This window comes from Chiloscyllium punctatum, chromosome 44 (genome assembly GCF_047496795.1).
Source record: "Chiloscyllium punctatum isolate Juve2018m chromosome 44, sChiPun1.3, whole genome shotgun sequence".
Taxonomy (NCBI): domain Eukaryota; kingdom Metazoa; phylum Chordata; class Chondrichthyes; order Orectolobiformes; family Hemiscylliidae; genus Chiloscyllium; species Chiloscyllium punctatum.
The window spans coordinates 57,275,952-57,564,309 of record NC_092782.1 but is presented as its reverse complement, the minus strand read 5'-3'; the positions used below and the strand labels follow the sequence as shown (position 1 = coordinate 57,564,309).

General features: G+C 40.0%; 1 protein-coding gene across 2 annotated transcripts; it reads right to left on the bottom strand.

Annotated features, from left to right (window-relative positions):
- Window positions 1-61,513: 61,513 nt before the first annotated feature.
- On the bottom strand, window positions 61,514-281,005 carry sfmbt2 (Scm like with four mbt domains 2). Of its 2 annotated transcripts, XM_072563003.1 has the most exons (23): window positions 280,822-281,005; window positions 278,625-278,716; window positions 266,357-266,537; window positions 259,909-260,003; window positions 256,384-256,624; window positions 179,947-180,035; window positions 179,407-179,653; window positions 164,309-164,406; window positions 157,585-157,671; window positions 134,416-134,517; window positions 133,823-133,970; window positions 130,937-131,019; window positions 126,639-126,765; window positions 113,606-113,719; window positions 111,549-111,591; window positions 107,123-107,184; window positions 101,222-101,361; window positions 99,188-99,297; window positions 93,989-94,164; window positions 87,041-87,201; window positions 85,043-85,309; window positions 80,289-80,417; window positions 61,514-66,031 (listed from the first exon to the last, which is right to left on the bottom strand). In XM_072563003.1, the coding sequence occupies exons 3-23, from the start codon at window positions 266,430-266,432 to the stop codon at window positions 65,891-65,893; spliced, it is 2,736 nt and encodes a 911-aa protein (XP_072419104.1). In that variant the 5' UTR covers window positions 266,433-266,537; window positions 278,625-278,716; window positions 280,822-281,005; the 3' UTR covers window positions 61,514-65,890. The 2 variants fall into 2 exon arrangements, with proteins under 2 accessions (XP_072419104.1, XP_072419105.1); XM_072563004.1 differs by lacking the exon at window positions 157,585-157,671 and having other exon boundaries at window positions 280,822-281,002.
- Window positions 281,006-288,358: the final 7,353 nt, after the last annotated feature.

Sequence of the window (288,358 nt, the reverse complement as noted above, 5' to 3'; positions counted from 1 at the left end):
TATTGATTGAATGGTCCTTTCTCATTCCTAAATTTATTTTCCAAATCTTTCAGTAGTAATCTCGTCATCAGAATAAATCTTGGTGATAGGAGCAGAAGTACGCCTCACCTTCCCACCCCACCAACCTCCGTATACATCGCATCATCTTCCGCCATTTCTGCCACCTATAAACAGACCCCATCACCAGAGATATATTTCCCTCCCCTCCCCTATCTGCTTTCCTATCTATTCCCTCTGCAACTCTCTTGTCAGGCCCACGTGCCCCCATCGACCCGCCCTCCCTCCAGGCACCTTCTCCTCTCACCGCAGGAATTATAAAACCTGCGCCCACACCTCCCCCCTCTCCTCCTTCCAAGGCCCCAAAGGAGCCTTCTACACCCATCAAAGTTTCACCTGCACTTCCACACATGTCAGTTACTGTATCCATTGCTCCTGATGCGGTCTCCTCTACATTGGGGAGATAGGACGCCAAATCGCAGAGCGCTTCAGAGAACATCTCTGGGACACCGCACCAACCAACCCCAATGCCCCATAGCCGAACACTTCAACTCCCCCTCCCCCTCCGCCGAGGACATGCAGGTCCTGGGCCTCCTCGATCGCCACTCCCTTGCCACCCGACGCCTGGAGGAAGTAAGCCTCATCTTCCGCCTCGGGACCCTCCAACTCCATGGCATCAATGTGGATTGCACCAGTTTCCTCATTTCCCCTCCCACCACCTTATCCCAGTTCCAACCTTCCAATTTGGCACTGCCCTCATGACCTGCCCCACCTGTCCATCTTCCTTCCCATCTATCCACTCCACCCTCCTCTCCGACCTATCACCTTTGCTCACACCTCCATCCACCATCACACTCTCAGCTATCTTCCCCCCAGCCCCACCCCCCTCCCATTCATCTCTCCACCTCTCGGCTCACAAGTCCCTTCCTGATGAAGGGTTTATGCCTGAAACGTCGATTCTCCTGCTTCTCGGATGCTGCCTGACCTGCTGTGCTTTTCCAGCACCACAAAGTTACGACCTACATTCAGCCCACTGAGTCTGCACTGCCATTCAACGAGAACTTGGATGATCTGATCATCCTCAATCCACTTTCCTGCCTTTACCCCATAAGTCTTGATTCCTTTACTGACGAAGGATCTATCTCCATCTTGATTATATTTATTACCCAGCCTCGACAGCCCTTTGTGGTAAAGGATTCCACAGATTCATTACACTCTGAGAGAAGAATTTCCTCCTCAGCTCTTTTTTAAATGTGTCACCCCTCACACAGCAATTATGCCATCTGGTTCTAGACTGTCCCATGACAGGAAACAGTTGCCTGCATCCACCCTGTCAAGACTCCCTAAAAAAACCTTCAATGTTTCATTCAACTTGCCCCTGATTACTCACCCCCTCTCCTTCCATTGGATCCCTCAACAAGCCTGCTCCTGCTTATGGGGCGTCAAGAAAATCAGCCATTTCCCACAGTCCTGATTACTTTGATACAGCAAGGTAGATAACCAAGGTAGATAACTTAGCGTTCATTAGCAGAGGGATTGAATTCAAGAGTCATAAAGTGATGTTGCAGCTGTACAGGATCTTGGTTAGGCCACATTTGGAGTACTGTGTGCAGTTCTGTGGAAGCTTTGGAGAGGGTGCAGAGAAGATTTACCAGGATGTTGCCTGGAATGGAGAGTAGGTCGTACGAGGATAGGTTGAGAGTTCTCGGCCTTTTCTCATTGGAACGGCGAAGGATGAGGGGTGACTTGATAGAGGTTTATAAGATGATCAGGGGAATAGATAGAGCAGACAGTCAGAGACTTTTTCCCCGGGTACAACAGAGTGTTACAAGGGGACATAAATTTAAGGTGAAGGGTGGAAGGTATTGGGGGGATGTCAGGGGTAGTTTTTTACCCAGAGTGTGGTGGGGGCATGGAATGCGCTGTCTGTGGGAGTGGCAGAGTCAGAATCATTGGCGACCTTTAAGCGGCAATTGGATAGGTACATGGATGGGTGCTTAAGCTAGGACAAATGTTCGGCACAACATCTTGGGCCGAAGGGCCTGTTCTGTGCTGTATTGTTCTATGTTCTATGTTCTATGTTCTATGTTCTAACCATGACTAATGTTGGCTTGAGACGGAAAGGCGGTAGGTTTAGGGAGACAAAAGTCATCACCATATATCTCCATAGCTGGGCCAAGACCCTGAGGTAGGGATACTATCTGCATCCTAATAGGCACAGGCCAGTTTTTGAATGAAAAGCCGATTAATGGCCAGAGGGTAAAAGCAGTTACTGAGAATTACAGCGGTAGACAAGAACATACAATGATTTGATTCGACATTATAATCAGATTTGAATACAATTGAATAATTTAATCATGTGTATTCGCTTGGAGTCAGCACAGAATGAACGCTGTTGGTTTGAAATAAGAGAATGGGTGATCTTTTTATTGGAAAGCTGCCAGCTGTGAAAAAAACACACCTAGAAGGTGTATCTGAGGAAGGAGGAAGTAAATGGGCAGATGTTACACCTTCCATAAAGGCATGGAAAGGTGCCATGCAGCTGTGAGGAGGTATTGGGAGTGAGGGAAGAGTGGACCAAGGTGTACCAGAGTGATGTGCGATGACCTGGCCTTTAAACACAGCCCCAGAGACCTGAACAGCAAAGGTTCTGGGCAGTGCTGGGTGTTGTCAGCTCCCCACCCCACAATTAAAACATAGAACATAGAAAGGTGCAGCACAGAACAGGCCCTTGGGCCCACGATGTTGTGCTGAGTATTATTCCTAATCGAAAACAAAATAACCTAACCTACACACCCCTCAATTCACGACAATCCATGTGCATGTCCAGCAGGCGCTTAAATGCCCCTAATGACTCTGCTTCCACCATCACCGCTGGCAACGCATTCCATGCATTCACAACTCTCTGCGTAAAGAACCTGCCTCTGATGTGTCCTCTATACCTTCCTCCTAATACCTAAAAACTATGACCTCTCATGGGAGTCAATCCTACCCTGGAGAAAAGTCTCCAGCTATTGACTCTATCCATGCCTCTCATTACCTTGTACGCCTCTTTTCCTCCTCCTCTCCAGAGAGGAAAGTCAACTCTCTTCATAAGACAAGCCCTTCAGTCCAGGCAGCATCCTGGTAAACCTTCTTTGCACCCTCTCCAAAGCCCTCTCCTTTCCTATAGTAGGGCAACCAGAACTGGACACAATATTCCAAGTGTGGTCTCACCAAGGTTTTGTAGAGCTGCAGCAAAACCTCATGGCTCTTAAACTCGATCCCCCTTTATGAAAGCCAAAACACCATAATCTTTCTTAACAACCCTATCCACTTGGGTGGCAACTTTGAGGGATCAATGCACTTGAACACCAAGATCCTGCTGTTCCTCCACACTGCCAAGAATCCTGTCTTTAATTCTATATTCAGCATTCAAGTTCAACCTTTAAAAATGTATCACTTTGCATTTATCCAGGTTGAGCTCCACCTGCCATTTCTCAGCCCAGCTCTGCATCCTGTCTGTCGCACTGCATGCTGCAATAGCCCTCGATACTACCAACAGAATCTCCAACCTTTGTGTCATCGGCAAATTTACTACCCCACCCCTCAACCTCCTCATCTAAGTCATTTATAAAAACTACAAACAGCCGATGCCCAAGAACAGAGCCCTGTGGGACACCACTCACCACTGACCTCCAGACAGAATACTTTCCATCTTCAACCACTCTCTACCTCTGTCAGCCAGCCAATTTCCTATCCAGATAGCCAAATCTCCCTGTATTCAATACCTGCTGACTTTATGAATGAGCCTACCAAGGGGAACTTTATCAAATGCCTTGCTGAAATCCATGTACACCGCATCCACTGCTCGACCTTCATCGACCTGTCTCATCACCTCCTCAAAGAACTCAATAAGATTTGTGAGGCATGACCTGCCCCTCACAAAGCCATGCTGACTGCCTTTAATCATGCTATGCTTTTCCAAATAGTCATAAATCCTATCCCTCAGAATTCTTTCCAAAATCTTGCTGACCACAGACGTAAGACAGACTGTTCTGTAAATGCCAGGGATTTCCCTATTATCCTTCTTGAAAAAAGGAACAACATTCACCTCCCTCCAATCCTCCAGTATGACTTCCGTGGAGAGTGAGGAAGCAAAGATCTTCGCCAGCGGCTTAGCAACCTCCATTCTCCCTTCCTGGAACAACCTAGGATAAATCTGGTCTAGCCCTGGGGACTTATCAATCTTAATGTTTGCCAAAATTTTCATCACATTAACTTAATCAATCTTGATTTGTTCAAGCCTATTTCCCAGCTCCTCAAATGTCTCATTCACAGGATTTTCCAAGAAAAGTATTGATGAGCCCATTAACATCACTATTGAGGGAAGAATAAAGGTTTGTGTGAGAAAGATCACTCCGTGAAATCACTTGCACAAAACACTTCAGATGTAAATCATAAAATTATAGGTAGGTCCAGCATAGAATTATAAAGATGCACATCACAGAAACAGACCCTTCAGTCCAACTTGTCTGCACTGAACAGATATCCTAAATTAATCTAGTCCCATTTGCCAGCATTTGGCCCATGTCCCTATAAACCCTTCCTATTCATATAACCATTCCTTTAAGTGTTGTAATTGTACCAGCCCCCACCACTTCCGCTGGCAGCTCAGTTCATACACACAACATCCTTTGCTTGAAAAATTTGCCCCTTAGGTCATTTTTAATTTTTTCCTCTCATCCTAAATCTGTGCCCCAAAGTTCTGGACTCCACCCCAAAGACCTTATCTATTTACCCCATACTTGCCCCTCGTGATTTTATAAACCTCTACAAGGTCATCCCTCAGCCTCTGACACTCCAGGGAAAACAGTCCCAGCCTATTCAGCTCAAACAAACAAAAAAATTCCCAGAGGCAGAATTCAAAGAATGCACAGACAATTTACTTTTTGTGATGTTGATTGAGTGATAGATTTTGACTAATTCACCTGCATTATCTTCCCTGCTTTTCTCTGATGTAGTTCCCTGCTTGCCAGGCAGTGCCTCCACACTGTCATCGCTGAAAGACAGTGTCTTCACTAGACCTTCATTCCTGATGAAGGGTTTTTGCCCGAAACATCGATTTTCCTGCTCCTTGGATACTGCCTGACCGGCTGTGTTTTTCCAGCACCACTCTAATCGCGACTCTGATTTCCAGCATCTGCGGTCCTCACATTTGCCTGGTATCTCCACTAGTGCAGCTCTCCCTCAGTAATACATTCAAGTGTCAGGCTAGACTGTTGTGTTCAAATCTTGGAAGCACATGCTGCAGTCAACCTAGAGATCCAGAGGTAGGGTGGCAAAAGGAGGGTAAAAGAGTTTCTGAGAATCACTGTAGTAGATATGAACATGCAATGATTTGATATGACATTATAATCAGATTTGAATGCAAGTGAATAATTTAATCACGTGTACTCACTTGGAATTAACACGGAGTGAACACCATTGGTTAGAAATGAGTATGTAAATGTGAGCTTTTTGTTGGAAAGTTGTTACCTGTGAAAAAACAATATAACAATCCACCTTAAAGGTGTATCTGGGGTCTTAGATAGTGAAGAGGGAGGAAGTTAATGTGTAGGTGTTACATTTCCCACAATGCCATGGAAAGGTGCCAAGGGGCTGAGGAGAGGTTTTGGGAGTGAAGGAATAGTGAACCAAGGTGTCCTGGAGGGAACGGTCCCTGTGGAAGTCTGATAAGGGAGGGGAAGGGAACATGTGTCTAGTGGTGGCACCCCATCCGAGGTCACAGAAATGGCAGCTGACAATCCTCTGGATGTGGACGCTGATGGGGTGCTGAGGGAAGGTCAGGGGCCCCTAACAGTGTTGTGGAAGGGTGGGAAGCGTTGAGGGCAGAAATGTGGGAGATGGGTTAGACACAGCTGAGGGCCCTGTCAACCACAGTGAGAAGGAGGCGGCTGGAGCCCATGAACTGGAAATCCTGAAACTAACAGAAAGCATCTGAAGAACCACAATGTAAAGTGGGAAGGGACTGGAGAAGGGGAGAAAGAAAATGAAGTCCCGGTAGGAAGAGATGAGTTTTGTGGAGCAGGAGCAGGCAGAAACAATGGGTCTACCCGGGCAGTCCTGTTTGTGGATTTTGAGAACGAGGTGGAAGTGGCCTGTGTGGGGCTAGGGTTTGGAGATGCTGGGGTTGGGGTGGCGGGGGGGGGAGGGGAAGTGGGGGGGGTGAGGGGAAGTGGGGGGGGGGGTGGGGGGAGAGTTGTGCAGTGCAGATCACCAGACAAAATGACATTAGTGAGTGCTGTGGATACAATGAGCTGGTATTCAATAGTAGGATGGGAGATTGAAGGAGGGAGACAGAAGGAGGTGTCTGAGAGCTGGCATTTAGCTTCCACAATGTAGAGGTCAGTCCACCCGACAATGACAGCACCACCCTCGTCAGCAGGCTTCATTACAATGGCAGTGTTGGATCTGAGAGCAGGGAGTGCAATCAGTTCAGGGGGAGATATGCTCAAATGGAAGATGACGGTACAGGAATTGAGGTAAACATCACGGTGACAATTCTTGATGAACAAGGTCAATGGTCAGAGAGAGGGGTCTAGATGGAGTAAGAGTCTTGGAACTGGGAGAAGGGGACTGTGGGACAGCAAGAGGACTCTTGTCCAAAGAAATGGGCATGAAGGTGAAGGCGACAGAAGAAGAGTTCAACGTCACGTCATTCCCAAATTTCACTGAGGTGGGGATGCAGACCTTGGCTGAGTACAGAACATTCAGCATCAGAGAGTGGAAAGTCATAAGGGATAATAAATATATGACAGGTGGTAGGGTTAGGAAGGGATAGGCTCAGAGGGAAGGGGAGGGATGGAATGTTCCAGAGAGGCATGTTTATCTCTGAGTTGTAACATCTTGCTTTTCTTAACGACTGAAAGGGGCAAAAAACGTTTCTTGGTAGAACATCGACTAAGCTGGTGCACGGCAGCTCTGAGCCAGCAGATGCCGGAAGTCTGAAACAAACAGAAAAAGAAATTGCTGAAGAGAGTCAGTGGAACTAACAGTTCTGACAATTGGTCTGTCTGTTCTGAAGGGTCATTGGGCTCAAAATATTAACTGTTTCTTTCCACAGATGATGCCAGACCAACTGAGTTTCTTCAGCAACTTTTGTTTTTGAGTTGGATTAAATGAGTTGGCTTTTCAAAGATCTGATCCAGCCATAATGAGCCAAATAACATGGGTGGCACAGTGGTTAGCACTGCTGCCTCACAGTGCCAGAGACCTCAGGCGACTGACTGTATGGAGTTTGCATGTTCTCCCTGTGTCTGCGTGGGTTTCCTTCGGGTGCTCCGGTTTCTTCCCACAGTCCAAAGATGTGCAGGTCAGGTGAATTGGCCATGCTAAATTGCCTGTAGTGTTAGGTAAGGGGTAAATGTAGGGGTATGGGTGGGTTGCGCTTCAGCGGGGCGGTGTGGACTTGTTGGGCCGAAGGGCCTGTTTCCACACTGTAAAGAATCTAAAAAGATTTGCTTGTCTGGGTTAACCATCCTACCATTCTTTGGCACTAATACTTATAATTATAAACATGATGCAATAAATTGGCACAAAGCTACACACCACTAAGTTACACGACAAACTCATAAATACATTTCTAACAAAATGACTTTGAATTGCACTGTAAATATTTTTCACTAAATTATATTATACATACACACGAAACTGTAATGAAAATGCAGTACATAAAATTTCAATACTGATGCACTTCAACAAATGTAAAATACATTAAATTAATTTAAAATAACACTTATTTGCATAAGCATAATAGTATAAATTATAATACCTAGAACATTAGAAATAATACAAATAAGACATAGCAAATGATATTGCAGATTCAGTATATTAAATGAAACTGCCAATACATCACCATAGTGGAATATAAATATACTGCATTGAATTATAATACAAATCTAAATTAAAATGCAAATACAGCACCATAAATTACATGTGGAGTTTCAATTGTAAATCAAAATTCAGCAAATTTGATGCAGGATGATAAATTATACACAAACACAATGCAATAATGTCTAGAACAATAAATTATGTTACAAATACAGTAGACTAAATAGCTAAGGCATAAATTGTCATTTACTCAGAAGTTGTTATGCCAACTCTATATTCATGCCATCCCATTCTCTCATGTGTAGGCTAGGTGTATTAGCCATGGAAAATACAGGGTTACAGGGATAGGGCAAGGGAGTGAGTCTGATGAGATGCTCTTTGGGAGGTCAGTGTGGACTTGTTGCGCTGAATGGCCGGTTTCCACACTGTATGGATCCTATGATTCAATGATCTCATCTTCTGCTCTCTCTCCATCTAAGCCCTTTAACATCCACCTGAATCCTTCGTGCTGCTTTACGTTTTCCTTATAGATCCAGTATTCTTATCTCATCAATAGTTTGATAGAAAGTGGGAAAAGAAAGCGAGAGAGAGAGGTAGAAAGAGATGTAAGGCTGATAGGGTTGTGGGAAATGGCATCAGCCATGAACATATTGAATAACGAGTCAATGGTCTGAATGATCTACTCCTGACCTACTTGCCTAAAGAAAACGTAGAAAATGAATAGAAAAACTGAGGCTGCAAAAAAGGGAGTTTAGAAAGTAAATGAGTTCTTACTATTTGCAACAGCAGTAAGACTGGCCTGTATCCACTGTTGTAACATTGTCCAATTTCACCCATCTTGGCTTAGCACCTGCTGAAACCCTCACAGAGTCATTTGCTACCTATAGATGTGAGCATTTGGGGTGGTGTGATGGCTCAGTGGTTAGCACTACTGCCTCATAGCACCAGGGACCTGGGTTTGATTCCAGCCTTGGGTGACTGTCTGGGTGGGTTTCCTCCCACAGTCCAAAGATGTGCAGGTTAGTGTGGTTTGGCCATGTTAAATTGCCCATAGTGTTCAGGGATGTGTAGGACAGGCACATTAGACAGGGGTGAATGGACTTGGATGGGATACTCTTTCGAGGGTTGGTGTGGACTTGTTGGGCCAAAGGGCCTGTTTCCACATTGTAAGGATTCTACAATTCTATTTTAATGCTGTCCTGCTTAGCCTTCTGAGGTTGTTTGGTCATTAAACTTGAAGTAAACCAAAACTCTGCTGCCTCGGTCTTAACTCACATCTAATTCCATTCACTTATCACCCCTGTGCTCATTGACCTACATTGGTTCGAAGTGATTTAAAAATCCCATCCTTACTTATGCCAATCCCTTCAGATCATCACAAACCACACCACCACAAACCCCCCCCCTCAACTACCACTATAATCTTCTTCAGTCCCGGGACACTATCCACACCCTCCACTTCCTCCATGACTTTCATTTCCCCTGCTCCCAACACCTCATCTTCCCCATGGACATCCAGTCTCGGTGCATGTCTGTCCACCATGACAAAGCCCTCCAACCCCTCAATTTCTTATGCAGAGTTACCATTCCACCAACACACTCATTCGATTAACAGAAAGTGGGAAAAGAAAGCGAGAGAGAGAGAGGTAGAAAGAGATGTAGGGGTGATAGGGTCGATAGTCCCCACCATCAACAATTTCTCCTTTGAATCCTTCCACTTCCTTCAGACAAAAGGTGTAGCCATGGGCACCTGCATGGGCCCCAGCTATGCCTATCTCTTTGTAAGCTACATGGAACTATCCATCTTCTGTAGCTACACTGGCACCATTCCACACCTTTTCCTCCGCTACATTGATGACTGTATCAACCCTACTTCATCCTCCCACAAGGAGGTTGAACTATTCATTAATTTCACAAATACTTTCCACCCTGACCACAAGTTCACCTGGACCAGCTCAGACACCTCCCTCCCCTTCCTGGACCTCTCCTGGCCAACTCAACATGGAAATCTACTTCAAGCCCACCGACTCCCATACGAACCTAGACAGCACTTCCTCCTAACCACTCCTCCTGTAAAAACGCTACCCTTTATTCTCAATTCCTCCGCCTCCGTCATATCTGCTCCCAGGAGGACCAATTCCACCACAGAACATCCCAGATGGCCACCTACTTCAAGACTGCACTTTCCACTCCCACGTGGTCGATGGTGCCCTCCAGCATACCTCCTCCACTTCTTGCACCTCCGCCCTTAAACCCCACCCCTCCAACCGCAACAAGGATAGAACACTGTGGTCCTCACCTTCGACCCCTCTAATCTCCGGATATAGTGTATTATCCTCTACCATTTCCGCCACTTACAGTCAGATCCCACGACCAGGGATATATTTCCCTCCCCACCCCTATCAGCATTCCGCAGAGACCAGTGACTTGCTTGTCAGGTCCACGCCCCCCCACCAACCCACCTTCCACTTCCAGTACCATCCCCTGCCACCACAAGAAGTGTAAAACCTTCACCCACACTTCCCTCCTCACCTCTGTCCAAGGCCCCAAAGGATCCTTTCACATCCAGCAGAGATTTTCCTGCACATCCAAACATGTCTACCGTGTCTGTTGTTCTCAATGTAATCTCCTCTACATTGGGGAGACAGGACGTCAACTTGCAGAACGTTTCAGAGAACATCTCTGGGACACATGCATTAAACAACCCCACCACCCCGTGACCTACCACATCAACTGTCCCTCTCACTCCGCCAAGGACATGCAAATCCTGGGCCTCCTCCAGCGCTAAATCCAAGCCACTCGACGCGTGGTGGAAGAATGCCTCATCTTCTGCCTTGGGACCCTCCAGCCACACGGGATCAGTGTCAATTTCACCAGTTTCCTCATCTCCCCTCCCCCCACCTCATCCCAGATTCAACCCTACAACTCAGCACTACCCTCTTTAACTGTCCTACCTGTCCATCTTCCTTCCCACCTCTCCATTCCACCCTCCTCTCCGACTTTTCACCATCAGCCCCCAACTGCATCTACCTATCACCTTCCCAGCTTCCTCACCCCCACCCTCTTAATTATGTCTCAGCCTCCTTCCCCCCACAACTCCCACATTCCTGATGAACGGCTTATGCCCGAAACATCACCTCTCCTGCTCCTTGGATGTTGCCTAACCTGCTGTGCTTTTCCAGCACCACAAACCTCCAAGGTATCTGCACTCCTCTAGCTCCAGCCTCTTGAGTTTCCTTGATTTTGGTGACTGCGGCTTCAGCTGCTCAGGACCAAAGCTTTGCAATTCCCTCTCTGCCCTTCTCGATCCCTTCTATTTTATGGTCCTTAGAACCCATCTCTTTGACAAAGCGTTGGGTCATCTGACCTAATATTCCTTTAGTCCATCATTAGTTTTGTATTGATGCATCTTACAATCTTAATCTTAAACAAAAACAGAGAATAGTAGAGACATGGTACGCACTGCCTGCAACTTTAAGGGCACTTAAATGATCTTTGGATAAACAAATGGATGAAAATGGAATGGTCTAGGATAGATAGACTTCAGATTGGTTCCACAAGGTCAAAAGGCCTGCACTGCACTGAAATGTTCTATGTTCTACGTTCTAGAGGAAAAATCACTGGACTTTAAATGAAAACAATGGTTTCCCTCCACAGATACTGCCAGACCTGCTGAGTTTCCCCAACAATTTCAGTTTCATTTATGTTAAATAAACATAAATTATTATTTTATGCACCTACTTCTCCCTTTGGTTAATAAATGGGAATATAATTTCTCAAAATCACTTATCTCTGGTGGCATATTTTCATGGATTTGATTTTTCTGTGATGTTATTGAGGTGGCATTTCTTATTAAAGGAGAGTAATTAGTCAGAAGCACTAATGAGCTGTTATCACAGAATAAAGATAAATGTTGTTTGTGTCATATTCGTCTCTCAGATTAATTGCTGTTCAAAACAGCTTCAACATTGACACCTAGTAACTGGCCATATGATAACCAGCAGACTTAGGATCATTGGTAAGCAATTAGCATTGGCTAATATCCAAACATTGAGTAATTAACTTCTTCGCAAAAGCACCAAAAGAATTTTATGATGTAGTGGTAGTGTCCCTACCTCTGAGTCATGATGCCTGGATTCAAGCCCAGAGGTGTCTCATAACAGATTGTATATACAAACATAGCGAGCAAGCTTTTGTGAGTGTAGATTACGCTGGAGAAATAAAGAGAATCTTGGGAACCCATTGTAGCATAGAGGTAATGTAAGGGATAGTGAGGATTGTAGATGCCGGAGAAGTCAGTGTCGATAAAGTGTGGCACTGGAAAAAGCACAGCAGGTCAGGCTGCATCCGAGGAGCAAGAGAGTCGACATTTCGGGCATAATGATGTAGGGTTATGCCCGAAACGTCAACTCTCTTGCTCCTCAGATGCTGTGCTTTTTCCAGCATTGAGGTTTATAATCCGGAACTCCAGGTTAATATTCTGGGGACATGTGTTTGAATCCCACCATGGTAGACCATGAAAAGTGAATTAGTTAAAAAGCTAGTCTAATGGTGACCATATAACCCATTGTCAACTGTCATAAAAAAAAACATCTGATGACCATCGCTTAGTCGGTAACATAATTGACTCTTAACAGCCCTCTGGGCGAATAGGAATGGACAATAAATGTTGGTCCAGCCAGTCACACCCACATAGCATAAATGAATAAAAGAAAGAATGATTATATTGACATCATTTAGCTCAGTAGCAGCTCAAAAACCTGGTGAAATCACCAAGCAATAAGATTTTATTGACATCACTCACTCATAGTAACCTACACCATTGTATTGGTGACAGATGAAATTGCTCCAATGATGGGATATCTGGTCGACATGGATGGTTTGGACCGAAGGATCTGTTTCCATGCTGTACATCTCGATGACTCTATGACTCTATGATTACTGACTGCAAATCCACTGCAGGTCATTTCCAAATGCATGTGCAATATCAAACCAATCGTTACAAATTAAAATGTGATATATTTGCTAAAATAAGCAGTCCCATAATAAAAATAAAGCGTAAAACAAGGTGGTAGAATTAGTATTTGAAAGAGGAACATGAGCACTATTAGTGACAGCCCCAAAAATATACTTATTCAAAAGTGGCAAATGCAGCATAAAGAAAAAATATCTGGTGAGAGAAATCAAGTGATAAACAACGCAGAATTTTTATTTTCATTTTTAAAAATCGGTTTAACATTGTGTACATGCAGTCAGCAATCATTATCGGATTGTTGATGTCAGCAAACATATTGTTTTTATCCATGGTCATGGTTGTCAACCATTGTGGTTGACAAAGACCTCAACTGCATCCAACCTATTACCTGTGCTTCTGCCCTTGCCCCTTCCTATCACTCACAACAGCATGATTGTGTCCCCCTTGTCCTCACTTTCCATCCCACCAGCCTCTGTATTCAAAGGAACATTCTCCAACATTTCAGACAACTCCAGCAGAATGCCACCACCAAACATATCTTCCCCTCACTCCCCTGTTTGCATTTCACAGGGATCGTTCTCTCCAGGACACCTTAGTCCACTCCACAACCACCAACACCAAACCCCCCTCCCCCCAATATTTTCCCATGTACCTACAGAAGGTGCAACACCTGCCCCTTCCCCTCCTCCCTGCTCACCATCCAAGGGCCTGAACAGTTATTCCAGTGAAGCAGTATTTCACCTGTACCTCCTCCAATCTTGTGTATTGCATTCGCTCCAGCCAATGTGGCCTACTCTACATCAGATACACCAAACACAGACTGGGTGACCACTGTGCAGAACATCTCCGATCTGTGTGCAGGCGTTACCCTGACCTTCCTGTAGCTGGTCATTTGAACACAGCGTCCTGCTCACATGCCCACGTGTCTGACCTCAGCATGCTGCAGTGTTCCAGTGAATCCCAGGGCAAACTGGAGGAACAACATCCCGTCTTCAGGCTGGGCACTTTAAAGCCCTTTGGACTTAACACTGAGTTCACCACCTTCAAACTGTGAACACACTCCCATTCCTTCCCTTTCTTTTATCTTGTTACATTCTGTTATCATGTCGTCTCTCCCCTCCGCCCCCCCCCCACCCCCCCCCCCCACCCCAATGGGACTGTCTGTCCTTTCAAATGAGGAAACTGGTAAAATTCACACTGATGCCAAGGGGTTGGAGGGTCCCGAAGTAGCTGCCTGATGGTGGAGCAGTGCTCTGAAAGCTAGTGCATCCAAATAAACCTGTTGGACTATAACCTGGTGTTGTGTGATTTTTTTACTTAGACTCGAAACATTAGCTTGCTCTCTCTCCATGGATGCTGCCTGACTCTCTGTGATCTCTAGCATTTGTTGTTTTCAGTACAGATTGCAGCACCTGCAGTAATTTTCATTAACTGATATACTCATCCATAATTTTTTTTCATTATTATGTATCTGTTAGGGATATGCCACCCTTCTTTAATTACATTTATAGAAATCCCTGCTAATGTGCATGCTTGGAGGAGATACTAGCCTTTTGCACAACACAACAATTGTGGCAAATTATGAATTCTATCTTTTTTCAAGATAAACACGAATGATTAACGTTCTTCATTTCCTCTTACTTCATTCCTTTTCTGAAGGTCGTAGTATTTAGATTCAGTTTTGCATCAAGTAATAACTATCTTCTCGTACCTCATTTAAGTGGCTAGAATACATCAGCAAACCAAGAAAACAAAAAAAATTAAGAGACAAGCAACAATCAACCAAATGTTTACATCAATCAAAAGCAAGTTGACATGGAAAAGACCTCACCTATCATTAATATCCAGGGAGCCATACCTTTCCTGACAGTCACCCATCTGTCTGACAGATCCTGCAGTGTAAACACTTCCCTAAATCTACTAGCCATCATACTCAGTGTCTCTTGAATGCCCACTGTGACATTAAGCCTAAAAAGAAGAAGCTCTCAATAGCACTTTATATATAAAATTAATCTACCTTTCCTTCCCCACAGATTGAATATTAAGCATGCAAAAAAGGAAAAAAATTAAAAAGAAATCAAACAGCTGAACAAATGAAAAAAAAACAAATAATCCAATATTCAGCGTTCAATCTCCAGATTTAAAAAGAACTGTCTCCAGAACCATCCACATGTAGGCCTTTCTGCTTGCTCCGTATATAAACAATCTCTCCTTCTCTGCGTTTTTATTAACCTAAATTTTTTTGTAAAAAAGAAATTCCTCTGCAGATCAAAACTTGACAAACACAAATCCGTTAATAAAAAATCTGTTCAAAAAAGTCCCTCCTTTGCATTGTAAAAGAAACTCTCCTTCACATTTTATGTTTTTTTTAAATGCTTTTTTAAGACATTAATTTTAGAAATATAAAATTTTAAAACAGAGAAAGAGAAAAAAACCTGTCTAAAGATTGATACTTGACAAACATGTGGAGGCCCTGCTCAGATAAATGCTGTTTAAAAAATAAATCTCTACTTCTTCACTTTTTTTTGTAATTATTTGGACTACAAGCAGTATTACCTTATAACTCAGAAATAAAAATACCATAAGAATCATATTAAGAAAGCCTGCAACTCAGAAGTAGATGCAATATCCATGTTTCTCTCCGTCCACCATTTTTACAACCACTCATTCACAAAATATATCTTCAACCCAAACATCTTCAGCTGCCTCCATCGTAAGGACAGTAGTGTGAATGGTCACCTATTGTTCTGGGCCATTCACAACTCCTGAAGCAGTCCATGTTCAAATGCAGCAAGGTCTGGACAATAAAGGAAAACGCAGCGTAGTCCCAGAGGACCACTCTCTTATTGTCAAGAGAGAGAGAGAGAGAGACAGTGGTGGTTTAACCTGAGGGTCACCACGCCTCAGAGAAGGGGCAAGGTGAAGAAGGTGGGACTGAAATCAGACAAGACCCTTGCAGCATGTAAAGAAGGCAGGGAAGAACTTAAACAAGGAATTAGGATGGCTAAAACAGGTCATGAAACATCCTTTGCAAATAGGAATAAGAAGAATCCAAGGCATTTTATATGTATTAGCAATTCTTGAGAAGATTTGTAGCTCAGGTTGAGGTTCTGGATGTAGGCTTGCTTGCTGAGCTGGAAGGTTCATTTTCAGACGTTTCGTCACCATGCTAGGTAACATCAGTGAGCCTCCAGTGAAGAGTTGGTGTTATGTCCTGTTTTCTATTTATGTATCCTGGTTTCTTAAAGCGGGTAATATCATTTCTGGTTCTTTTTCTCAGAGAATGATAGATGGGGTTCAATTTGATGTGTTTATGATGGAGTTCCAGTTTGAATGCCAGGCCTCTCGGAATTCCCATGTGTGTCTCTGTTTAGCCTGTCCCAGGATGGATGTGTTGTCCCAGTCGAAGTGATGTTCTTTTCATCTGTATGTAAGGATACTAGTGATAGTGGGTCATGTCTTTTGGTGGCTAGTTGGTGTTCGTGTATATTGGTGGCAAGTTTCTATTGGATCCTTTTGGTTCATTACTTCAATTAAATTACTTAGGTTCAAATACTTAACTACAGAAGCAATCATCCCAACACCTACAAACAGAGCTGCATCAGGACATTGTTTCAACAAGCCACAACACACTGCAGCATCCAAGAACTACAAACAGTAGAAGAAAGATACCTGTACAGCGTATTCAATAAGAACGGCCACCCAATAAACACAGTCCGCTGATTTCTCAACAACAAACCCAAACAAACAGCTCACCCCCACCTTCTCACAGGCGGGCCGGGATGTGTGATAAATGCGGGTGCAGCCAGTAATGCCGTCATCCTGCAAATGAAATTTAAGGAAGCACAGAAACAAATCCACATACACATGTACACAAACGGAGACAGATAAAGTTGCTGTCTCATTAGAGGAAGAGGGAGACTGAGAGAGAGAGAGAGAGAGAGAGAGAGAGAGAGAGAGAGAAGGAGAGATGGTTGGTGGTGGGTTTGACACAAGGGTCAACACAACTCAGACAAAGGGCAGGATTGAGAAGGCAGGATCTTTATGGTGACCGCAGCTGGCTTGGGAATCAAACCCACACTGCTGAAGTTATTGTGCATCACAAAGCAGCTATCCAGCCAAATGAGCTGGCCAACTTCCTACACAGGTGCAAATATGCACACATACTTAGAAAACACACAAATGCAGATATAAAAGGTTGTATTTAATGCCTTACCTCATGACAAACTTGAAAATCAGGAGAGGATTTAATGGAAAAATATGTTGAGAGGTGAAGCCTCCACCTCCTTCCCACTTCCATCTCAATCAGACACATGTTCAGAAGGTCCATAAGGCTGGATTTCCCACCCTGCACCTGCATCAACTGAGGTCCTTCAGTTGACAATTAATGCCCAATTACATACCATTCACTATAGAAACACACACATTCAAGCCTTAAAACCTCAGGACTTACTAAAGTTGACACCAAGAAGAGCTGAATTATTATTGGGATGAACAGTTTCAGCACCAGCAGCTGCCCAGAGTCTGTGCTACATGTACTTTGTAACTTGTTTGTAATAATTTGTAACTTGATACACTTATTATAAAGTCGACTCTTCAGTCTGGTGATCACTCATGTCACTACCAATAGAATACATTTCTGAATTCAATTACATTTGTACTTCTATGTAAATATGACATGGACCATGTTTGCTTGTACTTGTTGATCAATATATGGAGGCCTGAACTCTGAAAACACACCATATCAATTTTTCATCTCTCATAATAGTTTGCCTTTTTGTCTTTCAAGGATTAAATATTCAACAAAGAATCATTTTCTGAAATCAAATAGTAATGAGTTGCACTGTGGTTGCTAGGTAACCTGCCTTAAGTCCTTCCTTGTATTTCAGTCAAGGACATCTTGTTTTTCATATTACACTTCCCTTTTCTATTTCTATTGATTTCTATAGACAATGATGTTTATTTTGTTGAGTTAATCTGTCTTAACTAAAAGTTCTTTTGTTGTTTTATATTCCACACTTCCTCCCTTAACTAACAATCCCCAATAAATGCATCATACATTTTGTATTAAACTGCCTGATTTCTCCTTCAAACTGTGTAACAGCATCCAAATTCCACTTCTTTCTTCGGTCAGCCTGGTCAATCAGTGTCTTGTAGCAACTGTAATTCAATGGATAACATGTTTGCCTTTACATCTGGGGTTAATGAGTTCATGTCCAATTGCAGAGACTTGAAGGCAAAAATATTTAGGCTGCCACTCTCCCAGAGGTTAAAATAAAACAATGACATTTAGAAATAAACAAATAGCAGCTCCATTCTAAAGTGTACAAGATGCGTCTGATCATTGCTTGTCTTTTGCCAATTTGACTTCTTCTTCTTTCTGGGCCAGTGCAGCACCGAGGGAGTGCTTCACTGTTCACGGTGCTGTCTTTTAGATGGGAAAGCAAGCTCCTCCCCTCTCAGGAGATCGAAAAGATCCCATCCCCTAGTTTGGTGAACACCAGAGGAGTTTTCACTGATTATGAGACCCTAATCCATTCCTGCTTGTGAGTCCCTGATGTGCTTGCATTACAACACTTCAAAAAAAAGAACTAATTAGCTGTTCGGAGGTTTGTGTTGTCCAATGGATGTGAAGGGTGCTGAATAAATGTAAGGTGTTCTTTTCTCTATTTGATGATGGAAGCTGCCTCAGCTGAACACATCCTAATCTCGCCATGCAGAATGTCTCATTAAGGAATATCACGGTCCGGATTTAAAATTAACATCAGCTTTCTTGCCCTCTAGTTCTCACAAACTGGAGCTGTGTCTCGCTTCAGTGGAGGAGGCTCGATCGAGTTAAGGCCAGATTCAGGTCTTCCTGTGGATTTTGGCCTCAGGTGGTGGAAATCAGTCTTCCAAGAGGTACCAATCAATCAGATGTCAGCAATCCTCCATTGCTAGCAGCACCACTGGGAGTTGTGGCTGTGATTGGTAATGCTCCAGTTAATTAACTAGAGATGGGATCACTGGCCTGGTAAGATCAGGCCACATTTGGAACATTGCAAACAATTCTGGTTGCCATAATATAGAAAGGATGATATTAAACTAGAAAGAGTGCAGAAAAGATTGACTAGGATGCTACCTGACTGGAAGGTTTGAGATATGAGGAGAGACTGGATACAGCTGGGACTTTTTCCCTGGAGACTGAGGGGTGACCTTATAGAGGTTCATAAAATCGTGAGATAACATTGATAAGCTGGATAGCCAACAGCTTTTCCCCATGGTAGGGGAGTCTAAAACTAGAGGGCATAGGTTTAAGGTGAGACGGGAGAGATACAAAAGGGTCCAGAGGGGCAATCGGTTCAGACAAGAGGTGGAAAATATCTGGAACAGGTTGCCAGAAGTAGTGGTGGAGGAGAGTACAATTTAGAAAGGGATATGGACCAAATGTAAGCAAATGGGACTAGATTAACTGTGAAAACAGGGCGGCATTGTCCTCTTCCTACCTTCAACTATTACAGTTGGTTATCCCATTGCCAGTATACTGACATAATAATGTAGACCTGGGGATGATGTTCCTCACCACAATGGTCTGGATTAAATTCTATCCCAGGGTGTGCACTTTTATTATCTTGAATTAATTAAGGCTCTAAAACATATTGTACATCTCCCCCAGCTGCAGTTAAACCAGCACAAATACAGAGTTAGTCCTTTTGAAATGTTTGGGTTTGCCAATGACTGCAAGTTCACAGCTGAGGACTGGGGGAGTTCCTTAGAGTCATGATCTATCAAATGGGAGGTTTGTTCTGATTTCTACCTCAAAGGCAGGAACTTTATTGTCATTGATAAATCACAAATGTGATCGATGTAGGAGATCTGTCAGATCCAGTACGACATATCCCTGATAATAATGAATATCTCATTATACTGCATGAAATACACATGATTCTTGGAGCCTAACATATTATTATAATTTGAAACATTAACAGCATAATCATCAGTACATTAAATTATTTAATGCATTCCTTTCCTGCTATTGAAAATTCCAGGGAATAGCTGATCACTCTTTGTGCCAGGATCCCAAGTTTATAAAATTATCCTGATTTGGAGATGCCGGTGTTGGACTGGGGTGGACAAAGTTAAAAATCACACAACACCAGGTTATAGTCCAACAGGTTTAATTGGAAGCACACTAGCTTTTGGAGCATCGCTCCTTCATCACGTGATAGTGGAGTACACAATTGTAAGGCACAGAATTTATAGCAAAAAATTTACAGTGTGATATAACTGAAATTATGCACTGAAAAATACCTTGATTGTCTGTTGAGTCTGTTAGAATACCATGATAGTTTCACTTCTTTCATGTGTAAATCACAAAACTTTTTTTTTAAAGTTGCATTCTCAGGTTAACTGTAACAATGGGTGTTAGCCAGACAATATGTTGAAGGTGTTAGCCTCCTGTGCTCTCTGTCTATGCCATGATGTTTAGATTGATTCTAATCTAAAGAGTAAGATAACCAAATTTTACATAAAATTTTCCCTTTACTTCATCACATCACACTCACTTTAGCTACTGCAAACCTTTTAAAAACAATAGTTGCCAGCCTAGCTAGTGACACCCACATCCCATGAATGAATAAAGAAAGAAAAATCATAACCATGACACTGTTGGATTGTAATAAAAATTAATTTGGTCCACCAATGGTCTTAAGAAATAGGTTATCTCAGTGTAAGCAGCTTAGTTTAAAGGTTCCAGACCTGAAGTGATTGATTTCAAACCTGAATGGAGTTCTTTGAAGCTGAGAAAGTCTAAGCATAATTGTAGGAGGCTATCAGATTGTCAAGACTGGGAATTGAAGACACAGTTAAATTATGCCCAATGGATGTGAAAGAGAAGGGAATTCTCTCTGGTGTGTGTAATACAAACGTGTGTTGTTGAGCTTAATGGGATAATGTTTCACTACGTGTTTCAAATTAGGTAAATTTATGCTGTATGTAAATAATTTGATTTGTTCTACTTTATCGTCATTCCTTTTGCATAATAAAATTGTTTCGCAATTAAAAACAAATCTGCAGCACTGCTTGCACCTGTTTCAGTGAAAGCCCACCTCGTTAAGACCAAACCAAAGCAAACTATGATCTATCAAATCAGATTTCAGTCTGGGATCAGACTCATCCTGCAATAACATCAGCAGGGATCATGACAGAATACTTTTTAAGAGACATGTCCATTATACCATCACTATATCATAGCATCTGACCTGATGATATGAAGATTGCAGACTCCATCTTAACTGAGGTCACTTGAAGCATGACAAGCTATTGGAAGCATCCTACTATTTGTAACTAAATTGCTTAATGTTAGACACAGAGTGCCAGTGGAATTTACAGGCAACATCCTAGTAAATCTCCTCTGCACCCTTTCCAAAGCTTCCACATCCTTCTTATAATGTGGTAACCAGAACTGTACACAATACTCCAAGTGTGGCCAGAGCAGAGCCAATCATTTCTACAATGATGGAGAAAAGACCACTTGTGGTGGAGTGATAGTGTCCCTAACTCAGAGCCAGGAGACCTTGGTTCAAATCCCACCTGCTCCACATGCGTGTAATAATACCTGTGAAAATGTCTACAATTTAGGTCTCGATCAATCAGGCCACATTTAGTGAAAGTAGCTCTTCTGGCACAATGATAGTATCCCAACCTCTGGGCCAGAAGACTGGGTTCAAATCCCAACTAATTATAGCCTGTAATACATCTGAACAGGGTGTTTAAAAATATCTACATTAAGCAGGAGCTGTGCACAGTGAGAAAGTTCTGTAGAAATTGATTGTCACAGCAACAAAGATTCATGATGGACTCTTGTAGCACAGTTGGCAGAATCCTATCTCTGAGCTATAAAAGGCTGAGTCCTCCAAGTGCCACCTGTGCCAGATATGTGCCTGAACATGTCTGAACAAATTGATTAACATATCTACAAAGCGAGAAAAAAATGACTTTTGTAATACAGTGGTAGTGTCCCTACCTCTGAGCTAGGAGGTCTAGCTTCAACACTGCCCGCTCCAGAGGTCAGTCAACGACATCTGAACGGGTTAGTTCAAAATATCTGTATTGGTGGAGAATAAACCATGAGATGTTATCAAGTCAACTCTTCAAACAGTTTGTCACATGGTAGGAATCAGGTACTATTGGCATGATAAACATTGTTACTCAGGTGAGGCACACTCCCCAAAATTGCAAGATGTTCTGTATGGAGATTATCAGATTGGGTGGAGCTTCATGCATTTTCCAACATTAACCCTTTCAGAACTATCCCCTTATTCCGCACCAACCTGCCAGCCCTTTGCAAATAGCAAAACAAAATGAAAGATCCTGAGACAATTTCCAAATCCTGCCCACACCCAGTCCTTTGAAACAGATCCTCGGATTCAGATTAAAGATGCTCTTAGATTTTGAGCATGAATTCATGGATGAGTTATATTCACTTGTTTCAGGTTAATCTGTTTTTATTCTCAGTTCTGTTGTTGTGTTGTGTAACTTCAATCAAAAGCAATCAACTCAATATCAGTTTATGTCGGATTCCATAAGGAACAGATATATAACAGAGATTACATTGATAATACAGACAGTGGTTTTATAGCATTCCATGGAACGGAATGATTCCTGTATTTCCAGGATTGTCTGCACAGGGCAATGCCCAGTATTGTCAGAATTGACATTGTTACCTGGTTATTGTATGAGCTGTGTTGACGGCGTCATTAATGGGGGTTAGTGTGAGCTGGCTGGTTGTGAAGGTGAGATGGGTTAGTGAGGAAGAGACTTTGAAAACCATCATGAAGCAGAAGTCTTCAAATGAATTCAACTCAATCCTCTTCTGAGACAGTACATCCCTGACCCAAACAGCTCACTGTGTTTTTGTATTGCTTCTTTTTATATCTGGGGCTGTGAGTTTGTGATCCATGTGTGAGGTGGATTTGTGATAAGGGTTTGTGTGCCTGTGTGTGAGTTTGTGTTTGTGTGCATGTTTGTGACAGTGACTGTATTTACATATGTGCGTGTGAGTACTTTTGTGTGTGAGTTTGTGTGCGTGTGAGGAATGTGAATTTTTGTGCATTAGCGTGAAGAGTGTTTGCGTGTCTGAGTCTGTTTGCATAGGTGGCAGTGAATGTGAAGGAAGTGTGTGTGTGTGTGTGTGTTTGTGTGTGTATTGCTGGTTTTGACTCAGTTCTGTTGACCACTGCCATAGGAAAAAAATAATTATTAAGGGTAGCATGTTGGCTCAGTGTTTAGCACTGCCGCCTCACAGCATCAGGGACCCAGGTTCAATTCCAGCCTCAGGCGACTGTCTGTGTGGAGTTTGCATGTTCTCCCTGTGTCTGCGTGGGTTTCCTCTGGGTGCTCCAGTTTCCTCTCACAGTCCAAATATGTGCAAGTTAGGTGGATTGGTCATGCTAAATTGCCCATAGTGTTCAGGGATGTGCAGGCTAGGTGGATTAGCCATGGGAATTGTGGAGTTTTCCGGATAGGGTGGGGCTGGGTGGAATACCCTTTGGAGGTCTGTGTGGACCTGATGGGATGAATAACCTGCTTCTACACTGTAGGGATCCTACTAGAATATCTACCATAATCCTTCCTGCAAGGTCAAAACAGAACTATCGAGAACAAATTGCATGCATGAACACAAGCCATCATTTTTTTTGTCCTCCAGGACAGTGACTGGCACACACAGTGTAAAGAAAAAAATGAAAGAATTGCAGATGCTGTAAATCTAAACAAAAACAGAAATGGCTGGAAAAAGTACTCAGTAAATCTGGCAACATCTGGGGAGCGAAAACAGATTTTACGTCTTAGGCCTCATGACCCTTCTTCAGAACAACAGATACAGTGCCCTGCAGTATGGTGGCAGCACTGAGTCAAGTAGCGACTGCATTCTTCAGAGTTAAGAGCAATGTCTTCCTGAATTTGCTCCAAGCCTTTTGCACAGTAACCCCTATTTTTTAAAATGTTCTGTTCAAATTTCCAGCCTTTCCAGTGATGAAGCTTTGGACACTTCTTTGTCACTGACAGTGAAGCAATTAAAATGATGCAACATGAGAGTTAGCCTTACTGGCATCAGGCCAATCTGACTAGCTCATTTCCCAACCACAGACCAACCGTAAAGGTGGAGGAAATAAATGCCATTCAGATTAAACCCTGACAAAGGCAGATCAAATAAAACCTGCTTTTAGTTTTATATCAGACCCTCCGCATTCTGTACATATTCTTATCACTATGTGCAAAAAAAATTGATCTGAAGTTTCAGAAACCTGTAATTCTGTATAATGATGTTCCTTTAAGCATTTGATAAAAAGAGTGATTACTATTGAGAAACAACATTGCTCCCTACCCCTCTATTTTCATGGGTACAGATTAATGTGGAACTGAAGAAAAGGCATCAATATTTCGACAGTATTTTATGTGTAGCAGGAAAGAAATGAAGGAGTGTCATTGCAAACCAATAGCGTTTCAATGGAATACAAGGAAAGCTACACTTGCTTTGGGGTCAGTATTAAGATTTTTCCACCACTCATCCTCCTCCTTGAATAATGGTCTCTCACTCTCTTTAGTTGTGTAGCAGAAACTATTTACACGCATAGACACATTTATGTTACCAAATACAGATCTCTCATGTAGAGTCTCACTCTTGTTCCACAGCGGGCCTCTTTCTGGCCTGTTCTGCTCTGCCAATGTCAGGTTAACATCATCAGTTACACTATGATATGTACACAATCATATCCCATTATAGAATAGAACATTCAGTCTGCTCATTGTGGTTTTGAAGAATAAACAGTGATCTTATTCTGAAGGGATTTGATGATGTAAATGCTGACAGATTGTTTTTGAGGAGGCTTCTCAAACAAGAGGCACAATTTCAAAATAAGGGAGGTCTCCTTTTAAGAAGGAGATGAGGAAGAATTTCTTCTCTCCTGGGCTGAATTCTCTGCCACAGAGAACTGTGAAGACTGGGCCATTGAAAATATTCAAGATTGCATTTAAATCAATAGAGCACCAAGGGTTAAGGGAGACAGGCAGCAAAGGAGAGTTACACCACAATCATAAAATGTAGAGCATACAACAGTACAGCACAGTACAAGCCCTTCAGCACCTGATGTTATACCAACCTTTTCTCCTACACTAAAACCAAATAAACCTACATACCCTTCATTTCACTATCAACCATGTGCCTATCCAAGTGTCGCTTAAATGTCCCTAATGTATCTGATTCTACTACCATTACTGGCAGTGCATTCCACGCACCCACCACTCTCTGTGTAAAGACATGACCTCTGACATCTCCCCTAAACCTTCTCCAATCATCTTAAAATGATGCCCCCTTGTGATAGCCATTTCCACCCTGGGAAAAACTCTTTTGCTTTTCACTCTATCTCTGCCTCTCATAATCATGTACACCTCTATCAAGTCACCTCTCATCTTTCTTTGCTCCAATGAGAAAAGCCTTATCTCCCTCAACCTTTCTTCATAAGACATGCTCTCTAGTCCAGGCAGCATCCTGGTATTTCTCCTCTGCACTCTCCGTAATGCTTCCACATCCTTCCTACAATGACACAACCAGAACTGAACACAATATTCCAAGTATGGTCTAGCCAGGACTCTATAGAGCTGCAGCATAACCTCACGGCTCTTTCCAGTTACATCATCTTCTAGACCTCTCTGAAAAGTCAGTACGAGAGTGGTTTAAAAAAATGAGATGAGGAGAGAATTTTTTTTCTTTCATTCACAGAATGAGGGCATCAATGGCTGGGCCAGCATTTATTATCCATCCCTAATTGCCCAGAAGGCAGTTAAGAGTCAACCACATTGCTGTGGGTCTGGAGGCATAGGTAGACCAGACCAGGTAAGGATGATGAATTCCTTCCCTAAAGGACATGAGTGAACCAGATGGATTTTCCCAAAATTGGCAATGGATTCATGGTCATCTTTAAGAATCTTAATTCTAGATTGTCTTTTTCTTGAATTTAAATTCCACCATCAGCCATGGCAGGATTCGAACCCAGCTCCTCAGAACATTATTGGGGTCGCTAAATTAACAGTCCAGAGATAATACCACTCGGCTATAACACCCGCACCCCCTCTAAGGATGTGACCATTTTTACATTCCTTAATTACAATAGGCAACTACACTTCAAAAGTATGTCTTTGGCTGTTTTGGATCATTCTGTGTTTGGGAAAGGTATTTGACAAATATGAATCTTTCTCTTTTCCTTTATGGACAAGCCCAGATAATGTTTGTGAGAATGTTATTAGGCGTCGATGTCAATAGAAATGGCCTAGGTTACTTTCTCTTTCTCTCACACCCACTCTCTGTCCCTCTCTCTTTCCCAAAGCAGCAGAAGTCAACTAACTCACAAAGACTGGAGATAACATCTGCAGACTGCTATCTTCTGTCTGAGTTCCACACTGTGCAATGTACTGGCAAACCATTCTGACATGTTGTTAGCATTTGTTTATGGACTGTACAATTGACATTCCCCAATCAGCAGGGTAGTGAATTGTACATTCACTCAAGAACAGTACACAGAGAGTAGCAGATTAAGTACAAGATGAGCCCAAGACTAAATGTGCAACAGAAAATGGAGAGTACATTAACAAATGCAATTTAACCTCTGTTGTATCTGATTGTTAACTTGAAAAGATTTTGCAGATTTTAGTGTCTAATGTGAAAAATTACTAAATAACTAAGGTTACAGAAAACAACTTTTGTAACTGCTACATTTGATTGTTTTCAAATTACAGACACACCCTTTGGGGGAAGCCCATCCCCTCCTCAGCGGTCAACCAGTGGAACAACTAATTGCTTCCTTTTCAATCTGCTCGTCTCCTCTTTGACATCAGGAGATCTGACAGTTCATGATGGGATTATTGGAGCTCTGCTATCTAATCAATTGACTCTTCAATCACACGGGTAGAGAGAAGCCTTTGCAGCTCCTGTGAGCTATTTGTGCTTGCCAGTTGGTTTAAATTCATAGCAAGGCTTTTGCCTGTAAACCATGCAGTAATGAGATAAAAATCTGACCTTATTGTGGAAGGCGAGCTCTCCCACTGGAAAAAGGTAGTTTGAGTATTCAGCCAAGGATCCATTACATAGGCGGATGGCTGTTGTGGTACAGAGATCATGTCCCTATCTCTAAACCAACAGGTTCAAGTCTCAGCTGCTCCAGTGGCATCTAATAACAAATCTGAACATGTTAATGAAGAGAACATTGCTCCAGTATGTCAGACATGCAACTGTGTCAGAGGCAAATCAGTAGAGGAGTCAAGGAATATGGGGAAAGGACAGGACAGCGGACGTGAGGAGTGTTGGATCACCCTTGATTCTATTCAATGGCAGCATCGGTTCAAAGCCCCAAATATCATTTTCCTGTTTCAAAGTTAGAGGTACTGTCTTTAGAGACAAAATTAACTTGATGCCCTATCTTTCCTCTCAATTTTAAAAATAATTATTCACTCATGGGATGTTGGCATTGTGGACTGGGCCAGCATTTGGTGCACATCTCTCGTTGTCCTTGAGAAGGGGTGTAAGCTGCCTCTTATAAGAACTGTTGCAGTTGTTGGGATGTAGGGACACTCTGCTGATAGGAAGGAGCTGTAAATTTTAACACAGTGACAGTGATACATTTCCAAGTCAGGATGATGCGTGACTTGGAGAGGAACTTACAGCCAGTGGCATTCCCAGCTACTGGCTGCTTAATCCTTGCAGATGGAAAAGCGCGCAGATTTGGAAGGAACTGCCAAGAAGTTGTTGTGAGTTAGTGTGGTGCACCTTATAGATGATACACACTGTTTCTTGAAGGTTGTTGGAACTGCACCCATCCAGGCAAATCCAGAATGTTCCATCACACTCCTGACTTGTGCCTTGTGGATAGTAGAAAGGTTTTAGGGAGTCAGGAGATGAGTTAATTCCTGCAGAATCCCAGCTTCTGCCCTACTCTTGTAGCCACTATAATTATATAGTGAGTCCAGTTCTGTTTCTGATCAATGCTAGCACCTAGGATGTTGATAGTGGGGGATTCAATGATGATAATGCCATTGAATGTCAAGGGAATATAGTTAGATTAGATTAGATTAGATTACTTACAGTGTGGAAACAGGCCCTTCGGCCCAACAAGTCCACACCGCCCCGCCGAAGCGCAACCCACCATACATCTACCCCTTACCTACACTATGGGCAATTTAGGATGGCCAATTCACCTGACCTGCACATCTTTGGACTGTGGGAGGAAACCGGAGCACCCGGAGGAAACCCATGCAGACACGGGGAGAACGTGCAAACTCCACACAGTCAGTCACCTGAGGCTGGAATTGAACCTGGGTCTCTGGCGCTGTGAGGCAGCAGTGCTAACCACTGTGCCACCATGCCGCCTTTTGTCTCCTTTTGGATATGGTCTTTGCGTAGCACTTATGGAAATGGTTCTATGGAATTACTTGGAACAGCCATATCTATTGATCGATTTTTTTTGTTGCCTGGCATCCTGGTCAATACTTATAACCACATCTGCTCAGTTACTTTATTGTTGATTGTGTTAGCTTGTTGTGTGCAAATCAACTACTGTGTCTCTTTATTACAACAACAATTTCACTTCAAAGTAGTTCTGTAGTTTTGCAGCTATTCTGGGATATCCTGAGGTCTTAAAAGATGCTACATAAATGCAAAAGAAGGCATTTGACATGCTTTCCTTTACTGGTCAGAGCATCGAATACAGGAGTTGGGAGGTCATGCTGAGACTGTGCAGGAGATTAGTTAGGCCATTTTCAGAATATTGTGTGCAGTTCTGGTCTCCCTCCGATCGGAAGGATGTTGTGAATCTTGAAAAGGTTCAGAAAAGATTCACAAGGATGTTGCCAGGGTTGGAGGATTTGAGCTAGAGGGAGAGGGTGAATAGGCTGGAGCTATTTTCCCTGGAGCATTAGAGGCTGAGGGGTGACCTTATAGAGGTTTATAAAATCATGAGGAGCATGGATAGGATAAATAGACAAGGTTTTTTTCCCTGGGCTGGAGTAGTCCAGAACTAGAGGGCATAGGCTTATGGTGAGAGGGGGAAGATATACAGAGGAACTGCGATTATCCTCATGACATGGGTGGGAAGTATTTTGTTTGGATAATCGAAATTTGGATAATTGAATGCCGGGTAACACAGTTTAGCCAAACACCAGGACCTTGCAATCTTGCAGGATAATCTGAAGTTTGTTTAATCCAATGCTGGATAATCGAAGTTCCTCTGTAAAAGAGACCTAAGGGGCAAATTTTTCACACAGAGGGTGGTATGTGTATGGAATGAGCTGCCAGAGGAAGTGATGGAGGCTGGTACAATTACAGCATTTAAAAGGCATCTGGATGGGTATATGAATAGGAAGGGTTTCAAAGAATATGGGCCAAATGCTGGCCAATGGGACTAGGTTAGGTTAGGATATTTGGTCAACCTTGACAAATTGGACCGAAGGGTCTGCTTCCATGGTGCACATCTCTATGTCTCGCTGACTCTATAAACTGAACTTGCTGGGATCTGCTTCACAATCTCCTTGTCACTGATGCTTTTCCAGATCACAAACTACTCAAGTATCTTGACCTTTTTCTACTTAATTGATCTTCAAACTTTTTTGGGATTGAGGAATTGGGAATGAAGGAATGTTATTTTCTAGCCTTCCCCCAGCCCCTAAAGATGATTACTTTCCGATAATGTGACTCAGGAATTCAGGCAAACGTTCTTCAAGATTTTCCATTGAAGGTAATCGAAGGTGATGTTTTCTAATGGTTTCACCAATCAGAGGGGTAATGAAAGTTCATCAACAATTGCAATGTTTTGTGATGTGAGTGTTGGAATAAAATTCTGTCTGGAAACGTATATCCCTGGACTCGGTCTAACCAATGTTTAAATTCTGGTAATAGAGAACTGAATCAGTTAGGTTGAGTAGTGTAGTGTTTGGAATCACTGTAATCTTATCCCTGAAACACATAATTTCAAGCATGACTGCAAAAAACTAACTGTAAGGAAATAGCAATAGAAATTAAAGACAATTTAGAAATAAAATAAAAATAGAAATTGCTGGAGAGACTCAGCAAATCTGGCAACATCTGTGGAGAGAGAGCTCCCCTCACACCCACCCCCACCTACCCCCGTCCTGAAGAAAGGTTACATCCAAAATGTTGACTTCTCCACCTCCTGATGCTGCCTGGCTTGCTGTGTTCTTCCAGCCTCCTGCCTGTCTACTTTGGATTCCAGCATCTGCAGTTTTCTTGTCTCTAACCAGACTTGCCTGTGTATCAAGAAACAATTTGCAGGGAGCTGCTGTGGGTGGTGGTGGTGGGGACAGTAAGAGGGCTTACATCTTCAACTATTCTCTCAAGCCACAGCAAATTGTCTTTGTCTGTCACCAGTCTCATCTTACGCAGGATTCAGATTTCTCTCTTGCACTGAAGTGAAAGTAAATGAGCCATTGTCATTTGGAGCACATTTTTGTCGACTGTTTTTTTCTTGATAGATATGCTTTAACATGTAAACGTAAGAATAAACTGAATAATACAACCTCTATATCAATAGAACATTAAGAACAAAATACAACAAATGCCTACAATACAACAGAGCTTGTATTGTGTGGCTTGATAAATCCCCTCTTCATTTCAAATCTCATTGATGTACACAAAAGCTACCTAGTCATTTATTTGAATCATAACAAGGAATATTTCAGAATATGTAAGATTCTCAGCAGTCAACTGGCAAATCATTAATCGACTGACCGAAAACAAGAAAATGAAATGTAAGCAACAGCTTGGATTCAGATGTAAGGACTTCTGAATGTAATTGGTTGGTTCTATAAACACTTTTGAATTGGATTTCAACTTTGGCAGAATTCCATCATTTTATCATCTGCTGAACACTGCAAGAAGAAATGACTTCTTTTTTATTCTATCTGCCGCAGTTATTTCATCGTGAAACATTGCAGTTCTTGGCTTGGATATTCATTCTCAGGCATCTGTTTCTATCTAAGACATGAACTGTATTCCCACTGATGTTGGATGAACAACATGTTTAAAGGTGGAAGTTTCATAACTGCACTGTCACATTTGAAAGATTACAGCTTGGAGTGACAGCTTTCTGTCTTGCAAAACCATGGTTTGCATTATGGTCTCAACAGTGTATTAAACATCTCCTTGTTTGACTCAGGAGACCCAGTCTCTTGTCCAATGTCTGCTCCATTTGGTGCAGAGGAAGACAACAGGTGGGCACCCTTGTTTCTCTGGCCTCGGTTCACACTGGACCCCTCTTTTTAGTCAGCCGAACCTTTCCATTCCTAATCACCCTTTTCAATCCCAGCCAAACTGCAGTGGAGATGATGATGTAGACGAAGCATCATTTGTAATTCAGAGGTCTGGGCTATTTCTCTGCAGTCCTGGGTTCAAATCTCACCAAGGCAGCTAATGGAATTTCACAAAATCATAGAGTTGCTGCTGTGCAGAAGATGGCCATCCACCATGATGACTCGAAGCAGCAGAAAGCTAAAAGAGGAATGTGTATATAAACTACACTGTAACTGCAAGCTAGCAAGTGATCTGATAACAAAACCTGTCGGAGATTTTCAAACAAGTTAAATCTACATGATTTACCTATCTGGTAATACAACAGCAATTCGATGTTATGGAACACCATATAAAAATACAACATTCTCAAACTCTCTTTTCTTCTTGAACACTGACATCGCTCCTGATGAAGGGCTTTTGCCCAAAATGTTGATTCTCCTGCTCCTCGAATGCTGCCTGACCTGCTGTGCTTTTCCAGCACCACTCTCTCCTTACTGACATCTGTCCTAATATCGTTTTAAGCGGCTCATTGTTAATTCTCACTTACAACTCTCCTTAAAGACAGTTTACTATACTACAAGTTGCCATAACTCCACTCTCATTAGAAGGAGGAACACTGGTGGCTTAATCTGAAGTCAACCAACCCTCAGATGAGGGTAGACATTAGGAAGGAGAGATGCTCATAGTAACCGCAACCAATGTGGGAAATGAACTCGAGCTGTTGCTGTCACTCCATGTGGAGTAAGCCAGCCATCGAAGTTAGGCAACTCCATTATAATAAAGGGAAGCAAGCTAACGTTTCGAGGCTAGATGATTCTTCATCAGAGCTTGAGACTAGACTCGAAATGTTAGCTTGCTTTCTCTCCATAGCTGCTGCCTGACCTGTTGTGATCTCCAGCATTTGTTGTTTTCAGTACAGATTCCAGCATCTGCAGTAATATGTTCCTCCGCCATAATAAACACAGGTTACTGTTGCTGTGTAATGTTTTTAATGGTCAGGATGATAACAGTAAACCAATGAATACCCAATGAAAAATACCACTTTAACTGTAAAATACTTTGAGAATGTGTTAAGGTAGTATATGAATGTAAGTTCTTTGTAAAACATTTTTAAATGCAGTGAGTAACTGTTTACTCTGCAAATTACAAAAAGAAACATTTTAGATTTCACTGTTTCTTCCTGATCAGCAACACATCAATTTGATTCCAGTTGAATAGCACAATACATTCAGACTCTACAATAGCCCCAGTGTATATTTGTGATAATTTGAAGCACCAATTTAGACAAGTTACCAACATCAGAACTTTGATAATGCTAGTCAAACAATAAAGCTACATTAAATTCAATCGTGCTCCAACAATATAAGTCTGTAAGTATGACTGAGTGCAGAAAAGGGAAACCAGACTTTTACTCACTCAGCTCCATCTGTGCAGGACATTGCAAAATAGGAACAGGAGTAAGGCCACTCGGCCCTTTGAGCCTGCTCTGCCATTCAATGTGATCATGGCTAATCATCCAACTTAGTCTCCTGTTCCAATTTTCACCCCATGTCCTTTGATTCCTCTAGTTCTAAGAAATATATCTGATTTCTTCTTGAAAACATTCAATGTTTTGGCCTCATCAGCTTTTTCTGCGGCAGATAATCCCACTCACTGGAGGAACAAATTTGTCTTCATCCCTGTCTTAAATGGCCTAGTCCAATACATCAGACTGTAACCACTGTGTCTGGACTCCCTGGTCATCAGGAACACACTTCCTGCATTTACCCTGTCTAGTCCCGTTAGAATTTCATAGGTTTCTACGAGGTGCCCTATCTAAACACCAGTGAATATATTCCTAATCGCTGTAGTCTCTCCTCATGGCATGGTGGCTCAGTGGTTAGGACTGTTTTTTCACAACGTCAAAGACCCAGGTTCAATCCCACCCTTGGGTGACTGTGTGTAGTTTGCACATTCTCCCTATGTCTGCTTGGGTTTCTCTAGGTGCTCTGGTATCGTCGCCAGTGTTCAATGATATGCAAATTAGGTGGATTGGCCATGCTAAATTGCTCCATAGTCTGCAGACTAGGTGGATTAACCATGGGAAATATGGGGTTAGGATGTGAGGCCCTTTGGAGGGCCAGTGTGGACTCAATGGATTGGATGCTTTCTATCTTAGGTATGGGGATTCCATGATTCCATGATTCATACATCTGTCTTATTATCCCAGGAATCAGTCTGACCTGTACAGCTGTTCTGGAAGTGTGAGTGCTAGAGTTTATAGACCATCACCGGCAATAAAACTGCTTTAAGATATGCAAGGTTTGAGGATCCAACGCACAAATATTCCACTTTGAGGTCTTTCTTTTCAAACAGGCATTATAGCATCCTCGTTTAAGTCATCTGCATTAATTAATGACACTCCGATCTGAGAGCTGTACCTGAAACTGGCGTAATCTAGGTCTTGACTGATTTTGGAGCTGACTACTGTTTAATTAACACGACTGAACATTATTGTTTCAAGTGGCTGAGGGATCAATAACAAGGGCAGAGGTTTAACTCGATTGACAAATGGAACCCAGCCAGCGGCATATGAGGAAAAGCCTTTTACACAAGCAGCTGTTAGGATTTGGAATGCGCTGCTTGATGACATGGTGAATATTGATTCAATTGTAGCCTTCAACAGGGAATTGGATAAATACTGAAAGGAGAATAAATTTGAGGGAACATGTGGAAATGACAAGGGTGTTGGTGTCTGAAAAAAATCAATGCAGAATTAATGGATTTGATTTTGGTTTTACTGACATTCCCAGTAAAACATTTTGGCAAGTTTACATTCCTGTTACAGTTGAAAGTTAACCCCATTCCTGTGTTATAACGGTAGCATTTCAGAAGATACTTAATCAGTTGCAAAGCACTTTGAAAGGTCCCGAGGTCACAAAAGGCAAAGGACATCGTCTGATTTTTAAGAACCTGTAGGGAGCATAACTCTTTATTTATATAAATGTTAAAATGAACCTAAAGGGTATATAATGGCCCCTAACTATCTCCAGCTGTTTTCTGAATCCTTGCTACAATTTTATATTGCCTCTCATGACGTGATAGACAAGAACTGAATGTGGCTGTTTTACTATCTCTCAGCTAATTTCTGCAAAGAAGTAGAAATTTCTGCCGATACCTCTGTAAAGTGTCTCTGGCCAAATGTCCACGGGGTGAGTTGTGAAAGCTGTTCCTTAGGCATGAAAAGAAACTATGCCAAGCTTCCTGGCTTTGTGTCTGCGCCTTAATGGAAAGGCAAAACAGCAGTAACATGGGCCCGGTATCTCTGGCTTAGGGGCAAAGCTCAAAGAAGCAATGCAAGGTGATGCTATGAGTATCTAGGTAGGCTCAGAGTGAGTGTGTTGTATAGGAATAAGTGAAGATCCTGGAGATACCTCTTGAGGGAGAAAGCATAGCAGTCTTGGTCAAAGTCCTTGAAGAAGGGATGGTTCCTGAATTAGAATCTATATGAGGTTAGAAGCAGGAAGTGAGCAGTAACCCCTTATTGGATATTTATTGGAGACCTCTAATTAGTGGGGAGGCAGTAGAAGAGAGCATTTGTAGGCAGATAGTGGGAATCTGCAGGGCAAGTGATTACAATTACCCTAGGGTGGAGTGGGATAAAGGTAGAGTGTGGAGCATGGAAGTGAAGAAATTCTTGCAACATGTCAGGAGAACTTTCTAGAACAGTACATTTCTAGTCCTACTCCCAGCGAGGGAGCTGTGCTGGAACTGGATCTGGAATGTGAGACAGGCCAAGTAGGGAATTCCAGAGTGGGGCTATAAGGTTCATAGACTCATACAGCATGGAAACAGACCCTTTGGTCCAACCATAATCCCAAACCAAACCAATCCCACCTGCCTGCTCCTGGCCCATATCTGTCCAATCCCTTTCCTATTCACATATTTATCCAAATGTCTTTGTAACTGTACCCACATTCACCACTTCCTCTGGAAGTTCATTCCACACACAATCCACCCTCTGTGCCCCTCATGTCTTTTAAAAAAAATCTTTCTTCTCTTACCTTAAAAATATGCCCCCTTCTCTTGAAATCCCTCACTTTAGGGAAACAACACCCACTATTTACCTTATCTATACCCCTCACGATTTTATAAATCTCTATGAGGTCACCCTTCAACCTCCTACGCTCCGGTAAAAAATGTCCCAGTCTATCCAGCCTCGCCTAATAACTGGAACTCTCTAATCCTGACAACATCCTGGTAAATCTCTTCTGAACCCTCTCCAGCTTGCCAAAGGATAACTCAATGACTAAGATCCCAGGCTGGAAAAGGGAAGATTTCAGGGATCCAAAAGTTGAACTGGAGCAGGTTGTTTGGAAATGCATTTTGATGAATAAAACAATGGATGAGAAATGGGATACTTTCAAAAGAGAGATGAATAGAGTGTAAGCTGGGTACATATCCATGGGAAATAAATATGGGGTATCCAAAGCTAGAGTACCCTGATGATTAAGAATAAGGATAAGAAAATAAGGAAGAGAAAGGAAGTGAATGATGCATAACAATCAGAATCAAGAAGAATCTTTTCAATGCAGGAGAGAGACCAAGGCTGAATAAAGGGAGACTAAGAGGAAAGATGGCAGGCTGTACCAAATCAAATCATAAAATGTGCATCAAACATATTAATAGATTAATAAGGGATAGAGTGAGACCTGTTAGGAATAAACAGGGCAATCTGCTCTTTGAAGTAAAGTGTGTGACAGAGTCACTAAATGAGTACTTTGCTGCTGTTTTTACCAAATTAGAAAGTGATGACATTGGTTCAATGGCAGTTGTGAGTGTTGAGCAACTGAGCAGTATAGTGATAGATAAAGAAGAGGAACTAAAAAGGCTGGCAGCACTCCAGGTAAAGAGGTTGCCAGGCCTGGTTGGGCTTCTGCCCGAAACGTCGATTCTCCTTCTCCTTTGATGCTGCCTGACCTGCTGCGCTTTTCCAGCAACACATTTTTAAGCTCATGCACCCTAGATTGCTGAGCGAGGTAAGGGAGCAAACTGTGGAGCCGTTGACAGAAATTTTCCAAGCCTCTCTGAATACAGGATTAGTCCCAGGGCAACTAGAGGATGGCAAATCTGACACCATTGTTTAAGAAAGAGGCAAATAATAACCCAGGAAACTGCAGAACTCTCAGCTTGACATCAATAGGGGAAAAACTGATGGAGCCAATACAGGCTAAGATAAATATTAATACTAGACAGTCAACATGGCTTTGTCAAGAGCAGGTCATGTCTGACAAATTTAATTGAGTTCTTTGATGAGTTGGCACAGGCAGTGAATGAGGGTAATGCTGTGGATGTTATATATTTGGATGTTCAGAAAGCATTTGATAAAGTGTCATGAGGTAGGTTGGTTAGCAAATTAGAAATATTTTGGATTAATGGGTCTTTGGCACCACAGATAAGTACTTGGCTAAACGATAGGAAACAGAGGGTAGGTATGGATGGGCATTTCTCAGATTGGAGACGAGTTGGTGTTCCCTTGGGATCTGTGTTGGGATCCTTGCTTTGTCTGATTTATATAAATAATTTGGAAATGAGGGCTGAGGGCAAATTTTGCAGCTGACATAAAGACAGGGAGAATAGTGAATGTCAGGAATACACTGAGCAACTTTGGACGGACATTGACAAGTTTGCCAAATGGATCAATTTCAATGCAGAAAAATGTGAGGCAATGCATTTTGGTTGAAGTAACACGGAGAAACAATACAGACTTCAATGGGACAACCTTGAGAAGATTACAGGAGCAGAGGTACCTTGAGGTTCATGGGTATAGTTATCTGAAGGTGGCCAGGCAAGTTGAAATAGTTGTTATGAAGCCTTACAGAATCCTTGGGATTATAAGCAGAGGCATAGAGTATAGAAACAAGGAAGTAATACTACACCTCTACAAATCGTTGGTCAGACCACATTTGCAGTATTGTGTTCATTTCTGGTGGACCTTATTTAAGGAAGGATGTTAGTGCAAAGGAGATTTACTCAAAGGTTACCAGAAATGAGGGGGATTTTAGATACAAAGTAAGAGTAGAGAAATTGGACTTATTCTACTTGGAGCAGAGAAGATAAGAGGTGACTTTATTGAGATATACAAAATCATGAGCGATTTTGACAGGGTAAAGCAAGTTATTTTGTTTCCACTGATTGCTTTGTCAGTAACTAGACATCACAATTTCAAGATTGTCATCAAGAGAGCTAGGAGAGAGATGAGGAGAAACCTCTTAGAGTTGTTAGGATTTGGATTGCATTGCCCGGGAGACTGGTGGAGATGGATTCCATAAGAGGTTTCAAAACAGAGCTGGATATATATTTGAAAATGACGATGTTAGAGGGCTAAGGAGAGAGGGCTGGAGAGTGGGACTAGATCAGTTGCTCTTTCAGGAGCTGGTACAGATATGAAGGGTCAAATAGCCTCCTTGTGTACTGTAAATTCTGTGGTCTAGTCCATGTGCTGAGTGTATGTCCCTGAGCACACATTTTGTCTGCAGCATTACAATGAGAGTTCCCCCAGCAGCCCTAGATGCAACATTGAAGTGCAGAAGTGTCCTGTAAATGGACAGAAATGTTCCAGGAGGGTTTTTTAAGATACTGGCACATGTCAGATGCCGTGTCCATGGGGTGCATGGGGACAATGCCCATGTAGCATGCCCTGAGATGTCAGTGTCAATGGATGTTGTTTGGAGCAAGCAGGGTGTTGCATCCCTCAGGTGTTTAGCCTGGTTTCCTTGTCACATGTCTCTGACATCGGGCTTGTTTGGTGAATTTGGTAAGGTGGCAGGCTGAACATTAATGAGGGAAGGTGTACCACCAGTAGGGCATATGACAATCAATGATGACTGTCAACTAGCATCTCACTGCAGTCTAGTGAGAATCTCACCAAACTGCTCATGAAAAGCAGAAAAGATGGAACAGAACATCGTGTTGGATCTCGTCATACTTGTCACTGGATTCTGCCACACATCCCACCACAACACGTTACTCAGAGCCCTTTACAATTCAGACCAATCATTGTAATAAATTGACAAAATATAGCACGAGAATCATGGAACCTCTACAGTGTGGAAGCAGGCCATTGGGCCCATCAGGCTCACACTGACCCTCGAAAGAACATCCCACCCAGACCAACATCAACCCATGATCTGAGGCTCTTTTATTTAGCCTGTGCATCTCTGAAGACACCTTGTACTTCAATCACCAAGGTGCAAAACAACTTGAACAGATGCATTGTCCTTTTAACTAGAATCCAATTTATCAAATAATATTCAGAAATTAGTGAGCCATTACATTTGGGGTTACGTTAAATTATTTCTGCATTTGCAATGCTTAAAGATATTTGATCTCCTTCCAAGCTGATTATCCATTTGATATTATTGTTCATTAAATATTACTGGTCTTGATAATAAGGTATAAAATCCATATTTCAATTATCAACTTTTAATTAAATGTGGATTTAAAAACCTTTCTGTATCTGTAATTTTAACCAGATGTTCAATATTAAATATTTAGTTATATAGTTTAACAAAATTTTGCAGAAGTTTGGAACAACCTCAACATACTAAAATAATATGAATTTGTGATCCTACTTAAGATATCTGCAAATGTAAAATTTGAATATTAATAATTCATGTCAGTGGACCAGAGACTGGTCTCGTGCAAACCATTCCAGGAGTTGAAAGGGCACTTATTTCTCAATTGTCTTCTCTGTCACAAAAGCTTCAGACATAATCACTTTTTGTGGGATTGAGTTTGAATGATTGTGGATCCCTGGATTGTTCTTTTGCAAATAAGTCAATGAAAGAACATTGAATATTTTTTTCAACAAGGCATCTTGTGGTAGTCGCATGCTTTTCGATAATTGTGTGTTGACTGGAGACCGCCTGCTTGTGTTTCAGTTTCTGTTTTGGAATCTGTTCAGGGGGTAGTTAGTGATTAGCCTGCTGAAGAACAGGGGTTGGCCAGCTCAGCTTTCCTGTTTTGGGAAAATCCTTGTTGTAAATCCAGTTATTATCCCTTTGAGGACGAACGCATGACACTGCGTGTCCTAAGGAAATGGTGTTTGCAAAGATCCTGCAGACAATTGCCTGTATTTGGTGATCGATGGTAGGTGAAAGTGAGGACTGAAGATGTCGGTGATCAGAGTGGAGAGCGTGGTGCTGGAAAAGCACAGCAGGTCAGCCAGCATCCGAGGAGCAGGAAAATCAACATTTCAGACAATAAGCCCTTCATCGGGAATGAGGCTCTTATTCCTGATGAATGGCTTATGCCCAACGTCGATTCTCCTGCTCCTTGGATGCTGGCTGACCCGCTGTGCTTTTCCAGCACCATGCTCTCCACTCTGATATAGGGTAGGTGACACTCTAATGGCATTATAACAGGGCTTTAAGTCTACAGACCCAGGTAACATTCTGGGGACCTGGGATAAAATCCTACCCTGGCAGTTGATGAAGTTTGAGTTCAATTAAAAAAGAAATCTGGAATTAAGAGTCTGATTTTGACCATGAATCCATTGTCGTTTGTTGGAGAAACCCATCTGGCTCGCTGATATCCTTTTGGGAAGGAAACTGCCAAGCTTACCTGGGCCAGCCTACATGTGACTCCAGAGCCATAGCAATAAGGCCATAAGACATAAGAGCAGAAACTAGGCCATTCAGCCCATTGAATCTGCTCTGCCATTTAATAATGACTGTTAAGTTTCTCAACTGCTTTCTGCCCGTAACCTTTGATTCCCTTGACAATCAACAACCTATCTATCTCAATCTTAAATACACTCAATGACCTGGCCTTCACAACCTTCTGTGGCAGTGAATTCCGTAGATTCCCCACTCTCTGGGTGAAGACGTTTCTGCTAATCTCCGTTCTGAAAGGACTTCCCTTTGCTCTAAGACTGCGCCCTCAGGTCCTAGTCTCTCCTACTAAAGGAAACACCTTCCCAACATCCACTCTGTCCAGGCCATTCAGGCTTCTGTAAATTTCTATTAGATCCCTCCCGTCCCCCCCCCCCATCCTTCTAAACTCCATCGAGTATAGGCTCAGAGTCCTCTAATGTTCTAATGTGGTTGACTCTTAACTTCCCTCTGGGATATTAGGAATGGGCAATGATACTGGCCAAGTCAGTGATGCCCACATCCCATGAATGAAGTAAAACAAAAACACTACACAAGCCAGACCAATGACCATCTGAACAGTCCACAATTCATTCTTTATGTCATCAATAGTTAATAATCAGTGGCTAAAAGAGTATTTTTTTTTCACGAAGTGAATCTCTCCAGAGAGAGGAATCCTTTCTCCCCCTTTTCCTGGTGTGAATGGTTTGTGTGTGCCTATGTGTTTTGGAGTATTGAAGGGTAGATGATTTTTTTTTTCACATTTCAAACTGTAGTGATTGTAATGAGGTCAGCCAAATGGATTTCATAGCATATGAGTTCCCTGATTGGGGCTGTTAATCTGGTTCAATCAGGGAGCCCTAGCTGACAGATATAAACAGGAATCTCGGGGGTTCTGTTCACTCTGAGAGCCGGCTCTAAGGGAGCTGGATCAGTGTCAAGGATTGTCCACGTGTAAATAAAGGATGACTTGGGGATGGGTTACCAACCTCTGTGGAAATATTTCAAACTATAGCTGCCAACTTGTACACAGCAAGCTCCTACAATGTTCTAAGAGCAGACAATCATACTGGCCTCTGTGGAGTTATTTCAGAAATTGCCTTACATCCTCATCAAATAAGTTTCAATTTTTACAATAAATCAATAATGTTGCTTACTTGATGGACCGTTTGATTCGAAACCTACTACAGAGATATCTAACGAGTCAGATTGGTAACTGCATAATTCTGAACTGTGATGGGTGGAGGCGGGACTAAAGTGAAATATAGTATACTCCTCCAGACTCACTCATGTCATTTCCAAAGTAGTCACAAGAGATAGGACTCACCAATGCATGGCTTGTAATAAAACCATCTATAACAACTTGAGGAGTCCACATGTCACTATGTATCAGAAAGTGCTGGAGAAATTCCATAGGTTTGGCAGTACCTATGGAGAGAGAAACAGAGTAACAGAGTAAACATTTCAAGTCCAGTATGACTTAAGAAGTCTTTTTTATAGTCACTCATGGATCATGGGCATGCTTGGCTGGACCCATCCCTAGTTGCCCCTTGAGAAGGTGGGGGTGAGCTTCCTTCTTGAACTGCTGCATTCCACCCCCTGTGGGTTGACCCACAATGCCATGAGGGAGGGAGTTCCAGGATTTTGACCCAGTGGCACAGTAAGTCTCAAAACATTAATTCTGTTTCTCTCTGTTTTTATTTCAGACTTCCAGCGTCCACAGTATTATAGCTGGGTTCAGTATGTCTCTCAGGTCAACTTCCCAAAGTAGCCCATCAACCCAGTTCAGTATTGAAAGAATTGTCATTTTTCAGATGATGAATGAAATGCAGCCCTGTCTACCTGTATGGGAAGCTCAGCTAGACATTGATGGCGATGTAGAGGGAAGAGAGTGGAGAGATAGCCCTGCATCCTGGCTGTCCTTCCTCCCTCAACCAACCACGACAAAGGAAAAAAAAATCATTCAGGTCACTGCAATCTGTAGTTTCTTGCAACCCACTTCATTTTATGTGGGAAGTTTGCAGTAATGGCACGGAGCTATGTAAATTCACACCTTGCTGAATATTAAAATGTTATGAGCCTCTCCTCGTAAAAAAAGATTAAAACAAATTGAAGTTTTTTAAGGCAGGGGTGGATGGATTATTGGTGACCAAAGAGACAAAAGGCTAACAGAAGGATCCAGGAATGTAGAGTTGAGGCTCAAATCAGATCAGTCATGATCTTACTTAATGGCAGAACAGGCTGGAAGGGCAGAGTGGCCTTCTCTTACGGCTTGTTCATGTGTCGGGAAATGTGCTGAGTCAAAAAGAAAGAGCAGGCCCATGGAAGGATTAGGAAACTAAAACAGACAGGGCTCCTGAAGAACACAAAGACAGCAGGAATTAACTCAAACAAGGAATTAGGAGGGCTAAAAGGGCCCAGGAAATATCCATGGAAAGCTGGATTCAAGAAAATCCTAAGGTGTTTGAAATGTACATGAGGAGCAAGAGGGTAGCTAGGGAAAGGGTAGATCCAGTTAAGGATAAAGGCGGGAATTTATGCGTGGAGCTGGAGGAAGCGGGTGAAATCATTAACAAATACTCAGCATTGGTATTCACACAGAGGAGGACATGGTGGATGGTGAATCTAGAGAGGTATGTTGATATTCTGGGGCATATTGACATAAAAAAAGGAGGTGCTGGGTGTTTTGAAAAGAGATGTCCCCAGGACCAGTTGGGATCCATCCAGAATGCCAAGGGAAGCAGGTGAAGAAATTGCTGTGGTCTTGTACGACATCTTTTTATCTTCCTTAGTCTCAGGAGAGAGTCCAAAGGACTGGAGAGGAGCCAATACTGTTCCTTTTTTTTAAGAAGGGTAATAATAATCTGGGAAATTAAAGGCCACTGAGTCTTAAATCAGTGATTGGGAAATAATTAGAGGAGATTGTTAGGAATAGGAGTTACTCCCATTTGTGGGGGGAACGGTTGTGTCTCACAAACTTGCTTGTGGTTTTTGAGGAAGTGGCAAAGATGACTGAGGGCAGGGTAGTGGATGTTGTCTGTATGGACTTTAAGGAGGTTAAAAATGTGTTGCTGGAAAAGCGCAGCAGGTCAGGCAGTATGAAAGGAGCAGGAGAATCGACGTTTCGGACATAAACCCTTCTTCAGGAATGAGGAGGGTGTGTCAAGCAGGCTAAGATAAAAGGTAGGGAGGAGGGACTTGGGGGAGGGGCGTTGGGAATATGATAGGTGGAAGGAGGTTAAGGTGAGGGTGATAGGCCAAAGAGGGGGTGGGGGCGGAGAGGTCGGGAAGAAGATTTCAGGTCAAGAAGGCGGTGCTGAGTCTGAGGGTTGGGACTGAGAAAAGGTGGGGGAAGGGGAAATGAGAAAGCTGGAGAAATCTGCATTCATCCCTTGTGGTTAGTGGGTTCCTAGGAGGAAGATGAGGCGCTCTTCCTCCAGGCGTCATGTTGCCATGGTCTTTAACAAGGCTTTGACAATGTCCCGCATGACAGGCTGATACAATGGGTGAAGTCACATGGGATCTGCGGTGAGTTGGTAAGTTAGATATTGAACTAGCTTAGTCATAGAAGACAGAGAGTAGCAGTGGAAGGGTGTTTTTCAAATTGGAGATCTATAACCAGGGGGCTGGGATGGGGGTGGGGTTCACCCTGTATATAAAAAAAATCAGAGGAAAATGTGGGTGACCTGGTTAGTAACTTTGCGGATGACACAAAGAGTGGTGGAACTGCAGATAGAGAGGAGAATTGTCAGAGGATACAGCAGGACATATATAGACTGGGCACTTGGGTGGAGAAATGGCAAATGGAGTTTAATCTGGACAAATGTGAGGTGATGCATTTTGGAAGATCTAATGCAGGAGTGAAGTGTACAGTAAATGGCAGAACCCTTTGTAGCATCAACATTCTCTAAAAGTGACAACACAAGTGGATAAGGTGGTCAAGAAGGTATCTAGCATGCATGCCTTCATCAGACAGGGCACAGAGTATAAAAATTGGCAAATTGTGTTGCAGCTGTATCGAACTTTAGTGAGGCCACATTTGGAATATTTTGTACAGTTCTGGTCGCCACTCTACCAGAAGAATGTGGAGACTTTGGAGAGAGTACAGAAACAGTGGTTTGGAGGGTATTAGCTGTGAGGAGAGATTGAACAAACTTGGTTTGTTTTCATTTGAATGTCAATGGATGAAGGGTGACCTGATAGAAGTTTACTAAATTATGAGAGGCGTGGCTAGAATGAATAGTCAGACTCTCTGTTCCAGGTTAGAAATCTCAATTACGAAGGTGCATAAGTTTAAGGTAAAAGTGGGTAGGTATAAAGGAGATTTGAGAGGCAGTTCTTTTTACACAGAGGGTGGTAGTGTCTGGAATGCGCAGCCAGAGGAAGTGGTGGTGGAGGTGGCTATAAAAGCAAAGTTTAAGAGGCATCTTGACAGATACGTGAATGGACAGGGAATGTAGGGATATGGGCAGTTTAGAGGCAAAAGGTATTTAGAAAGGCATTCTGTGTCAGCATGGTCTTGGTGGGCTGGAGAGCCTGTTGCTTTCCCGTTTTATTATTTGTTCTTAGTAATGGCTCTCTCAGATGGTTGTGGGTTCACACCCCAGTCTAGAAACCTGATCACAGCAATCCAGGCAGACACTGAAGTGCAGTGTTGACTGCTACACTGTCAGCGTTGCCGCCTTTCATAAAAACATGCAGAGCAGGAGTAGGCCCTTCAGCCCTTCAAGCCTGTTCTGTCATTCAATATGACCATGGCTGGCCAGTTCCCTATTCCCACTTTCTCCCCATACCCTTTAATCCCTTTATGCTTATGAACTGCGTCTAACTCGGGTGAGACATGGCTGTTTGTGAGATCTTGCTGTGCATAAATTGGCTACTGATTTTCCTACATGGCAACAGTAACCCTTCACCATGGCTCCATTCAAAACGTCCTCAGTTGGTTGGAAAGCGCTTTGCGGTGTCCTGAGATGACAAAAGACGTGATATAAACATGAGCATCCTTTTCTCCTGCTTTCAATGGAAAAGGGCAGCACAGTGGCTCAATGGTTAGCCCTGTTGCTTCACAGCACCAGGGACCCAGGTTCAGCCTCGGCTGACTGTCTGTGTGGAGTTTGCACATTCTCCCTGCGTCTCTGTAGGTTTCCTCCCACTGTCCAAAGATGTGCAGGTCAGGGAGATGGGCCAGGATAATTTGCCACATACTATTAGAACATAGAACATAGAACAATACAGCACAGAACAGGCCCTTCGGCCCACAATGTTGTGCCGAACTTCTATCCTAGATTAAGCACCCATCCATGTACCTATCCAAATGCCGCTTAAAGGTCGCCAATGATTCTGACTCTACCACTCCCACAGGCAGCGCATTCCATGCCCCCACCACTCTCTGGGTAAAGAACCCACCCCTGACATCTCCCCTATACCTTCCACCCTTCACCTTAAATTTATGTCCCCTTGTAACACTCTGTTGTACCCGGGGGAAAAGTTTCTGACTGTCTACTCTATCTATTCCTCTGATCATCTTATAAACCTCTATCAAGTCACCCCTCATCCTTCGCCGTTCCAATGAGAAAAGGCCTAGCACTCTCAACCTATCCTCATACGACCTACTCTCCATTCCAGGCAACATCCTGGTAAATCTTCTCTGCACCCTCTCCAAAGCTTCCACATCTTTCCTAAAGTGAGGCGACCAGAACTGCACACAGTACTCCAAATGTGGCCTAACCAAAGTCCTGTACAGCTGCAACATCACCTCACGACTCTTGAATTCAATCCCTCTGCTAATGAACGATAATACTCCATAGGCCTTCTTACAAACTCTATCCACCTGAGTGGCAACCTTCAAAGATCTATGTACATAGACCCCAAGATCCCTCTGTTCCTCCACCTGACCAAGAACCCTACCATTCACCCTGTATTCCGCATTCTTATTTGTTCTTCCAAAATGGACAACCTCACACTTGGCAGGGTTGAACTCCATCTGCCACTCCTCAGCCCAGCTCTGCATCATATCTAAGTCCCTCTGCAGCCGACAACAGCCCTCCTCACTGTCCACAACTCCACCTATCTTTGTATCATCTGCAAATTTACTGACCCACCCTTCGACTCCCTTATCTAAGTCATTAATAAAAATTACAAACAGCAGAGGACCCAGAACTGATCCCTGCGGAACTCCACTTGTAACTGGGCTCCATGCTGAATATTTACCATCAACCACCACTCTCTGACTTCGACCGGTTAGCCAGTTTTCTATCCAATTGGCCAAATTTCCCACTATCCCATGCCTCCTGACTTTCCGCATAAGCCTACCATGGGGAACCTTATCAAATGCCTTACTAAAATCCATGTACACTACATCCACTGCTCTACCCTCATCCACATGCTTGGTCACCTCCTCGAAGAATTCAATAAGACTTGTAAGGCAAGACCTACCCTTCACAAATCCGTGCTGGCTGTCCCTAATCAAGCAGTGTCTTTCCAGATACTCGTAAATCCTATCCCTCAGTACCCTTTCCATTACTTTGCCTACCACAGAAGTAAGACTAACTGGCCTGTAATTCCCGGGGTTATCCCTATTCCCTTTTTTGAACAGGGGCACAACATTCGCTACTCTCCAGGAATGTGTAGCTAGATTAGCCATGGGGAGTACAGGAATGCTCTTCGGACGGTCAGCATGGATTCAATGGGCTAAATTGCCTGCCCTCACATTGTAGGGACTCTAAGGTAGTCAATGTTCGGGAACTCTTTGTCCTTTGCCCACAAATACATGTAACTGTATTGTGGAACACAAATAGCAGAGTGTCAAGCAAAATTAATTCCTACAGATGACGTAGTCGATGTTCATTGTACTGATCTTATTTTCTCTACAGTGATAAAGAGCCTATGGGCCAGTTTAAGAAAGGTATCCATATGGAACTATCCATGATAAATATATACGTATACAAACCTATCACTTGTGTTTTCACACTCTGCCTTCCTGATTGCAAAGGGTTACAAAATATCAAAACGTAACACAACTGTGGAGAATGGAGCATGTTCCTGAAAAATGAAAGAAAAATCAATTCAAGACATTATAGAGCAAGTCAAGCTCATGAATATGTACCACAAGGAATAAAGATCATTACAGTATGCCTCATCATGACAGTATTCAAACCATCATATCAATATTACACAAACGTGTGCTATTTATATTGCTCATGTTTTACAGCTTTTAAAGTTCAATGGATAGATTTTTAATAGGACCTTGATACAAATTCACTTTATTAGCCATACACTATTCTATCAGCCTTTGATGTCAACTTATACAAGGAACTGAATTATTAATAGTTGAGAGGATTGTTTATCTTGGAAGTATCATTTTTGACATGTATCCAAAATATTAAAAATATGATTAGGAGTGAGTATATCACGCATTATGGCAACATGATTAAAATGATTAGAGTGGCAGAACAGAAAGGAAAGGCACTATTCTTACGAAGATAATTTAGGAATAAAATCAGCCTTCCGAAACTGGCCTCAGCCTACAGGAGGATAAAAGAAATATTGTAGTTTTTAATTCATTCAGGAGATGTGGGGATCATTTGCCAGGCCAATCTTTATTGCCCATCCCTAATTGTTAAGAGTCAACCATGTTATTAGTGAGACTGGAGTTATAATTAGACCAGACCAGGTAAGGATGACAGATTTCTTTCCCTAAAAGGCATTAATGAACTTAATGGTTTTTTTCAACAATCAGTGTCTTCATTAGACTCTTAATTCCAGACTTTTTTTAAAATTGAGTTTAAATTCCACAATCTGCCATTATAAGATTCAATCCCAGGTTCCACAATATTACCTGGGTCTTGGAATTAATAGTCTAGCGATAATACCACTTGGCCATTGACTCCCCATTCCCTTTGCATTTACAATTTGATGTTATTAAACATCGTGCAATCATCATTAAAATTTAGAAATATCATTTGCTTAAAGATGAAATGTTTTATAAAACATCATTTTTCTCCTAAGTGCTTTGTTTCTAGTCTCTTTTATCTGAAGAAGGATCCCTGGACCTGGAAAATGTTGTCTTTGTTTCTTTCCCCATGGATGTAGTTAGACCTGCTGAGCTTTTCCAGCAGTCTCTGTGTTTGTTTCAGTGCCACCCTTTATCACCTCTGACTCTCCAACTTCTGCAGTCCTCACTTTCTCTGACAGTCAGTTCTGCTATAACACAGTACTTCCATTTTCATGCAACCCCGTGTTATAAGAAAATAGCATAATAGCAGCACCATTTAAACTAATGGGGCCAGAATCACATTATAAGCAATACACATTTAAAACTTTATGCTATAGAAACAGTGTCCCCAATTCGTCAATCATGTTCTAGTGAATTTGCATTAATGAGTCGTGCATTATAGCAGAATGACTTGAATTTAGTTTAAAACCGTGTTTATCTTGTTATTCAAGAACAAACCAACAGTTTTCCAAGTCCACCAAGCTGTATGTCACTAGTGTTACAGTGCTTCAATTCCACCATCTATCTGAACTAATTATCTTTCGAACCAACCTCTGATTTGCCTCCAGTATGTCGATCCTGAGCGACAGACACAGGATGTGATTCCCTAGGTACGTCGTATTTGAAACCAAAATATTTCCTGATTTCAAGTCCACATGGACACTTCACTTGGTCACAGAGAGCATCTGATATGTATAATTGTGCCACCTGAGTTTACTGCCATCGTATGTTTGGCTAAAGGCTCAAAGTAGAGTAAAAAGGAAAAGACGTAGAAATGTAATCTACAAAATGGCAAAGGCATGTTGGAAAGATATCCTAAAATTGAAAGATACCTTAAAAGTCTTCCTGAATATTGAGCAAGAGAAGATGATTGTGCAAGCACTTAAATGAATGAAATAAAATCAAACGGTTCCAAAAACAAGCACTGACTGAAATAAAAAAAAGTTACAAGTTTAAAGGCTTACTGCTTTGGGGGACAATGACATAGGGGTGGGTTAATGGACTATCAATCCAAATACCTAATTCAAATTTCAGCACAGCAACTGGGCCATTTAAATCCAATCAATTAAATTAGAAGCTCACTTCAGCAATTGGAATGAGTAGAGTATTTATAAGATGAATGAACTGGATGAGTTGAACTGTCTTCCTCTTCATTTATAATTGTTGATCTCATGTACCCAAATTTCTGATGATAATACTGTTGGATTACCTTTACTTCCTTTCTTCAAATTTTCTGACAGAGCATTTATGAATCATTGATCATTCAAGCTTTTAAGCTCTGGTTTATTAATGTGCCTTTGGGAAGGAAGTCTATCATCCTTTCCATTTCTAGGATTTGAGGTGATTCCAGTTCCACAGCAGAATGGTTGCCTTGCCTTCCTGCTGAAGGGCTCAAAACATCGATCTTCCTGCTCCTCAGATGCTACCTGACCAGTTGTGCTTTTCCAGTACCACACTCTTCATCTACCTTGCTGAGCTGAATGACCAATGAGCCATTCAATTGCATTTGAAGAGATTGTTCACCAGCACATCCTCAGGGGCAATTAGAGATGAGCAATACATTTTGGCCAAGCTACAGGTGTCCACATTCCTGAGAATGAATCATAAAGAAATATAATCTCTTTTCACTCCCTGCTAGGAAGAGAGACAGAACAGTTCAGTAAATGTCTCCCTTTTTGTGTAAAGCTCCTATTGGCTGATTGTCTGACAGAATAAGGTCCTCATCCTGTGCACTTAGCAGGGGCTCAGTTGGCTGGACGGCCAGTGTATGATACAGAGTGATGCCAACAGCCTGGGTTCAATTTCTGCACCAGCTGAGGTTATCACAACCTTGTCAACCTCTTCCCCTTCTACCTGAGATGTGGTGACCCTCATGTTAAACCCCCACCAGCTATCTCACTTTCACCAATGAGAGATCTTGGTAGGAGTATGGTGACATTACCATGACACTATTTTGAGATTGTGTCCTGTATCCTTGCTCGTCCTAAGTCCCATTCACTTATCACCTCAATCCTAGCTCCCCTACATTAGCTGCCTGCCAAGAATACCCTTGATGCGAGATTCTCATTCTTGCTTTCCAGTCCTTCTATGGTCTAGTCCTTCCCTACCTCAGTAAAGCAGTTTAAGAGGATCATGCAGGGGTTTGGAGAGAGAGCGGGAGACAGAGTCAGCAAGAGAGTAAGTTTTCCATTCATGGTAACAGAAACGAACCTTCAAAGTTTTCTCTAATCAATTGAGGGGGATACAACTTCCATCCCTGTAGGAAAATGCCAAGCCCCCAGTCAACTCTCGTACAAGTGAAAGAATCCACAGACATTTCCCCCAAAACCTTGCACTGAAATAGAATGAATTGAAAGTTTGAATAAACAAAAAGAAAATGTTTGAGTTAATTTTATTATATATTTAAGAATACATATACTTAAACATTTGGTTATTGGTTTATCATGCATTAAAAGTGCAATATATGGTATAGTTGTGTTACAATCACCGTTGACAGCAATAACTTTTAACAAGAGAAATGAATTTCCCTGCAGCAAGTGATGGAAATCATTGAACAATGAAATTTCACATTTAATCAAATTCGAAGCCAGCTTAAATGATCAATGATTTATAAATGCTCTGTCAGAAAATTTGAAGAAAGGAAGTAAAGTTAATCCAACAGTATTATCATCAGAAAACTGGGTACTCAAGATCAACAATTGTAAACGAATAGGAAGACAATTCAACTCATTCAGTTCATTCATCCTATTAATCCCCCAAGCATTTAAATTACTTTTTTTAGACTCCCTACAGTGTGGAAACAGGCCCTTCAGCCCAACCAGTCCACACCGACCCTCCGAAGAGTAACACACCCAGACCCATTTCCCTCTGACTAATGCACCTAACACAATGGACAATTCAGGAATCCTGAAGAAGGGCTAATGCCCGAAATGTTGATTCTCCTGTTCCTTGGATGCTGCCTGACCTGCTGCGCTTTTCCAGCAACACATTTTCAGCTCTGATCTCCAGCATCTGCAGTCCTCACTTTCTCCTAGAAATCACTATGGCCACAGAAATACCTACAAGTTTTACACCAAACCCCTCAGATAGATAGGAAATGTATATGTCACTAGATCAAAATCTAGAAGTCCAAAATAAATTATATTAATTCACACACTTTACATCACAGGGTGTATTTTTGATCTTGTTCGATCAGGTGAACATGGCTTGGTAGTCTAGAACTTTATTTCTATTAGATTTGTTGAAATTATTGCCGGCAAAACCAAGTTAAGAAGGCTGATAAAAAGGGGCAGGGGAATATTAGACTGAGGAGCAACAGGAGGTAGTTGCTCTTCACCAGGAACCTACTTCACCTGGTCTGGTTGTCATTTCAGCTTCACTTTCTTGTCTGCCTACCATGATCCTTGACTCCCTCGTTTATCAAAAATCCATCTATCTCAGCCTTGAATAAACCCATTGACCCAGCTTCCAGTATTTACTGACAAAGGGAATTGTACAGATGAACAAGCCTCAGAAAACAAAATCGTTTCATCCCCACCCAAGCAAAGGGTTGACATCGACTTGATAAGCAAATGGGCTCCTTCTGTGTCACATCATCCTGTCGAACTTGAGTAAGACATATTTAGGATAAATATCAATAACCTGTTTTTGGCAGTGAATAACCAAGTAGAGGAATAATCTAAGGGACAATTAAGTGTTACGATAATGGAACTATTGGTTTTCCTCAGCAGCTCACTTAAGATAGACCAAATACGGGAGCTCATGTTTTGTGACCTTGTGGAAGTAATTGTTGTGAAAGTTATTGCAAATCAATAGCTTTTTATAAATAAGCAAATACATCAGATCAATTTGTCCGTCAATGATGCGATGCAGTGTTTAGTTTTTTTTATAGCAACACCAACTGGCATGAGCAAAATATAAACCACAATCTCGATTCTCTCTAGTTGATCTGTAATTTTCCCGCTGAAAACTTTTCATTAATTCTTGAGCACATCCCTGATACCAATTTGAGGTAAACTGCCACAATAAGTAAATATTCCCTGCAATGCTTTTTTGTTAATGTTTAGTTTTGATATTAAGTGGCTGAATGACTCACAAAGACTGCACATGACATCAACATAAAGGAGACTTCAGAGATTGAAATGTTGTTATTATCAGAAAAATATAAAAACGGACACAGTCATCCTACTGCAGTGTAGATGCATTTAGCCTTTGAATGTCTCTTTAGGGACATTAAGTCCAGGATGTAAACGGTGTTTGCTTTTGACGATTTGAAGGGATTCCATTCTTTTGCTGTAAGTTACAGCACTGGTATTTCCTAACTGATTTTGTACAATTTCCAATATAAACACTTACCAACACGTTTTTGAGAGCTACTGGATTTTACTCAAAGTAAATTACGGATACCCGGTCTACTTTGTCAGAAGTAAAGCACAGTTTTCTTTCCTATCCCACCATCAATGTTGGATCTACCATGCATCAGCTTTTCTAGATTGCCTTTTCTTTGGGCCAAGGCAGCCAAGTACAAATACAATCAAGATGTCTAAAATCAAGAAGAGTTTAGCTCGAGAAAACACTGTAAAGAGAAATTCTCTCCAATGGCTGAAACAAACAAATTTGAAGTGATTGAGAAAAGAATCGGGTGACAAGGAGTTAGAATTTGGAATGCGCTGTTAAAGTGCTGGATCCAGTCTCGATAGTGGATGCCAGACAGTTTAAAAAAAACCCCCGAATATTCCCTTGAAGGAGAACAAACATCACAGGAATATGGGGAAATGAGTAGAGGAATGGGAATATTTGGATTTCGCTTCAAACCAGCTACAAGGAATAGATTGTGATATTTGGGATCGCTGTCAGCAAACCTCTATTTTGTAAACAATATTACTAATTTTACCTTATTGTCTTTGATTCAGGCCTCATTGGTTTATACTAGTAGACAAACAACCACAAGTCAGTCTTCATTAGAAGCTCTTGCAATAACAAGATGTCATTTCAATGCAGCTATATAGAACACATTTGGAATATTGCACACAGTTCTGGTTGCTACATTACCAGAAGGATGTGGAGGCTTTGGACAGGGTACAGAAATAGAGGAATGACTTAGTCCTGATGAAGGGCTCTTGTCCGAAACATCGATTTTCCTGCTCCTGACCTGCTGTGCTTTTCCAGCACCACTCTAATCTTGTCTCTAATCTCCATCATCTGCAGTACACACTTCCACCTAGGATACAGAAATAGTTTACCAGGATGTTGCCTTGTTTGCAAAATCTTAGCTATGTGGAGAGGTTGGACAAATGTGGTTTGTTTTCACTTGAACATTGAAGAATGAGGGTCAATCTGATAGAAATTTACAAGATTATGAGAGGTATGGATAGAATTGATAGTTGGAGTCTTTTTTTCCCAGGTTATAAATGTCAGTTACTAGAGGCCATAGGTTTAATGTAAAAGGGGGTAAGTTTAAAGGAGATGTGAGAGGCAAGTATTTTGTACAGAGGGTGGGAAGTGCCTGGAATGTGCTGTCAGAGGAGATGGTGGAGACAGATACAATAGGAACATTTAAAAGGCAACTTGACAGAATAGGATTCTGGGTAATCCAAGATGGAGAACAGGAAAAATTTCTGGCTGTAACAGGTTGCTTCTTTTTTGAGGTATTTTAAGTGTCGGAGGTGATTTCCTCAAATTCCAGGAGTAGCAATTACTGTTTTATATGCTGTTGCATTGTTTTGGAATTTTGGAGAGAAAAAAAGTCAAAACAACAGCACTTTTAAATGGGAGAGGAACAGACAAAGGCCGCACATGCTCTGTGCAGGAGAGAGAGAAAGAAACCCACACTGCGAACTGACACATAGTGAACCTGCAGTTACTGCCTCTGCTGTTTGCACCCAGAAGAGGATTAATATACTGGCAGAGAGATTTGCTCAGGAGGATTTAAACTAGTAAGGAGGGGAGGTGGGACCAAGGGAGATTGTGAGGAAAGAGATCAATCTGAGACTGGTACAGTTGGGAAAGTGAGCAAGTCAAACAGTCAGGGCAGGAAGGGACAAGATAGGACTGATAAATTAAACTGCATTTATTTCAATGCAAGGGGCCTAACAGGGAAAGCAGATGAACTCAGGGCATGGTTTGGAACATGGAACTGGGATATCACAGCAATTACTGATACATGGCTCAGGGATGGACAGGACTTGCGGCTTAATGTTTCTGGATACAAATACTACAGGAAGGATAGAAAGGGGGCAAGATAGGAGGGGGAGTGGCAATTTTGATAAGGGATAGCGTTACAGCTATGCTGAGGGAGGTTATTCCTGGAAATACATCCAGGGAAGTTATTTGAGTGGAAATGAGAAATAAGAAAGGGATGATCACTTAATTGGGATTTTATTATAGACCCCCTAATAGTCAGAAGGAAATTGAGAAACAAATTTGGAAGGAGATCTCAGTTATCTAGAAGAATAATAGTGTGGTTATGGTGGGGGATTTAAACTTTCCTAAAATAAACTGGGACTGCCATAGTGTTAAGGATTTAGATGGAGAGGAATTTGTTCAGTGTATATAAGACAATGCTTTGATTCAATATGTGGATGTCCCTGTTAGAGAAAGTGCAAAACGTGACCTCCTCTTGGGAAATAAGGCAGGGCAGGTGACTGAGGTGTCAGTGGGGGAGCATTTTGGGGCCAGCGACCATAATTCTATTAGTTTTAAAATAGTGATGGAAAAGGATAGACCAGATCTAACAGTTGGAGTTCCAAATTGGAGGAAGGCTAATCTTGACGGTATTAGGCAAGAACTTTCAAAAGCTGACTGGGGGCAAATGTTCGCAGGTAAAGGGACGGCTGGAAAATCAGAAGCCTTCAGAAAGGAGACAACGCGGGTCCATAGACAGTATATTCCAGTTAGGGTGAAAGGAAAGGCTGGTTGGTGTAGGGAATACTGGATGACTAAAGAAATTGAGAAAAAGAAGGAAGCATGTGTCAGGTATAGACAAACTAAATCGAATGAATCCTTAGAAGAGTATAAAGGCAGTAGGAGTATACTTAAGGGGGAAATCGGGAGGGCAAAAAGGGGACCTGAGATAGCTTTGGCAAATAGAGTTAAGGAGAATCCAAAGGGTTTTTATAAATTCATTAAGAACAAAAGGGTAACTAGGGAGAGAATAGGGCCCCTCAAAGATCAGCAAGACTGCCTTTGTGTGGAGCTGCAGGAGATGGGGGAGATACTAAAATGAGTATTTTGCATCAGTATTTACTGTGGAAAAGGACACGGAAGATATAGACTGTAGGGAAATAGATGGTGACATCTTGCAAAATGTCCAGATTACAGAGGAGGAAGTGCTGGATGTCTTGAAACACATAAAAGTGGATAAATCCCTAGGTCCTGATCAGGTGTACCCTAGAACTCTGTGGGAAGCTGGGGAAGTGATTGCTGGGCCTCTTGCTGAGATATTTGTATCATCGATAGTCACAGATGAGATGCCAGAAGACTAGAGGTTGGCTAACGTGGTGCCACTGTTTAAGAAGGGTGGTAAGGATAAGCCAGAGAACTATAGACCAGTGAGCCTGACGTCGGTGGTGGGCAAATCTTTGGAGGGAATCCTGAGGGACAGAATGTACATGTATTTGGAAAGGCAAGGACTGATAAGGGATAGTCAACATGGCTTCGTATGTGGGAAATCATGTCTCACAAACTTGATTGAGTTTTTTGAAATAGTAACAAAGAGGATTGATGAAGCCAGAGCGATAGACATAATCTATATGGACTTCAGTAAGATGTTTGACAAGGTTCCCCATGTGAGGCTGGTAAGCAAGGTTAGATCTCAGGGAATACAGGGAGAATGAGCCATTTGGATACAGAACTGGCTCAAAGGTGGAAGACAGAGGGTGGTGGTGAAGGGTTGATTTTCACACTGGAGGCCTGTGACCAGTGGAGTGCCTAAAGAATCGGTGCTGGGTCCACTGACTTTTCATCATTTATATAAATGATTTGGATATGAACATAAGAGGTATAGTTAGTAAGTTTGCAGATGACACCCAAACCGGAGGTGTAGTGGACAGCAAATAAGGTTACCTCAGATTACAACGAGATCTTAATCAGATGGGCTAACGGGCTGAGAAGTGGCAGATGGAGTTTAATTTAGATAAATGAGAGGTGTTGTATTTTGGGAAAGCAAATCTTAGCAGGACTTATACACTTAATGCTAAGGTCCTAGGGAGTGCTGAACAAAGAGACCTTGTACTGCAGGTTCATTGTTCCTTGAAAGTGGAGTTGCAGGTAGATAGGATAGTGGAGGCAGCGTTTGGTATGCTTTCCTTTATTGTTCATAGTATTGAGTACAGGAGTTGGGAGGGAGGTCATGTTGTGGCTGTACAGGACATTGGTTAGGCCACTTTTGGAATATTGCATGCAATTCTGGTCTCCTTCCTAGCAGAAGGATGTTGTGAAACTTGAAAAGGTTCAGAAAAGATTTACAAGGATGTTGCCAGGGTTGGAGAATTTGAGCTAGGAGAGGTTGAATAGGCTCGGGCTGTTTTACCTGTAGCATTGGAGGCTGATGATGACCTAATAGAGGTTTACAAAATCATGAAGGGCATGGATAGGATAAATAGACAAAGTCTCTTCCCTTGGGTGGGGGAATCCAGAACTAGAGGGCAAAGGTTTAGGGTGAGAGGGGAAAGATATAAAAGGGACCTAAGGGGCAACTTTTTCACATAGAGGGTGGTATGTGTATAGAATGAGCTAGAAGGAGAGGTTGAACAAGCTCGGGCGGTTTTACCTGTAGCATTGGAGGCTGATGGTGACCTAATATTTCTCAACTGAAACAAATTTTTATACCAAGATCATAAGCCTTGCCCTGGAGAGCTGTTTCTCGCGGGTGTGCTCTGTATGCATGCGTTTATGCAAGACATCCATTTTGTTGTAGCTATGCCTGTTGCTAGACATTTCAACGCTGCCCATTCCTCAGCAGAATCATGTGTCCGGATCTCAATCGATTCCTGTTTCAGTGGGTGTATGCAGAACTTACACAGAAACCCACACTATCAGCCAAATGATTCATACACATGGAAACTGTTGCTTTTCACACAAAGCAAATTATGTCATTCATGGTTAAATTTAAGATCAAATATCTTTTGGAATCAGTCAAAAGAGGGTCAAGCCAATGAAAATCCACAAAGTGAATGAGTTAAGTTAAATTTGTTTGTGAATGGCACTATGAATATAAACTATGAAGGGTGATTCCATGGTTCAGGTCTGTAAGTTTTAACGTAATAAGCAGAGAACTAAATGTAGTGAACGGAGAGAGGCATTGAATTCAAAGAAGGTCATTTGGCCAATTTTGTCTGTCTTAGCCCTTTGCTGGATCAATGAACATATTCATTCTAATTCTCCAGTCTCCCCAAAGCCTTGTATCCAATTTTCCTTACAAATAAAAACCAATCCATCAACACAGAGAAAAATGACATTGAGTTAGATCAACTATTAGATTACTTACAGTGTGGAAACAGGCCCTTCGGCCGAACAAGTCCACACCGCCCCGCCGAAGCGCAACCCACCCATACCCCTACATCTACCCCTTACCTAACACTACAGGCAATTTAGCATGGCCAATTCACCTGACCTGCACATATTGGGACTGTGGGAGGAAACCGGAGCACCCGGAGGAAACCCACGCAGACACAGGGAGAATGTGCAAACTCCACACAGTCAGTCACCTGAGGCGGGAATTGAACCCAGGTCTCTGGCGCTGTGAGGCAGCAGTGCTAACCACTGTGCCACCATGCCACCCACGGCACGGTCCATGTTCCAGTTGTGTCAGTTCAACAGGCTGATCAGCCTACTTATGCTTCTATTTCCTATATACCTACATCATTGCTTGAAACATTAGCTGTGGCAACAATACTTTATAATGTGCTGTGTGAAAAGAGTTTTCTTGATGCCTGTCCTCATTATTTTAGTGAAGTAGCCAAATTGGTACGATCCAAATTCGTACATGCTTTTTCATACTTTCAAATCACATGGTTCATTTAACTAGGGATCTTTAGTGCCGATTAAGGAGAAAGCAAATATAAAATTAACAAATAGAGAAAATTAATTGGGAAATCTTTTCTACCAGATTTGTGGAATTCACTCAGTTAAAATGGTTAATGCTACATAGATGAATGACTTTGTAAAAGGAGCTATATGAATCACTTGTTAGATACAGAATGAGGACGATAAATAAAAAGATAAGTTAACAAGGTTACATGCAGTGTTACATCACAGCCTGTTGGCCATTTGTTTATCCAATGTGCTTTCTTTGGACATTACCATCAAAATGTGTTTGACTTAATACATTGAAAAATTCTGTTGTACTTTACAATAGCCCAACTTCTGACTTATCTATGGCCCTCCCATTCCAAAGTTGCATGCTCTGGCAGGAACTGTGCTATAACGAGAGAGAGAGAGAGAGAGAGACTCTGGACAAACCAGTAGCATTCTAACTAAATTTTTCAAATTGAAAAGTGTGGCACTGAAAAAGCACAGCAGGTCAGGCAGCATCCAAGGAGCAGGGCTTACACCTGAAATGTTGATTCTCCTGTTCCTCTGATGTTGCCTGACCAGCTGTGTTTTTCCAGGGCCATACTTTTCGACTCTAACTCTCCAGCATCTGCAGTCCTCACTTTCTCCTAATGTTCGCAAATGCACACCCACAACTGTATTCAGATAAAGAAGTGCTACCTTTGACGGAGAGAGTGGTGGGCTATTACTTGGGCTGGCTGCAGGCCAACGTTGAACACTTGGTACAAGGAGGGCATGTGGTGCTTTTTCAGCCTGAGACTGTAATAAACATGAGAAGCAGGAGTAGTCTACCTGAGCCTGCTCCATCATTCAATAAGAGCATAGCTGGCCTAATTACTCCACATCCCCAATCTTCCTGGAAAACATACAGTTACTAAGAAAACAGGACAATATAGAAATCAGTTTACAGACAACTAACTATAGCATTGATGAAGACAACATTGCACTACTAATGTGGTGGTGTGGAGTCTGTGTTAAAAAAGCTATGCAGGGGGCTGGATTGGACTGTTCAAGGAGCTACCTACATAACAATGACCATACTTAGCAGTTTAGAGAATTGTACTGAGATATTCTTTAATTTTAATATTAACTCAAATATAGTTATGTTTCAAAATCAAAATGTGAACTGAATAAATGTTTTGCATGATCATTCTGAGACACTCTCAGATATCCCATTACAGGTGCTCCCCAATTTAAAACTTCTGAACACTCATATGTACGAACAAAATCTCATTAATATTAATTTTAAAGGTCCAACAAGCAAACACTTCTTGTACTTATGAGCAGCTATTTTATATCCTATTGTACTCTGACATGCTCACAAATCAAACACATTTAAGAACGGAACCCATTCATAAGCCAGAAACTGCCTGTATTATAGGATGGGTTTGTTAGAAAAATTGTTTCATTAGAAACAACCACAAAAATTATTTTACTAAGATGAACACAACTGAGAGTGCATTGGAAGACTGAAGTCACGGCTCCCACACTGCTTAGGGAGATGGCTCAGTCACCCATGACTAAGTTCATTAGCTCATTGATGTCATAGATCGGAGAACAATGTACATGATCCTAAGGACAGAAAAAAATTAATCACTAAATTATAGGTTTTGTGACGGCATGATAGGGCTCCTACCTTGAAGTCAGGGTTCACCACCAATCTACCCTGGAGGTAGGTCATAAAATCACTTAACAGATTGATTAAAAATAACTAGATCCCTGTCCTCGACTTTGGTAGGAAAGAATTACAAATGATATGATTAAATTTCAATTCAGTCCATTTATAGTTTTGGATGTAATACCCAATTAAACTTGCAGTCTTAACTTGTAATGAGATAACAATCATAGCACATACAATTGCTCAAATTCATTGAAAATGCATATTTGCATCTCAGTTTTAAAGTTATAAAATATTAATTTCAATGAGGGATTGGAGGAAAAAATGAAAGCTTAACACTATCTCATTTGTTTCAATTTTTATTAACACATCTTGCAACATAAAAAGGGTGATGTTAAAAACAAAATATAGCTCTGAATAGAGGTTTTATTTATTTACATGAAAACGTATATACAGAATACGCTCTTCAACTTGTTGGGCCAGTCACTTCATTGTGCAGACAAGCAGAAAACAAATCAAGGAACATAGAGAAACAGCATTTCAAACAAGAAAATTCAAATTAGTTTGCACGCTAAAAGAATATCTGCTTTGAGCTCAGTACCAATTGTAAGGAAGCAAGATATGCAAATTCAGGACTCTAAATTTTCTATTCCAACTTATTTCAATACTTACGTTAATAAGCTCAGCATTGCAACAACGTTGGTTAGAAAATTCAGACTTCCATCCCAGAAGCAACAACAGAATAGTATGCAAGGATTTTACTAATTAGTTCCTTCCCTCAAGATGCATTCACTTCAGTTAAAAAAAATCTTTAGATTTGTAGGTGATACATAAATAAGACAGTTGTTCAAAACAAACACCGTTTCTCAGTGATGCACAGTATCACTTTCAGTTACAATCTCCAAGCGATAAATATTTTGATGACCCAATAGCATTGTTCAAGCCAAAACCAATTTTTTGGCATAAAAAAACATTGAACAACCCAGTACTTCCTGGTGAATTTCTGAGGTATGAAAAAGTAAAAGGGGCTGCAACTGATCATATAGCCTGTAATCTACCCAAGATAATTTAACAGTAAGTTGTCAGCAACATGTGTCCTAATACACAGAATACATGCATCGAAAGGGGTGGGAGGAGGGCTGTCTGTAACTAATAAGGTCAAAAATCAAACACCCAGTCCAACTCTGGCATTTCCACATCATTGTGACTACTAATTTGAAGACCCTAGCACACGGCACTAACTGCACAAATAATCAAGATAAAATGTATTAGTTTTAATCTAAGCTTAAAAAGTGATTGGACAATTTAAACATGAATTTGCATCTTTATATTAAAACAGTTCCCTCATACAAATGCTGCATATTTTGTTTTGCACACCTCGATTGCCTTTGAGACCTTTATTATTCAGTGCCAAAAAATCATAGCTAACCTGACATAAAACCACATGTTACTAACAATTGGCATTGTTTCAGAAAAGACTCTATCACACCACAACTGCATGTTGCAGTTCGAGTAATGACTTACATCTCAGTTTAATAAGTTTCTTGTTTTTACATCTATGCATTGATAATTTTTGTAATCATCAAATTGCAAAAATAGCCAGTGTTTGTGCTTACTTGTGAATAGTTAAATTTTTGTGCCCTTGGTTCTGTCAGTTGGTTTCGTTAGAAAGAGAACACTAATACTTCCCATTTACAAATAATCTTAAATTCCAACCAGCTGAATATACACATTAGTAATAAAAGGTGTCTTAGAAAACACAAATGAGCCCATTCATAGCTTAGAAACCGGGCCTGAAAGAGTAACTGTAGTAATTCTTTGGTGTTTTATTTGTTTTTTTTAGAAAAAGATAGTATCCACCGTACTGGTATACAAGGAATCACTACTGAAAATTACACAACATTTTCTATAATATATCACAATCTTTTGACAAGTTTTTGAAACAGGTTTACTGAAAGTACAATCAACTAAATGTAATAGCATCAAAATAGGTCAGTTTTTTTTTCTGGGTTTCTTAGCTGTACAAGATTCTGGCAAAGAAACTAATGTATTTTAATGAACTAAACAATCTTCAGAAAACATAATACATGATACTTAAAGGCTGTAACGTCAATAGCGCAGGGTTCTTCAAAATATATACAAAATTTATAAACAATGAATTGGTTAACAAAGCAATATATTGTCCTTCAGAAATTAAGCAGCAACAGCAATATTTATTACAGTTTTATTAAGCATAACATGCAAGATAACCAATTACAATGCACAGCTCCACATATTACCTCAGTGTCATCTGCACATCATTCTACTGATCTGGGAAAAAACACTGATATATGTACTCTGTTTAAAAAATACAACAACAGAACACCATATACACATTAAAATGGAATGTGCAATTCTCCTACCCCATATACAGAAGTAAGATAAACAAAATGCAATAATTGCTCTGCAGCAACATGTACATCAAAACCTTTAATAGCAATGGGATGAAATTCAACTTTGGTAGGGCATAAATTGGGTAGTATTTGATTGGACAGCCATTATACACTTGCCTACTTATTCTTTCCATTTGATGTAATGGAAAACTGGTGATCCACTGCCACCCATTTCATGTTCTTGCTGAAGTTGAATTTAATCAAATCTTCCGAGTCTTCCAAGTGTTCCAAATATTCCTGAATATAGCTTGCATAGTGGTGTTGACTTTAACCTCGTGAAACTCCAGCTAATTAATTTGCTGATAGTAATTGACAATGATTTCGGATATTTTCCTATTCTGATATAGGAAAACATTGTGGCAGAATGCTATCACTGAGCTGAATGACAACAGAGGAAAGTCAGACATTACACTTTATATTAGTAAGGAATAAAGTCATTTGATTTTTATCCTGTTTCAATTTACAGTAACAATACTCTTTCTTAGTATCTGTTTTGTTAAATACAGATAAAAAATTACTTTGCCAGCTTTTTAACCGTGTTTACATGTTCAATATAGTGAATAGGGCCCATTTCACATAATCCCCGAGGAATCCAACATCACATCTACAGACAATCTTACTAATGTCATTCTAATACAGGCACAAGGTTTGCTGAGGCACTTCTATAGGCAAATAGCAGTCCCAATAGATGTGATACCAGCAGGCAACAGAGAGCTTTACAGCTATGAAATTGCTTATGTTCTTAATAAAATTAATAAATTCCTTGTCTCGGTGTGTACAATAAAGTACAAAGTTCCATTGCTACTGACTCCTTAATAATAGCTCCCTTCTGTACAGCTGTTTCATGTATTTTCAATGTGAATTCTTCCGTAAGAAAATGTACATTTTAAAAATTAAATGTTGCAAAGACTCAATCTGCAGTTTGATAGCTATAGAGATCATTGCTAAAGTTTGTTTCAATGTTATTAAGAATCAAGCTGAATAGTTTAAAACCTTTTCTCCATATTTTGCCTCGAATCTTTTTAAAATAAAGCAAACTTAAAAAGCATGTTCACTTCCAAACATTTTTGTTTCTGTACATTCAGACAAAGTACTCGGGGTAAGGATCATCTGTACTCAAAGCCATATCTAGGCGTGACTGGCATACTGAACACTAAAGACACCAATTTTTTATTAGTGTAGGATAACAAAATTTGTTAGAGATTGCAAAAATGAGTTCATTATAAAAGTAAAGTACTGTTTAGTAAACGTAAATTTGTATATGTGGGAAACAACAAAGAACTGATCTCACGCTATTTTTATTATAATAGTATGCTTTAGAAATAGAAAACATATTTGTCACTCAAAGCTCCTCACAAAAGATTTTAATATATCACAAGTGAATAAAATGACTGGTTACTAGTACTCCCCACATATGCTTTTATTTTTACATTTTAATATCCAGCAAGACAGTAATAAGGAAATTTAACACTAGATTTTCAAAATTGTACTTCTAAAGAATTCACACAGAAAATGCATGTGTAATGTGATTTTACTACATAAAGAGTGTCTGGTACAACGAAACAGAATTTAAATGTTTAAAGATTCGTTTTTGCATTCTTTTGTTCCCCACTTTGTTGTCCTCCTGAATCCAAAGATTTGTTTCCATGTCACGGAAAGGGAAGCAATAGATCCCACTGAATTTCTGCAATTTATGGTAAGTCTGCATGTGACACACTAGAACATGGGGCCGCCTCTCTCCAGTCTGCCAATTAATACCTTCAAATCAACCATATAGTTGCTCACTTCAAAATGAACTAGTAAGGTTACTGCATTGACTCTACGCAGAAACACCAATGCATCTTTGAATGCACACAATTATGTGTACATTGTAAATGGCATACATAGAGGATTGGATGAGCAGATTACTTAAAATATCTATTAACATTGACTCTTAATTAACTTTTATGACAGCAAATATCTTTGATTAGAAAGAATTATGGTTCAACATTGCACACTTCAATAATCTGCCACTGCTGCACTTACCTAAGAGATGTCAAGTGCCTGTAACATCTTCAATATTAAATGGTGGAGAAATTTGAAGTCTAGAATTTCTTTTTAAAATGGAGTTCTTATGGGACTGCAAAAGTGTAGTTTGCACAATAGCTGTCATTGTTAAAAAAAAATCCTTTTTAATTTTTTTTGTATGAGAAAAAGAATTGGAAAACAGATTGCTGGAAGAAAAATAATGTCTGAACATTTGATGCATAAAATGCATCACAATTTAATTATAATAAATTATGAATTTTGTCTACAGAGTAAATACGTTCCAAACATTTCAGATTCGCTGCATTCTAAATGGCAACTCACAGTGTGAAGCATAGATATATTGTGACAATATCTTCAGGAGCTTAATAATATTTAATGTACAGATGAAATGATCAAATCTAGATACTCTGGAAAGCAAATTTTTAAATTGGGGTTTTTAGTCCATTAAAGGATGATGTAAAATTGTAGCTGTCTTGCATTAATTTTGATATTCTACTGTGCTATGTTGACTCACTAGATTATGATGCACGTTGATACGAAATAGTTAGGTGTAAGAAAATATGACAATGCTCTTCACAAAGCTTGTTTCAGTTCCCAAAACAGTTCCATCATTAGCAAGTATGACCTCTCTAGTAAGTAGCTTTAAATAAACATTGCTGTAAGTTGTCCAGAACCTGTGGTGTTCCACCAAAATATAATTCAAATATTCAATCAAACGATTTAATTCATCCCAAACGTCTACCACAAAACAGATTTTCTCTTTTAGATGTAGAAGTGGAAAGTAATTTTGTGAAATTGGTTTGAGAGCATATATTTTTTAAAAATCACTACTGTGTCATTTGAAAACAACTCAACACCTGTACATTACAGTGTAGTCACTTAAAAAGTTGTCAGTATTCAACTTTGAAACAGTTGAAATGAGAATGGTATATCACAACGTCCTCCTCAAACCCTGCTTTCCTTCCTTTATGTAAAATCATGTACAACTTTTCAATTTTCTTTGGGATAATTTATATTGTGCCAGTATTGGAACCTCATCATTTTAAGACAATATTCATTCAAAGCATTCCTGCAGGGAAGTGTTACACTCAATTCTGGTTTATAATATTCTGTTTCAGCTAATTAAAGATAGTGCTGATCGCTTTAAACTTCAGGGAGCCTGAACTGAAGTTATTTTTGGGCTGCAAATGGCCACAGGTTTAAAGAAATCTGCACAATAATGGGCAACACAATTACTTCGTCATGCTGTCTTGTTCCCAATTCTAAATTAAACAGCACAGTGTCACGGTAGTTAAACATTCTCCTTATAATTCATGTTGATAACATTCAAAAATCAACTGGCAAAATATAAAACACAACCAAATCAAAATGAACTGGAGTATTGTATGGAAAGATTGTTCAACTGACAAGTACAGCACATTGATGGACTGTTGTCAGAAGTATATTCAGTACCTCCAGGCCCAGGCTTGTTTATTCTCTGTTGATTCCAATGTGAACGTGCTATCATTCTTAAGATAATCAGGGCTTCAAGCATGAAGATTCAGCAAATCTCAAAAGCCTTTTAAATGAAGAATCTTCAAATTTATAGCTGCTGTTATCACTTTGTAATCCTTATTTACATTTCTCTTTTCCATCCAAATCTGAAATAGTCCACATGTGATTGTGTTTTCATGACTTGCCCATCAGTGTTCGATTCTGTTCAAATATGCATAGCATCCATCTTGGCGTAAAAGGGGCCCTTTTGCAGCTATATTAACAACTTACTTCATTTTGATCATATCACTCAATGTGAGCAGCAAATAAAGACTCACTAAGTTTATTTCACAGCATTTCTCTGGCTGGCAAGTTATCAGATGAATATCTGTCCATTGCATCAAAGCTGAACACCTTGGTCCAGTGCTCATTTTGGAACAATTCTGGGCAAAATATGTTAAAATGAATCATGACAAATTAAGTCAGTTAGCATACTGTGCATAGAAAGCAATTTTCACTCTTTCAATGTGATGACATAATTTGATAGCAGGGCCAAGTTTAAGCTCCATACATTCCTGGACTGTTGGCAGTGTCAACAGTAGTAGTGCTTGGCCATCAATGTCCTGTGGGATAGATAAAAATAAATAAATACTACAATAATCCACTGAAGGAAGAATATTGAAGCTGGAAAACAGCAAAACAATTCACCAGCCAAGCCTTTTGCTGTAAACTCACAATAAATTTTATTCTTAATCCATTTTATTTACACTTGGAAATATTGGCCAACATCTCTAACCAACCAGGAAATATATTCTGCATCATGAACAGAACCCCCACACTGTCTGAAAAATAACATATTGAACTTCCCTCCTGGATTCTATCCAGCGAATAAGAATTTCAGTTCTGAAAAAGACATAGTAATCCCTATTTGATTGTATTTGCATTGGTTAATGTGATATTTTAGTAATCATGCTGCTGAATCTCTGTCATATAAAATAACTAGATTAACTTACCTTGCTTTATCTGATAATACAGCACATATGATTACAGCCAGAGAATCAATCTATATTTATTTTGGCTCGCTCTTACATTTTTGAAAGTAAGTTTATGCTGGTTCTGTGAACACCGCATTGTCATACTTGAAAAACAGAACATGATGTGCTACTAAACAAACATAGACTTCCCAAAATCACCTCTCTGCCAGAAACAGAGGATGGGGTGAAGCAAGCTTAGGTTTCTGGTTACTATAACAAGAACAGAAGGAAAATTATTGATGTACGACACTTCTGGAACTAGATTTTATTGATTTACACATATTGTAAAGATGTTTCAGATCAAGAGTTAGTTAAACATGATCAACATTTAAATCAAGTGAATGCACCGAAAAAATGTGGTAAGTGCTTTATTAGCGCTATTCAGCTTGCTGTCCAATGTTAAAAGAAAACATTGTTAATGTTCTGTCATTAACAGGAATAGAAAACCTCTCAATGTTAGAATGTTAAAGCCTATTAAACCTTGTTAATGACCCATTGTTAACTGATGCCATTTTACATTGTAAGACAGGTAAACCACCATTGAATGCATCTTATAAATGAAAAAAAACGGGGTTTTAAGTATCAGCGTCACAGAATGATAACAATTTAGCACTCTGGGGAGGCTATTCTGCCCATTGAGTCTATGCCAATGATTCAGGCTAATCCCACTTTCCAGTTCTTGGTCCATAGCTGGGTTACATCATTTCAAGACCATATTTGAATACTTTGAATGCAATAAAAATGACTGCCACTAACATGTTTTCAGCTAGTGAATTCCAGACTCACCATAGCTTGGGTGACCCCAAAAAATCTCTTAACTCCCCTCATATCATTATTCTAAACCTATGCCCCCTGGTTACTGACTGTCGTGTTAGGGGATGGAGATACTTTCTTCACTTATCATAATATTGTTCACATCAATAAAATGTTCCCTCAGCCTTCACTACTCCAAATATCTCCAGCTTATCTAATGTTTCCTTGTCTCCAGACTGAATTCCATTTGCTATTTTCTTCCAATTTGATCAGTCCATTAATATAGTACTGCAATCAAATCTTTCTTTCTCATTATCAACCCAAAAGATCATTTTTGTATCTTTTCCAAATTTCTTAATCACATATTTAAATTTATTGATACACGACAATAAAAAGCAAGGGACCTCATACTGACTCTCACTGAAATCAACCTCCAGTAAAACACTTATTGACCATTGCCCTTTACTTCCTGTCACAGAGTTTTGGATTTAGACATGTACTCTTCCTTGGATCCCATGAATCTTTACTTTTTTGACCAGGTAGATATTTGGGTACATGTCAAAATACTTGCTAAAACTCATGGAGGTGACAAATATGCTAATCTTCATCAACCCTCCATGTTACCTCACAAAATTCAGTGAAGTGAATTAAACATGGCCTGCCTAGTAAATCCATGCTGGCTTTCCTTGATTAATCCATGCGATAGGATTAGGTTTAGAGTTCTGAAATGGTGATTGATGCAATCCCTCAGATTGTTTTTTCAATATTTTCACCATTGCCTAAAAATGGATATAGAGTCATAGAGATGTACAGCATGAAACAGACCCTTTGGTCCAACTCGTCCATTTCAACAGATATCCTAAACTAATCTAGTCCCATTTGCCAGCACTTGGCCCATATCCCTCTAAACCCTTCCTATTCATATACCCACCCTGATGCCTTTTAAATGTTGTAATTGTACTAGCCTCCACCACTTCCTCTGGCAGCTCATTCCATGAAAACATCTCGTTGTGCATGAAAAAGTTGTCCCTTAGGTTCCTTTTACAACAGTTGTTGCAGTTACAGTATACAACTCCAATTATACATACATTTATGACATTCGTTGGATATCTGAAAATTAACTGTGGCACTTCCTCATGGTTGCAGTTTCTCCCCAGAATTTATTGCAATTTACTTCTCAAAGTACTCAATGACAGTACCAATATTCAGGAGAGATGCTTCTACTATGCCAAAATACCACTGAAGATGCAATAACTGAGAGTTTTCACCCTGTCAGAATGCACAGTAGACAATTATGGATGTGTGGTATAACTCACGTGCTGGGCTCCTTTAAACTATCAACATCACCTGCCAATGTCATGTGTCAAGTTCATCAACAGCAACTAAAACTTGCCCTTCTCTACTGTCCTTAAAGTTTCAGGTTTTCTCTCAGCAATTCTCACTCAGCATTACAAGTGCTGCATAGTGAGAATACAATTTTTTATTTCTCTTTTCAAAAATGGGAGATTAAATCTGCTTTCATCAGAAGTACAAAGGATGCTACTTAGTGGAATAATGAGTGCCACTGACTATAAAAGTATATTCCTGTTCCTCTTTAGATACTCATGAAAATTTTGACCAACGTTTGCTGGGTTCCATTTGATCTGTGCCACTCATCACAAAACAATTTTAAATACAGGTAAACTCTTAGATGGAGACTTATTCATAGTCCTAACAACTTGTACTAATCACATTATATTGATAAGAGCTAAAATCATTTGATATTGTAGAAGTTCAGTGTTTTAATATAGAGTTAATAAAGCTCTGTATTAAAGCTCTCCCCCATGAACATTGTGAAGGTCTCCTTGTAATGACCATTAGAACTTTAATTTATTTTTATCTGGTCTGTCCAAACAGCATAAATGTTGATAAAACCCACTTTGTTTCTAACAATGGTGAACAGAGCAGGAATATATTTTTAAAAATTTATTCATGACATGTGGGCATCGCTGGTTAGACCAGCATTTATTGTCCATCGCTAATTGCCTGGAGGGCAGTTAAGAGTGAACCACATTGCAGTGGAGCTGGAGTCACAGGTAGGTAAGACCACATAAGGATGGCAGATTTTATTGCCTAAAATACACTAGTGAGCCAGATGGGTCTTTAATAACAATTGACAATGGGCACATGGTTTCCATTAGACGAGCTCTCTCATTATTACAGATTCCACAACTTTCCACGGTCGGTTTCAAACCCACATCCTCAGAATGTTACCTTGGGCCTTTGGATTATTAGTCCAATGACAGTGCCAGTAAGCCACTGGCTCTTTCTGACCCGTTATTTAATTCTGAATTTTGAGCAATTTTGAGTGAGTAATGGTTTGATCAACAAATCTGACAGCAATAATTATATTTATACTTTAACTGTCATTTGCAGAAACAGATTTTGCCTGTTATTTTACTAAATAGCTTTAATGATGTTGGAACACTGCAAATGTAAATAGACTCTTTACACCTAATGATCACATTTCAGAATGAAGTTTTCAGTGGATTAAATGATCATCCAGGCTATATTAACTTTCACAGTTACAACATGTTTATGACAGATTTACTCAGAGAAATCAAGAACCTGTGGTAAACAACAGCGTTCTGAAAACATCACACCTGGCACATCCTTGGAAAACAAATCTTTAGATGGACTCTTTCAGGTTGATTTTAATTTCAGAAGACGCAGGTGTAACAGATTGAAGGCAGATGATGGAGATATAGGAATTGTTAGACAAACAAGCCAAGGTCTGTCTAGTTCACTCTCTGCCTTTCTGGTAATTGTACAATACAGAGATATTAAAATTATTGGCTAATGATAACAATCAATCAGAAGTCTAAAATGGATCCAGAAAGGCAGTGAATAACTGTTGGAACTGTAATTACCATTTTCTCTTACACATGCTACTCATTTACCAAATCATGACTCAAATTACAGACATCCTAAAATGTTATCTTATGACAGAATCATTCAAATTAGAATTAGATAACATTTCCATCGAACTGTTTCCACCATCTCCCAACAAGACGTGTACCATATATTGACCATTTGGCCACTGAAATACTGGGCTGACATTTCCTGGTATTGGTCAGGAAAATAGGATAAAGCCACATCTTCTTGACACATTCCCAATGGGATGTTTTCCCAGGGTAGCTGGGAAGTGGATCCAATTACTATTAGGAAGACCCCAACTAGATCCAATTTTACAGAATTTCTGGGATGTGGAGTGACTCTTCCTCATGTTGCTGATGCTACAGGCTGAGAGAAAGCCACATAAGCTGGAGGCTGTATGCTCCGAATGGGGCTATGGGTAGGTACTAGCAATTGCGCTAAAGATTTGTGTTCTAGAACTTGCAGCTCCCAAACCAAGCTATACCAGCACAGCCACAACACTGGCATCTACAAACAATGTAGAAAATTGCCTAGGTTGTCCTGTACACAAAAAGCAGCTCAAATCCAATCCAGTCAGTTACCATCCCATCAGTCTACTCTTCATCATCAGTAAAGTGATGGACAGTATCATCAACAGGGCTATCAAGCAGCACCTGCTCAGCAATAACCTGTTCAGTGATGCCCAGTTTGATTTTGCCAAGGCCTCTTTGCTCCTGGTCTCATTACAGCATTGATCTATACGGGATCAAATAGAACTGAATTCCCAAGGTGAGGTGCGAATGACAGTCCTTGATATCAAGGCTGTACTTGACTCAGCGTGGCATCAAGGAGTCCTAGCAAAACTCAAATCAAATGGAATAGAAGGCCAAATGCTCTGCTGGTTGGAAGCATTCCTGGTGCAGAGGAAAATAGTTGTGGTTGTTGAAGGTCAGTCATTGCAGCTCCAGGCCATCCCTGAAAGAGTCCCTTAGAATAGCGTTGATGGTGCATCCATGTTCAGCTGCTTCATCAATGACCTTCCTTCTGTAGTAGGTCAGAAGTGGGGATGTTTGCCAATGGTTGCTCAATGTTCAGCTCCATTCGTGACTCCTCAGAAACCAAATTAGTCCATGTTCAAATGTTACATGATCTGGAAAATATCCAGGCTAGGGCTCACAAGTGGCAAGTAGCATTTGTGTCACACAAATGCCAGGCAGTGACCATTTCAAGTAAAAGACAATCTAATCACTGTCTCTTGACATTCAATGGTATTACTATCACAATATCCAGCTAACAACATCCATTGACCAGAAGCTCAGCTGTTCTCACCATATGAATACAGTGGCTACAAGAGTACGTTATTGGCCAGGAATTCTGCAGTGAGTAATTTACCTTCTGACTCCTCAAATCCTGAACACGATCCCCAAAGCACAAGTCAGGAGTGTGATGGAATACACCCATCCACACAAGTTGGGTGTACCTCCCATGACACTCAGGAGCTTGACATCATTCAAAGACAAAGAAGCCTAAATGATTGGTACCACATCATAAGCATCCATTCCCTCCACTACCAATGCTCAGTAGCAGCAGTCTGTATTACCTACAAAAGGCATTGCAAAAATTCACCAAGAATCCTCAGATAGCACCTTCCAAACCTTTGCCCGGTTCCATCTAGAAGGAGTCGAAAAGTGTGGCACTGGAAAAGCACAGCAGGTCAGGCAGCAGGAGAGTCGATGTTTTGAGCTTAAGCCCTTCATCAGGCCCAACCCTAACCCATCATTCCTGATGAAGGATTTATGTCTGAAATGTCGATTCTCCTGCTCCTCAGATACTGCCTGACCTGCTATGCTTTTCCAGCACCACACATTTTGACTGACTCTCCAGCATTTGCATTCTTCACTTTCTCCATCTAGAAGGACAAGGGCAGCAGATATATAGAGACACCATCAACTACAGGTTCACCTCCAAGTCACCCACCACTTGACTTGGAAATATATCACCATTCCTTCAGTGTTGCTGGGTCAAAATTCTGGACTCTCCTCCCTAAGAACATAGTGGGTCTAGCTACAGCACAATGGACTCCACCAGTTCAAGAAGGCAACTCACCACTACCTTCTCAACAACAACTAGGGATGGCCAATAAATGCTGGCCTAGCCAGCAATACCCGTGCCCCATGAACAAATTTTACAAAGGTGGCAAATTAACAGGGTGCCTGCTGGAAGCTTGTACCATTGGTACTACTGCTGATAAGTTCGGGGCCAGGACTCTAATTTAGGCCCAAGGCTCATGGGAAAATCCAGCCTATTACTTCTGCAGGTTAGGTATGAACTTATTTCACTTAAAGTGCAGGCTGTACAATTAGTCGGGAGGAGACTGGTCAATAATTTTCAAAGCTTAAAAAAAACTGACTAGCTGACTATCTTCTTTCTTTATTGAAGCCTTCCAACAGCACTCTCCTGCTGACTAATTTGACTAATGCCCCCTATCTTGGCCTTCATTGTTCTGGCTTATTATCTCAATCCATAACTAATAGGATCAAAGAATAAATTGTTGGTCTCATTGCACAGTATCATCCCAAATGCCCTGTTAACCTTGTCCTCTTCAAAATCAGCTCTCACAGCCAACAGTTTGTGGTGCAAAGATTATGAGTTGAAGAGCAAGGAAATAAATCTAACAAGAAAAAAGTATGTTGCAAGACTTCCCATGCCAGGACATTCTCTGTCACTATAATATTGGCTTATCTCTTTAAAGCAAGCAATTCTACCTACATCACTACCCAACAGCATAGAACAAGACAAAAAAAAACACAATGTTTCGCTAAAATGCAGTTAATTAATTCTAAAAGTAATTCCAGAGTAAAGGGTACATTACACACTATTTTCAACTTGGTACAGTTACCAACTGTAGAACATATTAGTAGCTGTTTGACTATGTTTTCATTACACTATTGCCCTTTACAGATGCTTGTTCTTGCTTCATGTTTTTTTAAATACAAATTATAACAAAAATGTACATCTTTTTTCTACACTTGCACTGATTTCATTAAAGTTTAGATTAAAAGTTGTCACTAACTAAATAACTAAAAACATTTCTACAAAAGCATAGAGCAACAAATGCTGACTGAAGAAACAGTGCTTATCAAATATACAAAGTATTTCATTTTATTTTTGAAAGAAAATTTATAGTAACTTCATTCTTGCCAAACAAAAAGTCCTCAAATAGTACACCCAAAAATCAAAATTCAAGAGAATGTACGACTAAGTGAAAACTGTAATGAATCTAAAAAAATATCACATGCACAGGGGATTACCAAATAGACAGAGAAATTGCTTTATTTACTTTGAGTGTGTAATTTAAATTAGTAACTGTTTAATGAAGCATAACTACACATAGCTCATTTCCCCAAATCAGTCGAGAAAATGTCATACATGAAAAGTGTACTCTACTGGTTAGGAGGAAACCTCAGAGTGGAATAAAACACAGTGATGTGCTGTGCCTTAACCATGACAATGACATACTTGGAAATGATAACCACCTGAAAAGTCCTCTACATTTATTAGAGCCACAACACAAAACCAGAGTAACAAAGTGATTAGCCTTTATATTGTACAGCATGGGAATATCACTAATCTACAAGTCTTAGCAGGATCTTTAAAAAAATATATTAAGTCCTATTGAGACTCTCTCTCAATGAATTCAAGTACGAATGATGCAGTTCATGCTAAACCCAAAAAATATATGCCAGCTTCTAGAAGAAATGTGAAAATTGTCTGAGAAGGGTGTGTAATTGGTGAGAAAATATTTATTATTTACAAAAAACATTCTTGCGTGGTAAAAATAATTCACAGAAGTTTACATGTTAAGTGAATATAAAATGATTAAACACAATTATCCACTGATTATAATCTCTTAATTTTCAAGGAGGAAAAATGTTCTTTCCATTATTAAGAGAAATCATTTTGGTCTGTGAAATTATTATGTACAGGTTATTGTGTGTGATTTGTACTGTAAGTTTAAAGCCAAGCAAAGCATTCTTGGTGATTTAAATCATTTTCCCCAGCAGTTTCAAGGGAGTAAATGCATATTTTATATTCTGGTTTAAAAAAAAATCCATATCTCAAAGATATCATGACATTGCACATCACCAACCATGAATTTCCAACATAAAATATCAGTGTGTGATTTCATGATGTAGCTTTCTCTTGCACAGTGTGAGCACAAGTGAGAATACAGTTTCCACTTTGGGTGTAGTTATCAATCCAGACTCAAATTGTTTAATTTTGATAAGGTTTTTCTCCCCCAGGTATCAGGTGTAACTGATTTACAAATTGCTAAACCACCATTAACCGACACAATCAGGTATCAGTTTGAAATGTAACTATCAAAAAATTAATTTTTGAGAGTGGAAACTTGATGTGATTTGATTTTTCACAACTGAAAATGGGTTTTACAACAAAAATTAAGTAATTTAACCAAAACAGAAATTGCTGGAGAAGCTCAGCAGGACTGGCAGCATCAACAAAAGGTAAAGCACAGCTAATGTTTCGAGTCCAATGACCCTGGAGGAGTTTGAAGGAGGGTAACTGGACTCAAAATGTTAACTCTGCCTCTTGCCACAGCTGCCAGAACTGCTGAGTTTTTCCAGCAATTTCTCTTTGTTTCAGATCTTCAGCATCCACACAGTTCTTTGCTTTAAGCATCTTCACAAGGCTGTATAGTCTACTACACGAGTAACTTGACTTTAAGTAACTATAAAGTTACTTTTAAAAACCTGCTTACTACTTATACTAGCCGGTTTGCTACCTAAAGTAGCAAGATTTCTTTCGTAAATTAAGAAAATGAACTTTGAAAACATACTTAATAAGTATCCTTGCACTGAAAAGAACTGGTTTAAGTTTTAGAGTCTCCTTGAGTGCTTTCAATGGAGTGTACTGCTATGGCTTAAAGGGAAAAGTTGTGAAATTGCCCTAATGTTTTAGCTGTATGGTAATATCTGACATTCAGTCGACTTAAAAGCTCAGAGACTAAAATTACGTAGTCCATTACATGCCTCCCTCCTTAATGAGGCACCATTTTAAATGTGTTTTATCGCTGCATGTGTATACCACACATGAAAATTTAAAGAAAACTAGAATCATTTACCCTCCCCTATTCCTTATGTAAGAATTAAACAAATTATTGTAAATTTCCTCTCAAATTCTTAAACTATTTCAGCAAGATCAATAATGTTCTTGATAATGTGTCAGGTAGTGCACTTCTTTCCAATAAAGTGAACAATGTCACATTAAATGTTTGAATTAATAAGCTCCATTGAATTAAACTCATATTTTGAGTCTTAAATGTCTTTACAAAAGCTAAAGGATTATGGTCAATGTATTTTAGTTCTTCCTTGTAACCATGATGAACACAGACTTCAAAATGTTAAACAGCATTTATTAGTGGTGGCCAATGTCTGCACATGTATTAGGATTGCCTTCAGCTTTTCAATGCTGATTAGTATTCTGCTGACCAGACTACCTTTGTCTGTTTTCACAGCAAATCCGTTGAGGATACAGATATTGTGCTGAAGTTAGGCACAAATTTCCAATAAAACTCTCACACTCCCAGAAATCTCATGATTTTCCATTTAGTTTTAGACACAGAGCTTCCAATCAGAGCCATCACAGAGTCATACAGCATGGAAACAGACTCTTCAGTCCAAATCATCCATGCCTACCAGATTTGTCAGCACTTGGCCCATATCACACTAATCCCTTCCTATTCATATACCCATCTAGATGCCTGTTAAGTGTTTTAAATTGTACCAGCCTCCACCATGTCCTCTGGCAGTTTGTTCCATATCACCCTCTGCCCCTCAGGTCCCTTTTAAATCCTTCCCCTCTCACCTTAAACCTGTGCGGTCTAATTTTGGACTCCCCTAACATGGATAAAAAAAGACCTTGGCTATTGATCCTATCTATGTCCCTCAATTTTATAAACCTCTATAAGGTCACCCCTCAGCCTCCAATGCTCCAGGGAAAACAGCTCCAGCCTTTTCAGCCGCTCCCTATAGCTCAACCCTCCAATCCTGGCAACATCCTTGTAAATCTTTTCTGAACCCTTTCAAGTTTCACAACATCTCTTCTAAAGCAAGGAGGTCAGAATTGAATGCAGTATTCTAAAAGTGGCCTAACCAATGTCCTGTACAGCCACAACATGACATCCTAACTCCTATACTTAATGCACTGACCAATGAAGGCAAGTGTGCCAAATGCCGCCTTCACCACCCTGTTGACGTACCACTCCACTTTCAAAAGGAACTATGCATCTGCTTCCCTAGGTCTCTCTGTTTGGTAAGACTCCCAGGGCCTTACCATTAACTATGCATGTCCTGCCCTGATTTGCCTTACCAAGATGCAATCTCACATTTATCTAAATTAAACTCCATCTGCCACTCCTTTGCCCATTGGCCCTACTAATCAAGATCTCTATGTAATCTTTCTTCACTATCCATTACACCACCAATTTTGGAGACAGCTGCAAACTTACTAACCACACCTCCTATATTCACATCCAAATTATTTATGTAAATGATGAAAAACAGCAGATCCAGCACCAGTCCTTCATTTGCTGTTCTTGGCAAGACTTATCTAGGACACCAAGGGAGTGGGCAAGTTATGATAAATTATTTGAATTGACTCTTAGCAAGATTTTTAAGTAAGCCAGCTAATGTTTGAATAGGTCTTACATTACACGTTCTTCCCAGATGTTAAAATACTTATATAATAATATCATCAGAATAATACAGTTAGGTATTTTAGCTACAACTTGATTCATAAGTCTTTGGATTGTGGCTGGATATTTACTTCAACCTGATCGGCATTTCTTGATGATGAATACAAGTGGATACTTCTGATTATTTTATCTTCCATCTTATATAAGGATAAGCGATGGTTGTCATTAACATAGCAGTCAGAAAGGGAATAGGGAAATCCTTGGGATTACATCTGTGGTAAGCAAGGTACTGGAAAGGATTCTGAGAGATCGGATTTATGACTATTTTGGAAAAACATAGGTTGATTAAAGATAGTCAGCATGGCTTTGTGAGGGGTAGGTCATGCCTCACAAGCCTTATTGAGTTCTTTGAGGATGTGACAAGACAAGTTGACGAAGGTCAAGCAATGGATGTGGTGTATATGGATTTCAGTAAGGCATTTCCCCACAGTTGACTCATTCAGAAAGTTAGGAGGTATGCAATACAGGGAAATTTGGCTATTTGGATACAGATTTGGCAGGCCGAAAGAAGACATTGAGTAATAATGGATGGAAGGTATTCCACCTGAAGGTTGGTGACCAGTGGTGTCCCGCAGGGATCTGTTTTTGGGTCTCTGCTCTTTGTAGATTTTATAAATGATTTTGATGAAGAAGTGGAAGGGTGGGTTAGTAAGTTTCCAATGATACAAAAGGTTGGTGGTGTTATAGATAGTGTTGGGGGCTGTTGCAGGCTACAACAGGATATTAACAGGATGCAGAGCTGGGCTGAGAAGTGGCAGATGGAGTTCAACCAGAATAAATGTGAAGTGATTTGTTTTGAAGGTCAAATTTGACTGCTGAATATAGGGTTAGAATTTTTGGCAGTGTGGAGGAACAGTGGAATCTTGGGGTCCATGTACATAGATCCCTCAAAGTTGCCACCCCAAGTTGATAGGTCTGTTAAGAAGGATTATGGTGTTTTGGCTTTCATTAACAGGGGGATTGAGTTTAAGAACCATGAATTTTCGCTGCAACTCTATAAAACTCTGGTTAGACAACACTTGGAATATTATGTCCAGAATGGTTGCCTCATTCTAGGAAGGATGTAGATGCTTTAGAAAGGAGTGCAGAGGAGATTTACCAGGACGCTGCCTGGATTGGATGGATGGCTTGTCTTATGAAGATTGAGTGAGCTAGGGCTTTTCACACTGGAGAGAAGGAACAGAGAGAGGTGACTTGATAGAGATGTACAAGGTAATGAGAGCTGGAGATAACCAGATATATTTCCCCAGGGCACAAATGGTTGTTATTGGGGGGGGGGGGGGGGGGGGTCACAATTTTAAGGTGATTGGAGGAAGGTATAGGGGAGATGTCAGAGGTAGTGAATGGTGGGTGCGTGGAATGCATTGCCAGCGTTGGTAGTAAAGTCAGAGACATTAAGGACATTTAAGCGACTGCTGGACAAGCATATGGATGGCAGTAAATTGAGGGGTGTGTAGGTTAGGGTGATCTTAGACTAAGATAAATGCTCAGCACAACATCGTGGGCCGAAGGGCCTATACTGTGCTGTACTATTCTATGTTCTACAAGTTTTTTTACCATTACAAGAGAAACTGCTCAAGAATCTGGAACGGGTTAAGTGACAAAAGATCCATTTCTGCTGATTCTATCCTTCAATTTAAAACACGGATGCTCTGATCTCAGAGATAGTTCATGCATGGATTATAAACAACAGCTCTAATGCAGAATTATCTATTTGGCAATATTGGCAAATATTAATCAAAGTATTTTCTTTTTTAAGAGGTATGCTAAAATATGTAAGGGTGGAATCTTACAGGCTTCTGAACCTGCCATATAGCGTGAAATCCTGGAGAGTCATATGAGAAGTGAACAAAAACCTCTCAACATTGGAAAATGCAGCTAGCTGTTCCCAACACAGATTGCCTTGCAGTTTAGTGCAATGCCAGGCAGTTTACCATGTTGGTCAGTGATTATTATTCTGTTGTACACAGCACATTTCTGCTCAATCCCACACCTATACCATGGACCGGCTTACTCAGGAAACACATTGCATACGCTGCAAGCAAGTGGCTATGTCACAGAGTCTAAGAGAAGTCAAGAGAGACACCCGTCAGAGGTCAGAGGGACCTGGCTGTCAGCCTTCGATACCAGTGAGGGGTTTGGACACAGTCATGCAGCTGTTCTGATGGTCAGGGTCAGGAGCATTGCCTCATGGGTGAGATGAAGAGAATGTTGGGCACCCCCATCACCCTCTTGTCAGTTCTTTTCCTTTGGATGATGAGAAAGGGAGGAATATAGTGAAGTGAAAGTGTGTCGCACAGCCATTCATGCTGGAGCAGGTAAAGGAAAAGAGGTAAGGTGTCTTGAGCCATTAAATAAGCAGGCTTTGTAATGTGAGGGATAAAGTGGGTGAGAGGGACTGAGGCAAGATGTTGTAGGCATTAGTATGAATGGTAGAGCAAGAGCCTTGGTGGGAGGTAGTAGGAGAAGTGAAGTAAGTTTGAATTAGTAGATTGAAGATGGTGACACTTAACCTGGTGGAGCAGAGACGTTCACTGACTTTCTTCATACCTTGCTGGGCTTTCTTCCAGATGGCTGAGATTGTAATGAGCTTCAGCCAGACTGACCTCTTCTGGTGGTGTGGCCTCCTCTGGCAGTCCTGGGGCAAGAGGACGTCTCTCCTCTACAACCCCCAAACCCCTCGTCCCAATTTCTCTTTGGTTGCCATATCTGGGGCAAACGGCATAAACCATGCAGGGTGACTCTGGACTGATAGTGCTTGACTGGATGGATAATGACCTTTTAAAAAAGAGGCATCCGTGCCAGGGCTCCTCAGATGTCTCAGACGTGGCTAATAGTTCTGGCTATGGATCGTGGGCTAACAAGGGCATCACAGGGGCTTGGTAGGTTGTCAATTAGATGAGTTGGGAAAATATAGTGTTAGAAAATGCACGAGACCTGACAGAAAATATCCCTCTATATGACAATTGATGATACTGATGTTGAGCCAGCATACAATAAAATTGAGCTCTAGGTATCAAAATGTTGAACAACATAGTCTTTTAGTTATGTTGAATGCTGAAAGTAAAATTGCTTTTAATACACATTTTAGAAACGAGTTTGCATGGGCACTAAATATCACACAAACATACTTCATTTGTTTTGGAACAGGTAGAAAGATGGAACATATTATTCCTGTAAAATATTACCATGAAAATCAGAAAAAATGCAGCACAAATCGGAAAGTAAGGCAATATCATCCAGAATGTCAAAATTGCAGGCATCACAAACAAAAAAAACTAACTACTGTTTCTTGATTTGCATTCATAAAAGTTTTCATTTCCTCATGTTATTTTCTGTGACAAATTATTTAATAAATACAATAATTTTGCACTAATTTCCTTAGTGTCTTGAATTGTAAAAAGTATTCATTTGTAAAATTACCTGGTCCTGAAATATTTTTGCAAGAGGTGCACAGTCTGTGGACTTAATAAATCTGACAACTTCAGCCACTGACCATTCCAATGGATTACTTTCTAGCACAAGTTTATCTTCTTCGTTTTGTCTAATTTCCTACAGTGGATACAAAACAAATTAATTAATTATCACACTAAAATTTAAAAAAATAAGCTAATGGGAGGCTGACAGCATCCGCAGGACTATACATCTTTGGAATGTTTGAGTCATTCATCTCAAGAGGGGGGAGACATTTTAAATAATGCTGTGTTGTATATACCCTTTTCAATGATCATATTTGTATGCAATCTGTTACAGTAAGGAGGTAAGTGACAAAGAATAGTTTGAAGTATTGATACAATGGAAGTAATGAGCAGTTTCATTTGTAGTAAGTTAACTAGATAATCAAATGAAATATTTCCTTTTCTCAGGCTTTCCTAAAATAATGTGAATTCAACGATTTTTATATTTGATCATCTAAGAAACAATTTGTTCCTGTCTTTTAAATTACTAAATTTTTACCTCACATCTTTATCTGAGCTTTACACTATCACCATCTTTCTCAACCTCTCCACTGTCTTTTAAAGTGTCAGATTGCTTGACGTTTTCTTAATTCATGGGACATGGGTGTCATTGGCAAGGCTGGCATTTATTAGCCATTGCTAATTGCCGTCAAAAAGATAATGGAGAACTGGCTTATGGAGTCATACAACATGGAAACATATCCTTCAGCCCACTCCCAGGGCCCCACCGTTAAACTGTGTAATTCCTGTCCTAGTTTCCCTTATCAATTCTTGAATTGTTATAATCCATTTACTAACAAAGGAGGAGTTCCAGGATTTGTACCCAGCAACATTGAAGGAACAGCAAAGTCTTTGCAAGTTAGGATGTTGAGTGCCTTGGAGAGGATTTTGCAGGTAGTTCGGTCTTGTTGTTTTATCTCATATGGCCTGGGTTTGGTAAGTGTGATCTAAGGAGCCCAGGTGAAATTTTGCAGTATATCCTGTAGATATTACATTACTGCTACTGAGTGCCAGTGGTGAAGGGACTTACTGTTTGTGGGTGCGGTGTCAAATAAGCATGCTGCTTTGACCTAGATGGTGTCAAGCTTCTTGCACTGTCACAAAGCTAGCCCCTTTTTTTCTAAAAGCTGTTCCTTAGGTCAAGGAGACTCTGTCCTTGTTTTTTTTCAGCGGGGTAATAAACTGTGCCAGGCTCTGATCAGTCTGGTTTGATACAGAGATGACAGGGATTTTGAGAGGCTTTTTTTTAGTAAACAGATGAAACTTCAGGCCAAACTGACATGTTTTAGAAGTGACCTATATAATTAAAGGGGAGTGGTCAGCTCTCTAGCTGAGCTGAGCAGTTTTAGTTCAGTCTTGAAATGGTTAGAAGTTCAACAGGGAGCTGTGTGGAAAATCTCTCTCTCTTTTCTGTCCGTCAACTTCAAGCTGTGAGCATATGTTCCATTTATACTGGTTTTTAAAGGGAGTTTACTTATTGGGACTGTTATGTATATTTGAAACAGCATAATTAAGTCTAGTTGAATAGGTCGAGTTCTGTCGGGTTCTTTGTGTTTCATTCTGTAATATTGTGAATAAAGCGATGTCTGTTTTAAAATTTAGTAGTCAACCTAGCTATCTTACTCCAGGTCATTTTCACTGTACACTTACCAAAACAAATTGCAAAGTTATGGACTAGGGCTGCCAGCATAAGAATATTTTGAGTGGTCTGGTTTAGTCCATAACAGCATGTTATTGGAGTTGAAGTCATCCAGGCAAGCCGGGATTCAGGTGGTGAGTTGCTCACTCAGGTTTCCAAGCCTCAGTCCTGTCCTTGTGATCACAGTATTTATAAAGTGGTCCAGTTCAGCTTCTGGTTAATGGTAACACCCTTTATGCTGTTTGTGGGGGATTCAGCAATGATAAGGTCATTGAATGTCAATAGGCAATGGTAAGATTCTCTATTGTTGAGGATGTTCATTGCCTTGCAATTGTGTGAAATGAGTGTTACTTGTCATTTATCAGTCCAAATCTGAATATTGTCCAGATCTTGCTGCATTTAGGCATGGACGCCTTCAATATCTGAAGAATCACAAACGGTGTTAAACACTGTACAATCATCAGCACTCCACTTCTGAACTTATGATGGAGGGAATGTAACTTATGAAACAGATGCAAGTGGTCGGCCATATGACACTTCCACATTGATGTCCAGGAACCAAGATGAGTGATCTCAAACAATCACAACTATCTTCCTTTGTGCTAGGGAGGACACCAACAGGCTTTCAGTTTTCTTCCCAATTCCATTCACACTAGCTTTGGAAGGACTCCTTGATATCACACTTGGTCAAATGTGCCACACCTGGCCTTCATGACAAATGTAGTCACTCTCATTTCACCTATGGAGTTCAGCTTTTTTGTCCATGTTTGAATCAAGGTTGTAATGTGGTCAGGAGTTAAGTGGCCATGATAGAACCCAAAGTGAGATTCACTGAACAGGTTATTACAAAGTAAATGCTGCTTGATAGTATTATTAGTGACCCCTTCCATCACTTTACTGATGATCAGGATTAGAATGATGGGGCAGTAATTGCCTGGTTTGGATTTATCCTGCTATTTGGACAGACCTGGGCACTTTCCACATTGATGGGTACAGTATTGTTGCTGCATGGGAAAAGCTTAGTTAGGAATGTTGCAAGTTCTAGAGCATAATATTATCAGGACTTTTGCAGTACCTACTGCCTTCTGCCATTTTTTGATATCAATGTGGATTGATTCAAACTGGCAGACAACTGGCATCTCTGATGCTGGAGACCTCCACAGGAGACCATGATGGATCATCCACTCAACAAATCTGGCTGAATATTGTTGCAAATGCTTCAAGTCTCATCTTTCGGCACTGATGTTCTGGGCTTCCCTAGCCAGAATGGGATATTTGTGGAGCCTGGACTGGATGTAGCAGGACTGAAAACTCAGATCTGATCCATTGGCTGTGAACTGCCTATGACTTGCTGCTTATGCTGATGGTCACACAGGTATTCCTGCATTATAGCTTCACCAGACTGATATCATATTCTTAGGTATGCCTAATGCTGCATGCCCTTCTGCATTCTTCATTGAAACAGGGTTGATCATTGATTTGATGGTGCTGATAGAGGGGGAGATATGCTTGGTCATGAAGTTGCAGGTAGTGTTTGAATATAATTCTGCTGCTGGCACAGCATCTCATAGATACCCAGCCTTGAGTTTCTAGATCTGTCTGAAATCTATCCCATTCAGCACAGTGGTAATGCCACACAGCACAATGGAGAGCATCTACACAAGTGCTATGAAGTAGTCACTCCCACTTATACTATTATAACTGATATATTGGTGAGGATGACAATGTTTTTTCATCTTGTTGATTTCCTCAACACCTACTGCAGTTCCAGATAAGTAGCAATGTCTTTTAGGACTTGACGATCTTAGTTAGCAGTGGTGCTACTGAGTAACTGTTGGTGGTGGACATTGAAATCTTCTACTGAGAGTACATTATACACCTTCACCACCTTCAGTAACCTTCTCCAAATGGTGTTCAGCATGGAACTTTGCTGATTTTTTAAGCTGAGGGCAGCTGTACATGGTAACCATAAGGAGGTTTCCTTGCCCATATTTGACTTGATATGAGGCATTATGAAGTCTGCAGTCAATGTTGAGGACTCCCAGGGCAAATTCCTCCTGACTGCATATCACTGAGCTGCCACTTTTGGGAGTCTATCCTCCTTGAGGAACATGATATGCTCAAGGATAGCAGTGGCAGTGTCTGAGATGTTGTCTATAAGCAAAGGTTTCACGAATATGACTACGTCAGGCTGACTAGTCAGTGAAAAGCTGGGTTTGCAACTGTCATTTACAATCTCTAGGTTGTATCAGATAGTCTGTCCAATTTCGTTCATTTGAGACTTTTTACAGTTTGATACAAATGAGTGGCTTGCTCGGTCTTGTCAGAGGCAGTTAATGGTCGGTTGCATTGGTATGGGTCTGGAGTCAAATGTAGGTCAGAACAGGACAACAGATTTCATTCCCTCAAGGATATTCATGAACCAGATGGATTTTTTACAACAATCAACAGTGATTTCATGGGCATTATCTTTTTAATTCCAGATTTTTAAGAAATCCAAATTTGCTCATTTGCCATAATGGAATTCAAATCTGTATCCCTCGTGCACTACTTGGTTCTCTGTGTTACTATTCCAGTGAAAATACCACTGCCCTCTTGACTCTCAATGAAATTCAGTACCGTTTAAGCAAACATTTCCTCTCAAAAAAAGTCAGGAAGATTGATATGATTTTGTTTGGCTTTGCCTCGCTTTCCTGTCCCCAACAAATTCTGCCATTTATTCTCCAGCGACTGGCTACATCCCTCACATTTGGTAAATGTGCAGAGCTGGCTCATTCTTCTTGTAATCTGGGGGCCATATTTAAGTCCTAGGTAAACTTTCAACTGCACATCCATACTAAGATCAGCCTCCCTCTCCTCATTTAAGAAGCTCCTCAAACTCATCTCTTCACTTAAACCTTTGGTTATAATCCTAAAGAATACCTTATGTGGCTCAATGTCAATTCTGTCCAATAACATTTCAGTGAAGCACCTTAGGATTTTTACAATGTTACAAATAATGTATAAATACAGGTTGTTATTTTATTAGAAATTGATTCAACATGAAAATATAAGTTCACTGAACATATTGTATAATTTACCTTTGGTGCTGAACATTTGAGTGAATCATATTTGTCATCCTCTGAAAGTGACAATGTCCGCACCCTTCTCTTTAGCTTTGCCCTGTCTACTTTGAGGGGCCGGGGTAGTTCTGATGCTGATCTCAATCGCCGTAATCGTTTTGGTTTGACATCAGGCAATTCAGAAGATGTATCTGTTTGATCATCGCGCTGCTCAGAGCTTGTTCCATCACTTCCAGTTTCATCTTCTATCATATCTTGTCCATCTTCCTTCTCCTCTCCATTTTCCTGGAGTTATTTTCAGATAAACACAAAATGTGAACATGAAATTAAAAGGTTAAACATAGATATTTTTGCCAAGGTTTAGAATAGTCGTTATTCATTGTCTTCAAACTTAAACATAGCCTAAGGTACAATAAAAATAGATGTATTCGTGTCTATAATCCATTAAAGCATTTGTTCTAACCTTATATGCCCCCATAACCCTCTCCTCCTGCATCTCATTCCTGTACATATTAACATGGTCTCTGACTCAATTTCCAAATCTTCCACAGCCTGACAATGTGCAAAATGTTTCTCTTGCTCTCTGTCCTTTGACAAAGTCCCTCATGGTACACGAGTATAAAAGATGAAGTCACAGAGTATTCGGGGTGAACTGACAAGATGGATACAGAACTGGCTTAGTCATAGGAGATAGAGGGTAGTGGTGGAAAGATGCTTTTAGGAATGGAGAGTTGAGACTAGTGTGGTTCCACAAGGTTCAATAATGGAACCTCTGCTAATAAATGGTTTTGAAGGAAATGTGGCTGGTCTAACTAGTTAAGTTTGGGAATGATATAAAGATTGGTGAGTTGTGGATAGTGAGGAGGATTGTCGGGGATACGGCAGGTTATACATCAATTGGAGGCATGGGCAGGAAAATGGTAGATGGAGTTTAATCCAGACAAATGTGAGGTGATGTATTTTGGAAGGTCAAGTACAGGTGAAAATTATACAGCGAATGGCAGAACTCTGAGGAGTATTGATATGCAGAGGAATCTAGGTGTGCAGGTCCACAGATCATTGAAGGTGGCAGTCAGGCAGATGAAGTAGTAAAAGATGCCCACGGCTTGCTTGCCTTCATTTCAAGGCGAACTGAGTATAAGGATAGGCACTTTATGCAGGTAGACTACACTTTGGAATATTGCATACAGTTCTGGTCACCACACTACCAGAAGGATATGGATACTTTGGAGTGGGTACAGAAAATAGTTACCAGCTGGGAGTTCAAAAGAAATGGGCAAGTGGTACGTTTGTTCACACAAATGGTGGTGAGTACCTTGAGGTGGTTGTGGAAGCAGACAACACAGCATTCAAGAAACACCTCGACAATTACATGGATGAGAAGGGAATAGAGGGATACAGATCCTGCAATTAAAGACAGTTTTCACATGGAAGGGCAAAATGTGTCAGCACAGGCTTGGAGGTTCGATTGGCCAGTTTCTGTGCTATATTGTTCTTTGTTTTACACTAACTATTTTAACGCATATATCATTGTATAAATATAAGTATAAAAGAAAACAAACCACAATTCTATACACCAAGCAAATGCTAAATCAAGCCAATTCTTTGTGCTCAGTTAAAAGTGAAATACTGCTGATGCTGGAAATCTAAAACAGAAAATGCTGAAGAAATTCAGCACATTTAGCAGCATCTGTGGAGGCAGCAACAAAGTTAACATTTCAAATCAGATATGTCTTCTTCAGAATGTTCAGTTCTACAACTTTGAAGAGGAACTGTTGAAATTCTCCAGCATTTTCTGTATTATATTTGAGGGTCGTGCAGTTACCACATTTATTCCTGATGAAGGGCTTTTGCCCGAAACATCGATTTTCCTGCTCCTCGGACGCTGCCTGACCTGCTGTGCTTTTCCATCACCACTCTAAACTAGACTCTGGTTTCCAGCATCTGCAGTCCTTGTTTTTACCACATTCAGTCAGCTACCCGCAATTGCCTTTATAAATAAAATGTAGCTGATACCTGTGGAGCACAATCCACTGACGTGGATGAGCGCTTTTTCTTTTGGACAAAACACGACCTGCGCTTTTTCCTGCGTTTAGCGGGTTTTTTGTTGTTGCTTTCTAAGGGGTTATATCCAACAGGAGGCCTGATGATTTTCTTCTTTTTTCCATAGTAATAAGCTGGGACAAAAATGCATCAAAATCAACATGAACATGCGAACAATGAACAATGGACAAAAATAGGCCACTTGCCTTTAAATTTGCTCCAACATTCAATCTGATTTGATTTTAACCTCAACCCTACATTTCTGTAAATCACTGATAATCTTGCAGTCTCTTGGTAATCAAGAACCTATCCATCTCTGCCTTAAAAACATTTAAAGATCCCTCAACCGCTGTTTTTTGAGGAAGGGAATTCCAAAAGGCTGACAGCCCTTACAGTATAAATGTTTCCTAATTTCTAATGGGCAACCCCTTATTTTTAAACTGCAACCCTTAGTTCTTGCTTCTCCCACAGGAAAAATGCTTTCAACATCTACCGTCAGGATTTTGTATATTTTAACTAAGGCACTTCTGACGTTTCTGAACTCTGAAGGATACAGGCCCAGCCTATCCGGCCTTTCCTCATAAGACAATTCACTCATTCAGCTATTAGTCTATGAACCTTCTCTGAACTGAAGCATAACCTCCCTGCAATTCAATTGCCCTCACAATAAAATATAACATTCCATTAGCTTTCCTGATTACTCCCTGTACTTGCTTACTAATCTTCTGCAATTCATGCATTATGATACCCAGATTACTCCGCACTATAGAGCTCTGAAACATCTCAGCTTTAGATCATATGCTCTTTTTTATTCTACCAACTGGACAATTTTCCACTTTCCCATATTGTACTCCATTTGACAGATCATTGCCCACTCACTTAACTTTATCAATATCTATTTGTAGGTTCATTATGTCCGTTTCACAACTCCCTTTCCTACCGATGTTTGCAAATTAGCTCTATACCTTTGGTCCCTTCATCCAAACCATTTATATAGATTGTAAAGAGTAGAGGCATCAGCACTGACCTCTATAAAACATCCTCATGAAATCCTGCCAACCAGTAAAACAACCCATTTATTCCCACTCTCTGCTTTGTGTCAGTCAGCCAGCCAATCTTGTATCCATGCCAACATATTACCAGTTGCACCATGACATTTTATTTTCTGCAATAACCTTTGTTCTGGAAATCTAAGTACAACACATCCACTGGTTCCTCTTAATGTACAGTACAAGTTACTTCTTCAAAGAACTCTAATAACTAATTAAATATGATTTCCATTTGATAAAACTATGTTGACTCTGCCTGATCAAGATTATCCTTACCTTATCCAAGTGTTCTGCTATAATGGGATTAATAATAGCTTCCAAAATGCACACAAAGTCATCAATGTCCATTAGTATTAAATATGCTTTTCACATCAGAGAGTGGCGGGAGCTGGGCGGAAGTGAAGGCAGAGCGCAAAGCTGGTCGGGAAGGTAAGCAATTGTTATTTAAGAACTTACCTCGACGCCAACGGTCTTTTCGCATCAAGAACGGCGGGAGCTGGGCGGAAGTGAAGGCAGAGTGCAAAGCCAGTTGGGAAGGTAAGTGGGTGTGTTCTAGACCCCAGGTCCTACAAAGTAGGGCCTCCCTCCCTCCCTCCTCCTCTAACCTAAATTAAAGGTCCAAAGACTTGCCCCAAAAAGAGGGTCCAAGAAAGTTCCTGTGGATTCAAGAGTGAGGTTTTAGCTCAGGAGTCTTTGACAAGGAGGTTGAGTGAAGTGAGTACGCCACAGTTGAAGAGGGTGAAGACATGACTGCCAAGCTGGTTCAGTGCGCTATGTGCTTGATGTGGGAGGTCAACAGTGTGTCTGGCTCGTATAAGTGTGGAAAGTGTGTGCACATTCAGCTACTGACAGAGCATATTGCAGCACTGATGAAAGAACTCGAGGACCTGAGACTCATCCGAGAGAACGAGATCTTTCTGGACAAGACCTTCAGCGAGGTTATTACACCAATCGTACCAGAAGAGAGCAGACGATGAGGAAGGCAGAGAGGAGACAGGTGCAAGAGACCCCGGGGGAAGTACCTGTCAGGGACAAGTTAAATCTTTTGGAAACAGTAGAGACAGATGACACTGCTAGTCCACGAGGCGGCCAGGTCTGTCAATCAAACGTTGGCGTGGAGACAGAGCGTAAGAGTCGGACATCGCACAGAGCCGTGGTAATAGTGGACTCCATAGTGAGACGAACTTACCAGGGTTTTTGTGGCAGCAGACGGGACTTAAGGATGGTGTGTGGCCTTCCTGGTGCCAGGGTTAAAGACATCACAGACAGAGTGCAGGAAATCCTCAAGGACAAAGGTGAAGAGCCAGAGGTGGTGGTACATGTCGGCACAAATGATGTCAGGAAGAAGAGGAGGAACATAGAAAAGGAGGCGGGACTTCAGAGAACGAGGAAGAAGGCTGAAAAGCAGGACGTCCAAGGTGGTTATTTCCGGTTTGCTTCCAGTTCCTCGGGCTGATAAGGCCAGAAACAGGGAGATAATGGACTTGAACGTGTGGCTGGGGAACTGGTGCAGGAAGCAAGGATTTAAATTTTTAGATCACTGGGGTATGTTTTGTGGCAAGCATAAATTCTACAAGAGAGACGGTTTGCACCTGAATAGGTTAGGGACCAGCATTCTGGCAGGCAGGTTGCTACTGCAACACAGCTACGTTTAAACTAAGAAGCGGGGGAAGGGGACAAACTGAATGTTTAAGAAGGAAATTGGAGGGAAAGTTAGAACAAGGGAAGTCAAGAAAGACAACTGTATCAATGAGGCAGAAAATTCAGAAAGGGATCATGCTGTAAGGTTGAGTGAAATAGGAGTTGATGGGAAGGGTGAGGGCAGTAACAAATTAAAAATACTATACATGAATGCACGAAGCATGAGAAATAAGATGGTTGAGCTTGAGGCTCTTTTAGAAATTGGCAGATACGATATTGTGGGGATAACAGACGTGGCTTCAAGTGGACAGGGCCTGGGAAGTGAATATTCAAGGCTACACGTGCTATCGTAAGGACAGACTGACAGGCAGAGGGAGTGAGGTGGCCATGTTGGTAAGGGATGATATTCAGTCCCTTGCGCGAGGGGGACCTAGAATCAGGGATGTAGAGTCAGTGTGGATAGAGCTGAGAAATACAAAGGGTAAAAAGACCCTCTTGGGAGTTATCTACAGGCCCCCAAACAGTAGTCTGGATGTCGGATGTAAATTAAATCAGGAGCTGAAATTGGCCTGTCGCAAAGATGTTACTACAGTTGTTATGGGGGATTTCAACATGCAGGTAGACTGGGAGAATCAGGATGGTATTGGACCTCAAGAAAGAGACTTTGTGGAGTGCCTCAGGAGATGGATTATTAGAACAGCTGGTGCTGGAGCCGACCAGGGAGAAGGCAATTCTGGATCTGGTATTGTGCAATGAACCAGAATTGGTCAGGGACCTCGAAGTGAAGGAGCCATTGGGAAGTCGTGACCATAATACAATAAGCCTCAATCTGCAATTTGAGAGGGAGAGGGTACAATCGGAAGTGACAATATTTCTGGTCAATAAAGGGAACTATGGAGCTATGAGGGAGGAGCTGGCCAAAGTTCAATGGTGCAATACCTTAGCAGGGCTGACAGTGGAGGAACAATGGCGGATATTTCTGTGTATAATTTTTTTTTAGATTACTGAGATTACTTACAGTATGGTAACAGGCCCTTCGGCCCAACAAGTCCACACCGCCCCGCCGAAGCGTAACCCACCCATACCCCTACATTTACCCCTTACCTAACACTACGGGCAATTTAGCATGGCCAATTCACCTGACCTGCACATCTTTGAACTGTGGGAGGAAACCGGAGCACCCGGAGGAAACCCACGCAGACACGGGGAGAACGTGCAAACTCCACACAGTCAGTCGCCTGAGGTGGGAAATGAACCCAGGTCTCTGGCGCTGTGAGGCAGCAGTGCAAACCACTGTGCCACCGTGCCGCCCACAATACAGAAGTTGCAATATCAGTTCATTCCAAAAAGGAAGAATGATCCTAGGAGGAGGCATGGGTGGCTGTGGCTGACGAGGGAGGTTAAGAAACATATAAAGTTAAAAAAGAGAAAAAGTATAACATAGCAAAGATAAGTGGGAAAACGGAGGACTGGGAAGCTTTTAAAGAACAACAGAGGATTACTAAGAAGGAAATACGCAGAGAAAAAAATGAGGTACGAAGGTAAACTGGTCAATAATATAAAAGAGGAGAGTAAAAGTTTTTCTTATGTATGTGAAAGGCAAAAAATTGGTTAAGACTAAAATTGGGCCCTTGAAGACAGAAATAGGGGAATATATTACGGGGAACAAAGAAATGGCAGAAGAATTGAATTGGTACTTCAGATCTGTGTTCACTGGGGAAGACACAAGCAATCTCAGAGGTAACAGTGGCTGAAGGACCTGAACTGAAGGGAATTTATATTTGCCAGGAATTGGTGTTGAAGAGACTGTTAGGTCTGAAGGTTGATAAGTCCCCGGGGCCTAATGGTCTACATCCCAGGGTACTGAAGGAGGTGGCTCGAGAAATCACGGATGCGTTGGTGATTATTTTCCAGAGTTCGATAGATTCAGGATCAGTTCCTGTGGATTGGAGGGTGGCTAATGTTGTATCACTTTTTAAGAAAGGTGGGAGAGAGAAAGCAGGAAATTATAGACCAGTTAGTCTGACCTCAGTGGTGGGAAAGATGCTGGAGTCTATTATAAAGGATGAAATTACGACACATCTGGATAGTAGTAACAGGATAGGTCAGAGTCAGCATGGATTTATGAAGGGGAAATCATGCTTGATTAATCTTCTGGAATCTTTTGAGGATGTCACTCTGAAGATGGACGAGGGAGATCCAGTAGATGTAGTGTACCTGGACTTTCAGAAAGCTTTTGATAAAAGTCCCGCATAGGAGGTTAGTGAGCAAACTTAGGGCGCATGGTATTAGGGGCAAAGTACTAACTTGGATTGAACGTTGATTGGCTGATAGGAAATAAAGAGTAGTGATAAACGGCTCCATTTCGGAATGGCAGGCAGTGACCAGTGGGGTACCACAGGGATCAGTACTGGACCGCAGCTTTTTACAATATACGTTGATGATATAGAAGCTAGTATTAGTAATAACATTAGCAAATTTGCTGATGATACTAAGCTGGGTGGCAGGGTGAAATGTGATGAGGATGTTAGGAGATTACAGGGTGACCTGGACAAGTTAGGTGAGTGGTCAGATGCATGGCAGATGCAGTTTAATGTGGATAAATGTATGCCTATCCACTTTGGTGGCGAGAACAGGTAGGCAGATTAAATGGAATTAGTTTAGGTAAAGGGGCAGTACAAAGAGATCTGGGTGTTCTTGTACACCAGTCAATGAAGGTAAGCATGCAGGTACAGCAGGTAGTGAAGGCGGCTAATACCATGGTGGCCTTCATAACAAGAGGGATTGAGTATAGAAGCAAAGAGGTGCTTCTGCAGCTGTACAGGGCCCTGGTGAGACCACACCTGGAGTACTGTGTGCAGTTCAGGTGTCCAAATTTGAGGAAAGACATTCTGGCTATTGAGGGATTGCTGCGTAGGTTCACAAGGTCAGTTCCTGGAATGGCGGGATTACCTTACACTGAAAGACTGGAGCGACTGGGCTTGTTTACCCTTGAGTTTAGAAGACTGAGAGGGGATCCGATTGAGACATATAAGATTATTAAAGGATTGGACACTCTGGAGCCAGGAAACATGTTTCCACTGATGGGTGAGTGCTGAACCAGAGGACACAGCTTAAAAATACAGCTTAAAAATTTAGGACAGAGATGAGGAGAAACTTCTTCACCCAGAGAGTGGTGGGTGTGTGGAATGCTCTGCCCCAGAGGGCAGTGGGGGCCCAGTCTCTGGATTCATTTAAGAAAGAGTTGGATCGAGCTCTCAAGGATTGTGGAATCAAGGGTTATGGAGAGAAGGCAGGAATAGGATACTGATTAAGGATGATCAGCCATGATCATACTGAATGGTGGTGCAGGCTCGAAGGGCAGAATGGCCTACTCCTGCACCTATTGTCTATGAAGATCAAATACTTCATTCCTATGATGTTAGATCAGCTTCAACTGTAGACATTGACTTTTTAGTTTAAGTGTGAGAAACATTGGTCAGGTCAGTGATGAATTGGTGATCTCATTAATATTAATGTGTCACTTTAAAAACTTGACAAATTGATTTAAATGACCATTCATATGATTATATCCGTTAAGAAAACTTTATGCTAGTTTATACCTTCCTCATTATGTTATGTTTAGAATACTTTTTAAAACATTATTCTAAAGATACATTTCTTAAATATCCAAGCTACTCGTTAAAATGTAAAGGAACTGATAAATATAGCACCAACAAATGTACAAAGTAGTTAGGTAGTATACCAATACTAATCCAAAGCAGCTGTATTAAAAGCACAAGAGTTGAGCAACTCAGAAGCTGAAAAAGCAAAATGCTCCCAAATCACTCTTAACAGTTCCCTGTAATCAATTCCAAGATGTACAGAACACGCTGTTCTGAATGCCTCTCCTTCCTTCAAATTCTTGCCTTACTTCAAAGTCCTGGATGAGAGAAAGAACTCTGTGGCCCAAGTGGATACAAATTACATTTTAATAAGACTAAAAGCTTGTCTTAACGCTCTGTAGATAGCATTACAGGAATTGTAAAATAATATTTTACAAGGGCAGCAAAGGCTTTATCTTTTTGATTGGGGCATTGGTAGATTCAAAACAAATAATGCTTGTACTGTACTTATATCGCTATGCTAATGTACAAATAAACCGTTTACTAATAACAGAATTTGACCTAACAGCTTACTATTTCCAGCTCATGTATTTAAGACTGCTAGTTTGCCTAGTTATAATACTTACTGTATTTTGTTTTTGTGTGAACAGAGCAGTTCTCAGGACATTTCTCAGTTACCATGAGCGGTCCAAACAAGTTTGGGCAGCATTCTAACTTCATGCAAGTCCTTCTGCAGAAATCTGCAACCCGATCTGCTGTCCTTACAATTTTCATAATTGCCCTGTATGTTTTCCCTTTGTACCTTAGAATAAAACGATAAAAACAATCCAATTGAAACAATTTAATAAGTACTTAAAAATACAGCTGAAGTTAGACTATTTTGCTCCGCTCATTTTATTTTTTAGATAATTGCTTAAATTTCTTAAAAACAGGCACCACTTGAATCTGAAGTTGACAACCCACATTCTAGTTTTAACTGTGCAACCAGAAATAGTTATTTTTAAACTCAATTTTCAAAAAAGGTACAAGGATAGACCAGAAAATTTAAGGTCTGTTATGATTAGTACAATTTGAACTCCAGTCGCTGACTAAATTTATTCAATGGGCTGCTAAGACATATAGAGCTATGGTTCCACACTTGCAGTTTGTGTCTGTATAGAATTAGAATACCTCAATCAAAACAGCAATGGAGATGCTACAATTGTCTCAGCAAGGAAAAAGAGTGAATCAGAGTCTTTCCTTCCAATGGCTGTCCAGCAATCCTATCATTAACAGTTAATAGAAAAATGCCCATTTTGTTAGACAATGAAAAATACAGTTGAAGACTTTGCCTCAAATTGCTTTTTTTATTTGAAAGATTAAAGCAAAGCTTCTGTGGATAGTAGACTAATAACAATGTTAAAATAATCCTCTAAATAAAATATCACCACCAAAATATCACCTTTAGAAGAAAAACATTTACTTTAAATAAAATTCAGGATTTTCCATTCATGTTCATATAGGAACAAGTTGATAGATTTCTTAATCTTCCACCACGCTATTCTTTGCAGTCATTTCTTTTCATTTAAGGATAATACTTTTATTCCAAATTTTGATATCTTGTATTCAAAATCCTCTTTCTGAACGGACAGTATTCAGCAGTTTTACATTTTACATGACTTTGGATTATAATGATTTATCATTATAATCATTATCAAAATATTCAAGACAAAAATACATTTGCTACACATGTACATTAGAACTCAGTTGACCGAACACCCATAACATGCTTCAATAAATGTGAACAATGCACTCAGCTGCAACAGCAACAGTCCTTTGTCAGTCTAAAAAGTACTAAAGAAACTCATACCAACAAGCTGAAAGCTAAAGAAGGAATTTATATCAATAATGCAGCAAATTAGTCTGTAGTAAAGGAATTTTAATGTTTGTTGCTGAGATTATAGGTGACAACAATTTGGACTTAGAGAACTTTCAATAAAGAGAATTTGTCCACAGGACTTCACGAATATGCATGGTAAAATTGGATGCTGATTCAAATGAAGAGATATTGAGAGGGATGGTCAAAATCTTGGTCAATGTGCATTTTAAGGAGGGCTGTAAAAGAGAGGAAGAGATGGATGGTGAGGCTTTCAGTAACCACGTCCTTGTCTGAAATCAGGTCTTTTAATTGGGCACAGAGTACCGGGCAGCAAGGGACCAAAGTATCACCTGTGGAATGGCTTGTGAAGCAGTGAGATGCCAACAGTGTGGGTTCAATTCCCATCACTGGCAGAGGATACCATGAAGAACTCTCCTTCTCAACCTCGCCCCTTGCCTGAGATAAAATTACCATCAGTAGTTCCTCTTTAATGAGAGAGCAGCCCAATGGTCTGGCAACTTGGTCAGTGACAAAGTTTATAGGGTTTTCTCGGTGACATTTGCAGGCATAGTAAAACTGTCCCATCTCCATTTAATTCCTGAGCCACCACTAAATTAGGTTCAGGAATAAAGTGTATCAAATTGACTCATTAAAGAGCCTACTCGACAGGCAGGACTTCCATATCATTCCTGATGAAGGGCTTTTGCCCGAAACGTTGATTTTCCTGCTCCTCAGATGCTGCCTGACCTGCTGGGCTTTTCCAACCCTACTCTAATCTTGATTCTAATCTCCAGCATCTGCTGTACCCACTTTCGCCTTGGAATCCATATCAGTCTCTTTCACTCCGACTTAACTGGGTAGGGGGTGGGGGTTGGGGGGGTGCTTTGGCCATAGGACTACCAACATGATGAAATGGGCCTACCTGCAGTATTTCCCACCAAGTGCTGGATTAAATTCAGCACAACATTTCAGCATTGATACTTAATATCTATTTATTGCCTTTCAGCATAAGAAATTCTATATATGTGGAAATTGATGATCATTATCTGGCTTTAAGGAACAACTTGACTGTTTCAGAGATCCATGCCATAAAGCAAACACCTCTGGCAGGAAACTAGTCAATATTCAAAATGCTTGCTGAAGAAAAGGATAGTGTGGCACAAAGCTGGTTTATTTTTTCTAAAAGCTGTTCCTTTTCTCAAGGGTACTGTGTCCTTGTTTTTTTGCAGAGGGGTAATAAACCACTATCAGTGCCAGTTAGTTTGGTTTGGTACAGAGATTAAAAGGGTATTGAGAGGCTTTTTTGTTTATGTGCAGACAGATGAGACTTCAGGCCACAGTGGTCATGTTTTGAAAGTGACCTGTGTAATGAAGGGGGAGTGGTCAGCTCTCTAGCTGAGCAGTTTAGTTCAGTCCAGAACAAGTTGGGAAGTTCAGCAGCGGACTGTGTGAACAGGTTCTCTCTCCCTTTCTGCTCTTCTAACTTCAACCTGTAAGCACCTGTTCCATTTCTTATATTGTTTTTCAAGAGTGTTTGCTTATTGGAACTGTTGTGTATATTCGGAACAGCATAATTAGGTCTAGTTTGGATGGACGGAGTTCTGTAGGGGTTCATTATTCTGTTCTTTGTATTTCATTGTGAAATTTTGTGAATAAATTTCTGTCTGTTTTAAAATCTAGGAGTCAACCTAGCTCGCTTACTCTAAGTAATTTTCACTGTACACTTACTGAAACAAATTGCAAAGTTATGGTCTGGGTTGCTTGCTCAGGAATGTTGAGAGTGTTATGGACTAGGCCAGACCAAGACAAAGGAGGTAGGGACCATATAAAGAATGCTACATTCACTTGAAAGCTAAAATAAATTACCTTTTTAAAAAATGATCTATGTCCTTTAGCTGTTTTTATTTCTACACACTTAATTTAGTCACGACAACTTAACTTGATTAGTCATTGTATTTACTCCATCAAAACAAAAAAGCTCAACTATTCTATGTTTCTAGTCTTTTACATGCTAATTATGCTTTTACTTACAAAAAAGCTTTCAAAGTAATTGCCTTCAGCAGTTCAATATGAATATTAACATACTCTACACAAATAGGAAATCAGTTGTTTTAATTTTTCTTTTATGAGCAAGCCAAAAACTTTTAGTTTCAAACAGGTAGCACTTAAAAGTATAAAACCTTGTATTGTACTTTGTATGCTTTTGGCAGCTAATTCTACATTCATATTGTAGTCAGAAAAAAATAAAATAAGAGCATTTTCTGTGATCAAACATCATATTATAAAACCTAATAATGCAAAGTATAAACTCTATAAGTTTCCAACAATACATCCTGATATAAAACAAATCTGATTCAAGAATATATATGAACATTAACCTTAATGAGGTGCTAATGCAGTCTCAAGAGTTGTTTTACCAAATCGGTCAACTATTTTAAGAGAAAAATGCTAATTATACAGAAATTATGCTTTTTCAGTGAATTTCACAAGTAAAAGCCCAAAACTAGGGGTGGGGAACCTGCAGCCTTAAGGCCTCATGCAGCCTTCTAGGCCATTGTGTGTGGCCTTTTGAATGAATATAAATTTTACAGAACAAATCTTTTATATTTTATTAATTTTTTTTACCTTTATTAATTTTATTTTAATCTTAAAATGAATCTATTTAAAAATACCAGAGAGTAAAAGAAAATTCAATGAAATAATCCTCACAAACTGACCGCCACAATTAAACACTTGGTAAGTCATAAGGGCTATTTTGACACCTGCTATGCTCATGATTTAGTTATAATGAGACTCTAGAAGTACATAGTAGTTAGATTTTTACAAAATAATGTGAATTTTGAAGAATGTATAATTGAAGTTTCTTGGATGCGGCCTTATTAGATTACAACTAACATAATGCGGCCTTCCAACATGAAAAGGTTCCCCACCTCTGCCCAAAACCCTTGGCTATAGTTCACCACTCATTAACACATCAACAGTAATTACCTTAACATCCACCTAATAACACCTGTGATAGGGTTAGGGTTAGGGTTAGGGTTAGAATAAAATATGAGGTAAAAACAATGACTGCAGATGCTGGATACCAGATTCTGGATTAGTGGTGCTGGAAGAGCAGAACAGTTCAGGCAGCATCCAAGTAGCTTCGAAATCGAATAAAATATCACAATTAACATTAAATGGTAATTGTTTCTCTACATGGATGCTGCCTGACCTGCTGAATACTTCCAGCACTTTCTACCTTTATTCAAGATTTTCAGCAATCCTGTTCCTTTAGACAAATGCAAGAGGACTGCAAATACCTTTCGTAATAACTCAGCAATTTCAAAGGCACAGTTTAATTGAATTTATATATCAGGGATGCAGCATATTTTTCAGTGTAACTGCCAGGGATGTCTGATTGTCCCTTCTTCCATTTGCCTACTGACATTCTACATTCAGTGGAAATGTATTGTATATTTTTAAAAATATTATTTGTATGCACTGTGTGTGTTTCAAAGAACTAGCTTCAACTAATATTCATGTATTTTACTGTTGTATAAAGTTAAATGCACTTCTTGAAGATTACTTGTGATTAAAAGGCAACTCATAACTTGCTATTTTTATCATTTCACAGCATGCGCACCGACAGTTCCAATAAAATACTCAATAACTATGATGCAACTGCGCAAGAGTACAGGACACCTGTTCCACAATGTGTGTCTCATACTTCTGTAACAGGAAGTACTCAGGAAACTGCTGCTTTCTTCTTTCAGTTGAATGAAAGAAAGAATTAAGCTGATAAACATCAAAAATTGTGATTTATAAAAGGTGCATAACAGCACGTGTGGTTGGCTGAAATTAGGCAAGTTACCTTTTGCAACTCACAGCTTGTACATAGTATGAGTTATTTACTCAATATTATTCAGTAACGTACTTATTCTGAAACCAACTAGTCACATCTTCATATAAGCAAGGTTCCACTTACTTGGCTTTCAGTGTCTCTTCCTGACAGTTCCACTCTGGGTCATCCTCAAGCTGCAACTCCCGTAGCACACGGCCTGGTTTGTAGGCTGCATTAATCAATAGAGTAAGAACCTATTTTAAAGGCAACAAAAAGTACAAAGATCAATTCTAATGCTAATGATCTTAAAATTAAAATCAAATTATCAAGGGTTTACACATTTTGTCTGAATATTTCAAGTATGTGAGAAATTGATTATTTGAAATTCTTCTTTTATGCATCTGGTGACAATGCTAAAAGATTGGCTTTCTACAAGACACTTTAATGAGGCTTCTCTTAGCAGGTCATATCCTAAGTCCTGCTTGATGTTAATGGTCTAGAATGCTATAAGTCAGGAACAGCAACTTGTACTAGTTCAGAACTCTTCTCAACATTCATTTGGATGAGTTCAGAGTATCAAATAATAAATTAAATTGAAATAATTAAGTTGAAAAGACAGACTGTATCAGTTTAAATAGATTTGCAACATAGAGAATTACATCCACAGTAAATTATGACCTTAGTGCACTCATGGTTTTTCATGTTTCAGGAGTGTCTTTGAATTTTTTTTTCAACCAAATGTGGTTGCTCCTGTAAATAATGTTGCACAAAGTTCCAAAGTGTGACATATTTGCCAAATGGAGATTCTTCCTTAATTTTCTTTTTGTGCATGCTGTTTATAAAATTGAAACCAACAATAGCATGTTTTGGAATATTAGTTTATACTATCGACAAGAAGGCATTAAAAAACATTATGCTTTTTTAAATAGTTGCATCGCAAGGCAATTAATTCATTTTTTTTGACCAACCTTTGGTGACTGGCTAATGACTCAAATACCCAGGAGTAAAGTTACTAATTTTAAATTACAATCAATTTAATAGAGTTTCAGACCCAAAGTTCAATGAATTTTGTTGCCAGTTCAAAAGAACAGCAATTCTCTTGCTCCCTCTCAAGGCTGAATTTTCAAATGTCTGTGGGATCAAAACAAACTGCGGGTGTGATTTGAAAACTGCAGTCCTGGAGGTTGTTTTGCAATCATGATGCCTCTGAGATTGTGCCAAGTTTTCAAGGAGCAGGTGGAGAGAAGGAACACAAAACCTGCATGTCACCATATTACTGGGCCAATACACTATGAGTTATGATAGAGACCATTCACCCTATCAAATTCATGTTTGATTTCTGTAGAGTAATCCAGTCAATCCCATTAATATGGTCTATTCACACAGTCTGGAAAATTCATTTAAGGTGCTAAACAAGCATCTGAAGAGGTACGTGCAGTTTGGAACACGAGTTTCAATTTTTATTTTGGGGAACCTGAATAATCTGGTGCATGTTAGTGGTCAGCTGTTGGGTTAATTGCAGGAAGGTTTGAAATGTAATTTTTGTGTGTTAAAAATGGAAATTTGATGGGCCAACTGGCATCAGGTCCAGTGCTATAATTTGGATTTGTTCGAATAGCCACTTTCCTTTGCTTCCACTTCCTGGCCTTGTTATAGGTTGCCTGCTCTGTTCAGCAAGGTAGTAGTAACCTCCATCACGGTAGCTCTCTGCCTTAGGTACTGATGGCAGACAGGCAGCTCCTCCCTCCTGAAAGCTCCTGGGTGTTTCTATTTGAATGATGGGCTCACCTCCTGGCTAAATAGATCATTTGCATTTAAAAATTACATAGCAAGAGGTCATGGCTATGTACCCCTTTGTTTGTTGGAACCTGGATTCCTTCCAGGTGGCAGGTTCCTTCTCATGCATATGCTTTCCTTTTCTATTCCTCTTCATTCTATCTATACTACTCGGGCTTTTATTGTAATTCATGCTCGTTTGTTGCCAAGCGTACTAATTTACTACAGTTAACATTAGAGTTATTACACGTGTTTAAGTTGGAGGGTGGAATTTCAATTGGTCATAAAGTTCTAAATTTGGAACCAATGGGCATTTTGGCTTTCTCTAGAAAATATTAGCCCTCAATTTTGAAGTATTCTTGTTAGTTAAGTAACTTGTTTTCATGTTTCGATCCAGCCTACCTCCTTCAGAACAAGCACACATTTTCCAGGTCCAACTGATTGAGGAAGTTCTGCTATTCGTCCTTTGTTGAGATATGGACCTGAGAAACAGCGATGATTGAAATATATTTTGGAACAGCAGTACTTGCCATTGGTAGTTCCTACATAAAGAAAGAAAATAAACTTTTCCATGATTTGGGTTTTGTTATGATTAGCTATATTAAAATTGAAGAGACCTAACCATAACACAAACCTGTAATGTAAGACAAAGGAAGTAAACAATAAAAAAAATGAAAGCTAGTGTTTACAATCTAAATAAAGATATACTTATCTTTGTTTGAAAACGTGCAGATATACAACTGATCAACAGAGAAAAACAAAGAAAAACAAAGTCCTGATTTTGATCTGGGAGGGGAATATGACCGAATGTAGAGAACAGCTGCAGCAAACTGTCTTGGGCTCAAACTATTGTGGCCCAAACGACACCAACTCCCAGGTCTCTTCAGAGGGGAGATTTAATTTACTGTCTGAAACTGGCAGACTGGCAGCTGGCGAGCAGACAGGAGCTCTTCCTGCTTCACAACATGCCTGAGAAGGTAAAGAAAATTGACTTGCTTCAGCCTCTTCCACTCAACCTCTCTTTAGTGGCTGTATTTGAAAACCATAACTGACTCTCCTATGCAAGTCCTCTATTAGAGTAAAGTCAAGCACAGTGACAACATTTCGCATCAGAGAGCAGCAGGAGCTGGGTGGAAGTGAAGGCAGAACGCAAAGCCGGTCGGGAAGGTAAGCAATTGTTATTTAAGAACTTACCTCGACGCCAACGGTCTTTTTGCATCAGACAGCGGCGGCAGCTGGGCGGAAGTGAAGGCAGAGTGCAAAGCCGGTCGGGAAGGTAAGTGATTGTTATTTGAGTGGGTGTGTTCTAGACCCCAGGTCCTACAAAGTAGGGCCTCCCTCCTCTAACCTAAATTAAAAGGTCCACAGACTTGCCCCAAAAAAGAGGGTCCAAGGAAGTTCCTGTGGATTCAAGAGTGAGGCATTAGTTCAGGAGGCTTTGACAAGGAGGTCGAGTGAAGTGAGTACGCCACAGTTGAAGAGGGTGAAGACATGACTGCCAAGCTGGTTCAGTGCGCTATGTGCTTGATGTGGGAGGCCAACAGTGTGTCTGGCTCGTATAAGTGTGGAAAGTGTGTGCACATTCAGCTACTGATAGAGCATATTGCAGCACTGATGAAAGAACTCGAGGACCTGAGACTCATCCGAGAGAACGAGATCTTTCTGGACAAGACCTTCAGTGATGTTATTACACCAATCGTACCAGAAGAGAACAGACGATGAGGAAGGCAGAGAGGAGACAGGTGCAAGAGACCCCGGGGGAAGTACCTGTCAGGAACAAGTTGAATCTTTTGGAAACAGTAGAGACAGATGACACTGAGTCCACGAGGCGGCCAGGTCTGTCAAACGTTGGCGTGGAGACAGAGCGGAAGAGTCGGACATCGCACAGAGCCGTGGTAATAGGGGACTCCATAGTGACAGGAACTCACCGGGGTTTTTGTGGCAGCAGACGGGACTTAAGGATGGTGTGTGGCCTTCCTGGTGCCAGGGTTAAAGACACCACAGACAGAGTGCAGGAAATCCTCAAGGACGAAGGTGAAGAGCCAGAGGTGGTGGTACATGTCGGCACAAATGAGGTCAGGAAGAAGAGGAGGAACATACTACAGCGGGACTTCAGTGAACTAGGAAGAAGGCTGAAAAGTAGGACGTCCAAGGTGGTTATTTCCAGTTTGCTTCCAGTTCCTTGGGCTGGTGAGGCCAGAAACAGGGAGATAATGGACTTGAACGTGTGGCTGGGGAACTGGTGCAGGAAGCAAGGATTTAAATTCTTGGATTACTGGGGTATGTTTTGTGGCAAGCATAAATTCTACAAGAGAGGCGGTTTGCACCTGAATAGGTTAGGGACCAGCATTCTGGCAGGCTGGTTTGCTACTGCAACACAGCTACGTTTAAACTAAGAAGCGGGGGAAGGGGACAAACTGGATGCTGAAGAAGGAAATTGGAGGGAAAGTTAGAACAAGGGAAGTCAAGAAAGACAACTGTATCATTGAGGCAGAAAACTCAAAAGGGATCATGCTGTAAGGTTGAGTGAAATAGGAGTTGATGGGAAGGGTGAGGGCAGTAACAAATTAAAAATACTATACATGAATGCACGAAGCATGAGAAATAAGATGGATGAGCTTGAGGCTCTTTTGGAAATTGGCAGATACAATATTGTGGCTTCAAGTGGACAGGGCCTGGGAAATGAATATTCAAGGCTACACGTGCTACCGTAAGGACAGACTGACGGGCAGAGGAATGGGGTGGCCATGTTGGTAAGGGATGATATTCAGTCCCTTGCGTGGGGGGGGGGGGACCTAGAATCAGGGAAGTAGAGTCAGTGTGGATAAAGCTGAGAAATACTAAGGGTAAAAAGACCCTCTTGGGAGTTATCTACAGGCCCCCAAACAGTAGTCTGGATGTCGGATGTAAATTAAATCAGGAGCTGAAATTGGCCTGTCGCAAAGATGTTACTACAGTTGTTATGGGGGATTTCAACATGCAGGTAGACTGGGAGAATCAGGATGGTATTGGACCTCAAGAAAGAGACTTTGTGGAGTGCCTCAGGAGATGGATTATTAGAACAGCTGGTGCTGGAGCTGACCAGGGATAAGGCAATTCTGGATCTGGTATTGTGCAATGAACCAGAATTGGTCAGGGACCTCGAAGTGAAGGAGCCATTGGGAAGTCGTGACCATAATACAATAAGCTTCAATCTGCAATTTGAGAGGGAGAGGGTACAATCGGAAGTGACAATATTTCTGTTGAATAAAGGGAACTATGGAGCTATGAGGGAGGAGCTGGCCAAAGTTCAATGGTGCAATACCTTAGCAGGGCTGACAGTGGAGGAACAACGGCAGATATTTCTGGTTATAATGCAGAAGTTGCAATATCAGTTCATTCCAAAAAGGAACAAAGATCCTAGCAGGAGGCATGGGTAGCCGTGAATGACGAGGGAGGTTAAGAAACATATAAAGTTAAAAGAGAAAAAGTATAACATAGCAAAGATAAGTGGGAAAACGGAGGACTGGGAAGCTTTTAAAGAACAACAGAGGATTACTAAGAAGGAAATACGCAGAGAAAAAAATGAGGTACGAAGGTAAACTGGCCAATAATATAAAGGAGGAGAGTAAAGGTTTTTTTATGTATGTGAAAGGCAAAAAAATGGTTAAGACTAAAATTGGGCCCTTGAAGACAGAAACAGGGGAATATATTACGAGGAACAAAGAAATGGCAGAAGAATTGAATTGGTACTTCAGATCGGTGTTCACTGGAAAGACACAAAGCAATCTCCCTGAGGTAACAGTGGCTGAAGGACCTGAACTGAAGGGAATTTATATTTGCCAGGAATTGGTCTTGGAGAGACTGTTAGGTCTGAAGGTTGATAATTCCCAGGGGCCTGATGGTCTACATCCCAGGGTACTGAAGGAGGTGGCTCGAGAAATCGCGGATGCGTTGGTGATTATTTTCCAGAGTTCGATAGATTCAGGACCAGTTCCTGTGGATTGGAGGGTGGCTAATGTTGTACCACTTTTTAAGAAAGGTGGGAGAGAGAAAGCAGGAAATTATAGACCAGTTAATCTGACCTCAGTGGTGGGAAAGATGCTGGAGTCTATTATAAAGGATGAAATTACGACACATCTGGATAGTAGTAACAGGATAGGTCAGAGTCAGCATGGATTTATGAAAGGGACTAATCTTCTGGAATCTTTTGAGGATGTCACTCTGAAGATGGACGAGGGAGATCCAGTAGAGTAGTGATAAACTGCTCCATTTCGGAATGGCAGGCAGTGACCAGTGGGGTACGGCAGGGATCAGTACTGGGACCGCAGCTTTTTACAATATATGTAAAACATTAGCAAATTTGCTGATGATACTAAGTTGGGTGGCAGGGTAAAATGTGATGAGGATGTTAGGAGATTACAGGGTGACATGGACAAGTTAGATGAGTGGTCATATGCATGGCAGATGCAGTTTAATGTGGATAAATGTATGCTTATCCACTTTGGTGGCAAGAACAGGTAGGCAGATTACTACCTAAATGGAATCAATTTAGGTAAAGGGGCAGTACAAGAGATCTGGATGTTCTTGTACACCAGCCAATGAATGTAAGCATGCAGGTACAGCAGGTAGTGAAGAAGGCTAATAGCATGCTGGCCTTCATAACAACAGGGATTGAGTATAGGAGCAAAGAGGTTCTTCTGCAGCTGTACAGGGCCCTGGTGAGACCACACCTGGAGTACTGTGTGCAGTTCAGGTCTCCAAATTTGAGAAAAGACATTCCGGCTATTGAGGGAGTGCAGCATAGGTTCACGAGGTCAATTTCTGGAATGGCGGGATTACTTTACACTGAGAGACTGGAGCGACTGGGTTTGTATACCCTTGAGTTTAGAAGACGGAGAGGGGACCTGATTGAGACATATAAGATTATTAAAGGATTGGACACTCTGGAAACAGGAAACAGGTCTCCGCTGATGGGGGAGTGCCGAACCAGAGGACACAGCTTAAAAATACAGGGTAGGTTATTTAGGATAGCGACGAGGAGAAACTTCTTCACCCAGAGTGTGGTGGGTGTGTGGAATGCTCTGCCCCAGAGGGCAGAGGAGGCCCTGTCTCTGGATTCATTTAAGAAAAAGTTGGATAGAGCTCTCAAGGATTGTGGAATCAAGGGTTATGGAGATAAGGCAGGAACAGGATACTGATTAAGGATGATCAGCCATGATCATATTGAATGGTAGTGCAGGCTCGAAGGGCAGAATGGCCTACTCCTGCACCTATTGTCTATTCTCTAACATCAGAGCCCAACCTGCAGATTTGAAGGACCTGGCAGTACCAAAGGGTGCCTGTCTCACACTTAGGAGGATCATGTAAACATCTTCGTGGAATTATTGCTGGTGAGAACAATGCATTATTTTTATTGCCTGCCCTCTGCCTTACAATTGGTAACTGGGTCAGGATTGCACAATCAGTTTGACGAGCAGCACAGCTAGGGACATATAAACACTCAAGAGTTAACACTGGAGGTAGTCTCAATCTAACCTTCCTAGCAAGCAATTCATCACAGAAAATCATCATAGAATCCCTACAGCATGGAAACAAGACTTTTGGCCCAATAAGTCCACACTGACCCTCTAGCGAGTAACCCATCCAGAACCATTCGCCTATTACTCTTCATTTTTTTATCTCTAACTAATTCACCTACCTGAACATTAGGGCAATTTAGTATGGCCAATCCACCTAACCTGCACATCTTTGGACTGTGGGAGGAAACCAGAGAACCTGGAGGAAACCCACGCAGACACACAGAGAATGAACAAACCCCACACAGACAGTCACCCAAGGCTGGAATCGAAGCCGAGTCCCTGGTGCTGTGAGGCAGCAGTGCCAACCACTGAGCCACCATGCCGCCCAATTAAAAGGGATGAAATTGGCAATTTTACCCAAGGAAAAGAATTCAAGGATAAGAAATGGTGTTTCATCCACTGAACTTATCTTATAGTACACCAATGATCCCAGCCTAGCATTATTGCATTTAAGATGACCTGATAAGATAATATTTTTCAGTCTTTTTCACTAAGTTCACATTTACTTTTAACAAACTTGTATTCATATTTGATTTTCCTACCAACTGCTTTACTTTGAAATTTCTGGGGTTGCCTTATTATAGTCAACTTTTTTATCTCTGTTGAACATGAACTTACCTAATTTGTCCTCAATTGTAAGTTAGACTAAAAATTAGCCCTTTAATCACTCCAACCAACTTCGATTCTTATGCAATCAGACCACTGGATGTTATTTATTCAAATCCTTTAATTAGTAACTTACCAGCTTCTGTTGTTATCGGGCAAGACTCATGAGGGACCGGTTCCACAGGTATGGCATGAAGTCTGTCATTAAAAACAAATGAAGTAAAGTTCAGAACTGCAAGTTTGGAAGTATTGCTACAGCCCAAGAATAAAACAAGTTATACTGTTTATTAGCTCAGACTAGATATTGTGCGGTGACTTACTGAGCATATTGATCCAACGCAATCAGTTTCCTACTGGGTGGGTTAGCCTAAAATTACAATATATTCCTCAACCAAATGATATCTAAAGATGTTGTGTTGTTCCAAAAATTTACTAAAAAGTTTAAAATTCAAATCTAACATAAAATCTATAAATGTGGCATGTCAGAATCCAAAATGTACAACATATCGCAATCATGAAACTACCCAAACTCAACTCAGACTTTTACTCAAACTATCCAAAAACTAATCACTCTTTCACAAAACTTTACATACAGCTTATTCTTAACTGAGTTGCTATACACAGAGTGAATTGTTACACTGGCAAATTCTGCCAGTCTGAACCAAATAGTAATTGTTTTTGATTAATTCAATAAACTGAGTTATTTTCTTGGTATTGAACAGTCATCTTTATATTTCCAAATTTAAGTTCATTACAGATCAATCAGACAAATGGTTGCTTTAGGGATAGTGTGGTGTTGCACAGCTTTATGGCCTTCCCATGAGTTCTCCTCAAATAATTGTTGGGGAGGCATAAAACAGCTTCCTTATTATATCATGAGGACATCAGAAAGCAAGACTCCTCAGCAGTTTATTATTTTTGGTAGTTGTTTTCATTACAGATCTACGAGTATACCTCTTGCAATTTCTTTTAATCCAGGAATTTGGAGGATTATTATGTTGAAAATTAATACAGATTTACATCAGTTATGACTTTAAAAAAAAAACTGCCATTAAACCCTGATTTTTCAAACAATCTTTTTCTTAAGATTGTCTTTCTAAATTTTAACACATATGCATTATAAAAAGAACTGGGACATTTGGCGCTGCTCATATAGCTCGACTGGGCAGTAAAAAGAGTCCTCTATTCTTCACTACAGTGCGAATGCTTTCTATAGTCTTTAGCCTTTCTATTTTGTAATGTTTTCTTTTACCTCAGTAAATCAATTTCTTTTCTCCTCCCATGAGCCAAAGCATCTCTCTAATATTCATCTAATATTCACCTAATTTACATGTGAACCTAAACGAGGATTACCACTGGTAATTTGAACCATCAGTCTAACTTAATGCACATCTCACCTGATGTACACATTTTCCAAACTAGTTCTCAAAAGGCCATAAGATATTAGAGTAGAAACAGGCCATTCAGCTTTTGAGTCTGCTCGACCATTCAATCTGGTAGTCCTCAACTCTACTTTCCTGCCTTTTCCCCCAAATCCCTCGATTCCCTTATTGATTTGAAATCTGTCTCTCACCCTTCACTATACTTAATCACCCAGCCTTAAAAGCTTTATGCGGTGAAGAATTCCACAGATTCACTATCCTCAGAGAAAAAATTCTTAATCTCTGTTTTAAACATGCAAGCCCTTATTCGGAAAGTATGCCCTCTGATTCTCTACTCTCCCACAAGGAGAAACAACCTTTTTAGGGTGAAAGTGAGTACTATAGATGCTAGAGATTAGAGTCAAGAGTGTGGTGCAGGAAAAGCACAGCAAGTCAGGCAACATCCGAGGAGCAGGAAAAGCAACGGTTCGGGCAAAAGCATTTCATCAGGAATGAGGCTGGGAGCCTCGGGAGTAGGGAGATAAATGGGAGGAGGATGGGGTTGGAGGGAAGGTAGCTGAGAGTGCAACAGGTGGATGGAGGTGGGTGTAATGGTGATAGGTCGGAGGGGAGGGTGGTGCAGATAGGTGGGAAGAAAGGTGGACAGATGGGACAGGTTATGAGGACAGTGCTGAGTTGGAAGGTTGGAGCTGGGATGGGGGGGGAAACTGGGAGGAGAAATGAGGAAACTGGTGAAATCCGCATTAATGCCGTGGGGTTCGAGGGTCCAGAGGCGGAAGATGAGATGTTCTCCCTCCAGCTGTCGGGTGGTACGGGAGCGGCGATAGAAGCGGCCCAGGACCTCACCAACTTTTCTGTCATCAGAAAACCTGGCTATAGTATATTCACTTTCCTCAATCAAGTAATTAATATATTATATAATTATGGCTCCAGCACTGATCCCTGTGGCACCCTACTTGTTACAGCTTCCCATCTTGAAGATGACCCCCTTATACCAACTTTCTGTCTTCAATTAATTAGACAATGCTTTATCTCTGCTAATATACTACTTCATCACCATGGGCTCTTATGTTATTAATCAGCCTAAAAGGTGTGGCATCTTGACAGATATATGAATAGTCAGGGAATAGGGAATACTGCGTAGAAGCAAACAGGTTTTAGTTTAAAAAGGCATCACATGTTGGAGGAGGCCCGATGGGCCAGAGGGCCTGTTCCTGTGCTGTACTGTTCTTTGCAGCAAATGTCTTCTGAAAATTCAAATATGTTATTTCCACTGCTTCCCCTTTATCTGTCCTGCTTGCTACCTCCTCAATAAAATTCTGGGCCAATGGGCTGAGGAGTGGCAGATGTAGTTTAATTCAGATAAATGTGAGGTGCTGCATTTTGGGAAAGCAAATCTTAGCAGGACTTATACACTTAAATAGTAAGGTACTAGGGAGTGTTGCTGAACAAAGAGACCTTGGAGTGCAGGTACATAGCTCCTCGAAAGTGGAGTCGCAGGTAGATAGGATAGTGAAGAAGGCGTTTGGTATGCTTTCTTTTATTGGTCAGAGTATTGAGTACAGAAGTTGGGAGGTCATGTTGCGACTGTACAGGACATTAGTTAGGCCACTGTTGGAATATTGCGTGCAATTCTGATCTCCTTCCTATCGGAAAGATGTTGTGAAACTTGAAAGGGTTCAGAAAAGATTTACAAGGATGTTGCCAGGGTTGGATGATCTGAGCTACAGGGAGAGGCTGAACAGGCTGGGGCTGTTTTCCCTGGAGCATCGGAGGCTGAGAGGTGACCTTATAGAGGTTTACAAAATTATGAGGGTTATGGATAGGGTAAATAGACAAAGTTTTTTCACTGGGGTCGGGGAGTCCAGAACTAGAGGGCATAGGTTTAGGATGAGGGGGGAAAGATATAAAAGAGACCTAAGGGGCAAGTCTTTCACGCAGAGGGTGGTACGTGTATGGAATGAGCTGCCAGAGGATGTGGTGGAGGCTGGTACAATTGCAACATTGAAGAGGCATTTGGATGGGTATATGAATGGGAAGGGTTTGGAGGGATATGGGCCGGGTGCTGGCAGGTGGGACTAGATTGGGTTGGGATATCTGGTTGGCATGGACGGGTTGGACCAAAGGGGTCTGTTTTCATGCTGTACATCTCTATGACTCTATGATTTCCTCTTCATGTCTGACTCTGATCATATTTTGCATTTGTAAATGTTCATTATATCCATGATAATTGACTCTAAAATTTTCTCAATAGCAGATGATTAGCTAACTAATCTATAGCTACCCGTTTGTGATTCCTTCCACTTTTAAATAAGATCTTATGTTGGCAGTTTTCCAACCTTCTGGGACTTTTCCAGAATCTAAGGATGCCTGGAAAATAAGTACTGGTAACTGCCCCCCTTTGTTGGAGGTTGGCGGGGGAGGCTCCATTTTCCCCATTCTATAGGCAACTGATGGTACAGGTGGGGGATTATAGGGTGGCTACACCTTGTCCCACCTCTTCCCATAACCCCTACCCAGCGAGAATACAAGGAAAAAGACCAAGCTTTCTGTTTTGGGATCCTGTGAAGAAAAGATATCGATCAATTATCCACAGGACCCAAAAGCTGTCAACTCTTTTGGTGAGCTGAGATGTCACTGTCAAGGCCAGTGTTAGGTTAAGAAACTCTCCATTGTTCACTAGTCAGATTCTATCTGATTGATTAGCACTCGTTATAGCAAGCTTTCTTGGTGATGGTGTGGCAAGATGGTTGACACCTAGCACACTAATCCCGCACAGTCAAAAAAAAAGGAAAATCTTGGCCAATGTATCAACAGAACTGATTATGAGAATTTGCCTTTTAGAAAAAGCATTGCAGCAAAACATATGACCTGAAATAATTATCTTTCAGACAGTACAAGAGATTTTTGAGAACGTGTGGCAATGTTTAAAATGTATGATTTTGAAATAAATTAGATTACACATTAGTGTAGCTGGTACTGTTCCAATTAGCCAATGATTATAAAAAAAACTACAAAGCTATCAGACATTTAAATAAAGCTGCAATTTCAATCTCCGGTCGAAATCACCAATTACAAACATGATACAGTTGACAGTGAAGCTTTGTACAGCAACAGACTTCTAATTAGGGCAACAAAGATATTAAAGTCCACTTGATTACAATTCAATTCTTAACTTACTGTTTTTCTGGTTGGACTATTGCAATTTTCTTCTGCTTTGGACCTGTCAATTAATAGAAAGAAAGATCATCCACCGTATATAGACTCAATTCATTGAGTTGCAATATGTTTTACACAACCTACGTACAAAACAAGTGATCTACTTCTGGAGAAAAGGAAAGGGACAGTTTTGCTTTGAAAGTTCATGTGGATGAAACTGATCTTCAAGAATAGGGTTACATGGATAGTAATGAAGTGCAGTTCCATTCATATCCCACCTGTACTGTTTTCCTGCCATGGACTTTAACATCCATATGATAGATATTCCATTCTCACAACAAAAAGAATCATATAAATATCATCATCAGTCTATATAAGGATGCTTCCTGACATTAGACAATGACAATATCGAGGTCTATTATTTGACCAATTTTATTCACCCTCACTGTCCCTGTGTTGTCAGATTGTTGCCAAATATCCAGACCTGGAAGAGCTGTAATATCATTAGATTAAATATCAGAAAGTTTAAAGTCATAGGTCTGGATTTCACCAAGTACAATTGGGAGCCTGTTAGAAACATGAGGTGGGTTTTAATTCTGGCACTATTTAGACTCCACTTACAATACTGTGAACTGGTTTAAAGGAAGTCCCACAGCTGCCTCAGATCATCATCTGGAGTTGACTGGCCTGATTGCTGGGACTTGGTATCATTGCAATGAAGATCCTAGTTAGTCTTTTCACCTAATGCAGGATCGTAGAGTACCAAACTCTTGACTCGTGCTACCTCCCTCAATAATGAAAATCCAGACACTGTTTTTCAATTTCTTCACAAAATCCATCACAGACTTCACGGGCATTTCTCATTTCAGGCTAAATAACTCTAAGCAAGAAGCTGTTGACACAAGTTTTTAATTTAATATCTTTGTCTTTGCAAAGATTAGGTTATTTTATCCCCATCACACAACAAAATTCATTTTTATCTGTGACTCTTTTGGTCTTTCTCCATTGTATAATGCCCCACATAGAAAAATCTAGAATTATTCTTATTCTTATGCAGGTCTTGGAAGTTGAAAGCATTTCCAGAATTAACTCCTCTATGTGAAACAAGAACTTTGTTTAATGGCCTATATTTGGAGACCCTGAAAAAAAAATTATTTTCTTCTTCAAAAATTGGCTATGCACCCAACTTAAAATGAATTAAAGCATAACTACTAATTGCAGTCTTTGCAAATTAACACACTGCAGTCACTTGTTTTGTCTGTCTGGGCAGTATTTAAAAGGAGGTAAGATGGGTCTCATCTTTCAGCTGGAAAGCCAGCAAGAGCATCATCTTAATTCTTTTCCAAAAGGCATACCAAATCAAAACCACAAAAGCAAGAATAGCACCCAACCAGCAGCTGTCAGTTCTTGACCGCCTGGCAGTGCCACAGGGAAGTGGGCAGCTGTTACTGGTATTACAAGACCCAGGGTTTCTCATGGATCCCGATGCAGGTATTGCTGGGGCAGGAAGGGAACTGGTTGTCCTCAGTCGGCTCTCTTCTGACAATCTTTTAATTATTACATTTAAATCATGAGGTATCCTGAATGAAATTCATCTGGTTAGGGTTTATCTAGTTTAGGGCGGCACGGTGGCTCAGTGGTTAGCACTGCTGCCTCACAGCACCAGGGGCCTGGGTTCGATTCCCACCTCAGGTGACTGTCTGTGTGGAGTTTGCACATTCTCTCCGTGTCTGCGTGGGTTTCCTCCGGATGCTCTGGTTTCCTCCTACAATCCAAAGATGTGCAGGTCAGGTGAACTGGCCATACTAATTGCCCAGAGTGTTAGGTGCATTACTCAAGGGTAAATATAGGGTAGTGGAAATGGATCTGGATGGGTTATTTTTCGGAGAGTCGGTGTGGACTTGTTGGGCCGAAGGGCCTGTTTCCATACTGTAGAGAATCTAATCTAATCGACTTTGCATCAATATTTACAGAAAATGAAAAAAAAGGATGAAGAGAGTGTCTAAAAAAACTGACAAGTTAAGTTCTTATGAATTTGATGTTACCTTAACAGTATGTATTTTCTCGACAGTACTTACAGACTGCACGATATGGCGGGGTCAAAGGGTACCCATTTGCTTCGCACCAACCGACTGGAAAAATATCCATTGAGTCGACATCAACAATGTATTCGGGGACAGATCTCTTACAGTCTAGAATAAAGTGATGTACATTAAAAATATAGCTGCTTAAAAAAACTACCTGCTGTTATATTGTCCTCTGATTAAAAACTTTATTTCATACTATAAAAACATTCGCAGTTTTTTTTGCTTTTGACATTCACTAATTAAGAGTCTGACTATGCCTTGAAAAATGTTAGAAACACTAAGTGAAAACCCAGTTACATTTAAGTAAATCAGATGATGGAAAGCATTTGTTATCAACTGATATTTTATCGACTGACTTGCAACAGTCCCTCTTCAAAAAGAAACTTGATATTTTCAGGCATCTCCAGTGACAAAGCATAAAATCAAAAGGACGAATGAAAAATGCCAGTCCAAAACCTTTCATTATTTTCTCTTCTGATTTATGCTTGATCTAGAGAAAATGCAACAAATTATTTCCTTTGTACTTTTTGATTATGCTTGTTCCAGCGTGTTTTGGAACTAGAACATTACAGAAGCCTACTGCATAGAAACAGGTTATTTGGACTTTTAGTACTATATTGCAATTTTATTGGAGAACAATCACACAGCCCTACTGATTTTTTAATACTTTTCACATTCTCCTTCTTAAATGATTTTAATGTTCAATTTTAACAAGAATTTGTGGACTTTGCTTCAAGAACAGATAACGGCAGAGAATTCCACATTCTGACCAGCTTGTTAAAGGTGTTTCTTTCAAACATGTATATTTACAATCAATTTAACACAAACTGATCTGTTTCAAATAAATTCAATTTCATTCAATTTTGTAGATTTGGAAATTCCAGTTGAGCACATTGCTTGGTTCGCTAAAAAGCACTTCCATGAATAAATAATAACGTAGAAGGAAAGAAATAGGAGCTTGGAGAAAATAAAAGAAAATTACAAGAACTGTGCAATTCTGTTTTGCTGAAATGCAGCACCCTCTTTCCTACCCTTGAATAAAATTCACATCCATTCCATTCTTTGATGGAGGTTGCAACACCATCTAAATGTCCCTGTACCTATCCTGCTAAGAACTGCATCTGTTTCACAGTAGCTGCTTCATTTTGCAACTCTGAACTACATGCTTGGAGATCCACAAACATTCCTAACTTATCATGAAGACCTGAGTAGTTTTGGATCATGTGCAAAGAGCTAGGCTGTTACTGCAATCTATGTTCTATTGTCTTACTTAAGACAAACAGAACCATGGAGAGTTGCCAAAGTCAACTTAGACCATAAGATATAGGAGTGGAAGTAAGGCCATTCAGCCCATTGAGTCCACTCTGCCATTTAATCATGGCTGATGGGTATCTCAACTCTACTTACCCATACTCTCCCCATAGCCCTTAATTCCTTGCAAAATCAAGAATTTATCAATCTCTGCCTTGAAGACACCCAAAGTCCTGGCCTCCACTGGGCTCCGTGGCAATGTACTCCACAGATCCACCACTCTCAGGCTGAAGAAGGGTCTCGTCATTTCCATTCTAAATTGACCCCTTCTAATTCTAAGGCTGTGCCCACAGGTCCCAGTCTCCCCGCCTGATGGAAACAACTTCCCAGCATCCATCCTTTCTAAGCTATGCATTATCTTATAAATTTCTATTAGATCTCCCCTCAACCTTCTAAACTCTAATGAATACAATCCCACAATCCCACAATCCTCAGCCATTCATCGTATGTTAGGCCTACCATTCCAGGGATCATCGTGTGAATCTCCGCTGGACACACTCCAGTGCAAGTATGTCCTTCCTGAGGTGTGGGACCCAAAATTAGACACAGTATTCTAAATGGGGCCTAACTAGAGTTTTATAAAGTCTCAGAAGCACATCACTGCTTTTATATTCTAGCCCTCATGAGATAAATGACAACATTACATTTGCTTTCTTAGTCACGGACTCAACCTGCAAGTTAACCTTGAGAGAATCTTGGTTTAGGATTCCTTTATACTTTGGCTTTATGAATTTTCTCACCGTTTAAAAAAAGTCCATGTCTGTATTCTTCTTTCCAAAGTGCAAGACCTCACATTTGTTCATGTTGAATTTCATCAGCCATTTCCTGGACCACTCTCCTAAACTGTCTAAATCTTAGTACTATTTGCCTGTCCTCCTAACTTCATATCATCGGCAAACTTCGCCTGTATGCCCCAGTCCCTTCATCCAGATCATTTATAAAGTGAACAGCTATGGCCCCAACACTGAATCCTGTGGGAAACCACTTGTCACTGGCTGCCATTCTGAAAAACAACCTTTTATCCCAACTCTCTGCCTTTTGTCAGACAGTCAATTCTCAATTCATGCCAGTAGCTCATCTCAAACACCATGCGCCCTCACCTTACTCAGCAGCCTCCAGTGAGGCACCTTATCAAAGGCCTTTTGGAAGTCTAGATAGAGAACATCCACTGGGTTTTCCTGGTCTACTTGTTACCTCTTCAAAGAATTCTAACAGGTTTGTCAGGCACGACCTCCCGTGACTAAATCTATGCTGACTTCTTCTAATCCAACCCCACACTTCCAAGAATTTAGAAACCTCATTCTTAATGATGGATTCTAGAATTTTACCAACAACTGAGGTTAGGCTGATTGACCTATAATTTTCCATCTTATGACTTGATCCCTTCTTGAACAAGGAGGTTACAGCAATGATTTTCCCTGACTCCAGTGACTTTTGAAAGATCACAATCAACGCCTCTGCTATTTCCTCAGCCACCTCCCTCAGAACTCTAGGATGTAGCCCATTAGGGCCAGGAGATTTATCAATTTTTAGACCTTTTAGCTTTTCTAGCACCTTCTCTTTTGTAATGGCTACCATACTCAACTCTGTCCCCTGACTCTCCTTAATTGTTGGGATATTACTCCTGACTTCCACTGTGAACACTAACACAAAGTATTTTATTAAGTTCTTCAGCTATTTCCTTCTCTCCCAGCACTAGCCTTGCTGCATCAATTTGGAGTGACCCAACGTCTACTTTTGCCTCTCATTTGTTTCTTATGTATTGAAAGAAACTTTTACTAGCATTTCTCATATTACTGGCTAGCCTACCTTCATATTTGATCCTCTCCTTCCTTATTTCATTCTTTGTTACCCTCGGTTTGTTTTTGTAGTCTTCCCAATCTTCTGTGCTCTTGGCCACTTTATCGGCTCTCTCTTCTTCTTTGATACATTTCCTGACCTCCTTTGTCAGCTATGGCTGTCTAATCCCTCCCCCTCACCATCATGGATGATCTTTCTTTTCTTTGGGATGAACCTCTGTACTGTGTCTTCAGTTACACCCAGAAACTCCTATACCATTGTTGCTGTCCTGTCTTCCTCGCTAGGCTCTGCTTCCAGTCTATTTTCGTCAGTTCCTCTCTCATGCCCCTGTAATTACCTTTACTTAACTGTAACACCATTATATCAGATTTTAACTTCTCTCTTTCAAACTGTAGACTGAACTCTACCATATTATAATCACTGCCTCTGAAGTGTTCCCTTACTTTAAGATCTTTTATGAAGTTTGGCTCATTACATAACTTATACAACTAATAAATGTATCACAGTAAGCGTAATTTGCATCTCACACGAAAAAAAAAATTGATTTTGAATACACTTTATACTGAAACATGACAGGGATTTCAGAAGAAAACCGTGTCATTTTAAAAAGATTTGAAATTTACAATAAATTGAAGTGTAATGGACCTGGTCTTGAAACTTATTGGAACAGTGCAGAAAATTACTGTTGGAGAATCATAACTAATTCTGGCCAGAAATAAAAGTTAAACCAGCTGTGCTGAATGGGTTTGGTCTGAGATTTAGTTTAGTGAGAAATGGCTGAGTTCACATTTATTTTTAAAAACAAACCAAAGAAAGGGTGATGACTCAGTTTTCACTTGGATGCTGATTTCCATGAGCAAGATGCAGTTTTAGTTTACATAGTCTAAAATCCAATGAGAGTTGACTGATTTTGAATTACTGGGCTTGGTTACTGTAATTCTCAATAAGCAGTTGAGCAGTCAAAGTCTGCCAGTATTATGAGATAGCCATTAGAGCAAAAATCACCACACTTTTTGTTCAGGTTAAATATGAAGTTTCCTTGTCAGAAGGATGTTGTGTTTGAGCAGATGTTTAAATTCATTATACCCTGATATATTCATTTAATGTCAGGAGAAATGTTTACAATATTTATTCACCTCCAGCAATAATAATCACTAAGTGTTAAAGAGTTAAATCCATCCCAGTTACCAAGGTATTAAAAATAAAATCTGTAAATAGTAAGGGAATGTCAACATGACTCTTGCTCATGATATGTAAGTTGAATTTCATTCACATGTCCATCAATATAAATGTTTATGCAACGTGCTCTGAAGATTTATTTTGCTTTATGCTAAAGCATGACATTTTTAAAGTTAAATATGTTCTTACATCAAAATTTCAGAAATGGCATTGTACTGGAATCAGAATTATACAGTACTGAAGAGGGTTTCTGGTCTACCATGGATACACTGTCTACCTTAGTTCTACGTTTAATCAACAATATAAAAAGCTATCACAAATATTTCTTGGTATGCAGTCCATTAAGAAACAGTTTTTTTGTTTCTGAATTTGTTAAGTAGCTGCATTATAAATACTTCATGGACGTTTAAAAGGCTGAGACATGAATATTGAAAGTTAGGTGACATTTCAACAAGAGAGGAAGCTTACATAAGATGGTGCTTTATTAATGAAGAACGGCATTAATATAACTAAGGTTATCTCTTTCACTATTGTAAAGGTCACGATGTAGACTCAGATACAAAGAAAAAAAAAACATGTCAGATGTCATTTATGGGAGTTTTTATAGTTCCCCTACCAGTAATTACACTGTAGGCTGCGATATACAGTAAAAAAAAGCTTGTAAGAAAGTTACAATGATAATCTTATGCAACATATTGGTGAGATTACATCTGGATTCCAATTTTGTTCTCCTTATTTAAAAGAGGACATAACTGCATTAGAAGCAGTACAGCAAAGGTTCACTGAGTTGTTTCGTACGATGAAAGGGATACATCGGAACTAGGAGCACGAATAGGCAATTCAACCCATCTAGTCTACACTAGTATTCAATACAATCACAGTTGATCTCATTTTGGCCTGAACTCCACTTTCCTGCCCACTTCCCATAACCCTTTAACCCATTACTAATTAAAAATTGGTTTATCTCCTCCTTAAATTTACTCAATCCACTGTACTCCAGGGTAGGAAGTTCCAAAAATGCACAATTTTTGAGCGAAGTAGTTCCTCCTCATCTCAGTTTTAGGATAAGGGGTATCAGATGGAAAACAATGATCTCTCTCACTAGATTGCCCACAAGAGGAAACATCATCTCGATATCTACCTTAACACTTCCTTTCAATTCCGCTCCGGATTTAACTCTTAAACATTTAATAATTATTATAGCGGTCAGTGAACTTTGTCAAATCAGGGTTGCTTCATTAGGAAAGCTTGGTCACAATGAGCCTGTATCCATTGAGGGTGATCTTATTGAAGTATATAAGAGCCTGAGAGAACGAGACAGAGTGGATAGCGAAAGGATGTTTCCCTTCATGGGAAATATGTGGGAGAGACTAACTTGAGGACAGAATTTAAAAAAAGGATTCTCAATTAATGACCACTCAAAACTGCTTCCTGCCACAGCTGGAATTAACTCAGCTCCAGATCGGCCGAAACAAATGCGAGTACAGCAGATACTGACGATCAGAGTCAAAGATTAGAGTGGTGCTGGAAAAGCACAGTTGTTCTTTTCCAGCACCACTCCACTCCAGAATGGCCTGTTTAACAGGCAGCCTTTAAGACCTATCAGCTGAGGATGCCGCAGTGCTTGATCAAAGGTCTGGGCATTCATCAGGGAGGTACCGGAGAACCAAGCCCCTATCCTTGCTCCTTGCCCCTCTCCCTGTGACTCCCAAGCCCAGAAATACCGCCTTCTACTCGTGAGTGTGAACATCTCACTACCTTTTGAGCAAGCGAGATCCCCAAAAATATACAGAAGGTTTTAAACACCAGGAAAAGGGAAGCTGACAATGTAGCCAAAGACATTTTGATCTTGAGGATCTAAAAACTGCATAGCACAAAAGTTAAGAAACATCAGTGAAGGAATTAATTAGGTAATTATTAGCTATATCTTATTACATATTATATAAAACTACCAGAGAACGATGACAGAATAAAATCTTGCATAATAATATATGCCATTGGTTTAAACAATTAAATGCCGATCCAACTTATAGGATCTCATACTAAAGTACCACATGTACTCTCAAGCATTCTGGAAAAAATTAAATGAACCTCTGTAAAACCTAGTTTTCATGATGATTAAATGCTTCTTTCAAATGTTGACTTATAATCATTATCTTTAATAATAACTATTTGTCATTACTAATTTTAATCCTGTAATTTATTTTAAAATCACTATTACAGTAAACTAAGCTGACATTAAACTTCCAATGTATTATACACACATAAACCTGAACATTTACTGGATCTAGTGACAGGTAGAAAGTTATGTTGTAGAGCGTCAACTCATTTGCAAATGTCATTTGATAATTATAGGTTGCCTGACTGGAAGTCAGCTGGTTGAGTGCTTTGGTTTTCAAGTAAGGCAGGAGTACACAGAGGCCTGCCAAAGGACTAGTTAGGCAGACTCTTAATTATTTTGTGCGATGCACCTTCTTTGCTTCAAATTGAGTTCTCCGACTTCAAATAACCTCACTTCCCATCTGCCTACTCTCTTCCTAGTTCCCCGCCCCCCTTTCCATTCCTCTGATCAACCCTTCCTTCCAGATTCGTTTCTCCCATCGACCAACAAGGTCGTACCCTCCACCTGCGTTCACCTATCGCTACCTCACCCCACCCACTTGATCTGCAGCTTTCCTTACACCCACCCTCAGTCCTGAAGAAGGATTACAGCCAAAATGTGGACTTCTCCACGTCCTGATGCTGCCTGGCTTTCTGTGTTCTTCCAGTCTCCTGTTCGTCTACCTCAAATTAAATGCAGCAGATATCGGAAATGTAGATGGAGACAACTTCCCAGGTATTAATTGTATACATAAATATTGTTCATGATTTTTACTGCATCACCTAATTGATCATTTATATTTTGTAATGCTTATCAATATTCAGTCAGATAATCCCTTAGATTAACTGCATGAATACTTATTGAATTGAAAGCATGAATTCTATCTGCAGACTTCATCAACAACATTAATCTTCTGTGGAGGGTTTTGGAGCAGAATATGTGAAATGAAAGACCATTTGAATCTATTTTGCATTATTTCTATGTTTTTGGCAATCCAAGCTAAAACAAAAATTGCTGTCTATTCCTCTGATCTTTTCTATCATTTTAGATTAGATTACTTAGTGTGCAAACAGGTCCTTCGGCCCAACAAGTCCACACCGACCCGCCGAAGCGTAACCCTCCCAGACCCATCCTCCTACATTTACCCCTTCACCTAACACTACAGGCAATTTAGCACGGCCAATTCGCCTAACCTGCACATTTTTGGACTGTGGGAGGAAACCGGAGCACCCGGAGGAAACCCACGCAGACACAGGGAGAATGTGCAAACTCCACACAGAGTCACCTGAGGCGGGAATTGAACCTGGGTCTCTGGCGCTGTGAGGCAGCAGTGCTAACCACTGTGCCACCGTGCCGCCCATAATTTCTACAATGAAAACAAATTCAGAATCATTCTTTCATATATTAAAAATGGAAAAACGTTCCCAATAATAAATGCAGGAGCTATTTTGCCAGGTTTTCTCTGTAGTTGAAAAGGATTTCACATTGATTGACAGCATTAGTATCCCAACATCAAATGTCCAGATTTTGAAGTGACCGTAATCTATTTTAAAGGTATTGTTTTCTAATAGCGACTGGAACTTGGCACTTGTTTGAGAAAGGAAATCGTTCTTATTTAATCAGTGCATGATGTAATCTCTACAAGGTATACAAGATCTGAGATTTTAGGAGATCACTTATCCATCTGGAAGATATATGTACTAGCCACAATGGTTTACAACATGTGAGAAATATTCAATGTATTTGAAGTTATGGCAAGATGTTTCATTTGAGAAGATAATGAAACATGAATTGTATAAAATGTGTGTGTAATAATGGACATTTAAGGATGACTCAAGCTATTAACCTCATTAGTGGAACACAAAATAAACCATAAGATCAATAACATGCTGTAAACCGCAAGACTAACAATCAAGTGGATTATTAACAGTTTTCTGATTAGATTAGAGCCTTCTCAGGAGCAGCAGATTCCAAAGACTAACAGGTCTGTTATTTGTCCATAATTACTGTGGTGCAAGATCTGAACTGATCAGTAATGGTGCATTGCAAGATGGTAGCACATTAAGAAATTGAGACAGTGTTGTAATACAGAAGAGAAGATTGGGTCCACACCTGTGTGGAAGCCAAGACATCCATGTTCCACCAATCAAATAATTACTACTCTTTGTTCCACAGCAACTCTCACATTAACCCACTGTTAGCATCATCCATTGCACACCACTTCTAACTAATGGCTGAGACAACTTTTCCCTTGTACTTTGCAGATATCCTTGGTATATCCACAACCTCCGGGATGATGCAGCCACCTCTACCCAATACCACATCTTCAGCTCTGAGGAAGAGTATGCCAAGGCTTCAGAGGATGCATCAGTAAGCCTGTATACTGCAACGACCCATCAGCTCAGATACTGACACATACACTGGGCGATCAGATTTGGAATGTTGGGTTCACAAAAGTGTGGGCAGCTACCCAAGGAAGAAAAGGCCCAAACTGCTCACAGTGGGAGGTCAGCCAGAGACCAGACACCTGCTCAGCCCTGGGCAGGAGAGGATCCTGTGGTGTTGGCAATCAGGGGCTTTGTCCACTAGCACAGAGAGGAACAGGAAAAGCAAGCAGAAATACAAGTCGTACTGGTCTTCCAAGCAGAAAGGCCAGAGTAGTGCAGCTACACTATAGAAACCTAGCTGCTTGCCAGGCTGCCTCCAAGGACAGTCATTTCATTCTATTGGCATGTAGGTCAGTGCCAGTGATTACATCCTTTCACATTCTATAGGTTTCACTATAACTGTATTTCTACTCCACAAAATTGGTTGCCAGGCATTCTGAAATTCAGGGGCATTTCATCCATGTTGTGATACATTGGGCAATCATGTTTTTGCTGCTCTTTAATGAATCATTGGAAACTGGTCATTTTGGTTGCCTTAGAGTGATCTCCGTCTTCTGTCATGATACAAGATTACAATACACAATACTACACAATCTTTCCATAAAGAGGCTACACTAACTAGATTTTGCTCAGAAATCTTCGCTTGATTTAGGGTTTGATTTAGACTATTTGCAATAAAAATACATTGCACTTTGGTCATATTCTGATAGTCAAAGGAGCCATTCCTATCTATGCTTCTTAAGATCAGACCAATGGCTGGTCCCTGGTCTTGCGCATCATCTTCAGGGTCAATTTCTTCTCCTTCCACTCTTGCATCAGTTTCTCAGTATCACCAAAGTGCAATCATTTGATGAATATTACAACTTTTAGCTTGAAACAAGCTTCATACCTAATTTGCTTTGTTAGAAAACTGATTTTGCTTTGGAATTTGCTATCTGCATTCTGCCTTATTTTGGCATATCTCAAATTTCTGTGCAACTTCATAACACAGCCTATATTGCCTGCTTGATCCCTTGTCCCAAGTTACAAGGTACTGGTCAGTTAAGCATGAATTTGTGGAATGTGAAATTGACAATATTGCTAATGCAATTATAGAATATTACAGCTGAAAAGGGGAAGGAGGCTGACCTACACTGAGTAAATGATTTTTGGGACCCAAAAGCCCATCTTGTATGCTGGATTGTCTTGTATGCAGTGGTCGATGGTGATGCATGATTCTGTCTGCACACTGCTTTATGAACTGTTATGCGATCATTAACTCAGTTATTTTAAGTTTTCTGCAAGTCAACTATCATCATACAGCTGAAGTTTTATTCTCTGTAAAATTCTGCATAAAAATGCCTCAGGAGCTCTGACAGAAATCTTATTGAAATTAGTTGTGTGTAATACTCAAAATTAGAACATTTCACTATAGCTTTCGCCTTACAGCGTTTTAGAAAGAATCTCAAATTAGTGGGAACTCTCAATGTGGTCAGCAGGCAGTAATCTGAAAGAGTTTTTTTTAAACTAATGGTATATGCAGCATTAAAATAACAAATACTTTTAAGCTATTAAAACAGTAACTGATTCCCTCTCACTCCTTATAACAATAAATAAAAACAGTAAACAACACAAACTTCCTTTTTTTTTTCCTTATCATACGTTTGATTTAGATATGCCTGAACGAGACCTCCTTCTCACAGGAGAAAGCAAAACACCAATGTCTTCATGACAGTTTCAAATTCAAACTCACAACAGGCTGGTCTTTTTTTAAAATATACAATTGAAAGAGATGAAGTAAAGCAGAAGAACTGCCTCTTCACCTGTTCTACGAAGATTGACATGACTGAAGTTCTAATAATTCACTTGTCTGTAAGTCACATTATAGGTTAAAATTCTATTCATTTTATTGATTTTTGTTCACCGTTCTTGGGATGTGGGTGCCACTGGCTAGTCCAACACTTAAGCCACGCCTCAACTGTCCTGTAGAAAATGACGGTGAGCTGTCTTCTCGAATCACTACTGTATTTGGGATGAAGGGACAGCTATAAGTTGTTAGGGAAGATGTACCAGGATTTTAGAACTTGAGGCATAATCACACTGGAGACAGCTTGTGCTGCTGGGAATCATTCCAAAGATCCTTGCTCGATCAAATTGACAAAAGCAAAGCTGCTCTGAAGATGTGAGGTACTCCTGTGTTTGGATGAGATCTAAAAACTCAAATGGTCATAGTAACATAGGAAACAGGAGCAGCAAAAGGGCATCTGGATTTAAAATCTTTGCCATTCAACTGCATCACAGCCAATCTTCTAACTTTTCTAAGAGCATCTGTTCATGCAGTTTGCCACATAGGTATAGAACACAGAACAGTACAGCACAGTACAGGCCCTTTGGCCTTCGATGTTGTGCCAATCTTTTATTCTACTCAAAGATCAAACTAACCTGCATACTGTTTATTTTAGTATCAACCACGTATTTATCCAAAAGTCACTTAAATGTCCCTAATGTTTCTGACTCTACTACCATTGTTGGCAGTGCATTCCACAAAACCACCAAAGCCAGCAATTTAATGAATCACAATGACTTTGAAAATGAGTGGTTTAATTTTAATGAACTGTTCAATGGCTTTGGTCTTTGCATTGTATGCTGAGCACTGTTCATGTCCTATATACTTACTGTTGATGTTAAACTTACTGGACTGTAGCTTACTAAATGAGGATTGCATTTTTAAAAAAATGTAGCTTGGAACCATCAAAGCTCTGAATTGTCCCTATCCAATACCATCACCAAAACGTGTTCAGAAAATTCACGTGAAGTTGAAATTGAATTGATGTCAACAAAAATCAATTGAATACAAAAGCAAAGCTGAAAAAGACTAGAATGCAGTACCACAACCTTACCTGAAATGCTTGTTTCCTGAACATGCTTGTTATTGTGGACGAGTATGACTTACATGATTAAAGAATCTGCAACTAAATTTACGGTCTTCACTGGCTGACGTGAACAATGATATACCAATCAAAACATTTTGAAATAGTTTACTTTTCAAAATAATAAATCAGTGCATGAATCTTGGCTTACATATTATTGGAAATACATATTTACACTAATGGATTAGGAGGAAAACTGGAAAATACTGAAATCTTTGGACACTTTCTGGATTAAAAAGTTAAAAATTAAAAAGTTAAGTATCTGCTCCACAACCACCTGATGAAGCAGCTGCACTTAGAAAGCTACTGTCTCCAAATACACCTGTTGGACTGTAACCTGGTGTTGTGTGATTTTTAAGTTTGTCCATTTGGTCCAACACAGCACCTCCAAATCTGGATTAAAAAGTGTTTTTAACAGGAGTTTAAAGGGAACCGTGTGGCTTTTTGGAAATTAGGTCAACGGTTTAATGTGACTGGTTACACAAAGTCAAATAACTTTGGAAATGGATTGTGACAGAACTTTCATTGAGATAAACAATGAAGTTTATAGCCTTTTAGTACTGAAAAACCTGACTTTGGAAGAGACAATGGGTGGGGGTGCCCAGCAACCCTTTCTGGATTTGGTTTTCAGTTACACAAACCTCAGCGGTCTGAAAGGTGGAGGAAATAAAATTTCCAAAGCAGCATTAGAGCTTTAAGATTTTCTATCCACCTCTCTTGGTTGAAGTACCTCAGAACCTGATAAAGTTTCCACACCTCAGTATTTTGATTACCTTGGAAAGCCTGAAAAGCTGAACATGACCACCTAACCATGGATTGAATCCAACATGATTTCCAGCTGAAGTGAAGCCCTGCTTGAAAGATATTCCATTTGTCTAAGAGTGTCAACAGTCCGATTTTGTCAACAAGAGACTTGGTGGACTGAGAGTAGTCTTCAGACCACAGGCCAATAGAAGTGTTTTCCTTTCACGCTTTTTAAAGTATCATATAATTTGTTTGTTTTGGATGAAAAAGAGAAATAGTTCTAATGCTAGCTTATATTTTATAAACAAGGGGCGAGACTGGTAGACAAAAATAACGTAAACAACAGTTTGTGATAAACTTACCATTTCAAATGCAAAGCCTACAGAAGCCTAGTGAAAGTGTATTTTAGTGAAGGAGAAACACTTAGCATTTTTGATAATTGAATCAAACCCTTTGTAGTAAGGATGTGACATGTGGAGTAACAGTGCTTTGTTACCAGTGTACTCCTCATACTCATAACAATTTACCAAATGGAGCGTGTCATTGGACAAAGCTATAGACGTTTTAACAAGTCTATTTTCCAATCATCTTACCTTCAAGGTGAAGCCACATTAATCGACCTTTTACTTTTGTGATTGAAGCAACACATATTTCTGCCAGGTTACTAAGGGAGACAGCCTCCAACTTCATATTTTTGGTGAAGCCTCGACTGAGCGAAGTCTGACAAAAGAACAGAAAACACTATTCAAGCACATTTTGCACTATTAGGAGCTGTTTTCTCTCCACTGCATAGAGACTAGATCAAGACAATTCCAGAGATGAAAGTCAGAGCAGTAACTTTGTAATTCCAGCTTGCCACTTGTTCCTCTAGTCCTCACCAATGCCTCATCTCACTATGGGCAGTGCCTGCATGCACCTCCCATTCACCAGGACCTCCAGCTATATGTTGGAAATGCAGGGTTCCAATTTCCTGCTGCCTAACATACCTGGGACAATTGACAGAAAATATGAAAAGGCAGCTCCGCACAGCCAGCATCTGACCAAGTGCATGGCTGAGCTTCAAAAACAAAATGGCACTACTGCCAGAAATCATGGAAGTTTCTGGCATTGATGAGTACCTCTGCCTCTTGCAAGTAAGGAGATGTAGGGGTACTGTGCATAGCTCATGAAGTATGTTTGGGAAGACAGCATAAGAAATCTCGCTTAGGCTCATGGACAGAAACCATCCATAAAATCTGCCAAAATTGACGCTTAGGATTGTAGCATGGAAGCAGACCACTCAGCCCATTGGGTCCACATTGACCCAAAGGAAATCCCAGGCAGACCCAGACCCCACACCCTTCATCCCTGTAACCCAGTATTCCCCATAGCTAAACCACCTAGCCTGCACTATGGGCAATTTAGCATGGCCACTTCAGCTAACTGGCACATATGTGGGAGGAAATCAGCGCACCCGCAGAAAACCAACACAGACACGGGAAGTATATGCAAAGTCCAGACAGACCGTCGCCCCACAGTGGAACTGAATGCACATCCCTGGTACTGTGAGGTAGAAATGTTAACCAATAAGCCACCATGCCACCCTACTTAGCAGAGTCCTGGTAAATTTCAGCCCACAGTCTTTTGCAGCCAAAAATTCTCATGCTATAACAAGGTTGTGTGCTATTATGAATGTTCTGAAACAGTGCAAAAGCAGTGTGATAATCATCACAGCCAAAATTCAATAGCTTTGTAGCAGAGCCTTATAATTAGGTGCTGTGTGAATTCTTAATGTAATCAGGTTTTGAAAAGATGCTCAAAATGTGATTAAATTAAGAATGCTCTTTAATCAGAGGATTGAGAAGGAAACCAAAATAATTCCGCAGAAAGATACATAAATGAAGAGTTTAATGATATTTAATTAAACAGTCAAAGATTTCATGAGGCCAGAAAACATTACATATAATCAATATTCAGCCCTTAAAGTGAGGCAACTTTTGATTATTTTTCCAAAGGTTAAACCTGTCCTAATAAAAGTCTGAGGGTATTAAAACTGTTCTGAAACATTCAAGATAAAGTTTCCATATAATTATACCAGTAATGGAATTCAAGTATCACATGAACTAGTTAGAACCAAGTTAATTTTATAACATATGATTATTCATTAGTTTGCTATCTTCCTTAATGCTAAAATTAAACAGATTTTGTCTATGTCAAGGCTGTCAGAAAGACCAATGCATAGAAAATCAGTTTAAATCACTTCTCCACAATTTCAAAATTTTCACTTCTAGCTTTCAACCCACTTGCACTAAAACCCAAGTGGCAAAATTGAAGGCTGTTAATCCAGCAAACATACTTAAGCTACTAGGCAATAAGTCTTATGAACAATTGCAGATTTTTACTACTAATTTGCCACCATTTCAGATATTATAAAAAGGATCAGGGCAGACCCGTTCAACAGGGCAGAGTTTGTTTCCTAAATCAAATGTTACAAAGACATTTATCATCCTGGTACAGTAAATGCATACTGTAAGTGCAGTTTTCTAAAAAACTTCTAATGGGGCACAAAATAAACCATTTGCTCTTCTTTAATGGTTTTGTCAGTGTTGTGCCTGAAGGTAAGCTACAAAAAAAATCTATGTCAGAGCAAAACTTTGAGAGTCTTAGCATATAATTGCATTAAATGACTTAGTAACATTTTGTTGCGTATCCAGTGGGAAACTGAACAGTGTGTTGCACTGTGTCCAAAAAGGCATGCAATTAATAAAATACATCTTTGTAGCAGTGCCTTTGAGCTGGTTAATGTATACTGAAAATATTTAAATAAACACAATAGATAAAATGTTAAAATTCTAACATCGAATATAAATGCTGCTTTAAACAAAAAATATGCACTTGAAATATAGTGTCAAGCTAATTAATTGCCAACAAATTAAAAGTAAACCTTTCTAAAGGCACTTATATATTCATGCCCAGCCAGAAGAATGATGCTGAACTGGAGTTTTGTGGCCTCAGAACACACACTACCACAGGTCAGCCCTGAATGTAGAGGAGTCAATTTTTGTTTTAAAAAAAAATAGAATTTCCTCCTGAAAATCAGCTTCATTGAGAGACTTGGCTTCCAATTGGGCAGGGAAGCCAATATGATGGGGAGATAAAAGAAGACACATCAGCAACATATTCAAGTATCCATTTAACCTTGTGAATTGAAAATCCTGGAAATACGTTCACTTAGCTGCACTATTCACCCCAAGTAGGATTTAATTTTTCTGGCCTGGCCGAGTTAACATTCAGAACAAATGTGTAAAGTACACGAGTATGCATTGTATGGAAATGAAACATACCAACAGAAAGACAGTGACCAAAATATTATAAAATATCATTTGGCTAGATAGTCCAGTTGTCACAACTTGTTACCAAAGGTACTCCCAAGAATATGTGATGATTCCCCCTTTGCTCAGTCCCTAAAGGTTGTCCAGTTTCCCATTCACTTTTCAGCACAGTATTTCATACTGTTTGATCTCAGCTGGGGCCTAATTTATCAACTGCTGAAATCTTCCAACAATATTGAATTATTACAAATCATTGGTTAATCCTGTGATCTTTCAATAGCTGATACCCTGCCTTCCCGACTGTCAAAACAGTTCCTGTGTCTCATCCATTCCTAAAGGATCAGTTTCTGGTTTCTATGCTTGTATTTTGTGTATCTCCTTTCTCAGACACTTGCAGTAAACAAATAAATTTGCTAATGTGTCCTCCACAATTGTCTATTGCAGGTCTAACTGTACCAATTAATAGGGATTAGGATTAGGATTTATGATTTACTGCAGGATTGATATTTTAGCAATTTTGTAAGTAGAACCCTAGATATTTGCTCACCTTGCAAGCTTGACAGCACATTGAAGCTTTGCAGTGGGACAATGGATATCTACTTCATTTTCTGGGCAACACACATCTTGCAAATGAGCCAAATGCTACCACTTTCAGACCTGAATGTTGCCCACATTCTCTCAAAATTATACTCAAATGGCAAAGTATCCCAAAAAAAACAGGTTAAGCAAGCGGTTTCACAGTGCCGCATACAATTGCTACTCAAGTGGTATTTTCCATTAAACAGGATACTACCATCAGCCCAACAAGATGTTCTGCCTGCCAGATATTTGACCAACATCATATATTAATTTTATTGCTGGTGTGATTTCTTGTTCCTCCAGCATTTAAATCAAATAGCATGTTCCAAAGTGTAGATCATACTTGACCAAATATTTTCTATTGTTAGATGTGATTCTATGACTGGGTAACACTTGCTGAACAATCCTTAGGGCAGTAGTAGCTACGTTAAATTGGTTGGCAGTGTAATCAGCTGAACTTACAATATGGTTCATTTATACTTGTCTGAGGTGAGATACATTCCTTTGCCAGGATATATCCTCTGCAAATAAAAGGAATATGTTCAAGTTTTGCACCTTTTTGTTTGAATTATTTAAGAGTTTGAGGAACCTATAATTCCCAGTTGTCTTTATGGCAAGGTCTCAACTGATTGGAGTCAATTTGCCAGCTAATGAGCCCCCTTTACTCTTGTCGTGTAAACTGCTATGGTTGTTTAAAATTTGATATTCCTGTAATTGTCTCAATTAGTGCAAGTTGAAAGCTTTCAATAGCATGTCTCAACTCATACTGTTACCTGCATGTTCCCTGTAGTTTAAATTCAAAAACTCAGAACAATTTTAGCACTAATTTGGCAAAAAGAAGCCTACAAGATTATATTTACATAATATCTACTTTAGTCAAAAATATTTGATGAGATTAATCTCAGTTACATAAATATTTCCATGACCATATGCTTGAAGCAATGAAATTTTCTCAAGTGAAAGGTTTGCTAAACATCATTAGATATGAAAGTGCAACTTACATTTCTGAAGCAGTACTGAGAAAGTGTCTCTGCCCCACACTGTTTAAGATAATCAGCCCAGTCAAAGTCTAAACCAGGATATCCTGCAATATTACAAGACAAAATATGAGCTAAAAAGACCCACCACATTTTTAGTTTCCTTTTCTTCACTGATTTCGTTCACTAATGTCAGAACAAACTTTACAGCACTCTTCCGATACCTTTCTATGCCCTTTATTAATAGTAGACTCTGGGTAGTCAGCAATATTAGGCAATTACCATTCAACCCAGATTACCACCGTGCCACCATATAGCAATGTTACTGGATTAGTAATTGAGGGCCCAGGCTAATGTTTACATCTCACCATGGCAGCAGGCCATAATTTAAATTCAATTCATAAATGCGGAATACTCCAGCCTCAGCAATGGCAACTATCAATTGTTGTGGGAACCTATTTCATTCATTAATGTTCTTTAGGAAAGGAAAAAACTGTCATTATCATCTGACCTGTCTTATTCTTGACTCCAGAATCATACCAAAAAGTGATTAACTCTTAACTACCGTTAGAATGGCATAGTAAAGGTAATAAAGGGCAAAAAATGTTCAGCTTGCTGGTGAAGTCCACATCCCAATATATAAAAAAAAGAGTAAGGAAGAAAGCGGTGACAGTGTGGAAGGATTGTCTTTTGGGTTCTTGTCAGTTTTTTGGTACCTGACTTATCAAGAAAAATGCATGCCAGTTTCCTCAGTGGCAGAAGCAAGGCTCATCTGAATGTGTAACTCCACAGCATGCTCAGGACCTCACTAGTTGATTTCCAACCGAAGCTTGCCGGATTGAGAAGCTTGACTGGGGATCAGGCAATGAGGGTTGCAGGATCATGTAGATCCCCTCCAAGGGCGAAGTAGTAATGGCCTTTGCTGGAGTGTGGATAGGGAGGATCCACATTGGAGAGCTGGGGTGGTGATTTTGAAATTGAAGACCTCATAGGGAAGGTTATTGGCAAAGTGGCTAGTGATTGTGACCGGATTCACTCAAGCAGACATCACCAGTTCCAAGGTCTGCCATTGTTTTGCCTGGATATAATTACCAGGTTCCATATGCTCAAGAAACATGTTCATCATGCTTCAAATTGGAAGAATTGAACTACAAGGCTCACACTCATACTAATTAAAGTGCCAACTCATCTGGTTGCACTTGCCCAGCTCCCCACCACAGCTAAAGCTGGAAGCAGGCAGGTTGGAAGCAGGAATGGGTTAGGAGTCTGATCTTTAAGACCTTAACTCACAATTGACTTAATCCTATGCTTTTATTTTAATTAAAAGTTCCGCCCTAAACTTCAGAATTATGTCAGCTATGGAGTTCAAGTTGGGTAAACGTGAAGTGATTCATTTTGGAAATTTTAATGCTAAAGACAGGATTCTTCGCAGTGTGGAGGAACAGTGGGATCTTGGGGTTGATGTACATAATCCCTCAAAAGTTGCCACCCAAGTTCATAGGGTTGTTATAAAGGCGTATGGTGTTTTGAGATGTTGACTGGAGAGTAGAAGGAAGAGAGGTGACTTGATGGAGGTGTACAAGGAAATGAGAGGCATAGATAGATAGCCAGAGACTTTTTCCCAGGGCAGAAATGGCTGTCACGAGGGTACATAATTATAAGGTGACTGGAGGAAAGTATAGTGGAGATATCAGAGGTAGGTTTTTTATGCAGAGAGTGATGAGTGTATGGAATGTACTGCCAGCAGTGGTAGTAGAGTCAGGGACATTTAAGCGACTGCTGGACAAGCACATGGACAGCAGTAAGTTGAGGGGTGGGGTGGCTTAGGTTGATCTTAGATTAAGATAAATGCTCAGCAGAATATCATGGGCCGAAGGGCCTGTACCATGCTGTACTGTTTCGTGTACTATAAAGCTAAGGTTGTGAAATTACCCATTTAGTTTCTGATTGCAACCAAGTGCAAGGTATTAAGCAAAAAATTCACAAGTCTGATATAAATTTTGGTCAGTTTGGAAGAACTCCACAGTGAGATCGGACAAATGAACCACGCAAAACCTTCATGCTTTCTGATAGACACCGAACAATCCTACATCAAAAATGGTTCTTCACTATTCAAAAATGAGTTTATGTTAATCCAAGTTTGTTTCCGATAAGTTGCACATTGCAGTTCAATGGTTCAGTAAATTATTGAACTTCATTTTAGTACTTAGTATCTCATTTTGGAAATCATATGCACACTTCATACAGGAAACCTGCAGTGTCATATGCAAAACAATTGTCTGACTGCACTCTCAGTGAGTAATTTCTTATTCTGAATTCCACATGCTGAGTGCCATTTCCCTACCATGAACGTAAATGATTGTAAAAGGATACATTTAAATTTCTAGTTGGTCCTTCCGAACAAGGCTGTTCATAGGATGACAAAGTTATATGTCTCTAAAGTTAAGGAAAATTTCAAACTAATAATTCTGGGTGGCCTGTTAGCAGGTAAGTGTCAGTGAAGGGAGTGTCATTTGTCTATCTTCTTTGAGTTAAGAATAATACATAATAAATGCTTTTCATGATTTCATAAATATGTTTCATAATTCTGAAACTCGTAGAAGAAAATGTTCCCAATTGTAAGATTTTAAATTTAGGTTAAAACGTGATATCAGCACATAACGTAAATTATTATAATACAACTGACTCAAGAAAATTATAAATTCATAAGTTATCAAACTTCCACAGATGTCTGTAGCCCAGCTTTCATTACTGTTGCTATGCGACAGCCAGGCATGCACAATGTTGAATCACTACAAAATTTAAACTGAAATGAAAATGATACTCAGAACCTTTTTTCAAAGTAAAAAAATTAATTCTTTGTCCAAAAAAACTGAATTTTGTTTCTTTATATTTCAAACAGATACAAACCCTTGGGTGGAGTGAGATGGACCCCATTTTTAAGGCACCACTGAACAGGAAGGATTCCTGGCGAATCAGCATGGCAAAGCACAGAGTTTTCACGAGCATCTGGCCTCAAATCATCAATTGTGATCATAAAATACTGGTCATTAAAAACCTGTAAGAATAAGAACATCAAATACATCTATTGTTTTATTTGACATTGTATTAATGTGCTCAAAATTGATAAAAGTTTTCAGAAATAATCACTTGCAATTTTCTTACACACTAACATACATTTAACGCAGCTTCAATGACCCATTAAAGTATAGAAAATTAATGCAGGTATCAATTATAATTAAAGGGAACTTTACTATTTATTTTATTTTTTAAATAAAAACGCCTCATTATATAAAAAAAGGCTGACTCCAGAAGTTAGATGTACCTCTTTTGCTAATGTTTTGCAGCAAATATAAAATATTTCCCAAAATGACTTTCGAACCTTTAAACATGAGTATATCTGAATAATAACTTGAGTAGTAACATATCAAATATTTTCATACTCAAATGCATTTTCACAGGATAGTTTAATCTGTCTGACTATGGAGTTTTTTTGTACTCACCTTAGTTACTGTGGCAGGACAGATAGAAAAGGGCTCCCTTGGATCTACTGCCTCTAACTTCATGCCAACTGTGAAGCAATGAGTCCTCAGATCAGGCTGGTCCTGCATTTAAAAGAGATTGAGAATGAAACCTGGATTTTCTATAGCACAAAAACAATTGTCTGACTGCAATCTCAGTGAGTAATTTCGGATTCTGAATTCCACATGCTGAATGACATTTCCCTACCATGAACGTAAATGGTTCTAAAAGGATGCATTTCACTTTCTAGTTGGTCCCTTCCGAACAAGGCTGCTCATAGGATTACAAAGTTGAATGTCTCTGAAGTTGAAGAAAATTTCAAACTAATTTCAAATTTCACACCTGGGTGGTCTGCTAACAGGTAACCACAGTACAGGGAGTACTGACTGACAATCGGTGTAAAACTTTGCTAGGTTAAACTCGTGCTGGAAGAGAAGCTTCCGTCTTGAATTCATCCTGTTGCCTGATTGGAGTAAATCTAGCAACGAGGGTTTGACCCAAACTGCTTTGTGCCCTTTACACTTCAGCTAACCTTGGAGGATAACTCAAGGGTTTGAAAAACAAGCTGAAATTCTGAATAATCTGAACATATTTCTGGACCCTGGGGCAGATCCTCACTTTAAAATTTGAGAAGACGCGTGCACTTTTTTTTTCCTCCTTCTGACATGTGTTTGAAGAAATAAAAAAATGTAGATAAAATTATTAAGGATTTACAAATAAACTCATCTTCCCATGACAAGTACAGGTTACACAGATCTTGAAATGAGACTCAAACATCTCTTTTCCTGTTGTTAAAATGCACAAGTAGAAAATGGAATTGTGTAGTCTGAACTAAACTCAGTAATAGCAGCACAAATTTGTTCCTATCCAAAATGTGATTTCACTAAATTGGCAAGTTGGTGCAGTAATCTACATGGTATGGAAAATAGACGATGGGAATGTGTCCCCCAGGATGAACAGTTCAGAGATAAAGCTGGGCACAGCTGTCCTCCAGATGAACAGATCACCTTTAAAAGGGGGATTACATGCAGAAAAACTGCTTTTGCCACTAGTAATGCTCTTGAAGGTCAAAATTTGTGAAAGCATATCACTCCATACCAACACTCAGCTTTGATTCAATAACGTTTCCTGCAGAAATCATTGTCAAAAGTACAGAAACAATTATTTGTACCACTTCTTTAGCTTCTCATTAACAATTCTTTGGAGAGAAGTTTTATTTAAAACAGATGAAAATTGTAGTTACTCTGCACTGATTCAAGTTCCTATTCAATATGACAATGCTATCAAAGTCAATCAAAAATTAAAATGCATCTTGAAGGAACTTGACAAGTTGAATGTGTTTTAATTTTAAATATATCATTTTAGTTTTTTTGAATGTTGCATATTTTGGAACAGGGTTCCAAATAGAGTTTTATTTTAATTCTAGGACTTAGGATTTCCAGAAGTAGAACCCTATACTTGACTAATAACAGAAGAATACGTATATAGGTTGGAAATCAACAAATTACGGTCAAGCATTGAGTTAGTTGAAACTCCTACTCCTGATATCACTAAAAGATGGAGATCTATCATTAGCTGTGCTGCTTGCATGGTACAGCAGGATTGCTGAATTCACTGCAAGGAACAGGCACTTAAAGGAGTTACTGTATAGGTTTATGGTAAAAAAAACCTTGCATTTCTGTATCGCTTGAAATGTCGTAAAATATTGGAGTTTCGCTGGATGTTCTCATTTTGAAACTGAGATCATGATGAGATATTAGGCCCACATATCAAAAGCTTTGTCAAAAAGATAGGCTTTAAATACAAAAACCTTCTCCAAAGAAGCTGCAATAGTTTTTTTTCATGAATGCAGTATTAGCTGGGACTGAATTTTACGATATTTTAGCAAAATGTTCTTTTCATTGAGTTTCATAGAGGATTTCTCTCCATAATACTTAGCAAATTTTCACGTCATCATCCCAAACTCACTTCATTAATTACTTGCCAAACCCCAAAGGCACCGCTCTCATCCAGTGCTAGCTGAATTTTACAACCACTGTAGATGAAAGAAATTACCATTGCCCAAATAGCCTGAAATAGATTTAGAAATCACACAATACCAGGTTATAGTCCAACAGGTTTAATTGGAAGCGCTAGCTTTCGGAGCACTGCTCCTTCATCAGGTGATGAAGGAGCAGCACTCCAAAAGCTAATGCTTCCAATTAAACCTGTTGGACTATACCCTGGTGTTGTGTGATTTTTAACTTTGTACACTACAGACCAACACTGGGCATCTCCATATCATGACTGAAATAGATTGACATCCTTGGTGCTGTTGCTATCTTGGAATCCCAGCCATATTCCCGGTCAAGTGTAGGCAGTCCAGAATTGTCCTTCATTAGCAGTATAGCGGCTTAGCAACCAGAAATCCAAACTGCTTATAGTATTTCGATAGCATGGTTCACAATAAATTCCATTCCCTTACCCAATTGCTGTTTAACCACCAGGTACCACAGCTCACTTGTCCTTAGCCACATTGCACCTTATCACCCTAAGTCACCCCAAAGTTCACTGTAGACCAGCACCTTATCATAGTTCTGTTGGGGACCATTATATACTGGTAAGACTTCAAGCAATGCAAAAATGATCATTTATTTGCAAACAATAAAAACAAACGAAAAGCAAACAGAAACTGCATTTTACCTTCAGAGTACAAACAAACTGCTTGCATGTTGAGCAACATAATTTTAGAGGAAATGAGTGGTCATTATGCTTAGCTTTCATCCAGTAGAATGTGATATCAATTAAGTCCTGTTTGGCTTGTAACACAACTCTGCTACTCTATCAAGCACAAGATGAAATTTCTCTGTTCTATGTCTTCAGCTCACCTCCTCCCAAGACTGCTCCCTCTCTCCTAGTTCTTCAGCACCCATCACATCATCTTGTTGCCTGTTCAAATACTGCAGAGCGCAGCATGCTGGGATATGGCATAACCTGGTTCAGTTTATATTGTCAGGGCTCACCGGACCAGTCCAAGCAGCAGAAGCACATCTTCCAGAGGTCAATAATTTGCTCTGCCATGGCCCTATTTTAAGAATGGGTTGCACTGGATTTGCGCTCCACCTCTCAGGGTATTGTACAATAGTGTCATCAGTCCAGGTCATAGTAGGTAGCCCATTCCCCTCAGGGACCAATAAAATGCAGCAAAAACACATGACTTAGGACGTTAATATTGGGAATTCTGAACAGTTTCAGCCAAAATTGAAGACCTGACAACTCTATTTTTTTTTGTTGTAAGACACTGAACATAGTAATGCTTCAAGTCTCTTTTAAAGGTACAAGAATTTTCAATCATAACCCTAACTGTCCAAGTTAAATACTGTACTACACAAATCAGGATTGCAAAGAACCTACAAATCACGAATTCATATAAAGAGCAAGGAACTTGAGTAAATTTTATTAGTTCCAGCTGCAAAGTGAGATTTAATATATCCTACTAACCTTAGCATTGGTGTAGCATTGTGAACCAACTATTGTGAATCAAAGTATCATTTTACAAATTTCTGTCCCTTACTGCGACAACTCAAAGTCAAACAAGTTCCAACTTTCAGTGCTTGTTTACACTGGAATTTCAATGAGATAGGTAATCTAAGACACTTTGGCATTCAACTAACTCGTATCCTAAACACTTGTTTCCAAGCAGATAATTGGTCTTAAACAAGTGCCCCAATGTGTAAGTAAATGCACATGTAGACAACCAAAGATGATGTTCATGCTTAGAAGAAATGTATTCCCCCTTACTAAGTTCACTGCGTAAATAGATGTGATACCTTGCCAATCCCAGTTACATCAAGAAATTTATACTAATCATTGGCATATTCCTTTCATTTATCTTTGCCTCACATCTGCTCTTGTATATGCATTAATTATTATTCAAATAGATGATGATAAGCATCATATTACAAAATTGCAAAATATAAAAGTAATGCAGCATGGAAACAAACCCTTTGGTCCAACTGGTCCGCCGACCTGATACCCTAAACTGATCTGTGTTTATCACATGGAGAATTGCTCACAATGATTGAGGTTAATATAAATTACACACTAATTGAGGTAGTATTATGCTTGGATTTTATAACTACCATAAAGTTCAAATTCAATGCCTTTTCATTTTGCATGAAAACCGTAAATAAGTGGCCTTAATTATTAGTTCTGTTCTTTTCCCATATCTTTTCAAATCACAAAAGACTTGAAGATAGCAGACAACAGGTAACAGTAGTTTGAACTGAAATATGTGGAGGATTATTTGTAATAGCAAAGGGTCATACAGCTTTGAAACAATATTGGGAGACTGGTGGCTTTGGGCCACAAGAAATCTATGGGCTTTGTTAACACAATATGAGGTAAAAGCAATGACTGCAGATGCTGGAAACCAGATTCTGGCTTAGAGTGGTGCTGGAAAAGCAGAGCAGTTCAGGCAGCATCCAAGGAGCAGGAAACTATCTTACATTAACCAATACACCGCATCTCCTCTTTAAGGATGCAACAGGGGTAGAGTTTAAGTGTGCCAGCACTGACAGCATCACAGTATATGACCATATGGGCAAGTACCATTGTCTGAGATATAGCTTCGGCAATATCAACACTGATGGCTGGGTAAATATCACAAAGAAGTTGCAAATCTTGAAAGGAAGGTCTTTGGAATATTGATTAGGGTCGTAGGTTGTTTCAGGAATGGGAGAAATCAGGGTCTAGTGGCATTTCAGTGCAGAGGTGTAGCATTGGGTCAGAGATTGAAAAGGAAGCCCATATAATTACAAACTGTAAGACCAGTACTGGCATCTATCAGAATTGGGATGGATTGATCTTCAAATATTTAAGGCAAATACTGGAATAGAAGGTCCAGGAAATGCTGGTTCTAGAAGATTCGGGAACAGTATGAAAGAGAAAGTTTCCAAGACTGATCATAACAGATAGTTGGAAACAAGTGCTTAGTGACTGGGAACCTTGAGAAAGAGGAATAACAAGAACTGAAGAGTTAAATAGTTAAGTTCCAGAAAATTCTACAATGGGGGTTTCAAATATCAAGCAGCATTCAAGAAATCACGGGTGGAGCCAATGTCGAGTCAAATTTGCAATGAGGAACAGCTAGGAGCTGGATTCAGTGTGGAGTGGGTCTAAGGTTTGACAAAATTCAGGAGAGGAGTGGTTCGGGGTCAGGCAATGTAGAGCCAAAAGAGAATGTAAGCTGACCAGGCAAACCACTTTGTGGCTATTAAGCATTAGTACACCACACTGCCAGGGTATATACCACATTCTTGGCTTGAAGAGAGATATATGCGTGAAAGTCACTAACCATAAACTTACTCTAAAATTAATACAGCTGGAATTAATTGAAATATTTTGAACTGAATAACAAGGGCAACATAAATACACATTTAACTGAAAACATATCAACATTCAATTAGATTACGTTCTTTGCAAACTTTCAGAAATAAACCCTCCGGGGAACTGAAGACAAAATGCATTTCTCACAATTATACGATTATATAAACAAGCTGCTTTATCTGACTGATGTGTGGGCTTAGATTTGCAGTGGACGTAATGTAGAAAATGTGATTTAAAAAGTATTATAGGAAGGTGCAGGTCCTGTCTCAAAACTTCAGTATGTTTATTTATGCAATTGATTTTAATTGTACTGTAGACCCAAATATACTAAACAAATATATGGTTCTCTTTATTCAAAATGATTTGTAATTCCACTGTATTTGTTGCTCTTAACTGTATTTAATTTCATAATTCACCTCATTATCTAGTGTCAGATACTGTTTGCTGATATTACTACTCCTCTAATTTGACAGCATGAAAATTAAGTGCACACTATAATTTGAATACAATGTACTTATACAACATTTCTCTATTCACTAAATATTGAAATAGTAGCACAGCTAACTTAATATGGATACACTGAGTGTTTGCACGCTTAGATGAAAATCAACATTCTAGACAATACTACTGTTATTGATAAATTTACTTATAATCCCCCTTTCACTAAAGCAAGAAGCAACACATCATCTCTGGCAAACTCTTAAATGCTAGTGTATCAGCCACAAGATGAATTTGAACATTAACATGATCTGCAGTGTAAACCTATTCCCATTGAAAGTTGGCTAAAACAACAAATTTCTGTAGGTAAATTCAGCTGACCCAAGCTTTATAAATTAAAAAAGGTCAAGTATCTGCAGCACTGATGTATTTCCAGAACTAAGACCTTTTATTACAAAACATTATATACAATTAACTTGGGCAATATAATTAACCAAGTCACAGTCTTTCTTTGTTGTGTTTGCTCAGTCCTTTGGAATGGTTACATTTTTCTAAATAGGACAACCTGTTACATTTATGTTACCTTCAATTTGGCCAAGAATAAAATCTGCACGTTACCAAAATTTAAATAAAATAGCTAAATTGTAAGTAACACACTAGAAATTACATAATATTTATGAAAAGCACGAGCATTGAATTATATATTTCAGGCTTTTAAACTAATTTTAATGAGGTCGTCAAATACAAGCTCTGGATTTGATCGACTCTTGGGACCTTCGGTAGCGATGAATTTATTTCAGCTCTTTAAACTTTTATTGTCGTGGAAAATAAATGCTATCAGACCTCAAATAGAACAATGAAAAATCATTTGGAGTTACCTGGCTCAGTGGCAGCCCACTCCTCTCCGAGTCCCATTCCAGGACCTTAACTCGAAAGTCCAGGTTGACACTCCAGTACAGTGGTGAGGGAGTGCAGGACTGGCAGAGATGCTGCCTGTCAAATGAGTTGTGAAACATAGACACTATCTTACCCTGATATGAATTAGGAACTTCCCACAGTACCCTGGCCAATATGTTACTCTCGAACAACATCACAGCCAAAAATTATGATCATTATCACATTGCTGTCTGCAAAAACTTGCTATGCACATATAGGCTAATCTTTTTCTACACACCAGTGACTACACTACAGAAGTATTGCATTAGCTATAAAGTCGTTTGGAACATTAGGTGATATTGAAAAGGTGCCATACAAATGTAAACCTTTCTTTTAACCAGCTATCAGGAAATCCCATTATTAATTTATACTGGAATCTAGGGATTGGTTAGTTCAGTTGGCTGGATGGCTAGTTTGCAATGCAGAGTAATGCCTATAGTGGGAGTTCAATTTCCACACTGGCTGGGATGACCTAAAGGACACACTGTCTCTATCTCTGCTTTCACCTGAGGTGTGGTGACCCATTATCAACCATCCCACTCTGTTAACAGCGCTATGCTCAGTGCTACACAGCAACTTTACTTTTGTTTTATTGGCATTTTTCAAGTATAGGATTTTAAATTCAGCCTTGTCACTTCTACAAGCAACATCTTTGAAATCACTAACAAATTCACTTGCAACTACAGATTTGGAGGTTAGAATTTCGATGTTGCAATTAATATAAATATAACCAGAAATGCATAAGACAAACTCTACAGATTCCTATAGAACTCTAGCACTTGTACAAAAGAACCAAGCTGTTTCAATACAGTTATGACATTAACATCTATCTAACATGATTACTTAGTGGGTCTTGACCACAAAGGATAAACATCACTTGACCACAAAGGATAAACATCAAATTATCACTGTCTGTCTCCTCTCTATCAGCAGTAAAATGATGAAAGGAATTTTCAGTATTGTCAAACCAGAGTTCCAGGCCTCTTCACTGCTTGGACCTACACAGAATCATAGAATCCCTAAATTGTGGAAGCAGGCCATTCGGCCCATCAAGTCCACAGCATCCCACCCCTCTACCCTAGCAATGTAACCAAGAATTTCCCATGGCTAATCCACCTAGCTTTGGACTGTGGGAGGAAACCAGAGCATCCGGAGGAAACCCATGCAGACATGGGGAGAATGTGCAAACTCCACACAGACAGACAGTCACCAGAGGGTGGAATCGAACATGGGTCCCTGGCACTATGAGGCAGCAGAGCTGACTATTGAGGTGCTGTGGATACAAGCACACGGAGAGATGAGAATGACATCCTCAATACTAATGCAGCATTCAACCAGATATGGCAGAAAGGAGTTCTAAAACAGATAAAATTTTGAAATATTTAGTGCCTTAAGTCATTGCTGACACAAAGGATGATATCTCTCGCAGTCAGATGCAAAATTATTGCAGTACCAAAATACTACTGGATGAGACCCAAAGAAACCCACACCCAGTCAAATTCAGCTACCACAATGAATTGAAGTATCACAATATTTGATTAGCATTAAGGTCTCAATACAAATCACTCAAGCAGATCTGGGAGATTTCATGCTCTATCATAGCATCCTCTGTTTACTTCATCATGAGTGTTGCTCTCAACAGTATGTCATACATCTGTTTCCTTTGCTCTTATGTCACGTCCAGATGTTGTTTCTGTAAGTTGAGTAACATTCTGTCAAGATGCTTTAGAACATATAGTAGTGGCTCAAGGAAAACACTTTGAAGTGGCTTCTGATCAACTTGGCTATCACTTGGTCTCTTCCAAGTAAGTATCATGAAAATGTTCATATTCAAAGACAATGGCACGGCACCCTTTTTTGATCTGAGCGTAACACCATTCTATTTGATTTAATATTTCCATACTGTAGGGAATGTAATCAGAGATACAACAGATTATTTGTGTTGCTTTAGAGTACTCCAAGTTCTGGCTCGCTGGTGTCACACCACAGGGAGACTTCATCACTTACAACATAGCGTTTGAGCCCAGCATTGCCAGTACTAATTGCTCCATTTTAGTGAATCCTGATTCTTATCCACCGCCCCAATATCATCGCAAGTCCTTGGCTGTCAATTGACAATAAATGGTTCACAAACATATTAGGCAAGAGTTTTGACAAGTAGTTAACAAATCCAACTCTCTTGCACTGCCTTTACATCTATTTCCTTCAGCTCTCACTTTCTCCCCCATCGTAATTCAGACAGAGATCTTTCACTGTCAGTAAAATGGATGGAATTTAGGCACATTTTACTGCAATTTCTAGTTTACTTTTAGGTTCAGACAAGTTCCATCTTGAATTTATGTTAGAATTTGATTAGGGTCAGCAATGGTTTGTTCCAGTGTCTTGGCAGCCATTAACTCACAGATTATCTAGTATATACAGATTCTACTGTGGGGAGATTACTATAACATGCCGTCTCCATTAATACTCCTCTGGAGTCATGGAAATGCCAAAAAGCAGGCACAAACATCAGTACTTCTGTAAGGGAAAGTAGAATGCAGTTAGAAAGTTCCTGCATCTATTCAGCTTCACTTGCCAGTCACTATCCTTCCCTAAATGGAAAATGAAAATGCATGCCTTTGCAAGTTGTGGCAAAAGTATAGCTTTGGGAAAGTCAGCTTGCCTAAGAGCTTCACTTAGATTATTTGGATTAATACATACTCCCAGCTTTCCAGGTTGTTTCACTTTGACAATACTGTTCATCTGTTCTATAGAGTCTTCATTTTCTTCTATACTCTGTACTTTTCCAACTCTTCCACCTTGCCCTTCAGTCTGACCATGAGGGCAGGAGGTACTGAATTGGTCTTGCATGTTCTCCTATTTTGAGGTATATCAGAAACCTGCATAAACATTCATGGAATCTACATTTTCTTTTGCAGGCAAAGGTGTTGTGTGCTACAACACATTGTAAAGTTCTTTTAACACATTGAGGGCTATCAGTCCAAGGTTTAGATTTGCTCCAGCTGAGATGAACAGCTTTTGTATGCCTTCAATGATCTGAAACTCCAGATCTTTGTTCTTGTTGCTGCATTATGCTCTTGGAGTAATTTATTCTCTTAGCAAGAGTATGATTACATCATACAGCCTCAGTCTTACTTCCAAGCATTTCATTTTTGGATTACCATGCTGAGCCACTTCACACTGGTCTGTGAAAGTCATGATGTTCCATGACACATCTGTGCCTGACACAATGTTGACTTGATGTTCTCTTACTGTAGTCGTCAGTCCAGTAGTTACAAACCATTTAGCACCTATCAACCTGACTGCACAAGCTGTTGTGTGGTCTAGTGATTCATCAGAATATTCAGTTAATATATCTCCAGTGGCCACTTTATTGTGGCTATTACTCCAGTGACTTTCTTGTTGTGGTCCCTTCTAGATATACAATTATGCAAAATTATTTGGCTGCTTGCAATGCTTTTCCCAGGCTGAAAAGACTTTTTTTTTCCTTTGGGCAATGAAGGATGGTCAGTAAAAAGTCACATTTGTACAACCAGTGCCTGTATCATTTATTTTACACAAGTTCCATGTTTGACAGTTGCCCTACGAGTTTCGAAAGAACCACGGCTGACTCCTGTACAAATATCAAAAAAGTTACCTAGACCAGACAATGCTAGGAAGCTGCTAAGTACTCCACATGTGCCTCAATTCCTACTATCACATTTTTTGTCAACCATTGGACTCAAATAAGGAATAAGACCATTAATGAAAAGCCTACTATTGCCCTGAATAGGTGTAACCATTACATTAAAGCAGTGCAATATCATCTTTATTTGGAAGTGTCGGTGTTGGACTGGGGTGGACAAAGTTAAAAATCACAACACCAGATTATAGTCCAACAGGTTTATTAGGAAGCACTAGCTTTCGAAGCATTGCTCCTTCATCAGGTGGTTGTGAAGCAGGATCATAAGACACAGAATTTATAGCACAAGATTACAGTGTCATGCAGCTGAAATGATAAACCTAAATTAAGTCTTTCAGCTTTTAGAATGGGTTTGCAGGTTTTAGTTCTTCAATATGCAAATCCCAGGACTTCTTTTAAGTCACATTCTCAACATAACTTCAGGTTTTCTAACAAAAGGTTCCATCTCAGCTCAGACAATGCATTAAAGATATGAGGTTAAAATTTGTCTCTGTCCCAATCTTGATCCAGACTGTTTCTATTTCTAACACTGGGTTTATAGAATATTGCATGGATTGAGTGTAGGTTATGCATTTTTCAGCAAAATAGAACATATTTGCAAATATAATTCCGCAGATACAAATTCACCCCATACACTTATATGTATGTGCATGCAGAAGAGACAAAGTGAGGGTGTGCATGTCAGTGTGTGTCTCTGTGGGGCAGAATGGGGTGGGAGGCGATGTGAGAGACTGTGTGCTGCACGTGTGTAAACTTGGTAAAGTATGTGACAGTGAGAGATGGGGTATAAACCTGTGAGAGGGTACATGTTTGTATGCATGAGACAGGGTCTGTGTGAGTATGTAAGAATGTGCGTGTGCACGTGAGACAGAGTAGTGTAGTGCAGTGGGTCACCTGTACTCCAGGTCCCAGTTGAGGCCATCCCCATGGGTACCAAACTTGGCTATCATCCTCTGCTCGGCCACTTTGTGTTGTTGCCTGTCCCAATGTCCATCTTGGAAGATGATCATCCAGAGGTCTAATGCAGAATATCCTTGAAGTGTTCCCCGACTGGGAGGGAATGCCCCTGTCTGATGGTTGTTGAACTGTGTCCATTCATCCATTGCCATAGCCTCTGCTTGGTCTCGCCAATGTACCACGTCTTAGGGCAACCTTGCCTGCAGAGTATGGGATAGACAGCATTGGCCGAGTCACATGAATACCTGTCAGGTACAAAGTGGCTGGTGTCCCCATGTGTAATGGTGGTATCCGTGATGACACTCTGACAGGTCTTGCAGTGGTTGCCGTGACAGGGGCGTACGGTGTTGTGATCAATGTTGTCCTGAAGGCTGGGCAGTTTGCTGTGAACAATTATCTGTTTAAGGTTTGGTGGCCAATTAAAAGGTGAGAAGTGGAGGCGTAGGACCTTTATGTCACACTACAGGTGATCCCACTGCACTATACACTCATTCTCACACACATACACATGCACACACACTCTTACATACTCACACATTGATGTCGACCCTCTCCCATACACACACATACACCCCCCACATTCTAACCCACGCCTGCATCCTCTCACAGGCTTACACATCATCACATTCACACACATGCTTTACCAAGCTCTCACACACGCAAACATACTCTCTCACATGCACACACTCATTCTGTCTCTCCTCCATGCACACAAGTACGTTTTTGGGGTGAAGTTGTATCTGTAGCTTATATTATTATATTTGCAGATAAGTTTTATTTTGCTCAAAAAATGCATTACCTACAGTCAACCCATATGATATTCTATAAATCCCATTTTAGAAATAGAACCAGTCTGACTCAAGATTGGGACAGAGACAAACTTTAACCTTACACCTTTAATGCATTGTCTGAGCTGAGATGGCACCTTTTGTTAGAAAACCTGAATTTATCTTGAGAATGTGATTTAAAAGTTGTGGGATTTGCATATTGAAGAACCAAAATGAACAAACCCATTCTAAAAGATGAAAGACTTAAACTAGGTTTATTTTTTCAGCTGCATGACACTGTACTCTTGTGCTATAAATCTGTACCTTATAACCCTGCTTCACAACTACCTGATGAAGGAGCAGCGCTTCAAAAGGTGGTGCCTCCAAATAAACCTGTTGGACTATAACCTGGTGTTGTGCGACTTTCAACACAATCTTTGAGAGGGTTGTTTACTTGATCAGGAATTCTGTCAGTAGACTATCTATCCATCCTATTCTACTACACCAGTATAATGTGGTTTCAGTATTTAAATTCCCAGTTCACCAGGTTACTTTAATAGCGCTGCCATTACACACTCCAACTCTAAAGAAAGAAACAGCACAAATCTAGATTCATTTGGATTTTCATCTTTGAGATGAATGATAAACAAGCATTGTGTGATTAACAGATCACTGAGCCAAAGCTATCAATCAAGCAAGGTTTTCCCTGGATGCAGCTGTTTCCACAGACTAATGCATACCTAGACAGCCCAGCCAAGAATTCAAAATGAGGCACAATGTTTATTTGCAAAATTTAAAGGAGGTGTCTAGTGTTTGAATTTCCTATTGATAGTTTAAAGATTCTATCTGGTTAACACTTTCATGAGATTTCCATATAAGCAGTAGAGAGAATAGAATGTTCTAAATGAATGACTTTAAAACATATTTTTCACTTAGCCATTTGTTACTATCAGGTTCTATACAGTTTATTGCAGGACAAAGGGTACATAAATGCTATTGCTTGGCACAGCTAAACAAAAGATCCCCTCATGCAGACAATGGTTCATGACACCTCTTAGGTGCTAGGAAAGAGGAGTCCAACAAACATTGGTCCAATTCAATGAATGATTGCAAGGCACTATAACACGTATATGTCTGCTAGGTCAGGGGTGGCTGTTCACAACCTTAACAAACCTGCACTCTTATCAAACACTTAAAAATTGTACACGCTTGGAATCCAGAAGCAGATTCCATGTACATTTTCTCATCTCCACAGAAACTCTGATCCAATGAAAATCCAGTCTATGGCTCCATTCCTCCATTGTTGCTGGATCAGCGTCACAGGATTCCCATATTATCACAAAGCGCCATCATCATGGTGATAGCAGTGATTTAAGAAGACATCCACCAACACACATTCAAAGTTGTTCAGAGAATCACTAACTTTCAATGCTGTCCACAATCCAAGAACAAAACACTCAGTGGAATACTGGGAAATGTATTTACTCTTTCAGGCAATAATAAATATCAAACTGATTGATTTTACCAATGATTATCCCAATATATTGTTTCCACAAACTATGACATTAATTTCATTCAACTTCTTGCACATTTACTGAATAAAGGTAAACAACAAATTAATGTTGATGTAGAGATACATGAAAATATCAAATTTTCAGTCAAGTTTTGAAATACTGTTTAAACAAATCAAATGCACTGTTGTGCCAATAAACACCATTAGAAAAAAAAAGGACTGACAAAGTTATTTCTATTAAGATTTGGGTGTTTTTGGTTCATTTTAAACTAAATAATTCAAAAACTTTGTTCTAAGTCAACTATATCAGATATAACATTCAAAAATATTGTACATGACAAGTGGTGGAGTGAAGACCCTCATATTGACAGACCATTCAACACTTAAATGCAAACTTTATAAATAGTCTCAATCTTGGATGTTCGGGTCTGTTTTCTAACCTGAAAATGTGTTGCAGGAAAAGCGCAGCAGGTCAGGCAGCATCCAAGGAGCAGGAGAATCGACGTTTCGGGCATCAGCCCTTCTTCAGCCCGAAACATCGATTCTCCTGTTCCTTGAATGCTGCCTGACCTGCTGCGCTTTTCCAGCAACACATTTTCAGCTCTGATCTCCAGCATCTGCAGTCCTCACTTTCTCCTGTTTTCTAACCTGCCCTTCAAGTCTAAACAAATAGTTATGAAAGTATTATACCATATCTACATATAGTACAGTCCACGTGGTTAACAGATTTTTAAGACTTCTTAGAAAATCTGAGTGGCAGTGAAAAGACACAGAGAAAAATCAATATTGTCCATTCAGCATCTTAGGTATCTACTTTTTGAGGTTACAATCAATACAGAAAAAGTGTAGGAAAGAGACAACAAGGCTTGATTGATTGATTGTATTGCAGAAATGACATGATTTGATGAGTTCTATTTGTCTCATTCAAACCACTGATTTACAATCGTTGTAGGTACATTAATTATTTGTTTGCCTTCTAAATTATAATTAAAATATTTTTCTAAATCCTTTGTTCTGAGTGAAACCTTTTACAAACTGTTGACATACAGAAGAGTTACACGAGACATAGACTAGTCTAATTCCAGAAATATTAAGCACATAATCATGTGTTTTAAAAGCTTGTTGGAGTCTAACAATTTGCTTATATCAAAAGACAACACATTAAATTCTTATCAGGGGAGTGTGGGAAGATGGAGATACAAATTTTAACAGTGTGACATTATATTTAATTTTAAACTCCGTTTCCTGTTTGATAGCTAGCTAGCTGCTGGATGGTGAGGCCACAGGTAAATGGCTGCAGCACAGGACCTCTGATTGTGATTTTGCAGTGGCAGAGGAAGAGGTCGGTCAATCACCAAAAGATTCACCTGATGGCCTTCAGGCAAGTAGTCTTGCTCCTCTTAGCCCTTAAATAAAACACAAACTCGCTGAGTCATATTGTGTCTACCTCCCTGTCGTTACCAAAACTCTGGGTATCTATATGGGTGGTATAATTTCAAATCACTGCCAAAGATCATAGACAAAACCTCCCTTAATTATAAATTATTGATCTGCTTTTCAAGATCAGGCCATTCAGAAACTGCAGTTATAGTCATTATTAAAACAGGCACAGCCATCCAAGTAGCGAGCTAAGGTCAGATGTCACAAATCTAATGATCGCCCCTCCCCCACTTCTCCATCACCTCACTCGTTGGGGGTTAAAATTACTCCCACTTTACTAATGATTTATTCAATTGATACTTTATATACTTGTAAGATTTGTGTAATCTTATGTAAAGAATCAATTGAAGAAATTCAATTGAAGAAATTCCTTCAGCAAACCTTGTTGCTTTATACAATCATTTAGAAATAAATAAGGAAAAATATACAGTAAATGACAAATGGTTGATGTATAGGAGGATCTTGGGATTCAAATCCATTGCTCCCTGAAAATGGTGTTGCAAGTAGATAGGGTGGTAAAGATGGCATATGGTATGCTTGTCTTTATTGGTTGGGGGAAGTGAGGACTGCAGATGCTGAAGATCAGAGTCAAGTGTGGTGCTGGAAAAGCACAGCAGGTCAGGCAGCATCCGAGGAGCAGGAGAATCGGATTCGGGGATAAGCCCTTCATCAGGAATGCGGCTTGTAGGCCAGGGGACAGAGATAAATGGGACAGGGCGGGGTTGGAGGGAGGTGGCTGAGAATGCAATAGGTAGATGAAGTTATGGGAGAACGTGATAGGTCAGAGAGGAGGGTGGAGCGGATAGATGGGAAAGGTGATGGACAGGTTAGGAGGGTGGTGCAGAGTTGGAGGCTTGGGAGTGGGGAAAATGAGGAAACTGTTGAAATCCACATTGATGCTGTGTGATTGCAGGGTCCCAGGGCAGAATGTGAAGCGCTTTTCCTACAGGCATTGGGTGGTAAGGTTTTGGTGATAGAGGCAGCTCAGGACCTCCATGTCTTGTGGGCTGGGGGGGAGGGGGGAGGGGAAGCTGAGAGAAAATGGGAGGGGGGTGGGGTTGGGGGTAAGGTAGCTGAGAATGCGATAGGTAGGTGAAGGTGAGGGAGAAGGTGATAGGCCGGAGAGGAGATTAAGGTTGGGGGATTGTATCCAAGAAGCGGGATGTCATGTTGCAGCTTTAAAAGACTTTGGTTAGGCCACACTTAGGTATTGCATTGAATTCTGGTCGACACATTACAGGAAGTATGTGGATGCTTTAGAGAGGGGGTAGAAGAGGTTTATCAAGATACTGTCTGGATTAGAGGGTATAAGCTATAAGGAAAGGCTAGAAAAACTTGGGTTTTTACATCTGGAGCAGCTGAGGGAAGACTTAATGGAAGTCTATAAAAGTAGAAAAGTAGAAATGCATCGATGGTCAGAATCCTTTTCCTAGAGTTGAAATATCTGATACTATGGGCCATGCATTAAAGATGAGAGGGGGAAAGTTCAAAGGAGATGTGAGAGGCAAGCTTTTTGTTTTGTTCAGAGTGTTGGAGTCTAGAATGTGCTACCAGCGGTGGTAGTGCTGGAGGCAGAGATGATAGGGGCATTTAAGAGACTTTTAGATAAGCACATAAATATGCAAGGAATGGAGTGATATGAACCAAGGGCAGGGAAAAGGGATTAATTTAATTTAGCATCATATTTGGCACCACATCTTGGGCCAAAGGGCCCGGGCCTGTTCTGTACTGTTCAATCTTCTATGTTCTAAACAGTCCTGAACATTTGATTTAAGCTGCCTTCGAATGCTAGAAAGTTTTCCTTGTCTGTTAGTCATTTTGCTAAAAATTAGTTTTGACATTACAATTGCTTCTGAAGTATGATTAACCATGATTCAGAACGCATGAATTTGAAAACTGTTCATCTAAGATCTTAAAAAACAAATTTCTTTAAATTCCCAGACAGCAAAATTACATAGGTGGCATTATCTAACTACATTTTGCACTTCAAAATAATCCTGGCTGTTTTAATTTGCTTTAATGAAGTAAACATGAATTATTTGAAGTATCCCAGACCACTGTTCAAATTCAGACATGGAGTAGGAGGTGAGCTTGATTTTATTCACATGGTAAGATGGAAGGTTTCCTCAAGGAATTCAAAGTTTGAGATGTCTCACATGCATTTTCCTAAAATTAGTTGGTATGATAGCCTGTTCCACAAATTTCCTCTGCTTTCCTGTTATTATGTGCTTTCATAACACTCAGACTCTGAATTTTTCTATAATGTTTTGTTAATGTGGGCACATTGTACAAGACAAAATTATAATGTTTTGTTGGACTTGAGCTTGCTGGAATTGGATACAATTGATTCCTGGAGAAAGCATGCTATTTTGCAATACCTGTTTGTGTGATATTTTGTTAATTGCTTGTCAAGAATACAACCAAATTTGCCAAATATCCTTTTCAAAGGACCATGCAAAACTGACTATTCTCAGTACATCTTGGAGTTCTTCATTTCATCAGATTGAGAGTAAGAACAATTTAATTTTCAGGAGATGGTGACTACTCTTCCTGAATCCTTTTGAGTTATTGCAATTCTATTATATTACTTTCGTTCTTTGGTTTCTTGCCAGAGTACATGAAAGGCAGGTGAGAAAAGGATATAGATTGGAAAGCCTGAGCCTCTATATTCAGTCGTGGTTCTTGCAGAATGGGGAAGTTCCAGGTTCTACAATAATAGCTTAGTATGCCCAATGTTCAAGAGGCCTGGTATCACATCAGCTGAGATTATAGGTAAGTGAACCAGAATTGCACGCAATATTCCATAAGTGGCCTAACCAATCAATGTCCTGTACAGCTGCAACATTACCTCCCAACTCCTGTACTCAATACTCTGACCAATAAAGGAAAGCATACCAAATGCCCTCTTCACTTTCCTACCTATCTGCAACTCCACTTTCAAGGAGCTATGAAGCTGCACTCCAAGGTCTCTTTGTTCAGCAACATTCCCTAGGACCTTACCATTAAATGTCTAAGTGCTGCTAAGATTTGCTTTCTCAAAAATCAGCATTTATCTAAATTAAACTCCATCTGCCACTTCTCAGCCCATTGGCCCATCTGATCAAGATCCCATTCTAATCTGAGGTAACCCTCTTCCTTAGGGAGGTTTATAAAATCATGAGGGGCATGGGTAGGATAAATAGACAAAGTCACTTCCCTGGGATGGGAGAATCCAGAAATAGAGGGCATAGGTTTAGGGAGAGAGGGGAAAGATATAAAAGAGACCTAAGGGGCAACTTTTTCATGCAGTGTGCATGTGTGGAATGAGCTACCAGAAGGAGGAGTGGAGGCCAGTAAAATTGCAGCATTTAAAAAGGCATCTTTGGACCGAAGTGTCTGTTTCCGTGTTGTACATCTCTATGACTCTAAGTTAACATAGCAGAGCAGGTAACCAATTACCTATTTGTCCTAGAAATTATAAAAGTAGCCCATGAAGTCTTTTGCCTGGAACCCACCTGAGATAGCCTGGAAACTGCACGTTTTATTAACTGCTCTCTCGTCTGGTGCTGCCACCTGTAATAATTAATGCACACATGTACCCAGATCCTTTGCTCACGTACCAACTTGAATGCTTTTGTTTTATATTGTAGCCATGCGTTCTTCTTGCTGAAGTGATTAATTTCACACCTCTTTGTATTAAATTTCATCTGCCATTTGGCCTCCTATTTCACAAACCTGTCTAGTCATAGAGATAATACAGCATGGAAACAGACCTTTTGGTCCAACTCACCCATGCCGCCCAGATATCCTAACTGAATCTAGTCCCATTTGCCAGCACTCGGCCCATATCCCTCTAAACTCTTCCTATTCATATACCCATCTTGGTGCCTTTTAAATGCTGTAATTGTACCACACTCCAACACTTCCTCTGGCAGCTCATTCCATACACGCACCACCGTCTGCATGAAAAGGTTGCCCCTTAGGTTCCTCTGTATATCGTTCCCCTCTTACCCTAAGCCTATGCCCTCTAGTTCTGGACTCCCTGCCCCCAGGGAAAAGACCTCATCTGTTTATCCTATCCATGCCCCTCATTATTTTATAAACCTCGATCAGGTTACCCCTCACCCTCCGACGCTCCATAGAAAACAGCCCTAGCCTATTCAGCCTCTCCCTCAAATCCTCCAACCCTGGTAACATCTCTAAGTCTGTTCTGAACCCTTTCAAGTCCTTCTCAAACTCCTAGTACTGCCAAGAATTGTATAATTGGCAAATTTTGAAGTTGTGGCCTGTTTAGTAGTGAAGTGGAAGAAATAGTGAAAGAACCAAACAGGTGCTTTGCATTAGTTTTCACGGTGGAAGACACCATTAGCATACCAGGCTTCAAGAGAGTCATGGGCAGAGGGGAGTGTAGTGGCAGTCACTAAGGTGGTGGTGTTGGGAAGCTGAAAAGGTCTGAAGGTGAATAAATCACCAGGACAAAATGGACTACATCCCAGAGTTCAGAAGGAGACAGCTGAGGCGATTGTAGAGGTAATGGTTGTGATTTTTCAGGAGTCAGAGAGGATCCTAGAGGACAAGCAAATGCCTAATGTAACAGCCCTGCTTAAGAAGGGGGTGAGGCAGAGGACAGGAAACTATGGCCAGTTGACCTAACCTCAGTCATTGGTAAGATTTTAGAGTCCATTATTAAAGATGGGATTGCAGAGTACTTGAAAGTGTAGAATAAAATTGGGCTGAATTAACATAGCTTCATTAAGGGGAGGTCACGCTTGACATATCTGTTAGAATTCTTTGAGAAGATAATGAGCAAGTCTGACAAAGGAGAGTCAGTAGACATGGTCTTTTTGGATTCCAGAAAGCTTTTCACAAGATGTTGCACAGGAGGCTGCTAAATAAGACAAGAGCCTATGGTCTTTGGGTTAAGGTAATGGTGCAAATAGAGGATTGGCTGACTGGCAGAAGGCAGAGAATAAGGACAAAGGGGCCTTTTTAAAGATGACAGCGTGATGAGCATATTCTGCAGCGGTCCGTATTGGGACCACAACTATTCACATTATACATTAAAGATCTGGACAAAATTAACTGAGTGCATTGTTGCTAAATTTGCAGATGACACAAAAATAGATGGAGGGACAAGTAGTGTTGAAGTAGTAAGGAGCTGCAGAAGGACTTAAACACAGAAGATAGGAGCAGGAGGTGGTCATTCGGCAGTTCGAGCCTGCTCCTGGACAGGCTATGACAGCATTTTATCAAATGCTGTTTGGAACTCCATGTGCATCATATGAACTGCATGACTTTTGCCAATCCTTTGTTATCTGATCAAAAACCATTTATTAAATACTATTTGCCCTTAACAAATCTATGCTGCTTTTATTGAATTAACCCTTTATCTAAGTTATTATTAATTTTGTATTGCATTATTACATCAAAATGGTTCCCCAACTGATTTTAAACTCAACAAAAGGTGTAACATTTGCGATTTTCCAGTCATCTGACATCATCTGACATCTGACATTATAGTTAAGGCCAGTGCCTCCACAACTTCCATTTTTACTTTTCTCAGTATCCTTAGATACAACATTAATCATGAATGTAGAAATAATCTTGTCATCTGTAATTAAAATAGATACCCAATAGGTTTGTTTCTCAGTGTTTGGATTCTGTCTTAAAGATGCAACTACAGTGATTTTCTTTAACAATTTGATCTGCAGCTATGCAAAAATTGTTGCACAGAGCTTACAGACACAAACATTTTACTTGTCTTTGCAGTTATTACATTGATCATATCTTCTCATACTCTCACACTTGGTCATACTCCAGTAGCTTTGTTTGCACATACATTTATATTATACAGTCCTTTCTAAATTTGTTTCCACTTTGATTTTCATCAACTTATGCAGAGATTGAAAAAGTCAGTTGATAAATTTTATTAGTTTCTCATCCTAAAACTGAAAAATCAATTCCAAAGAACATACAGGAGAACAACCAAAAAGTTCAATTTCCTCACAGTTGATCTACAATTTATGCTATAATTAAGTGCACTTAAAAAAAAGACATTTGATTTTGCAATAAACCATCTCAAAATACATTTTACTGTGAGGTGAAAACTGAATGTGTATAATACTCTTAATTTAGGATTAGGCTTTGATTTAAACAGAATTTTCCTTTATCAATTTTCCTCCTTGGAGTGGTCTGAAAGTTCGAGAAATATTTCTGGTGACATTAACTATTTTCAAGCAGTAGCTTGTAAATAATTAATTTGAACTTGCACCAAAGTCTGTACTGATTTTTTTTCCTTAAAAACTGTACATTTCTCCATGAACGTTTGAGTACAAAATGTCAAATAAATACTGCGTAATTTAATATTTTTCATGTTTTTAATCTAAATGTGTTTAAGGATCGATAGCTTTCTAACAAATATCTGCACTTTCTGAAGTGCTAAGATGGGCTGAAGCATTATTCAAAAGTATAGAAAACACTGGTAAGACTTTTGTACAAAGCGGACATTTGAGAAGATGCAAAACAAATTGATTGACAATACAAGTAGTGAATGTGAATGGCTATAAGTAATGAACTAAATAATTAGAAAAAGGGCCATATTTGCGATGAAAGTGTAACTTACGGATTAATTAGGATTCATAAAGTATTTACATAAAAACATCCAAAGCAGCAGAATTTATTGGGTTATTGCAAATCTATAAACAAAATAGAATTCATCTTTTTGCAGCCACATCTGTCGCAATCATTTGTCAATAATGGGCTTTTCATCATCAATGCTAACATTTTTTCCAGCATCCCACATGTAATTACAGCAAAAACAAAACGAAACCAAAGCTGGCAGAATGCCAATCTAAAAGGGCAGATTGGCAAAATGAATAGATTTTCTGCAAAGGCCTCTTGTTATTACTCATTCCTAAATATGTAAGGCATTAAAAATCCATTCAGAACATAACTGCTGCATGGTATTCTTTCTCCAACCATACCTACAACATTTACTGCACATTTTCAGAACAGTTAGTCTTTTTCACACATTAAGCACATACTATAAATTTGTACTCAATTTCTTGAAAACTTTACCATCACATGGTTGGTAACATTTATTTATTGCTATCAAAAATATGGCATAATTAGCAACCCCATACAGATATAAAACATCACCACAGTGGCAGTACAGTACAGGAATTGCTGTTCCTTTATAAAATAAGCTTCATTTACGATTTTCAATAATATTTCCACGAGTATATTCAACATGTGTCTCAATTAATCAAGATGATGTTAACAAACAAAAAAAATGTTAAAAATAGAAACACACGATTCAGCTGCTAATTAATCAATCTATACTCAGTTCATAATGTCATCCGAAGACCTCCCCCACACACGGCATCCTTAATTGATTTGTGTAATTGCCTGTAACGCAATCCCAGCTGTCCATTATTGGACATCTTTTTGGTGCTACTGATACAATAACGTTTTTATGGTCTGACTTTATCTGCATCTGATCAAAGATTAGCACAGCAGCTGATAAAGTGCTTATTCCCATGAGTCCATATGTACATCAAACTTTTAGGTAAGTTTTTGAAGCACTTTAAAAATCTCAGTAAATATTAGAGCTATCAATTAGCCAAAAAACGAAAAGAAAGAGTAGGTTTTTCAGTTAATTTCACCAAGAACAATTCTGAAGAAGGGTCAGTGGACCTGAAATATTAAATGAGATTTCTCTCCACAGATGCTGCTAGACCTACTGACCTTCCAGCAAATATCTGTTTTTGATTTGAAGGTGTGTATTATCCGCCCAACCAAACACAGGGTAAACCCTCATGGATAAGAAATAATAGCAGATAATCATGAGTTCTGATATTTTAGTGCTGCAATGCTCCCAACATAGGAATTAAGGCAAGTAGAACACAAAGAATAAAATCAGTTCTATTTAGCTAGAAAGAATTACAAAAATATGCAATATTTTGAGGAATGTCATAATCTTGCGAATATTCTGGAGGGTAAGATAGCCTATGTAATACTGGTGCCTCTGCAAAATAATTCAAAATAAAGGATTCATGAAAAGCAATCATACCCACTTTCCTTTAGCTTTCAGAGAATTTTTAAAGATCTTCTTATTCTGGTTGGTTTCCTGATGAGTGTGGTTATTTTCATGCCAAGTCTGAACATTGAAACAGTGAAATTAAAATGCATTGTGCAGTATTTGACATAATGATAAGCCAATTAATATTCCATTTCCTGTCAATTAACGTTGCAATCCATTACTGGAACAGTTCTAAACAGTCTCTTTACTTATGCATTTCTCTATTAATAAAGTGAATTATGGATGTTCTCCAGGTTAACCTCAAAATGTTCATGGGAAATCAACTGCTAAAAATAAAGAAATTACATTTATAATTATATTTAGTCTTTTTTTATTACACCCTATTGGCTGCTGGGAAAATTAGTATACAAACTCAATTCAACTCCAACATTATAAATCTTATACAAGGAACCACTTGGTGGGATGGTGGTTGATATTGCAACAAACCCAACTCACAAAATGCCATAGCCAGCACACAGGGTCTACCTTTTAAAAAAAAATCTGGGATGACATAGTATTTACTGCCATTCAAGCTATGCTAATATCTAAGTCCATAAATCTGGGAAAAAAAACCCTATTATAAATCTATATCAATAACATGGGAAGGTGATTATTTAATGGTAATTTCATTGAGCTAGTAATCAAGCAACACAGGCTAATGTTCTGGAGACATGCACTTAAACCGCATCACTGTAGATGGTGAAATTTGAATTCAATAAAAGTCCGGAATTAAAAGCTGGTCTCATGATAATCATGTGATCACTGTCAATTGTTGAGAAAATCAAATACGGTTCACCAATATCTTTCGGAAAAGGAAATCTGTTGTCCTTACCTGACCTGGCCTGGCCTGTGTGTGACTAGTTCCACAGCAGACTCTTAACTGTTCTCTGGGTTGTGGTTCCGTTCGCCAAGCTGGGAATTTGTGTTGCAAACGTTCCGTCCCCTGTCTAGGTGACATCCTCAGTGCTTGGGAGCCTCCTGTGAAGGGCTTCTGTGATCTTTCCTCCGGCAGTTGTAGTGGTTTGAATCTGCAGGTCCACTGCAGCGGACAGCTGGAACTGACAACCGGAAGCGGCAGATTCAAACCACTACAAATGCCAGAGGAAAGATCACAGAAGCGCTTCACAGGAGGCTTCCAAGCACTGAGGATGTCACCTAGACAGGGGACGAAACATCTGCAACACAAATTCCCAGCTTGGCGAACAGAACCACAACAACGAGCACCCGAGCTACAAATCTTCTCACAAACTTTGTTCTCTGGGCAATACATGACAGTTAAGCCAGCAAAGCCCACGTTCCACAGATGAATAAATAAAATCTGCAGGTGTTTCCATTACTCTTTTACGACCTCTTAAAAATCCTGTCTCTTCAACAATGTTTTTAGTTACCCCTCCTAGATGTGCTTCATTTCTTTGATGCCAATTTTTGATTACAACAATAAAAAAAATCAATTACAACACTATTGTGGTTAATTTTCACACACACCGACACACCCTCTCACAGGCTTATACTCCATCACACTCACAGACACAGACTTTACCAAGCACAAGCACACTGACACACACACACGGAATTCCATTTTCCTTCCCTATAACCTGCTGTTCTTGGACGCTAGCCTTTTGCAATTCATGGATAAGGACTCCCAAATTCTTACATTCTATAGCTTTCTGTAGCCTTTCTCTAGATAAATAATATTCAGCTCCTCTATTCTTCTTGTCCAACGTGCATAATCTTATTTTCCCACACTATATTCCATCTACCAAGATTTTACCTCTCATTTCACCTGTCTATATCCCTTTGCAGTCTCTGCTTCATCCTTACCACTTGCCTTCCCACCGATTTTTGTACCATCTGCTAACCGGATTATAGTACATTCCTCATCCAAAGTTATTAATAGATATCATAAGTAATTGTAGCTTCAGCATTGATTCCTGCAACACACCACTAGTTATAGGCTGCTATCTTGAAAATGGCACCCTTATCCCAACTCTCAGTCTTCCATCAGTTAGTCAATTCTTTATCCATGTTAGTACACTACCTTCAACATCATAGGCTTATTAAGTAGCCTAATGTGTAGCAGCTTATCAAACATCTTTGGAAATTACAAATATATTCCCTTCACTGTTTTCCCTTTATCCTGTTTGTTTCCTCCTCAAAAGAAGTCTGGTAAATTTCTCCTTCACGATCATAAGGTGTGTCATGTTGTGTATTTCAAAATTCTCTGCTACTACATCCTTTATAATACACTCAAACATTTTCCCAGTAACAGACTTAAACAACTGGCATATCGTTCCCCAATTTTTGTCTTCTTTCCTTTTTAAGTAAAGGTGTTCCATTAGCACTTTTCCTCTGACCTTTGCTCATTTCTGAAAAATTACTATCAGTGCATTCACCATCTCTGAAGCTACTTCTTCTGATATCTTCAGATGAATCGCATCAGGTCGAGAGGATGTACTGATCTTTAGAACCATTATTTACTTACAACATTTTCTCCAGCGATATATATTGTATTTATTTTCAGTCCTCTTTTTGCTCTTAGATTATTTAGTAATTTTGCAATAAAATTATTTTTTACTGTGAAAACTGATGCAAAGTATTTATTCAACTTCCCTACCATTTCTTGGTTCCCCATTATTATTTTCCAAGCATCATTCTCGGAGGACTGATGATCACTGTCTCTTCTCTCTTCCTTTGTATATATTTATAGAAGCTCTTGCTGTCCATCTTGATGTACTTGCAAGTTGACTCTCAAAGTTTACTTTCTCCATCTTTATTTATTTTTGGTCAATTTTTTTTGGTTTTTAAAACTTTCCTAATTGTCTGTCTAAAGCTAATCTTTGCCATAGTGTGTTTCTTACTTTCAATTTGGTGCCATCCTTAATTTTTCTGGCTAACCAAGCAAAGTCCCATCCTTACGTTAGCTGGCTTGTGAGAGACTCCAGATCCACAACTATGTGGCTAAGATTTAACCATTCTCCAAAACAGCCTAGCAAACCACACAATTACATTAAGATGATCAATAAATACAGGCCTTGCCAGCAATGTTAACATTCCACAAATGAATTAAAATAGTATTCTTACAAAAGCAGGGCAACATATTTTCTTCCATTAAGTATCATAGAATCCTTAGTGTGGAAACAGACCATTGATCCCAACAAGTCCACACAGACTCTCAGATGGTGATAGTTCAGAAAGGAGGGTGGAGTGGATACATGGGAAGGAAGATTGAAAGGTAGGACAGGTCATGAGGGGGATGCCAAATTGGAAGGTTGAAACTGGGATAAGGTGGGGGGGTGGGGGTGGGAAAGAGGGGAAATGAGGAAACTGGTGAAATCCACATTGATGCCGTGGGTTGGAGGGTCCCGAGGCAGAAGGTTATTCCTCCAGGCATCAGGTGGTTAGGGAGTGCCAAAGGAGGCGGCTCAGGATCTGCAAGTTCTTGGCAGGGTGGAAGGGCCATGGGGTGGTGACGTTGGATGGATGGGAGTCCCAGATATGTTCTCTGAAGCGTTCTGTGAGTAGACGTCCTGTTTCCCCAATGTAAAGGAGACTGCATCGTGAACAATGGATACAGTCACTGATATGTATGGAAGTGCAGATAAAACCTGATGGATGAGGAAGGCTCCTTTAGGGCTTTGGATGGAGGTGAGGGGGGAGGTGTGGGCACAGATTTTGCAATTCCTAAGGTGCCTGGGAAGGTGCCAGGTGGGGAGAGTGGGTTGGTGGGCATGGAGCCAACAAGGGAGTCGCGGAGGGAACAGTCTTTATGGAAAGTGGATAGGGGTGGGGAGGGAAATATATATCTGGTGGTGGGGTCCAATATCCAGGTTTGGGCTTACAAGTGGAAAGTAACATTCGCACCACTCAAATGCCAGGCTACGACCATCACCCAATAAGAGAAAATCTAACCACCACCCCTGGACATTCAATGATGTTACCATCACTGAATCCTCTACTATCAACATCCTGGGAGTTACTGATCAGAAACTCAACTGGACACACCATATAAATGCAGTGGCTACAAGGACAGGTCAGAGTCTAGGAACACTGCGGAGAGTTACTCACTACCTGACTCCCCAAAGCCTGTCCATTATCTACAAGGCCCAAGTCAGGAGAATGATGGAATTCTCCCCACTTGCCTGGATGAGGCAACACTCAGGAAGCTTAACACCATCTGGGACAAAGCAGCCCACTTGATTGGCACTGCATCCACTCTCTCTACCACCAACGCTCAGTAGCAGCAGTATGCACTGCAGACATTCACCAAAGATCCTTAGACAGCACCTTCTAAATTCACAACCATTTCCATCTAGAAGGACAAGGGCAGCAGATATATGAGAACATCACCATCAGTAAGTTCACCTCAAAACCACTCAGCATCCTGACTTGGAAATATATCGCCATTTGTTGACTGCTGCTGGGTCAAAGTCCTGGAATTCCTTCCCTAAGGGTATTGTGGATCAACCCACAGCACATGGACTGCAGCAGTTCAAGGCGGCAGCTCACCCCCACCTTCTCAAGGGCAACTAGGGACAGGCAATATATGCTGGCCAGCCAGTGACACCCACAGCACACAACATGAATTTTAAAAATAAGAAACCAGAAGAGATTTCAATAATAAGGTCATCCATCATGGAGAGAGGAAGGAATGTGGTGAGGTAACCAACGGGGATGCAGCTGGCAGGAAGGAAAGAAGGGAGGCCTAAACCCTTTATGGAAAAATGCTGCAGCAAGAGACCTAGAGGAGTGAAAGAGGAATACTATAACCATAGGAGGAAAAGCATGAAGGTGATAAACCAACATTGCACCATCCTCAATGAAATTAGTTAAATTAAGATAGTGGTATTTTCTATAATTCAACAATGGTAACACTTCAAAAAAAAACACAGGTGGCTTCAAAATGTTTTACCTTAGACAGTGGACCTCTTGCAAATTCACATTTCCATATTTACTGTCACCCTTTTTGAGTGTGGACACTGCAGGAACCAAATTTAGATTTGGCCAAGTCTCAGTGTAACTGATCACATCAGATTGCTACTCCATTTGGAAATTGTGCGCTCTGCCACCCAAACACCGTACCCCCAGTAAAACCTACTGTCACTCTGGAAAGTATCTTCTGAGTCAGAAAGAGGAGAGTTGAAGCTTCACTTTGGGAACATGATCAAGTAATTTAGGCTGACTATTGGAGGCATCAGCTTTCAGATGAGAAGTTAAACCAAAGCCTAGTGCACACTCTGATTAGCATTATCTATGGAGAGAAATAAATGTTTCAGGTTACAGGTCACTGACGTGAAACTTTAACTGTTTCTCCCCACAGATGTTACTGCGTGTCTTGTTGAGGTTGTCTTTCTTTTTCTGTTCTTACTTCAGATTTCCAACATTAGCAGTATTTTGTTTTTGAATGCTTAAGATTGTTATAAAAATTCTCACTGCCCAATTCACAGCACAATGTTATGCAGTCAATGTAAATGACACTGAAATATACTAATTCTGATAATATACAAAATTATGAAATATTTTGTTATTTTCATATTTGCGGTATTTTCTATAATTCAACAATTCAAAAAACATGGTTGGCTACAAAATGTTTTATCTTCAGACAGTGGACCACATTTCCACATTTACTGTCACCCTTTTCAAGTGTGGACACTGCAGGAATCAGTTTCACTCACCACATACCTATCCATGCTATCTGACCCCATTACGATTGCCTCTGCCTCTCATTTTCTTCCCCAGTTCTATATCTTTCTTGGTAATTTATTCATTGATCCCTCTTAGCCTAAAAAAGTTTTAGGTGATTTATTGATCTATTCAGGTTTTCACTTCAGACACAGATGTAAAGCAGAGCAGCAATGGAGAAAGTAGGTAGGAGTATTTCACTGGATAAAGTGCTGCAGCACCGTAGAGTATTTACTAATTGCACTTGTGATGCTACAGCCAGTCTCTTAGTGGATAAAGTGAAATGGAAAATTGGCCACATTATTGCCAAGTACAGAACTCAACCACAGCAGCATTTTTTTCTGTGCCACATTACCCAACTCTCATTATTTTGTGGCTGCAAAGTGAGAAATTATCTTCACAGAATCCACAGCACAAAAATAGAACTTTTTAACAGCTGGTTTATACCAGTATTTATACATCAAATAAATCTCTGATGAATGTTTCCAATATTCCTGCCAATGTAAAAAAGAAAAATAAACTATCCCTATATTCTACTATCTCCACAGAGTGCCTTTTAAGCAGAAACTGGTTGTAGCAGGCCCCAGGCCTGTTGCATTGTGGTGTAACCAGCACAAAAAGCTACCTGAAAAAGTTTTACGTTTTATATAAAGAGGAAACATCTGAATGCATAAATTCCAATAGGCTAAAAATGATGTTTAAATTTGAATTCCCACACAAACCTAGCAATTTTTATGGAAAGAACGCACAGGTTTCTCTTGTCAACATTGATTAGGCAATTAATTAGCTTACAAGCGATTTGAATTCACCCTGGTAAACATGTTCAATTTTTTTTCCTCTGTAGACATATTCAACACTATCTAGTTTTCTGCACGCATTATTGTATGGTACTTAAGACTAAATCCAAAATGTCACCTGGCATTGAAGTGAGAATTTAGTTTATTTAATTATATTGGAAGATTTTGAAATTTTAAGCAGCAAATCCTAGTGCATTAGTTAACTTTCTGTAAATCTACAAGACTAAATTAACGATTACCTTAAACACCTCTAGAGGCAATGAGAATTTTTCAGCTTCAGACAGAGCCTTTTCAAGGGCATCTTTCCATTCAGTGTCACTTTTAAGATCCTGGATTTCTGCAAAGGAGCACACAAAATAATTTATATCAACAAGCCACCATAGTCTCCAAAGTTTTTAAGCAGTTATAGATTCTTGTGAACTCACAGTAGTTAATCCATCAAATTTTAAGTGCTGTTCCCAGCTGACACACTTTTTAACTAATATGGATTTCCAAATTTAGATTGCAATTTTTAACGTTTAAAATTCAAGATTGATAAATTTCACTGCAATACTAGTTAACTTGTGTTTGGTCTTATCGAGTATGAAGTTGGACTGACAAAATGAACCTCAAGTTATACATATTGCCAACAAAGGAAAGTGCAATTCACGAGTCGGTGACAAGTAAAAGCACGTCACGATTAAATAGTACAACATAAATATTAATGCCAGTTTAATTTGTTGTTTTTTAAAGAAATGCAGCACATTTCTACACTTTAAATTTATGTTTGAATATGGAGTAATTAGGGGTCAATAAATAGAAATAAATGTCACCATCTATAACAGTTTTAAAGTTTTGTGCTCAAATTGCAAGTTCAAAAGGTTTATGAAGGCCTACATCGAGAAAAACAAATTGACATTTCCAAATTTCCTGTAATTAATATATAAAATTTCACTTTTGTAACCTACAAACAATTCAAATGCAGACTGAATATTTAATAAATTGGAAGAGGACCCAACATTTTAAGAAAAGCTGTGACAATTAAAATACAAAATAAATATAAACTCAATTTTGAGAGACATCTTATATTCACATCTTTGTACAAATCTATGAACTGGAATTTATTAGTGCCACTGTTCCTTCAATCCTGACATTTTGATCATGAGGGGGAACACATCTAAAGGAGTGACAAAATGATGTAAAATGCCCAATATTATTGTACATCTGGTTTTCAGGCGAAAAGAGGGGGGAGATGAGACTTCCTGTGGAGAGGGGTGAAAGTCCCACCTCAGCTGGTCATCAGCCAAAGCAGAGGCCTTAAGAGCTCCAGTATTGTTAGCATCAGTGGAAGCGGTGGTCACAGCAAATACTGCAGTGAAGCAAAGACGGGGCATGCTGCATAATAATTCAGCTCAATGGATAAATCAAAGGTTTCTGAATTTGAAAGTAGAATGGGAGTATGGGAGACAATGGAAACCAGAAGGAAATTCCCCAATGACTTAGAGGTCTGCTTTGGAGCAAAAATTCTTCCTGCCACCAGCTCACAGAACAAAACTCACAGGTTGGACTCTTGTCATTGGCCTCTGCTGGTCAAATCATAGCGCTGGTGCTAGGAAGATGATCTTAATTGCTCATTTTGGGGTTTTAATTAACTGAGGGCTGCTGAGGACAATAAATTCCAATCCCACAACTGTCCAATAGTTTCAGCGACCTGGAGCAACTTTGTGATGTCATGGAGCTGTACCTCACTGAGCATAAAATGGCACAGTGTGGGTGGGATTAGAACATGCTAGATGCGTGATACACAAGAACAACATTGGAAGATACTCAGAGCACATGGACACGAGTATATAAAAACGATAATTAGTCTTCAATTAATGCAACCACAAAATTAGAGTTTAGTAAATCTATAATTAGCAGGTATAGCAGTTTGTAGTATTAATGTACAACAAGCATTGTTTCTTTAAAGTTGAAGCCTGAAAATATGTCCTGATTTTACCTACACTTCACCCAGTCTACCTTGAATTCAAACTCAATGTGGCATCAAAGTGAATGACAAAAAGATGTGTATGCGATGATAAAAAATAGGAATAGAGACTAGTTGCAAGACATTGTCAAAAACCTTTTTTCAAGTAAAAATTGTATTATTACTAATATCCATCATTTCAATTATTATAAATTAGCAACTATACATTAAGAAACTACTTCATTAATGAATAAATTTTCCATAGGGTCATGAAGCATTATGCTTCAAGTATTATACTTTTAAAATTAGTTGCAATATTATAAACAAAAAAAACATAAAATATTACTCATAGTATCTAATATACAAACATCTTCAAAAGGAAGCTTAACAATTTCACTTGCAGTTTCTGTTTTCAATTAACACTTTTTGAGTGCGATTCAAAAATATGTTTTAGTTGTTTGTCATAATTACTATTTGACCCTACACCTGTTATTCTCTAACTTCCACAACACATCCACAAATGAAAATTAAAAATGCATTCATCCAGTGCTGTTTACCACTACTGAAAATCTCAAAGCAGTGTGCAGCTAAAAAGTATTTTTAAAGCATCACCATTTGTAATGTCAGGAATAGAGGGTCAGTTAGCTGAATTGCTGGCTTGCGATAGAGTAATACTACAGTTCAATTCCGTACTGGCTAAGGCTATCATGAAGGATTCTCCTTCTTAACCTTTCTTCTCCCAAGGCATCATGACTCGCCATTTCCCTCCAATGAGAAAGCAGTCCTACAGTCTTGTAAGACTCTGGCAATTTTACCTAACTGATGTTGGGAAATGTAGCAACCAATTTGCACACAGTAAGTTCCTACATATAGCATGGTAATAATGACTAGATACATTGTTTTTACAATGTTGAGGCTTTCACTTCGGCCAAGATGCCAAAATAATGACCCTCTATTCCTGACATTACAAATGGTGGTGATGCTTTAAAAATACTTTTTAGCTGCACACTGCTTTGAGAATTTCAGTAGTGGTAAACAGCACTGGATGAATGCATTATTAATTTTCATTTGTGGATGTGCTTTGCAAGTTGAAATACTGCCACAGGATCTTTTCCATCCACCCAGAGCAGGCAGATTGAGTTTCAGTTCACCATCTCATTTGAAAGACACCCTTAAGTGTAAGACTCCCTCAGTTCTGGAGTTCATATCATGTAGTTATGTCTACAGTACTGTTAGGAAGGGAGCCTACACTTCAAACTATTCTTAACCTGTTTGGGATAACTCAAAAATGGAGCATCAAGCCACACTGTAAAAGGTGTTATCCTGTCTGCCCTCTTATGCTTTGGAGCCCACAAAATGGGTGTAAATTTGAAATGCAGCATTCAATATTAACCTGAAAGTGGTGATCTGCAAATCTCATGAGCAATTGGTTTAAACAAAATTATGTTCACCTGGATGAATTCAATCACAAATAGTCAACAAATGTGACTAATAGCGAGAAACTGTTGTAACATTATATGCAAAAAGTAATTTAATTAAATTCAACGCAACATTCCAATAAGACATTATCCTCACTTTTTTGGAGTCACTAAGAACTTCCTTTGAAAACTTTACATTGTGTTCCTGCTCAATTCACATATATTGTATTTTTTTAATGTAGTCCTTGGTTCGCATTTGTATATCCATTTGGAGTCCAAAAATGTCATGAGCAGTATAATTATTTTTAAAAATGTAAAATTCATCGGTCACAGCCAATTTACTAAATAAAATCTGGTGAGGTTCATTTTAGAGGGCCACAGATAACATTATTTAAAGATGCATAACTTAGGCAGGTTTTTCTTTAACAAAGCTTGGAGTTTACTTGTTGCCAATTTCATTTTTGCCTCACACACAAAACATAAGCACTCAACTTTAAGGTGCCATTTCTGCTGCTGGTTTGGATGATGGGAAGAAACAACAGCAACAGTTAGAAAACAGCAAGCAAGTACACTCGTCATGGTTGGGGTGACACATTCATAACATACAAACACATTTCCTGGATACCGGAGGAGCATGTGCTTCTTTTTGGTGACTGAAACACTTATTTATGTTTCCTCATGCAACATGACCATCTGTTGGCTGGTCAGACTATCATACTGAAGGAGGTGGCTCGAGAAATCGTGCACGTGTTGGTGATTATTTTCCAGAGTTCGATAGATTCAGGATCAGTTCCTGCGGATTGGAGGGTGGCTAATGTTGTACCACTTTTTAAGAAAGGTGGGAGAGAGAAAGCCGGAAATTAGAGACCAGTTAGTCTGACCTCAGTGGTGGGAAAGATGCTGGAGTGTCTATTATAAAGGATGAAATTACGACACATCTGGATAGTAGTAACAGGATAGGTCAGAGTCAGCATGGATTTATGAAGGGGAAATCATGCTTGACTAATCTTCTGGAATCTTTTGAGGATGTCACTCTGAAGATGGACGAGGGAGATCCAGTAGAGGAAGTGTACCTGGACTTTCAGAAAGCTTTTGATAAAGTCCCACATAGGAGGTTAGTGAGCAAAATTAGGGCGCATGGTATTAGGGGCAAAGTACTAACTTGGATTGAAAGTTGGTTGGCTGACAGGAAACAAAGAGTAGTGATAAATGGCTCCATTTCGGAATGGCAGGCTGTGACCAGTTGGGTACCACAGGGATCAGTGCTGGGACCGCAGCTTTTTACAATATATATTAATGATATAGAAGATGGTATTAGTAATAACATTAGCAAATTTGCTGAAATTACTAAGCTGGGTGGCAGGGTGAAATGTGAGGAGGATGTTAGGAGATTACAGGGTGACATGGACAGGTTAGGTGATGGGTGAAAGTCCTACCTCAGCTGGTGCAGTTTAATGTGGATAAATGTATGCTTATCCACTTTGGTGGCAAGAACAGGAAGGCAGATTACTACCTAAATGGAGTCAAGTTAGGTAAAGGGGCAGTACAAAGAGATCTGGATGTTCTTGTACATCAGTCAATGAAGGTAAGCATGCAGGTACAGCAGGTAGTGAAGACGGCTAATACCATGCTGGCCTTCATAACAAGAGGGATTGAGTATAGAAGCAAAGAGGTTCTTCTGCAGCTGTACAGGGCCCTGGTGAGACCACACCTGGAGTATTATGTACAGGTCTGGTCTCCAAATTTGAGGAAAGACATTCTGGCAATTGAGGGAGTGCAGCGTAGGTTCACGAGGTCAATTCCTGGAATGGCGGGACTACCTTACGCTGATAGACTGGAGCGACTGGGCTTGTATACTCTTGAGTTTAGAAAACTGAGAGGATCCGATTGAGACATATAAGATTATGAAAGGATTGGACACTCTGGAAACAGGAAACATGTTTCCGCTGATGGGTGAGTGCCGAACCAGAGGACACAGCTTAAAAATACAGGGTAGACCATTTAGGACAGAGATGAGGAGAAACTTCTTCACCCAGAGAGTGGTGGCTGTGTGGAATGCTCTGTCCCAGAGGGCAGTGGAGGCCCAGTCTCTGGATTCATTTAAGAAAGAGTTGGATAGAGCTCTCAAGGATAGTGGAATCAAGGTTATGGAGATAAGGCAGGAACAGGAAGCTGATTAAGGATGATCAGCCATGATCATATTGAATGGTGGTGCAGGCTCAAAAGGGCAGAATTGCTTACTCCTGCACCTGTTGTCTATTGTCATATTTTGCCAGTGGCTGGCCTAGACACTTTTTTTTCCCTCAAATATTTTTCCAGATGTTTCAAGGGAAGGTGCATCAAACAAGTAACTATTACCCTACCTGCTACAGTCACCTACTGACACCAAAAGCCAGAATGAGACACCTCTGGAGCACGGATCATTTCTTCCTGGCCTCATGATCCATCCATGCACCAGAAAATAAGTAATCATCAAGATGAGCTAGCATAGCCAGTGGAACAACCTGGAGGCTCCATGACGAAGATGAAGAATTTAAGAATTCAATCAAGTTAGTCCATATGACATATTTACATTCGCTTTCCATTTTTAGGTCTATTATTTAAATGTTACATTACACAAACAACAAAGAAACAAAACAGTAGCTTCTAAGTAAACCGATAACTTTATGGTTAGAAAATAGTCAATTCATTAAAAACCACTCAGATATTTAAAGCAACTGAGGGATTGTTCAATATACGTGAAAGAATTTCAATTGTTAATCTAAGAAAATAGAGTTGACACTACCATAAAAATATAATGATTTGGAGATGTTGGTGTTGGACTGGGGTGTACAAAGTCAAAAATCACACAACACCAGGTTATAGTCCAACAGGTTTAATTGGAAGCACTAGATTTCGGAGCGACGCTCCTTCATCAGACAATCATCTGATGAAGGATTGTCACTCTGAAAGCTAGTGTGCTTCCAATTAAACCTGTTGGACTATAACCTGGTGTTGTGTGATTTTTAACTCCATAAAAATATAAGTAAGCTTACTGAAGCTTTGTAGTTAACTCACTCATATTTACATAGTTAGGAATTACAACATAGTACTGTACAGAATCATAGTTCACAAATGCACTTTTTGCAAAACCTCTAATCTCCTTGAGGCTTCCATTGACATACCTCTTCAACTTATTTTATATACAATTTCTATCAAAATTATTAACATTCTACAATAAACGAAACAAAATATTTCAATCTGAATCAGGGCAACTCTCTGCTGGTTGGAGTCAAACATAGCACAGTGGAAGATAGTGGTGCTTGTTGATCTCTGCAGAGGACCTCAGAAGAATATCCTAGGGTCAACTATTTTCAGCTCTATCAATATCCTACCTTCCATCATAAGATCAGAAGTGGGGATGTGCGCTGATGATTGCTTGATGTTGAGGATCGTTCATGACTTCTCAGACAATGAAGCAGTCCATTTCCAAATGCAGCAAGGCTGATAAGCAGCCAGTAGCAGTCACACCACAGTGTCAGGCAACAACCATCACCAGCAAAGAAAATCTCTCCATCGCCAGTTAACATTCCATGATATTACTTTCATTCAATCCCCCATTATGAACATTCTGTGGTTACCAATGAGCAAGAACTGAACTAGACTAGCCATGTAAATACAGTGGCCACAAGAGCCAATTAGATACCGGGAATCCTTTGGGTGAGAAATTCGGCTCCTAACTCCTCAAAGCCCATCCATCATCTTTTTTCACTGGAGCGTAGGAGGTTAAGGAGTAACCTTATAAAGGTTTATAAAGTCATGAAAGACACAGATTAGGGAAAAGAATCTTGCTTTTCACTTTAAGTGGAGGAGTTTAAAACTAGGGGACATAGTTTTCAGGTGAGAGGAGAGAGGTTTAAAGGGGATTTGTGGGGCATTTTTTTTTCCCCCACACAGCGGGTGGTTCATATGTAGAATGAACTGTCAGAGCAAGTGTTAGATGCAGGGACAGCTACAATATTTAAAGACATTTGATCAGGTACATGAATAGGAAAGGTTTAGGGGAATTCATGCCAAACATGGGCAAGTGGCACTAGGTAAGTTTAGGAAAGTTGGTCAGCATGGACAAGTTAACTCAAAAGGTCTGCTTCCATGCTGTATGACTATGACTATCTACAAGGTACAAGTCAGTAGTGTGATGGAATACTCCCCCACTTACCTGAATGAGTGCAGCTCCAACAACACTCAACAAGATTGACACTACCCAGGGCAAAGCAGACCATTTGATTCCACATCCACAAACATCTAACCCCTCTACAACCGTAATGACTGTATGCCATCTACAAAAATGTGCTGCAATATCTGACAAGGCTACTTTGACAGCATCTTCCTCTTAAGAACTTCAATTGGTCTTTTAATGCAACGATCATCCTTCTCCTTCCTATTGCTGTTGAACTTTGTGGTGCTGAGAAGCCAATGGGGGACCTTGACATTTTCCTCACCGTGCAGAATCCCTTGCCCTATTCCAACATCTAGTTTGCCCCTAGAGGTCTGGTAAAGTTCAGTCCGGGTGCGTAAACTCATGATAATTTCACATGACCGGGCCGAAAAGGCACGAATAACGAGTTAAAAGAAAGAATCATAGAATCTCTACAGTGCAACAACGGGCCCTTTGGCCCAACAAATCTGCACCGACCCTCCAAAGAGTAACCCATCCAGACCCATTCCCCATTATCCTATATTTACCCCTGACTAATGTACATAACCTTCACATCCCTGAACACTACGGGCAATTTAGCATGGCGAAATCACCCAATATGCACATCTTTTTGGATTGCAGAAGGAAACCGGAGCACCCGGAGGAAACTCATGCAGACATGGGGAGCATGCGCAAATTCCACGCAGACATTTGCCCAAGGCTGGATTGAACCCAGATCCCTGGCACTGTGAGGCAGCAGTGCTAACCACTGAGCCACCATGCCACCCTAAAAGTAGTCTAAATTATTATACACTGATACAAAAAAACCTGTATCCAATCATTTCAGAAACATAAGTGCAGTGCTTTTTTTATACACTTTGATTTTATATTACAGATAATAAATAATTAAATATAAATAGCACAAGTTACTAGAATTTGAGAAGCAGTTTCTGCACAGAGGTTTTGCTGCATTATAGGCTAGGGAGTTGGAAACATGCAAGGTTGTTGTTACAGCATCCTCATCAGTCAGAGGTTGCAGGTAGAATGGCAAATTTGTAAAGCAACTTTTATTATAAGCATAAACAGAATTTATAATGGCAAAAGTTAACATTAAAATGTATATACTGGAAATTTGCAGATACAAAAATGGTGATGATCAGGAATTAAAAGTAGATGTCTGAAGATGCCTCTCAGACAAACGTTCAGTTTATACCTAGCAAATAGCAGGTAAAAGGAAGGGATTATTTATACTGGCATGTAACAATTTTTTCAATTGATTCTTAAACTGATGCCTACTATGGAAAATATTAGTTTATAAACAACAAATTAAAAGTGTTAGTAGCTTTTCTCAGATTTCATCTGCTGGGAGCTTCCCGTATGGCTGACACATTGGCTTAAGCTGCTGCCACTCTTGGATCTTGAAGGTACACACAACAAAAAAAATGAAAAGGGAAGGTTAGTCTGTTTGCCAAGAACTGAGAGGTGATCCAAGGTTTAGAAGACATACATATAAACCAGCTTCCTTAAATTGAACAACCTAAAGTTTCTTCTAGCACCTGATGCTTTCCAACTCAGATTTAAGATCTTCAAAACAATAAACTAACCTTATCATTTTAGCACCTACTCTATTTGCTGCTGAAATAATCTGTTATTCCCCAATACTGCAATCGCTTAGGTTGAGAAAAATTAACACTCATACAGTATGAAAACAGACTCTTTGGCCTAATTTGTTCATGCTTTCCAAAACTGAACTAATCCCATTTGTCTGTCTATGATTATCCCATAACCTTCTATACCTTTCCTAGCTATGTACCTGTCCCAATGTCTTTTAAATGTTTTCAAGGAACTATATATCTGCACCCCGAGGTCTCTGTTTGATGACACTTCCTATGGCCCAACCATTGTTAACCCATGTTAAGTCCTGCCCTGGGTTGTCTTATCAAAATGCAACACCTCACACTTATCTAAATCAAACTCTATTTGCCATTCTCAGCCCACTGGCCAGTTCATCAAGATCCTATTGCACTCCAGGAGAACCTTCTTCACTGTCACAGATTGTTTCCAATACAAAGGGCTGCCAGGATAGATCATTAACCCTCATTCTTTACTCACCTCAGCTATTAAATAGTCAATTGAGTTATGTTTTTTGAGGATTAGGTAATTTCCAAATAGCATTTTTAATGGTTTGAGAAATAAACAGCTTTATACATCAAACTGTGCTAAAATCACACCTTTTAAAAGATGAAGTTTGTATCCAGTTTTGAAATAGATTATGGTATACCAGTCATAAGAATGCTTGAGGCTAGTCAGATACATATAAGAGAGCTAAAATCCCATACAAAGCAATAACAATAAACTAAAAAAACTTGAGATATCACAAATTAATCTAATCAAAACACATTCACAAAGTCGCATGGAATTCTAAAGGAAGACATCAGCTCGAAATTCTGTAATGCTTAGTTGATCTTCCTGATGCTAGATTCCTTTTTTTAAAGATAGGTTTGAGAGAGCCATAGAGTCCTACAGCACAGAAACAGACCCTTTGGTCCAACTAGTCCGTGCCGATTATATTCCCAAACTAAACTACTCCCACTTGCCTGCTTTGCTGAAAGAGTTAGATATGCAAATTATCATCTCACATTTTTTTTCTATAAAGGAACTCCAACTTTTCCACTAAAAAGTGACCAATTAGCAGAATTATTCATGGATGAACAAAACATGAATATATATCATTAAACAACTGTTATTGGAAAATCTGCAGTCCCTGGCACTACTGGGTTGCAATTAATTTTTGATATTCAAATACCTTTTGCCCTACCAAATTGAGATGGGGAGACATTGGGAATTAATATTATCTTATTGGCTGGCACAGACAATGGAGAGAGCAAATACAAGAAGAATGACTTGGTGAATCATTGTGCCCTCAACTGCACTATAAGATCTTGATTCTGTTACAATAATTCTACAAATAGAAATTAAGTTTAGTTTATTTGAAGCTTGGAAATACCAAAGCAGATTGAGCATCATCAAAATGCTCAATTACAGTAACAATTCAAACTCATTACACTCATGTACGTTTCAATCCAAAATTTTAAATATTTGTTTATGTTTTAATTGGAGTATATTACTTGTCTTTTGAGATTTGGGTTTCCTTGCCTAGAGTCCACCATTCATATTTAAATGAGTTACGAATTCTTAAGTGAATTATTCAAAAGGGTACAAAATTTTCATCAAGATAGGAAAAGACAAACTCGCATTTATAAAACACTTCCTACAAGCTATGATATCTTGTTTACAAGCTAGTGAAGCACTTCTAAACTGTCATCACTGGTGTAGTTTTGAAAAATGTGGCAGTTCATTTGGACACAGCAAACTCCCAGGGCTGAATTTGGCCAAGTGCCAATTTCAGAGTGCTCCACAGAGGTTTTCTCTTCTTGAGTTACAATGAGTTATTTCATATAATGAGGTAAGGAATAGAGAATTATGTCTGCACCTTGCCCCTACGGCATCTCTCTCACACACTATCTTATGCTCAGCAGCAGCAGAAGTCATCTCCACTGCCAGGAACTTCTGGGATGTCTTTGTCACCATCATATTTAAAGCCCAGTTGTAAACCAGGTAAATCATTGTCAGCCACGAATAGCCCTTCACAGTGCACATAACGGGAGGGAAATTAAAAAGAAAAACTACTGAGGATATTTTGATGAAATGGATGCAACTTCACTGGAAATGGAAGCTCATATTTGTAAATGCACTTTTACTTTGCATCATTACTTACCTGATCAAACGTTATAGTAACTACAACCAACAGCAAACAAATCATGAGGGGCATGGATAGGGTGAATAGTCAAGGTCTTTTCTCCCAGGGTGGGGGGAGTCCAAAACTAGAATGCATAGGTTTAAATTGAAAGGGGAAAAATTTAAAAGCTACCTAAGAGACAACATTTTCATACAGAGGGTTGTGTGTATGAAATGAGCTGCTACAGGAAGTGGTGGAGGCTGGTACAATTGCATTTAAAAGGCATCTGGATGGGTCTCTGAATAGGAAGGGTTTAGAGGGATATGGGCCAAATGCTGGCAAATAGGATTAGAATATTTTAGGATATCTGGTCGGCATGGATAAATTGGACCAAAGGGTCTGTTTCCATGCTGTACATCTCTGTCTCTATACAGAGACAGCATGAACAGAGTACCATTTCATGCTTGAACCCTAAAGGATTACTCCTCTATTCCCAATGCTCAGCATAGCATAACATCTTGTCAGAGTTCAATACTGACCACGGCCCATCCCTCTAAGCGACTTGGAGAAACAGGCCCAATTCCTGACCGATTGTGCAGCTCCCAGATGTCTTACCACTAATACCCTGACTGGTTGCACTGGACCTGTAGGACTGATCCCTGCCTACTCCCCCGACTGTAAGGTATAAGACTCCTGACCTCAATTGCCCTAAAAAGTCCTGGACTGATATCGGACAATGCCCTACCTATTGTGCCAGTACTCCCTGATCGGCAACATGGCCACTGACTTAATGGAATGCTACTCTCAGACTTTCAGACATGGTCCCTTAGCTGAAACACATTCAGTCTGCTTGCTATTTAAGATGCTAACATGTCCTTCATGTGTGAGATTAACTTGGCATGATATCATAAAGCCGTAAGTTCACCCCTTAACTGATCACCACTGACAACCATGACTAGCTGCCTGATTTTACGTCTGCACTAAGAGGGAAAGCAAGATATAAGCACGACGGCTCTTCAAGTTCTGAATAATGCAGCAATGCACAAAGGCAAGGTAAAGCAGGGACGCTGTGAGCTTCAAAGTAGCTGTATATTGAGTGAGTGCTAACAGAGCAGGTGAAGAGCCCTGAGATGCATCCTGCTCAAATCCACAAGAAGGGTGTTTGTACTTGTATGCAATGCTGGCAACAGCATTATAGTGCAAAGTGTCAAGGATCTATATTCCAAGATTGTCTAAAATGTGCTGTAGGGATGCAGAAATACTAGTCCATGTTTACTGTCAACATTTCTGTGGAAAACAGTGGAGGGACTGCAAGTGATCACCACCGTAGAGTGTACCCTGAGATGTTGGAGACTGCTAAATAAGGTGGAGGCCATGAGGAGCAATCAGCAAGCTGGAGTCACAAGGTACTGTTCTGACTTTCAGGCTGGAAACTGTCACCATTTAGTTCTTCTTCACTGCAAGGGTGAATAGCAAACTGCACATAAATGAGGCGAGAACAGGATAAGATTTTAAAGCATGTAAATAGGCTTAGAATGATAGAGGTACACAGCCCAACTCGTCCATAATGACCAGGTTTCCTAAACTGAACTAGCTCCCATTTGCCTACATTTGGCCCATATCCCTCTCAACCTTTCCTATCCATGCACTTGTCCAAAGGTCTTTTAAATGTTGTATTTATACAACCTCTATCACTTCCTCTAGCAGTTTATTCCATATATGCACCACCCTCTGCATAAAAAAGTTACCCCTCGGATCCATTTTAAATCTTTCCTTTCTCACCTTAAACCAATGGCACAGTGGTTAGCACTGCTGCCTCACAGCACCAGAGACCCGGGTTCAATTCCCGCCTCAGGTGACTGACTGTGTGGAGTTTGCACATTCTCCCAGTGTCTGCATGGGTTTCCTCCGGGTGCTCCGGTTTCCTCCCACAGTCCAAAGATGTGCAGGTTAGGTGAATTGGCCATGCTAAATTGCCCGTAGTGTTGGGTGCAGGGGTAGATGTAGGGGAATGGGTCTGGGTGGGTGCGCTTCGGCAGGTGGGTGTGGACTTGTTGGGCCGAAGGGTCTGTTTCCACACTGTATGTAATCTAATCTATGCCCTCTAGTTTTGGACTGGATGGCACAGTCCCAGTCTTTCTAGGCCTCTCTTTCTAACATGAAACTTCTAGTCTTGGTAACATCCTTGTCACATTAATAACATCCTGCCAATAGCAAGGTGTGCCGAATTCTATGCAGCACTCCAAATGTGGCCTTACCAATGTCTTGCATGTCCACTGAGCAATGAAGGCAAACATGACACACCTTCTTCCCCAGTCTGTCTTTGTCAATTTCAAGGAACTATGTACCCATACCTCTAGGTTTCTCTGTTCAGCAATACTCCCCATGGCTTTACCATTAACTGTGCAAGTCCTGTCCTGGTTTGTCTTAGCAAAATGCATTAAACTCCATCTTCCATTCCTTGGGCCATTGTTCCAGGCGATCAAGTCCCATTGTTCTCTTAGATAACCTTCTTCACTGTCCATTATATCCCCAATTTTGGTGTCATCCATAAACTTCTCAATACTTGTTCACAAGGTTCTTGTCGAGTCACTCAAACCTTGGGTGCACCATCAGACTTGTTTTCCTTGTCATCTAGAATCTAATAAGTATACATTGCTCGTTCCCACATCATTCAGGTTGGGAAAATTCAGCCCTCACAAACAAGGATCTGATTATGATCAGACAAACTGATTTTGTGATTGAAAGAGAAATATTAACCAATGCACCTGGAACAACCGTTCTACTCTTCTTTTTGATTTGGAGATGCCGGTGTTGAACTGGGGTGTACAAAGTTAAAAATCACACAACACCAAGTTATAGTCCAACAGGTTTAATTGGAAGCACTAGCTTTCGGAGCGCCGCTCCTTCATCACCTGATGTTGTGTGATTTTTAACTTTGTACTTTTTTTTGAAAGGCAGCTACCCATAGAGGACAGCCTTCAGTTGTTGCCCTGTTGCACTCAAGCCAGAAAGGATTGAGAAATGCAAAAGAGTGATTCCAGTGAGAGTAGGGGATGAGGAGATGACAGAGATAGAAGACAAGAGGTAGATAAACTACACTGAATCAAAGACAGGTTAAGTGTAAGTGTGACTAATCTGCCACTTAACCTACACAATGCCACAAAAGGTCAAGCAAAATTTTCAAATTATAATTCCTCTCTAAAAGGAAAATGCAAAAAGGACCCAAACTCCAACTATCTTTGACAACAAAAACAATTTCAGGTTTGATACCGGAGCACCCAGAGATATCCTTTCTTACAACTTTAACCGACAAATGAGGAAGATCACAAAACTCAGTGCTAACTTCTACCTAATGCCTGGACTGCTGTCCTGGTTGAGAATAATACATAACAACCACCCTGTTATTGATGCACTTGTTCACTTTCCTTTAAATATACAACTACCTTTCGGATTGCTTTCTTTGAGTGATCAGAGAAGAGGAAAAGATTTCATAGTTAATACAATTTTACAGGATTTGTGTCATATAATCCATTAGTAAAATCAATATACAACTTATTGATTACTGATGTACGCAATTGTCCCTTGAAGAAATGTTGCGTTGTAATCAAACGTTTGGTTGATACGACCTCTGTAAGAGGTAATTTGCAACGTGTATGTGCATTTTAAAATAATCTAAATTGTTGATCAGGTGTGAAAAGAAATGTTAATCAAAATCCATTAGCTGAATCAGCTTTCCATTAATTAATGTCAAATATTTTACCATTTACATTAATTTTACGCCTCCAGATATTGCAATACCTACAATCCCACAAGTTCAAAACATCGCAGACTGAGATGACAGAACACAAATTAGCTTTCCAATTGAAGAAAACAAATGTACATTTTTGTTTAAACTGGGAAGGTACATCATTTGTCTACTGTGCCACTGATCCACTTTTCAGCATATATACACAGGAGTTAGTGCTGTGAGGTGCATAATTCAGCAGCATATTTAATCGACTGAATACCTTCTATACAATCATTCAATTACTCATTCCCAGACTTGCAATATTCACCTGTGGGTGGATCTAGCTTGCAGCCATTTTCCTGGCACCATCCCACCGGCCGAAGTCTATAGTCCAGATAAAACAACCACTGGTCGTGTTTTTCAATATCATTCAATCCTTCATAACGCAAGCACAATCTGCCACCAACATTCTCAATGACACGGACTATCCAGTATTGAAAAGGATTTTGATAATCCTGAAGTTCAATAAGCGATTTCGGGGTAATAAGGTCCACAGCATTCTTCCCTCTTAGTGGCTGTTAAGAATTAAAGAAAAAAAAACAAATTTCAGAAAAATGAACTAATCCTTTTATTCTCTCAGTAAAAGGAAAGCACAAGATGTTACATGCACTTATGTACTTTTCTTTTCACTATATTCTGCACTTTATTTCTTACATTTGCAATATGGACTTCAGATAATAGTAAACTGAACAGAAAATGCTGAAAATGTAATGTGTTTTCTTTCTATAAGCTTAAAACCAAGTATGCAATGTTTAAAAACATATACACGCTGTTTAGGTCTATTTTATGAATATGTTTCGAAGATTACCCCTTCCAGGAGGTTTGCTGGAGCTGTCCTTGCACCAGTCAAATCTCGAATTAGAAACTCTGTCCAGTCTCCATGTTTCTCACAAATCGCTGCAAAACAAGAAAAATAAAACTCCAGTAAACCAACAAGATTCTTTCCCTCTCAGGAGACTAATATTAAATACTGTTACTTGTTAGTGTATTGTTAACATTTATTAAGCACATGGTAAGCTTTAAATGGTTTCAAGTAGTGGTATAAATATCCAGGTTTCACAGCATTTTGATTAAAATATCAAGATAGTATAGTTTATTTAATCCCACAAATACAAGCGTAGTAATTACATAGTAGATTTCAAGTGCTGCTGTCACAATACTGACACAATCAGTTCATGGTTAAATAATAGTAAGCTGTTGCATATATTCTGCGCTTTTCCAGCAACACATTTTCAGCTATAGATATTAATGACTTGGAACTCGAAAGAGATGGTTTTGAACCATATAGTAAACAATCCTAGTACTTTGGCCTAAAATCATTACAGTCAGTCACTTCATCACAAACAAAAATATTGAGCTCTGACACATCACTATAGTGTCGAATGTTCTAAAGCTCTTTGTGTAATAGATCTTTAATCTACATAATAATATTAATGTATTTGGAAACTATCAAGTTAAACTGCCAATGTGCGCTCTCTCTCTACTAAAGTCAGGTCGAGGGGTAAGTACCTAATTTAATTCTCTGTTAAATCATACCTAACATTTGAAAAGATTGAATAAAACAGTGGAAAGTGTATCATGAAAAAAAACACAAAATCACAATCTAATCATATTACAGGGGTATTATAATCAGGAAAGAGGCATCAGTACTTGAGATGCTTCACCATTTTTCACTAACTTTCCCACTGACTATTCCATAATGTTGCCAACTTTAGCTACATGGAAAGAAAACAAAGAAGTATCAGCTTAGCACTGATATAAACAAAAAAAGTGATGTTGATAAAATTTCTAGACTTTATTTCAAAATTAATTTTTAAAAAAAAACACACACACTTGGCTATCACAGTTATGGATTAAAAACATATTTCTGACGGACAATAAGCTGCCTACATACGCTGACTGATAATAAGCTGTGTCATCTGCCTTGGGACGTTCCAACCACAGGGGATCAATGTGGATTTCAGCAGTTTCCTCATTTCCCCTCTCCACTACCTTATCCCAGATCCAACCTTCGAACTCAGCACCGCCCTCTTGACCTGTCCTATCCATCTTCCTTCCCAATATCTGCTCCACTCTCCTCTCCAACCTATCAAACCTGCAGCTACCTTCCTCTCAGCCCCACCCCCCTCTCATTTATCTCTCAGCCCCCTTGGGCCACTCTCTCATTCTGAAGAGCTTAGTCATGAAAGGTCAATTCTCCTGCTCTTCGGATGCTACCTGACCGGCTGTGCTTTTCCAGCACCAAGCTCTTCGACTCTGATCTCCAGCATCCATAATCCTCACTTTCTCCAGGCTTACACAATAGAGTCTAGATGAAATCCTACTAAATTTCACCAAAGGAAAAACAATTCACAGCAAGTGACTATTTGGAAAGGAATATTATTTTGTCTGAAATATTTATGACGACTAGAGGGCTCTTCATGTCTGTAAACTGGATAACTGACCCATCAGAAGAATGTAAAAAAGACAATGTATATACTGTCACACCTGTGCAGACTTGTATAAATGCAAGTTCTTTTAACCAGGTTTGAGTTTATTAAATTATTTTGACAGCATGAAATATTTGAATCTGCATGGAAAATGAAGTGTACTTTTTTTTTGTTCCAGGGCTCATTTGCAGGTTTCCTGCCATAATCTGCATAGTTTTGGTTAGCACTACATTACTAGTTTTACAGAAGCCAAGGCATGAAAACAAAAACATTATTGTTGAGTAGAAATCAAGAAATCAGAATGTACTCCCTGTTCATCCTATGCTGATATCATTTCCATCCAAGCACTTAATTTGAAACACACTATGAAATAATTCCACACAGGCAGTGTCCCTTCACTAAGTCACCCTTTTATTTACCCATGAACAGCCCTTGACTTAGTACTGCCTCACACAGAGACAGGTTATCAATGAGTGTCAGTTATATCTCAGATATATCAGCCTTGACTCCCTGATTGGAACAGATTAACAGCCCCAATCAGAGAACCCATACTCAATGTAGTCCAACTGGCTGACCTCACCACAATCACTACATCCTTCACCTCCAAGTCCACGGCCATAGACCGATCCTTTCTCTTGGAGAGCCTCCTGGGACATTTTAGCAACAGATCAGGTTTGTCCAATTTGACGTCAGACACAGGTGGCACGTAATGCACGAGAGTTCACCTCTTACACCAGGAGTGCCTTGGCAGAACTTAATTCTCTTCTGATGGCAAAAATGTCTATTTCTGTGATGTCCCTCTTTGATTAAGGACTTGGCAAATATTTGATCAAGATAGTGAACCCCCCATGTTCTGGCAGCATTTCTGACTGTTCTGAGGGGCAGGACACATTTTGTTCCGACATTATTTGAAAATTCACAGCTTTCATTTGGTCCACATGCTTACTCAGGATCGTCACACCCACCCGAACGTTATACATCAAATGGGTAATGACCTTGCATCGATCACACCTGGTGTATATGGATTTCAGCAAGGCGTTCGATAAGGTTCCCCACAGTAGGTTACTGTGCAAAATGCGGAGGAATGGGATTGTGGGAGATATAGCAGTTTCGATCAGTAATTGGCTTGCTGAAAGTGTTGGTTGATAGGAAACGTTCATCCTGGAGTCCAGTTACCAGTGGTGTACCGCAAGGGTCGGTGTTGGGTCCACTGCTGTTTGTCATTTTTCTAAACGACCTGGATGCTGGCATAGAAGGGTGGGTTAGTAAATTTGCAGACGACACTAAGGTTGGTGAAGTTGTGGAAAGTGACGAAGGATGTTGTAGGTTACAGAGAGACATAGATAAGCTGTAGAGCTGGGCTGAGAGGTGGCAAATGGAATTTAATGCGGACAAGTATGATGTGATTCACTTTGGTCGGAGTAACCGGAATGCAAAGTACTGGGCTAATAGTAAAATTCTTGATGGTGTAGATGAGCAGAGAGATCTCGGTGTCCAAGTACACAGATCCTTGAAAGTTGCCAACCAGGTTGACAGAATTATTAAGAACGCATACAATGTTTTCGCTTTTATTATTAGAGGGATCGAGTTTCGGAACTATGAGGTTATGCTACAGCTGTACAAAACCCTGGTGCGGCCGCACTTGGAATATTGTATACAGTTCTGGTCACCGCATTATAAGAAGGATGTGGAAGCTTTGGAAAAGGTGCAGAGGAGATTTACTAGGATGTTGCCTGGCATGGAGGGAAGGTCTTACGAGGAAAAGGCTGAGGGACTTGAGGCTGTTTTCGTTGGAGAGAAGGAGGTTGAGAGGTGACTTAGTAGAGACATACAAGATGATCAGAGGGTTAGATGGGGTGGACAGGGAGAGCCTTTTTCCAAGAATGGTGACGGCGAGCACGAGGGGGCATAGTTTTAAGTTGAAGGGTGATAGATATAGGACAGATGTCAGAGGTAGTTTCTTTACTCAGATTCTCCAGCTTTAAGGACATTTAAGTCGTCATTGGACAAGCATATGGACGTACATGGAATAGTGTAAGTTAGATGGGCTTCAAATTGGTATGACAGGTCGGCGCAATATTGAGGACCGAAGGGCCTGTACTGCGCTGTAATGTTCTATGTTCTTTGCCTCTTACCCATGAGGGGCCGTTTTGGTGATTCTTACACAAAACTTCATTCCCTATATCAAACTCTCTCTCTCATTTGGCAGTGTATTGGGGCCAGCATTGGAGTTTCTCATGCTGTTTCACCCTCCCCAACAGGTCTGGGGAGACCAGACTGAACCTGGTGTGGAGTCTTCTACCCATTAGCAACTCTTCTGGTGCTATCCTTTAGTTCCTTGGAGTGTGGCCCTGAATTCAAAGAAGAACAGCGACGGCTTGGCAACTTGTTTCTTCAATCCAACCTTCAAGGTTTGGACAGATCTTTCTGCAGGTCATTGGATGATAGGTAAAATGGAGCTGTCCTTATATGTTGAATCCCATTCGACTTTTAGAAATAACCAAATTCCCTGCTAGCCTGTTATTTATGACCAGCATTTCCGGGACTCTTGTATTGAGAAAGATGCACGCAGCTTTTCTATTGTCATCCCAGTGTTTCTCAAATGGGTCTGTGCACATTCAACCACTTTAGTGGGCATCTACAATGACGAACGTTGAGCCCATGAAAGGACCTATACAGTAAACATGCACCTAAATCAAGGTTTACTCAGCCATTCCAATGGATGTGAGGGAGTTTCTAATGGTAATTTTTGTCCTTGACAACACTCTGGGCATTGCCCCACCAGTGCAGCTATGTTTGTGTCCAAGCCTGGCTACAAGACATATCTTCTTTTTTGGTGACCCCTGGATAGCCCTGGTGAAATTCAGCCAGTATTTGATGGCAACCTTTGCTCAGGACAATTACTCTTGCTCCTCATAACAATATGGCACCCTGTACTGTAAGCAGATCTCTCCACATCCAAAATATTTCAATTCCAGTTGAGATGGTCCTCTGGTTTCCCCAATCAATACCATTGTTTCAGTTTGGAAAGGACTGGATCTTTCTATGTCCAATGTCTGATATTGTCAGCTGTGACTGGGAGCATGTCCAGAAAATTGAATAGTTTTACAAACTCTTCCATTGGGAGGAACCACCAGTGGTGCATCTGCTCATGGAGGTCGTTCAACACATCTGCATTTGCTACTCAGCCTCCTGGACGGTGTTCCAAGTTATCATTATAAGCTCTTAGTTTTAGAGCCCACTTTTAAGTGCAGCCTGAGGTAATGGGCCATATCCTCTTTAAGCAGGGCTTGCAGTCCGTGATCATGATGAGTTTTTGTCCATAAAAGGTATTGGTGGAACTCCCTGACTCCAGATATGACTGCCAATCCTTCTTTGTCTATCTGGGTGTATTTACACTCATCATTAGCCAAAATCCTGGTGCATAAGCTATTGGGCCTTCGTCTCCATTGGCCATTTATGAGCTAATACCACCCCGATATACTACAGGGAGGTATCGTATGTCAAGCCAGATCTTTTCTGGGATCATAGTCTGCCTACACCTTAGAAGATGATGGCTTTTTTAAAAAAACTTCATTTGAAGGCTGAGGCTTGTCTAGGAGACCATTTCCAAGCCTGACCATTTTTTAAAAAAAGGTTGATGCAAAGGTGTCAGCATAGCTGCCAGGTCATGCATAAAATCTTCATAATAATTTAACCAGCCCAAGAAATGACCTAAACTCCTGGACAAACATAGTAACTAGGGCACCTTTGATCACCCTCACTTTATCTTCTAAAGTGTGTAATCTGGTCTTATCCACCCTGTAACCCAAGTCAGTCACTTGGGGGACCTGGGACAAATATTTTTCCTTTCTCAGATGAATGCCTGCCTTGAATATGCCTTAGGATTATATTCAAATTCCTTAAATGCTCCTTATTCGTTTTCCATTATCAGGATGTCATCTATTTGCATAAATGGCAGTCGGACGTAAACCTTGCAAAATGTTCTCCATTGTCCATGATACCCCAAATGGCAGTCTTGTATATTGGTACAAACCTTTAATAGTATTAATTGTAGCATATTTCAAGGGATCCTCATCCAATAGCAATTGCAAATGAGTCTGGCTCATGTCCAGCTTCGTGAAGGACAGTCCTCCTGTTTAGAGGATTTATACACAAAGCTAACAAGTGACTGGGTATTTATTCAACTGCAAGAAATGCTTTACGATTTGCCTAAAATCCCCACAAAGGTGAACTGACCCACTAGGCTTCAAAATCAGTTTGACCAGTGCTGCCCATTCTGCAAATTGGACTGGTTTGATTCCTTCACTTTCGAGCCTTCAGATTTCTGGCTCTATTTTTGCCCATAAGGCAAATGCCACTGGGCAGGTTTTGCAGAATCGCGGAATTGTTTCCTGGTCAACATGCAAAATGGCTTCAGCTCCTCTGATAGTCCCTAGACCTTCCTGGAAGATTTCCAGGTATTTAATTAGTGCTTCATGCAAGCAGCCATTTTCTAATTGAAAGATGTTGGGCTAATCTAGGTCGATCTCTCACAGTCAATTTCATCCTATTAAGCTTGGGTCCTAGCCTTTCATTACAATCACTGGTAACTGAATTTGCTGTTTTTCATTAGAGACCAGAACCAAAGTTGTATCCTTAATCTGTAAAGGATCCCAGTATAGATTCTCAGTATAGCCAAGGTCTTGCGCAAACCTAAGGGCTGGAAGTCAGAGCAAATTCCATTAAAAATTGCAATCAACCTTCATGAGATCTGGATGACCATTTAACCAGATGTTTGTCTTGACTTATTCTGAGTTTGATGTTGCTAAGCAATCTAACTGTTCCAAACTAGATGTAGCTGGACTTTCTTGGGTATGAACTTTCCTGGATACGCTCCTGGTTACCAGCCTATGAATTATCTTACTCAATTTAGGTTCAGTAAGACCTTTTTACTGTCTCTGGTCTGCATACCAGTAGCAACTACACAGGGGCTTGCTGGTCAGGATCCTGAAGACAATTTTAAATCGCTTGGCTGATGCTTAACTTTGTTTTGGGGTTTTGCTGAGGGCTGACCTAGAGTCCCTCTGTTCAGGAAACCTCCTGAGTGAGGCTATGTAGCTGCCTGCACTCAAGTGGTGTTCCCTAACTCAGTCAGGCTGGTGAGGGTGTCCACTTCCATTGGAATATCTTGCAACTCATATGCTCTATGTGCCCCATTGACCAATGATAAAACCAGTTGTAGCGCCTGTTTGAAGTCCAGTTGGGCTAGCAAGCTTTTTTGCATATTTATGTCATGTCATTAATCTTGCATATCAGATAGTCTCTAAGCATTTCATTAAGGGTTAAATCAAATTCACAGACTTCTGCCAATCATGTTAACCTCGTCATAAAAACCCAGGAGGGATTCCCCTGGTTCTCGAATTGCTGAGTAAAAGTGATAGAATCTTAGAATTCGAGGTGGCTTGAATCGTAATATTTCTTAACCGTATCAGTCAATTCTTGAAAAGGTTCCTGTATCTGGTGCTTCAGGTAATGTTAGGCTCTGAATGACAGAAAAGGCTGCAGGTATCAGGAGAATTACACTTTGTTTCTCATCTCCAACAATGTTGTTTGCCCAGCAAAAATAACGCATTCTTCCCACATTCCGGGCCCAGTCCTCGACAGCAGGGTCAAACAGGTCACGCGTCCAAAAACAAAGGCATGTTGTAAGAAATGCTTACCCCTACTCAAAAATGACTATGGTGAAAAAGCTTCTTCAGGTTCGTGCTTTATTCTTGTCACCACTGAAATAGCCCCACAGAAGCTGGTGTCCCATCACCAAGCTACTTTTCATTTAGACATGAACAATCCTTGACTTTAGTCGTGCTGCATATAGAGCCAGACACCAGAATGGCAGTGACTAGACTAACAGCCCCAATCAGGGAACTCATTCTAGAATGTCCAACTGGTTCAAGTTGCAAAACTCTCATTTTTCAATTCTAGCAATCCAACTTCCATTTCAGATTATAGTTTCAAAAGATATTGTCTGTTACATTAGCTATCTTCAATTGTTTTCTTGGTTGCCCTTGTCCTCTGATATTGTAATTACTCTCTTCAGCAGAAACAGGTTTTACTACCCAAGACTGTCCCAGATTTCTTTGTTTCCTCCAAGTTCATCATTCTAACTCAAAGCTTTAGCTTCATTTTTCATAGTCAATTCAGGGCCTATCTTTTATCTGAGTTAGTTCCTAACCTCTTTCCTATCTACCTGAAGCATTGCAAGCTGTATTTACACTGCACGGATGCAATCATGAGCCCACCTAAATGAGCTGGCTCCACAATTTATGACAGACTCAGTGTCAATACCTGGTGGCAAACTCCTACCCTATCTCAGTTCCTTCAATAGAATGACTAACTGAATTTAACTGTACACTTGTTTACTAATAGTTATCAGATGTTTAGGACAGGACTTATTAAACAAAGTAAATGAAACGAAATTGAGTTTGTTTTAGCATCACAACTGAGTTCCCACCAGTGACAGAAAACATATTCTGGACAATAAAATTGAAATGTACAACAAATTGAAGAACCAAAGAATTCTGAAGTTTCCTGGAGATTCCAGTAGTAGATGGATAACATTTATTTTATTTTCATTTATTTGTCTTTTCAATCCCTGTGGACCATTCTTTAACAGATAAATACAGCAAGTGACACATTAGTAAAACTATAGTAATGATCCTTTATAGATCTTGCATTTTTCGAGAGAGATTCTAGATGACAAGTACTAGTTTCATCTTAGCTGGGGAAAGCACTTCATACTTTCCAAGAGTGTAAAGTACTGAAACTTTTGGAAAATCAGGAATGTATGGAATTGAACTTCAGATTTATTATTTTAATTCTCATAGATCATGATTTACAAGTTAACCTGGCTTATATGACAACCTCTTTTTTTGGGGGGGGGAAGAGAATGGGGGATATTTCAAAATACGCACTTAGGTCTAAACTTGGCCCACAGTCATATTCACTCCCCCCACCCCCGACCCCACCTTCAAATGAATAAATACTAATGACAAATTACGGCTACCTATGCATTATGAGTTATCAATTTTTCAGCTCAGTGATATATGTTCAAAGCTATAGTCACTTTATAAGACAGTGCATGAGATCAAGCACATGATACAGGCTATGTTGCCCAAGAAGATGCGTATGTATTGAAGACACACCCACATAGAGCAGACAGTTGCAAACAATATTCTCCAGTAAACATGATTTTTAAAAACTGCAGCCATCTCTCTACATAGTCTCCTTGGATTAACACTGTTTTTACTCCACTGTCCAAAGATAAAAGGCAAGAAAATAATGCGATTTTCAATGTGTATTTTTTTTAGAAAGTGAAAGCCAAAAAAGGTCAGAAGAAAGAGTTTGTTTGCTTTTTAAAACAAAAGCAAAGAGACTTTGGGAGAGAAGCTTTCAAAAAAGGGAGAGAGAGAGAGAGAGATTATTTATTGACTTTAATTGCTAGATAGACAGTTTTGAAAAAAAAAGGGGCTTAGTGCTGAAGGTTGCCTAGCAACAGCCTCTGGATGTTTTGCTATAGACTTAAGAATTGACTAATTGTGGATAGGCTTACAAGGAACCAATGCTATTAGGTTCTCCTTCTCTCAAGTGTCATAGTTTATATATATTTATACTGGCTTAACCCTAAACTAAATTCAGTTTAAGAAATGAAGTACTTCCTAAGAATCAGTGAAAGATCAGAGGAATCAATATCCTTCCCCTCAAATTCTGAAAACTGAACTGTCTACTTAATTATAAGAATTATATCTATCTGACCTGCTACCTGAATGTAGGTCTTCCATCAATCTGTAGACGACTGCAACGTGATCTCACCAACAAGAAACCAAAAGAACCTATGGGAAATTACCGTTTTAGTCTGTATCCTTGATCAACAGACATTCCCTATTTTCCACTCATAATTGCTCTGCAGAGTGGTGTGCCTTGTTCTATGTAGGAATGTCTGTGTTTTAGGATTAGGGAGAATACAGTTTAACTCTGCATAGTAACTTAGTTGAAAACCAGTTTGATACATGTTTAAAGTATAATTACTTTTCAAATAAACAAATTATTTTTGTCTTTATTGAAGTAAACCTGGTGGGAGTCTCTTTTGTTCTTGTAATAGTAATAAAGTAAAACTAATTGATCATTTTGGTGATTGAATAAGACCTTCACAAATTTGGTATGACTCATGGAATAGTGGGGCCGATTTCCAGCACACTCCTCCTAGAGTCATATCAAATCTTCAAAAGTTAGCTTGCACATTGCAATCTATGTACTGATTTCATTGATATTGTATTGTCACATGTACAGAGATACAATGAAAAGCATTATTTTGTGTGCTATACAGGTGGTACCATACAAAGTGCATCAGGGTAGCAGAAGAGTGCAGAATACGGTGTTACAGCTGGAGAGAAAGTGCAGAGAGAGCAAAATTAACATTTGAGAGATCCATTCAAAAGTCTGATAACAGCAGGAAGAAGCTGATGTTGAATCTGTTCATACACATCTTTAAGTTTTTATATCTTCTGTCCGATGAACAGGGTGGAAGAGTGCAAAACTGGGTGGGAGGGGTCTTTGATGATGTTGCTTGCTTTCCCGAGACAGTGGGAAGTACAGATGGAGCTAATGGATAGAAGGCTGTGATGTACTGGGCTGTGTTCATGATTCTATGTAATTTCTCACGCTCTTGGGAACAGCAGTTGCCATTCCTTACTGTGATACATCCAGATAAGATGCTTTCTATAGTTCATCTATAAAAATTGGTCAGAGTATTTATGGGATTAGCCAAATTTCCATAGCTTCCTAATGAAGTAAACACATTGTTATGCTTTCTTGACTTGCATGTCAATATGGGTAAATCAGGACAGATTATTGGTGATTATCACTCCCAGGAACATGACGCTTTCGATGATCTCCACATCAGCACATCTGATGCAGACAGGGGTGTGCCCTCCTCTCTGCTTCCTGAAGTCATTACCAGCTCCTTAATTTTGCTGACATTGATGGAGAGATTGTTGTCTTTACATCATATCGCTAAGCATTCTATCTCTTTGCTGTATTCTGTCTTGTCGTTGCTTGAGATCCGATCTCTAATGGTAGGATCGTCAGCAAACTTGCAAATGGAGTTGGGTAGAATTTGGCCACACTAGTGTGTGTGTAAAAGGAGTATAGTAGGAAACTAAGCACAAAGTGTGGAGGATTATTGTGGAGGTGTTTTACCTATTGCAGTCTATGGGTCAGGAAGTTGAGGATCCGCTTACAGAGGAGGGAGCCGAGTCCCTAGATCTCAGAGTTTTAGAGATGAGTTTGTTTGGAATTATGATGTTGAAGGTGAAATTGTCGTCAATAATTAGGAGCCTGACGTAAATATCCTTGTTATCCAAATGTTCCAAGGATGAATGTAGGTCCAGGAAGATGGCCTCTGCTGTGGACCTTTTATGACGGTAGGTGAATTGCAAAGGATTAAAGTAGGTCAGATCCAAAATAATAAGTGACAATTCTCCATATTAAAATATATAATGTTAAAGAAAATTCAGTTTTCACAATCATATCAAATAATCTTCACAACTGCATAGATTTTTGTCATAAGCCTGTGAACTGGAATCCAACTAGATTAGCTAAAACTATGTTACCAATATGTTCTGCTCAAAGTACTACTGTTCCACTTCTGTCTATCTTGATTTAGATAATGAAGCTTAACACAGACATTTAAATGTACTGACAGAGTAAAACAGATTCAGAATCAATTGATGATTCGTTAGCAAATGCAAAATCATATTTTAAAAGTCCTAATTACCTCTGACAAGTTTGCTAATATAAAAGAAATTAGCAATTTAATAATGTTAGTTAACATAATATCTATGAACATCTGTAGGCCATATGTCAGAGAATGATATTTAAACTTGATCTATAAATTTAAAAACATTGGAGTCTATTGCAGCTCCTTCTAGAATGCCCTCGCCAAACACAACAGTACATACCAAAAGGAGGCTGGCTAGATTGATACACAAAATCAGAACATGAACTAATCTGTTCCAGGAAACACATGAATAATGTCAATTAACACACCTGGCAAGGTAAAATAGCTCCTGTACATTCTTGTCTAGTTATCCCAATCCTTCAATCTTTCCTAATAGGCAGGGACAAAAACATTCTGGATTGTCATGATTTGGAGATGCCAGTGTTGGACTGGGGTGGACAAAGTTAAAAATCACAACACCAGGTTATAGTCCAACAGGTTTAATTGGAAGCACACTAGCTAGTGTGCTTCCAATTAAACCTGTTGGTCTATAACATGGTGTGGTGTGATTTTTCATTCTGAATTGTGCGCTACATCATAAAGGCAATCAACTATAATAAAAACCAATATCAAAAGGTATCCCTGCAAATGCTACAAGAAAAACACTTTAGTATGTACAGTTTTCCAAAAAAAAGGTCAATGCAACGTATGTGATAAATTAATTGAGAAAGCAATAAAAAAAGGTTTCTGGCATGTAGCCACTGAGTTTCATTGTAAATCAAATGCATTAACATGGCCAGTTAACATTGACTACATACAAAGATTTTAGGGCTTTTCAGTCCTAAATCCCACAAAGGACAAATTTTTGCATTCTATAGTTTCCATTAATGCATAATCTCAGCTGCTATCGCCTGATGCATAGCGCCATCTGTCACATGCACAAGAGGAAAAGGAGAGTCTGGACAGGAGCAAATTTTCCAGCTCCAGTATTTTCAAATGAGGAAATCATGATTACTTAAATGAATTATGTCGAGTTGACTGCATGACAGAAAGAAAATCCCAGCTACTAATATAATACATTGTTGAAAATTTTAAAATGTATACAAAGCAAATTTACAATTGGAATTTTTTCACAAAAAATATTCCAAAAGACTCCTATCAACAGAGATCCCAACTTCCTTTATAACAATATGATCACTATATAAATGCAAACGTGGGGCATCTACTTCATGCATATTCTTAAATGTTATCATCAGCATTAACTCTGCACAATTTACTATCAATGAAGAAAACAGAAGGTTTGACAGGATAACGACAGTGACTTCAGAGAGGGGCATACCATAAGTACTGAAAAGAAGTAGCAGCATTTAGTTTGGAAGCTGAAGACAGGAGAGCAACAACATGATCAAATGCTCCCAAAGTTACTATTATCAGATGAGATATTAGTTTAAATAATTTCTTCCCAATCTGCTTAATTACAAATAATTTTTAACCCTTTAGGCCATTTATTTTAGGGAAGCATAACTCTGTATTTGATTAATACAAAGTATGGCATAGATTTCTACAGGAATTAAGTACTCAAAAAGCAGAATAGCACAACCAAAGCAAACAAAATTATCTTAAGATACTCATGGTATAAGTTCACAAACTTAAAAAAAGAATTACATAACTCATGATTGTGTGCAGATGAATAAAAGCTGCAATTTCTCTCTAGTGGTCAAACAAAAGTACTGCATGTAAAAATACGATATGTAAAGTGCACAGATTCCGTGCTACCAAAACGATTAATTATTTATAGAAGCTACATGAAGTAGCACCGTGAAGTATTATGTTTTTCATTAAAAACTAAAAGGAATATTTACTGAGGTTTTCATGACTTTCCTCTTAAAACACTAAAATTTAAGGTTAAGTTTTCATTTCTGAATTTGTTATTTCATTTGTAAAACATACACAACGTTTACTGTATTTTGATTCTGACAGGATAAAGTTAGAAACAAAAATCTATTTTAAAAAGTTGGAATAAACTTCTTTATAAATATAAGAGTTAAAAAAGCCAAAAATTGTGCTAAAATTTCATAAATCATTAGGCAACTCAGATAAAATTTTGTGCCTAATTCTCTACATAACACATTAGAAAGAATGCCAAGACAACCCCCGAAGATAATACTCTCTTCCTTCCTGCTGTTTTTGAAATTTTTTTTAAAAATGGAACGTTACTCACTAGCCAACTTTTTATGGCATAGACTTCTGGGTATTACGGTCAATTGAGCTTAAAAACTCAATTGATTCTTCATAATTTACTAGCATATGGTGGGCAGGCTACTAATTTTGTTTCTCAAGGTCATTATGTCAATATATCTCAAAGGCATATTGACATACTGTGTCAGTTTCTTTTTCTTTCTTTTAATTTTACTCATTCATGGCATATGGGCATCAAAGGCCAGGCCAGCAATTACTGTGCATCTCTAATTGTCATGGAGGAGCTGATGGTGAGATATGTATATGAACTACTGTAGTCCTTGGCATGTAGATATATCCAGTATTATTAGGAAGAAAATTCCAGGATTTTGGCCCAGTGACAATGAAAGAACAGTTATGCAGTTCCAAGGCAAAGATACTGTGTAGCTTGGAAAAGAAATCACATGTAGCAATAATGTTCCCATGCATCTGCTGCCCTTGTCCTTCTAGGTGGTAGAGATTGCAGGCTTAGAAGGTTCTGCCAGAACAGTCTTAGTGAGATACGACAGCGCATCTTGTAAATGGTACACATTGTGTGGTGAAGGGAGAAAACATTGAAGATGCTGCATTGAGTGCCAAACAAGTAACTGGTTTTGTCCTGACTGCTGTTATCCAGGCAAGAGAAGAGTATCCACCACATTCCTGACTTGCGCCGCGTAGATGTTGACAGGGACAGGGCACATTGGAGCGGGAGTTACCTGATGCAGAATTCCTAGCCTCTGTCCTCAGCACCAGATCATAGCAAGGATATAACGATCACATATTTCACCTAATCTAGGATCAATTGAAGCAATACACACCATTGAGAGAATAGCTTTGTGTTACCCCAGATACTGATGCACCCATAAATGTAATATGGATAGAATAATTAATTGTCATTAACATCTGTTGTATTTTTCAATACCACAACATCTATGTCCTTATTTAATGTTAATCAGGATAAAACAAGTATTGCTGCATTGGGTTAAAATATTGCTGGAGGCAAAACCCTCAGTTTTTAGTACCCATCCATCTTTTGCATTATGTAGGTGAGTTTAGTATTGATGAGAAGGTGGCCCGCTAGCCACCTAAACTATATTAAACGACCACCTTCACTAAAACCGCACCCAACAGTTTTGCAACATCCAGTCCATTCTTCTTTTTAAATGATTTTTCCTCAATCAATAAAAGCTAATAAATATTTCATAACCTCAAAAGTTCCTTAAACACAGATTTGCAATAAGAAAGCACTTTCCGAAGAGCGCAGTGAAGATCATTATGATAACTCATAATACTATTTTCCTGAAGTTACAGAAGTAGCTTTCTAATCCACAAAGGACACTTCTTGAATGTTTAACTGATCGAAAAAATACAGCCTTCTGGTGGTAAAGGCTCATTTTGACCACAGCATTGGTTACAGTGAACAAAGATTCTTAGCAAGCCTGGGTTTTTTTAGTTTAACATAGTTCTGACTTTTTAAAACTATAAATTCTATTTCTTCCAGGCCATGCTTTAAAGACCATAGCAACTACATTAAAAATTCTCCTCGGGAAGACATTTAAGTAAATCTGCAAGCTGCTGGTTAACAAACTTAGAATTTACTCTTTCCAAGCAGTATAACACATTTTGACGTCTTCTTGTTATATTCCATTTGCAATGTGGCCAGAGATCACAGTATGAATAATAAATATAACAACAGTCCTCATTCTTGAAAAAATGATTAAATTCAGGCATATTGAGATATAGCAATTTTCACTGTTAATGTGATTAAATTTGCACATATTTAGTTGTTCATTGCATGATGACAGAAAGAGATTAGGTCCAATGTCCAAAATAAGCATTTGCCCAGCAAGAAGCATTAAATTAAAAAGGCTCACCAAGTAGGTGAACGAAAGATCTTGAAAATGCTGTCTGAAACAGTCAATGAACAACTAGTTGTAAAGAGTGATATGTAAAGCTTTGCATCTTCCACCTATTCATTCCAGATGAATGACATACAGCAGGGTATTCAACAGAGATTTGCCATTCAATAACAGAAGCAGCAAGCATCTTAAATGGTCGCTCAGTACTCAGGCACAGATTAGCCTACAAAGCTTCACAATCCCAGTAATTAGGTCCCTTGTCGTTGAATATCTTTGCTACAGTGTGCTGATTGCACCAATGAAGTTCTATTAAAAGTAAATCCATTACAGCAAAGCTGTTGTAGAAGCCTAAATGACAGATCAAAATGGAACACAATCTTAATTTAAATTTTTACTGTTCTGGACAACCAACCATTCTGTAGACAAATAACGTACTAATGAAATGCTTGGTACTGCAGAAAGATTCCAACCAGCATAACATTGTTGTTAGCTAAAATGAGAGGAAAAAATAAGTAATCACCTCAACAGAAATTTGGAGATTTTCACACATATGGTTCATTTCAGGAAGCAATATACTTATCAGTGAATTATAGCCCATTATAGCAAGTGGAGCACAATGAATGACAATGAAGTGTCACACACAGCTGGTCCACTTTCTGCCTGCCAGACCCAGCTGGTATTTTGATAATGGGCAAACATTGCCTCGTGTTTAAAACCTTTTTATAACTTCCATTTCACTTTACAAATGAAAATAATTAAGAGTAATTTACTCCAGGGAGTAACTTCAGCCACTTTTATTGCGTGTTCTTATTATTCTTATGATAAAAACAAGTTATTATTGATCAGAGACTCATCACCTCTTGTACCTACGTATTGTCACCTACAGAACTAAGTGAGAAAAAGTGAAATGTGCTTATTTACTTGCCAACAAAATTTTATAAATCACAGACCAGCAATTACATCTTAGAGATAGATGCTTAATTCCCATGTATGACATCAGAACACAAAAACTGCCATGTACTTACGGAAACATTTCCAACCCAAACTGGGCATTGCTTTCTAATCATCCCCAAGATAGATGAACAAATTACAGTAACCAATCAAGATTATTAATCAGTTCAGAGTAAGATGTGAAACATATCAACTGCAATCTACTTAATAGTAACAACTATCCTACAGCATTATTGCTGATCTATTTTGACTCGGCTCAATTCAATGCCTCAAATAGTCTCAGCACCACTGGGCTGGGAAAAGAAAGGGCAAGAAACAACCAGGGTTTGAATCTAATAATAACTGCTTAAAAAGTTAATGTGTGGATATCAGATAACAGTGAATGTGATGCTATCCACAGTTAAACAGCTTACTCTACTAACTCTCTAAGATCAGATACAAAATTAGATGAATCTTTTTCAGAAACTAGAATTTTGGGATACATAAAAAATTGTAATTTGAGTTGAGACACATGGTTAAATGTGGCTGACACAAGATGAGCCGGTGACTTTAGATCAAAAGTTCCCATGGCCTTCCAGCACTGGGGTGCTTTTGAATCACACTTGGGTCCATGTGATCCATAGACTAACTGATAGAGACTGAATGCTGTAATCTACAAGTTAATCATTATTATTGTACGAACGTCGTGGAAATAATGCTGCACATAATACATGATATTTGAAGTAGTGCTTGGAATTAATTTTTTTGCAAAATACTAAATGTGGTTATTCAATGTAACTATTCTCTATGTATAAGCTCAGACAGTGGTCTTTCAACATTCACATTTTAACTTTTGAGCAGTTGTCATTAAATGATAATCAAAAACAGAAATCCTGATTTGATTCACCCTTCTCTAGCCGTGGCTCACAGATCACATGCAGCATTTACACCACTGCGCTCTGCAACTAAAGCATAGACTATGGATAGAAGCTAGGCTTTTCTGAAACACATCGGCACTTTCACGTTAAGCTAACGTGACAGCATGCAAGTGGGACTTCTTAGCAATCTTTCTCAGCAGAAGGCACCAATTTTTCAGTTACACCTGGAATACTGTGAAATTCAGTCTCCTAACTCAAGGAGACATACTTGACAGAAAATGGAATGCCACCAGGATTGACTGGCTCCTGAGATGGCAGATTTGTTGTATGAGGTGAAGTTTGGTTGACTGGGCCTATATTTATTGGCGATAAGAGAGAGAGAGAGAGAGAGAGAGAGAGAGAGAGAGAGAGAGAGAGAGAGAGAGAGAGAGAGAGAGAGAGAGAGAGAGAGAGAGAGAGGGAGGGAGGGAGGGGATCTCACTGAAACATAAAATTCCAAAGGGCTAGACAGATTGGATGCAGGGATGATGTTTCTCCTGACCGGGCATTCAGAACAAGAGAGCAGGATCCCAAGAGGCTAAAAGGTGTCAAGTATAGGGTGAAAGCTGGAACAAGGTGTTGAGGTAAAGAATCAGCCATGATCATGTTTAACAGTGGAGCAGACTCAATGGGCCAAATTGCCTATACCTGCTCCCAAGTTCTAAATTTCTATCTCTGTCTACACTGTACTATTCAAGCTTTCAAAACCTCTTAAGTTTTCATTCTAGTTAAGAGATTAAGGGGAAGTTGCATAAGGATTTTGTAAACTATCACTTTTATTCAAAGATGAGCAATTTCACATTTCTTTTAAATCAAAATCTGCCCACTTTTGATGCAAATGATTCTGAGACTCTGTAAACCTAAGTATATCTGTAACATTGCTGAGAGAAAAATCAGCTGAATTTGCAACTCAGTTAAATAATGATCTAGGCTGTCATCGCTACCTCAAAATAGATCTAGCCCACAGAATCCCAAGTCCCTACTGCGTCAATCACGGATCTTTGGCGTTTTGAGGTTTTCTGATCAGTATTTGACAGCACCAAATAGCAGTTTATCACAAACTTTTCTCAAAGAGGTCAGTGCCTATTTTTATCCATTTACAATAATAGTGACATAACTGTGACAACAGCTCATATTTTAGACTCTCATACTTTTCTACATTGTTTGGTATTTAAAAACAATGATTACTTGGTTTGAATATGAGCATGAAATTGAAGTTGATATGAGCTGCTCCCAAAGACCAATGAAAAAGAAATTGTTACCGCCCATCTTGTGCTGTCAGCAAGGACCACTTTCATCCCCATCAATATGTAGAAAAGGAACATTTGCAAAAGTACATGATACTAATGTATCAACAATTACTGCTTCACAATTTACTTTCTTCATAGAATGTGTTTTCTTCAATGAAGTTATACAAAATCAAAACACCTTAATTGTAACAAATGTGAACTTATTTCTGTAACTATTACACATAGGTAGAAAGGCAGTTTTTTTAAAGTTTGAACTTGTTTCTCTATGCCAAAGGTTGGAATTGATTAGTACTTATAAGAAAATATTATAGGACTAAGAGGAAAGAGTTGTGCAATGAAATTAATTGAACAGTTCTACCAGAGATCTAGCACAGGCACAATAGGCCAAATGATCTCATTCTGCACTGGATGATAAAATAAGAGATTTATGGCATAGAAATAATCTGTTATGACTCTTCTGGTTTGAACAAGCAAACCAGCCTCATACTACATTCCAGCTTTTCATTCACAGTTTTGAAGATGACAGCATTTGTGTATATCTAAATAGATTGTGAATTCAATAAAGGTTTCTGCCTCTGCCACACTTTCAGACAGTGAGTTCTGGACCACCACCACCCTCCAGTTGCAAACATTACTAAACTCCACTCAAATCATTTTACCAATTACTTTAAATCTATGCCTCTGGTTATTCATTTCTCAGATTCTGATTCTATAATTAAAGCCATCTACTCAAAATTGCTACATTCATTTAAGCTGCCTGTGCTATTTTTAAGACATATCTCTATTCGATTCCAATATCCAACACTTTCTTTCCTATTCAATCATTGGGTGTGGGCATTGCAGTCTCATTTATTGCCCACCCTAGATACTCTTGAGAAGTACTGGTGAACTATTTTCTTGAATCATTGCAGAACATTTGGTGTTGGTACACTAAGTGCTGTAAGGGAGAGAGTTTCATGATTTTTGACCCAGCAACACTGAAGGAAAGCCAAAATATTCAAAAGTCAGGATGGTGAATGGATTGGAGGGGAAATGGAAAGTGTGGTGTTTTAGCAGGTGTCTGCCACCCTTACCTTTCCAGAGGGTTATGGCCCCAGGTTTGGAAGGTGCTGTTTAAGGAGCCTCGGAGAATACTTGCAATCCCTCTTGTAGATGGTATACATTGTTGCTATTGTGCATAGGTGGTGGAGAAAGTAAATGTTTGTGGATGCAGTCACTGCTGTGTTCTGTTAGTGTCAAACTTCTTGAGTGCTGTTGGAGCGCTATTCATCCAAGCAAGTGGGGAATATTTCATTACACTCCTAACTGAACCCTGAATGGGGGACAGGCTTTCCCACTATCTATATCTTGGGGGTTCCTATTAACTAAAAACTGAACTGGATGAACCATACAAATACCATGGCTATGAGAGTAGGTTGAAAGTAAGGAGTCATGCAGCATGTAACTCAACTCTTGTGGGGGATTCAGTGATTTTAATGCCATTTAACGTCAAAGTGTCATGGTTGGATTCTCTCATTTTAGAATTGATGGCTGGCTCTTATTCTTACAGTGAAAATGTTACATGCTGCTCAAAAACATGTCACTTTTTGACAGGTTCTACCTTTGCTCTGTACAGGACAATGTTGGAGAGATTATCTGGAGAAGGGGAGTTTAGGGTACACCCCTGTGTAGAACTCTCAGGAAAAGTGTGAGAGCGCGAGAGCGAGAGCACGAGAATTTGGAGACTGTGCCTGGGCTCCTATCAACGTCCATGACTGTTCTCGGCAGCAGTTCAGTAAGCAGAGTTCATTTTTAATCATTGTAAACAAAAGACTCGGTGTTGAAACACCTCTTTGATGTAATGTTCTGTCGGGACCTGGAGATCTTCTTTGGATAATCCGAAATTCAGATAATTGATATTTGGATAATCAAGGTTCCTCCATATTGTCCAGGAATTACTTTATTTGAACATGGAGTAATTCAGTATCTGAAGAGTTGTGAATAATGCTTAAAATCATGCAATCATCACTGAATATACCTATTTTGATGTTATTATGGAGGGAAGGTCCTTGAAGAAGCAGCTGAAGGAGGTTGGGCATAGGAAATTACCAAGGAAAACTCCAGCAAAGATGTCCTTTAGCGAGATTTAACTGACCTCCACCAATTACTCACATCCTCCTTTGTGAATCCAGTTTTGCTCGCTGAGCTGGAAGGTTCATTTCCAGATGTTTTGTCTCCCTATTAGGTAACATCTTCAGTGGACCTCAAGGGAAGCACTGTTGCTAAGTCCTGCTTTCTATTTATATGTTTGGGGTCTAACGTGATGTGTTTGTTGATAGAGTTCCATATACCACCCCGGAGAAAAAGAACAGGAAATGACATCACCACAGGAAATGATGTCACCAACCCAAAGAAAGCCAAACATATAAACAGAAAGCAGGAATTATCAACAGTGCTTCACCTGAAGGCCCACTGAAGATGTTAGGATGACGAAACGTCTGGAAATGAACCTTCCAGCTGAGCAAGCAAAACTACATCCAGAACCTCAATCTGAGCTACAAATCTTCTCAAAGCTCACCATCCTCTTTTGTACTAGGTATGATTCCAACCAGCAGAAGTTTTCCCCTGAATCCCACTGACTCTAGTTTTGCTACCATACTTTAATGCCACACTTCCTCAAATGCAGTCTTTTCATCAAAGGCAGTCACTCTCACCTCAACTCTGAAATTCAACTCTTGTGTGTTTGAACCTAGGATATGATAAGGTTGCAATTGAGTGGTCTTGGTGAAACCCCAACTGACAGTCAGTGAGCAGGCTACTGCTAAGCAAGTACTGTTTGAGAGCACTACTGATTAGCCTACCATAGATGTAAGAGTAGAATTACGGCATTCAGCCCAATGAGTCTGCTCCACTACTCGATCATGGCTGATATGTTTCTTAACCACATTCTCCTGCCTTTTCCAATAACCTGTGATCCCCTTCCAATTCAATAACATATTTCTGTCTTAAATACACACAATGACTTGGCCTCCATGGCCTTTTATGGCAATAAGTTCCACAGATTAATCACCCTCTGGTTGAAGAAATTCCCCATCTCAGCTCTAAAGTTTGCTTCTTCGTGGAGGCTGTGCCCTCGGGTCATAGTCTCTCCCCTACTAGTGAAAACATCTTCTCCATGTCCACTCTTTCCAGACCTCTCAGTATTCCTGAATTTCCATCAGATCTTCCCTCATCCTTCTTAACTCAGAGTACAGACCCAGAGACCTCAACTGCTCCTTATATGACAAGCCCTGGGATCATTCTTGTAAACCTGCTCCAATGTCAGCACATCCTTCCTCAGACACATGGCCCAAAGCTGCTCTCAACACTTCAAATTGAAATTCCTTACCCAGTCTCAGCAATATGTCTCTGAACTTGTATTTCCCCTTGAAACAAATGCAAACATTGCATTTGCCATCCTAACTGCCAACTGAACTTGCATGTTCACCATAAGGGAATCCTTAACAATACTCAAGTAAGTTTGGGCTTCAGATTTGAAGCCTTTCCCCACTTAGAAAATAATCTATGCCTTTATTCTTCCGACCAAATTGCTTAACTTCACACTTTCTCACACTGTATTCCATCTGCCACTTCTTCGACTACTTTCCTAGCCTGTCCGAGTCCTTCTGTAGCCTCCCAGCTTCCTCAACACTACTTGTCCCTTCATCTATCTTGGTACCATCTGCAAACTTAGCAACAATGCCCTCAGTTATTTTGTCCACATAGGAATGTATTGCCTAGAGTTGTGACTGCAAACTGATCCTGCAAATCTCCATTATAGTCACTGGCTTCCATTCAAAAGAAAAAACACCTTTTATCCCTACTTGCTGCCTTCTACCAGTTAGCCAATCCTCTGTCGAATAACTTGCCCTTAAAACCATGGGTTCTTGTCTTATTTTGCAGACTGCTGTGATGCACCATGTCAAAGGCCTTCTGGAAATCCAAATAGATCATGTCCACTGGTTCTCCTTTACCTAGCTTGCTCATTGCATTCTTTGAGGAGGTAAACAGATTTGTCAGGCATGGCCTCCAGCACTTTATTGATGTTCGTAAGAATAGTCTGATGGATCAGTAGCTGGCCAGATTAAATTTATCCTACTTCACATGTACATAGATGGGAAGTATTCCATGTTTGCCAGGGGCTCATCAAGTTCAGAAGCACAGCTCTTCAGTACTTTGTCAAAAGGTTGTCAGATCCCACAGTCTTTGCTGTTTCTTGATATCATGTGAAATGATTTGAATTTGTTGAAGACTGGCACTCGTGATGCTGAGGACCTCCAGAGATAGATCATTCACTCAACACTTCTGGCTGAAAATTGTTACAAATCTTTCAGATTTAATTTTTGCACCAGTTTGCTGGGCTCCTATATCATTGACTATGGGACATTTGTGAAGTCTCCTCTAATGTGTTGTTTAATTATCCACCAATATTCATCCCTAATGTGGCAGGTTGAATCCACTGATTATGAAAAAATGGGGCCGACTTCTCCCCAAGAACTCAGTTATATTCACTCCTACCTGTGCTATCATGGACAGATGCATCTGCACCACACAGGTTTGCCAGGATGAGGGGAATTCCCTCTTAATGGGTGTCAGCCAATGGAAGACAGTCCAGATTATCTAACTCATCTGTGGGCCTGAGGGATGAAGTCTCCATTAGGTAGCATAATGCTTACTATTCAGAAAGTTGGCAGAAACAGTCAACACTGCTCTAAGAACCACTAAAAAAATAGAGAGTGAATATTCAATGACTTCATACGGGATGGGTAGCAAAAATGTAATAAAGACAATTATTATTTGAATGGCTGTAAATTGAGAGATGACAAAAGTTCAATGTGGCCTTGGTTTCCTCATCTACCAGTTGCTGAAAGTAATCATAAGTCCAGCAGCAGTGAAGAAGGCAAACTGTATATTCTTCATAGTGAGTTGATTCAGGTACAAGAGCAAGAATGCCTTGCTACAATTATGTAGGGCATTGGTAAAGCTACACCTGGAAAACCATCTGCAGTTTTGGCCTCCTTATTGGAGGAAAGACATGCTTCCTATAGAGGGAATGCAGCAAAGGTTTACTAAATTGACTCCTGGGATGGCAGGATTGTATTCACTGGAGTTTAGAAGAATGAGGGGGTTCTCATAGTAACCTATAAAATTCTAACCGGTTTAGACTGGTTAGATGCAGAAAAGATGTTCATGATAACCTTTTAGGACTGAGATGAGGAGAATTTTTTTTCAGCCAGAGAGTGGTAAACCTGTGGAATTCACTACAGGAAGTGGTTGAGACTGAAACATTGTGCTTTCAAGAAGTAGGTCGACATAGCTAAAACAATCAAGGGATATCTAAGGAGGGTGGGATTAGGGTATTGAGCTCGATGATCATATTGAATGGTGGAGGAGCCAAAAGGGCAGACTCATGCTCCTACCTTCTATATTTCTGTGGGTAAAGACAAGACAAGACAAGACAAGACAAGACTTCGGTGCCAATGCATATTCTCCCCTCTTATTCAGCTATACTCACCTTCCCAACCCTCTTTATACTTTTTCTCCTTCAGCAGATGCATTTTAGACAACTTTACTTCTGTAAATAACTTCTCAAAGCACGGAAACACTGAAACAAACAGTTTTTTTTTACAAAAAGACATTGCATGCAAGGATTTCTGCTGGTACTCAAAGGCAAATCATTTGTTAAAAAGGGACAAGGCACCCTCAATTCTCAACATAACACACATGAGGCATGCAGAGGCATACCATTCAAGAAAAGTTTGCTCATAAGTGGCACCACTGAAGAAAAATTAGGATAGAAGGACCAATACTGAATTTGCTTGAAATTGAGGCATTAGATTAAAAAGAAATGTGAATAGGAGAAACCACCAAATGGGCGAAGATGGAAGTGAGTTGCTAAGAAAAGATTGCTAACAGCTGGATTAAACTCAATGCGCAGTTTCAAAGTCACATGATTTCTCAGAGCATTGCAATGCCCTGAGACTCAGTTATTTCTTCAAGGGTAAGTGTCACATTGTACACACCTATACAAGCTCTTCAGGTTTATCACATCTTAAAAAAGAAGAGTCCATGAGGAGGAAAGATGAACCACTTCAATGAACATTTGAGTACTTCAAAATTTATTGCTGTTGCGACTCTCTCTCCAAGTCTGGTATTGGCACCCACCAGCATGGAGCCATCTTCAAGAAGGAATTTGTTAGATAGTTCAAAGGGATGTCATAGAGAGATTTAAATTTTCTCTCTTGTAAATGCTAGACTACCAGTTGTGTTTTCCTTACTTTAGCAGTCAACTGCTCACTCTGCCATTCCATTTCTGTTCCTTCTGGCTGTGGTGACATCCAATTTAACACCTTCCTGGCCAGTAAAATCTGATAAGTGAGTGGCTACATGTATAGCAAGGGGATACATTTAGACTCAGAGGGTAACCACACTAGGTATTTCTGTGTCTTCGTCTTCTTTTTCGAATATCAAGTGGAAGTACCCTTTTTGGAAAAAAAAAGCCCTGTCTCTAGTGCAATGGGAAGAAAAATTAGTACAAGTAGAAAAATATGTCAAAGTCCTCAATGTCCAAAGTAAAAAGTTAAAAATGCCAATAACCCCTCAATTTCAGCATTATACAGAAAACATCCATATTTTCCAAGCAACGTTCATTATGGCAGAAAAGCAATTTGAAGTGAATTCAGGGAACAAGAAGACAGGGCTAACTATGTTTCAGAAACATATTTAGACTTTGTTAAGCAGGTTGTTGGAAGGCCCTCAAAGCTGCTGGCTGGTTTTTTTTGAGCAAGTGAATGGAAGTCAAGGTTTCTATGGTGTATCAGCGACAATATCGTCCTAATAGGTCTGATCATTTAGGAGGGATAAGTGAGTCTCTTGCATCACTGCCTCAGCGTTCGTAACTGAAACAAACAAAAATTCTCTCAGCATCCACACTTGAATAAGTTTTATCAATACTATTCAACTTCAAAAAAAACCTGCACTTCCCAACAGCAACCTAAAACAAAAGTGTAAAATGGTTACATTGGCAGTATTAAAATTACCAGACATTTTGACAGTCAAGTTGGTATCCCTTTTTCACCCTACCAGAGTACCTTTCCAAAGAATTCAGTGGAAATAAGCTGCCAATTGCTTCTTTTGAACTTCCTCACAATATCAATTTCACTGTCTCAAAAGGATGAATCGTTCTATTGGTCCTTTTACATTTAAAAAAAAAAGCTGCTTCCTTGCCCTCTCTGCTGAAGTAATTCCATGCCTGAAGGGTTTAAAAAATCCAAATGAAACTTTTTTTTAAAAAATGAGATATACCCTTGCCGTGATTGCAATATTTATCTATGAAATATAGACTGCTCCATCTGGTATTCCATTGCACAAATGCAAAGTTGTGCTACAAATCTATCAACATAATCCAACAAATATTTATTCTGCTTCAGATGTTCAAACAGAATAACTGAAACATCACCTTAAGGTTCTGCAAGTCAGCATCCATGCTGACACTTATGCTTGTGTTATACTGGAATAATCATGCCAAATTTACATAAACACTGACAAATCTGGCACGGATAATCTAGCATTGAACAGCTGAATTAAACTCTTACTTAGATCCAACAGTTCTACCAGGACTCAAAAGGAGGCAGCTCACTGCTGGAAATTGTAATATTTGGAGCAAGCAAACTATAACATTGTGTGTGTATTGGTTACTGGTATTTGAAGATTGATCAGTGGTTGGATTTTAAGAGGAGAGTCTAGCAAGTCGCATTCTAGAGTACTGCTGTGATCTCTTGCCTGCATTTATTTTAATGGTGACACTTCTGCCTAAGTCAGGAGATCATGGATTCAAGTTCCACTCCACACTCAGATACAAAATCTCAACAGGAATGCTACTGCACTGTCCTGGGTGTGCCATATTGTCAGAGGTGTCTTTTGGATCAGATATTAGGCTAATGTTCAGGTCAGTGTAAAAGATTCTTTCATTCTATTTGCTGAAGATCAAGATTTAGCTCTTAGAGTACTGGCCAATATTCATCTCCAAACAAACATCACCAAAACAGATTCACCAGAACACTTTCATTGGATTGCTAGTTGTGGGATCTTGCGTAGTGCAATTTGGTTCTTGTAGAAGATTCATTCCAGAATTACTGGAATTTTCTCTTTGATCCTTAGGGATCCTCTAATGCCTTTTACATGTTGTGATTTATTTTAGTTGCCAACTATTGTGCAACTTTTATCAATATTTGAGAATAGTGCAAAATCCTCCAGCTCCCTTTCTAAATCAGGGCAGTTAGCTAGCTTCTCCTTGGTTTAAAAAAAAAGCAATAAGAAAGTTAGCACATGCTTTTGTAGTCTGTGTACCGTTATTTGTAATGCCCCTGCTGAACTTTCTTTCTCTGACTCCATTCCCCATCTCAGCTACTCTTAATGCAACATATCTTGGATTATTCAATTTTTAAGTTAAGTTTTCTTTGCCTTTGTGTTAACCTTTTGGTATAAAATCCATCTTAATTCCATGTCGTTTCCCCTCACAGGTTCAGACACTTTTTCCCTTTAAGTTGCTAAATAGTCCCATCTTTCCAAATAATAGGCACAAGTTATGTGCTACGGCAAATTATCATGACATAACCTACATCATTTACTGAAATTGTGATAGGTGTGTATTAACTGATCTTGCTCATTTAAGTGACAAAAATAGAAATTGCTGGAACTAATAAAAGTATCTACTAATAAAAATATCTATATAAAAAAAAAGAAATTGCTGGAAAACCTCAGAGTTCTGAGGAAGGGTCACTCAACCCAAAATGTTAACTCTGATCCTCTCTACGGATGCTGTCAGATCAGCTGACCTTTCCCAGGAATTTCCATTTTCTCTCTGATTTGCAGCATGTGCAGTTCTTTTGGTTTTTATTTGCTCATTTAAGCATCTTTTGGACCTGGTAATGAAAAAGGGCAGCTGCTTTTGTTGAGCTTAATTAAAAATTTAAAACGTTTAATATTTTGGATGATGGTGACATATATTCATAAGTATCTTATCACAGACAGTGAGATGGCTCAACGATTAGTACTGCTGCCTCACAAAGTCAAGGGCCTGGATTAGATTCTATCTTCGGGAGACTGCCTATGCGGAAGTTGCACAATCTCCCCATGTCTACATGAGTTTCTTCCAGGTGCTCCGATTTCCTCCCACAGATGTGCAGAGTAGGTGGATTAGCCATGGTAAATATGGGGTTAAAAGGGATGGGGTGTGGTGATTGGGGTTGGGTTTGCTGCTCTTCAGCGGCTCTATGGCCAAATGGCCTGCTTCCACATCGTAGAGATTCTAAAAATTATTAGAACCACAAAAATGTTGCCTCTCAAATTTCACAAGAATTAACTGTGAGACACTTATTTTATAACAGTTCCTATTTTTGTTTAAACACTAACTATGTCACTGATGTAAAACAAAAAAAGTGTCCAAGCCCCAAATCATACAAAAAATAGAAAGTTCTGAAAATGCCCAAACAAATCTGGTAGCACCTGTGAAAAGAGAAACTGAGTTATTGTTTCATTTCAGCATCCTTTCATCTAACGAATATCAACCTAAAAAGTTAGTGTAGTTTTCCTTTTCATAGATAATGCCAGTTCTGAGTATTTCTTACGTTTTCAGATTTCCACCATCCGCAGTATATTTCTTTTGTAGAAATTTTAAATTTTGTTCTCTACACACATACTGTCTGATCGTATGAATTTGTTCAGCATTTCCTAGTTAGGTGTTAAAACTCAATTTGTTTTAAGCATACAATAAATGTTTTCCTCACCAAGGCACCCTATGGCTTCACAGTAGGTTAAAATCTTCTAGGAGAAAGTGAGGACTGCAGATGCTGGAGATCAGAGCTGAAAATGTATTGCTGGAAAAGCGCAGCAGGTCAGGCAGCATCCATGGAGGAGGAGAATCGACGTTTCGGGCATGAGCCCTTCTTCAGGAATGAGGAGTGTGTGTCCAGCAGGAGGGATTTGGGGGAGGGGCATTGGAAATGCGATAGGTGGAAGGAGGTCAAGGTGAGGGTGATAGGCCGGAGTGGGGGTGGGGGCGGAGAGGTCAGGAAGATTGCAGGTTAGGAAGGTGGTGCTGAGTTCGAGGGTTGGGACTGAGACAAGGTGGAGGGAGGGGAAATGAGGAAACTGCAGTAATCTGAGTTCATCCCTTGTGGTTGGAGGGTTCCTAGGCGGAAGATGAGGCGCTCTTCCTCCAGCCGTCGTGTTGCTATGGTCTGGCGATGGAGGAGTCTAAGGACCTGCATGTCCTTCGTGGAGTGGGAGGAGGAGTTGAAGTGTTGAGCCACGGAGTGGTTGGGTTGGTTGGTCCAGGTGTCCCAGAGGTGTTCTCTGAAATGTTCTGCAAGTAGGCGGCCTCTCTCCCCAATATAGAGGCGGTCACATCGGAGGTGCAGGTGAATTTGTGGCAGATATGGAAGGATCCCTTGGGACCTTGGAGGGAAGTAAGGGGGGAAGTATGGGCGCAGGTTTTGCATTGCTTGCGGTTGCAGGGGAAGGGGCCAGGAATGGAGGTTGGGTTGGTGGGGGGTGTGGACCTGACAAGGGAGTCACCTATGGCTTCAGCTTTAAACAAGTTGTAATTAAAATATGCTGAGCACAGCGCTACCTGATCTCCACTGGGAGACAGCAGTAAGTGTCAGGACCTCTGAGCTAGAAAATTGAAGGAAATCAAATAGAAGTTCAGCTCTTGATTACTACCAAAGCCTCTGACTATAGTCACATGTGTACGATGGCACCTTTACATTGGAGGCACTTTCATTTTGATGTTTTCCACAGTTGAGTAATCTGGTGCCAATTGTTCTATAGATGTGTATTTAAAGATTGATAACGTTGGTGAGTACAAGATTGCTTTCACATGAAAAGGAGAAAAATGAGAAAAAATAGGATTTTTAATAAACATAACATTAAATAAGTCAAACTTCTAGAATTCTAATCAATTACATAAACTAATATCAAACTTTCCAAAAGAAACGTTTACTGTTGATATCTACACACTGACTACGAATATGATCAGCAACGTGATGTCCAAAATTACTCATGGCACTGATCGTGTAAAACGTTTCCATTTTGTAATTCGTGGTGAAGCTATTGAAATAAATTACCTTTACTGAGAAAGAGTTTATTCTTACCAATTTGCAATATTATTCACAACTTTATCAGCCCTGCAGAGTATTACAAAATGGAACTGCAGTTTTGTCAGTTACTATTTTGTCAGACTTGAATTTGTAAATGGAAGTGTGTGTAAAGAAATTTTAAAATTTTCTGCATTGCAATGGTGCCTTTGAAAGAAGTGGTGTTGAATGGTCACAAGCCATGCATGCAGGAATGTTGACTCTATTTCTTTAAAAAAGTATGCCAGCATATGTTTTGAAGTACATCAAGATGGTATATTTGCAATAATGCTGCATGTGTTATTTACTTGTCATTCTCTGGTATGTAGTTGGAATTAGGAGCAGAAGTGGGCAGCACGGTGGCACAGTGGTTGCACGTTCTCCCTGTGTCTGCGTGGGTTTCCTCTGGGTGCTCCGGTTTCCTCCCACAGTCACAGTCCAAAGATGTGCAGGTCAGGTGAATTGGCCATGCTAAATTGGCCCTAGTGTTAGGTAAGGGTTAAATGTAGGGGTATGGGTGGGTTGCGCTTCGGCGGGGCGGTGTGCACTTGTTGGGCCGAAGGGCCTGTTTCCACACTGTAAGTAATCTGATCTGATCTAAGTACAAGACCTGGCCCTTCAAGCCTGCTCTACCATTTGATTTTGGCCACAACTCTACTTTCTTGCTGACCTCCTATACCTTTGCAACCCATTTCCATTAAGGATGTAACACATACAATGACCCAGCCTTCACTGCTCTATGGAGAACAGAATTCCACAATCTAATGACTCTCTGCAGAAAAAAAAATCTAATCTGTCTTAAATAGAAGACCCTATTTAAAATGCATCCAATTTCTAATCTCTCCTTTTAAAAAAATTCAGTTTTAAGCTCACCAACTTTAGTGTCTAAGTGCATGTGTTTCCAACAGTCGTCATGTAATTATGGAGAAGTAGCTTGCTTAGTAGTTTCACAGAGGCAATCGGCAAACACTTAGTATATTTTTTCAGTTAATTGCTTTGAATTTGTAATAGAATATTCCATTCCATCAGATTATTTAAACTTTAAAATGGTGCAGGTTTGAGTATCTTTACACTGAGATTCTTGATTAAAGTACTTGTCAAATGAAGAGAAAGATAATGGAGCTTGTTGTTGTTCTGTTCCCCGAGCTGGGAATTTGTGTTGCAGATGTTTCGTCCTCTGTCTAGGTGACATCCTCAGTGCTTGGGACCCTCCTGTGAAGCGCTTCTGTCATCTTTCCTCCAGCATTTATAGTGGTTTGAATCTGCCGCTTCCGGTTGTCAGTTCCAGCTGTCCGCTGCAATGGCCGGTATATTGGGTCCAGATCGATGTGCTTATTGATTGAATCTGTGGGTGAGTGCCATGCCTCTAGGAATTCCCTGGCTGTTCTCCGTTTGGCTTGTCCTATAATAGTAGTGTTGTCCCAACTATTATAGGACAAGCCAAACAGAGAACAGCCAGGGAATTCCTAGAGGCATGGCACTCATCTACAGATTCAATCAATAAGCACATCGACCTGGACCCAATATACCGGCCATTGCAGCGGACAGCTGGAACTGACAACCGGAAGCGGCAGGTACAAATCACTATAAATGCCGGAAGAAAGATCACAGAAGCGCTTCACAGGAGGGTCCCAAGCACTGAGGATGTCACCTAGACAGGGGACGAAACATCTGCAACACAAATTCCCAGCTCGGGGAACAGAACCACAACAACGAGCACCCGAGCTACAAATCTTCTCCCAAACTTTGATAATAGAGCTTTTCATGCAAATATTCATAAAGCAGATTTCACATTCTAAGTAGCAGGTTGGCATAAGGGAGATGCAATAAAAACATACTGGGAGATGAAGCTGGTTTTTAAAAGGGCTCCAGTATGGCAGTCTGCCAGAAAGAAAGTGGAAACAGGCTAACGGCTGACTGGGAGGATCAACCACTATACCATGAAGCCCTATTTGCTACAGATGGAAAAACTGTGCATCTTGATCTCCTCTGACCCAGACAAAACAGTTCCCCTCAACTAGCATCTGCAGATATGGTTTGTAGCATCTTGGCAAGTGTGACCAATTACACTATGCTGCCTATTGATCACCCTGGCATAGTAATAAGATTTAGCTGCTTCCAAGGAGGAATCCAACATAGCCTTTTGGTGTTATTGGACTCACTGTGCCCCCGCATCTTTGGCAATAAAACCCCTCCAGCTGCAGGAATCAGTTTTTAAAGTGAAGCATATTTCCTTCTTGTTTACAAAAATAGATGGTTAGGCATTTCTGAAAGAGTAGCCCTCATTAATACATTAATGCTAACTGGCTGACCTGGCATGCCACAATTGTTCTCTTCTACTCACTCAATCAGGTAGAGAAGTGTTCCTGATGAGAAACCCACTGGTCAAGTAACTAGTACTGCAAGCAATAAGAATTAGAACAATGGCACAAAAAAAATCACTAGAATACAAAGTACTGGAAGAAATAAAACAAAAAGGTGAAATACTTGAAAATTATTGAACTAAAACTTACCTAAACGTTATTGTGTCTTTTGAATGCACATTTGAGCATTTACCATTGTTGTGGAACCAGAGTATTCAACACAAATTAAGAGAGAAAATACTGCATGTCAACATCTGGAAATTGAGTCTAGGAATGCCTTAATATTCAAATAACCTTAGACTGGTTTAAGTAGGAACTCTCCATAGCTGATAGAATTAATAGCAGAAAATTACGCAGTCATTACATTTTTTTAAAAACCAAATTCCAATCCATTCTCTAGTCAGGACTGGCATTTTATGCTGGCGAGTTTGCGGTCTTAAATCAGACAATCCAGGCTTCATAACCACTGGAAATTAATAGATGTACTGATTGTAAATTAATACTTTATTGCTGAATCTCCTGGAAAGATTATATCAAAAACGTAACTCTCTCATTCGTAAGGTTTGGTGCTGTACTCTTTTTGATTTGCTTAAGACTACAGTAAAAATAAATCAAAGTTCATTTGTCATAGCTTCATTCTTCAGTGGGCAGTGGATGATAAAACTCCACAAGATGGTGCTGTCATAAAGATCAGGTCAGTTTTCTTTAGTCAATTACGAGGAGATAATGATACAAACCTACAGAAGTTATAATAGGTGCCTGCCAGTGCAGTTCAAATGCCTCAAGCCAATTTAAATAATCTAGCAATCAGCATTCATATGCTACCCTAATAACACTGAGCACATGACAAGGGGATTTTAGCTTCTTCCTAATCTCTGGGCAGCGTAGTAGTGTTCCATGATTCGGAGGGAGCAACAGTGCATAACATTTCTAACAGTCCCAATTTAGCAGAGTTAAAAATCTCACATCAGGTTATAGTCCAACAGGTTTAATTGGAAGCACACTAGCTTTCGGAGCGCCGCTCCTTCATCAGGTGGTAGTGGAGGACACAATTCTAAGGCACAGAATTTATAGCAAAAATTTACAGTGTGATGTAACTGAAATTATACATTGAAATTTATACATTTATTATCTGTTCAAATACCATGATAGCTTCACTTCTTTCATGTGTAAATCACAAAACCATTTTTTTCAAAAGTTGCATTCTCAGGTTAGCTGTAACAATGGGTGTTAGCCAGACAAAATGTTGAAGGTGTTAGCCCCCTGTGTTCTCTGTCTACGCCATGATGTTTAGATTGATTCTAATCTAAAAAATGAGAATGGGCACCACACAGCAATCAACAGACAGGAGTGTTCCCTCCCAGTTGGGGAACACTTCAGTGGTCCAGGACATTCAACCTCAGACCTTCGGGTGACCAGCCTCCAACGCAGACTTCAGGACAGGCAGCAGCGAAAAGTGGCCGAGCAGAGGCTGATAGCTAAGTTCGGTACTCATAGGGAGGGCCTCAACCGGGACCTTGGGTTCATATCACATACAAGTGACCACCATTGCACTATATACACTCACACAGGCATCCTCTCACAGACTTAGACCACTCTACACTCATATACACTCTCTCTCTCACAGACACTCACAACCCCCCACCCCAGACAAGCGCACACACTCCCACATGCACCCCCTCACAGACTAAAGACACTCTATACTGACTACACACACATACACTCTCTCTCACACACATTCACAACCCCCAAACCACACACACACACAAAGACACACATATTTTGTGGGGTGAATTTGTACTTGCAGAGTTACATTGTACTTTGCTCAAAAACTGAATGAATTCATTTAAAACTGTTATCTCACATTTTAAGATTTGAATCAATCTAAATATCATGGCATAGACAGAGAACACAGGGGGCTAACACCTTCAACATATAGGTAAAAATAATGACTGCAGATGGTGAAAACCAAATACTGGATTAGTGGTGCTGGAAGAGCACAGCAGTTCAGGCAGCATCCAACGAGCAGCGAAATCGACGTTTCGGGCAAAAGCCCTTCATCAGGAATAAAGGCAGTGAGCCTGAAGCATGGAGAGATAAGCTAGAGGAGGGTGGGGGTGGGCCATGCTTCAGGCTCACTGCCTTTATTCCTGATGAAGGGCTTTTGCCCGAAACGTCGATTTCGCTGCTCGTTGGATGCTGCCTGAACTGCTATGCTCTTCCAGCACCTTCAACATATTGTCTAGCTAACACCCATTGTTACAGCTAACCTGAGAATGCAGCTTTTTAAAAAAATGGTTTTGTGATTTACACACGAAAGAAGAAGTGAAACTATCATGGTATTTGAACAGATGAAAGACTCAACAGACAATAAAGGTATTTTTCAATGTATAATTTCAGTTACATCACTAAATTTTTGCTATAAATTCTGTGCCTTAGAATGGTGTCCTCCACTATCACCTGATGAAGGAGCAGTGCTCCGAAAGCTAGTGCTTCCAATTAAACTTGGACTATAACCTGGTGTTATACACACCAGTCCAACATCGGCATCTCCAAATCATGACCAATTTAGCAGGGCTGTCTTGCAAAGCAAAGCAAGCATAATGGGAGAAGAGGGGAGCTGTGACTAATATCCAATGACGTGCCATTCCATTTACAACAACTAGGAGAAAGTGAGGACCGCATATGGAGATCAGAGACAAAGACGTCTGGTGCTGGAAAAGCACAGCAATCAGGCAAGGAGCAGGAGAGTCAATGTTTCAAGCATAAGCTCTTCATCAGGAATATGGGGGGAACCCAAGGGGACAGTGATAAATGGGAGGTGGGTGGTGCTGGGGGTGGGAGGGGCAGGAGGTAGCTGAGAATGCAACAGGTAGATGAAGGTGGGAGTTGATGGTGATCGGTCAGAGTGGAAGGTGGAGCACTTAAGTTGGAAGGAAGATGGACAGGTAGGACAGTTCAAGAGGGTGGTGCTGAGTTGGAAGGTTTGATCTGGGAGACGAGGAAACAGATGAAATCGACATTGGGTCCCTCCAACCAGATGGATCGAGGCGGAAGATGAAGTGTTCTTCCTCCAGGCACTGGGTGACCACAATGTGGTGGAGGTGGCAGCGCAGGACTTGCATGTCCTTGGCGGAGAGGGAGGGGAGGTTAAGTGTTTAGCCACAGGGCGGTGGTGTTGTTTGGTGCATGCGTCCCAGAGATGTTCCCTAAAACGTTCTGCAAGTTGGCATCCTGTCTCCGTGATGTACAGGAGACCATGTCAACAGCAATGAACACAGTAGATGAGTAGTTTGGAAGTACAGGGAAATCTCTGCCAGATGCGGAAGGATCCACTGGGGCCTTGGATTGAGGTGTTGAGGTGGTGGGGGGGGGGGGGGGGAAAGAGGTGGTATGGGAGGAGATTTTACACCTCTTGCGGTGGCAGGAGTGGACGGTGGGTTGGAGGGGGACATGGATCTAACAGGGGAGATAGGGTTGGGAGGGAAATATATCCCTAGTGGTGGTCTGTTTGTAGTGGTAGAAAAGGTGGAAGACAATGCATTGTATATATGCATCAGCACCACCCTCTCAAACTGTCCTACCAATCCATCGTCCTTCCCATTTATCTGCTCTACCTTCCACTCTGACCTATCAACATCACCCCCCATCTTCATTTACCTATTGCATTCCCAGCTACCTTCTCCCCAACCCCACCCCCAACTCATGTATCGCTCAGCCCCCTTGGGCCACCACTCATTCTTAATGAAGAGCTTATGCTCGAAACATAAACTTTCCAGCTCCTTGGATGCTGCCTGACCAGCTGTGCTTCTCCAGCACCACACATTTTGATATTTACAATAGCTGTTTTATATGAATGAAAAATGGACTTCAATAAATTTAACATATAATTGATCTTAAGATAACATTTGTAGGGCCAAATTATTTTGAAACAAGCCACAACCATTTCTAAAAGCTACTTTAGAAACCAATCATCATTAAATTAAATGGTATTCAATAACCCCAGAAGGGATTTGAATCAAAAACAGAAATTGCTGGCAAACCTCAGCAATTCTAGCAGTATCTGTGAGGAGAAGACAGAGTTTTGAGTCTAGTGACTCTTCAAAAGAACTGATCACCCACTGATGCTTCCAAACCTGCTGGGTTTCACCACTTTTTTTTTGTTTCAGATCTCCAGCAACCACAGTTCTTTGTTTTATTTCAGCAAGGATCTGTCTGTGTGTAGATATTATTGATCAACTGTTCAGATATGTTAAGACATGACTGACAGATGATATTTGAATCCAACCTGGCCCAGAGATAGGAAAATATTTTAATAGCGTTATGACCACACATCGAAGGGAGAGGTCTCATCCATTAGGCTATATAACCACACTGTCTGTGTGTTAACTACAGCTATTTGTCTACAACTTACATTTGTATTTAAAATGTACTTATCTGGAAAACATTCCTTTAAATCATGCAAAACTTGTAGACCCCACCTAGCACCCACCTCTGCTCAAACCCAGTATACCTCTGCTCCCCAGGCTCTGTTCAACCCTTTCCCCTTTAATTAGGGTTTTCCCCACCCTTCTCATCTCAGTTAAGTGGTCACTGCTGATGCACTAGAAAACTTAATATTAAAATCTGACTTCTATCTGCCCACTTTACCAGTTGGTCACAGTAAAGCTCAGGGCCCAATTTGGCTCCCATTTAACAAGATTTTTTTTCCCTTTGGCAAAGAGGCTAGACTTTTCAGGGCGTGGGAAAAACAGCTGATAAATCTAATTGAAGAGGAGGTTCCAAGGTATGACAGGAATGCTTGTGGATTGGGATAAGTACCATTTCCTCCAAGGTTAGTCTCTTTGAACATCCTGCAAACAGCTAATCCTACCCAATGACCTCCCAGAAATGTCCCCTCCAAGTAACATAGAACTCACACAACCACTCCCAATCAATCCACTGCCTCAAAACCCTAAAATTTTCAATTCTCCACCCTTTAAATTCTGATTCCTCTGAACATTGCTAACAACCTAACATCTGCCCTAATTCATATCCAAAGTGTCCAAACTGAACAAAATTTGTTTTTTTAAACTGTGCTCATTTGTATTGCACTCATTTCTTGACATATTGATATTATTTGCAAACTTTTCACAATTATTTATTCTAAGATACTAGGATGTAACCATGCTTTCTCAGCGTTTACCATTTTGGTGCTTGAAAACTGCTAGGTGCCAAAAAGGGGAGGAGGGGAAGACGACCTGGGTGGGTAAGATCCTGACAGAGCACATAACAGCGGTAATGGTGGTTGTGGTGGTGCATTGGGTGAAAGAACTTAGAACAAAACAGCGTAGTACAGGCCCTTCAGACCTCGATGGTTTCACAGGTCAGTGCAATAATCTAAAGCCCATCTAACCAGCACTATTCCAATATCATCTATATGTTTATCCAATGACCATTTAAATGTCTTTAAATGATGGCAAGTCCATTACTGTTGCGGGAAAGGCATTCCACACCCCTACTACTCTGGGTAAAGAAAATACCTGTGACATCTGTCCTATCTCTATCTATCACCCTTCACTTTAAAGTTATGTCCCCTCATGCTAGCCATCACCATCTGAGGAAAAGGGCTCTCCCTGTCCATTCTATCTAATCCTCTGATTATCTTGTATGCCTCTATTAAGTCACCACTCAACCTTCTTCTCTCTAACAAAAACAGCCTCAAATCCCTCAGCTTTTCCTCGTTGCCTGGTATGGAGGGAAGGTCTTACATCCTAGTAAATCTCCTCTGAATCCTTTCCAATGTTTCCACATCCTTCCTATAATATGGTGACCAGAACTGTACACAATACTCTAAGTGTGGCCATACCAAAGTTTTGTACAGCTGCAATATGGCCTCATGGCTTCGAAACTCAAACCCTCTACCAATAGAAGCTAATACACTGTACGCCTTCTTAACAAACCTATCAATGTAGGTGGCAACGTTCACAGATCTATGCACACGTACACAGATTTCTTCGCTCATCCATAGTACGAACAATCTTACCATTAGCCCAGTACTGTACTCTATATTCCTGTTAGTCCTTCCAAAGTAAATCACTTCTCACTTTTCCACATTTAACTCCATTTGTCACCTTTCAGCCCAGCTCTGCATCTTATCTATGTCCATCTATAACCCGCAACGTCCTTCCACAACTCCACCGACGTTGTGTCATCTGCAAATTTACTAACCCATCCTCTACACCCTCATCCAGGTCATTTATAAAAATGGCCCAAAACAGATCTTTGTAATACACCACTAGTAACTGAACTTCAGGATGAACATTTCCCATCAACCACCACCCGCTGTCTTCTTACAGCTAGCTAATTTCTGATCCAAACCACTAAATCACCCTTAATCCCATGCCTCTATTTTCTCCAATAGCCTACTGTGGGGAACCTTATCAAACATTTTAGTGAAATCCATATTCATCACATCAAGTGCTTTACCCTCATCCACCGGTTTGGTCACCTTCTCAAAGAGTAAAATAAGATTCGTGAGGCAAGATCTATCCTTCACAAAACCGTGTTGACTATCCCTAATCAAATTATCCCTTTCTAGATGATTATAAATCCTCTCTTATAATCCTTTCCAAAATTTTGCCCACAACCGAAATAAGGCTCATTAGTCTATAATTACCGGTGTCCAAATTAAACCTGTTGGACTATAACCTAGTGTGTGATTTTTAACTTATTATAATTACTGGGGTTGTTTCTACTCCCCTCCTTGAACAATGGAGCAACATTTGCTATCCTCCAGTCTTCTGACACTATTCCTGTAGACAATGACGACATTAAGATCAAAGCCAAAGGCTCTGCAATCTCCTCTTTAGGTTCCCAGAAAATCCTATCTGGCCCAGGGGACATATTTATTTTCACACTTTCCAGAATTGCTAACACCTCCTCCTTATGAACCTCAGTCCCGTCTAGTCAACCTGTATCTCAGTATTCACACCTGTATGTCAGTATTCACCTTGACAACATTTTTCTTCGTCAGTATTCACAAGGAAAAAGACATTCATTTAGCGCCTCCCCAATCTCTTCGGACTCCACGCACAACTTTCCACTACTGTCCTTGACTGGCTCTAACCTTATCCTATACTGGATTAGTGGTGCTGGAAGAGCACAGCAGTTCAGGCAGCATCCAACGAGCAGTGAAATCAACGTTTCGGGCAAAAGCCCTTCATCAGGAATAAAAAAGGGTTTTTTATTCCTGATGAAGGGCTTTTGCCCGAAACGTTGATTTCACTGCTCGTTGGATGCTGCCTGAACTGCTGTGCTCTTCCAGCACCACTAATCCAGTATTTGATTTTCAGCATCTGCAGTCATTGTTTCTAACCTTATCCTAGTCATTCTTTTATTCCTGACATACCTATAGAAAGTTTTAGGGTTTTCTTTGATCCTACCTGCCAAAGAACAACTCTGGTGGAGGAGGGGATTGAGAGACTGGAGACAAGGGAAGATTGGGGATACTGGTTGTCAGAAATGGCATATCACTCAGGCGAAAAAGACCTTGGACAGTGGGAGCAGAGGATGGTGTGAGTATGGGGGTGGGAGGATATCTGCTTAATCCATCAAGGTTTCCAGTTGAAGTACCTACTTTTCTATTGTGTTTTTCAGCACAGGATACAGATCTCAACAATTGGGAGCGAGGCGATAGCCACTAAATAAAATTGAGACTTAAAGGGGCCGCAGTGCTGTTAGTTTTCAGTTAGGGCTGCAAGGCAACCATTGATGCTTCAGAGCTCATACCTCCAGAGGTTTGGCTGCCAACCCCACTGGAGTTAGCAACCCACAGTTTGGAAAGCCCTAACATCATAACTTGTCTACAGAGATACCACAAACCAGTATGGTAAAAAGGTCTACCCTGCACCATCAGGAATTCCAACAGCTAGCATAATAAATATAACAACTAGCCCTTGACAAGTAACTTTTTTTTAAAAACACGTTTTAGATTAGATTAGATTCCCTACAGTGTGAAAACAGGCCCTTCGGCCCAACAGGTCCACACCAACCCTCCGAAGAGTAACCCACCCAGACCCATTTCCCTCTGACTAATGCACCTTGCACTATGGGCAATTTACCACGGCCAATTCACCTGACCTACACATCTTTGGACTGTGGGAGGAAAGTGGAGCACCCAGAGGAAACCCACACAGACACGGGGAGAATGTCTGTGTAGAGTTTGCACAGTCACCCAAGGCTGAGAATCTAACCTAGGACCCTGGTGCTGTGAGGCAGCAGTGTGATCCACTGAGCCACCATGCCGCATATTTACATAGTAAATCCTGACAATAGTGCCGTGAGTTTCTACAATCAGTCCCAGATAAAGCAGATCCGCAATCTCTGCTTAGTTAGCGGATTTCGATCAGAAATTGCTTAAAATTAACTTCAGTATTGTAGCTAGGGAAAGAAAAAAATATATACTCAATCCTGATGCTACCCATTAAACCATGTTGCAGGTGGATATACATTAAGTATAGAGAACTGGGTTCAAGTGAATCTCCTGAAGAGTATAAGAGGTATGAGGCATTCTTAAGAGGGTAATCAGGAGTGCAAAAAGGAGATATGAGTTTGACTTGGCATATAAGATTAAGGATAATCCAAAGAGATTCTACAAGGACACAAATCAAAAAAAAGAGCAACTGGGAAAGAATAGGGCCCCTTTAATGATACTAAAACTGTGTGTCAGTCTTTTCTGTGGAGAAAAAAAATGGAGGCTAGGGATTCAGGAAAATAAATAATGCGGTCTTGAAAAGAATCCACATTACAGAAGAGGTGGTGCTGGATGTCTTAAAAAAAACATAAGGTGGATATATCTTCAGGAACTGATCAACTGTATCCCAGGATGTTGTAAGAAGATTAGATTAGATTACTTCGTGTGGAAGCAGGCCCTTCGGCCCAACAAGTCCACACCGCCCCGCCGAAGCGCAACCCACCCATACCCCTACATTTACCCCTTACCTAACACTACAGGCAATTTAGCATGGCCAATTCACCTGACCTGCACATATCTGGACTGAGGGGGGAAACCGGAGCACCCGGAGGAAACCCACGCAGACACGGGGAGAACATGCAAACTCCACACAGTCAGTCGGTCGCCTGAGGCGGGAATTGAACCCGGGTCTCTGGCGCTGTGAGGCAGCAATGCTAACCACTGTGCCACCATGCCACCCACAATGTTAGGGAAGAAATTATGGGGCCCCTCACAGAGATACTTGTATCATCTACAGCCACGGATGAGGTGTCGGAGGACTGGAGGATGGCTAATAAGGCTTTATTTAAGACAGGCTGTAAGGAGAAACCTGGAAGCTATTGACTCGAGAGTCTGACATCACTGGTGGGTAAGCTGTTGGAGAGGATTGTAAGAGCTAGGACTTACATGCATTTAGAGAGGCAAAGACTGATTAGGGATAGTCAGCATGCCTTTGTGCAGGAGAAATAGTGTCTCACAAACTTGGTTGAATTCTTTTTAAGGACATAACCAAAAAGATTGATGAGGACAAAGCAGTTGACATTTTCTACACAAACTTAAATAAAGCCTTTGACAAGGTTCCACACGGTCGACAGATTAGTAAAGTTAGGTAATATGGGATTCAGAGAGAGCTTGTTAACTGGATATAAAATTGGCTTGATAGTAGGAGATAGCAGATGGTGGTGGGTTTTTTTTAAAAACAAGTGGAGGTCTGTAATCAACGGTGTTCCACATTGATCAGTGCTAGGTTCACCTTTGATTATCACTTAGATTAGATTAGATTCCCTACAGTGTGGAAACAGGCCCTTCGGCGCAACCAGTCCACACCGATCCTCCAAAGAGTAACCCACCCAGAACCATTTCCCTCTGACTAATGTACCTAACATTATGGAAACCCACGCAGACACAGGAAGAATGTGCAAACTCCACAAAGGCAGTCGTCCAAGGCTAGAATCGAACCTGGGACCCTGGCACTGTGAGGCAGCAGTGCTAACCACTGATCCACCGTGCCTTCTTAAAGGATTTAGATGAGAATTTAAGAGGTATGGTTAGTAAATTTGCAGGTGATACCAAAATTTGTGGTATTGTGGCCAGTGAAGAAGGTTATCTAAGATTTCAAAGGGACCTTGATCATTGGCCAAATAGGCTGAGTGGCAGATAGCTTTTAGCCTAGATAAATGGGAGGTATTTGTATTTTGGTAAAACAAACAAGGGCAGGACTTAAACAGTTAATGGTAGGACCCTGGGTAGTGTCGTCAGAGAGATCAAGGGATTCAGGTACACAGCTCTTTAACAGGTGCGTCACAGTTAGACATGGCGGTTAATGGCAGTGTTTGGCATGCTTGCCTTCATGGCTCAGTCCATTGAGTATAGGACTTGGGATGTCATGTGAGGCTGTACAGGACACTGGGTGAGGTCACTGAGTATGGTATATAGTTCTGATCACCCCACTATAAGAAGAAGATTATTATTAAATTGGAGAGGGTTCAGAAAAGATTTACCAGAATGCTGCCTGGACTGCAGAGTTTGAGTTATAGGGAGAGGCTGAACAATCTGGGATATTTTTCAGTGGAGCATAGCAGGTTGACTGGGTGACCTTACAGCGATTTATAAAATCATGAGGGGCATAAATAAGGTGAAAAGGGTGGGGAGGTTGAACACTGGGAGGCAGATTTTTAAGGGGAGATAAGATTTAAAAGGGACCTGAGGGGAAACATTTTCGCACAGAGGGTAGACGTATGTGGAATGAACTGCCAGAGGAAGCAGTAGATGACAGGTACAGTTTGAAAGACATTTGGATATTTAAATGAACAGGAAAGGTTTAGAGGGATATGCAGACAAGTAGGACTAGTTTAGTTTGGGAAATTTGGTCGGCATGGAAGAGTTGGACCGAAGGGTCTGTCTCTGCTATGATTCTGATGTGCGTAGACTATGAGGGGAGAAAAGAATTGGACTTGGATTGATCTACACTCAACCCAAACATGACTGTTAAGGCTCACAGATGAATTATGACAATTGTCCCAAGTTATTGGAAGTGGTATGAGATTTGTGCAGGGAGCCAGTGCACTCACTATAGCAGATCAAGAAAACTGATAATAAAATGACAGAAAAAAACACATTAACATTCAAAGAACAATGTGCAGAGGTATCGCTTAACCTCCTTCCACCTATCGCATTCCCAATGCCCCTCCCCCCAGTCCCTCCTCCCTATCTTTTATCTTAGCCTGCTTCACACACCCTCCTCATTCCTGAAGAAGGGTTTATGCCCGGAATGTCGATTCTCCTGTTCCTTTGATGCTGCCTGACCTGCTGTGCTTTTCCAGCAACACATTTTTAAGCTAAGGTTTTCAATCACAATGTTAACAAATGTACATTTCAAAGATACATGCTCTAACTACCAGAAGTCACAAAATATATAACCACAAAAAAAATCCACAATAAATTCTTCAGGAACAGATTATATAATTACATCAAGCCCCCAGGGTTGTGACCTAGAGTTTTCCACCTGTTAAAATTTCCACTTCAACAAATGAAAAATCAGTGCAGTGTCTGTAAAAGGCATGCCATGGCCAAATGCATTTTTAAATCTGCACCACTTGACTACTTCAAACTGCAAAAATTTGAAACTTCAACAAGAAGTCTTAATCAACAAATGTACAGTGTTCAGGTAAAATAATGCCCACGAATTACAATTTCTATACAACTCTGTTCAAGCTTTGACAAAGTTGTTTGACAAGATATAATGTGGATTTCCCAAAAAATTGACACTAATTTGGTATTACTGTAGTTGGTGTGATATTTTTAAATAAAACATTCAACAAGTTAAAACAATTTGTCAAGCTGCTTCTTAAATACAATATCTTAACATCGAACCGATATACATATTCATTTCATGAACTGAAGTACAAAGCAGCAAGTCATTTAAATGATAGAGTGTATCGACTAGCTGCAAATAAAATTCTATAGGATGGTTAACAGGCTAGGGCTGAGCAAGCAAATAATTATTGCAAAGTGCTCTATACAAAGAGATTACAATTGTTACATAATATTTCATATTCCAAGAGTTTGAATAAATGCATAAAATTCCAATTTATACATCAATCCAATAAAAACAAAATTGCAAATGTGGAAAATCCATTCTACTCAGCTGTATAATGTACATTTTTGCACCACCGAATGTTATAAAGTAATTTTAATGTGATTCCAGTGCACTATAATCATATCTGACTGGCAAGATTTCATATTATCCAGGACAAGACAATTTCCTGGCATTCAAATGCCATAGCACTTTACAGAGTGAAGAAGTTCCCCATGAAAGTGGTACGTGAACAGCCCAAAGATGAGACATCCTCTCGAATTTTTGTCTCATACCAATAAACGCATGCTAAAGGAGCAGTGTGGGAACGAGGGATTCCATTTCATTGACACTGGCATTAGCATTAGAATAAGAAGGAACTGTAAAATTGAGACAGCTTCACCTGAACCATTCTGGAACTAATGTTCCAGCAGAAAGGCTGAAAGGGTGGTCATAAGGACTTCAAACTAGTAAATGGAGGGGAAGGCTTGGAGGAAGACAATACAGTTTCAATATCAAAGTAACAGGACGAAGAATGAAGAAACAGTCAGAATCCTAATGGCAAAACTATAAGTGCACTGATTAAATCAGAAGAGAGAAATAAACAGGTGAAAAACACCATCAGTGCTAAGGAGCAGGTTAGAGTGTATTGCCCAAATAAAAATTCCATATTCAAATGCACAGAAGGTATGGAACAAAATAAGTGAGCTGCAAACCCAAATTCAAATTGGACATTATAAGTACACATTACTGAATCATGGCTGCCAGATGGTCAGGACTGGGAGTTAAAAATGCCAGGTTATAAAGTTTACAGAATGGATCGGGAAAAAGGCAGAGGTGGCTGCATAACCTTGCTGATTAGAAACAAAATTACTTTGATGGTGAGGGGGATGTAATGAGGGGAAAGCATTCAGAGGAGATCAAATGGGTGGAACTGAATAAAAGTTGTAAAACTGTAATAGGTAATATCTCTGGAGGTACTAGATTGTAAAAATACAGAAATTAGGCGAATGTATTGCAAAGCCAGGGCAGCAATAATGGGGGTCTTAAACATAGATTGGGAGAGGCAGACAATACTCTATATGAATGGTAGTGAATTTCTGGAGCGTGACCAGAATCATTTCAGATGGCAATATGACCTGGATGCAACAACGGAACAAGCAATATTGGATTTAATAATGAGTAATGAGTCAAATTTAATTAGTAATCCCATTGCATATGAACATTTATCAAATAGTGATCATAATATAACATTTGAAACTAAAAAGCATGAATCAGTTGCAAGAATTTGGCTTTTAGGAAGGTCAACTTTAATGAGATAAGGCAGAGACTGTCCACAGTAAACTAGGAAAGTTTGTTAATGGGTAGAAGCACTTATCAAGTTTTGAGAAGATTTGTAGCTCAGGTTGAGGTTCTGAATGTAGGTTTGCTCACTGAGCTGGACGGTTCATTTCCAGACATTTCGTCACCCTACTGGGTAACACCTTCGGTGGGTCTCCAGGCGAAGCACTACTGATAATTCCTGCTTTCTATTTATGTTTGGGTTGCTTTGGGTTGGTGATGTCATTTCCTGTGAGGTCATCATTTCCTGTTCTTTTACTCAGGGGGTATTAGATGGGGTCTAACTCAATGGTGTTTGTGATATATGTGATACATGAACATCAACTAGCCACAAAACGATATGACCCCCTCTCACTAGTATCCTTCCATACAGATAAAGGAAGGACACCACTTCAACTGGGACAACACATCCATCAGAAGACGAGCCAAAAAGTGACACACACGAGAATTCCTAGAAGCATGGCATTCCACCGGAACTCTGTCAACAAACACATGGACTTGGATCCCATCTACCACCCCCTCAGAAAGATACGAAATGGCATCACCACAGGAAATGACATCACCAACCCAAAGAAACCCAAACAAATAAACAGAAAGCAGGTTGTACGACCAGTGCTTTGTCTGGAGGCCCTCTGAAGAAGTTGCCTTAGTAGGATGATGAAACATCTGGAAATGAACCTTCAAGCTCAGCAAGCAAACCTACATCCAGGGTAGATGGATGTTAAAGAAACAAAGATCAGATTATACCCTAGAGGGAAAAGCTCCACTTCAGAGAAAAGTAATCAGGTACAACTAAAAGAAAAGGACACATAAAAATGTAAAAAAAACTGCACAGATCCTGCTGAATGGGAAAGATACAAAAACCAGCAAAAGAACCACAAAGTTGATAATAAGAGCTACTGTAAAAGATTAAGAAAGTAAACGTGCTAGGGATATCAAATTCAACAAGAAACAAATGTTGTAATTTTATGGAAATAGTAAAGCAGGTTGTCAGGAACAACGTTGGCACAGTGAAGACTAGAAGTGGGGATATTATCAATGACCAAGGAGAAATGACAGACATGCAGACTGCTTTGATTCAGTATTTACAGTAGAAAAAAAAAGGAGGATAGCTTGTCAGAAGTCCCGAAAAAATTAACTGCAGATCAGGGACAGGGACTGAAAATTAACACAAGTATAGCATTGGTATCGAGGGAATTAATGGAATTAAAAAGAGCAACAAAAGCAGAGTACCTGGTAGTTTCCATTCAAGGCTGTTGGAAGTAGGGAAATCCTAACTATAATCTCTCAGGATTTGGAGATGCTGGTGTTGGACTGGGGTGTACAAAGTTAAAAAGCACACAACACCAGGTTATAGTCCAACAGGTTTATTTGGAAGCATGAGCTTTTGGAGCGATGTTCCTTCATCAAGTAGTTGTGGAGTATAAGATCATAAGACACAGAATTTATCACCACAAAAGTTTGGCAAAAATCTTTCAGAGTTTCCTAAATACAGGAGTCGGTCCTCTCGATTGGACAGTTGCACATCGCCCTCTTTTTAAGAAAGGCAAAAGAGGAAAACCAGGGAACAACAGACCAGTTCGCCTAACATCTGTGGTGGAGAAATTGTTGGAGTCTATCAAGCATGGGGGTCACTGAACAATCAAAAATTAAATCAGTTAATCAGGGACAGTCAGCATGGATTTATGACAGGTAGGTCATGCCTGACCAATCTCAATGAGGCTTTCAGGAGGTGATGGAGGTAGTGGATGTGGAAAAATGTGGATATTATTTGTATGGACGTTCAGAAAGCATGATAAAGTCCCACATAAGAGACTGCTCACCAAGGTAGAAGCTCACTAAATTGAAATCACTGCTATAACTGGGTAAATAGTAAATGGCAGGTGACAGAAAGTAGGAATGATGATTAAATACTAAATTAGCTGGATGTAACTAGTGGTTTCCCAGAAAGATCTGTGAGAGTCTCAATTATTCACATTAATTTATTAACAAGTTGGATAATGGCATAGAAAGTCATATATAAATTTGTTGATGACACAAAGTTAGGCGACACTGTGGACAGTGTAGATGACAGCATAAAATTATAAAGACATCGATTGACAAGGTGAATGGGCAAAACTGTGGCAGATGGAGTTCAATGTAAGCAAATATGTGGTTATCCATTCTGGGCCAAAAAAGAATGGATCAGGGTACTTTCTAAAATGGTACAAAGATAAACACAGTGTATGTCCAAAGATACTTGTCAGAAGTCCCAAAGAAATTAACTGCGATCAGGGACAGGGACCGAATAAAATTAACACAAGTAAAGCATTGGTATTGAGGGAATTAGTGGAATTAAAAACAGCTTCAGCGGGCGCACAGAGAGGGGAGCCGGAAGGTAAGCGGAGACCAGTTTAAATTAACGTTTTTCTTTTCGCAGTCTGTTTTTTTTCCAACTAGGAGCAGGAACCTGGAAGTCATCAACAGAGGCTTCTGGGAAGGTAAGAAGTTTGAGCGGACAAGGAACCCGAGACAGTACACGTGTAGTGTCTCCCTCCCTCCTCCTCTAACCTAAAATAAAGGACTCAGTCGGCTAAACAGATAAGCTACTTAGTGTTCTTGTTTTGGAGACTAAGTGTAGAGTTATGGCAGCGCATCCTCCTGCAGGATGTTTGCGGTAGGGGTGACCACCAATGCTCCTGCCAACTTTACCTGCAGGAAGTGCAGCCAACTCCAGCTCCTCACAGACCGCATTAAGGAACTGGAGCTGGAGTTGGAGGAACTGAGGAGTATTCGAGAGGCTGAGAGGGTGATAGATAGAAGCTACAGGGACATAGTTACACCAGAGAACAGAGGTAGCTGGGTAACAGTTAGAGGTGGGAAGGGGAGGAAACAGGCAGTGCGGGGGGGGGGGGGGGGGGGGGGGGGGGGAAAACGGCCTAGCAGGGATAAGCTGCAGTGACCGGGTCTCTGGCACGAGGTCCAGCTCTGAGGCCCAGAAGGGAAAGGGGGAGGAGGAGGAGAGCGCTAGTTATAGGAGACTCTATAGTTAGACGGACAGACAGGTGTTTCTGTGAACATGGGCGAGACTCTCGGATGGTTTGTTGCCTCCAGGGTGCCAGGGTCCGAGACGTCTTGGACCGTGTCTTCAGAATCCTTAAGGGGGAGGGTGTGCAGCCAGAAGTCATGGTACACATTAGCACCAACGACATAGGTAGGAAGAGGGGTGGGGAGGTCATTCAGGAGCTCAGGGAGTTAGGCTGGAAGCTAAAAGCTAGGACAGACAGAGTCGTCTTCTCTGGGTTGTTGCCGGTGCCACATGACAGTGAGGCAAGGAATAGGGAGAGAGCGCAGTTAAACACGTGGCTGCAAGGATGGTGTAGGAGGGAGGGCTTCAGGTATTTGGACAATTGGACTGCATTCTGGGGAAGGTGGGACCTGTACAAGCAGGACGGGTTGCACCTGAACCAGAAGGGCACCAATATCCTGGGAGGTAGGAGGTTTGCTAGCACTCTTTTGGGGGGGGGGGGGGGTTTAAACTAATTTGGCAGGGGGATGGGATCCAGACTTGTAGTCCAGCAAGTAGGTTAGCTGTTTTTCAGGATGTCCAAGAATGTAGGGAGGCTGTGGAGAAGGTAGCACTGACAGGGAATACTTGCGGACACAGAGATGGGTTCAAGTGTGTATACTTCAACGCAAGGAGTATCAGAAATAAGGTGGGTAAGCTTAAGGCGTGGATCAGTACTTGGGACTACGATGTTGTGGCCATCATGGAAACGTGGATAGAAGAGGGACAGGAATGGTTATTGGAGGTTCCTGGTTACAGGGGAGAACGTGCGAACTCCACACAGTCAGTCGCCTGAGGTGGGAATTGAACCCGGGTCTCTTGCGCTGTGAGGCAATAGTGCTAACCACTGTGCCACTGTGCCGCCCTCAAAGTCTTATTGAATTCTTTGAGGAGGTGACCAAGCATGTGGATGAGGGTAGAGCAGTGGATGTAGTGGACATGGATTTTAGTAAGGCATTTGATAAGGTTCCCCATGGTAGGCTTATGCGGAAAGTCAGGAGGCATGGGATAGTGGGAAGTTTGGCCAGTTGGATAGAGAACTGGCTAACCAGTCGAAGTCAGAGTGGTGGTAGATGGTAAATATTCAGCCTGGAGCCCAGTTACAAGTGGAGTTCCGCAGGGATCAGTTCTGGGTCCTCTGCTGTTTGTAATTTTTATTAATGACTTGGAAGAGGGAATTGAAGGGTGGGTCAGTAAATTTTCAGACGATACGAAGATTGGTGGATTTGTGGATAGGGAGGAGGGCCATTGTCGGCTGCAAAGGGACTTAGATATGATGCAGAGCTGGGCTGAGGAGTGGCAGATGGAGTTCAACCCTGTCAAGTGTGAGATTGTCCATTTTGGAAGGACAAATAAGAATGCGGAATACAGGGTTAACGGTAGGGTTCTGAGTAAGGTGGAGGAGCAGAGGGATCTTGGGGTCTATGTTCATAGATCTTTGAAAGTTGCCACTCAGGTGGATAGATCTTGTAAGAAGGCCTATGGTGTATTAGCGTTCATTAGCAGAGGGATTGAATTCAAGAGTCATAAAGTGATGTTGCAGCTGTACAGGACCTTGGTAAGGCCACATTTGGAGTACTGTGTGCAGTTCTGGTCACCTCATTTTAGGGAAGCTGTGGAAGCTTTGGACAGGGTGCAGAGGAGATTTACCAGGATGTAGCCTGGAAGTGGAGAATAGGTCATATGAGGATAGGTTGAGAGTGGTCCGCCTTTTCTCATTGGAACGGCAAAGGATGAGGGGTGACTTGATAGAGGTTTATAAGATGATCAGGGGAATAGATAGAGTAGACAGTCAGAGACTTTTTCCCCAGGTACAACAGTGTGTTACAAGGGGACATAAATTTAAGGTGAAGGGTGGAAGGTATAGGAAGAATGTCAGGGGTAGGTTCTTTACCCAGAGAGTGGTGAGGGCATGGAATGCGCTGCCTGTGGGAGTGGCAGAGTCAGAATCATTGGTGACCTTTAAGCGCCAATTGGATAGGTACATGGATAGGTGCTTAAGTTAGGACAAAGGTTCAGCACAACATCGTGGGCTGAAGGGCCTGTTCTGTGCTGTAATGTTCAAATGTTCTATACTTGGGGGTTCAGGTACATAGGAGATAGCAAGGACTGCACATAGATCTTTAACGTGCCATGAAAAAAGGCAGAAAATAAATCAAGAAACCTAATGGAATGCTGGCCTCTACTTCCAGAGGACAGGAGTGCAAGAATGTAGAAGTTATGCTGCAGTTACACAAAACCCTGAAAGACCCCACTTGGAGTACTGTGAACAGGTCTGCACGTTACACCTTAGGAAGGATGTACAGGCCTTGAAGAAAGAACAAGAATGATACCTGGAATCAGGGATTAAGTTCTTAAGAAAGATTATACAAATTAGACCTGCTTTGTTGAGAAATAAGCTAAGGGGTGATTGGAGGAAATTCCTCAAGATATTAACAGAAAATAAACCAAAATAAACTATTTCCACGAGTTAGAGAATCTTGAAGTAGGGAGCATAGCCTAAAAATTAGGGCCGGTAGAAGCACTTCTACAACAAAGGGTGCTAGATGTTTTTGACACTTGGAACGCTCTTCCATAAATGGCAGGAGATAAGAGATCAGCTGTTAATTTTAAAGTTGGTGACAGGTAGATTTTTGGAAAGCAAAAGATATGAAGGGATACGGGCCAAATGCAGGTATATGCAGTTAGGTCACAGATCAGCCACAATCTCACTGAAAAGCAGAACAGGCTTGAAAGGTTAAAAGGAGAGTGTGGTGCTGGAAAAGCACAGCACGTCAGGCAGCATCCAAGGAGCTGGAGAGCAGATGATTTGGGCAAAAGCCCTTCATCAGGAATGGGGCTGTGAGCCGAGGGGATGGTAAGATAAATGAGGGGGGTGGAAGGTAGCTGAGATTGTGATAGGTAGATGGAAGTGGGGGCAATGGTGATAGGCCAGAGGGGAAGGTGGAGCGGATAGGTGGGAAGGAAGATGGACAGGTCCGTGGAGTTGGAGGGTCCCAAGGCAGAAGATGTGGTGTTCTGAATGCCTCACCTTCTGCCTCGGGAACCTTCAACCCCATGACATCAGTGTGGTTTTCACCAGTTTCTTCGTGTCCATTTTGCCGACATCCACCATTACCCCGCCTCCATCTACCTATCACAATCTTTGCTACCTTTCCCTCTAGCTCCATCCCCCTCCCATTTATCCCATCATCCCCTCGGCTCTCAGTCTCATTCCTGAAGGGTTTTGCCCAAAATATCAATTCTCCTGCTCCTTGGATGCGGCTGATCTGCTATGCTTTTTCCAGCACCACACTCTCAACTGTAATCTCCTGTAGTCCTCACTTTAACCTTGAGGGTTGGAAGGCCTACTCATATTCCATTGTTGAGATGGTAACATTGAGGCTAGAGTGGGAGTGACAAAGGAAACTTGAACTAGACTCAAGTATTTTGTGGATGCAATCTTTCCTCAACAAAATTCATATCCATCATGATTTTGTACTCATCCCAAATATGAAATATACATACAAACATTTCGCAGAAAATGCTTTCACTATCAGCTCACACAACACATTTTAAATAAACACTAATCAACATGATGCAAACTTACAAATAATGGATTTTGGACTGCAACCAAAAGAAAGGACAAAACAAAATGGTCTATCATGCTACCGAGTTTATGGACAACTGGAGATGGATAGCAAATGCTGCCTTTGTCAGTAACTTCAGTGTGACATGAAAAGAAGAAAAATGCCCAGATATGGGGGTGGGGTGGAAAAACCCACTAAGATTCACTTGATTTACTGTAGAAAATATACAACTGCATGGAAACTACATTGGTTGTTTACCAGTTTTGTCCCACTGCATTAAGTTTGAAGGTCACTAACAAGTTGCGTAGGGAATTAGAACCCACGGTTCCAGAAGTCCAAGTTGCTGCTCTTTCACACTGTAGTATTGCTGATATAATGCTTTTGCTCGTTTCAGTCACACAACTATCATGTTTTATAATTTGTACTTGATTTTATCATTTGTAATGAACAAATTTAAACTTTGCACACAGACAAGACAGGGAAAAATATATTGTATGAACCGCCAGATTATTCTCCTTGAGCCACATCACAGATACATGAGCTGAATGTAAGTTGACACACAATATCTGAAGTCCGTGCTCTTAACACTCGACAGATGTGGTTTCATAGAGTGGCTGTGAAAGGGTCAGTAAAGTTTATGCGGTGTAACAAAAGTAGCATTTTTGGCTTCCTTCAGGCTACATTACCATGAGTCTATAAACATTCAAAGTTCTGGTTATCTTTTCACATCATAATAGCAACCAACTGGGAGAAAGTGAGGTCAAGGGAAATTGATACAACAAAATGGGAGCTTTAAACCCAAACATATAGATATACATAGCATTTACTTTCAATGCTAATTGTAGGAATCAAAATGACTTCTAGTCTCAGCAGGAGGTTCTGGGAGTAATCCAGAAGACACAGCAAAAATTCATCCCAAGGAAGAAGTACATTAAAAGGGAGGAGGAGGCAACCATGGTTGACCAGGGAAGTCAGGGGTGTCATAAAGTGAGGCAGAGTGGGAAGCCAGAGGATTGGGAAGACCACAAAGACCAACAGAGGGCAAAGAAGAAAGAAATAAGGAGGGAGAAGATGAAACATGAGGGTAAGCTGGTCAATAATATTTAAAATAAAGATTGCAAGAGCTTCCTTCAACAGATAAAAGGACAAAACAGAGACAAAAGTGGACATTGGGCCGTTGGAAAATGACATTGGAGTAGTAGTAATAGGGAACAAAGAAATGGCTGAGGAACTGAGTAAGTATTTTGCATCTTCATGGTGGAAGATACAAATAATATCCCAAAACTTCAAGAGACTTGGGAGATAAAGACGAGTATGGTGGCCATCACCAAGGAGAGGATGCCAGAAAAACTGAAAGTTCTGAAAGTGGATAACTCAGTCATAGAGATGTACAGCATGGAAACAGACCCTTCGGTCCAACCCATCCATGCCGACCAGATATCCCAACCCAATCTAGTTCCACCTACCAGCACCTGGCCCATATGACCCTTCCTAGTCATATACCCATCCAAACGCCTCTTCAATGTTGCAATTGTACCAGCCTCCACCACATCCTCTGGCAGCTCATTCCATACACGTACCATCCTCTGCGTGAAAACGTTGCCCCTAAGGTCTCTTTTATATCTTTCCCCTCTCACCCTAAACCTATGCCCTCTAGTTCTGGACTCCCCCACCCCAGTGAAAAGACTTTGTCTATTTATCCTATCCATGACCCTCATAATTTTGTAAACCTCTATAAAGGTCACCCCTCAGCCTCCGACACTCCAGGGAAAACAGCCTCAGCCTATTCAGCTTCTCCCCATAGCTCAAATCCTCCACCCCTGGCAACATCCTTGTAAATCTTTTCTGAACCCTTTCAAGTTTCACAACATCTTTCCAATAGGAAGGAGACCATAATTGCATGCAATATTCCAACAGTGGTCTAACTAATGACCTGTACAACCTCAACATGATGTCCCAACTCCTGTATTCAATACTGTGCCCAAGTATACCAAACACCTTCTTCACTATCCTATCTATCTGCAACTCTACTTTCAAGGAGCTATGAACCTTGACTCCCAGGTCTCTTTGTTCAGCAACACTCCCTAGAACCTTATCATTAAGTGAATAAGTCCTGCTAAGATTTGCTTTCCCAAAATGCAGCACCTCGCATTTATCCGAATTAAACTCCATCTGCCACTTCTCGGCCCATTGGCCCATCTGGTCCAGACCTGTTGTAATCTGCAATATGCAAACATATTAACTGTACATCTTATGCTCACATCCAAATCATTTATGTAAATGACAAAAAATAAAGGACCTAGCACCGATCCTTGCGGCACTCCACTGGTTACAGGACTTCAGTATGAAAAAAAAAACCCTCCACCACCACCCTCTGTCTTCTACCTTTGAGCCATCAGCCTTTATTCCATGAGATCTAACCTTGCTAACCAGTCTCCCATGGGGAACCTTGTCGAACGCCTTACTGAAGTCCTATAGATCATATCCACCACTCTGCCCTCCTCAATCCTCTTTGTCACTTCCTCAAAAAAACTCAATCAAGTTTGTGAGACATGATTTCCTACGCACAAAGCCATATTGCCTATCCCTAATCAGTCCTTTTCTTTCCAAATAAGTGTACATCCTGTCCACCAGGATTCCCTCCAACAACCTGCCCACCACTGACGTCAGGCTCACTGGTCTATAAATCCCTGGCTTGTCCTTACCACCCTTCTTAAACAGTAGCACCACGTTAGCCAACCTCCAGTCTTCCAGCACCTCAACTGTGACTATCGATGATACAAATATTTCAGCAAGAGGCCCAGTAATCACTTCTCTAGCTTCCCACAGAGTTCTAGGGTACACCTGATCAGGTCCTAGGGATTTATCCACCTTTACACATTTCAAGCACTTCCTCCTCTGTAATATGGATATTTTGCAAGATGTCACCATCTAGTTCCCTACAATCTATATCTTCCATATCCTTTTCCACCATAAATACTGATGCAAAATACTTGTTTAGTATCTCCCCCATTTTTAACGGCTCCACACAAAGGCTGCCTTGCTGATCTTTGAGGGGCCCTATTCACTCCCTAGTTACCCTTTTGTCCTTAATGTATTTGTAAAAACCCTTTGGATTCTCCTCAACTCTACCAAAACTATTTCATGTCCCCGTTTAGCCCTCCTGATTTCCCTCATGAGTAAACTCCTCCTTCCTTTATACTCTAAGGATTCACTCGATCTATCCTTTCTATATCTTACATATGCTTCTTTTTTTCTTAACCAAACCCTCAATTTCTTTAGTCATCCAGCATTTCCTATGTCTACCAGCCTTCCCTTTCACCCTCACAGGAATATACTTTCTCTGGATTCTCAGTATCTCATTTCTGAAGGTTTCCCATTTTCCAGCCATCCCTTTACCTGTGAACATCTGCCCCCAATCAGCTTTTGAAAGTTCTTGCCTAATACTGTCAAAATTGGCCTTTCGACAATTTAGAACTTCAACTGTTAGATCCGGTCTATCCTTTTCCATCACTATTTTAAATCAAATAGAATTATGGTCGCTGGCCCCAAAGTGCTCCCCCACTGACACCTCAGTCACCTGCCCTGCCTAATCACCCGGACCAGATGGGCTACACCCCAGAGTTCTTAAGGAGAACGCTGAAGGGATAGTGAAGACTTGAGTCGTGATCTTTCTGAAACACTAGAGTCAGGAAGAGGCCCAGACAACTGGATAATCGCTAACAATCCCCCGTTTAAGAAGGGAGTAAGGGAAAAGATGGGAATTTATAGGCCAATTAACCTGACCTCATTCATTAGTAAGGTTTTGCAGTCCGTTGTGAAGGATGAGATCTCTGAATACTAGGAAATGCATGGTAAAATTGGGCAAAGTCAGCATGGTTTCATCAAGGGTAGGTCATGCTTGACAAATTTTAGAATTCTTTGAAGAGGTAACAAATACTTTAGACCATGGAGAGCCAATAGATATTACCTCCTTGGAATTTCAAAAAGCCTTTGATAAGTTGCCACATAGGAGACTACACGAGGGCCCACAGCATTACAGTCAAGGTGCTGACATGATTAGAAGACTGGCTCTGGATATAAAATTTGCTCACTAAGCTGCAAGGTTTGTTTTCAGATGTTTCATCACCATACCAGGTAACATAATCAGTGAGCCTCCAGTGAAGCACTGGTGGTATGGCCTGCTTTTTATTTAAGTGTTTAGATTTCCTTGGGTTGATGATGTCATTTCCTGTTCTTTTTCTCAGGGGGTGATAAATGGGATCCAAGTCCATGTGTTTGTTGATAAGAGTTCCAGTTGGAATGCTATGCTTCTAGGAATTCTCAAGTGTCTCTCTGTTTGGCTTGTCCTTGGAAGGATGTGTTGTCCCAGTTGAATGGTGTCCTTCCTCATCTGTATGAAAAGATGCTAGTGAGAATGGGTCATGTCTTTTTGTGGATAGTTGATGTTCATGTATCCTGGTGGCTAGTTTTCTGCCTGTTTGTCCAATGAAGTGATTGTTACATTGTCTTTTGCTAGACAGCCAGAGGGGAAATAAAAGGGTCCTTCTCAGGATGGAAGTTGGTGACTAATGGTGTTCCAGAAGGGTTCACTGTTGGGACTCCAACTTTTCACTTTTTACATTAATTATCTGGATGAAGAAACTGAGGGCAATCTGGCTACGTTTGCAGACTATACAAAGATAGGTGGAGGGGCTGTTAGAATTGAGGAGGTAGGGAGGTTGCAGAAAGACTTAGGTTGGGAGAGTGGGCAAAGAAGTGGCAGATGAAATACAAATGTGGGAAAGTGTGAGGTCATGCACTGTGTAGGAAGAATAGAGGCATGGACTACTTTCTAAATGGAGAGAAAACTTACAAATCTGAAATGCAAAGGGACGTGGGAGCTTTAGTCCAGATTTCTTTTGAGGTAAACTTGCAGGTTGTGTCGAGAGTTAGGAAGGCAAATACAATGTTGTCATTCATTTTGAGAGGACGAGAGTATGAAAGCAGGGATATAGTTCTTAGGCTTTGTAAAGTTCTGGTCAGGAAAAGCACAGCACGTCAGGCAGCATTCAAGCAGGAGAATCAACGTTTCGGGCAGGAGCCCTTCTTCAGGAAGGCTCATGCCCGAAACGTCGATTCTCCTGCTCCTTGGATGCTGCCTGATCTGCTGCGCTTTTCCAGCAACACATTTTCAGCTCTGATCTCCAGCATCTGCAGTCCTCACTTTCTCCTAAAGTTCTGGTCAGATCACATTTGGAATACTGTGAGCAATTTTGGGCCCTGTAACTCAGGAAGGACGTATTGGCCCTGAAGCAGGTCCAGAGGAGATTCATGAGAACAATGCCAGGAATGAAAGGCTTAATTATATGAGGGACATTTGAGGACTCTGTGACTAAACTCAATGGAGTTTTGAAAGATAAAGGGGAACCTGATTGAAAAGCTTACAGAATACTGAACAGCCTGGGCAGAGTGGACGTTGGGAAAATGTTTCCATTGGCAGGAGAGACGAGGACACAGGAGCATAGCCTGAGGGTAAAGGGAAGACGCTTTATATCAGAGATAAGGAGAACTTCTACAGCCAGAGAGAGTGTTGAATCTGTGGAATTCAATGCCACAAAAGGCTGTGGAGGCCAGGTCACTGAGTATATAGAGAGGGAGAAAGTGAGGAATGCAGATGCTGGAGATCATAGTTAAGAGTTTGACACACCGACCTCCACACCGCTGAAACCAGGCACCAACTCACAGACACCTCCTCCTACTGCCCCCTTGACCACGACTCACCTCCCAACACCAAACCATCATCTCCCAGACCATCCACAACCTCATCATTTCTGGGGATCTCCCATTCACAGCCTCCAGCCTCATTGTCAGAGAACCCTGCACCGCCCGATTCTACCTCCTACCAAAGATTCACAAACCTGACTTCCCAGTCAACCTATTGTCTCTGCCTGCTCCTGTCCCACTGAACTCATCTCGGCATACCTTAACACCATCTTGTCCTCTTTAGTCCAGGAACTCCCCACCTACAGTTGGGGCACTACCCATGCCCTTCAACTCCAAGATTTTCATTTCCCCTGCCCCCAACACCTCATTTTCACCATGGAAATCCAGGCCCTGTACACATCCATCCGCCATGATAAAGCTCTCCAAACCCTCCATTTCTTCCTCTCATGCTATCTCAACCAGTACCCTTCCACTGACACCCTCATCCGCCTGGTGAACAGGTCCTCACCCTAAACAACTTCTCCTTCCAATCCTCCTAATTCCTCCAAATCAAAAAAAGAGTAGCCATGGGCACCCACATGGGACACAGCTATGCCTGCCTGTTTGTCAGGTACATGAAACAATCCATCTTCCGCAGTAACACCGACACCACCCCCTAACTGTTCCTCTGCTACATCGATGACTGTATCGGCACTACCTCATGGTCCCATGAGGATGTTGAACAGTTCATCAACTTCACCAACACCTTTCACCGCAACATCAATTTCACTTGGACCATCTCGGATACGTCCTTCCCCTTCCTGGGCCTCTCCATCACCAGCGACCGACATCAACTACAAGCCCACCGACTCCTCCAGCTATCTGGACTACCCTCCTCCCACCCTACCTTCTTATCTGTTCCCAGGATGACCCATTCCACCTTAAAAAATCCCAGATGGCCTTCTTCTTCCAAGATCACAATTTCCCGTCCCACGTAGCCAACGATGGCCTCAAGGACATCTCCTCCACTTCCCGCACCACTGCCCTTGAACCCCACCCCTCCCAATGCAACAAGGCAGAACCCCCCTGGTCCTTGCCTTCCACACACCAACCTCTGCATACATCGCATCATCCTCCGCTACCTACAAACAGACCCCATCTCCAGCTATATTTTTCCCTCCCCACCCCGATCAGTATTCCAGAGAGACCATTCCCTCCATGACTCTCTTGACAGATCCACTCCCCCACCAACCCACACCCCATTCCTGGCACCTTCCCCTGCTACTGCAGGAAGTACAAAACCACTCCCCTCACTTCCATCCAAGGCCCCAAAGGATCCTTCCACATCAGACAGAAATTTACTTGTACCACCAATGTCATCTACTGTATTCGTTGCACCCAATGTGGTCCCCTTTACATCGGGGAGACAGGACATCTACTTGTGGATCATTTCAGAGAACGTCTCTAGGACACCTGCACCCACTAAACCCACGCCCCGTGGCTGAACACTTCAATTCCCCCTCCCATTCCGTCAAGGACATGTAGGTCCTGAGCCACCTCCACCGCCAAACCCTTACCACCCGACGCATGGAGGAAAAACACCTCATGTTCTGCCTTGGGACCCTGCAACCACACAGGATCAATGTGGATTTCAACGGTTTCCTTATTTCCCCTCCTACAAGCCTCCAATTCAGCACTGCCGCCCTGACATGTCCATCAGTTTTCCCATCTATCCACTCCACCTCCTCTCCGACCTATCACCTTCATCTTCCTATCGCATTCTCACCTACCTTACCCCTAATCCCACCTCCCTCCCATTTATCTCTCAGCGCCACCCCCACCACCCAGCCCAAGCCTCATTCCTGATGATGAAGGGCTTATGGCCAAAACATAGATTCTCCTTGGATGCTGCCTGGCCTGCTGTGCTTTTCCAGCACCACACTCTCGACTATATTTAAAAACAGAGAGACAGATAAGTTATTGATTGCCAAGGGAGTCAAGGTTTCAGGGAGAAAGCAGGAAAATGGGATTGAAAAAAAAACTTATCAGCTATGATTGAATAATGAAACAGATTCGATGGGTTGAATGGCGCATTACAGTCTTAAATGTTACTTTTCCAGCAATAAACTAATCATGTTCAAATGTTATGGCTTTTAACAATTAACAATATATTTGCCCATTTTACAGACCTCAACCTATAGATTTTTTTTACCATTGTTCTCTCTGCCACAACCCAAACACATGTGAAATTTTTCGTCATTGTGTTATCTTTGAATTGGATCTCACTATTTCATTAAATAGATTTTAACACCATTTTTAACAAAACCAAACATTTCACAGTCGAGGTAGCTCTCCTGTAATGCGCATTGATGAAATGTGATTTTGCTGTAATTAGATTTGTGGATTGCATTTTTTTTATATATAAAGCAAACTCCTGTGCGATTCTATTCCCAGCACTAGATGAACAGCAAAACCCAGTCTCAGGATCCTCTGCCTGCAAAATGCAAATTCAGTGTGTTCAGCTAAAACACAAATGTAATCATATCTGCAAGCTTTAACACTGGGAATTATAGTCTACAGTTAAAAGGAACTTTATTTCAACCCAGGGGAGCATCTTGAGGTGGACTAGACTTCCGCATCAGCATCATGTGGTCAATTGGCTTGCACGCCTTCTGGTGAAGTGATTCGTGAAAAGTACACAGTGCTCTAGTCAGTGACTTTAATGCTAAAGTGTTAGATTTACTGTACTATTTCATTAAAATATACAATTTAAAGATTTACTTAGCCTATCAAAAGCTATAGCACAGTCTAACTATTATTTTTGTTTCGATTTTTACTAATATTTTTGGTGGTTCACTTACAACCCGGTTTTTCCCAAAGGCCCCAAAATTTATATTACTCAATTTTCTCTAACTCCATGTCGCACAGGAACGCAACTACCACCTTATTGGAAAGCTACCCGTATACCACAACAATGCAATAAGAATATCTATTCATTTCTACCTAGAAACATTTTATGAATGATTCAGAATTCAGTTCACAATTTTAACTACAAGTTACAGATTTTTAAAATCAACCATGCATTATAGTAATAATACAATTATTTCTAAATTATTTCAGTGTACTATTTATAAAGATTCTGATTGTAATATTTATTGTTCCACACAGATGTTCAGTGTTAACACTGTACAGCCGTGTTAAACTTAATGTTCTTTTACTTACAATACAAAATATGTGCAGTATTGAAAATGAATTGGAAAATTTGGCATTATAACTAAATATTAGTATGGTGACTGCTAGTGTATTTAAACCAACCAGACCTCATGCCAATTAAATAGTGTTATATTTTCATTATCTTTGTTGAATTCAACAGCCGTGCTGCATCAGATCATCAATCTAATTGTAATTTAACTTGCTGTAGTTTGATTTGTGCATCTATAGAAACCCATAAGTCAATAACTCCACCATCTGAAGGATCTATTGCATATATTGTTTAGATCTATAATTACTGCACTGACCTAAAAATACAATGAAGAGATTACAATTGCATTATGGTTTAACACTATGATTTACCAGGTGTGCAGAGGTCAAAACTGCCAAGATTAGTCTGTCAGTTCACCAATGAAACTTGGGATCTCTTTAAGACATTGCCATATCAGTTTTTGAAATAGCACATTTTAAAATACAGTAAAGTTCCAAATCAATTGAACCATCTGTAAATTCCAATATTAAGAGTCCCTGCAAAACATTAAAAGCAAACTATGTTTTTCAAAGGAAGAGTGAAGTAAGTATTCTTTACAGAATCATAGAATGTCTATTGTGTGGAAGCAGGCTACTTGCCAATATGTCCACACCGACCAAAGAGCATCCCACCCACACCCATCTTCTACCATGTCCCTATAACTCTGCAGTTTTCCATGGCTAATTCACCTAGCCTGCACACTTCTGGACACTATGGGTGATTTAGAATGGCCAATCCACATAACCTGCACATCTTTGGACTATGGGAAAGTAAAAACACATCCAAAGGAAACCCATGCAGACACGGGGAGAACATACAAACATACAAGTCAGCTGAGGGTGGAATCCATGGCACTGTGAAACAGTACTGCTAAACACTGAGCCATCATTATTAGCTTTATTTCACGTTAATAATTTCATTTTGTTATCATTAGGCTTAAGCATAGTGTATCAAATACAAAACTCACCTAATATGATTAGCAAAACTTTACATGCTATATCTCCTCCCTAAAGATGTCTGTTGTAGACAATGTTGGTACTTACAAGTCATAAAACATTTGGAGTTGAGCCTCATGGATTACGACAGCATATCTTCAGCCAAAGAGCTTCAGTTAAGTGCCAGCACCATAATTTTCTAAAATTCCAGAATCCAAGGCCAATTTAATAAGATATATATCATGGCTAGACTTCACTACTTTAAGGTTTCAGATCAATATTTAACAGAACAAACTAACTACAGAGAAGAACAGTCAATTGAAAACATTTTGTCATAAAATAACTGCCTTAAGTAGGTTATCCACCCAAAAGTAGCAATATTCAAATAAGCAGTTATGTATGGTATTGGATCTCCAACTGTACATTTTAACTCACATCTAATTGGAGAAATCAATGCTGAATCAGATGATGTCAGCTTTACGTATTACGTCATGGTTACGTTTCTCACAAAACATAGAAAACGTAGGTCTTGGCAACCCTTTCGCCCATACCTACTGCTTGGCAATTGTGGGTAGTAACTAGACTAACTACATGACAAGAAGTGCCAGTAATCAAGATTTTAGATCCAAGTGAGGTGCAAAATCAACGTCCCTATTTTAACCTCCTCAGTCTGGTGCAAAAACTTTAGATAATGTTTAGCACAGAGCCACATCACACTCCAATTAAAACATGACTTGTTATTTTAAAATTAAGAAGCCAATTACAAGGTTTGCTTGAATGAAGAAAGAGGAATGATATTACTGACTAACCCTAAGAAAAGCAATAAAACAATTCAGTAAACAATAGAAAAGGTAAACATTTGAGAGCTGTGAAAGTCTCTACCACAAAAAGATCAAGAATAAGCAGGTTCAAAACATCCTTTGAAACCTTCAGATGGTAGGTTTGACCTGAGACTCATGGTTGTTTAACTAATGAGTGTATCCTGATCTGTCAGGAAATTTGTAGATATCTTGGAGTTCATTGTTGAGGGAGGAACAATGGGAGAGAGAGTGCAACAGCACAAGCAAGAGAGACAGCCTGATGGGTAGAAAGTAGGGTCAATGTCTCAAGTCTGGGGAGTCAGTGGATTCAAAGCATTAACCGTGCTTCCCCTCCCCACCCCCCACCCACACCCCCACAAAAGATGTACCAGATCTGCTGAGTTCCAGATTCCCAGCATCCACAATTCTTTGCTTTATCTCAAGACTGGAAAGTGGCTAATACCTGTGCCTTTATTTAGAAAAGCTGCAAATAGAAGTCTGGGAACTATAGAACAATGAGTCTGACATCAGTGGTGGGTAAGTTGTTGGGTAGAATTCTGAAAGACAAGATTTGCATACATTTGGAGAGGCAAGGACTGACTAGGGATAGTCAACATGGCTACATGCATGATAAATAATGTCTCACAAACTTGACTGAGTTTTTCAGAGGACATGACCAAGAAGATAAATAACGACAGAGTGTTAGACGTTCTTGACATGGACTTTATCTAAGCCTTTGTCAAGGTTCCACATGGTAAACAGGTTATAATATTATATCACATGGGAGCTAGAAAGAGCTTGCCAATTGGATACAAAATTGGCTTGATGATAGGAGACAGAGGTTGGTGTGATGGGTTACTTTTCTGAGTGGAGGCCCATGACCAGCGTGGCAGTGTGTCACAGGATTCAGTATTGGGCCCACTGTTCTTTGCAATTTTACAAATGATTTGGATGAGAATACAAGAAGCACAGTTAGTAAGTTTGGAGATGACACCAAAATTGGTGGTTATAGTGGATGTGAAGAAGCTTGTCTGAGGTTTCAAAAGGGATCTTGGAGTGACAGATGGAGTTTAAATTTAGATAAATGCAAGAAAATGCATTTTGGTAAGACAAACAAGGGTAGGACTTACAGTTAATGGTCAGGCCCTGGGAAATATTGCTGAACAGAGACACCTAGAGGTTCAGAACATAGTTCCTTCAAAGTGGCGTCCCAGGTAAACAGGGTGATGAACACAGTTTTTGCCTTCTTGGGTCAGTGCATGGAATATAGGAATTGGGATGTCATGTTGGAGGCTGTGCAGGACATTGGTGAGGCCACTTTTCAAGTACTACTTTTTGTTCTGGTTGCCCAGCTGTAGGAGGGATATTACTAAATTGGAAAGGGTGCGGAAGAGATTTACAAGATTGTTACCAGGACTGGAAGGTTTGAGTTATTAAGGGGAGGCTGGACAGTCTGGATCTTTTCTCCCTGGAGCGCAGATTTAAAAAAGGGAACTTGGTAATTGGGCCAATGGGCTGAGGAGTGACAAATGGAGTTTTATTTGGATAAATAACAGGTATTGCATTTTAGTAAAGCGAACAAGGGCAGGACTTATACAGTTAATGGTACAGTACAGTAAAAGCCCTCCTGATGAAGGGCTTTTGCCCAAAATGTTGATTTTCCTGCTCCTTGGATGCTGCCTGACCTGCTGTACTTTTCCAACACCATACTCTTGACTTTATACAGTTAATGTTAGTGCACCAGGTAGCGTTGTCAGACAGACAGAGACAAAGGGTTCAGATATGTAGTCTTTTAAAAAACAGTTGTGTCACGGGTAGACAGGGTGGTTAAGGCAACATTTAGCATGCTTGCCCGCATTGCTCAGTCCATTGAGTATAGGACTTGGGACATCATGTTGAGGTTATACGGGATGTTGGTAAGGCCACTTTTAGAGTACTGAGTATAGTTCTAGTTGCCCTGCTATAGGAAAGATATTATTAAATTGGAGAAGGTTCAGAAAATATTTACCAGTATGTTGCCAGGACTAGAGGATTAGAGTTATAAGGAGAGGCTGGATAGACTGGGACATTTTTCACTAGAGTGTAGCAGATTGACAGGCAACTTTACAGAAGTTTATAAAATCATGAGAGGCATGGATAAGGTGAATAGCAAGAATTTTTCCCAAGGGGAGGGGAATTAAAATTATGCCCACTAGTTTTGAAAGCGAGAGAAGAAAAATGTAAAGGTAAACTGAGGGGCAACTTTTTCAGAGGGTGGTTTCTACGTGGAAACGAACTGCTAGAGAAAATGGTAGATGTACGTAGTTATAATATTTAAAGGGCATTTGGACAGGTACATGAAAAGGAAAATGTTTATAAGAGTACAGGCCAAACGCTGGCAATTGGGACTAGCTTAGCTTGGGCTGCATGGATGAGTTGGAGCAAAAGGGTCTGTTTCAATGCTGTGTGATTCTATGATTAAATGGCTGCTGAAATAGTAGATTTCCAGCATCTGCAGTTTTCTTATTTTATATAGCTGTGGAACAGTTTAAAATTAGAGTAGTCACCCTCTTAAAGTACAGAATTCTCTCTCTGAGGACTGAGTGTCTTTTGAAGTCTTTCCCAAACAATGACAGAGGAAGGATCATTGAATATTTTTAAAGGCAAGGGTTAGAATGGTTTCCTCGATAGGCAAACGTCTAAGGGCATTGGGATAGGCAGGAAAGTGAAGTTGAGACCACAAACAGACCAGCTATGAAAGTGCAGCAGGCTCCAAGGGGGATGAGTGGCTATGACCTTCTCTTAATTTGTATGTTCATGTGTCAGTCTGATTTAGCGAGACAGAGTGGCTGAGGAACACGGCAGAATCAATAGCATGGGTGCAGAATTTGTTGTAGGGATGAAAATTAAAAAAAAGACTCTGGGCTCAATGCCAATCTGGGCACAAATTCCATTTGTTTTAAGGAGCATTTCTCTTCTACTCAAGTTTTCTGTCAAACTCACTCACAAGCATTCTAGAGTGCAATTTCTTAAAACTTTTCGCACTAAATCAGCAATATACTTGTTCAGTAGTAATTTTATTAATAAAGTTCATAATTGGTATATCAGAAAAAAATGTAATGAGTATCAAGTACTCTGATTTTAAATAACTTAAAAACAAAACTATACAAAACCATTTACGAGGCACATTGGAATGCAATAGTCAGTTTCTTAGGAAGCAGGAAAAGAAAGTTTTTAAGACCTATCAATATTATTGCACCTAAAAAAAACCACAAAGACAAGCAAGGAGCACAATTAACAACATATTGCAATTGTCATTATATCTGAGCAAGGAGGTGGGATAGGGCAATGAGATCAACTATATTGGAAGCATAAGGGAGAATGAAGACAAGATACTGTGCCATTGTTGCTGTCCAAGATGATGTTGCTCACACCAATGACAAAAGCAATGCTAATTAAACTAAATATCTCCAGCTTAGATAGGCTGAAAGCGGAGTCTATCTGGAAGCCTAAAATGATAATTAACCTCATAGCCTTTGACAAAGCCTCAAAGTTCCCAATCATGTAAGGGGATCAAAATTGATCACTGAGCCAAGGTCTCACAGAAAGACCAAAATGGTACGCTTTGATTTGTAGTTAACTGCTGCAAGAATACAACCTGTTCTAGCTATAGCTTCATAATGTTGGTCATGAACTTTTAAAGCGCGATTCACCATAATGCCCAAACCCATAATTCAGTGGCATCAATTATTTTGCCATACGGTCTACAGAGCTTATGGTGAAGTTGTAGGTTAAAAGTCTACAATATAATGCTGCACTTCAAATACATGTTCAATACCCAAAAACAAATTATCTTTTTAAAAAAAGATATTACTTTCTTGGAAAAGGATCAGTACAGTTTGAAAGACATTCATCATTTCAGTTGACCAAGCACACAGGTGCAAAAGAATGTTCTATGCATTGGTGTTAAGTGGACAGATTTCAGATAAGGATTAATGATAGCATCTTAGTAACTGGTGAGCAAGCCCCATTACATAACACGAAAACTTGAAATGAGTCATTACATTTAAAAAGAAATAAAACAAAAATGAAATGATTCACTGGGATAAACAGGGATAGAAGTGCATTGATTTGTCACTCAATACAAAATCCTTAAAAAAAATCATTTTTGCATGGATAATATCAACAATGGTAGAATTATTTTCATTGCACTTAATTACTAAATGACATGAATATAAAATGTGTAATTTTGCTTCTCAGAATGCCTATAAACACATTCTTTTCAAATGTGTAAACCTTTCAAAACGATAGAGGTAACCTACGTCTACAGCAAGATCATCCGATGGACAACTGCAGGTTAAATTCAAACCCGCGGAATGTTAGCTAACAATTTGCTCCGAAAATGTTTTTCATTTGGCTCTGATAAAGCGGAAAAGGTTCACACAATTAGCTATGCAAAATATGACTGAGCTTTATGAAAATCATGTCTCCTTGAAAAGTGAGAAAGAACTTTCAATGAGAAACAACTGCATTGCCTGGAAACAGGATATTAATTTTTAAAAAAGAAATTCCACAACTTTGTGTTAAATCCATTCCAACAGCTTTAGAGGAGAAACAAAAATATCAAACTGTGTTTAAAATGGGCAAATGATAAGTGGTACACTACAGAATTGATGCTGATAGAATCTGAGATTCTAACAGTGAAAAGTCACTCAAAAAGAATAATTACACCCTTCAAACTAAAAAAGGAGCCGACAAACTCTTTTAATTTATACTGCAAATGGGTAGCAAGCAATTTTTCATTATAAAACAATTCCAGAAATAACGTAAAGAAGCAAAATTTCAAAACTGGGCTTGGCCATTAAAAACACTGAATAGGAAACTCAGGCTTTTTAAACTAAGTCTGAGTTGCACTTTTTTGCATTTTGTGGAGGGTTTTATACCATAATGCCAAGCACATTTTCTCATCATACCTTATAAACTCACCTCATTAACTACTTACCTGACCCATTTGGCATTCGTCATATCTTATTCCAGCCCTACCATACCACATGCCATTTCCAGAACAATTCACCACTCAGCAGATAGTCACTATGCACCTGGATGAACAACGACATTCTGAAGCTGCCCTGTTCATTGGCAGACAGAATTCGAAGATGATGGAGATGGGGAAAAATGACACTGATTCTACAACAGGGATTTGGAGACACTGGTCAAAGGAATGGTGCAAACGAGAAAGCACTTCCCAGAGAACCAGCAGAGGAGATCACATCACCAGACTCTGGCAGCCTGGTCAGAGATCAGAGTCAAAACATGCCGAAAAGCACAGCAAGTCAGGCATCATCTGAGGAGCAGTAGAGTTGACGTTTTGAGCATAAGCTTTTCATCAGGAATGTGATCACTTTCTCCCTAGTCAGAGATCATTACCTGGGCCAATGCCAACTCCACAGTGCGGAAAGATGACAAGCAGTGACAAGAAGGTCAAAGAACTTGGCCATTTGCTACAATAAATGCCACACAGTCTTTTCTCTTCCACCTCTCACTTCATCCATTTTGCTACTGTACCCATCCCACAACAATGCTCATGCTCTACCATTCCCATTACTGCTTGCAACATTTTCCTCTCACTTTCTCTCTCCCTTCATACCAACCACTCAACACCAACCCAGCACATCCTTGTTGCTGCCTACCTTGGAACACCTTAACATGTGTCAAGCATCTGCACTAGCAGTAACCGTCATGCCATCCACTTTCATTTCACTCAATTTCTCTCATCATAGAAGAAGAAAGCCAATAACAGTGCAGAAAGCCTGAATGGTTGGGCGGTTATGAAATATTAGGCTCCACACCCGATACGAGGAGCCCTTACAAGGAGATGACTGGGAGAACTCCAATGGGGATGCTCAAATATCCATATCCCACCAGCCAATTAAGAACCACTCTTCATTCCACTGTAACTCATATCAATCCCATTGCTGGTGTCATCCATTTCACTCCATTTCTAAACATTGGCAGTAACAACTTTTCCGTCTTTATTACTGGGATATCCAGGACCCCGGGAAAGAAATAGCCACCTCTGCCCAAAACCACCTACTCAACTCATGGTGAAACGCCAGCTCCTTTAGAAGTCAACTCTTTGACCAATGAGGGTGAGTCCACCAAGGTGTAGAATCAACGTAGTTGCCTCCTACATCTCCCCACCACCTCAGAAACAGACATCGCTATGGGTACATTAGACTGAAGAAATATGGTACCACAATCCGGTCAGCATCTTACTGCAACAGTTCCATAGCTGGCCAAAGTAGTAACACCCTAGGCCACTTACATCTGGAGGCTTGTTGGAGATCAGGATGGGAAGGATCTGGTTTTGTTTGCAATGAGGGACCTTGTCCACATGCACAGGACACATTGGAACATAGTTGTACATGCAGTGTGTTTGCTGCATAAGCTGTAAGAACATGGTGCAGCTATGAAAGTGACATAGCACAATGCTGTACAGCAAGATGTACTCCCCTATGAATACTGCTGACCAGAAAGGTAAGCTGTCTGGTTTTCCAGATGCAATAACTGGTATGGCAAGGCAAGGATAGCGCTAGCATGCAAGCAGGTGCTAAGGTGAGGAAGCAAGCAGCCCTGGGATACAGCCTGATTCAAACTTTCAGCTGAATCCTTCAACACAAAATGCCCATCGCCTCAGGTTCTCAAATGGTTGCTGCCAGCACACCCTGCAATACTAGTCTGTGTTTCTAGAGCTCCCTGCTAATGAATCTAAGAGGTGCCATGATGGTCATAAGGAGTTGGCAAATGTGGCTGCCACTGTCTGCGATAAGGGGTGTGACTGGTGCCTGTAGATTTTGTCCTGAGATGGCGCTTAGTCCTAATGAATATGGAGGACCTTCGGAGCAAGCTATGAGTGGATGTTGACAGATAACTGCTCAGATTTCCACACTGGATTTTGTTGGCATCTATCTTGTTTGACATATTTGGTGGGACAGAAAGCGGAATATCAATTTGGCAAGTTTGGCAATTAACAAGGTGTTAAAACAAACAATAATGCCTCTTTACTGGCAACTTACTGCTGCGTAGCAAAAAAAAAACTCGCTGTGTGTTTTTGTTAAGCACAGAGATAGAGCAAAACCAGCAATGCAGACTTCTTGTCCCATCCTGCCACAAAGTTTTGCTTCAGCCCACATTGGGATTAACAAGATTACAAAATTACACTGCCCTACAAGATTAAATTCATTGTGTACAAAATCATAAATAATACAAGGAGCGGTGAAAACCATCCAAAATAATTGTCAGAACTGTCAAGTGAATATGTAATGGCCTTACAATACCAAGTGGGATCTCAGAACATATTCAGTCAATAATTCAACTCATCACATTTAAAACTCCTAAAGATCCATATTTTGTTCCATTAGCTTCTTTTTGCTTCAGCATCTTCCATTTTGCCACTTAATCCCTCCTAAATTCTGACATATCACAAACTTTTCTTTTTGTTTTTCTTCCTTTCTCTATACTAATATAAGATCTATTACATCACTAACTTCTTCCAGTTCTACTAAAAGGCCATCAACCCAAAATGTTAATTGAATAGACCTTTATTTTTTGCAGAATATGGAGGAGTCCAAAGACCTGGATATGGAATCTCTACCCATTTACAATAGATCCCAATTTGTGTGGCAAGGGAAAGGAGGGTAGATCATGAATCACAGACAGGAAACTCAAACTCGGGCAGGGCATTTTAAAATAATGCTGAACTCAAAGAGATCTACTTTTTCGCTTTTCTAAAACTCTGAAGCCACAAATCCCAAATCTATGGAGCAGATGTAAACGCTTGTGACAGATGGATATGTTTAAGTGTAATGATCTAAAATTTTCAAATCTTCATCTCTTTAAAACATGGAATAAAAACAGCTGTAGCTGCCAGGTGTAATTAAGAGAAAAAGTATAGGTTGTCTGGTGTAGGACAGAAAACAAATTACTATGTGTCGGTGCACAGAGATTCAAAGGAGTAGGCCATTCAGTCCTTCAAGCCTATGCCCCCATTCAATTTGTTCACTGCTGATCATCTATCTTAATGCTATATTCTCACTGTCTCCTCGTACGCCTTGATGTCTTTTAAATCCAAAAAAAGTATGTATCTCTTTCTTGGATATATTCTGTGACTTGACCTTCAAATGTTAGAGAATTCCACAGTTTCACTAGCCTCCAAGTTAAGATAGGTTTTCATTGTGTCAATCATTTAGGACCAAGACAATGTATCTAGAACCAGGGGACACCATCTCTCTAACCAAGGAAAATATCCAAATATCCTCCTCACGGCTAGTCTGTCCAGCCCTGTTAGCATTTTGTATGTTTCAATCAGATCACCTCTTATCTTTCTTAACTCTGATTCAAATCGAGCCTGCATTCACTGCTTTTTTTCTCATAGAACTGCTAACTGTGGTATCAGCCTTATGAACTTCTGCTGCACTTCCTCTCAGGTAAATGTGTCATTTTAGGTAGGGTGACCAAGTCTACATACAATACTCCTGGTGTAGTCCTATCAAGGCCCTGTCCAACTCCACTAAGGTACCGCTACTTCTGAACTCAATTCCTCTTGCAAAACTCCATTTACCTTGCAAACTGGTTGCTGAACCTGCCTCATCAACAAATGTAAAAGACCAGATCTCTGTATATCCTCACTCCCCAATATAGCATCATTTAAATGAAACTCTGTTTCTCACCAAAGCATATAACTTCACATTTAGTCATGTATTGCACCTGCTATGTATTTGTCCACTGACTCAATTTGCCTAAAATCAGCTTGAAGCCTCCTTGCATCGTCCTCACAACACTGCTCAATTTTACGTCAATGAACATGAAAATGTTGCATTTGATTCCCTCATCCAGGTAGTTTAATCGTGAACAGCTGGGGCCTAAGCATTGATCCATGTGTGCCCTACTCGTCACTACCCACTACTTGGATAAAGATACATTTATTCTCCATGCTGTTTCCTGTCTGTCAGTCAATCAATTCTTGATTCATGCCAATATATTACCATCTGGTCCATTTACTTTAACTCTGCCTACTAGCCTTTTATGAGGGACCTTCTTAAAGCCTTCTTAAAATCCCAATACAACACATTCACTGGTCCTCTAAGTTACATCCTCAAGAAACTCCAGTAGATTTGTGAAACATGATTTACCTTTCCTAAACCCATTCTGGCTTTGCCCAATCCTATTAATACTTCCCAAATACACTGATGTTACATCTGTTATAATAGACTCTTGCTTTTTCTTCACTACTGAAGTGAGGCTAAATAGTTTGTAATTCTGATTTTTTTAATTCTCCATCTCCTTTTTAAAATAATGGGGGTACACTTGCCACCTTCCAAACTGTAGGAACTGCACTAGAGTCTGGAAGAGGACCACCAATGCATCCAATATTTCCAGGGCCACGTTTTGTTTTAGTACTCTGGGATGCAGATTACCAGTCCCTAAAGATTTGTCAGTCATCAACCAGATTAATTTCCCCAGCAGCATTTTCTTACTAATACTGATTCCCTGCAATTTTGCCCTCGTACTGGAAGGTTAGTTCCTTAAAGTGTTTGAGGTTATTTGTGCCCTCTTTTCTAAAGACAGAGCCAAATTATGTGTGCAATTATTCTGTCATTTCTTTATGATTTTTCCCAGCTTTTGTAGACTCTTAATTAGTCTTTAGTCAACTTTTTCTCTTCACATAATCTATGTAAACTTTGATAGTCAGTTTCTGTGTTACCTACAATTTTACACTCATTTTCCCCAACTTGATTAATTTTTTTTTAATCTTTTGCTGAATTCTAAAATGCTCCCAATCCTCAGGCTTACCATTTGTTCCTGGAAATGTTACATGTCTCCTCTTTGGATCAAATACTATTCTCAATTTCTTTTGTGAACCATGGTTTTGTCCTTTATTTTAGTGCCAGACAAAAAAGAATAATTCTGAAGACATTCTATGGGTCGGTGGACATGAAACGTTAACTGTGCTTCTGTCACTTCTGGTATTTTACATGATATTGGTCAAAACTCACTTCCACAACCACATCACATTCTTCAGGGACTGCCTCAGACTCACCCCACATGGATTCCAACTGAAGTTTCATCCTTTGCGTTTTGAATCCACTTAAGATCACAAGTATCTCTGATGTACAATGCTCCTCAGACAGCAGTTCTTACTACATTCAGAGATCCACACTCAGTGCCATGCATCGTCATATGCACATTCTCAACTTCTGTCCATTAGCACGGCGTCACGCTCACTCGGAGCTGCCCTGTTGTCTCTAGTTCCACCCCAACTCATTCAATGTTCTAGCAGGAAACATTTTCTTTTCCTTTCAGGCATGAAAGATTGCAAGATGCAACACTTAGAGATACCCACACCCCTCTGGAACATTCCTCCCCTCCCCTCTCACTCTATCCCCTCTCAACTTCTCCTGACAGTCTCCTTCCTCGTTCCCATCCTTGGTAACCCTACAGCTATGTCTCTGTAATTGCTAATATTATATAACTGTTCACATCTATTTACTTACACTGCTAATTCATCTACTTTATTGAAAATGCTCCATATGTAAAGACACAAAGCCTTTAAACTTGTCTTTTTAACTTGGTTAGTCATCAAAGCTCTATTTTGCATTCTGTCTTTTTTTTAAGCCCCTGCTTTTTCTGAGTCACTTTTGCTTCTAACATTTCTCTTTTGTTTCTATTCTTCTTTATCCCTCCTCTAATTGCCTGCTCGGATTTTCATTCCCCTGCCTGTCTAGTTTAGACATCTCAATACATTTCTTTGTTGATATTTCCCAAGGGCTGTTATTATAGCAGAGAACATTATGAATGCTTGACGGTGTTTCAAAAGCTTCAACAGTAATTATCGCAGTAGTGTTGCTAAGTACACATATTGATTCTCAGTTTCAAGACTACGAGATTAACTGCTTTTGACATAGTTCAAGAATAGAGCTTTGTTTTAGTACAGCTTAAACACAAGGGCCTTTAAAACAGAGTTGATTTTGTGATCGGCAGTGGGTTTTTTTCAGTGTTAATTGTACATTAATGAGAGCTCACTTTAAATTGTTAGTTGTTTTTTCCCATCCCAGTACAAATGCTAAAACCTAATCAATCATGTATATGGAGTGACTGGCTATGGAGATTTCATAAGAGTTATCAGGTGTCATGCTGGTTTGTTATAGACCAGGCAAGACCCCCTCAAAATACTTTAACAAAGTAGCCTACACCCTAACTTTCTTATTTTAAAGGTAGATGTGATGTAGATATTCTAGGTGTGATGCAGCTGATCAAATCACTCAGCTTTAAGCAAAACAGTTCATTTAAACACTATATTTGATACATGAATAAAAGAAAACAGAATCATGAAAAACTTCATGATTGGAAAACTTAACTGAGTCGATACAGTAACTTAACTAAGGAGCTGTTCCAATTCCCGTAACATCACATAAACACACTCCTTTGCAAAAGGGAAACTCAAATGCAGGTTCTTACAGGCAGGAGAGATTTCAGAGAGAAAAGCCAGTCAAGAAACATCTGCTGAAACATGAAAACTTTTTTGCTGCAGCAGCTTCTGCTGCAGATAAACCAACAGCTTCTCTCTTTTACATCTAAACTGCATTACAAAAAACCTGAACTGGGAGAACTAGCCACTCCCCTGCCATTGTTAAAACAAACATTGCAGAACCTCCATCTTTATTAACTCTTGAAAAAAAAAACCCAAGGACAGCATAACCTTGTTAAAGTGACAGCATCATGGCATGGTAGAAAGTGAGTGGGAGCGGGCAAGAATTTACATGGAGGTGGATTGACAGTAAAAAGGTTACAAAATCAGCCAAACAGCCTTTCATACAATTGGGCGGAAGTCCAAGAGAACTGAGGAAACTGTCAACACAGCTCAGCATCACACTCTCTCTAACACACACAACACTGAGTGTCCTTTAAATTAAAGAGAGTCTGCTAAAGAAATTTCCCCACTCAAATGACTTGCCATAGCAGTGAAAATTCAGTCCCATGATTTTTTTCTCCTCTTTACAAATATTGCCTAACTTGCTGAATGTTTCCAAAATGTTCAGCTTTTATCACAAATCATCTCGAATATGGCAATTCACAGCCCACCTCTTCCACACATTCTGGAGAAGATGGAGATAAGTAAATTTCCTGACTGACCAGCAAGTGCTAATGATCTCACTGTGCTTTTGGAAGTTCTCTATGCAGTGATCATCATACAGAACCTTTTTTTTGAAAAAAGAATGTATGGCATTGTAAATACAAAATTATTTCACTGCTCACGCAATTAAAGCAGTTTGATCAGCTCACCTGAAGGAAAGCGAGGACATATCTAATACAATATGCATCAATAGAAGGGTTTCAGAAATTTATGTTAGCTAATCAACAAGAAAATATTGCTACCATAGTCTGCAATGCAGAGTCTTCAGAATTTGATTAGCAAGGCTCTCATCCCAATATTAAAATCTTTATCACGTGAAACTGGTTATCCATCTTGTTTTGATTTTAATTACTATTCCAAGGGAAACTTGTCTTGTAAACATTATAGCCAGAAGCATAACATAGATGAAATTTATGACAATAATGTAATTCAGAGGGAAGAAAAATTTCAATGCATTAAAATTGTGTTAATACAGCATCTAGCAAGTTCACACATGCAATATTTTCCCTGAAATTTCTGTCCATCTCTGTTTAGCATAGTCAGGTGTTTCATTACTGCATTTAATATTCTTGAAAACTTAGACCAAAAGTACAGTGGTACTAGTTGACACTTTTTTAAAATATGCCTTTCAGAAATGCACTTCATATTACAACAGTGGCAAAAGAAAAGCTGCATTACATTTTACTTAAACGGCTGACTCTAAAATACAATGAATTCAATTAATCATTGCATAAATACAGGCAAACCCAAAACAAACAAGTAAAAAAAAAAAGAAATTTTAGAATGTGGAATGCATTTTTTTTTATTTCCTCATATAACATCAGCTAATCTATAAAAATCAGCTAAAAGCTGCATAGCACTAGACCTGCTTTGTGGATTTCACTGCTGGTGTTCTGTTCTGGACTCTAAGTGACCCTTGACCACACTCAACCAACATTTGCCCAAACTCCCAATGCCCAAAACACCCGACTGAAATCCAAATTCTAGCACAGTCAGAGCTGCCAGATTTGACAGAATTTACTTGCATTGATAAATACAATCTATATTTGTGCTCATGATGGTGACACTATTTCACCACAAGCCCTCATAAGAACTCCAGGTGGTTAAGTGACTAGAGTTAGAAACTCACTCACTGCTCCAGGAGTGATGCTTCAACTATCTAGACACCCCTGCCTCACACAAATCCTGCAGGTCAACTTTGCAGCAAGGGACATCAGGTTCCTTCAATTATTGTCAGCTTTGAATGCTAAACATCAACATCAAGATCAGTTTTTCTCAGAATTGTTATGCTGCAGAAGGAAGGAAGCCATTCACCAATCATGTCACTTGCTCCCCCAATGAGCTTTATAGCTTAACTGCATTCTCATGCCTTTTCTCCACATAACCCTATTGTTAAAATTTGAATAATTTTTTCTCATGTTTTATTCACTGAACATCCAAGAACTGTCTGTTTTGTGCCATCAATTGCAATTATTTCTTAAAATGCATTAAAATTCATCAATCCTACCTTCAGGAGGTCTCAGAGACTTTTTATTTTGTGAACACCATCCAACAGGGTGTAAATCAGCAGTCATGACATCACACCAAAAATCTGCCCTGCGATCATCTCCATATCCACTGTAGCGCAGGAGTAAAAGCTGACCACATGTGGTAATGATTGTTGCTACCCAATAGGTGTCAGGATTATTTTTATTAGCAACTTCCAACTTCATCCCTGGCTGGAAACTACTCTGGAGGCTGACCTCAACCTGCATTGAAACAAAATGCCAATCATTTAGTAAGTTAATCGTAACTAGTTACGTTCACATTCAGTATATGGCAGGCAATGACTAAACACAATCACCCATAAAAATACTGCATAATAACATGAATAGAAACAAATCTTTTCATCCAGAAGATAAATGCTGACATTTATTATCTATCCAAACCTCCTCTCACCCTTCATCCTGAGCTACTATCAATACAGACTCCTTGCTCTGGCATGTACTGCTCAAGCTTAACCAAAAAGAGGGAGATTTTTCTCTGAGGGTTGCGTGTCTTTGTAACTCCTTGCCATAGACAGCTGTGGGGACAGAATCCTGGGTTGAGGAACCAGGGGAAAGAGGGGAGGATTCTTGATCAGTCAGGGAATCAAGGGTCATAGGGAAACAGCAGGAAAGTGTATGTGAGAAGTGTCGTATCAGGCATGATCTTATCGAATGGTAAAGCAAGCTCAAAGGCGCAGAATAACTTACTCCTGTTCCAATTTCTTACGGTCTTTATCCTAAATGCATCAATGCTACTCATCCAAACCAATCCCTGTAGTACTTAGTTCCACATCCTTATCATCGCCTAAAGAGAGTTTCTTCTGAATTTCTTAAGGGTAACCACACTATCATACTTCAAGGCACTAATTCTTGGCTCTCCCACGAGTAAAGTCATCTTTTGTATGTTGATCTTATTAACCTTTACCAGGTTAATAGAGGTTAAACCAGGTTAAACACCTCTACCAGGTCACCCCAAATCTTCTCTTTTCTGGTTCAGCTCCAGTATGTTCAATCTTTCCCAATATATAACCTCACACAGTTATGGTATCACTTGAATAACTTTGTTTGGCACCTTCTATAATATTTCTATGTTCCTTTTATAATATAGAAATGAGAAGTGTTCACACCACTGATCTAACCAAGACCTGTGTAAATTTAAACTGAAAAGGACTGCAGATGCTATAAATCAGAAACAAAAATAAAAATTGCTGGAAAAGCTCAGCAGGTCTGGCAGCATCTGTGGACAGAATTCAGAGTTAATGTTTCAAGTCAAGTGACGCTTCATCAGAACTCCTGCTTATCAAAGGCTTTTAATAATCTGAACAAATTACATTTGTGCCATTACACTTGTTTATCATTTGCACTGTAGTGAAGGGAATGGAATGGAATGGAATAATTCAGTAGGGTTTGTCAAGCATTTTGAGGCCAAACAAAGAGATCCAATAACAAAAGATTTTATAATGGAGTTTAACCTTAATTAAGATGGTGACTTAATATTTTTTTTGTGTAGTTGTTGTGCAAGCCACATATGACAACACCTTTTGACCTTACATCATATTACAATGTACTCATTAGGCTTGAGATAAGCCTGAGCAATCAATATGGGGTCACAGGCACCCAGAACATGGTCCATGAGACTTTCACAAAAAGATTATATATAAAGTATTAGCACTATTTCCACACCGAAAAATCTATAGTTCCATAAAACGTGACACTGCATTTAAACGCGAAACAGACAAACATTTTAAATTTTCAAAGTACAATTAATCGCAATTTTCAAATTAAATTAAAATTGAGCATGCACTACTCTGCTTTTAAATTTTTAATGGGATGGAAGCTTGGTTAACAAGCCCAAGATTTTTGTCCATTGTTAATTTCCCAGAGCAGGTTGTGGTAAACTGTCTTTTTAAATCACTGCAGTCCATGCAGTGCAGGTAAATCCTGCTGTTAGAAAGGGAGTTCAAGGTTTTTGCCCCAGCAACAGTGAAGAAATAGTAATACAGTTCCAAGTCAGGCTGTTGCAAAGCTTGGAGGGGAACTTTAAAAGTGATATTGAAGAAACCTTGGTGAGTGGATGTGTACCAGTTGGATGGAGTGAACATTTAAGGCAAAAGGATGGGTTGCCAACAGACAGCTGCTTTGTCCTGGATGCTGGGACAGCTTTGAGTGTAACAAATAGCACTTCGATAGCTGCTGCCAATTGATATTATGCCTCCAGTGCTCATACGAAGTAAAAATATTGACCAGTTTTAAATGCAAGCTCAGAATTTGCTCATATACACATACAATGCTTGGCGCTGTTGTACTGGGTGACATTAGCCACTCTCTCTGATCTAATTTTACAGCTCTTACATCTTAGAACTGCAGAGCTATTGCATTGGAAAGTTAAGATAGATAATGTAGTAAGTTATAGTTGTGACTTTCTGGCATTCTCTGTGTTAACTGAACTGCAGGCCACTGCTGTTTCCACTTTAGCACTGAAAAACCTCCTATTGGGCCTGCAGCTTCGAGATCCTGCCTGTTCTGTTTGGGCAATGAGTTTGGCCATTAATTGTGACCCAATTTGATTGTAAAATTCAGTCCCTATTATCTCCGACAATCAAATAATTTATTTTGGCTCTGTAGATACTATATACACCCAAAGTATCTGGAAATTTCCAACATATCAGAAAAACTCTCAAAGCATATTTGTTAAAAAGACCAAAAAGACAAACTCAATATATTGTTGGAGTGGATTTCATCTGCATGACATCCTGTTGTTTGGTTTAATTTTATTCTCCATTTTAACAGTCTTTAATAGACCCACAAAAAAAAGCTATTTACACAAAAGTGAATATATTTAGTTTACTTTGCTATTGCTTAATTTTTGATTAGTAGGGTCTACACAGCACTTTAAAGTGTCACTTACTAAAAAAAGCTCAATTAATCTCTGATAATATACTTTAAGGCAGTGATTCATTTAATTAAATAGCTCTGGTGCAAACCCACAAGACTTGAAGCTTCCACAATTACCAAAACCAAAAAGGTTACCTTGAACACTCTACCAACAATTTTATTTCAGCTGATAAATATTTTAGTAAATACATTAAATGTTGGTTGTAGTTCTAAACTTTACACACCAAGTTCACAAGGGAAATGCCATGTCGGTGGGAGAGTAGTTGAATATACATTATACAATTTATGACTTTACATTATTACAAGTAGAATGTTGTTTTCAGCAGATTACTAGAAAATTAAATGCACACACTACATTAACCTTTAGTCACAGAACCATAAATAATGTTGACTGTATTTTTAATTAAATCATAGCAAAAAGGTACATCAATTTAGGTTTTTATTTAAAACATATTTGAGTAACTGCTGCTGTTCCACCATAAAGATAAGCATACTGTATAGTATAGAACAACCTACCTTTAAAAGGTTATTAATTATAAACTACAGATTGGGGGCAACACTGGTAATATTGGGCATTAATTTCATTATATTTCGAGAACCAACATACATACATGTTTGAATGAGTTGTGGGGTGCAGGACTTGCACCGGTTTCTTCAAGATAATCATCCCAGTTGAAGTCAAGGTCCTCACCTCCAGAGCCTACGTCTGTTTAAAACAAGATGAAGATGATAAGTTTACCTTATTTAAACTGAGGTACCACACAGTTACCCTTCAACACATTTTTCTACCTTATGGGCTGTACTTGAAAAAGTTCACCTATCAAAAGCAAAATATTGAGTATTATCACTGTTGTGAAAAGGGGTTTGATGATTTTCATGAATTTCAAATCATTTGACTCTGCATCAAGTACAAAAATCAGCAATATTTGTACATATTGTTGACTATAAAACTGAGTTGGAGGTGACACAGAAAAAAAATTGCAACTAGATGGAAAGAAAGTGCAAGGAGGAAGAGTTATGAGCAAGGAATGAACTTTATATAATTTACAGTTAGAAAACAAGGACCTCATCAAACACAGCTTATTTAAACACATTATCTACCAAAAATGGTGAAAGAAGCATTTATGTGTCACAATGGCATAGATAATACACTGGTTTGCGAACCCAATCAGGTAGGATTAGAGGTATGTGTGAGACGTATAACTCTCGTCAGTCAGCTCAGGTCACAACCTGAGATCCACACTCAGTGCCATATGATGTCACATGCACAAGGTCAAACTTTCTATCCTTCAGCTCTGCCTCATACAATTTTGAATCTGCCCAGTCCCAAGTTCTATTTTATTTATCATCTTAGAGTCATAATCATACAGCAGTGCAGCACAGAAATAGACCCTTCAGTCCAACTCGTCCATGCTAACCATATTTCCTAAATAAATCTAGTCTCATTTGCCAGCATTTGGTCCATATCTCTCTAAACCCATCCTATTCATATACACATCCAGATACCTAGCCTCCACCACTTCTTCTAGCAGCTCGTTCCATACACGCATCATCCTCTGCATAAAAAAGTTGCCCTTTAAATCCCTTTTAAATCTTTCCCCTCTCATCTTCGACCAATGCCCTTGAATTCTGGACTCCCCCCACCCAGAGGAAAAGACCTTGGCTACTCATGCCTCTCATGATTTTATAAACCTCCATAAAATGTCACCCCTCAGGCTCCGATGCTCCAAGAAAAATAGCCCCAGCCTTTTCAGCCTGTCCCACAGCTCAAAGGCCCAACTCTGGCAACATCTTTATAAATCTTTCCTGAACTCTTTCAAGTTTTACAATATCTTTCCTATAGAAGGGAGACCAGAATTGCACAAAGTAATTCTAGTTGTTTTAAGCAGGTGTAACGTGGATATTACAGGAATGATAGTTTTAAACAAAACAGGATTTATTTGCAAGATTATCGAATGAAACACAAACAGAACAGAACACAACACAACACATCTTAACCTGTACGAAAACCAAACAGATTACCATAACCTAATGATGCTGTTCCAAATACTTGCAACAATCCCCATAAACACCTCTTTGCAAAAACAAAAGAAAAAATCCAACAAAGGTTCTTACAGGAGAGATGTCAGAGAGAGGATCAGTGTGGGCCTGCTTCTTTGGGTCCAGCAGCTTCACAACTGACTGCCTGCTAAAACCAAACCAAACCAAACCAAACCAGGGAAAAGCTGGAGAACTGGCCACTCCCCTTTCATTGTACAAAAAAAAGTGTTTTTTTTAAAATGGAAAGCCTTTTGCCTGAAGCAGTATCTGTTAACTATAATCAAACTAGCCCTAAAACCATTCAAACCTAGACATCCTGGAGTCTCTGCGTTTACAAACCCTCTTGAAAAAAAAAACAAAGGACAACAAAACTTGTTAAAGAAGCAGAATCGTCATACTCACGTTTATCTAAATTAAACTTCACCTACCACTCATTGGCCTATTCGCCCATCTGATCACGATCTCATTGTACTCAGAGTTAACCTTCTTCACTTTCCACTACAGCTCCAATCTTTGTGTCATCTGCAAATTTACTAACCGTACCTCCTGTGTTCACATCCAAATCATTTATATAAATGACATAAAGCAGTGGACCCAGTACAAATCCTTGTGGCACTCTGCTGGTCACAGGCCTCCAGACAGAAAAGCAACCCATCCTCTGCCTTTGACTTTTGAGCTAGCTGTGTCCAAATGGCTAGTTCTCCTTGTATTCCATGCGAGCTAACCTTGTTAAGAAGTCACCCATGAAGAACTTTGTCTTATGTCTTACCAAAGTCCATATAAATCAAATCCACCACTCTGCCTTTGTCAATCCTCTTCATTACTTCTTCAAAAAAAATTCAATCAACTTCCTAAGACACAATTTCTCAAGCACAAAGCCATGCTGACTATCCCTAATCAGTTCTTACCTTTCCAAATACATGTGAATCCTGTCTCTCAGGATCCTCTCCAACAAGGGGCAGCATGGTGGCTCAGTGGTTAGCACTGCTGCCTCACAGTGCCAGGGACCCGGGTTCAATTCCCACTTCAGGAAACTGCCTGTGTGGAGTTTGCACATTCTCCCCGTGTCTGCGTGGGTTTCCGCCGGGTGCTCCGGTTTCCTCCCACAGTCCAAAGATGTGCAGGTCAGGTCAATTGGCCATGCTAAGTTGCTCGTGGTGTTAGGTGCACTAGTCAGGGTAAAAATGTAGGGGAATGGGTCTGGGTGGGATGCTCTTCAGAGGGACAGTGTGGACTTGCTGGGCCGAAGGGCCCTGTTTCCACACGGAGGAATCCAATATAATCTAATCTAAACTCGTCCATCACTGATGTCAGACTCACTAGTGGATACATCCCTGGCTTTTCCTTACCACCATTCTTAAATGGTGGCACATATTAGTGAATCTCCAGTCTTCTGGCACCTTGCCTGTGGCTGTTGATGATCTAAGTATTTAGCTCTACTGCCACTCCAGGCCTCGGCCTACAAATTGGCCCATGCTCACTCTACTGTGCTCTGCGACTCGGCCCACTCAGGCTCCAGCCGTGAGGCATTTCCCTTCATCTCACCTCCATTTTCCAGGTAGGGTAGGATAGTTTAAGTAGGTAAAAGGGGGTTGGGGACAGGGAAGAAAAAAATTGCAAAGAGGGAAGAAAGACGAAAGGAAAAAAAAGAAAAAAAAAGGAGAAAGGAACTGACGAACAGAAGAGTTCCAGCTGAAGTGTATTACTCTGCCATCATCTTGATCAGGTCCCAGGGACTTCTCCACCTTTTTGCATTTTAAGACTTCCAGCACCACCTCCTCTGTAATGTGGACATTTTCAAGATTTGGCTCTCTCTTTCCCCAAGTTCTCTATCTTCCATATCCCTCTTCACAATAAACACTGATGCAAAAAAAAACTCAGTTACTATCTCCCCCATCTCTTGTGGCCTTGCTGATCTTCAGAGGGAGTTATTCTCTTCCTTGTTACTCTTTTGTCCTTAATATGTTTGTAGAATATCTTGTGAGATAAACAAGAAACCTTTTCTCTTCCATTCAGGTGATAAGGAATGAAAGCTCTAAACATTCAAGGGTACAGACACCCCTCTAGATCTTTCTTCCTTTCCACTTCTCCCTAACTCAATCCCTTCATTAATCCCACTGGTTGCCCTGTATTCACCAGTTCTGAAGACGACTCAGAATATTAACTTTTTCTCTCTCTGCAGATGCTGTCAGACCTATTGGGTTTCTCCAGCATTGCCTTTGTTCCATATAAATTCGAATTTCAAAGTTTAATGGGTTGATTTCACATATACACTTCAAGTTCGTTTACTAAAACATCATGGCTGATATTAATTTAATATTGGTCTAAAACTTTTGTCATGTAAATAGCTATTTTTGGATTCAGGAATTTATTTTCTTCTCCTGTTGCTTTGAATAGAACAAGATTTACATTCATCACTTTATATCAATTTAGTGTCATTTTACTCTTAATGAGTACCTCTAAACATATATTTATTCAAAAAAGCTACACTGAGGGGCCTTGGTTCCCTTCCACCCCCAAAAATTAGATTTTTCTTTTACAAAATTTGTTGTTTAACAAAAAAATTCCAATACTGTACTAGCACTGACAAGAGTTGATTATAGACTTATTACAAATTAACTAGTTTACCTGTTAAAAAGTAAAAAGTAGCTGTTTAATTTTATTTTCAATTAGTGTGCACAGATTTTATAAATATAATATTACAAATCAGAAACAGAAGCTATCTTGTACCTTTGGAACTAATTTTAGCTCCAGCTAAAATTACGTGAACATCATATCCTGCTTGATCCTGGGAGGCGACAGGTAGAAATATTAATTGTTATTTGAGAAGGTAAGGAGGAAAGATATCATCCAAAGCCGATGGACTACTAGTTAAACTGAGACTGGGATCCAATGATATCACATCTGTATGAATCACAGAATACTGCTTTGGAGATCACACAAACTGAATAAACCCACGCTCTACATAAAATCAGAACTATAAACCAACTGAATCCCAAATGTTTAAAAGGATAGTGAACAATGGCACTGACATGAAGATCAACTGCCTCTACCTTTGTGCCTTTATCAGTAAATTGACACTGCATAGAACATTTTCCATATAAGCAGGTTGAACAATTCAAACTGACAGAACAAAAAAAAAGGTTAAAAGCAAATGTCAACAGCTCAATTTCAATTTCTCCCCTTGCAAATAATATTTGCTAGTTAAGAAAGCAACACATCAGACACTAAACTTTAATATTTTGAAGTTCTGGTTATTTTCCTAAAAAGAAATTTAAACCATTTCATCTGCCCAATTTTTTTATTTATTCAATCACGGGACAAGGGCGTTGCTGGCTAGGCCAACAGTTACTGCCCATCTCCAGTTGCCCACAGGATTGTTAAGAGTCAACCACATTTAGAGAGTCTGGAGTCACATGTAGGCCAGACCAGGTACAAATAGCAGTTTGCTTCCCTAAAGGACATTAGTGAACCAGATGGATTTTTCCTACAGTTGACAATGTATTCATGATCATCATTTTTAATAGAATTCATATTCCACCATCTGCTGTGGCAGGATTCAATCCTAGGTCACCAGGTCATTACCTGGGTTTCTGGATTAGCAGTCCAGCAATAAGACTACAAGCCCACCTCCCGTCCAAATACTAGTTGAACCAAATTGTTTTCATACTGCAATATAGATAAACCAAGCAAAAAGATTTCCATTAAAAAGGTACAGCATAGTGACAATAACCCATTGTGCTACAACATAAATAAACCAACATAATTCATTAAGCTGGATATGCTTCTTTAGGTCATAAGTATTCAATCAACATCCAAGGTGGACATCATAGAATGGACCAGGTTACAGCCCCAATCAGGGAGCCCTGGCTGACAGATATAAACAGAGGTGTCAGAGCCTCTGCTTACTCTGAGATCTGGCTCAGAGAGAGCTGGACCAATGTCAGGTGCTTCAGTGGAGTTATTTTAACCAAGAAATACTGGCTAAAAGCTGACTATTCTGACAGAAATCAATAAATTTGGATATTAGCTGAGAATCACATTTCTGACCCTTTCTTGATAAGTACATGCAAAACAAAAATGCTGCCTTCTATTCTTGGTCAGGACTACGTTGAGGAGAAGAGCACTACCAAAATGTTTAAAAGTTCTCATAATTCAGTCCTTGTTTTGAAAAATAAACGAATGCAAAAAAAAAAATTATGCAACATATATAGGTCAATGAATTGCAAGTCTGTATTATCTGATCATTTTTTGTACTGAAGTCATTTCAAAGTACACTAGTATGTACCCAAAGTGTGCAAATAAGGCACTAAGCTAGACTCTACTATTCTTCCCAACTTTAAGGATGGCCTTTTTGCTGCTTTTAGAAGAAAAGAGACTATTATTTCTCTTCTCTCTCTAAAATGTCATTTCTATTCTATAGCGCATGAGTATATGTACAGGTTCACTTTCAGTCCTTCTGAATTATTTTTCCTATCAGGTCAATGACCCACAAAGAATGTTAATATAATGTATATGCAATCACACACATTTTGTATCAATCTCCCCAACCTCACATACAGCAAAATAAAGACTTGTGACATGCTATGACAATAACACTGCACTGATAAGCTCTGATTTTGTCCTCTTGTGTCATGGCATACTTCAGCTTAGTCTGCTAAATATCATTGCACTTTCCAAAACCCAATTAACATGATGTGAGAACAGAAAGTGATTTAGAAAGTGTTTTATGAGGTAACACCATGAAATCACAGAGCAACACAAAGAGAGGCAGGCAGCATTTGCAGAGAAAACTTTTCTTTACAATCAGAGGTTTTTGAACGCATGACCATTTTCCACCACATCCTCAAACAAACTGTATTATTCTTCAAACGTAAACCATCAGAAGAAAACAAGACTGCCTTTAGTAATATGTTTCCACTTAATTCTAAAACCTTTCAAATGATAATCACATTTAAATCTTTCTCATTCAAGTGTTTTGTTGGCATTTTAATTAACATACAAACACCAAACTTGTACCTGAGTCATACTGCTCTCCATTTACATTGGTTGGACTTTGAGTCTTCTCTAAAAACAAAGTTGTTGATTCTTGCATACTTAAAAATGAGGCTTTTCTCCTTTCTGGTTCCAATGCCAAAAAAGTCTGTTGGAAGTATTCAAACCATTTCCTCTCGTTTAGTTCATACCACTCAAATTGTTTCTGCAAATGAAAAGGCAAAGTAGAATGAACATTTTATTTTTAAAAAATCATGCTCATATACACCAAATAGCAGCTGACGGCAAAATACCCGCAAATTTAATCTCTCCACTTTAAACATGCATTGTTTATGATTAACCAATTTTATTGCATCTCTCTGCAGGTGTAATACCTATATCTGTCAGTCTTAATTAAAACTTGAAATCATCCAAATCAAAATTCTATCAGGAATATAACACAGAGCTGACTGCGAATTAGCTAAAGACAAATTTCAAAATGACACATTTACACATGTTGCAAGTGACTGTGACCAAAGCAAAAACAGGGATTTGTCACTATTTATAACATGCATTATAGTGATTAGTCCTGTTCCCCTATTATTAAAAGTAACCACAAAATCAAAATGAATAATTCTACTTCAGACTTTTTCCTCAATTTAAATCAAGAAAAAAAAAGTCATTTCAAGTGAATATTGTGTAAATAATTCTCAAATGTCCTTCTTGTTGTAGGTGTCCAAATAAGATATGTTATAATTCAGCATACTTCACCTTAATAACATTTTTGGCTTCATAGTAAGGATAAATAGCCCATTTTATCTTGGTTACTCAGTAACGCAAATTATGTTATTGACATCAGAACACATGCACTTGTGTTACTTCTGGAGATTAACCAAGTATGTAAGAACAACCTTTTTTACCCCCGAAATAGTAACCTGCTTAATTCTAGATTTTACAGTCAAGGGAAAACATCCTTCTACACTATTGAACCGCTTAAGAAAATTATATATTTCAATCAAATTTCAAAAGATTATATATTGAATCTCTCCTTATAAGAAAACTCCATCAAAAGAATTAGTACAGCTAACTTTCAATACTCTCCTTCCCACATTAATTAACCTTCCTTAAGCAAGACATTCAAAACTACATTCAGCACACTTGGTGTGATCTCACCAGGACCTCAAACAATTACCTCTTATAATCTTACTATAACTTAAACTGTGACTGATCATTACAGAATTGTTAATCCTATACAGAATCGTTACTCTCTTTCACCTGGCAGTTTGAAAACATGGACCAACAGATTCAAAAACAGCTTCTTCCCAGCTGTTATCAAAGTTCTGAATGGGTCTCTCATATTTTAAGAGTTGATCTTTTTCTGCACTTTCTCTATAGCTGTAACACTATAATCTGCATTCTGTTCTATTACCCTGATGTACTTAGGCAAGGTTGATTTGTCTGATTAGCACACAAAACAATATTTTTCACTGTATCTTGGTACAATAATAAAATCAAAGTTATATATAGAGTGCATCTATATTCACCTCATCACTCAAGAAACATCCAGTAAGTGTCTAACTCTATTCAAGCCCTCCACTTAATGCCTTATTGTTTTAAAAAAATTAAAAGGGCATTAAAATGATAATATCATTTGACAAGATAATAGCTATAAACCACAAGAACTGCATGCTTACGGTACATAAATGGTTTTTGTATTGTTCAAAAGAGATTGAGCTGGAATCACATGATCTATGTTCATTGCCACCTAGTTACATGAATTGCACAAGCTTAAACATTTGTCCTCATTGTTCCTGTGCAGTTATGTGGATTTTATACTAATATACCTGGTGATTGTCAAGTGTATTTTTGAAAAACATAACTTTTTAATCAATTCTAATGAAAACTTGCAACTTCTATATAATTTGTTTTTTTTCACCTGGAGCAGGCTGGAGGCCAGCATGGACTTGTCCGTTCCATCTTCTCTGCTTGGAAAGACGGAAATTCTGAACTTTTTGTTTCTTTATTCTTCTAATTTATTCCCAAGGTTTGTACCTAGATACTGTTTGTTCCCAAGATGGCATGAAGGTCTATAATGCTAGCCATTTATTTCTTTATTTTTCTAACTTATGCCTAAGATTTGCACCTAGGTACATTTGTACCTACAATGACGCCAAAAGCAACAACTTTGCAAACTTTTCACTATAACCATGTGAGTACATGACAATAAACCTAATTCTATTCAATAAAATTCTGTTGATTTTTCCCTTCAAAGTGAAATACTGTTTTGAGAAAACTTTGAAAGTTTGGGTTTTCCTGGTGATTCCCCAGTAGTTCCCAGTTACGACGAGGTTATTTGGGGAAAGAATGGAGTTCTCCATAGTATGAAGAGGGGAACAATCATCATTTATTTTTAAATGTTGAGCAGAAGGGAATTGTAGCATTGGTCAGCTCTCATCCTCCTCCCTGTCAACATTGAGAGGAAGCCTATGAAAACAGTGTGTATGCATGATTTCCAGTTAAACTTCATCGTGGAGTCCATCTTGGCAATAGTACTAAAATACAGTATTACCCTTTTTTGTGACACTCTTGACTTTGTAAAATTGGTGGAATGTAATATTTTCCATTTAGCAATCTGTGAAACTCAAAAGACATAGACAGGCCAATCCAATCAAGTACAACAGCATGTTTTGTAAACAAATCATGAAATGTCAGTGGCAGGGGATATCAATAAACTCTACAAAGGTATTTAGTTTAAGAACAGTTAGAGAACCAAGGAGTGTGAGATGGGAAATAAAAAACAAAAGAATTGCTAGTCAGAGCAACATTAGTTGAGAGAAACAGAGTTAACACAAGTCAAGATGACCTTTCAGCAGCAATGAAAGGTCATCAACTTGTATTAATTCTGTTTCCTCTAAGGATACTGCCTGACCTGCTGAGTATCCCCAGCATTTATTGTTATTTCTAGCATCTGCAGATTTGTAGTATCTACAGCATTTTTGCTTGGGTGTGTGGCAGGAATAGAAAAACTCATCTGTAAATTTGATATCTTCACAGTTTATCATCTCAGCAAACCCTCTGAAGACCCAGAATCGTGACTGCATGAAACTGCAGCCTAGAACAGCTGTTTGATGGAATAATGAACAATTTTGTGCTTTTGAATGCCTTATTAAGTCATAGCAGTGCAGATACTTCAAAGTAGAGGGCAAAGTGCAGAAGTGCATTGGTTACCTAGAATTAGTGCAAATTACTATAAAGCTCTGGACAAAGGTTTGACACAAATCTCAAAGTTCTTTCTTGGGGAGGTGGGAGAGAAATAGGCACTCCTGAATATCATCCCAGAGAGATCTACCTTTCCAATAGCTAAATTACATTTTCTATTTTCTTGGAGGCACCTATGAAATGTCACTCAAGCAAAAGGGAAAAAAGTAAACGAACAGGAATGTAGTATTAATAATTGTAAAAAAAAAGTAAAAACAAAGTCCTAAAAGTCTATGTTTCCCTTCCTACTCTTTCCTTACCCGGAGCTGTGCCAATTGCTGTTCTGAATGCAAATGAATATTAGTTTACAAAGCTGAAAGCTCGATCGTCATGTATTTTTAATTGCTTCAGCGTGAGTTAAGTATCAGTGAACAAATTAAATCAGCAACCTATACTGGGCCGACTCTCACCATTCAACTGCCGAGAGTGGTAATTTGATTGAGATTACCTATTTGATCATTTTCCAATGATACAGAAGACGGAAAGACGTGGCCAGCAGTATCAGAGTCCTGACGCTGGGACGAGATATCGGTTCCCACCCCCGGATTCGCCGGTAGCAAGGCCAATACAGCAGCCTCAGGGATGGGTGGACTGTTGGAGAATAGCAGGTGGGAGTGTACATGGAGCCTGAAGGGGAACCCGAGGCAGGTCAGCACCTCGCTATACATCAGACCACGCGTTGGAGCAGAAACTATACTGCAGCGAATACCGCCCTGCCGCCAGCATCATAACGGAGGCCGCAATATTTGCCCCGAATAAATTCCTTATTATTGTGAATCGGCTGACCACGAAAAGCTCAGTGTTTCATGAAGCTTTCCCCACACAGTTCCCCGCTATTTTCTTTAACCGCCGCCCCAGACCTACGAAGCTGTGGAAATGGAGCCCAATGTTCAATGGAACAACATTTTCCTCCCAGCTTGGTGCCATCTGCAACAAAAAAGCAGCTAACGTTCAACTTCATGAAGATTCCTGACATCAAACGTCAAACATCTCAAGTCCAACGACAGTGATTACTCTTATGGTAACGTTCCCATTCTTGCAATTAACATTCACTGGCAATCCTGAATTGGGAGCGGAACCTCCAATGTTGATAAGCTTTTCTAAGCGAGCTTGAAGCTAACTTCCGCTGCCAAAAATCAAACTCGCAACAATTTCATAATTACATCAAAGTTTGTTAACAATCCATGGGCTTTCAGGTATACGGTATATTCAAATATCCAACAGAAGTGAGAGCAGTTATCGTAAGTGTTAAAGATAGCAACAGAACGTTCGAGCCATATTATTGATACAAGCGTGTTGCGGTTGTCATTATAATAGACTCAAACTTAAATCAACCATTATATAAAAATACAAATGATTGAACCAAGTGCAAATATAATTCAGGTTATGCAGGATGCATAGTAATTACATATTTAAGTATTCTTAATTAAAATGTTGTTCCATATTACTTCCAAGATTTCGTACTGAAATTGAAATACTTAATTGTACATAAAATACAATTTAAACAATTAAAATTTACGATTAAATTCATAAATAAAATGTTGGGTTTTCTTTAATCCCATAAACCACGTACTATGCCCAAAAAGGGGAATGGTAGATGATTAACAAAACCACTAAAACAGACACCAGGAGTGGCCCAGGGTGATCTCTTTGGCTTTGTTAGCATCCCCTTTGATTCTTTAAGCTGAAAAAAGTATCACAAAAATATACACATTCCCCATATCGCCATTTAGCAGAACACACTAAAAAAGGTGCCAAACCATCTTTCATATGAACACATCCTTAACTTTTATATTGTTCAGAAAATTTGCCTCCCACTGAGTGTTATTACTTTCTGTCTCAATTTCACAACAATACTTAACACTATTAGCAGATAACAATCAATTCAGAAATAAGACTGTTCTTACCCCTATTTTTTTCTGCAATTCTTTTTCCTTGCTGCTCTGAAGGTGATTAACATTTTCTTCAGGCATAGTTCCCCCAATTTGTAATATCTAACCTAAGGGTACAGTGGCAGTGTGGCAGGCAGTTGGAACAGAGACCAAGTTCTGTCCAAACAACCACCAGCACACATTTCTGTAGAGTTCATATGGATGCCCAGTACAAGTAGAAGGGTTGTGCTAAGCCCAGCTCAACAAAGATTCAGAAGGGGAAGTTAACAAGGCCAAAAATCATCACCCTGGAACACTCCTGATGGTGGCTTTGTTAATCATCCACCATTCCCCTTTTCTAGTGAATGAAGTGCTTGATTCAAAGGATTTAAGAAATTAGAGAGAATATGTATTTAATAATTAAATCTAACATTAAATTTATAAGTTTTTGACAAGTTTATATCAGTATTTCAACTATAGTGCTACATTTTGGGATTAATATATAACTTCAGTTAGGAACAGTTTTAAATATCGAAGAAAACTAAAGTCAACTGTAATGCCCCATCTCAGTTCAGTTAACTCAGTGCAGGAAAGGAATCAAACCTGGACTTGGCCTAGTCAAAATGGTTCAGCTGGAAAAAACTCACTAAATCACTGGAAATAGTGGACATTAAGAAAAAAAATATAGCCTTTTATACATGACTCAGTAAAGGTATTCTTATAATAGGAATATAATCAATGGTTATGAGAAGGATTTGGGAAAATTAGTCAAACTCCTGAGATCAAAGGATAGGAAATAACTTGAGGTTTTCAAGATGAGCGCTTTCAATGGAGAACAATATTTCCTTTAAGTGGGTCAACAAAAAGTCATAGATACAAATGCATTGTGGAGGATCGAGGAATTTTTGAGAATTCTCTTCACTTAGAGGCCTGTTGGGATTTGGAATATGCTACCTGAAAAAGGTGGCAGATATTGATTCCACAAATAATCTTAAAAGGGCATGTAACTGAAGATGAAGAACTTACACGATTGTGAACAACAGGTGGAATGTGGGACTAACAGCAGCTGCTGTGTCAAAGAGCATCCTTCTATGCTACAAGTTTCTACACTCACTTCTGATTAATAACATACAGCTAAACTCTCCCTTCCATCTTGAATACCTACTCCGAAGAAATAACACTTGATTAGTTTTAAAAAAAAACTTGTCACTTGTTAAAAAAAATAGCTTCAGAATCTGCCATGACTTATTCATTTAATCTTTTGTTTTACCGATCAGAATAGGGATCATCCTTGGCTGTATCAATATTGGCGTAGCTTTCAAACTTTGTTTAATAGCAGCACCATGACAAAATAAATCCTTCTCATCTCTCCCCTGTATTAAAGTTGAGAATGCCCTCCCCCGCTCCCCCCTCCCCTTTAAAAGAAGCCATACAGTAGTATTAAATATAACTGGAACACTGTGCTCATTTTGGAAAGGGCAGGAAGAATTTATCGAGCAAATGAATATATACTAAAATCGTAACAGGGTATTATGAGGTACATGAACAGATTGGTGAAACTGGTACAAACGGCCTCCCCTTTAGGTGTCAGCAGTGGCTGAGTTGGTTGCACTGCCAACTGAGTCAGGCAGTTGAGTCCATAGTCCCAATATAGAATTTAAGCACAGAATTTAAAGCTGATACCCTAGTGTAGTACTGGGGGTGCTAGATTCTCATAGGTGCGGTCTTTTGATTGAGACATTAAAACAATATTCTGTCTATGCCCTCAGGTGGATATAAGTGATCCCCCGATTTAGTATCCGAGGAGTTAGTTTTGGTGTCCTAGTTAATATCACAGAAACATTATCTCATCATTATCATGTTGCACTTTGTGGATGCGTGCTTGCGAAAATTAGCTGGCCTCTTTCTTATATTACAGAAGTGACTATGCTTCAACAGTACTTAATTGGGTGTGCAAACAATGGCAGGGTGGTAGTGTCAGTAGGTGAGTAACCTAAAAGGTCCCAGCTAATGTTCTAGTGGTCACAGGCCACGACAGCTGGTGGAAGTTAAAATTAAATTAATTGAGTCTGGAAATGAAAAGTGAATTGGTGGATTTTATCTTACAATAATGCCATTCAGGGAAGGAAATCTATTCACGTAGATATGCCTCCAGATCCACAACATTTTGTTTCTTAAAGGCTCCTGATATGCCAATAATATTCAATTTAAGGACAATTAGGGATGGCCCAGCAAGAAACCCCCTCCATCCCAATGCAAGAACACAAATGACAGTCAATAATCATAAAAGACATGGGGAAAAATGACAATCTCTTTTTCTGAATTAGAATAATGGACCCAGAGACTGTGCTTTTTAAAGTTTCCCCATCCCTCTTCTACTGTCAGATGTTTTAAGAGGAGGGCAAAAGGGCTGAGCACCGAATGCGATAAAACAAAGAACTGCGGGTGCTGATGATTTGAAATGAAAACACTGAGGTGCCATTGGAAAAGGTAACTCTCTCCACAGGTGCTAACCTGCAGAGTTGCTGGGGTCTTTTTTTTGCGGAAGGGGTTGTCGGCGTTAAGTGTTTGAGAAGGTGAGCATTTGCTATCGGGTCCATTCACCTCAGGGGGAAAGACGACAAGGTGGTGGTAGTGAGGAGTGAAAGGAAAATATAGATAAACAGCCAGCCCCCGGGAAGAGAGGATCCACCTCGTCCGCCGTCCAGCTCCGAATGACCAACTGTCAACGCGAGCGCGAGACCCCAACCGGCACGTGACCCTGGCCAACCAGCGCGCAGGCGCCAAGCGGACCCCCCCGCCCCCAAACAATCAGCCTCTCGGGCCGCGCCCTCCCTCCCCGCCCCCTCCACCCCCAAATAGCTGAGCGCTCATTGGCCGCTCCGGAATCATTCATAGAAATTGCCCGCTCGCCACGTACGAGAAACGCCACGTGCCCTTCCAGGGCCGGCGCCTCGATCTCCAAAGATTGGCACAACGCAGCCCTTGCAGCCCCCTTCGTAACAGGATTTATTGGGGCCGTCGCATTGTTTTGCGGCTTAAATATAATTCTCTCCACACCAACCCCCCCCGCCCCCACCTCACATCAATTGCAATGCTGCTTCGTGCATCCCTCCCATTAGATTTGGGAAAGACACACTGTCCAATTTGCGCATATCATCCAATAACAGGGGATAAAGCCGTGAATAAAATAGTTACAATATGTGAAAATGCTCATTCATTATAATATGTATTATTTATGCAAATATAGCACTAGCCCTTTTCCTCATAAATAAGGCAGCTATAATAGTTGATACTTTGAAAAGCAAACCATTTCCTGTGTACTTCTTATAACCCTACAGCAATGGACCCTCCCCCTCAAGAGTTTCAGGCAGATAGATTTCATGCTAGCATATATACTGGATTACTGTGATGTGAACACAGTGATCACATCAGCCACACTTTGCATTCCAATTATAATTGTCACCTGAGCCCTCAAAGTGACACCATAAGTCCTTATTTTTCCAAACTAAGCTTGTTGCACGCTTTTGTATTCAGATTTGCATCACTGTAAAAATCAGACTAAACCAGCAGCAAAAAGTTTTTTTTAAAAATCACCCGAGGTGCAAAACAAACACCTGAAACTCTGCTGTAATCACATTGTATAATTTATCATTGCAGATTTCCCCAAGTTTTGGCTCAACTTTCAGTATTACTGAGCAACAAAAACAGACTTGCTGTGGTCAGTAATGCATTTAAACATTATATAAATATCAGTTTTCCTTTTAAACATACATACATTCTAAAACTGTACTTGTCTAATAGTTAAATGAAATATCCTATATATGAAGAAGTAGTAGGTCCAGTGCAACCTAACTTGTGTATTTATGCCTTCTCTGCTCAGCATTGTCCACATTAAAGACATCAGTAATGAGGAGATAGATATTTGGGTGAGATTTTATGTGTCTCCATTTAAAATATGTAATATCTGGCTGTACATAATTCAAATAATAGTCAAGTTATACCAAAGTAGCTGATATGTTTGAATTATTTGTTGTTTTATTGAATGAAGAGCAGTTAGCTTCTCTACTTGTGTTTGATCCTCAGTCTGTTTTTTTATAAAATACAACCTGGAATTATGCTACTGTAACACCAGTAGATTGGCTTCTTCATAAAATCATTTGGATGGAAGTTATTTCTGCAATAACTTCATGCTCACATCATTTCCAAAGCATGTTTCATTCCACACATCGTCTTTTTGGGCTATTTTAAACCGGAGCATTATTAAGCAGAAGGAAAGTGAGTCACAAGGGAATATCACTGGCAGGTAACTGCACACTATCCACAGTTATTTACTTACATATCTAGGAAAATACTGAGATAAAATATCTACACCTCTTTTTGAAAAACGTTACGAAAAATCAGGACAAGGAAGTAATTCATTCATGGGAGGGCAGTGTCACTGACTAGACTAGCACTTATTACCCATCTCTAATAGCCCAGAAGACAAGTAAAAGGCAAAAATATTGCTGAGGGTCTGGAGTCATATGTAGGCCAGCCTAGGTGAGGATGGACAATAGACAATAAGTGCAGGAGTAGGCCATTCTGCCCTTTGAGCCTGCACCACCATTCAATATGATCATGGTTGATCATCCTTAATCAGTATCCTGTTCCTGCCTTATCTCCATAACCCTTGATTCCACTATCCTTGCGAGCGCTATCCAACTCTTTCTTAAATGAATCCAGAGACAGGGCCTCCACTGCCCTCTGGGGCAGAGCATTCCACACAGTCACCACTCTCTGGGTGAAGAAGTTTCTCCTCATCTCTGTCCTAAATGGTCTACCCCGTATTTTTAAGCTGTGTCCTCTGGTTCGGCACTCACCCATCAGCGGAAACATGTTTCCTGCCTCCAGAGTGTCCAATCCTTTCATAATCGTATATGTCTCAATCAGATCCCCTCTCAGTCTTCTAAACTCAAGGGTATATAAGCCCAGTCGCTCCAGTCTTTCAGCATAAGGTAGTCCCGCCATTCCAGGAATTGACCTCGTGAACCTGCGCTGCACTCCCTCAATAGCCAAAGTGTCTTTCCTCAAATTTGGAGACCAGACCTGTACATAATACTCCAGGTGTGGTCTCACCAGGGCCCTGTACAGCTGCAGAAGAACCTCTTTGCTTCTATACTCAATCCCTCTTGTTATGAAGGCCAGCATGGTATTAGCCGTCTTCACTACCTGCTGTACCTGCATGCTTACCTTCATTGACTGGTGTACAAGAACACCCAGATCTCTTTGTACTGCCCCTTTACCTAAACTGATTCCATTTAGGTAGTAATCCGCCTTCCTGTTCTTGCCACCAAAGTGGATAAGCATACATTTATCCACATTAAACTGCATCTGCCATGCATCTGACCACTCACCTAACAGGTCCAGGTCACCCTGTAATCTCCTAACATCCTCCTCACATTTCACCCTGCCACCCAGCTTAGTATCATCAGTAAATTTGCTAATGTTATTACTAATACCATCTTCTATATCATTAACAATAATTGTAAAAAGCTGCGGTCCCAGCAGTGATCCCTGCGGTACCCCACGAGTCACTGCCTGCCATTCCGAAATGGAACCGTTTATCACTACTCTTCCCTAAAGTGAACCAGATGAGTTTTTCTGATAATCAACAATGGATTCATGGTTATCACTAGACTCATAATTCCAGACTTTTACTGAATTTCTTCGTAAGTCACCAATTTTCCACTATTCACAAATCTGTAGCAAATATGATCTGAAATAAAGAAGTTTCAGCTCCATGGTTCGGTGGTTTTCACGTGTTTCCCAATTTCATAGTGGATCGATTCAAATGACTAATTCTATAAATCCGGAAAGGAACGTGATGATATTTTACCCATATGCAAAACTTTCTCCTGTAAATGTGAAAGATAAGATCTGTGTTCACTATTCTTTGGCTATAAAGGTCTAGCTCATTAACCCATCCAACATACTATCACTATAACTTGCTGCTAATGTTCAATTCAAATTATCTTGACTTTTTTGAGATACAAGGGGAACAAATTTATTGATATGTGAGACATCTTGTGGGCTTTTAGGCTTCAACAGAAACAGGAACTTAGATTATTTAATATCCACTATATTATTGGTTTAAAGTTACTGTAATTCTTTGTTGAGCTTCATTCCCATCCTGTGCAAGCATCAAGAGCTGCTATAAAATTCATGTGGATCTAACTGTCTTTGAACAAAGCAACATGCAAAAACTGAAAGGCAGGAAAGAAAAAGAAAATAAAAATCAGGCGATTCATCAGGATTGGCCTAGAGAAGATAGTTGCTGTATGAAACCCTTCACGTTAATCACCAAGCTTTATTTTGAAAACCTCGGGGAGAAGCTAACTTTCAGAATTCTGAAAAATTTATGTTGAAGTGTTCACTCTCAGTAAGAAGGTAAACGCTTATGGAAAAGTGGAATGTTAAATGCAACATGACACTAATGGTTTAGTTATAAACCCAGTTTATATAAATAGCAAGTGACACTGCTTCTTCATAAGAATTGAGGAACCATTTTAGAAAATAGTTTGCTATAAATTCTTTATGCACATTTAACTTTTAAGCCACAGTAACATGAAAAGTGCTAGCCTAAAGTAGTAAACTTAGAGTATCTATATTAATTGTTTTTAAGAACACTTTATGTAACTTAATTGAAGATTTTAGGATTAAGGGAATTACAGGGAGTCCTCCAGAATAAGTGAGTTTATGATAATGAACTGATTTTTTTTGAGATTATTGTATGTGTCTTGTTCAATTTGTAAGTGGTTTATTTTAGAAACAAAATGAACCAGCAATTTTCCCAAGTATTGATCAAGTGGGACAAAGCCTTCCACTTCCCACTGATGATCATGTGATTTCAGCTACTGCTGTCATTGCTAAAGGAATATTGCCACTTTACCTGGTTTATGCAGACAGGTCCTACACCTGATAACCTCCTCACTTTCCAGCTGGTGTCCAATCACAATGTCACGATTTGCTATTGGCTTTTGAAAAACAAAAGGTACCACATTTGGGTAGCATGTGCTCTTGACAGTACAGTAAATAAATAATTCCTACAGGGCGATGGGTACAAAATAGCAACCTCCCTCGTCCATTTCAAGAAAGGAACAAATGAAATAACATTACGGATCGGTTATCCTAATCACACTCACCGATTAAACTTTAACTTCACGGTCTGCTCGCAAGTAACCTGCGTTCAAAAATGCCGCTGCTGCTTGATAAGCCGCGTGCTGCCTTTAGGACCCTGTAGAAGAGTGAGGCAGTGACAAGAGCTACACATTCCCCAGCTTAGCATATCCATATGGCGCCAAACAACGATCGTTTGCCGCTACAGAGACCGAACCTCTTTTTATATCAGGGACAAGGGTTACATCTTGATTTGCAATTACAGCCCGAGCGCGGAGATTAAGAACAATCGCTTTAAATGCACACACAGAGAGACAGAGAGAAAGAGAGAGAGAGAGAGGAGTAAACGCCTTGAAGCTTGTGTATCTGATCAGCAGAAGTGAAGTCTTGCCATGCGCGCTTGACAGAATATCGGCATATTGATTCTTCCGCAAAAGCTAAAAATGGACCTCATCGGAGGTTATTTGCATCAAACTAATCCACTCTCGGGGGGTGCTCGGGCCGTTAATTCCACCCGTGTTGGAAACAGCGTGCAGCACCCTCCAAACCTCAAACCTTAATGCTCGCATTTCCTTTCAAACCCACTGAGAAAAGCATTGTGCTTTGGTGAAGCCCCCTCCCATCAAACCCCCTCCTCCTTCTCTCCCCCCTCACCGCGTTATTTCTCAAAGTCAGCACTGTCTATTCATTTCTCTATTGTCACTGGCTTAAAAGATGATTTCTCAATGTAATTTCTCACCACTAGCGGGGTCATATGGACCCTCTACCCATTGCAATATTCCACCTGGTCCGGGCGATAAAGCAATTTGCCAAGCTGACTCTAATGTGCATGAGTAATGAAAGAGAAGGGGGGAGAAAAGCAGGAAGTCCCTTTTTCTCACTCAGAAACTCCACTGCAGTATCCTCCCTCCCACTATACACTGTTCCCCCAGAGTAAAATGGGAAACTAAAAGTCGACACCCGCCTTTTTAGAAACCAGCTCTCTCCTCCTCTACGCCCATAACCTCTCGGATCGCATACTGTACACAGACATCAATATCAGATGCAATCTAGAACGCCAACAAGTGGTTTAAGAGGAAAATAAAGCACAATAAGCAATTGCAACACACGGTGCACCTAATTTGCATCGCATCTTTTGCTATATATCATCATTAACCCTCATCGCCAATATACTTCTCCGTGTGAATACCAACCATCGATTTTTTGGGGACGACTAAATGACATAACGCCAGTTTTTTCAACAGAATTCGTTCTAATTTCACCACCGAGTGGTGTTGGATAACAGGCCCTTTAATACAGAAACGTACCTTGGTGTTTTGCCAGCTTAGTTCTGTAGTCAGAAAAAGTCTTCCAGGGGAAAAAACTTCGCCAGAAAAGCGACGACTTAATTGACCACTTAATTCACTAAAGGACCTGACTGTACACCAAAACACACCGGAGAGAAGTCGGGGGTGAAGACGGTTTGGTTTTTTCCCGTGAAAAAAGCCTTAATTTTTTCACTTTAAAAAAAAACACCTTTCCCCGCCATATTGAAATTGGCAAGGTTGCCCAATATTTATATTGTACAGGCAGTTACGTAACTTGCAAAGGGGAATACTGCCAAACACCGAGCGACAAAAAAAACAATAGTGCAGGAAATACAAAATATCTTATTCAAAACTAACAAGGCGCATAGGCTATAACAAGGCGGCATGACAAGGTAGGTCAGCTTAGCAAAACCGAAAGGAGGTTACAAGCTTTCAGACGAGCTGAAAAATGACAAGATATCATTTTTTTTGGAAGCAGAAAACATACAATGGCAGATTTAACACAGACACGGGGAGACAGAGAAAAACAGACAGCGTTTATAATAAGTCAAACTCTTCAGCATTTCGGGGGAAAATACCTACATCCCTCTCCACCCCCCCCCCCCCCCCCGCGAGGGAAAAAAAACCTCAGATAATCTCGGGGATATTAGTAAATGTCTCCCTCCCTTCTTCCCCGCGTGTTGAACAAGTAATCAGAAATAAAAAGGAAAATGCAGAGAGAGAGAGAGAGAGAGAGACGCAAGCACTTTGCACAACTTGCTTTCACCGTCATTTTTTTTGCCAAAACAAGCTCCAGAGATCATTAGCGAGAGAGAAAAAAAGATCCTGCAGTTTTACAATGGAGCGGAAAACGACGGTCTGAGGCAGTCTGACTGCCCAGAGGCACACATCAATGAACAGCGGCTGACTAACTTACCGGCAGCAAGTTATTTCGCCCAGAGTAGCAATGTTAGCTGGTCTATTTCAGTGACCAGTTTCTGGAGCAGATCTCTTTTCTAAGCCTCATTCCAATATGGCATCCTCCCGGCGCGCATGCGTTACCAATTATTTTCCTGCCAACTCCTTTTCTGACCTTTACAGCAGTTGCAATTTTTTTTTTATTTAGGGGGTGCTGGGGAAAACTGATTCGGAACCAATTGTAGATCAATTCGTGGGTATGCTGCTCCAACTTTGCCTCGCCTGCCTCACTTGACTTAAGACACACACACACACACACACACAAACACAGATACAGACACACACACACACACACATATATATCATAATCGAAAACCTCCCTAATCTTCTGATTGGCATCATTATCCGGGCCTCATAGCGATCACATCTATCACAAATACATTTCGATCTGGCCCCGCTATTAAGCTGACATCTTTGCTCCTTTTTTTCCGCCTGTTTTCCTTTCGAGAAGATGTTTTTTTTTATTTTTAAAATAAAATGAACAAAGTTCGGCAGCCAATTGCAGTGGTGTGCCTGCGAACAAAAAATATCGAACTGGAAGGAGTTACCCCACGTCGACCCCCCTGTGGTGCTCCTTAACTCGGTAATTGCGAAGCTGCTACATCCTAAGAAACTTAAAACTCGTTTTATATTTTACAATAAAAAAAACACCATGCGTGTCGATGAGAATGTTGTATTTTCTCCCCTTTCTTTAGCTGACTGCGGGGTTTGTGTGCATGTAGATTTAAAATGCGAGTGATTTGCTGATATTTTACCAGGCTCCCCACTCCTCCATAGAAACATGAACATGTTTCTCGCCGCAATATATATATATAGTGATGCCTTCCCTCCTTCAAATCTACTCCACACACAATGAATTTGGGTGCTGGCAATGGCGTTTCTTTGTGGTACATTTCTCTTGCTGCTGCGCACTAATATGACCGACCCAACCGCAAGCATCAGCAGAGAGCTTAAGGTTCACAATGAAGATTTTAAAACGCTGACAATCAAAATCTCGCCAACATCGCCAGTGTGGCCTCACCTATTCTCCCTTCCCACACACACACACACACACCGCCACCAATTGAACGGTAGCAGTTTGAGAGCAGATGGATCGCCGGTACTTTTTTTTCTTTTTTTTTTGCAAACTGTCACTTCCTTAAATGTCATGATGCGGCTGTTGAACTTTGTCGATACACCTGTGACTGCTACACCTTCTCAATGTTCCCTACTGCACAGGTACAAGTGTGGCGAGCTACGCATCACACACTGTCTTCGCTAAACCTAATAGGTAAGGAGAGGGAAGGGCACAAGTTTTTAAACCCAAAAAAAAACAGATCGAGAAAAAAAACAACAAACATCTCTGCGTGCACCAGTTTCCTTGTAAATTTCAGTTAAAATCACAGCGTCCCACCACAGTCAACTTGCGTAATGTTGTTTTTTTCCCGTGTCCAGGATTGACTAATGTGCACTTATGGAATCCTTATCATCTGGGAAATTGAAAAGCAACCTGTTTTGACTCGTTCCGAACCAATGTGAAGCAAAAACCCCTCCCACCCACAATATACAGATTCTCCTGCTCTCCCATCGTCTCACCCGTTCATACAACAGTCTTGGATTTTGAGACCTCGGGCAAGAGGGTAAATCCCAAAACAACAGTTGGACCCAGAAAGAGTTTCAACCAACGGTCGTTCGCGGGCAAAAACAAAAGCATCGTAAAAGCGTTTAAACATTGTAGTGTGAGCTCCTCTATACAGCGACTGTAATTGGAAGATTTATGGCAACTTAAAAGTTGGAATGTTGATGTTATTGTACGAAGGGTAGAATACGCGCAAATGAGTGTATGTGTATGTGTGTGTTTCTCTCATCAGTGTCCTCACTGATATATGTCTATGAATTCATGAAGCAACGGAGGAGACAGTTTTCCACCTGCAACTCTCCTCAGGTGCGCGGTTCAGAGACTGCTGTGTTCCTGTCAAATCTCCGTCTCTGATCGCCCCTTTCAAAACACAACCCACAAAAACATCTTTTTCCCAAAATCCACCGCCCGGTCCCGTTATCACCTTGGGACCCGAAACTTCTTCCCCTGTCACATACCAAGGGGAACACTCATTTTCCAAACACCATGTTTGTGAAAGAATTCTCTGACTTTCAGCCCCCTTCCCTACCCCCACCCCCACACCGCCCTTCACTTGATGATTATGGAAACGAATATTTCCCCGGAGGATACAAAGTTGAAAAGATAGTTACAACCGTCCTAGTCGTTCGCACAATCTACAGCGCACCCCAGTTAAAATGTAGTCTTCACTCTGAACAATATGCTTTGTACATGTTAATAGAATTAGATTGTTTTCTCGCCTGTCTCCCACCACCCACCCCCCCCCCCCCCACCCCTACACACACACACACACACACATATATAATCTACAAATCGAGATGTCAACAATTTAAAGTGACCATGTAAATCTGAATAATTTGTTGACCGGGCTGACGATTACACAATCCTCAGACCCTCAGCATAAAACCCATTTGGCACGAACTTGTTTCGAAGTGGAAACTACGCGAAATTGACAACACAGTCCACAAAGTTACAAAACAAAAACAACCTGACATTTACAAGCTGGGAGCCACCAGTCAGCGGGAGAAAAGGAAGGTGGTTAAGTTTGTGAACATCCAATCAAAAGATTTTCTGATGGGGGTGGCAGCGAAAAATACTGTTAACCAGCAGCACATGGTGCCGAAGTAAAAGTCCTTTACGTTTTAAAGGCTGAGCAATTAATAAAGTTTTTTTTTTCGCGATGTGTATTTTTCATTCCTCGACAAAGTTTACCCAGATTTATTCACCAGGCGAGAGAATTTATTCTTCAGCTCCAGGCTTGGTCGTGACTGCCATCTACTGGCTGATAGGCGTTGCTCCATGCGCTCCCTCTGAACGGGAACTGAGGGATGTCAGCCAACTAAATAATGGGAAGCTCTCAAACTGGGCTCCGTCCAGCAAGACAGCATTGTGAATTGCTGCTTTAATTTCTTTTAACCTCGAGGAAGGAGTAGTTCTTGTTTTAGACCTTGATTGTTGCACATGGTCCTTATTTTTTTTAAAAATGAAGGGGGAAGAAATGAAGGGGTTAAAGTTATTTTCTTATGCCCTCCCCAAAAATAGAATATGTACCATTTGGGTAAAATACTTTTAAACGTTCTAACCTACAAAATCACACGGTGTTTACAACTATTTCTATGGATAGAGGGGTAAAGACGGGGGTCTATTAACTGGTTTCAAATCTATATTTTAAAGCCTTCGTTTAACTCAAGATATAACAATTCAACAAGATTACGTTTTGAAGCGAGAAATCATTGTGTTTTTAGAGTGATTGTTGAACCGAGAGAATCGCCCTAAACAGGAACTACAAGTTAATAATACCATTCGAATAGCTCGAAGTTAAGAGCCGCAATGGCCCCTTAATACTTCCGAGTCAAACAATATCATTACTAATTCGCAGAGAATCTCTGACTTTCCGTGCGCTGGTGGGATTTCTCGAAGGATGGCACGGAGTTTTGTTGGAAATTCTGGCACAAAATGTCCAGGCTCTGCCTCAAGCGTCCAGGCACAGATCAGCTTAATATTTTTCTCCCCAACAAAGAATGTCCAATGACTGGCGCACCGCGGGCAAATAACGTGTGCTGTTCTTTCACAACTACCGGTGACCCTCACTACTGTTAGTCATTTCATCAATGTACCGTGCTTGACTCCCAGGGTGGAAAATGTATGGTTTTCCTATGGAGCCAGCTGTAACAGTGTGTTGGCCATTGAGTAGATCAAACACGAGTACAAGGATTTCATCCAACAACTGTACAACGCATCTGCAAATGAGGTCTAAGATTGTGTAAAATAGCTGCATTGTAATATTTGCCGTATTTCGTTGTAGCTGCGTTTATCTTGTATCTCTATAAAGCCAAATATTTATAAATAAGAAATGGTTTAATTTATTAATCAGATCTTGTAATATACATGGAACAGAAATGGAACATTGAACTAATTGAAAATGGCAAAATGTTCAATCCTTAGTAAATCTTATTTCCAAAGTCTTTCTTTGTTATTTGATGATTTTGCTGAACCTGGTAAATACATCCAGGTAAATAATGTGAATTTTTCATCCAGAAGATTCAATCCTAGTCTATATTCTTCTGGTTGCAATATTCTTTAACCAGAGATGGAAATAACATTACAGGGGAAAGTTCAAAATTATACCAGGCTTGGAGAACACAATTCAGGTAGCTCAGTCAGAAATCAAAGCAATTACTGTACCCATTTGCACAGCATATCTGACCACTAGACATTTCACCTTTAAATTTCTCATTTCTCCAGCCTAAATCTACATTTTACTAAGGCCCCAAGACAAGAATTCCGGCTGTGTTATGCTTAATCTGTATAATTTAAAGTTTTCTTTTCTTAATCTGTATAACTTTAATTACAGACAGATTTTCACACACGTAACTAGTGTAGTCTCTTCCATATTAAATTGAGGAGGACGTCTAACTCTTTGAAGGATGGAGAATCAAAGGACATTACCCTAATAGCAGAGACTAAGGTGACTGGCAACCTTGGTACAGGGTTTGTCATTGTTCTGGCCCACCTGCCTACTTGGAGAGAAACTATATATAAAATAGAACAAAATTATGAATGAACAAAAAGCTGTTTGAATTTAATGACTCCACCCTTTCCAATAAATTGTGTACCATTCATTTTCTTACAGGCTGTGCTCCACTGATTCAAGCTCCTGTACCAGATACAGTTCAATATCTAAGATAAAGCTCTCCCTGGACTCATCCTCAATCAACCTCAATATTAATAAACTTCAGAATATCAATACATGGATATATTTACATTGGAAATGTAACACTTCAGCTATATGCTGACATAACATTAATATTGCAGAGTAAGTACAGAGCCAGGATCTAACCTAGCAGTGGCATGAAGCAAACTGAGTATCTCTGAATTCTAAGCCAGGTGTAAAAACTGCAGTACATGAACACCCACAAGCACTAGTTTTCTCCTCTAGACAGCAGAATTTATGCTTCAGTTCTGTGGAAGCTAACCAGTGTAAACAGGGTACTGGCTGGTTGAATCAGCAAGGCAAACTAACAGTCCCAGCCTATGCACAGAACTTTATAAATTCCATTATTCTATCCTAACATGTTGCATTTTTGAAATGAAAAAAAAGAATTTGCATTCACATCCTTTGATCCATAAGGTGTAGGAACATCGTGCAGATTTTGTCTGATCATTTGCCATTTGTTTAGCCACAATTTTGTGTTTGAGTGACCCTTTGGCACCAACATACAACCAACAGGAATGTCTTTATTTCATGCCAGTTGATTGGACTTTTAATTGATTTATTTCATTTTGTTTTTTCTATTAAGTTTGATTGGAATGTGTCAATTCTTCAAAAGGAAATATTTGATGTTATGAAAATGCAGGTGAGGTACAATTGATGTTGTAATCAGTTAATGCTGTAAGTTGCCTGATTTTAAGTGAATGATGCTCTTACACTCTCTTTTTAAAACCAGTTTTGTTGGGTTACCCATCCTTGCAACTTATATACTTGCAGTTCTTTAAGGGGAGCACAAAGCTACAATTACACTGGCTTTTCCAAAAGATCCATAAAGTCATGGAATCATATGTTAAATAAGGAGGCTATCTGACGGATCAAATCCATGCTTATTATTTGCAGAAGAATCTGATCTGTCCTTTCCCTATCCCCTCAAGTGTTCATTTAAAACCATTCTTCATCATTCTTTCAACCACCTTCTAAGCATTCATAGAATCCCTACAGGATGGAAATAGGCCACTTAGCCCAACAAGCCAACATCAACCCTCCGAAGTGTAATCTACCCAGACCTTACCCTGTTGCTCTACATTTCCCCCGACTCATGCACCTAACCTACACATCCCTGAACACTAAGAGCAATTTAGCATGGCCAATTCAAGTAATCTGCATGTCTTTGGACTGTGGGAGGAAACCAGAGCACCTGGAGAAAGCCCACGCAGACAGGGGGAGTATGTGGAAATTCCACACAGACAATCAGCCAAGGCTGGAATCAAACCCGGGTTCGTGGTGCTGTGAGGCAGCAGTGCTAACCACTGAGCCACCTTGCCACCACATTCATTGCAGAATAAAGTTTATCCTCATATCTATCCTGCTTTTCTTGCCCAAATTTTAAACCGGTGTCCCCTACTCCCAGTCAATCAGGTAATGGAAATAACTTTGCTTTGCCTTCCTTATCTAAACCTGTCATTATCTTGTGCATTTCTTTCAAATTTCTTTTCCCCCAAACAGAATAACCCTTAAGTCTTCAAATTAACCTCATAAATAAAATTCCTCATCACTGGAACCATTAGTGAACTTATCATTTCATACATTGATTTGATAGTTTGCTTACTTTGTTACTGCTTTAAATTATTTTGAATTAATGACCAAATCTTAATCTTCAAATAGTTTTGTTCTGACAAAATCATTCACCTGTATCCAAATGGAGTTGGATTTAGTCCAAATTAATAGACCCAGGGCTTTCTCAGAAGTGAATTTTGGATCCATTTGTTGTCTAATCTGCTTTGCGTTTTATCAACTATAATTTTCTCACATACAATTAATTCACATTCCCTTTCCCATCCATTATTTTCTTCAGATTCTCTACAGTTGTCAACTAATCACATTGAGTATATTTTTGTTAGACTTTTTTAATGAGATAATTAAGTATAAGTGTTTCCTGCTTTATCCAAAAATTGAGAAAAATAGGTAACAGAAGGAAATGTTATAAATTGCTGAAAATGCCCACAGTCGTCATTTACGGAAATTGCAAACAGTGAGAAACCTAAAACAACAACAAGTTACATTGAAATAGTGCTTTTAGTACCAAGGCAATTCACTGAAGAATCATCAAACAGAATTTGATAGTAGCCACTGTAGGAGATATCAAGGCAGATGAGAAAAAGTTTTGTCACAGTTGGTACATTTTGAGGAGTTTTTTTTTTAGACGGATAGACATGTAAGTAGCTGACTAGGTTTCAGATGAATATCAGAGCTTAGGATCTCATCAGCTATAGGAGTAACCAGCAGTTGTGGACTAATAAAAATTTCGATGTCAGAAATTGAAGAAGTAGCTTAGTTATCTCAGAGGACTGTGGAGCTGGATGAGGTTACAGAGATAGAGAGAATTGTGATCATGGTGACCTGCAAGTTCAGCTATTCACTTCATCTCCAGCAGAGTTTTTTTTCTGCTTGTTACTGATTTATAGGTTCAAGCTGATGTAGATAATTATATTCCCCTTATTTCCACAATTCTTAGCTATGCTTTCAATGAAAGAGCTCTCATTCTGCAGATTTGTGAAGTTCAATCTGTTGCTTCTGTCATGATCCTTGTGGACATTGATAACTTTTTAAAAAGAAGATATGACTTTCCCAGCAACTGACAGAAATTATTATTCAGTAAGATTTCATGTTTAAGACTTGTGTTGTATG

Bases quoted from the DNA above. Each gene is read 5' to 3' on its own strand.
- sfmbt2 (XM_072563003.1), bottom strand. From the start codon at position 266,432: ATGCAAGAATCAACAACTTTGTTTTTAGAGAAGACTCAAAGTCCAACC. The intron at 126,766-130,936 runs GTAAGTTGCACT...TTCTTTTGTCAG, and splicing joins CTCAGTACTGCTTCAGAAAT to ACTTCGCTCAGTCGAGGCTT. The intron at 101,362-107,122 runs GTAAGTTACTAA...TTCTTTATGTAG, and splicing joins CCCGATAACAACAGAAGCTG to GAACTACCAATGGCAAGTAC.